The 243,793-nt window shown below is 42.5% G+C and overlaps 1 protein-coding gene and 1 long non-coding RNA gene across 7 annotated transcripts; one reads left to right on the top strand and one right to left on the bottom strand.

The window, feature by feature from the left end:
- Positions 1 to 16,085: 16,085 nt before the first annotated feature.
- Positions 16,086 to 118,417, bottom strand: LOC133387233 (disks large-associated protein 4-like). 6 transcript variants are annotated; one of them, XM_061631587.1, is made up of 6 exons: positions 118,085 to 118,417; positions 107,403 to 107,512; positions 60,985 to 62,034; positions 34,761 to 34,978; positions 23,259 to 23,361; positions 16,086 to 16,428 (listed from the first exon to the last, which is right to left on the bottom strand). In XM_061631587.1, the coding sequence occupies exons 3-6, from the start codon at positions 61,936 to 61,938 to the stop codon at positions 16,144 to 16,146; spliced, it is 1,560 nt and encodes a 519-aa protein (XP_061487571.1). In that variant the 5' UTR covers positions 61,939 to 62,034; positions 107,403 to 107,512; positions 118,085 to 118,417; the 3' UTR covers positions 16,086 to 16,143. The 6 variants fall into 6 exon arrangements, 5 of the variants coding, with proteins under 5 accessions (XP_061487571.1, XP_061487568.1, XP_061487569.1 ...); XM_061631584.1 differs by having other exon boundaries at positions 118,139 to 118,417; XM_061631585.1 differs by having other exon boundaries at positions 107,419 to 107,512; positions 118,139 to 118,417.
- Positions 118,418 to 120,626: 2,209 nt separating this feature from the next.
- Positions 120,627 to 123,735, top strand: LOC133386620 (uncharacterized). Its single transcript, XR_009763217.1, has 3 exons — positions 120,627 to 120,702; positions 121,363 to 121,422; positions 123,509 to 123,735. It is a non-coding gene; the product is annotated as an uncharacterized LOC133386620 (long non-coding RNA).
- Positions 123,736 to 243,793: the final 120,058 nt, after the last annotated feature.

Here is a 243,793-nt window from a genome sequence, read left to right as displayed (position 1 = left end):
ATAATGCACGTGTTTTCCTTTATGTCAGTATGCAGGATATTAGTTGGGTGTGCAACATTTTATCTGTTGCTTTGTGCGGTCAGTTTTATGTTTGGCCCACATACTTGAACGTATAGTGATCAGATACATATTTTATGCTTCTATTGCAGTGCAATATCCTCATGTGCCCCCAAAAGCAATGCAAACCTAGAAGTAAGTTCTAGATAGCTTACTTCCTGAGCATCTGTGGCGAATCACTGTTCACTTTTTACATCAGAATGCGGGAAAGAATCTGAAGATGAGTTGGGATGAAGGTGAGAACATCTCTGTTGTGTGTCTGTGGGTGACACCATTCTGCAATCAGTATAGACATTGTGAAGCATACTGTGACAATGACTCATAAGAAGAGTAGGTTGAAAGACCTTGAAAGGAGATGCAAGGTAGGGAAATCATCCACTTAATAGGAAAACTCATTGAAAAGGAGCGTTCATGCTTTTAATTTCACAAAACTTTCCAGGCAGGATTTCATCATTAGGACTTCTGTCCATTGAAGAGTTTTGTGGAGTTCAAGGACACAGTTAAACCCACTTTGTATCTCCTGTTCTTTGGGATCAACACAGCAACCATGATCTATAGTTCTGGACTCTGGAGTTTGGGGGGCCCCTTGGGCAAGATGTCCTCAGTAGGACCTTCCCCTCTCAACCATTCATACTCTTTCTGCTTATGGGTTCAGTGCCCACTGCTGCTTAGAAGAGAAGGACAAGTGACTGAGCAGACAGTGGTAACAGATGCTGCACCTTTCCCTTGCTCCTGTGACTCACTTGCATTCTCCTTTTGGGCCAGAAGGGGAGAGATACAGGTAGCAATGGCAAGGGGAGCATCAGCATAGCCAAGGGGCTCTGGTGATCAGCTGTGTGCCCTCTGTTGAGTCAAGGGTCTTGTCAAATGCCTGACAATGCCGACCTGTGCCGATTTACTAAATCTTTTTTCAAAGTCCACAAGGCTTAAGAAATTAATATAAGAGGGGTATAAAATTATGCATAGTGTGGAGAAAATAGACAGGGAGACGTTTTTCTTCTCCCATAACACTAGAACTCAGGGACATCCAATGAAACTCAATGTTGGAAGATTCAGGATGGGAAAAGAAAGTACTTCTTCACATAGTGCATATTAGTTTAATATGTCACATATGTATTTTTTTTTCACAAGATGTAGTGATGGCCACCAACTCAGATGGCTTCATTAGAGGGTTAGACAAATTCATGGAGGATAAGGCTATCAAAGGCTACTAGCCATGATGGCCGTGTTCTCCCTCCAGTGTCAGGAAAGTATACCTCTGAATACTACCAGTTGTTGAGAATCACAAGAAAGGAGAGAGCTATTGCACTCTGGTCTTGCTTGTAGGCTTCCCATAAGCATCTGGTTAGCTACTGTGGAAACAGGATGCTGGTACAGATGGGCCTTGGGCCTAATCTGGCAAAGCCTGTTTTATGATAAAACCTTTATGTATACTTTAGTGGATATAGCAAGATCCCCATGTAATCCCATCAATAGATGTCATTGTTTCCTACCTTAACAAAATAATGAACTGATGTAATAAAATCCATGTCTAACAATATATCTTGGATAATTGAGTGGCTGATAATTTTAAAAAAATCAGCTTGCACTGCAAGTCTATGCATGTCTAACACTGACTTCAATGAGACCTACACTCGGGATTACAACCTTAATGCTTTTTGTAGAAAAAAAGAGTCAGAAAATGATATGGGTATATATGAGGGAAGTGTATTGGTCACCAACAGCAACCTACACAGACGATTTATATCCCATCCTTCCTCCCAGCAGGAGCCCAGGGCAGGAAACAAAAGCACTAAAAACACTTTAAAACATCATAAGAACAGACTTTAAAATACATTAAAACAAAACAACTTTAAAAACTTCTTTTAAAAGCTTTAAAGACATCTTTAAAAAAGGTTAAAAAACATACTGGGTTTTTTTTTTTAAAAAAAAGGTTTAAAAACATATTAAAAAGCAATTCCAACACAGAAGCAGACTGGGATAAGGTCTCAACTTAAAAGGCTTGTTGAAAGAGGAAGGTCTTCAATAGGTGCTGAAAAGCTAACAGAGATGGCACGTGTCTAAAATTTAAGAGTAGGGAGTTCCACAGGGTAGGTGCCACCACACTAAAGGTCCATTTCCAATGATGTGCAGAATAGACATGTGCAGAATAGACATGTGCAGAACCCCCTGATAAGGCCCTCATCTGCAGAGTGCAGTAATCAACTGGGTATATAAGGGATAAGATGGTCTTTCAGGTATCCTGGTCCCAAGCTGTATAGGTAGGGCTTTGTACACCAAAACTAGAACCTTGAACTTGGCCTGGTAGCAAATGCACAACCAGTGCAATTCTTTCAGCAGTGGGGTGACATGTTGGTGATACCCTGCCCCAATGAGCAGTCTTGCTGCCGCATTTTGCACCAGCTGCAGCTTCCAGACCAACCTCAAGGGCAGCCCCACATAGGGTGCATTACAGTAATCCAGTCTGGAGTGTGTGGACAACAGTGGTCAGGCTATCCTGGTCCAGAAATGGCCACAGCTGTCTTACCAGCTGAAGCTGGTAAAAGGCACTCCTAGCCACTGAGGTCACCTGGGCCTCTAGCGACAAAGAACGGATCTAGGAGCACCCCCAGACTACAGACCTGCTCTTTCAGAGGGAGTACGACCCCATCCAAAGTAGGCAACTGACCAAATATCTGAACTTGGGAACCACCAACCCACAGTGCCTCTGTCTTGCTAGGGTTCAGGCTCAGTTTATTGGCCCTCATCCAGCCCACCGAATCCAGGCAGTGGTCCAAGGCTTGCACAGCCTCTCCCGATTCAGATGTTACAGAGAAATAGAGCTGGGTATCATCACCATACTGCTGACATCTCACCCCAAATCTCCTGATGGGAGTTCCCAAGGGCTTCATATAGATGTTAAACAGCATAGGGGACAAAATGGTACCCTCCCTGTGGCACCCCACAGCACAACTACCAGGGGGCCAAAAGACAATCACCCAATGCCATTATCTGAAAATGACCCTGGAGATAGGATTGGAACAACCATAAAACAGTGCCTCCGATACCCACCTCACCAAGTTCGCCCAGAATGGTCAATGGTATCAAAAGCCGCTGAGAGATCAAATAAGAGTAACAGGGTCGCACTCCCCCTGTCCTTCTCCTGATACAGGTTATCCATCAGGGCGACCAAGGCCGATTGAGTCCCATAATCAGGCCTGAACCTAGATTGGAATGGGTCAAGATAATCTGTTTCATCTAAGAGTACTTGCAACTGCTGCGCCACAACCCTCTCAATCACCTCCCCCCAAAACCACCCAGTAGTTTGATGATCTACCATTACAGGCACAGCATCATCACTTTATGAACACTTGGAAAACTAAAATCCATTTTGCTGTGCTTCACATGATGGACTTGTCCCAGTAAATGCATATTTACTGAGATCAAGGTTGAACACAAAAATTTGGCTCATGTATCTCCACGTCTTATTGAGTTGTTATGTATATTTTTGCCTTTCCAGAGAGTTCTTTTATGGTACAATAAATGTGCAGTTGTTATTTAGTTTTTGAAGTGTTCATAAATGGATGGTGCTATGTGAGTAATATATGAAAGATGATGAAATAGAGAGATCAAAATTGAGCACAGTCAAGTGGGCAAGCACAGAACCAATTCTGGAACCTGCTATTAGATCCCAATCTGTCCCACAATAATATACAGCAGCATAGGGCCATTTTGCTATTTAGGCTGGATATATTATATTAAAAATGGACCCCTTTCTCTTTTGTCTACATGGGAATGCCTCCATATTTGACACTTTTGTGCCATATCAGAGGCATAGAAAAGCCACCTGAAAAAGAAAATATAAGTTTTATCCATGTACCAACCTTACATGTTGGTGTCAGTGAGACCTATGCTGGCACCACTGACATCCACAGTCATCCACTGTGTCAAAAGGTGACACACCAGAGTGCATGAGTCATGGGGATTGGATGCACTGACTGACTGCATCTAATTTTCCCCACAGATGTGCTTTAAGAGCTCTGAAAAATACACAATTGAGCAGGTGTGAATTTCCCCATCACTGTGATCAGTGGGTGGTAGTTCAGTGGTACAGCATCTGCTTTGCATGTGGGAAGTCTCAGGTTAAATCCCTAGCATATCCTGATAGAACTGAGAGAGAATCCTGCCTGAAATCCTGGAAAACCACTACCAGTAATCTGACCCACTATAAGGCAGCTTTCTGCATTCCTATGGAGATAGAAATCTAGCTTTCCACAGTGAGGTCATACTCCAGGGAGATATATTCACCTGCCTTGAAGACTGTGACCTTGGATAGTCAGCAGACCCAATGACAGCTAGCAAATAATGTAGTAATGATTACACCCCTCATTCTTTTAGCAAAAGACAGGATCACAGTAGACATCAGCTCCCATTTCTGATCTATAGCAGTTGGAGATTTCTAGTTACCTTCAAGATGTTTGGCACCACAAGGGTAATGTAACAGATCAATTGAGGAACAGAAGGCAGCCAGATGGTCAGAAGGCAGCTCAGGCTGGAGACAGATCAGAATGCACATGAGACAATTTCATAGCAAAAGACACATGGCAAAGTGACTGCTAAGACACAGCTGATGTGTGCCAGAATTAGAATAAGTCAACACAAAGGTCTGTGCAACCCTTAGAGTTGTGGAAAACTTTGGGGGAAATTCTGCAAAATGTGAAAACAGCAGAACACCTTTAGGAGTGTGTTGTTTTTAATTTAATCTCAATATTTTAGAGACCTGCTACATAATCTCTTAATGCCGGAATTGACACATGTTTGCAATGCTCTCCAAAGTCTTTAGGTGCATCTACTTTCCTACATTCACAGGGGAGAATTACTTTTCATCATGTGTTCAGCTATTTAGATTTGCACAAAATGCTTTACAATCCACACTTTATTCCCTTTTGTAAATACTCCCACTTCACCAAAGGGAAATAAAAGCTTCTAAAATAAGTAGCCAAAATGATCCAGTGGATTTACCCAGAGCACATATACTGTCTGCACATGGTAGAAAGTATATGAGCTAGTTCACACTTTAGGGTAGCCCGCATACAGGCTGCTTTGACCTGAGGCACAACTACCTTACAAAGGATTCAGGCCGAACAGTTCACTGATATTGCTCAGCAACAATCAACCCTAGACTGAGCCTTATGTAGAAGAAGCAGGTCTATTCCAATTGAAAAATCTGCCTTCACTGAAAGGTGCCTCTTCAGTTAAAGGGGCCCGGCCTACTGCAGTAGTTTTTCACTGGGGGACGGTGATAGGAGTTCTCTGAGGATGGCAGTGCAACATCATTGGGCTAGAGGGGCACTGACATCACAGGCTTATTGGGCTGGCATTGCATGCAATTCCCCTTCTGATTCAGAGTCCTCAGCCTTGTCCTCTGAACAAGGGGAATCTAACCCCTGGGGTCATGGCACATGTGTGTACAAGGTGGCCATATTTATGGCCATTGTAATTGCCAGGCAGCCATGACTGCACAAATCATGATGACCACAAAGACAGCCCCTATGTGAGAGGGCTAGTTCTCACAAACAGTACCACCCTATGAGAGCTGCCTGGTGGTGGCTCCTGCCTACTCCTGAGGGAGAAGCAAATGGGGGTTTCCATACATGTGAACTGGTTTTATGCACACAACATTTCTTTTTGTCTGTGCATTGTTGCTTTCCTAAAGTGGGGTACGGAATCTTTTTCAGCCCAAGAGGGCAACCTTCTGGTGGTTGTATGCCAGTGATGAGCAAGGCCAGAGAGAAAGTGGGCGTGGCTAGAAGCCAAAGTGAGCCCAGCAAAGGATGTGTCTCTGATCTTTGTACAGAAGGCTACATTCCAGCCTATGCAAAAGCCAGACATTTCTACACATATGCACACACCTTGTTAAAGTACTCAAGGAGGGTGTGATGAGGATTGTGGACTGCAAAGAGTGTCAAGGGCTATATATAGAAGCCTGGAGGGCCACATTTGGCCCCTAGCCCTGAGTTTCCCCACTCTTCTCCAGAAGGGTTCTGTGTATGTTCAGTGGTAACTACCTTATGCAAGAGACAGAATAGGCATTGCCAGAACATAGGGATATTTAGGCAACATTACAGAAGCAGCATTCATAGGCAGAACTACCTGAACTGCAACATTCACTCACTAGCAAATCACAGCTTGCCCAGGTTTATCGACAGAGATGATGGGAAACTTCCCTGGCTACATTATGCAATAAATACCCTAGTCTGTGAAAAGTTATGTACATAGAAAACATGGATGGAATGTACATCTTGCTCTCACATGTGGATAGCTATAATATAACTAGATCTTCTTTATGTATACCAATATATACTGTGTAGGTTAAGTCTCTTCCTCCCTTTCTCCCACACATATACTGGGGACTGAATGAAACAAAAAGGTTGCATTGTATATGTTCACCTACCCACAAACTGCATAATCCTCTGTCTTTTTCCAGAGAAAGCTATTTCTGGGAAATGACAACTAGGTCAAAAAGAAGAAAACTTTAAGGGCAAAAATAATAATTACAGCTAACTATGGAAGATAATGTGAGGTCAGTGCTAGTTGATACGATTAGTAATGAGCCTCTTTGTTGAGTTTTAGCTTCTCACAGATAGCCATTGAGCCATGCTCTGTCAGTGACAGATTATTCTTTGTCCATACAATTACATTATAATTTATCTCTTCTCGATCAACCCAGAGTGCAGGACACGGAATAATGCGCTCAAGTTACAGAAAGCCAGATTTCAGCTGAACATCAGGAAAAACCTCCTGAATGTTATAGCGATATGACAATGGAACCAATTACCTAGGGAGGTGCTGGGCTCTCCAATGATGGAGGCATTCAAGAGGCAGCTGGACAGGCACTTGTTGGGTATGCTTTAACTTGGATTCCTGCACTGATCAGGGAGTTGGACTCGATGGCTTTATTAGGCCCCTTCCAACTCTATGATTCTTAAGGCAAAACAAAACCCTCAGGAAAAAAGGTTCATGTGCTTAATGACAAAATATATGAGACCAATCTCAGCCCAAGGACTGAATCTGGATAGATACCTTGCATCCAGCTATGTGGACCCAGTACTTTTCATCTGCTGCCTAGGCTATTTGGCTAGGATCCCCTGAATCCCATTATATACATCTCTTATTAGGGAAGAAAATTACAGCAAAACTATTCATATCCCCCCATCCCACCCCACCCCAATAAATAAACTCAGGCTAGAGAACTTTGGATTTCTTTATTAAAGCCAGGGATTCAAAGTGGCTGTCAGCAGAATTTCTGTCAATCTGATGAGTAGGTTTGACTGACTGTATCCCCCTTCCCAGTTTCTTTTTTTAAAGTACAAAGGCTTTGTTTAAAGCACTATTGAGGGCAGGCTGTAAAGTTTTGCTGCTTCAAAACACACACACACACACCACATGTTTTAGTAACAACAGCAAGAGGCACAGTCCTCATAAGGAAGATGCAAAGCAGAGAGGGGTGGAGCTCAAATGAACCACTGAGAAATCCAGCATGGTCACAGCAAATGTGAAGAATTCTAGGATTCATTATTTGAAGGCAAATGCGACATGGATTAGTTTTTAAGAATTTTCTCTCTTCCACTTTCATGTTGCATATAACAATGTTCAACTGCTGAACATTTCATATAACAATGTTCAACAGTGACATCTTGGAAACTAAAAAGTAGTGTCCCTTGGCATCTCTTTGTGAAAACATCCTGAGCTACTCAAGCAAACTCACACAACTTGCTGCTCAAACAAACCCATTAGGCTGGTTGTTTCCCTAACCTCTCTCCTTTACTTCTGATATCCTTGCTCATTTTTACGAACACTCTTTTTTCAATGTGTGTCTAGTGTTACTAGGTCTGCATCCGGAGGTGGTACCTGTCTCTTTATAGTGCTCTATATAGCATTACACATTTTTCATGCCTCCTATCACACTGCTCCATCAGTCAATTTGTTGTTATTTATTAGAAAACAACGTATTTAAAAGCATACACATAAATACATTATAATATTAACACACTCATAAAAACACACACATACAAGACATAAAAATATACACAAAGACACACCCTCTAACAGCCAGGGGAAGCTTTAGTAGCACACTAATAAGAAAAAAAAATAAGAATCATCCTAGTCCATTAAAGGCCTAGGTGAAAAGGTATGTTCTTTACCTGGCACCAAAAAGATATCAGAGAAGGTGCCAGGTGGACATCACTGGGGAAAATGTTCCACAGATGGGGAGACACAACTGAAAATCCCTCTCTCTTGTTCTCAAGGTTAGTTTACCTATCCTCTTCTCTCACTTGCTGTAAGGTGAAGCTAGAATGATCTCTAGCAGATGGGAGAGGAGCCGGGGTAAAGAGAGCAGTGGAATAGACCAGGCTTTCCCAGATTTTCTACCTACAGGGCTCACTTGAGATGGCTGAAAATGGCTGATGCCCACTAGTCACAAAATGGAAGTCGAGTTTGGCAAAATTGGCCTGAAGTTACTGACATCTATTTCTATTTATATCTAATCTGTCTTTGGAAATTGCTAAATTCTTTGCCACACCATTTACCTTGTGGCAAGGAATTCCATAGCTCAGCTTTCCTCAATCCAAATTTGTTGTTGTTGCTATGTGCCTTTGAGTCGATTACGACTTATGGTGACCCTATGAATCAGCAACCTCCAGTAGCATCTGTTATAAACCATCCTGTTCAGATCTTGTAAGTTCAGGTCTGTGGCTTTCTTTAAGTAATCAATCCATCTCTTGTTTGGTCTTCCTCTTTTTCTACTCCCTTCTGTTTTCCCAGCATTATTGTCTTTTCTAGTGAATCCTGTCTTCTCATTATGTGTCCAAAGTATGATAACTTCAGTTTCATCATTTTAGTTTCTAATGATAGTTCTGGTTTAATTTGTTTTAACACCCAATTATTTGTCTTTTTCGCGGTCTATGGTATGCGCAAAGCTCTCCTCCAACACCACATTTCAAATGAGTTTATTTTTCTCTTATCCACTTTTTTCAATGTCCAACTTTCACATCCATACATAGAGATTGGGAATACCATGGTCTGAATGATCCTGACTTTAGTGTTCAGTGATACATCTTTGCATTGAGGGCCTTTTCTAGTTCTCTCATAGCTGCCCTCCCCAGTCCTAGCCTTCTTCTAATTTCTTGACTATTATCTCCATTTTGGTTAATGATTGTGCCAAGATATTGATACCATGCCCCATTCCCATCCATTTTAATTCATGCCAAGTATTGTAGTGTTAATGCATTCCATTTCTTACTTGACAATTTCTAACTTTCCCTGCTTCATGCTTCTCACATTCCATGTTCCTATTGTGTACGTCCTACAACTCTGGACTCTTCTTTCGCAACTGTGCACATTAGCCTCTGGGCTTCCTTTTGGCATTGACCCAGCTGCGCCATTAGTCACAGCACTACTCGTACTTGTCCTTTGTTCTTCCCCAGTAGCTCGGTGAGTGCTTTCTGACCTTGGGGTTTCATCTTCCAGCACTATCTTGTGTTGCATTTTGGATACTCTGTTCATAGAGTTTTCGTGGTAAGAGGTATTCGGAGGTGGTTTACCACTGCCTTCCTCTGAGTTTGGATGCATCTTAGTCTGGTGTCTCAGCTTTGAGCATTCTGTCTTGGGTGCCCCTGCTAGAAGCCTAGCCTCTTGGTCTAGAGTTCTGACGGCATTGCTCTCAGCTTCTTAACACTCTCAAACCCCCTCACCATGTTCTGGAGGTATTGTGACTCAGGCTGTGAGCACGCTAGTTGCCTACAGAAAAGTGTTTCCATTGGCCGTGCCTGGAGGGGCAACAGGTTGCTCTGCCAATCAGTTGTGAAATCAGAATAAAAAAAATGCACTTGAGCTGATCCCACCAGGTTTTACAGTAAAAAGGGGCAGTGTTTGACTGGCGTTGTATGCCCTGGTGTTCAGAAAAGAGAGGTGGAGACACACTGGAATCGGCTGAACATTAAGTGTGTCTCTAACCTCAGTCTCCCCCATTTTAGGCACAACCTGCTGATCCAGAAGCTCTCAGTGGAGAAGGCTTTTTCTTTTATATTTTCCCACTACCCACATGCCTCTCAAAGTATTTCTACCTATCTCCTGTAATTTCTTCTCTCATTCTCCTTTCACACTGTGTGAGGCACATTTATCCTGCCCAACTGTTTGTGTGTGAAACACACTTATCCCCCTTATTTTCCCCTTCTCACCCCACATGCCTTTCAAAGTATTTTTACTCATCTGTAATTTCTTCTTCCATTCTCCTTTCACACCCTCTGTGAAAAGCACACTTATCCCCCCTCCCGCAATTGCCAGCTTCTTTCTTCCCTCCTCCCTGGTCTTTCACTTCTTCCTCCTGTAACAGCTTTCCTCTTATACTTTTCCTTTCTATCCCCAGTTTATTTATTTAATAATAGCAGCAGCAATAACAATAAATATTAACTTTTTATCTCACTTTCTCATTTCTGTCAGTACTATAAAGCTTTCGAGGAGACAGGCACCACTTTCAGAAATGTTAACCCCATAGCATTTGTACCTACTGAACCCCATAGCATTTGTACCTACTTAAAGGTAAGAGCCTTGGTCTGCAAAAGGGAGAAATCTCAGCTTAAAAAAAGCTGTCATTGTAGCTAAAAAAAGAGTTGAAAATGTAATTGTAGTGCAATCTATAAGCACTTTAATGGAGTCCAACATTTAAGAAATGTCAGGATAGTTTATTCAGATGTTGGGGGCACATGTGGCTGATGTCTTCAGCCAACTAGAATTTAAATCCTTTTCTGTCAAAGGGAAAGAGCAGAACAGTGTCTTAACAGCATCAGAATTTGTATTCCACTGCCAAGTGCAATTTATTTTTCACAAGACAATCCATAAATCTCTAAAAGCCACAAATCCCATGCTAATTGCAGCCTAAGCAGCTTTCTTTGCAGTGCACAACGTCCCAAATTATATACTCCACAATTTTAATGAAGTAATTCAGACGGGCTCACATAATGACTACAGCAACTGTGGTATTACACATGCAGGAAGAAAAATCTTTCAGGTTAAGGTTAAACTATTTCTCTGGCTTCTCAAGAACAGCTGGGAGATACAGGCAAGATGCCATCCTATCAAAGTACTTGAAGAACTAAACACACGTTTAAGTTTAGGAGAACTAGATTTATCAAAAATTACTTGAGGAATATTCAGACAGTAGAATGCTTGGACCACACAAATGCTATTTACATGTACTTTGAACAGGAAACATGTAATTAACAGATTGATCTATATGCATTTTTACTCAGAAGTTCTTTGCTAGAGCTTACTCCAAAGTAAACATGTGTAAGTTTGCAGCCTTAGGCTAAACTCCTATGCATACTTCCTTGCGAGTAAGCCCATGGAACATAATGAACCAGATAAACATGAGTTAAGAGTTAAATAGAATTAAAACTGTAATTCTGATAAAGCATTCAGACTAGCCTTCCCCAACCTGTTGCCCACCAGATATTTTGGATGACAGCTCCCATTATCTTTGACCATTGGCCATGCTGGCTGGGGCTGATGGGAGTTGTAGCTCAAAATATCTGGAGAGCAACAGGTTGGGGAAGGCTGATTTAGAGTAAGATTAAGGGGGTCTATTGTAAATATTTAAAATGACAGCAAAGTACCAGTCTGCTTTCTTTCATTTGCAAACCAAGTATAACTCACAGGCCTCAAAATCTTATCAACTTTAAAGAGATTGTTGGTAAAGGTCCTTTATTGTGAGATATCTCAGCTGCATTTTGGCCTTTTGCTAAGTGGGCCAGATTCATGCTCACCAAGGGCTTGTCCACCCTGGAGTTTACTGTGTGTTTATAACTGTTTGCATTCCCATTTAATTTGCACAATTCACATGACATTATCCGTAAACAACACCAGTCTCAATACTTTCCCCTTTGTAAATTTGGGATAAGCCAATAAATTGAAACAAGTCAGGCTCCAAACTGCCTCATTTGGAGTCATAGACTATTTGGTTCAGTGTTTTTGGGTGGGTGGATCAATTGTCACTTTCTGTTACTCCCATTTCTACACCCAGTGCTTTCATTTATTTTTTCTGGCCATGCTTGTAAACTATTTCCAGTGTGCTCCTGAGCAAAGAAGGGTAGCTATATTTATACATTCTTTTAATCCCTCAGATTTGCACAAAAACAGAAAACTACACATGTAAATCACATAAACAATTGAGTGCTGAGAATTTACAATTGCCTGACTGTGTGCTTTTGCGCATTTCCTGCGTGGGGATTTAAAAACAAACAAACAAGGTGTGTGGTGCATGCAGCTATCCATGCTAAAGTCCTGTTGCTACTTACTTGCCATAACAGAATAAACAAATTAGAAGGCAGGGTGACAAACACAAAGGGGAATGAACAGGAGCTGCTCCTCATATACAAATTCAAGTACATGCGGGTGTGGACTGCTCTAGTCTAATTTGAATGGGGAGAAAGTGGAAGAACAGCTAAATAATTATCAAATGTGAACAAGTCCCAAGACTTAACAGCACAATATTGAGAGAAGTGCATTAGCGCTGATTTTGGGTGATGCTCCAAATGAAATCAGTGAAAAAAACACCTTTCTGTTGTCTGGAGAGACCAACTGAAAGTGGGTTTGGGCTCTTAGCTTGCTGTGGGTGTGGTCCTACCCCATATGTGGGGGAAAAAAGAATCTTTTGCTGCAAGTAAGAGGATTATGGGTGGAGAGACATCTTGGCAATGTATCATACTTCACCAGCTGTTCCGTGAATATTTATATTCACATGTCATCACTAGCTTAGCTACTTGACAAAGTTTCATCAGCATCCAAGAAATGGTGATTAAAGCCTTCTACGAATCCTGCATTAATAGCCAGACCATTTCCCACATGGTTTTAAATTTGTTATGCCTAGGAAAACAGCCATTGATGGTGGAAAAGATGAGATTTGAAATCACTGCTGGTTGAAACCACTCAACATCAATGGGGTGGGTTAGGTTTTATTATTATTGTTGAGATTTTTAATGTTTTAATGCATTTGTATGTTTTTATTTTGTATGTCGCCCAGAGTGGCTGGACAGCCAGCCAGATGGGCGACTAATACATTTAATAAAAAAATAAAAAATATACTCTTTTAGGATAGAACATCAGTCACACAATCCCATTTAGGTACATTCACACTGGGAATATTTCCTTCTTTTTGTACGGAAAAGCAGTTTCGAAGCAGTTATGTTTCAAAGTGACTAGCAATGTAGTATAAAGGGAAGAGAAGAGAAAGAAAGAGGGTGCTGCTTCTCCCTTCTCCCACACAAATATGGTCACATCTACACAGTGGCAGCTGTGGAATCCGGTCCAGGTTTTAGTCTGAACTTTCAAGGTGCTGTCCACTAAAGCCTGGACCAGATTCCACCACCGCAATGACATGGAATCACTAGCTGCCACTGCATCGACTCCTTAAAGCACATTTAAAGCACATGGCTTTCCCCAAATAGTCCTGGGAACTGTAGTTTACCCCACACAGAGCTACAATTCCTAGTATCCTTAACAAACCACAGTTCCTAGGATTCTTTAGGGGGAAGCTGTGCATTAAATGTGCTTTAAATGTATGGTATAGATGTGACCATGCTCTGTGCTGGAATCTAGCCTCTAAATGTCTCCAGATTCCAGCCTTTGGGATTCTCCAGACAACTTGTGTATTGAGCATTCATCCTGATTTGCTTGCACAAAGCTTATGTGGAGATTAGATTATGTCTGGGCTTTATTAAGCATTAATTCCAATTTGTTTGCAGGGCGGTTATACAACGAGAATTCATCCTGATTCTATCCTGGTTTGCTTGTGTAGTGGATGGTTACATATCTTCCCATCAATTGTCTATCCCACATGTTTTTATGCATTTCCCATCTCACTATCCTAACTATAAAAGGTGTTTTTTCTTCACTCTTTCAATATATAGGTTTGAGCAGTTACTGTGTTTGTAGATAAATTTATTTAAGCATAGTCTGCTCCAGTATGTGAGTACTCCTGGATTCCAACTTGTCACTGGAGTCTCAAGTGTCTTCAGTGGCAATGAGAGCTTATGCCCAGCTTATGCTGGTTTGCCAGCTATGGCTGTTCCTGGATCAGGATAACCTGACCTCAGTTGTCTATGATCTGGCAACCTCCTGTCAGGACTACTATAATATGCTCTGTAAGGGGTTGCCCTTGAAGACAGTCTGAAGGCTGCAAGTAGTGCAGGATGTGGATGCAAGTTAGGTAAGTGGAGCAGCCCAGTGGTACCATGTATCAGTGGTTCTGAGAGCACTGAACCAGGCCCAATTCAAGGTATAAGTACTAGCATACAAGGGCCTAAATGGCTTGGGATCCAAGTACCTAAAAGAGCTCTTTCCCCAATATCAACCATATTGAGCTCTACAATCAGCAGTAGAGGCCCTGTTGGTCATGCTACCACTGGGGGCTACCTGATTGATGGTGACCCATGACAGGACCTTCTTGGTGGTGGTCCCCTGTTTGTGGAACACCTTCCCTAGTGAGGTATGTCAGTATCCCTCACTATTAACTTTTAAGAGAAATTTTAAAACATCCCTGTTTACTCAGGCATTTGATGACAGTCCTGTCCTTGGCAACACTGAAATAACAGCAACTCCTCCTCCTCTTATTCTTATTATTAATTACCCACACTTCACACAAAGGTTGTAACCCAGGGTGGGTTGCAACAACTTTAAAATACAACATTAAGACCAATTTAAAAGCAACCTAAAATTCCAAAATAGGGTGGGTCCTAAAAATACATGTCTCAGGTATCAAATTAGTCTGAGAGCAGGTGATTGTTTTTAGGAGTTTTGAAATGTTTATAGAAGGTTGTTTTTAATTGTTTTCAGAAGGCTGTTTCTAACTGTTTTTAGACATTTTAACTGTATTGTTTTAGTACTGACATGTTTTCCACCCTGGGCTCATCTAGTGGAAGGTGCGGAATATAATAACAATAACAATAATAATAATATGTGTATGTGTACTTGTGTGCATGTATGAGAGTGAGAGAACGAGAGAGCAATTTTTTAGAGCAAAGGGGTGCGCAGGGGAAGAGTTTTTAGTTCCTCCACCTGCTCAGTGTATTATCTCCTTGCAGCCTCTCCCTCATCATTATTTTTCTGCTGCCTGGACTCAAATATTAGAACTGAATTCATCTGGAAGAAAAATGATGGATGAGTGGAGGGGCTACAGTGAGGTGAGTGGAAGTTATGGGGAGAGTTCAACTCTCCTTCCTACATCTCCCTTTAGCTCTAAAAACCAGACATCCCATCCTCTGCCTGGATGCAGAACATGTTTTAAACAAGCAGGGCTGCTGCCATCACATGTAGTAAGCACCTTGGACAGCTCCTTGGAAGTTTGGACTAAAACCCTGAGCAGATTCACTGCCCCACTGACATCAGAACCACCAGCCTCCACTGAGTTTAAGTCAGCTTCATATTTTATGTATCAACTTTAATCCATGTTAGGGATTGTAGTTACAGTGCCAACATAACTGTAGTTATTAAAGTCAAATAATTTGGAATAAACGAGAGTGAAAGCAGTCCAGTCAACACTGAGCACTTAAGTCCCACTCATGTCCATGGGAGAGTTAAGAACCTGCTCAACTTTCCCACCAAAGTCAAGGCAAGGTACATGCTAGTCCTAAATATCCTGTCAATAGATGGTTAAGACTGTAGCTTATGCAGCTCCATCTCATGCATGCTTGCTCATTAAGTAAGTACCACTATATTCAATGGAGTTTTAAAAGGAAAAAGACGACAGCCATAAAAAATATATAACTTTGGCTGGATTGTGCTCTGTGATTTTTCAGTCATGTTATCCTCAGCAGTGTAGATACCTGGAAGGAATATTGGATAGACAGATACACAGACAAGAGTCCTAAATGCTTACAGTAACTGAAACCAGATCCAAATTCACCACTTAGTGTGTACGGAAACGCAGTCCAGAACTAAGTCACTGCTCCTGTTGAAACAACATTGACCTGGATATTTCTGTTGTGCTCAAAACTCTCTTTACAATGCTCATCACACTCTACCTGAGCAATGCCTGGTTGCCCCCTCCAGTTACATCCACCCCCTCCACTCTGCATGGTCAGACTTACTGCTGTTGCTGGGAAGAGTTCGACCGCCACTGATGCTGTTGGCTGGGGGTGGAGAGAGGGACCGAACAGAGACAGTGTCCTCCTCTTGGGAGCAGCCTGCCTGGATGGCTCGGAGGTAGCTGTGGCTCCGGGAGCGAAAGTAGCTGGGAAGAGGCAGGTCCAGAACTTCAACAGCAGCCGATTCTGCTTCACTGTAGGCTGTTTCACACATCCCCTCATATTCGTCATTCAGCTCTGGTTCTCTTGCCTGCAAGAACATAGCTGGTCATTCTCCAATGAAGAGTTCTTTCCCTATATCTCATGGGTCCCCCCAATTTTGTTTGAATACGTTTCTTGTGTTTGTAAAATGTATTAATTTATAAGTGAGGATGGGAAAACTTCCTAACTGTTGGAGCGGTATGACAATGGAAGCAATGACCTAGGGAGGTGGTGGGCTCTCCAACACTGGAGGCATTCAAAAGGCAGCTGGACAGCTGCCTGCTGGGTGTGCTTTAATTTGGATTTCTGCAGGGTTTGGACTCGATGGCCTTATAGGCCCCTTCCAACTCTATGATTCTATGAAGTGGCCATGGGCTCTTCTCCTAAATCAGGAATGGTGAACCTGTGGTCCTCCAGTTTTGCTGGACTACAGCTACCATCATCTCTGGCCATTGGCCATGCTAGCCGGGGGTAGTGAAAGTTGTCCAACAAAATCTGGAGAGCCAAAGGTTCTCCATCCATGTCCTAAATAATCTATTGTCTGGCTTTTGATACAAGTCCTTTGTTTTTTCTTGGTTTCACAGCAGGGGATAAACAACTTGCCACTCAGACAGCTACACAGACCACCAGCTATGTTGTGTGGTAGCCTGCAGGGTGCTTGTCTATATCCTTGTTTTGGCATTACCAAGCAGACAGCAGATTCATCAAGCTTCTGATGGGTCACTGTACATTGCTTTTCAGTTGTAATCTGCTTGGTGGATCAGAAGCTGGGCAGGAATACTGTGAGAGTAGCTCACTGATGCTATAAAGTTGTCTGAGATCCTCAAAGGATAGGCACATGGAATGTCCATGAATGAAGCTGTTGCATAGCCTAGGCACCCTCTCATGCTCAACAGCTCTTCCACTTCCACTTACAGTTCCTACTGAGAGAACTCAAATGTGATAATCTATTCCTGTATCATGTTTATAATTGGGAATAATTAATTCTACTAATTTCTGTCCTATCCTATTGGCATCAAGTCCTAACCTAAAAAATTCTTCTCAAATTAAGGAGCATGACAGCTCAGGGGCTAATGTTTTCCATCCTACTCCAATAGGCCCTACCTAGCATTTAAAGCCCTTCCAAGTATGATGTTATCTCATGTTTATTAATCAAGTCTCATGTTTGCCATTAATATTGGTGTTTGATACCAGTTGAATAAGGCATGGTCTATAATAGAGATAGCCAACCTGGTAACCTTCAGATGTTCTTGGACTACAAGTGGCCAATGTTCGTGGATGGCCAATGGTCATGGATGATGGGATTTGTCATCTAACAACATCTGGAGGGCACCACGTCGGCTACCCCTGGCCTCTACTTAATTTTATATCCATAATTTAAACTTTGCAGAGAATCAGTTCACCATAAACAGCACTGTAAAGTGCAAGGCCATGTGGTTTCTTAGCCTTCTTCACTTTGTTATTTGCCCTCTTTCCTGACCTTGATGTGTGGTCTAGACAGATTTTGAGCCAAGTTAGGCTTCATCACAGAAAGATTTTGCTTGAGCCTCATTGCAGCATTGAAAGGCAACAGGGAACATCCACCATCGCTAAACTACCTTGTACTAACAAGCCTGCCCTCTGCTACTCCACTCAGCTCGCCCCAGTTTCTCTTCCCTCCTCTCAATAGGCAGCCCAGCCTCAAACATCTCTAAAAGACAGCATACTTTAACCATTCAAGAAGCTAGACATCCACTGAGCACTCTAAAGTGCTTGGGGAGGGGCTACAGCTTAAACACAGGGCACACACTTTGCACACAGAAGGTCCCAGATTCAACCCCTGGCATCTCCAGGTAGGACTCAGAAAGAATTCTGCTAGTCAGTGCAGCCAATATTGATGGATCACAGGTCTGACTGTGTATAAGGTAACTTCATTTGTGCATGAAAGGGGCAGTAGAAGATTGCCAGATGGACGGTACCTGCTCTTCTTGTGTAAATATCTGTGGAATAAATGAAGGTTGTCCAAACATCTGGAAGAGTTGGAGAAGATTAAAGCATGAGGTATGGGGATTTCACTGCTTCAGCAAAGAAGCACTTGACAGGAATCACAGAGTGACAATGGTGACTGTATAACAGTTCTGGCCCAGTGACATCCACACCTAAGGCTCATGACCCATGAGACAGCTGACCAAACACAATAAAACAAAACTCCACAGGACCAAAACAACAACAAAATCAGACCCCTGGATACAGTTAACACTGTGGCAAAAACTAATTCTAAAACTACGTGATTAGACAATCTATCAGTTTATAGCAAAAGCCTGCTTTCTGGTTGCTGATAATGATAGTTTAGCGATATAAAATCTCAGTCAAAATAATATTCCGGAACAGTCTGGGAAATGGAACAAAAGTACATGACTCTACAGCGTTGGTAATGAATTTCTACTACCTACTCTGAGCCTTTACACATCTTATCATTCTAGATGTTCTTCTAGAGGGAAAAACATGAAAATAGTACAACACATTTCACACACTGAGAATGGCTATGTTCGTATATTGGTTAATTCTGCTCGCCATCAGTAGACTTAGTCCTTATCAAGGTATCACTGAGATTAATATTCTCAATTTAATCTACTAGGATACAGAGAGTATAGGCATTATATTGGTTGCTTTGTCGGACTCTACCACCATATCATAAAGATTTGCTCAAAACAACAACACACCTGAACCGACTGCAAGCAAAGATATACCATGATCTCAGCTATGATAAATACTCCCTTAATGCTAATCAGGGCACCCCAGCCTAGGTTATTTGTCTCAGCAAATACTACACTCCTTAATAGACTGGTTGCTGCCGGCACACTACATTTCTTCCATTCCATTCTCTTCCATTCCACTGGCCATCCAGACCTGCACAGAATTAATTAATTAATTAATTAATTAATTAAAAAATTAATTAAACATAAACATAAACAATGTGTCACCAAAAAGTGGACAAAAGAGGGAACAGATTTCCATAACATTTGCACATGCTAATTTATGGGTATAAATACAAATTTAGAAATAATGGGTGGCAGTCAATGCTAGTCCTATTCAGAGTAGACCCACTGAAATTAACAGACATGACTAACTTAGGTTTATTTTAATGTGTATACTCCAACTTAGTTGAATACAAGCAGAGCTTGGAAAAGTTACTTTTTTGAACTAATACTCCCATCAGCCCCAGCCAGCATGGCCACTGGCTTGGGCTGATGGGAGTTGTAGTTCAAAACAGTAACTTTTCCAAGCTCTGAATACAAGCTCATGACTGCAATGAGCAACAATACATCTCTCCATCTTGGGGAACACTGGTACCAAGTGACCTGTATGCCTGCTCAGTCTGCTGTCCAGGTGCTAAGTGCTGATGGCCAACTTAATGGCCCTTACTCTCCATTTGTTGGCTTCTTTATATTTCAACAAGATGAAGTGCCTTAGAAGGATAATGTGGCTTTTACTCTTGAGTGAATAAAGAAGTACTAATTTTGCAAAATGAGATGCTTTTGATTTACAACATCCATGACACAGAAGATTATTGCTTCTCACTGGACAAATATGATACAGCCTCTTTCCTGAGGATCTCAAATAGCTTCACAAAATATTTTTACAGAGGGAAAACCCATACAAATGAAGGATATAGACAAACATCACAAATGCAAAGACTGTACTAGTATTTGAATCTTACATGTGATTTTTTTTGCTGTTCATCAGCCACTCTGTCTCTAGCAGAACTGAGTAAATGCTGACTCCAGTAATATGTATGAATAACTTCTGCTCAATGATGTATTTACTCAGCATATAATGACGTACAGATCAACTTTTTCAGAAAGAGTTTGACATGGCAACTGCTGATCTTGTGAAGGTTCTGACCACCTGGCTAAACCCACTTTTCAAAAGATTTTTTTTCAAGAGTCACAGTTCTTAGGGTGGCCAGATGAAAAAGAAGAAAAGGCTCCTGAATTTTTAACAATTGTATGGAAGAAGGATTCCACTCCCCCCCCCCAAGCGCCTGCTGGAAAATAACTGACCTCTTCTACACTATGCAGGATCCTCTATTGCATCTCAGCACCCCAGTGACACTTGTGACATGTGTTTGAGTATTTTAAGGTTAATCACTGCTGCCAATGATTCCAGAACTGCTAAAGGCAGTGTGCAGTTTTATGTGGAAACAACAGCTTTCTGTGGTTGCATGGTGTGTGTGCACGCTGTTGTCGTTTTATTAGTTTGTTTTATGGTGTGATATATTTACTTCTGTTTTTAACAATGTTGTAAGTCGCTTGGAGACCTTTGGGTAACAAGCAACTGATAAATCTAACATAACAACTACAATAAGAATGTGTGTGAGAAAACGAGTGTGAGATATGTGTACTGGTGTGTAAGAGAGTGCATGAGAGAGATGTGTGTAGTGTGTGTGCTTGTGTGTAAGAGTGTATGTGATCTAGAACATGGTGATCCTTTTGTAACATATAGAACAGCACTGTATACTGTATGAAAGGAAACACCAAACAAAAAGAACTAGTAGTGAAGCAGGCTAGGTTTGAGAGTTTTCTCAGTTTAATTTTTGTTTAAGTGGGGTTTAATCTATTGCGCTAAGTTTTTTCCTGTAATCATATTGTATTTTAACTTTCTTACTGTGCAGTTCATTTTTACTTTGTATTGGACATCTCTGGAGTTTTATTTTTAAAGTTGTCAAGGCTGATGGCTCGTACAATAAATTTGAAGATGATGAGTGTGTGAGATGTGTGTGTGAGAGATGTGTGTAGGATGTGCACATGGGTGTGAGAGAGTGAGAAAGGTGTGCGTAGTGAATGTGCATGTGTGTGTGAGAGAGATGTGTGTAGCATGTGCACATGTGTATGAAAAAGTATGGAGTGGCCTCACCCACGTTTTTGTGTCCCCATGCTGATAAGGTCAAGAAGATGTCTGTCAATGGCTATTAGCTACATGAAACCTCCAGGTTCAGATGCAGAATGCTACTGATATCATTTGTTGTGAGACAAACAGAAAGGGAGGGCTGTTGCACCCTGCTGGCTTCCTGGAGGCATCAATTGTCCACTGTGTGAAATTAGATGCTGGATTAGATGGAACTTTATTCTGATCCAGCAGCATTCATCTTATCACCTTATATACTAAGAGTGAACTGATTCCCTGAGTGCCAATCCTTACACAGGCAACAAATGGCCCCATCTGTGCACAGGAGGTAGGTAACAGCTGGCTTGGGGGAAACACCAAGGTGTGCAGAAGTAGAATATAATTTTAGGGGGGAAACCCCAAAAGGGAGGGGGTTAACTCAAAAACATCCCAGTGGGGACAGAGCATGCTCAGTGGTCACAGAATGCTGAGTATTCATGGGGGGAGGAGGGGAGCAGGAGGGCCAGCTCTCCTATTAGGCAGAGTGAGGCAACCACCTCAGGTGACAGATGTGAGGGACAACATTTCTCTAAACTAGCCTGTTGACCTCAGGTGCCATGGAGAATGCTATCTCATTGTCAACGTTGAAGTAACTGCCAGTCTACTGAAGTAAACTGAGGCTGCATACACATCATACTTTTAAAGCACATCATACTTTTAAACCACATTCTCTCCCCCCCACTGCAAAAAAAATATAATTCTGGGAACTATAGTTTGTTAAGGGTCCTGGGAATTATAGCTCTGTGAGGGGTAAGCTATAGTTCCAGGATTCTTTGGGGAACAGTGTGCTTTGAAGGAATGTTGTGTACGCAACCTGAGATAACTGTCAATCTAATCAGATTCTGTATGCAGGGGCAGGGGGCATTGTGTTCTTTGCCTCAGGAAGCACAATGCCTTGGGCCCGCCTTGTGGGGAGGGAAAAGAAGGAAATCTGAGGGGACAGAATAGAATGGAATGGGAAAGGGCAGAGCTGGCTAGCTAGAACCATGAACAGGAGAACACATTACACACTGCAAGGTTCCAGTTGCGTTCTTATGACTGATTCCTATTGTTCCCACTCTGGCAATTTTTGCATCAACTGATAATCACAATTAATGCAATGACTATTGCTTCAAATGTTTACTTTAGTGTAAAACTTTAGGAAATGGTAACTGGAAACCAGATACCATGTAGCCTGGTTTTGGTGTGTGTGCAACAGCAGCATTCCCTGCATAATGCGGGTTTAATCATCTATGAATAACCTGTAATTTGCTGTGTCCACCATTGGGTAGGTGAAAGGACTCAGGTGTGCTGTACAACAGATGGCGTGCATCTTGCAGAAATGAGGCATGCTTGAGAATACCTGAGATCCACCCTATACATTTAAAGCACTCTCATACCACTTTAACAGTCATGGCTCCCCACCCACCCTGCCCAAGAATCCTAGGACCTGTAGTTTGCTAAGGGTGCTGCGAGTTGTTAGGAGACCCCTGACAGAGCTATAACTCCCAGCACCTTGATTCTTAGGGGGAAGCCATGACTGTTAAAGTGATATAAGAATACTTTCAATGTATGATGTAGATATGACCATAGAAACCCCACACTAATGTGCTCTGAATGTATATATAGGAAGTTAATGCCCTTCTAGCTGCTATGCATCTCCCTTTGTGGTATTTTCATGCCTAGCATATATAGAATGCCTGTGAGTCTCTCTGAGCTATTTGTGCTCAGGTGTGTACAGCATTAATGTGTGGTAGGAAGCAGAAGAGAGTGATTGCATGTTCTTAGAAACATTTGAATTACAAATGTGGGAAATGCAAACACTGTTTTAAGTTGTCAGTCCAGCAAGCGATCTCGTCTCAAGCCTGCTCTTTCACTTTGATAGGAACTCCTTTGCCTTTGGCCTCACTGCTCTCTCCCCACTCTGAGACTGGTCCTCCTTGTAGTCATAAACAGTTGTTTGCTGGCTCTCACCTGGCTGATGCAACTGGACTCGTTAAGGTTGTCCGTGATCTGGTTGTATTCTTCCTCCCAGCTTGGGAATTTGATCTCAACAGAATCAAGGCGGTCCAGACTTCTGTATAAAGACAGAGGGTCTTAGATTATGAGGATCACATAAAACTATAGGAGAGACAAAATCAGCTGTGGATCTCAGTGATGATCACGTATTGCCACCCTTCACACTGTCAACGGTTACCAACCAGAGAGTCCATCTCAAGCCTTCCCTAATACAAATCATCCTGTGCTCCATTTGGCACTAGACTCTTTTAGAATACATGGAAAGAAAAAACAAACAGAGCATTTAAGGATTAAACAATAGAGTTCACCCATGATGTGACATTAGGCAGGCGCCTCCTCTATATTGTTTTAGACACCTGCTGGAAACTTTTTTGTCTTGGCATACCTATCCAAACACATGATTTAGTTACCTATACTTGTTTTAAAAGCTTTACTGATTTTATCTTTGTTTTTGATGGTGATAGCTTGATGTGTACTTGCATTTAATTGGTTGGTGAATTTTAGCCCTGGTTTATCTATAGTTTTGTTTGTATACTGATTAGAGGGCTTTTTGAGCAAGCAGTTTATAAATTTTCTAAGTAAATAAATACTTTAATGAATACATTGAACAGACTAGCATGGCTGCCCTCTGGAAATCTCTATTTAAATTTTTTATTTGTTTTTGCCCTCATCCAGAATTTTGCCCTCATCTAGAACAACAGTTTACCTTGCCTTGGTCCTTCTTTGCTTGTTTGTTGTTAAAATAAGAACATAAGAAGAATCAGTATTGGGACCTGTACTTTTCAACTTGTTCATTAATGACCTAGAATTAGGAGTGAGCAGTGAAGTGGCCAAGTTTGCTGACGACACTAAATTGTTCAGGGTTGTTAAAACAAAAAGGGATTGCGAAGAGCTCCAAAAAGACCTCTCCAAACTGAGTAAATGGGCGGAAAAATGGCAAATGCAATTCAATACAAACAAGTGTAAAATTATGCATATTGGAGCAAAAAATCTTAATTTCACATATACGCTCATGGGGTCTGAACTGGCGGTGACTGACCAGGAGAGAGACCTCGGGGTTGTAGTGGACAGCATGATGAAAATGTTGACCCAGTGTGCGGCAGCTGTGAAAAAGGCAAATTCCATGCTAGGGATAATTAGGAAAGGTATTGAAAATAAAACAGCCGATATCATAATGCTGTTGTATAAATCAATGGTGCGGCCGCATTTGGAATACTGTGTACAGTTCTGGTTGCCTCATCTCAAAAAGGATATTATAGAGTTGGAAAAGGTTCAGAAGAGGGCAACCAGAATGATCAAGGGGATGGAGTGACTCCCTTACGAGGAAAGGTTGCAGCATTTGGGGCTTTTTAATTTAGAGAAAAGGCGGGTCAGAGGAGACATGATAGAAGTGTATAAAATTATGCATGGCATTGAGAAAGTGGCTAGAGAAAAGTTCTTCTCCCTCTCTCATAATACTAGAACTCGTGGACATCCAAAGAAGCTGAATGTTGGAAGATTCAGGACAGACAAAAGGAAGTACTTCTTTACTCAGTGCATAGTTAAACTATGGAATTTGCTCCCACAAGATGCAGTAATGGCCACCAGCTTGGATGGCTTTAAAAGAAGATTAGACAAATTTATGGAGGACAGGGCTATCAATGGCTACTAGCCATGATGGCGGTGCTGTGCCACCCTAGTCAGAGGCAGCATGCTTCTGAAAACCAGTTGCTGGAAGCCTCAGGAGGGGAGAGTGTTCTTGCACTCAGGTCCTGCTTGCGGGCTTCCTCCAGGCACCTGGTTGGCCACTGTGAGAACAGGATGATGGACTAGATGGGCCAGTGGCCTGATCCAGCAAGCTCTTCTTATGTTCTTAGAAGAGCCTGCTGGATCAGGCCTGTGGCACATCTAGTCCAGCATCCTGTTCTCACAGTGGCCAGCCAGATGCCTATGGGAAGCCCGCAAGCAGGACCTGAGTGCGAGAGCACTCTCCCCTCCTGCGGGTTCCAGCGATGGGTGTGATGCCATCCTTTAATGAACTCGATGTTATCCATTCTATTCAGTTATGAAAAATGATAACAAAAAGATAACAGGAAGAAAAGTAGAAGAAACCTATAGAGGTACATGCTAATCTAGTCAAGTCACATGATTCTGCTGCATTTGTTTCATTATTAGTTGTAAATCACCAACAAAAGATAATCCCTAAACTTTGTCTTGTAGCATTGCTTTGCTTTAAGATCAATTTTTGGTAAAAGATTGGTTTTACCCATTGTTGTTTTATTTATTATTTATTTATTAGATTTATATCCCAACCTTCCTCCCAGTAGGAGCCCAGGGCTGCAATTTTCATTTTGTGCTTCTCAGTTAGGGTGACCATGTGCCTTACGCTGCAGAGCATAGTCCTCTGTCTGAAGGGCTTTCCAGTCCAAGTCCAGCCTAAAGATAAAGAACTCTTAAGAAGGGTAACCAGGACCCTTGACGTTGCCCATCAGCACGTAGCACCTGGGCAGCAGACTGAGGAGGCACACAAGTCACTTGGTCATGGTCTTCCCCGCTATGCTGAGATACGTTGTATTACCTCCAGTGTCAGAGGCAGCATGCCTTGAAATACCAATTGCTGGGAAGCACAAATGAGGAGAGTACTGTTGCACTCATATCTTGCTTGTTGGCTTCCTATAGGCATCTGGTTGGCCACTGTGAGAACAGGCTACTGGACAAGATGAGTCTTTGGTCTGATCTGTGTCCTTTTTTGTCCTCATTTTTGCGGATGCATAATTGGCCACCCTACCTTTGATCCAGCAAGGCCAATCCCTGTCCAGAAACAGGCTTCTTCATGGACAAATCTTTCTGGATTGGATCCTGCATATGCAAAAGGATGTTGCATAATGGATAAACAACACCCTTGTACCTTGTACCTAGAACCTGGGGCTCCATGCATCATCCACTTTGCTGGATGGGGCCTGTGCCCAGAAACAGCACAAATGTCTGCGCAAACAGTGCCAATTAACTGTTTGGGAAGTCAGATGTGAAGGCTGATTCCAGGCACTCTCTTCTTACCTCTCTCAAAGGGTTTCCAGCTCATATTTATCTGTTGGATAATGCTGTGCACTGGGAATGCAACCAAGTTCAATGTCTCCTTCACTCCCCATTGCAACAGCATCCACATCATATTTTAAAAACTGGGCATGCAAGTCCTGCCAGATTGGAACACCAACACAGTAGTCTACGATCTGTGCTACAAATCTGTTGGATGCCTTACAAAGAGGTTTTTCGGCATCTTGCCCCCCATCCCATCCTCTGAAGCTTAAAGTACTTTTGAAACTCTTGCTAGACTTGGTGTTTCTAATGTAAACTGGTTGGAATAAAAGGCCCCTTACAATTGTAGCACTGACTTAGAGTAGTTATATTATCTACAAACATAGCACATTTATGAACCTGATCTGATGCATGTTACTGATGTGGAACAGCAGTTCCACTGACCTCAATAGGACTTACTGTGAAGAAGGTATCTGGGGTAAGCACACTTACTAATAAATATGTCCCTCTGAACTCAGTAAGACTTCCTTCTGAGCAAATACGCTTAGGACTGTGCTGTCTGCAGCATTTGCACTTGTTCATGACCACATGGGCTCTCTCTGTGTTAGGGTTTTTAGGGTTCTAAAAGGAGACTATGAGCCACAGAGAAAGACTGTGCTTAGACAAACACATGGCAGAAGTAGGGCATGTGAAGCCTTCCTGCATGACCCTTTTTTGGTGCAATAAATACACATTTGTTGCAGACAGTTTGCACCAGGGTAGTCCCTTTGTTGCAGGGCTATTGCAACAAAGCGATATCAAAGTGCAATATACTGTTGGTCTCCCTGCCTTCCGCCCTACCAGTCCCAATGGGCACCAGTCACCACCGCTGTTAAATACAAAAACACATTTAACATCACATCTAGTTTGGTCCTCATTTGTCACAAGGAAAGACTTACTATAATAACATAGACGTTAACCAGACAGAAAATGAAACATGAAATGGCCATTGGGTGGCAATAGTGCTCCACATACAGCCTGTGCATCATTGAGCAGCTTGTACTTGTCATGCTGAAGTATGAAACTGCAGGGGAACTCTTGCTTCCTCAAACTTATTTTGCTAAGCAAATCAAGACTCCAACAGACTGCATTTAAAACAAATATTGCTGTCATTGCTGGAAAGTGGATAGCTGGACAAAATAATGGAAGAAGGCATCCTGGGGAAGGGCCATAGCTTGGTAGTGTTACAGCATATGCTTTGTATGCAGGCAGTCCCAGATTCAATCCTGAATATTTCCATGCAGGTTTGGGAAAGAACCTTGTCTGAAAACCTGGAGAGTGCTGCTTGTCAGTACCCAGAATTCCTCAAACTAATGCCTTCCATTTTTTATTACATGTTGTATTTGTAATACATTTTGTATTACAACTCCCATCAGCCCGAGGCAGCAGCAGGGCCAATAATTGGGGTAATAGGAGCTGGAGTTCAAAATGTCTGGAAGGCACCAGGTTGTTGGGGAAGGCGATTTTGAGCTGGACAGACCAATGGTTCCTATGCCTGCAAGCGCAAAACCCTTTGCAGGGCTAGGATAACAGAGTCATATTTTAGCTACCTTTATCTAATTGAGGATGCCCTTCCACCCACCCACCCCTGGATCAGCAAGCAAACTGGGTCTGAACCTACTTCTTGATGCCTCATTTGTGAAAAGACAGGAAAAAAATCAAATCAGATAAAATAACATCTCTCTCTCACACACAGAGAGCGCTACAATAATTCTATGGGGTAAAAGTAAAATGCTCAGAAATGGTCAAAGTAGAGTAATAATAAATATCAGATTTAAGTTTTGTCTTGTTTTTTTTTGTTTTTTTTAAAGTTAAAAGGCCTGGGTGAACAGAAACATCTCCACCCAGCACAAGAAGATAACATTGTGGGTGTTAGGTGGGGCTCTCTAGGGATAACTTTCCACAGTGTGTTCTCTCTCTCTCTCTCTCTCTCTCTCTCTCTCTCTCTCTCTCTGTGTGTGTGTGTGTGTAACTAAAGTTCAGTGGGGCTTATGTTCAGATAACTGTGCATAGGACTGCAACTGCAATCACATCATATGTGATTCTGTCACCATTAAATCTAACTCAGTCAAACATTGTTCTGTTCAAGGAGGCTCTTTGACTCCTTATGCTTAGAGATAGCAAGAAACAGAGTGCATGGCCAGAATTATTGGCTTCTTAGTGCCGGCTGGAATTTTTATGTATTTGTTGTTACATTTATATCCCACCATTCTTCCAAGAAGCTCAAGATGGCATACATGGTTCTCTTGCTCCATTTTATCCTCACAACAACTCTGTGAGGTACATTAGGCTGAGAGACTGTGACTGGCCCCAGCAAGCTTCATGGCTGAGTGGGGATATGAACCCTGGTCTCTCAGGTCCTAGTCCAGCAGTCATCAGGAGCTTTGGGGTGAGGTGTCAGCAGTACACTGATGATACCCAGCTCTATTTCTCTGTAACATCTGAATCGGGACAGGATGTGTAAACCCTGGACCAGTGCTTGGGCTTGTGATGGGCTAGGTGGGGGCCAGTAAACTAAGTCAATCCTAGAAAGACGGAGGTGCTGTGAGTAGGTGGTTCCTGAGTCTGGATAATTGGTCAATTGCATGCTACTCTCTCTGAAAGAGCAGGTTTGTAGCAGAGCTTGGAAGATTACTTTTAAAAAGTAATAAATTACAGTTACAATTACATGGCCCAAAAAGTAGTAATTACCGTTACAAATACAATTGCTCTGAAAGTAACTGATTACTTTACTTTTCTCAAAAGCAATCACTACAATTACATTTAAGTTACTTAAAAAGACACGCCTACAATGTGCTGGCCTTGGCTGCTGTACATCTATGTAGCCTACAACAACATTAAAAATAAACACAAACATACAGAGGTAGTAGAATAATTCTTTTTATCCATAAAATAGCAATGGTGGTCTCTCCGCTGGTTGGGGAGGGAGGCGGAGGGCACTACTCAGATCTTTGCATGTCAAACCAAGTGCAACCCCCCCCCTCAGCCAGCAAGCATAATTTCTCTCACCTCCCGGACCCTGCCCTGCCACCAACTAAGGGACACTCACCCAAGCAAACATTTTCCCCTGAGATGCAAAAAAGTTAAAATACTGCAAATGCAGCACAGTAGCCAGAGAGGGTGGTAGAGGCCACTTTGTGTGCCAAGTGCACACATAGTATTCACTCACTCACTCACTCACTCACTCACTCACACACACACACACACACACACACACACACACACACACACACACACACACACACACACACACACACACACACACACACACACACACACACACACACACACACACACACACACACACACGTCATATTTCACCTCCACATTTCTTTATCTCCATTCTGCTGCTGCCTCCTTCTCCTCCTTTATCCATGTTCTTGCCCTCCGGCTCCGTTTTCCCTCCACCACCACCACCCATTTTTTTAAAACAATTGTTTTCTCCACTCCACCTCGTCTCACTCTCCACCCACTCTCTCGTCGTCTCCTACCCACCCACAGAGCATGAGGGAAGAGCGATGGTGCACAGAAGTCAAGTTTGAGGCACATGATTTTCATCCACAAATCAGAGGAGAAGATTTGCCCTGCTCCCCCCCAAGTAATGCCCAAAGGTAATGGTGGAAACATTACAATTATTCCACAAAAGTAATAAAATTACTCCTAGCTCTATTACAATCAAAATGTTTTTAACCCTTTTTTAAAAATATGTTTTTAAAGCTTTTTTAAAAAATGTTTGTAATGTTGTTTTATTTTAATGTATTTTAAGGTCTGTTTTTATGATGTTTTAAAGTGTTTTTAGCGCTTCTGTTTGCCGACCTGGGCTCTTGCTGGAAGGAAGGGTAGGATATAAATCAAATAATAAATAAATAAACAAACAAACAAATAAATAATGAATGAATGAATGAATGAATGAATGAATGACAAGTAATTTGTAACAAATCACTTCCAAGCTCTGGTTTGTAGTCTGGGGGTGCTGCTGGATCCATCATTGTCACCAGAGGCTCATATGACCTCAGTGGCTAGGAGTGCCTTTTACCAGTTTCAGCTGGTAAGACAGCTGTGCCCGTTTCAGGACCAGGATAGCCTGACCACTGTTGTCCATGCATTGGCAACCTCCAGGTTGGGTTACTGTAATGCATTCTATATGGGGCTGTCCTTGAGGTTTGTCTGGAAGCTGCAGCAGGTGCAAAATGTGATGAGGCAACTGGTCACTGGGGCAGTATATTGCCAACATGTTACCCCACTGCTGAAATAATACAAGGTGCTGGTTTTGGTGTACAAAGCTCTATATAGCTCAGAACCAGGATATCTGAAAGATCATCTTGCCCCTTATATACCCAGTCTATCACTGCACTCTGCAGGTGACCATCTTATCAGGAGGTCCATTCTGCAGAACATAGGAAGGAGGCCTTTAGTGTTGTGGCACCTCCCCTGTGGAATTCCCTCCCCTTCAACTTTAGACAGGCACCATCTCTGTTATCTTTTCGGCGCCTACTGAGGAGCTTCCTCTTTCAACAAACCAATTGTGTAGAGACCTTATCCCATTCTGCATCTGTTTTGGAATTGCTTTTTAAGTTTTTAAAGACTTTTTTTTAAAAAAGATGTTTTTAAGATGTTTTGTTTTTGAGATGTTTTAGATGTTTTTAGCATTTTGTCCCTTGTTTGCTGCCTAGGGCTCCTTCTGGGAGGAAGAGCGGGATATAAATTTAATAAATAATAATATGTAAGTCACTTTGAGATACTTGTGTAAAGTGACTAATAAGCTTTTTGAAAATAATAAATAATATTTGACCAATGCGGTTGCTGTGTCTGAAATGTAGCTGACCACAAGTCCCAATGTGTGGCAGCTGTGAAAAAGGCAAATTCCATACTAGGGATCTTCAGGAAAGGAACTGAAAATAAAACTGCCGGTATCATAATGCCATTACACAAATCTATAGTCTGACCACACTTGGAATACTGTGCACAGTTCTGGTCATCTTACCTGAAAAAGGACATTGCAGAGCTGGAAAAGCATCAGAAAGGGGCAACCAAAATGATCATGGGAATGGAACGACTCTTCTATGAGGGAAGGTTTGGGACTTCATTAGTTTTTTTAAAAAAAAGACAAGTAAGAGGGGACATGATAGAGGTATAAATATTTATGCATGATGCGGAGAAAGTGAACAGAGAAAAGTTTTTCTCCCTCACTCATAACACTAGAACTTGTGGACATCCAGTGAAGATGAATGCTGAAAATTCAGGACAGGCAAGAGAAAGTACTTCTTCACACAACACATAGTTAAACTCTGGAATTCACTCCCACAAGAAGTAGTGATGGCTACCAGCTTGGACGGCTTTAAAAGAGGATTAGAAAAATTCATGGAGGATAAGGCTGTAAGTGGCTACTAGCCACGATGGCTATGTTCTCTCTCCACTGTCAGAGGCAATTTGCTTCTGAATACCAGTTGCTGGGAATTGGAGGTGCTGTTGCATTCATGTCCTGCTTGTGGACTTCCTACAGGCATCTGGTTGGGCACTGTAAGATCAGGATACAGGCTCATGGCCCAATCCAACACGTTCTCTTTATATTCTTATATCCCAAATAAAGCAACCATCAAAATCTACCAGTTCCTGTTTGTGTAGCCAGCACATCCCCAAGTGTATTTAATTAATTAATTTGTAATTTTATAAACTTCCATTTCCATGACTTCTTGGGCAGTATGGTTCTGAATCTTTCTGTGCTGGTAAGGTTTGAGCTGCGTTACACAAAACAAATACTTGAAATACAGTAGCAACATTTCTCCCTATGTGGCCAGCAGATGGCACTAAGTCTCGTATTTTTACAAACTAGACAGACAGGTGACTTCCTTTACTGACCATTTACTGCATCTATCTCTTGGAGCCTTGGTTATTGCATTTAATGTGGACAGGTTGTTTTTGAACTGAAACTTTTCCCCCACTCTGGGAGTGAAAGAGCAGGGCACAGACAGGAGAAATGTTGAAAGCAAAGTATAGGACTTTAACTCTTTTGTTCTATTAATACTTATGGGAAATAAAGTGCACTTGGTCACCCTCCAGTCCATCCTACAATGGGCAGAAAATCATTAAGGGCCAGCTTGGATGAAGGAAATGTTTACAGGGATGCAAGTAAAATGAAATATTGGGAATACTAGAGGGAATTATACTAGTTTCCATGCTGTCTGTATGGCATGGGAAGTAGAAGAATTTTTTTTAAAAAAATTATTGGTTCCCATGGCCTACAAAGGGTGCCACTTTATTTTCCCAAATATTAATTTTTTTTAACCTGCAGACCTATAGTAACTCTGCTTGTAACTACTCCTAAACATGTGCAACTGAAATTACCACTTATTGTTTCCTTGCCTCCTCTTTTCCCCTTTCCTCTGTAGTTCCCCCATGTCAAATTTCAGATTGTAAGTGCCTCAGGGCAGAGATTGGAACTCTTGTATTCTGTAAAGTATTATCCACACTGATGACATGATATAAAAAGTATCATGCACACTGATGACATATACAACAACATCATTATCATTATTTATGGTCTCACAGTCTGTCATTTGTGAAATAACCTTTCCTTTACAGGCTGCTTCTCCCCCTACAAATCCATTTCCTCTATGCATCTCCCTTCCTTTCTTTTGTCTACTCCTCTAGCCACCAGTTCATATTCCCTGACTTTTCCTTCTCTCCTAGGAACATTTGAAGCTGCCATCAATACATTGACTGACAATACATTGAACCTGGCAGATGTCTACCACTGACCTCTACACCCTTCCCAACCACATATATGACATCATTCCACACTACCTGCAACTGCCAGGATTTTTCGGGCAATTGGGGAGACCCAAGTGACAAATGGCTTTTCAGTCCTTGCAGCTAAAGTGGGAATGAATGGCTATATGGATGCTGTTTCCAGTACTTCCTGTGTAGTAAATATAATTTATAGACTGGCCCTCAGTTTGCTCATTTTTGTCTGTTGTCTTGCAATCCCTCGGTCCCAGTTCTGAGTAAGCAGGTTTCAACATCTTATTCTAATAATTTCATTGAAGTTACAGGTCAACATTCTTTGCATCCTCATCCTTCTTACCATGGCTTGGAAAACCAGCTGTGAAAGGGAATTCATCTCAGCCCTTACTTAAGTGTACAAATGCTTTGCACTGCACTCTGGTCATAAGGGAAGGGTCTGTGGGACCCACCATCAGATGCTAAATACATAGTGCACCATATATAATGTGAACATTCTGGTCCTTATGGTGGTGATGAAAAGAACCAAGATTCTAGTGGAAAGCAGGAAGCTTCAGTGACCTGTATAGGTCACACCCTCAGTTCAGAATACTGTTCACAGGATGCCATTATATAGCTTACCTGTTTCAAATGCCCATACTTTTCCCATCTTACCTGCAGCCCTTTAACTATGTCTGGAACTCATGGATATAGCGCATGCTATACTTAATTTTATTTGGATTTATTGTGATATATTTTTAAATCACACTGCATGTGTTAGTTGACTCACTAATGCCAGGATATCCATATTATCAACAACTATTTTGTGAATGACCACTGTTAATTATGCCACTGTCCTCTCTTCATTTCATTTTCCTCTGACCTCACTGTTTACAACCCCCCCATGGGCAGGAATGGAAAGACCTGTCAATTTTGGTTCTCTCAGTTTCTCACTTTTCTAATTTAAATCCAGTTCTCTACATTTCTGCAGCAATCTGCAAATTCTTTTTTTAAAAATCCTTATGAAAATTCTCCACCATTTTAGTGTGAATTTCTCCAAACAAACACATTTTTGTAGGCACTTTGGACAATACACATTTTTGCAAGTTATTTCTCATCACATCATGCCTTTTTGCATGTTATTTTCACTCATGTATTCATTTTTATGCACACTTTCCCCTAATACATGCATTTTTGTAAATATTGTTTAGTTGGCGAACTATATCCCAAAATTCTAATAAATGCGAATTTCAAAGGATGACTGTGTTTTGGTTCTCATATTGTTTCGAAAAGTGTGAGTTTGAAATGTGAACTGAATCGTAATTCTCCCATCCCTACTCATGGGTATATATGTCAATAACTGAGGAATAACATTTCATAAGAGCATAAGAAGAGCTCTGCTGGATCAGGCCAAAGGCCCATCTAGTTTACCATTTTGTTCTCACAGTGGCCAAGCAGATGCCCTTGGGAAGCTTGCAAGCAAGTCCTGAGTGCAGTGGCACTCTCCCCGTCGTCATGCATCTGATGAAGAGGACAGTTAAGTCCATACATCCCACAACAAATTTGCTTCTCTTTAAGGTGCCACAAGTCTCTTTGCGGAGCTCATTTGAGCCATTATCACAGTGGTAAAGATGCAGGTATCTAGATAACACACCAGATCACATTGAAATTAGAAGGCGGTACCTGTGAGTGGTGCTCTGCTCGCCCAGTGATTGTTGAGTGGCCTTGAGGTAACTCTGCCTCCGTGCTGCAGTTTTTGGGGATGGCTTGGGGCTGGTTTCTGAGTCTTCACTGTCATCGTCCCCCATGGCTTTGATATAGCTCCCACTCCGCATGCGCCGACATGGGATTTCATTGTCTTTATCCCTAGTCAATGTATTATTCCAGTCTCCCTGAGGCACCTGCAAAAACAAGAGAACACGGTCATAGCATATAAGGAAAGAAAAAGTGGGGAATGGAGGGATGTATTGGAGAACTACAGAAGAGCCACCCATCAATTCATCTAACCCAGTCTACTATATCCTGGTGAAACAAATAGGAACCTTTCATAAATAACATGCACGTTACTACTTGTGTTAAATGGTGCATGCACAAAGCAATTCCTTCTTGGTCAGCTTAGGCTGTGAAGCAAGGCTTTTAGTCACCTCTTAGCCTATATTATCTATCTTAGTTAGTTAATCCTCAGCCTTGGCACTAAGTACTGAAGTGAAGCATTTTGTGTTTTGCTTACACTGGTCTTAAATTCTCTGGTCAGTGAGGCAGTGACAGAGCTATCTATCCAAGCACATGATCAAGAAGAAGAAAGATTTGTTTTCCCATCCTGTGCTACTTAGCAAATGCCATCCTTGCGTTACAAAACCAGCGAACTCTCAGCTGAACTGACCAAAGGCCGATACGACGAGACAGAAACAAATAGAAGGAAAATGCACTGACTGAGGGGGCTGCAGTGCTATCCCCGCTTACCTGAGGGCAAGATTATATTGAACTCAATGGGATTTACTTCAGAGTAGACATAAGAACACAATACGATCCTGCTGGATCAGGTCAATGGCCTATCTAGTCCAGCATCCTGTTCTCACAGTGGTCAGTCAGATACCTATGGGAAGCTCACAAGCAGGATCTAAGCAAAACACCGCTCTCTCCTCCTGTGCTTTCCAGCAACTGGTATTTGGAAGCATATTGCCTCTATGGAGGCAGAGCATAGTTATCAGTGGAGGCACAGCATAGCTATCATGGCTAGTAGCCATTGATAGTCCTATTCTCAATTTGTCTAATCGTCTTTTAAAGCCATTCAGGCTGGTGGCCATCACTGCCTCCTGTGAGAGCAAATTCCATAGTTTAACTGTCCTGGATCTTCTGACATTCAGCTTCCTTGGATGTTCCCAGAGAGTGAGAAAAACTTTTCTCTATCCACTTTCTCCACTCCATGCATAATTTTATACACCTCTATCATGTTTCCTCTCACTCACCTTTTCTGTAAACTAAAAAGCCACATATGTATAGGATTGTGCTGTAAATCTTCTTCTAGCATATAATTATAGCCTTGTTTCCCCATTTTTTAAAAAACAGCATAATAAGAACTGTGCTGGATTGGACCAAACATTCATTTTAACTTGCATTCTACACATATAGAAAGCTGCCCTACCAGGTCAGATTGTGTCCAACTAGCCCATTTCCTAGGAGTGGCTGGTATGGTGGGGCAATGCTGTGCTGCTGATCTCCTGAACTGGCTTCACTGGTGTGCCTGCGCAGCTCCAACATTGTTGCCACACCCACACTCTGTCCCAGCAAATGTCAATGAGACCACTGTTGGAGACCTCACCGCTGCCCTCCAACTGCTCTTTGTAAATTGGGACACCTGACCAGTCTGCTGTCCAGGTGCTGACTGCTGATGTGCAGCTTCAAGGCTCTTGCTCTCCCTTCTTATGGCTCTTTGTCTTTAAGCCGGACTTTGACCAGGCAGCCCTTCCAATAGAGGATGCCTTCAAATAGAGAACTGTCTTCTGTTAGGTACAGTACATGGCTGTTCTGATCCCATTGATCAAAGGTGAAAACAAGCTTCTTTTATGACACAGATAGGGAACCTGTGGCACTCCAGATGTCATTGGATTACAACTACCACCACCCCGACAACTGGCCATGCTGGCTGCACTGATGGTAGCTGGAATTTAACATTCGGAGGGCCATAGGTTCCCTATCCCTATCATATGAGATCTGGCCAAAGTGCAATCTTAGACTACACAGAAAACATTCAAAGGCTGCACATTTGCATTCATTTCATGCATGCCCTGCAGTGGCACCGTGTGCCTCTACAGGGGAGAGGAAAGCGGCAGGAGAAGAGGTCCATCATGGGCTCGTGGATGTTGCGTTCTCCTGCCTGTTCTTGTGGAAAGCAAAAAGGCTCCAGAGACAGATTGCCCTACTAACATTCCGGTATCTTGTTCTCCTCAAACCACCACTGGGATGATTGGCTTTGACCTTTCCTAATGAGGGAGACACAAACCTTCTGGAAGCACTTTACTGCCTTGGAGTCACGTCTGACTGGAGATTAGACTTTTGGGGTGGGTGGGGGTGGGAGTGGGAAGGAGGTGATTCTTGACCTGCCTTTCCTTCAACTTGTTAAATTTCATGTTGGGAAAAAGACTGCCTGCCTGGAGATGAACAGCAGGTCTCGCAAATGGCAGTATGTATTGCTGCATGACCAATGTAAGGCTGGGGAAGGGAAAGTGCAGCCAGGTGTAATCAGGAATCAGAGGAGACAGATAAAAGCACTCTGAAGGAAACAGAGGAAGCTCTTCTGCTCAGTACTAGCAGCCAAGTTTGGAGCTACTTCCTCGCTCTCTATGTGTAATATTTTTTCTGTACACTTCAGATTTGGGAAGCGTTTACTTAAAAATGTAAAGTGTGAATGAGATAGCCTCATGTTCAGGAAACACCCACATTTGTTTCCAGAGGGTAGCTGCTGCCTTTGTTTCTTGCTGCAAAAAAATAACAAAGAGTCTGGTGGCACCTTGAAGATGAACATATTTATTATAGCATAAGCTTTTGTGAACTGAGTCCACTTCATCAGATGCATGAAGTGGAAACTTAGTTGTCAGGAATACAAAGGAGAAAACGGTAAGGTGGGAGCTGAATGGCAATGATGCGCAAAAATGACAGCGATCATTAGAGATTACATGTATGTAAAATAGGCACACCTTGTATGGTAGAGATTGGTGATGATTTATTCAGTATTGCTGAAATGATAGTATTGACAATTGTAATGGGGCAGGGAACTACACACAAGGAACAGTCATGCCAGGGTATCTGTGCTTTCCAGAAACAGCTCACAGGGTGGGAAGGAGCCACCTTGCTACCTTGCTTCCTAGCAAGGGGGTCACTGTTGCTTACTGGGAGGGAGAGGGGCAGGAGGCGGCACCAGGGAGGTCAGCATGGGGCAAGTGCACCAGAGCTCCTGTCGGTGCATTTGCAGTGCACCAACCTCCCTGCCACCTCACCCTTCTCCCTCCTTGTAATCACAGCATTGCAGCTGGGAAGCTAGCGGGGAAGGACCATAGCTCAGTGGTAGAGCATCTGCTTTGCATGCAGAAGGTCCCAGGTTCAATCCCTGGCATCTCCAGGTAGGGCTCGGAATGTATCCCATCTGGAGAGTCGCTGCCAGTCAGTGTAGACAATACTGAGCTGGATGGATCAATGATCTGACTCAGTATAAGGCAGCTTCCTATATTTGCTAGTGGCTCCACCCCACCAGGCAGGCCACTTCTGGTGCTATCTATGACTGTTTCTTGTGAATGGTTCCCTGCCCCACTACAGTTATTAAATCAGGTTCCCTGAAGGGATTGTGGATTCCTCCCCCTTGTGTTGTTTTGGCTATATAAAGGCAAGCACTTGGAGACTTGAGATCACCATTAAGATATCAATTGGAGACCGTTAAAGGGGAGGGGGAGGGGAAAGAGGTGTCTTAAGCCTTTTAAATATCTGATCTAGTAGGATCAGAGTTGACCTTAGGGTAGCCATGCATCCTAATTTACTGGGGACAGCCCTCTCTTTGAAGGCATCCTCTATTTGAAGGGCTGTCTAGTCCACACCCAGTTCAAAGATGAAGAGAGATTGGAAGAGAGAGCCGGGGCCTTGAACCTGCCCATCAGCAGTTAGCACCTAGTCCGGTCTTCCCTGCTATGGCATGATGTTCTGCTTAAATTATAGTAATTATTTCTAAATTTTCACCTGCAGATATAAATTACTAGCATATACTAATCTGTGTCCTCTTTTTCAATGATGCATTTCCTCTTTATTGGTGATTGGTGACTGTCATAATTGGTCTTCCATTCCTGTAAACCATGTCTCTGGAGGCCTTTTCTAAAAACAAACTGTGACTTTGCTTTCTCGTAGTACATGTACAGATGCATATATATTTCATTGTGTGTGTGAGTATATAGGCTTTGTGGGCTCCCTGGAACAGCAATGTTGTGTCATAAACTATGTCATAACTATCTGAAGGAGAAAAATTCAACAACCATTCATTCTGAACTGTCCTCTTGGATGTTCTCTACTAATTAGCAACAGTTCCTGATAAATGAAGAGGGGAAAAAACTAAGCTGGAAAAGTATCAGATATATTTTGAGTGTGTGAAGAAGCAAGGAATGAGTGGAAAAGGGAGAGCTATGAGGCCAGCATGGGCATATCAAGGTCAGAAAACTCTTCTGACAGAAATTAGATTAACTCTGTGCAGGTGGAAGGGAGCAAATGGTTCAGTGTGCTGAAGATTGTGTTGTGGAGAGCTGGCAAGGTCACCCAAGAGCACATTTTTGGTCTGTGTTCTTGGCAAGGAAAGTGAGCCTTATTTATTGGGATTGGTGCATAGAACACTGACCTCAGTTTTGATTTCTGTCAGCTGGGATTTTGCATGCTAAAGAGAGCCATGCTGCCAAAGATGACTTAATGGTATGAGCCTTGTAGTTATTAAGTACTAGCGTTGCAGCCATGGGTGAGAAGGAATTGCATGCGGGCAAATGCTGTAATTCCATGCTGTCAGGGATGGGGGAGAAATCAGATTCAGTTTGTAGTTAAAGGCAAATCTATTAAATTTGCACTTTCTGAAACAATATGAGAACACAAACACAGCTATCCTTCAAAATGTGCACTTGTATGCAAATATATGTGGTCGAAATGCAGACTAGCAAAGACATATTGGAAGATGGGAAAAGAATGTTGAATAAGAATTTTGGATTATGAGATCCTATCATATCTGATGATATTTCCACTCAATTATTTAGAGGGTTCAAATAAAGAAGGAACACAGAGAAATGGTCTCTTATGTATTAACAGCTGCTATAATTCTATATGCAGGGAAATGGAGATTGGCTGTGATTCCAGCAAGTACAGTAAAATATGGATGAGGTGATCATGTCAAAATTACCATATTATATTAGAGGCAGAGAGCAAAATTTTGATTGACCTTTTAATCTTAAAATGGAGTATATGCATGGATTACTGTAGAATATGTGTTTTATCCCCAAGGGTTGAATATGTTCAGTGTTCCAAATAAGTTTGATACTTTGATTTTGATTCTATAGTATTCTGTTTGTTTCTAATATATTTGTGTTTCTGGAATTATTAATAAAACAACTGGAAAAATGCACTTATCCAAATTTTATGATGCAGTTCCCCAATCAACCAGTGTTTACAAAAATGCACATGTTAGAGGGAAGGTATGCATAAAAATTAATGTTACTGAAAATAATATACAAAAATGCATCATATTGGGGAGATTTGCTTGCAAATACATCATATTAGGAAGATGCGTACATTAGTCAAAACTGCATACAAAAATTATGAAAAATTCCCACCAAAATGAAGATGACTTTTCATGAGGATTTAAAAACAAAATTGCAAATTGATGCAGAAATCTGGAGAACTGACTGGAAAAATGAGAAATGGAGAGAACTGAAACTGGTCGGTCCTTCTACAAAGTTCTCCATCCAACCCTCTTCCAGCAGCCTATTTATTTATTTATTTTGCCTATTGTGGTCTTCCAGACTAGTGCCTTCCAAATTGTTTCTATTTGGGAGTGAGATTCAATCATATACTGGCAAATTCAAGTTGTGCAATTAAAATTGATTTGGATCTTGTGCAATAAACCCACTTTCCTATAAAACTGGACTTTTTTCAGTACAGAATGCATTGGGAAAATGCCTTGGAAAGTGTGGGAAAACATTTTCGTCTCCCCACAAACACATCAGAATGAATGCCCAATAAATAACCAATGCCATCTGATCTCCCCATAAACGAATCAGGATGAATGCTCAATAAACAAGTTGTCTGGAAGCAATTTTATTTACAAGGCTGCCTTGAATCCAGAAATAAGACCGATGAGGTACAGAAAAAGGGATTCTTTTGCTGACATTATGCACCCCTGGTGTATTTGCTTACACTTTTGCCAACTTCTCTGTTGCCATGAAAGAATAGTTCCATCAGTCATAGAATGTGGTCAGGCTTCACTTCGGATCATGTGTTCTGCAGTACAAAAACTTCTGATAAACTTTCCAGTGCACTTCTCTTAATTCATACACTTTACCCTGCTAGCATTCACATTATCAGTGCAGAAGCATATATGCAGACACAGACTCTTTGAAATGTGTCACAGGATGATTAGATGGAATCTGCAAACAGGGCTCCTGCATTACACAGAAGAGAGATTTCCCCAGCAACAGCTTCTTTCACCCTAGTAGCACAATGTTATACTGCCCCCGATGAAATTCCTTCTTCTAAACAACTCCAAAAGCTGCAAGAACTCCATCCTGCATTGCAGCTGCTCACCTTGCTCAAAATGTTAGAGCCATTCTGATCTTTACATTGGATTAGCTATCATTATGTAGTTGGCTATGACAATGGAAAATATGGCTGCTGCTCTACACTATGAGTGCTGACAGGCCCATGGCTAAACGCTCCCAAATCATGTCATTCTGTTGTCAAGAATAGGGGCAGCAACTTTTTATGAGTGTCGAGGACCATATTCCTTAGGGTAGTCTGTTGGGGCCACATCCTGACTGTGGGTGGAGCTGAAGCCAGTAGGGGGCAGGTCAGAACCACAAGTGGGCAGTGACCTGTCTCACACTCTCTGCGCCACTGTTTCCCCCCCTTTTGCCACTCCCTTTTCTTCTCTTTTTGTCACCCTCTTTTCTATTTTTCTGACACCTTCTCCTCATGAGCATCCTGGGGATAGACCACTCTTGCTTGAAGTCTGAACTGATTGCTTGCAGAGGGCTTTTGAAATTAGAAGGAGGGCTGCAGGCTGCCTACCCTTGGTGGGCAATTAACAATGCAAACAACTGAAGGGATTTCCATTGAGTTTCACAGAATTTAGTTCTATGAATAGAATATAAATGCTATGCTCCTTAAAGGTCCATCCCATTTTCTTTCATGTAAATCAATCTTTTTTTAAGCTATAAACCAAGGGCCCTTTGCAGTTTACAAGTAACAGCCACATATTTAATCCCTTTGATAGTTTCAACTTGTGACTAATTTTCAGATTTCTATTCATCTCTCTCTGGAAAACATCTACAGGTTAGTTCCCCCCCCCACACACACACAAGATACTGCCTCGGTTATTTACCTGGGGATATGATCAATAGTGTATGACATCATATGATAGCTCTTTCAACTGAACAGCATTTGCATTTGAAGCAGGCATGCATTCATTTTAGTTGGCTGGCCAATTATTTTTCTTGGTTTGTTTGACCACTTCATTCAGCAAACTCCTACAGAGCCTTTGCTTACAATCAAAGAAAGCTTCATTGGGAAGGTAAGTCCATGGAAACTGGGAACTCACTGCCCCCCAAAAGTGCAGTCCTAATTCAGGAATATGATTAGCAGGATTGCTACTAGTCAGCTGGGCATGGGTCCTGCCGATTAGCTGAGGTAGGGGACTTTTATAAGTAGCCACTAGTCTCAGTAAGAGGGAAGTTTACTAGAGAATCAGTGATGAACCTCAGGGAAGAATGTCAGGGCAGCATAGGAATGAGGATGCACAAGGCAAAGCAGGAAGAAGCTGGGCTGGCCTAGTACATTTTGCTCCACCAAATACATTACGGCACAACATTTATTTATTTATCATGCTACCTTTAGCATAGCAAGTGATACTGGCGCAATCTATAGGATTTTGTATGTCTTCACACATGCTGCTAAAAATTGTCACAAAGGTAGGGATTTGGAGGGAAATATACACCCCTTTCAAAAGCACACTTTTCACCCCCAAAATTTTCATAGGTAAAATTCCAACCAGCCCTAATTCAGTTGTTCATCCTAACCAGTTTTCGGAATGTCATGGGTTAAATGTATTTGTCCATCTCAAGCTTTATTCTGGATTGACGGGACAGAGGGCATCCCAGACAAACTAGAAATACAGTTTTTGCTGTATGCATGTATAAAACCCAAGGCATTACACTCTATTATGTTCTGTCCCTTAAAAGTCAAAACTTGCATTTCCTAGGCTCCCAATACATTAGGGCACAACATTTATTTATTTATTCATTCATTCATGTATGTATATATGTAAGTATGTATGCATGCATGCACGTACGTAATTTATATCCTGCCCTTCCTCCCAGTAGCAGCCCAGGGTGGCAAACAAAAACACTAAAAACACTCTAAAACATCTTAATAACAGACTTTAAAATATATTAAAACAAAACATCTTTCAAAACATATTAAAACAAAACACATTTTTAAAAAAGCTTTAAAAACATCTTTAAAAGCAGTTCCAACACAGATGCAGACTGGGAAAAAGTGTCTACTTAAAAGGCTTGTTGAAAGAGGAAGGTCTTCAGCAGGAGCCGAAAAAATAGCAGAGATGGCGCCTGTCTAATATTTAAGGGGAGGGAATTCCAAAGGGTAGGTGGCACTACACTAAAGGTCCACTCCCTATGTTGTGTGGAATGGACCTCCTGATAAGATGGTATCTGCAGGAGGTCCTCACCTGCAGAACGTAGTGATCTACTGGGTATATAAGGGGTAAGACAGTCTTTCAGGTATGCTGGTCCCAAGCTGCATAGGGCTTTGTACACGAAAACCAGAACTCTGAACTTGGCCTGATAGTTAATGGGCAACCAGTGCAATTCTTTGAGCAGCAGGGTGACATGTTGGCAATATCCTGCCCCAGTGAGCAATCACACTGCCACATTTCCACGAGGTGCAGCTTCTGGACCAACTTAAGGACAGCCCCACATAGAGTGCATTACATTAATCCAGCCTGGAGGTTACCAGTGCAAGGACAAAAGTGGTCATGCTATCCAGGTCCAAAAATGGCCACAGCCATCTTACCAGCCGAAGCTGGTATGTAGCTGTGATGATGTACCTTTAGGTCTGTACTTCAATCTTGCATGCATTTGAGAACAGTGATGCAAGGGGGTGTAATGACTGCGGAAGAACTGCAGTCCCAAACCTCAAGAGTATACCAAAAGGGTGAAATTAATGTTCCAGAGAAAGTACACGGCCAAAATGGGCCAGATTAAGGAACATGGAGGAGGGACCGTATCAAGGCATTTCCTGAGGCTTGATATGGGGTTTTTGATCCTAGAGTTGTCCACTCATGGAATGGGAGGGGAGGTGATTTTTGGTGAATCCTCCTTCTCTCTGCAGCCGCCATGCTGCCTTCCATCCTTTTCTGGAAAATCCCTCAACTCTGAAACTGGGACTAGGGACTGTAGAAGAAAGGCAAATTGCAAAAAAAAACCACCCTCCCCCCTGTTAGTGGACACCTCCACTGGATCAAAAGGAACACAGGTTTATACCAAGTCAGACCACTTATCCATCTGTCTCAATGTTGTCTGCACTGACTGGCAGCTGCTCTTCAGAGTTTCAGGCAGGGTCCTATCCCAGCCCTACCTGGAGATGCCAAGGATTGGACCTGGGACCTTCTGCACACAAAGTATGTGCTCTGCCACTGAACGACTCCCCATCTGTGAACACAAGATGGATTGGGTTCCGATTGGATTCCATCTTCTGTCTTGAAATACGCAGCCTCTCATCGACTGCTATTCATAAAAGTCCATTTATAAAACTGCACACACTGCCACACATAAAATCATCCACAGATGTCCCCCTAAGTTTTATTCCATGCATTTTTCCCTGTCCCCAAAGTGGTATTTTTCAGTACAGAGAACACTCTGCTAACCATGCTGGTCAGGCTACTGTTGGTTTACATTTACCTCAAGCTGGGGAGATGGCTAATGCCGCCCTGCTTGCTGATGAAACAACAGCAGTACATACTCAGCTGCAAGGGATTTTAAAGACACCTGGTGCTGGGAGCAAGATGAACATGCTTTTCACATTGGGAAACCCTAAATAATTAAGCCACAGCAGCAGGGGCCCTAATTGGGCAGGGTCCCTGCTCTGTGGTGTACTTAGCAGTATGGCTAATGAAGCCCTGTTTTTAAGCAAGGAAACAGCTGCCTCCTTGCAAAATACACCAGTGAAGGCAAGGGAAGGAAAAAGGCAGCTCTTGAAATGGCCTGTTTTACAAGAAGGCTCAGTAGAGCATTATAACGGTGGTCTGACCAAAATCAAAAGTTAAAACAAGAGGCAATCAACTTGTGGGAAGTCTGCAGCGGTGAAGAATGTAAGACACTCTTTCTTGTTGATGCCTTGCCCCCCCCAACACTGTGATGTCACCTTCCAGCCATTTTTCCATGTCTGAATGATGCCCAGCTGCAGTTGTTAGATGGCTACCACACCTTCCCAATTTATCCTTTTCTGGAAAAGGCCACACAACAGCCATTTGAAAGTCATAGCAAAGGGAGTATATGCTAACATCGCCAGCTCCCCCTTCCTTTTTTTAATACAAATCCCTGATCCCTTGGGCTGAATTCCTCTGGGTATCTGCAGAGTGCTTTTATCTGATGAAATGAATGCTCCTGTATCTGTCTGGGCATGCTATGGAATCTGGCCTTCTACCTTCAGCCTACCTGAGATGAGCCAGATGACCATCACTGAAATGAAAGGGAAAGGCTCATTCTTTTTTTAAGGCTTGCTAACTTACCTGTTGAATGACTGGGAGATCAACACATAGGTGATGAAAGGCTTTCTCTTTCATTTGAAACTCAGGCAGGCTGAAGGTGACCGGTAGGATGCCAGATTCCACAGCATGCATCTTGCAATGACATAGTCTGAGAGAAAATGAGGCTGGTGCAAGGCCCCAAACATCTCAAAGACCATCTCCTTCCCTACAGACCCTCTCAGGTGTTGTGATCAGCAGAGGGGACCCTCTTGGTAGTTCCACTGCCCTCAGAAGTTTTGGGGATGATGGCCTGGGAGAGGCTGTTCTCTGTGGCAGCCCCTAAGTTGTGGAATTCCCTCCCCACAGAGGTGCATCTGGCATCTTCATTATACAGCATTTGCATCTCTTCGCCCTGGCCTTTGACACTTGAGAGATCATTTTTTATGATCCTCTCTAGTTGTGAATGTAATATGCTTTTAACAGTTTTTAATATTGCATTTTATATCGTATAATAATGGTAATGATACTAATGATAACTTCCATATTTTTCTACGTATTTCATTTACACATCACTTGTCCTCCAACAAGCTCAAGGCTGCTCGCATGGTTCTACCTGTCCCATTTTATTCTTACAACAACCCTGCGAGGTAGGTTAGGCTGCTGGCTGGGGCTGCTGAAAGCTGTTGTCCAACACATCTGGAGGACACCATGCTGGGGAAGGCTGTTGTACTCGTTCTCTGACTGTACCCAGCATTCACACAGCAGCCAACCCTGTAGTCTAAATATGATCCCCCCCCCCAGTTGGCAGCTTGACTGTCTTGGAAGAGAGTCATTAAGTGAAAGAAATTCATTTGGCCAGGTTATAAGAGAAGCACACCAGGCTGAAAGAAGATGCCAGTGTGATCACCTTGTGGGCATCTTCCTGCTGATTCAGTTACCAGGCAAAAGAGATGGTCTGACACCTCCCTCCTTCTGCCAGCGGTACCTGTGCAGTCAGAGGCTCCAAATGAGATAAAACAGTGTTTTGATAACATCTCACTTCTGTTTAATCTCAGCCTTGGAGAGTTCATAAATAAAACAAGTGCTGGCTGGGAGTTCTCATTGGCTCAAGAGCTCACAGCTTTCCTTTGGCCCCCGTCAATGTTCTCTTGCCCCCATAGGACAAGCAGAGAGAGATGGGGACACTTGCTAATCAACCGGCACTTCTGCGTCACCCGAGCCCCACAGTGAAAACCTGCTGCCTGCTCCTTGTGATATTTGTATGAAATGTTTTGTGCTTGTTTGACAGAGTAATAACATCTGACACCTCTGGTTGCAATAAAGCTTCTGGGCTTTTGATTTATTTCCCAAATCCCTCACTAACCTAGACTCAGAATGGCTGCAAGTTGGCAAGTCGGATGTTGCTTTCCCTCAGCCAACATAAAGATAGGCAGACTGTGAGGAGGCTGTTTTTGTAACCCAGGGCAGTTCTCTAGAATCATAGAATTGTAGAGTTGGAAGGGACTTGTAAGGCCATTGAGTCCAACTCCCTGCTCAATGCAGGAATCCAACTTAAAGAATACCGACAACGTGGCTGTCCAGCTGTCTCTTGAATGCCTCCAGTGTTGGAGAGCCCACCACCTCCCTAGGCAATTAGTTCCATTGTCGTAACACTCTAATAGTTAGGCAAGCTGCCTGCAAAAGGTGATGGCCATAGCTCATTGGCAGATAGGGATGGGGGAGAAATTTAATTCAGTTGCATTTAAAGGCGAATCTCCCTAATTTGCACGGCCTGAAACAATACAGGAATTAAAACAGTCTCGACCTTTGAAATTTGCACTTCTCTGAATTTTTGCAATGAAGTTTTACAGTCAAGTAATGTGTCTAAAAATGCAGATGCTAAAGTAAAGTGTGCATTAAGATGCAGACGTTAGTGAAAATGCCTTATATTAGGGAAAATACAAATATTAGGTAAAACTATCATTTGCTGAAATGTATATATTAGGAGAAATTTGCATCAAAGTGCTGACAAATTTTCATGGGGACTTTATAAATAAATAAATCGCAAATTGATGTGGAAATGTGGAGAACTAAGATTGGAAAAATGAGAAACTGAGAGAACCTGAAACAGACAGATTCACCCATCCCTAGTAGTAGAGCACATGCTTGCCATGCAGAAAGTTGCAGGTTCAGTCCCCTGGCATCTCCAGCTCCATAAAGGATGATGAAGTGGCTAGTGATGGGGAAGGTCTTTCTGTCTCTGCCTGAAAGCCTAGAGACCACTCCTAGTCAGAGTAGACAATACTAAGTTAGATGGACAAATGGTTCTACCTGACAAGGCAGCTTCCTATAATTCTTTCCCATAGACATCCATTTTGAAGACTGGCCAGACACCTCCTCTTTTCCTGGAATGATCACAACCATAGTGCAAAATGGAGGCCTTATTATTTTGCCTATTACAGATTGCAGCTTGGCCTCTTTTAGCAACTGACCTATGAACATAAGAACAGCCCTGCTGGATCAGGCCAATGCCCCCTCTAGCCCAGCATCCTGTTCTCACCATGGCCAGCCAGATACCTATGGGAAGCTTGAAAGCAGGGCCTGAGAGTACACTTCCTTCCTGCGGTTTCCAGCAACTGGTATCCAGAAGCAGGCAGAACAGTGGAGGTAGAACAAAAACCATCAGGATTAGTAGCCCACGCTCTAGCTCCCTTCGTGCATTGCTCACATGAAGGAGGAAAGTGCCTAGAAAGGGCCAGCAAGGACCTGCCTCGGGCCTCACCCCCGACAGTGCATGGCTTCTCCTGCCCCCACTATCCATGCAGGGAAACTGAGGCCATACAGAGTTCCAGGACCCAGGAAGACCATGCATACGCAATCCCAGACACCCATGCTTACATATGGATAGCAGATAAAGTGGCCAGTTATGCGCTGGGTTTGCATCACTGAAAAAGAGGACAAAAGAGGACAGCAAGTTGCATAACATTTGCACATGTATGTGTATAAATGAAAATCCAAAAAACATCTGAATTTTAAATAGAAATGCACTGCATCTCACCACAGTGGGGAAGGCAGCAGGTCACTTGGGTGCCTGTCCAATCTGCTGACCAGGTGCTGCTAACCGTTGATGGGTGACTTCAAGGCCCCTGCTCTGCTTTATCTTTAAACCAGACTTAGACCCCATCTGCACTATGCAGTGTGGGTTCTAGCAACAGACCAGCCCCTCTGCCAGTATTTTGGGAACTGCTCTGGGAGTTTGGAACCCTGATTGGTTGAAGGGCAGTTTACAAGTTGAATAAATTAACAAACAAACAAATACTCTGCATAGATCACATCTCTGATTTTTTCCAGGTCACAGGAACGTGGGAAACTGACTTATCCTGAGTCAGACGTTTGGTCCAGCTATGCTGCCTTGTCTACGCTGTCTTGTCTACGCAGACTGGCGACAGGTCTCCAGGGTTTCAGGCAGGGTTCTTTCCCAGAACTACCTGGAGATGATGGGCATTGAACCTGGGCCTTTCTGCATGCAAAGCAGATATTCTACCACTGAGCTACAGTCCTTCCTTGAAGAATCTTACAAAGAGATGTGCAGCCGAGGGACATTGAGTCGTCTTTTAAGGAATGTCATTCCCTTTTGCTTCCCTGTCTTATCTTTCCATATTCTGCCATTCTCTCCCAGTTCAGCCCACATCCAGTGGCAGTTTCAGTGATGGTTACCACCATTTTTTTTTGGCCACTGCTCTTTAAGAGCTACATTACAGCTGCTTTGCTCAAATCTAGCATCCAATCCTAAACCTAGCAATAGTCAAATTAAGATTTTTAAGTCATCATTTCTCTTTTTTGATAATGAATTAATCAATTCCCACATTTCCTGCAGTGGCCATTTTATCTATTGTTTCATGATTATTTTCCCAGCTGTAAAAATAGTTTTTTTAAAGAAAAAAACAGCAACAACCTTCGCAGCTTGTACTTTTAAGTTTCTATTTGGGAAGAAAGGTAGAAAAAGATTATCTTGCCAAGACCAACAAGGGGCACATATAGATTTGGATATAATTATCATCTAGAATTTTTCATACCACTGGAGTAGGCTTGCAAGCTGTGGCTCATAGTTTTGAACCTATTAAGTCTGCAAAACTTAAATCTGCATTGACCTCTGGAATGGGGAGGTTGAGCTCTAAACCTTGATCTTGTCATTGCTCCTCATATACATTTCTAGTTTTAATAATCCTGAAATGCACAACTGTGGCCCTGTGTTCTAGTCTAGCAATTTCCATCTGACTGCTCAGGGCGCAGAAGTCTCTTGGGAAGCAAAGATATGTCATTTCCATCATTGCACTACTTTTCCAATTTCTAGAGTGGCGTGTGTGGCACTAGCAACAAATTTAAAAGCAATGAAATGTAATGGCAAACACAAAGACAATGGGTCTGTTCCATTTTTGCCCACGTCCCTGGTAGAGATTAGTCAACAGGGGAAATGAGCTTTCTCTGTGCCCATTTTATTCCAGGTCACAGTATCCTACCTTGGAGGATGTCTATCAAAGGCTACAAATCATGACGCATACATGCTACCTCCAGGTTTAGAAGCTGTACGCTTTATTTATTTAATTTGTATCCCACCCTTCCTCCCAGCAGAAGCCCAGGGTGGCAAACAAAGCACTAAAACACTTTAAAACATCATAAAAACAAATTTTAAAATACATTAAAACAAAAATGCATTAAAAACACTTTTTAAAAATGCTGCAGTCCTATTGGAGGAAGCCCCAGTGAACTCAAGGGGGCTTATCTCTGAGTAGACAGACATTGTGCAGGGTTGTGCTGTGAATTACCAATTGGGGAACAAGAGTAGGTTAAGGTTACCGCTCTCCTCTTCTGCATGGCTACTGTGGAAAACAGTATGGTGGATTAGATAGGCCCTGAGTCCGATCACACTTATGTTCTGTGTCTATTGTTGAAGTTTTTAAAAATTGTTAATCACTTCAGGATTAGCGATATGAAGGTCAGGAAAAAACAGGAAGACTTCAGCAAAACCACCATTTTCTCATTCTTTTTTCATTTTTGCCAGAAAAAATAGGGAAAAAACGAGAAAAAACCCTCCCCCCATTTTTCCATTTCTCCCTGACCTTCACATCTCTATTAAGGATGTTTTAATGGGAAGTGCAATAATAATAATAATAATAATAATAATAATAATAATAATAATAACAATAATGATAATGATAATATGCTTTCTCATCACTGTTGCTTCAAGGCTTTACCACCTGGTAGAGTTGCTACATGTGATTTTCTATAAGGGTTTTTTGACAATAAAGCTCTGAATAAAACGAATGGCCCTCAAAAACCATATGGTAGTTTATATGGTACAGATTGTGCCATTTTAGATTACAGGTGGAGGAAACACATTAAATCATTATCATAAAAAATTATCTTCCCAATTTTCTGAAGTCTGTGCACACATCTTCCCCCAAATAGAAAAGTAAGCATCCTCCTTTCCATGTCCTCACCTGGAGAAATGATAATGTTCCACAGCAACACAGTACACCACCCACATCTACGGATTTGAAGGATCCGTCAAGTTTGGTTCTTTATTTTATTTATTTATTTATTATTTAATTTGTATCCCGCCCTTCCTCCCAGCAGGAGCCCAGGGCAGCAAACAAAGTGCTAAAAACACTTTAAAACATCATAAAAACAGTTCTTTCAGTTTCTTAAATTCAGTTCTCCACATTTCTGCAGCAATGTGCAGGTTTCCCCCCCGAGATCCTCATGAAAATTCTTCAGCATTTCTAGAGTGTATTTCTCCTAATACACATATTTTTGTATGTAATTTCTTTACAAGCAATTTCTCCTAATATAATGCTATTTTGTATGCTATTTTCACTAATGTATTCATTTTTATGCACATTTCCCCCCAATACATGCATTTTTGTAAACACTGGTTGGTTGGAGAACTGCATTACAAAATTTGGATTAGTGTGTATTTCAACAGATGATTGTGTTTAGGTTGTCATATTGTTTCAAAAAGTTTAAATTTCATAGATTCAGCTTTAAATGTGAACAAAATCGAATTTATCCTCCATCCCTACCCACAGCCCATTCCATAAGGACTCCATATAGTGCTATGAGGGATTATCATAAGGGTAATGCAAGGGAATACTATAGCTCAGTCTTACTTTACAGGATAGTGCAGATTAACCTAAAATAAATCCACTGAAGGTAGAAATGAGCCTCTCAGGACAAAAGCGAAGATTCTCATGTATCAAGTTAAGTAAAGTACCAAAAATCAGAAAACCTGGCAAGACATCAAAGCTGGAGACCTTGGAAAACATATTGTAATGATTAAGTTATGTTTGTAAGCAATAACATCTCCCTCGAACAAGATGGGTTGACATTCACAATAACTGGCCTATTCACAGTAATCAAGGATCTGCTCAGTCTACTGAAATTCAAAGGCTTTTCTTAAAGGACAAAAGCTACAGTTAAGTGGCTTGGGAAAAAAGAGCATCTTCCCAGTGAGGGAGGGTATATGTGTGTGGGAATTCAGACTTGCGTGCTCATAGCTCCTAATGTTTTGATGCCCAGTAATAGTATAGCACAGTGGGGAGGACAGCCTGGCTGGGAGTCCAGAGTCTGTGAGTTCAAATCCCCGCTCATGTCTCCTGGGTGTCAAGGGCCAGCTAAAGATCACCCCCACAGTGAGTGGCTCAGGGGTTACGTGCCCTGCCACCTGTGTAGCCGTGGGCAAGCTGCATAGTCCCAAGGAGCCCAGTTGCCCCCCAGCTGGCAGTTGCAGGCAATGAAGGGGCTGGCTTGTGCATCTGTGGCAAGCTGGGCAGGCTCTAGCCAGCAGGGGAGGACTAGCCTCAGAGGGAGGTAATGGTAAACCCCCTCTGAATACCGCTTACCATGAAAACCCTATTCACAGGGTAGCTGTAAGCTGGGATTGACTTGAAGGCAGTCCATTTCATTTTCAATAGTAACAAAGCAGGCTAGGAGCAGCTGCAACAAAGGTGGCACAACAGCATCAGTAGTCAAATAAGTCCAGATAGTATCATGTTGGCTCCTCCAGCCATGTGAAATTGAAACTGCCGTATACTCTCTGGTAGGGTTGCCAGGTTCATGGCCTGAGACTGATCCTGTATCTTTAGGAGATGAGAAAGTCAGCCAAGCGCAGGTGTTCTTGCAACATTGTAATGAGAAAAACCACAAGGGGGAATTCTCCCTTCTCAATGCACAACTTTTAAAGATACAGAAGACCTCTTGGTTGCCAGGCCCGGCCTCTAAGAGGTCTTCTGTATCTTTAAAAGTTGTACAGGGGGAAGGGAGAATCCCACCTTGTGGTTTTTCTCATTACAGTGTTGCAAGAACACCTGCACTTGGCTGACTTTCTCATCTCCTAAAGATACAGGATCAGTCTCAGGCCATGAATCTGGCATCCCTACAGTCTCTGGCTATCTTCAGTATGATACTGAAGAGCAGTAGAGATCAGGCCAGCAGACGTTTCCCCCTGCTTGCAAGTTGCTGACCTGATCTCTGCTTCTTATTCAGGGAATAAGGAGGATAGACCCTGCTGCTGAAATCCTTGGCTTTGGACCCTTGGGGTGTTGTGTTAGTGGGGAGGGGCTGCAGATCAATGGTAGAACACCTGCTTTCCATGTAGAAGGTCCCAAGTTCAACCTCTGGCATCTCCAGGTAGGACTGGGAGAGACCCCTGTCTGGAACCATGGAGGGCCACGCTGCTATTCAGTGTAGACAGTAGTGAGCTAGATGTGTAGTGAAATATGTCTTTAAGTTAGATGCACAACAAAGAAAGAGTTAACTTTCTCTAGAGGGTATTACCCTAGGAGGAGCTAGACTGATTTGGTTACTGGACTTAGTCAGTGTTGTGTGTACTAGGGTTGCCAGGTTAGAAGCATCCCAAAACCTGAGATTTGAGGGGCGGGCCTGAGTGATGTCATGGGGTGGGCCCGAGTGATGTCATGGGGCGGGCCCGAGTGATGTCATGGGGTGGGCCCGAGTGATGTCATTAAGCATGATACATTAAGCATCAATCATAGTTGCTTGGAGCATACAATTAAAAAAAATATCTGATTGGAAATTAAAATAGAAATCTTAGCTAAAAGATGGAGCCTGGGTAGGGAACATTTAATCTAGCCTACTTGATTTCAGCAAGGAGGGTTTAAGTGCCTTCAGGCCAGGCCAGTCACTAGAAGGCCACTGTAGGCACAAAGGAGCTTAGTGTTGTGGAGATGTTAGATGGGATCATTTGGGAGTAAAGATGGATGCTCCTGAAGGCTACAATTCTAAACACACTTACTAAGGGATTAAGCCCCATAGAACTCAACAGGACTGACTTCTGAGTAGATATAGTTTGGATTGTGCTGTTGGTAAAGCTTGACTAGGGATCCTCTGCAAAGACATCCACCTCCAAGCAGGGTTGGCAACCCCCTGCCTGGAATGCCCTGCCCTTATCTTTACAGATTTGACCCTTCACTTCAGAAAGAGGTCTGAGAAATTAGTGAGAGTAAGAAGTATCTTTTAAAATTGTTCTTTTCAATTCACTCTTGAATGCACATCATACCTAGGGCAGATCCACACCATTCATTTAAAGCACATTCAACACCCATTTGAAGCACATGAATCCCACCACAGAATCATGGGAACTGCAGTTTGTTAAGAGTGGTGAGAACTATAACTGTGAGGGGGAAACGACACTTCCCAGAATTCTTTAGGGGAAGTAATGCGCTTTAAATGCGAGTTGGATATGCTTTACATGTATTGTGTGAATCCACTTAATAAATTTTGCCTGCATGTAAATTGTTTTAATTAATTTTTCAAAATGGAAATGAGCTATAAACTGTAGTGGGTGACCATGGGCTACTCACCATCTCTCAGCCTATCTGGCCCTCAGGATGAAAACAATGGAGAACCATGACCACCCCAAGGCATATTTAAAATGTAGAGGAAGTATTGTACAACCATAGTGTGAAATTGGATACTTATTGGGACACAGTATGACAAAATATTATATAAGCATGACTATCAAATATGTTCATTATTTACACAACTTGTAAAGATATTTATAGTGCAATCCTATGTTTGTTTACTCAGAAGCAAGTCCCAATGTATTCAATGGGGCTTACTTAACCAGGGAAAACTGTACCCTCAAGTGATAAGGAACTTGTTCTTTTAACAAGCCTTTTAAGTTGAGACCTTATCCCAGACTGTGTCTGTGTTGGAATTGCTTTTTAATACGTTTTTAAACCTTTTCTTTAAAAAAAGTTGTTAAAGGTTTTAAAAATGTTTTTAAAGATGTTTTGTTTTAATATATTTTAAAGTCTGTTTTTATGATTTTTAAAGTGTTTTTAGTGCTTTTGTTTGTCGCCCTGGGCTCGTACTGGGAGGAAGGGAGGGATATAAATCAAATAATAAATAAATAAAAATAAATAATAAACTTCATTCACCCAACCCAAAATTTGGAATCATGCCACTTTAAGCTGTTTTGCAATTGTTTAGACTTGTTTCATGTTTATTGGTTTTTAAAGGGATTTATTTCTTATTGTGAGCTGCCTTGGTTTCTAATCACCAACCCTACTTCACAGGGTTGTTGGAAAGCCCCCCCACACACACACACTTGCAGATGTAAAAATACACCCCATATAATAGTTTATTGTCAAGCCAGTTGGTCATTGAGCAACATTTTTTAAAAAAATCAGTATTAGTTTCCTACATAATAAAAATTGTGATACCTAGGTAAACCCTGCCTAATTGCTTTAAAAATAGGATTGGAAAGGAACAGAAAGATTTACAACACAAACACAAGTCTGTGCTATGTTTACTCAAAAGTCCCATTAATTTACAGCACAATCCTAAACATGTCTACTCAAAAGTAAGTCCTAATGGAGTTCAATGGCGTTTACTCCAGGTACATGGAAAGCAAGTATTGGATTAAATACTTTCATATTTCATAGCCCAGGGTCTGACTCTTTAACACAAGAGGAAAAAAACTTTAAGCCATATTATTTACACAAACTGCAAAATCTCAAGCCACCATTTTCTGATGCTGAAATTAAGTCTAGGCATGCCAATATCAACAAGTAACAACCCTGGCTTTATTTATTAGCTACAATCCTGGAAGGGCGGGGTTAGAGCCAAAGCTTGGAAAAGTTACTTTTCTAAACTACAACTCCCATCAGCCCCAGCCAGCATGGCCACTGGATTGGCCTCATGGGAGTTGTAGTTAGAGCTAGGAGCTGTTATAAAGATCTGTAAAACAGATTTAACAGTCGCGCGGGGCGGTGGTTGATGTTTTGGTGTATATCTCGGGAACCAGACCACCTAGAAACTTAATTTTAAAAAAAATTGAAGCGGAGAGTCTGGAGATTAGGGGTGCTAGCCAGAGAACTGGAGGGGACCCCCAAAAACTGGAGACTCTGGCCAAAAACTGGAGACTTGGTAACCCTAGTGTGTACTGAGTGAGGCCTAGCACAGAACAAGCTCAGATGTTTTACTGTTTAAGAATTATTAAATATAGAAGCACTTATTTTATCCTCGGTCTCACCTGATCAATATAACAAGATGGACCATGATCTGAGGCTGTGAGCACACTAGTTGCCTACAGCAAAGTGTTTCTATTGGCCAGACTTGGAGGGGCAGTGCATTGATCTGCTGCTCAGTTGTGAAATCTCTTTGAAGCAATTAAAAAAAAAAGCACTCAGGCTGATTCCACCAGGTTTTATAATAAAAAGGGGTGGGATTTGACTAGTGTCGTGTGCCCCTGTTTTCAGAAAAGAGAGGTGCAGATGCACTGGAAGCAGCAGAATACCGAGTGTGTCTCTCCCCTGACTCAGATTCCGATAGATTCCTAAGGCAGATTCCGATATTCCTTTTGCCAACAGCATTCATACCTGCCCTCCCAATTTTAACGTAAATTGAAGGGGAAATTCACAAATTATAGATACTCTGAGTCTCTTTTAAAGGAAACCGGTCTGGCAGAGGCTTTCTTGAATTGGTTTGGCGAAGGCAGAGTGATACCATCTGTCACTCTCTGCCTTATTGTGACTATTTCCATTTGAGATTTTAACAAGATGTTAAACTCATATCAAACTAAAAAAAGCTGCTTTTTTTTAATGAGGGGGAATATTTCAGCGAGCCCAGTTGTCCCATGGTGAATTAAAATTATTCTTTTGAAAACTTCCTTTTTACTGGAATAATAATAATAATAATAATAATGAATAGAGGTGATGTATCAACATTGATACTGTGTCATATTATTGTGAATGCAGATAACAGGCACATTTTTTGTTATGTAATTAGCAGTGGAGTGAAAGGCTGAGGTGCCTCTGGATTGTGGGGACAGAGGAGAGGAAATTTCACTCTTTCCCTCCCTGTCGAAATCCCAACAAAAATCTCTCTGAAGCTGCTATGTACATTTCAAGAGAAGTCTCCACTGCAGCTAATGAGAGCTTCTCTTTAAATGCAAAAAGCAGCTTCAGAGGGATGTTTTTGGTCAGGTAAAGAGTTAAATCTTTCCTCCCCACCCCCACCCCTACAGTTTCAAGACTGCTCATGCCTCCCATTGAACACAACAAAAAAGTGCATGTTAATTGTATTCATGCAAGTAGCATCTTGTCTAGTTTGACTCCCACAACTGGATTGGGAAATGGGGCTGAATCTTCCACTGCTTCAAATGGAAGCCCAAGACAAAGGACCTTTTCAGAGTTTTAAAACCTCTGCAAAAACTGCTTAGCAGGGCACTTGAACTAGCCCCAGTCCCTTGGATTGTATGGATAACATTGCCTGGGGGCAACTCTGAGGCAAAGCTTCAGACCCTTTTGGGTTTTGTAGAAAGTATATGGTTAACTATTATGCAAATAGGTCACAATCTGCATAAACTGGAATCACACCCGGAATTATCCAGCAACTCAGAAGCCCTTTCTCTATTGCATGACAAACTTATATGCAAGATCCCATTGTCATTCAAGTGCATCTTCCAGGGAAGCAGACAAAGCCCACCAAGAAACAAGAAACTTCTTCCACACTTCAAGGGCTTGGCCAATTGATTGCAGTAACAGGCCAGAGTGAGGAGATTCGCAAGGGCCTCTGCTGCGAATTATTTATAAACAGCTTTGATATCCTCCTTGTATCTTTCATTGAATGTCAGTCAGTTGGGAATATTCTGTGCTTGTCTGTAATTGCAATGTTTAGATACAAAGGAACGTAAAATACAAATTATGATACTTTTCCTAAGTATGTTCTCAACTGAGTTTAGCCTCTCCCTAACTTGACTTGCAGGAAATAAAACATGCACATACGCACCAAGCATATAGGACTAGTTTCCCCATAACTCATCTCCACAAAAGCGGGGGTAGCCAATGTCCACGACAGCCTTTTACACTGCACTCTTAATAATACACTTTAATGTTCATAAAGAAAGTTCAGATTATTGCATCCTGAGGACAAATTGCATTTTTATATTATTCTACAGGTGTGTAATGGCTTGGTTTTCTTTGTCTGGTCTTTATGGAGTATTTGTTCTTGTTTGTTGATGGAGTGGTTATGTAACAATGAGTATACATCCTGTTTTGTTTGAGCAGTGTTTACATGTCTTCCTGTTAATCATTTCTTTATCCCACAGTTTTCAGTGTTATATACATGTTATACAAGGGATATAAACTAGGGCCATCAGCAGCACTACATCATTTTTGAAAAAAAATCACATAGCACATTAGTGCTCAAAGCTTGTCATGTATATCATCATCATCATCATCATCATCATTTAAATGTATATCCTGCCTTTCCACCTGAAGGAGCCCAGAGTGACAAACACACAAGAGATAAAACATCTAAAACAATCTAAAACAATTCCAATACAGATGCAGACTGGGATAAGGTTTCTACTTAAAAGGCTTGTTGAAAGAGGAAGGTCTTCAGTAGGTGCTGAAAAGACAAGAGAGATGGCACCTATCTAATGTTTAAGGGGGGACATTCCAAAGGGCAGGTGCCATAACACTAAAGATCGTCTTTCTTTGTTGTGCAGGATGGACCTCCTGATGAAATGGTATCTGTAGGAGACCCTCACCTGAAGAGCACAGGGATCAGCTGGGAATATAAGGGGTGTGGCGATCTTTTAGGTATCCTGGTCCCAAGCTGTATAGGGCTTCATATGTCAGAGCCAGCACCTTGAACTTACTCTGGTATTATCTTAGTATTCCTTACAACAGGTTTATTTATAGCTTGGTGGCCGTAGAGTGGTAGATCATAGATCAGTGGTAGAGTACATGCATTGTCCTAAATGGAGGACATGAATTCAATTCCTGGCATCTTTGGCAGCTAAAAAAAGGATTATATAGCTGGTGATGTCAAACACCTTTGCCTGAGACCCCAGAGAGCAGCTGCCAGTCAGATAAAACTATACTAGGCTAGATGGACAAATGGTATGAACTGTCATAAAGCAGCTTCCAATGTTCCTAACAATCCTGCAAGTGAGACCAAATATTACTATCCCCACATTGGAGAGGGCATGGCAGCAGAGGCAATAATTTGCCTGTGACGTCTTTACTAAATTAGCAGAGGTGGAATTTGAATAGGAAACTTTTTGGTTCACAGTTCACCTTCTTAGCCTCTGTGTTACAGCAACTCTTAAAAAGAAGCAATCATTCATCAGCTAGTAGTTTATTCCAATAACGCTTTTCTGTTCATAGCAAAAGACTTTCTTTTTAACCCTTATCAAACTGGCCCTTGATAAATAAAATCTCTTTCCAACTGGGAGTGCGGAAGTGTGGACACTCACATAATGAAGACACAGTCTTTTGATTTTTAACAAATTCATGTTGTGTCCACGGTGGGTAATAGTGCATGTAACTTCATGGGAAACGTCACAGGCATCACGGCAAAGGCTCATAAGGGATTCTCTAGGTAGAAATAGCTGCTCCAACATATTTGGTAGACAAAGGCTTTACTGGCTTGTTAAATGTTACTGCCTGCAATCTACTTCTATCATTTCATTTAGTACAGTTTCAAACACTGCAGCCCTCCAATAAAATCACACTGATGGACTAATTTAACGGGGATGTTCTAGGGAGTTGTTTCTAGGTTGCCACAGGTTTATTGTTGTCTTAGACTGAGAAGTAGGCCTCCCTTAAAAGGCAGTACATTTGATAGGGAAAGGCTGCAATATATTTTTTCTTTTCTTTTTTTCTGGATGTTGCTTGATGTACAACTCTCATCATCCCTGGCCATTGATCAAGTTGGCTGGGGCTGATGGGAGTTGGGGTCTAACAATATCTAGAAGGTCACAGGTTCTTTATCCCTGTTCCATAACAATATGCTTTAGCAAAATACAATTAATGGATGGTAAACCCCAGTCCTCCACACTTAATGTCTGTGTCTCAAAAACAGGAAGATCAAACAAGGGATGGATTGATTCCATAAATGAAGCCACAGAGCTGAACTTACAAGATCTGAACAGGGTGGTTTATAAAAAATGCTATTGAAGGTTGCTGATTCACAGGGTCGCCATAAGTTGTAATCGACTTGAAGGCACATAACACACACACACTGTGTTGGAATTGCTTTTTAAGATGTTTTTAAAGCTTTTAAAAATATTTTTAAGATGTTTTGTTTTACTATGTTGTAAAGTCTTTTGTTTTTTATGATGTTTTAGAGTGCTTTTAATGTTTTTGTTTGCCATCCTGGGCTCCTTCTGGGAGGAAGGGTGAGATATAAATAAATAAATAAATAAATAATAACAAGCAATATCCAGCAAAAGCTAGTCATGATGGAAACCCACTGAAGTCCACAATGGAGCTTGTATTAGATGCGGCTCAGTCCTACTTCATTGCTTTAAAGAGGACATGCAACCTGATTAGGCTGTTAGGGTTTACTTTTACTGGATTGGTCCTCTGTGTTTTAGCATTTTGGGTTCTTCTATTTGTTTAATATTCATCCTGATGTGCTTACACAAGTGATTATGTGAGCATTCATCTTGATTTACTTGTGGATTTACTTGTGTTTACCTATCTTCATGGTAATAATTTCTTCATTCCACAGTTTTTAATGCATTTCCCCAGCACTTTAATGCACATTCAATGTGCAGACCCAAAGTTACAGTATGCGCTTGAATTCTTCTTGCAAAATACTGACAGTCTGGAGGCATCCTATGATATTTTTTCTGTCATAATAGAAAAGGTCAGACTAGAAAATTTCCTCATGATTCTCACCTTAATATGAAAGCTTATTGTAAAATTCCCATCTAGCTCTATTTCTGCCTATGCAGGGTAGGACAGCTTGAATTGATGGACACATAGAATGAATGATTAATTTTACTACAACCCTGTTACTCTCCTGCAAACAACACTTTTGGCCACACTGAATCTGAGTGCCCTTTATGAAACATTCATATAACTGGAAGAAGGACCCAAGCAGAACACCCACCTGCAAGTACTGATAGGCTAAATCTTGGTGGCAGGACTTGGATTTCAGCAAAGCTCTATCAATGGTAGCGGAAGCCTTTTGGCACATTTCCCGTGCATGGCTGAGTGTCAGTGTGGACCAGGAGCCTCTCTTGATGTAGTTGGACTCGCTGCTGATGGGGATGTTGGTGCAGGGGGTGACCTTGAGGTCATTATTGCTCTTAGAGGATTTCAGCATGTGTTCGCTGATTGTGTTGTAAGCGTGCATGAAGTACCTAGGCTGGCTGTGATCAGGCTGTCTGCCAAGAGTCATGAGGCCCATAGGATTACGATAGTTGCAGGTGTCACTGTCTAGATTGTCATCTGAGCTCCACCAGCCCGATATGTTGGATCTGGTCCTGCGTTTAGTCTCAGTGGTTTTTGCGCGGTCCTTGCTCTTGCTCCTGCGGTTCTGCTTTGAGTCCTCAGTGCCTTTCTTGCCATTCATGCTGCCTTTGGAGGCACCCTCCAGGGATTGTGACTTGGCAAAAAGCTTTTGGACTGAGTGAACCAAGTGCCGGATCCTCCCGGGGCTCTCACTCCGGTGTTTGGGGTCAGAGGTCCTTTGGAACTGGAGGGTGCTGAAGCCATCTCTGTTGATGGGCAGTTGTTTTTCAAACTGGTCTAGGAGGTTGGCTGGGAGCCTGTTGATCTTGGTGGCTTGGGCATGGCTTGGGAAGGGATTCTCATCTGGTACCTCAAAATGGGAATTGTAATGGATCCGTGGAAATGTGCTGCTGTTGGAAATCTGGTTGTTGAGTGGAAGGAGGCAATCGCTGTGGAGGGAGTTTGGTGTGGGAAATCGAGGGTCCATTGTGTAGGAATCTGTGGGGCTGAGGAGATAAGGGTTCCTGTCTTGGGTGGCATAAAGAGAGTCTTGAGGGGAGTCCAGGTTATCAGAAAGATGGCGGCTTCTGTTATCTCCTAAGCCCTTCATGGTGGAAAGGTTTCCTAGAGCATTGCTTCTGGAGGATGGTGCTGAGGACACTTCAATCCTGTTTCCTGGTCACTCTCTTTCCTTTGGGAGATTTTCCTAGAGAGAGAGAGAGAGAGAGGGAAAAAGAGAGAGAGAAAAGACAAACAGATTGGAAACTAATGGAAAATGCATTCTTTGAATCTTTCTACCCAACTATTTAATCACCATTCCCTCTATTTCTAATGTTAAGGGGCACAAGCACCATTATGTAGCCAAAATGACACCACCCATCTACAAGAGGCAGGCTTGGGGAGGGGGAATCCTGAGTTTTGCAGAAGTTAAAAATAATTTTTAAAAAACTGGGGGGGACACAGAATGCTGACTGACTGTTGGGGAGGGGGGACAGGTGTCCATGTGGGTTGGGGAATAAAATGGCTGGAATCCTGAACAGGGATCACTCTGCACTGCAACATTTTGTTGCAGGCCCCACTTGTAAACACTAATACCAAAGGCAGAATGGATACTATGGCATCCAGGATATGTATAAACTGGGACAGTCACAATAGCATAAATTTAAGCTGCTGTTTTTTGATAATCTACCCCCCTTTGCAATCTCAGAAGTAAATCTGCTTGATTTCATGGGCATACCAGCAGATTTCTCAACCTTTTCAGCTGACTCCCATGTAGAATACGTTTCCAGTAGTTCTTATCTTACATCAACTCATCCTAATTAGCTGGGAATTTTAAAATATTTTGGACTTTGCTTGAGGGCATATGAAGTAATGGATTGAAAAAAACGAGTGAAAAATCTATGTAGTCTACTTGCGGTCACTTTACAACTCTGTAAATAGAAGGGAGCCCTGCAATCAGCTGGAAACATCATAGATTAATCTTCCTCTATCAGAAATCTCAGTGGTCAATATTATGAGCTAATTTGGGTTAGAGATGCAAGAAGGATTTCAGTAGCCTTATTCATACCCAGTTAAACCAAAAGAGCTTAGATTTATGCCGATTAATAAAACTTTACTTTGTATGTCTCTGAACATCAAATGTGGCAGCACCTGTCATCAGCCTTTCAAGAAATCTGGGACTCATAATTTGCTTTTGGACAGATTGTCGTGTTACTTTATATCTCCATTCATCCTTGTTTTTGATATTTGCTTTTATTTTTAAAATAAAAAATACTATATATCTATATCTTCTCTTCCCTTATGAATTTGTTCCTGACATGGAGATAACATTGTCTATAAGTCTAACGAGGCTGCATGTAGCTTCATATCATAGTCATAACTACTGGAGCATGAAAGAGCTATGCCTTGATAAACGCTTGCAGAAATATATTAAAGGCAACATTCTTTTGCTTCCTTGCAAATTCTGGCTTGCCAACTGCTTTGGTTTGGCTCCTTTTCCATTCCTCATCATGCTATTGTGCATCAGGCACTCCAGAGTTTAGAAGCAAGCAGCTGCAAGATGCTCTCCAGTTCACTGCGATTGCCAATGATAAGGCTGTGAATTAGAAACCTGCATAGAGATGAGGCAAGTGACTTGGAGGGAGTAGGCCCTTGGGCCGGCATAGCAATGGGCCATGATTTCTCCCACAGCAAAGCTAATTGGACAAGCAGAAAGGTCAAGGACAATTCAGGAATATCAATCATACTTCTGGGCTCTGGAGCATCCATATGGATCTGCCCATAAATATGTATATAGGAGAGAAAGAACACAGAGTCCTCTGCAAACAATTCCACATTAGTATGAGCATTTGCAGCTATTCATGCTAAGATAATAGCCATCAAATCTTCCTTCCTGATTGCTGCAAGCAATTAGTTCCTACCCTAGAGCAAAGAGTTTCTTTCATCCTTGCGGAAATAGCTGGGGTAGCCAGGTGCATTATTGCATTTTTCTGCCTGCTTTCCTTAGAAGTGTTAGGTATTTGGGCCACCATCTTGATGGGCCATCTGGTCAGCTTGGCTAGCTTATAGGATCACAAGTTTTAATGGCCTGGTGTAGGACAATGCATATGTTTTACACACATGTCACAGGTAGAAAGCCTATTCTTCACACAGTATTGAAAGTGATTCCATCACTCCCACTACCTGATACAGGGCACAATTAACCAAGATGTCTCCCTCCTGGGCAAGCCTCATTAGATGGAATGACAGATGTGCAATAGCTCTGCTTATGTACTTTGTGTTCATTTCCATGGGGCTTGGGCAGAAGAACATCAAAGCACACTGTGCCCGTATGCATTGCTTGCCATCCTTGGCTACCACTCTTGATCTGAAAATAGTGAAAAGATGAGTCATTCTGTTTTACTGATGGAAACCTTTGGCTGCTGTCAACCCAGGCCATCAGTCACAGGGATGTGCAAAGGTTAGGCTTTGCCCCCTGATCTGTGACACAGTGTATAAAACATATGCCTGGTCCTATATATCAGGCCTGCACAACTTGTCACTCTGTAAGACAGCCTTTGGGTGGAGACACACTTACTGTTCTGCAGGTTCCAGTGCATTTCCACCTCTCTTTTCTGAAAATGGGTACACATGAGTCAAACCCTATCCCTTTTTACTGTAAATCCCAGAGGGATCAGCTTAAGCACATTTACTTTTTTTTTTTTTTACTTCAGACAGATTTCGCAAATGATCATCAGGTTAACCCATTGCCTTTCCAGGCGTGGCCAATGGAAATGCTTTGCTGCAGACGAGTAGTGTGCTCACAGCTTAAGGCTTGCAACCGGAAGAGGTCGCTCTTCGGGAGGTAGACCAGCATGATTTCTTTTAGGAGCTTTCATTTGAAAGGTTGAACGAAGCAACAGAGACAAAAGTCAGTCTGCACTCCTTCATCTCTTAGGGTCAGTCTGCACACTAGGTTCAATCATGTGGTTTGCCCTTGAGTGCAAGATTTTTCTTTCACAAATAGCCAGCATGGACTTGGATGTGAGGGGCTTTTACCCTTTGACCCTTGCTGCAGTTCCATTCTGGATCCCCTGTGCCTGGTAGCTGCATAGGGGAAAAGTTCCCATTAGAGCAAATGGGACCTATTTTGTGAAAGAAAAATATTGCACTCGAGGGCAAGCCACATGACTAACATAACAAGTCATTTGGTCCTTGACTCCTCTCTATGCTGAAGCTCCTTTGCTAAGGCTCAGAGCTTTTATAGCTGTGCCAGATTCCTAAAGAATAATGGCCTGTTCCATCCACTCACCTAATGAATGATCTGAACCACTGTCCTTTTGTGAACTCAGCCAAGTTGTCGGATAGGTTATTGTGAATCTCCCTAAGTCAAGTTTTGTGAACCTCCCCAAGTCAAACGAAACCTACTAGCTGGGAATACCAACTACTCTATACATTTACGGGTTTTGCTGCCGTGCCTGGGACTACAAGGGTTTTTTTGGGGACAGGATGTTGTCACGCACTTGGCAGACCAAGTATATGGCTGCTGAACTGCCGACACAAAATATGGCTGGTCTGTTGGTCACAAACCTTGCTGGTTTATTCTTTATCTAGTGACTACACATAGCAAAATTTGCTTCTTCCTGCTCTTTCCCTGTGAAAACAGTTACAGATGTTTAAAGCGCCTTTCAAGTGGTCCATGAATGCACATGAAGAAGTGGTGGGTGGGATCATGCACTGTACCTGACCTACATACATTCATTTGAAGGTCTTCTTAAAGCCTATGCATGTACAGCTGTACATGCATAGGCTTCATACCAAGATAACCAACGTGGTGCCCTTTTGACAATTCCCATCAGTCCCAGCTAGTATGACCAATGGGCAGGGATGATAGGACCCATAGTCCAACTATATCTGGGGTGCTTCATGTTGCCCATCTCTGCTCTATACAGACTTTTAGATTCATGGTGGTGGGATTCTGGAGGCAGAAGGTCCTACATCCCCTGTCCCCCCACATGGAATGGGATTAATGTGGGTATCTCGATATGGGTGAGTGATGGAGGTTGGACTACACATTCTTCCAGGTACTCTCATATATATGCCTATATGCAGAGATAAAACAGAAGCTCGCTCTCTGTACTTTGTGGAAGCAAGTGACAAGAAGACATTTTTGTTTTGATAAGCTTTTTCTGTGGGATGATGTTGATTTTCTGTTGTTAAATCTTATATTCGGTTGCTTTTTGATCTGTTTTAGTTTTTATTTTGGCTGTTTTCATATGTTTGTAAATAACATTGACACACATGTAAAAGGCAATTCATAAATTAGATCATCATCATCATCATCCGGCAATTGGTTAATATTTTTCTCTTTATAAAACCCCTTGTGCCTCAAATAGTTTAGCTAGAATATCAAGTAGCTTAGCCAATGCTATTCTGCTTTCTATTTGGGGAGTGTTTTAGGGTGGGGAGAAAACCAATTTTTCCCTTTCTCTCCCTTCAGACATGCTTCAAAATCCAACCCAGTGGTGTCCCCATGGAGCAGACAAGGAACTCTGCAAGCTAAGCAAGCAGCCGTTAAAGAGGGCCTAATGGTAAAGCACAATGGCGAGGAGAGCCTGGCTGGGAGTCCAGAGTCTGTGAGTTCAAATCCCTGCTCGTGTCTCCTGGATGTCAAGGGCCAGTTAAAGATCACTCGCACAGTGAGTGGCTAAGGAGTTACTTGCCCTGCCACCTGTGCAGCCATGGGCAAGCTGCATAGTCCCAAGGAGCCCAGTTGCCCCCCAGCTGGCAGTTGTGGAGAAGGAAGGGGCTGGCTTGTGCAGCTGTGGCAAGCTGAGCAGACACTAGCCAGCTGGGGAGGACTAGCCTCAGAGGGAGGCAATGGTAAACCCCCTCTGAATACCACTTACCATGAAAACCCTATTCATAGGGTAGCCATAAGTCAGGATCGACTTGAAGGCAGTCTATTTCCATTTTCAATGAGGCAGAGCTGGCAAACAGCCAGCAGCACTTGGCACCCTGGGGGATCTTTGGATGGCAACTTAGCTCTTCTTGAGTCCTTGGCTCACTAAGTGGCCCGGTCTTGGCCAATGGGTTAATCTTTGTGGGTGCCTGTCAAAGTGAGTGGCATGGCTAAGTGAAAGCAGGAACCCTGCTGAGAAGCAGCAGCTGCCTCTGAACTGAGGCTTCCCAAGGGCATCAGTCTCACGCACACACTTGAGGAAAGGGTGATGGGGAGGGGTGGTGGTGAAGCTGTCTTCATTCAGCTGTTTGTGGCTCACTCCAAAAGGTTTTGATCTTCTCTAGCCTGGTGTGCTGATATCTCTCTCTTGTGGGTGGCCCTATTTTGGCCACATACACAATAACACTCAATGCCTAAACATCTGTAAGGTGACTATATCTCCTCCTAGTAATCTATCCTTTGTCTTAAGGCCTATTCAGTAACCTCCCTGGTAGACTGTGGGAATGCTGTGGACATAATATAACTTGACTTCAGCAAAGCTTTTGACAAAGTGCCCTCTGATATTCTGGTTAGCAAGCTAGCTAAATATGGGCTAGATGGAACAACTATGAGGTAGATCCACAGTCGGCTCCAAAATCGTACTCAAAGAGTGCTTATCAAGGGTTCTTTCTCAAATTGGGGGGAGGCAATGAGTGGGGTACCGCAGGGCTCTCTAGAGCCCAGTGCACTTAAACGTTTTTATTAATGACTTGGATGAGAAGATGCAGGGAACGCTTACCAAATTTTCAGGTGATACAAAATTGGGAGGGATAGCTAATTTCCTGGAGGACAGAAACAAAATTTAAAGTGATCTTGAATGGCTGGAGCATTGGGCTGAAAACAACACAACGAAAAATTACACTTATTCCTACTAAATAATAAGTGCAAAGTTCTACACCAAGGAAAAAGAAACCAAAGGCACTGTTATAAGATGGGGGATACTACATGTGGGAAGGATCTTGGAATTATTGTTGATTATAAGGTGAATATGAGGCAACAGTGTGATGTGGCTGAAAAAAAGGCAAATCCTATTTTAGGTTGCAATAACAGAAGTATAGTTTCCAAATTGCATGAATTACTAGTTCCCCTTTATTCAGCACTAGTTAGGCCTCATCTTGAATACTGTGTCCAGTTCTGGTCACCACACTTTTAAGAAGGATGCATACAAACTGGAAAAGGTTCACAGGATTTTAAACAGCATTTCCGTATTTTGGATGTTGTTTGGTTCGTTATTGTTTGTTTGTTTTTTATTATTTATTGTATTTATTGTATTTATATATTGTGCTTGTTTTTATCTTTTTGTACACCGCCCAGAGAGCTTTCGGGCTTAGGGCGGTATATAAATTAAACTAACTAACTAAATAAATAAAATAAGGAGGGCAACAAAGATGATCAGGCGACTGGAAACAAAGCTCCATGAGGAGAGACTGAAAGAACTGGGCATGTTTAGCACTGAGAAGAGAAGACTGAGGGGAGATGTGATAGCCCTGTTCAACTACTTGAAAGGTTGTCACACAGAAGAGGGGCAGGATCTCTTCTCAATCATCTCAGAGTGCAGGACATGGAATAATCATAATCATATGTGGTTCTAAGGAGTGTCGTGCTATTTTTAAAGGGTTTTTTTAAAAAAAGAAGAAGCAAAAATGGGGTGAGAACAAGAGAGAAATTATGGAAAAGAAGGAATACAGACATAATAAAAATAAAACAGTAGTTTCCATTTTGGGAACTTGTGTTAAAGTTCTGCATCTGAAATAGTTGGACTACTGGTTTTGATAACTACATGGAGGACAAACCTATTAGAAAAATCATCAATTTTCAGAGCCATTACCTCTGAGTGCTAAATGCTGAGCATTAGCAACAGGGGATGGACATTGCTATATTGCACTGTTTGCAAACCTCCTTGAGACATCAGCCAGCTAATGTGGTCTGTGTGGGTAGACAGAATGCTGAGTTAGATGGACCACTGATATGATCAACATATTAGTTTGTCTTATGTAGCAGAATGCTTGGGAGGAACACAATGCTGCACGTTCTGCAGCTTTTCCAGCAAGCAACATCAGCACATCACAATCTTTGCAGTAGTGAAAAAGGTGTTAGCAGGCACTGTGCTTTAAAGCAGGACTGAAGCTCAGACAACTAGTGTTGTGTACATCATGTTTCCTTGCTTTTTCTGAAGTCGAAACTGGAACTCTCACATCTCTTGCCTCTCCCTCTCTAGTGTGGTGCGTTTTGCATTGGAGCAGGGAATATTTCAGACCTTACGCAGAAGTGCAGAAGAAGAGCAGTTCTCATTGCTTCTCCATAACATAAGAAGCTGTTCTCTGCGTGCAAAAGGAACTGTATCTTCCTGTTCTTTTTCTGCTATATTTTGAAGACATATTTTCAAATGCCTTGGCACAGTAGTGATTAACTCCTTTATTTCTGGTTACATAGGAACATAAGAAGCTGCCTTATGCTGATTCAGACCATTGGTCCATCTAGCACAGTTTGTCTACAGTTACTGGCTGCAGCCCTCCAGGATTTTAGACAGGTCTCTTCTAGCCATACCCGGAGATGCCGGTGATTGAACCTGGGGCCTTCTGCATGCGAAGCAGATGCTGAGTTATGGCCCTTTCCCCTGATGAAATCGCATGCCACAATGTGCAGTCTTGTTAACACCCAAAAGCAACATGATGGCAGCCACAGGGTAAAGTGCCAGCCTATGTTAACGTTCCTCTTGCAGTTACTTTGTGAATTGCCCTGTCTTCACATATTGTTCCCATATGAGTGATCCATGGCCCAGACCTAGTGTGATATCACTGCACACAAACGAGGTTGAGTAGAAAGTGCATAAAAATGTAATTGTATGCATTTGAAACATATACAGTATATATAGACAAGTTCTTTACTGAAAGCCACCACTGCATTTTTTTTAGCTCTTAAGATGCCACTGTGCTTTTTGTCCTTGTTGCTACATTATAATTTGCTCACCCCATCAACAGTGGTTTAAAATGCACTAACATGACAAATGTGTTAAGATGTGGAAAAGGAAAGGTGAAGCTCTTTATGCTTAGAGTTTCTCATGCCCTGGCAAGTCCAGGTTCCATATCCTCTTCTCCACAGTGCCATTACGACATCCCCCCAGCTAGTGATGGGGAGAAATCTGACCCAGTTTGCGTCTAAAGTTTGCATCTAAAGAAAGCTTCCCCTTCTGAAACAATGTGAGAACCAAAACACAGCCATCATTTGAAATTTACACTTAATCCGAATTTTGCGATATAATTCTCCAACCAAACAATGTTTATAAAAACGCAAGTATCAGTTAAATGTGTACATAACAATGAATATATTTGGAAACCCAGCAGAACCTACGCCTTGCTGCTGTGGCTTCCTGCAAAACTCCATCTGCAGGCTTCCTCGGGTGTCACCTGCTACCCCTTGCAAGGCCTGGGTGCCAGCTGAAGCCAGTTGGGGCTAACAAGGGAGAAGGCAACTGCCAGAGGGTGGGGAAGAGAGCTCCCCTTCATAAGAGCCACCTCTAGCCAAGGCTTCCCTCCCCCCAGTGTCAGGCTTCTTTTAACATGTGCCGGGGTAGGAGTAGACGGGGGCCTGCCATTAAGGTAATACCGGGCAGGGGACGTAATAGCGGTGGGAGGCAGACTGGCCATTACAGGGGAAGGGATATAAGACATCTTCGTGCTTGCATCCCTTCTGGTCCCCCTTCCAACCCTCGGGACAGTGGTAGCTATGCTGGGAACGCCCTGGATCTTACTGTCCTGCTGATGAATGCAAGGTCAGTGACTAATAAAACCACTTTAATTCAGGATTTAATCCTGGATGAATGCGCTGACTTGTATTACCGCCTGGCTAAATGACCAAGGCAGAGTAGGTCTCTCCCTACTGCCTACCAGGTTTTGTGGCGCTCCAGCAGCCTAGATCCAGGGGACGGGGAGGTGGGGTCGCAATTGTCTGCAGGGAATCTACCCTGTCAGGTGCCATCCCTAACACCTCCAGCTTTGAGTGTGTGTGCCTGGTGTTGGGTCAGGGAGACAGAGTGAGGATTCTGTTGGTGTACTGTCCACCCTGCTGCCCAACAGTCTCCCTCCCTGAGCTGGTGGAGCTGGTCTTGGCATTGGTGTTGCAGTTCCCCAGGCTGATGGTCCTGGGTGATTTCAACATACATGCCGAGGTTAGACTCACAGGTCCAGCTCTGGACTTCATGGCTGCCATGACAACCATGGGGCTGTCTCTAATATCATCTGGACCAACGCATGTGGCAGGACACACCAAGTGTCCTCTTGTGTCCTCTTCCAGATAGGAAGAAGGTGATCTGAGGGTGGAGGGGTTCTTAGTGACTCTGTTGTCATGGACAGATCACCACCTGACAAGATTTAGACTTTGTGCCCCCGGTAACCTTCGCAGGGGTGAAGGACCGATTAAGATGGTCCACTCCCAGAGACTCATGGATCCAGATGCTTTCCTGAATACTCTGGGGGATATTCCCTGCATGGCTGGTGATACTGCCAAAGCTCTGGTCAATCTCTGGAATACGGAGGTGACACGGGCGGTGGACACTATTGCTCCAAAGAGCCCTCTCCCACCAGGGAAGACCCTGGTAAACATTGGTTTACTCAAACCTTGGGCCTGATGAAACGGCAGGGACGATGGCTAGAGCAACGATGGAGAAAAATGCAGTCCGCTTCCGATCGAACACAGGCTAGAGCTCATTTTCAAACCTATCATGTGGCGGTGATGGCAACGAAGTAAGGGCACTTCTCTACCACCATTGCGTCTGCTCAGTGTTGTCCGGTGATGCTTTTCTGGGTGGTCCAGGGTCTTTTGGGCTCTGGCCCTACATTAGACCCTGAGCCCTCAGTCGCTTACTGTGACATGTTTGCGAGGCACTTTGCAGATAAAATTGCTCGCATTCGGACTGACTTGGACTCCTCTTTAACTACAGTTGTGGCAAGATGCCCTCGAAACTTCCTCTGGTCATTTTTCTATGGATACTTTTCAGCTTGTAAAACCTGAGGATGTGGACAGGATTCTGGGAGAATCGAGGGCCACTACTTGTTCTCTTGACCCTTGCCCATCCTGGTTAATCAAATCTGCCAGAGTGGCTGACTGGTTAGAATGCTTAATTAACACCTCCCTAAGGGAAGGTTTTATGCCAGCATTGTTGAAGGAGGCTGTTTTTAACCTTTGTTAAAAAAAGCCTTCATTAGACCCTGCGGATCTTAACAACTTCTGCCCAGTCTTTAATCTCCCCTTTCCGGGCAAGGTGATTGAGAGGGTAGTGGCTGCTCAGCTCCAAGTTTTCCTGGATGAATCGGATTATCTAGACCCTTTTCACTCAGGCATCAGGCCTGGTCATGGAACAGAGACTGCCTTGGTTATCCTGCTTGATGACCTACGTCGTGCATCAGACAGAGGGAGTGCATCCCTGTTGGTGCTGCTGGACTTCTCGGTAGCCTTCAATACCATCAACCATGGTATCCTTCTGGGCCATCTAGCTGGGATGGGATTGGGAGGCAGTTTTACGGTGGTTCCAGTCCTCCCTGACGGACAGGATCCAGAAAGTGGTGCTGGGAGACTACTGCTCGACCCCCTGTCCGTTGGCCTGTGGGGTACCACAAGGTTCCATTTTGTCTGCCATGCTCTTTAACATTTATATGAAACTGCTGGGAGAGGTCATCAGGAGATTTGGAGTACAATGTCATCAATATGCTGATGACACTCAGCTCTATCTCTCCCTACCACCTGATTGCAGGGAGGGAGTGCTCATCCTAAACTGGTGCCTGGAGGCTGTGAAGGGCTGGATGTGGGCTAACAAACTGAAACTTAATCCAGACAAGATGGAAGTACTGCTGGTTGAGGGAAAAACAGCACCAGGGATGGGGTTGCAACCTGTTCTGGTTGGGGTTGCACTCCCCTTGAAGGAGCAGGTCTGCAGTTTGGGAGTCGTCCTGGATCCTGCCCTGCTGCTTGAATATCAGGTGGCTATGGTAGCCAGGAGTGCTTTGGGCCAACTCAAACTGGTCTACCAGCTGCGTCTGTTCCTGGAGGCAGTTGACTTGGCCACAGTGACACATGCACTGGTGACATCGAGGCTTGATTACTGTAACGCACTCCATGTGGGGATGCCTTTGAAAACGGTTTGGAAATTACAGTTGATTCAAAATGCAGCAGCCAGAATGTTAACTGGAGCATGGCACAGGGAGCATATCACCCTGTGCTTTATCAACTCTACTAGCTCCCAGTTTGCTTCCAGGCCCAATTCAAAGTGCTGGTTCTGACCTTTAAAGCCCTAAATGGTCTTGGACCAATATACCTGAGGGACCCCTTATGCCCATGTGTACCTGCCCGGGATTTAAGATCATCTGCCTCTGGTCTCCTCTGTGTGCCTGGAGTGAAAGACGTTAGACTGACAGGCACTCAGGAGAGAGCTTTTTCACCTGTGGCCTCCAAGCTTTGGAACACCCTACCCCAAGAAGTCCACTCTGCTCCCTCCCTGATGGTTTTCCTGAGACTTCTGAAAATGATCTTGTTCCGGAGAGCCTATATATATATATATATTGTATTTTATGTATTTTAATTTATTTTAATGTTTTTGTGATTTTATTGTTTATAAATTTTATTATGTATGTGTTTGATTTTATTTTTGTAAGCTGCCCTGAGTGCCCTATTATAAGGTAGAAGGGCGGGATAGAAATATTTTAAATAAATAAATAAAATAAATAAATATAACATAGAAAAATGCATTATATTAGGAGAAAATTAGAAGAAATTTGCACTAAAATGCTAAAGAATTTTCATGAGGATTTTTTTTTTAAATTTGCAAATTGCTGTAGAAATGTGGAGAACTGAATTTAATACAGGAAAAACGAGAAACTGAGAGAACCAAAATCAACATATGCTTCCATCCCTACCTCCAGCTCTTGGGCATTGTAGTCCCAACCATTAACCTTCGCCACCACAATAAAAGTTTTGACTGCAAACCTGTAAGGTTTTACTGGGGCTTACAGCCCCCAAAGCCCTTCAAATGCTTTGTTTCTAAACAGTATAGCACCACTCACAAATTGCAGTGTCCTATAGTATAAGGCAGGCAGCACCTTCAAATTTTTGGCAGATGGGTACCTAAGGTTTTATTTTTTTAAGTGAAGAAAACAGAGGATGTACCCAGACGTTTTTGGCATAACACAGTTTCTTTTCTCATTAATTAATGGAGAATGGTAAAAAGAACTAAACAAAGCACAGAATAAATGTTCAGCACAGCACTAGTCTGTTAATATTCTGGAAAATTGTGGGGTTTTATTTTATGTTCTTGTATGTCTTTCCAGAATTCACAGCAGAGGTCATTCAAAATTCATGAGAAGAGCTTTCAGATTTCAGACAAGAGGTCATTCAGATAAGCCCTTATTTTCTCCACTGATATAACAGCAATAAATACGAGAGTGTTTAACACGGGGGTGGCTAACCTGTGACTCTCTCTATATTATTGGAATATAGCTCCCATCATCCTTAACTATTGACCATGCCGGCTAGGGCTGATGGAAGTTGAAGTCCAAGAACTTCAAGCCACAGATTAGCTTGAAATGGTACAGTCCAAGAAAGCTTTACTACTTGAACCTACTAAATATTTAAAGTAGGCCTGAGACTGGAGAGTAGTCAGTAAAGACTGAATGGCTTAAGAGAGGTGCTCATACACAAACATCTAACTTTGATCCTTTTTGATTATGGTAAAGCAAGGGTAGCTAATCTGTGGCCCTCCAGATGTTGTTGGTCTACAAGGTTCTCCAACACTGGAGGCATTCAAGAGGTAGCTGGGCAGCCAACTGTCAGGTAAGCTTAACTTGGATTCCTGCATTGAGCAGGGGGTTGGCCTTATAGGCCCCTACCAACACTATTATTCTATGCTTTTATGATTCTGTGATCCCTGACTATTGATCATGCAAGCTGAGGCTGATGGGACACAAGTTAACCACCCCCTGGCTTACCAGAATCAAATAACATCAGCGTTGTCTGTATGCATGACCACCTACATGCATGGGCATTTCAGTGTTTACAGACTACTTTCCAGTCTCGGGATCGCTTTATATATTTAGTAGGCTCAAGATTTAGTAATCTGGACTGTACTATTTCAGGCTGTGGGTCAGGGCTGGCTAAATTGTGGTTTTCTAGATATTGTTGGGCTACATCTCCCATCAGTCCCAGCCACTATGACCAGTACTTAGGAATTATGGTAGTTCTTGTCCAGCAACACTTAGATGGCCACTGGTCTCCCATCTCTGCTGTAGCTAGAGGGGGAGTTGTACATCTGAATGCTCTGCCATGGGGGAAAAAAATCTCCCTGTGTGTAGAAAACCAGCCTGTCAAATAAAATTGTTGCATCTAACTTTCACTATTTGTCTATGGGCAGGAAGATAGTGTTTTGCTTTCTTTTTTTTGGTGGGAGAGCATTCAAATATGTAGTTCCCCACCCTACAGCATGTACTGGTACACTCCAGGAAAAGTTTTACTACTGATTTCTGTATAATGTATAACTGGCTCTGAAACATACCTATCACATTTTATGCACATGCTTTTGCACATTGTCTTCAGATCCTGTGCGGTCAGAAGGTGAAGGAGAGCAAATCAAGTTTAAATTGGCTTCGCTGGCATACTGACGGCCTGGCCCAGGCGACTGGCGCATATCAAGAGAGGGAGCCTAAAGAAGCTGTGAGCTAAAATACTCTCTTCTGTCCCCGTTTCAATTTGCACTTTCTCCTGGTAGCTCAGCATGCATGTTCTTGTTATCCCAACACCCTCACACAATCAAAGTGAGAAGGGAGTCTTGGCACTGAGTGGGAAGACGGGCTTACACCACCTTACACCTCAGCTCTTTGGTGGGGTTTAGGTGTTCTGCTTCCAGCCGTCTTCCCTCCCAGTCCTCTGATTCTCTGTCAATATCTCTTCTAATTTTTACAAGTAAACCTCATCTCTTTGTTATGACCACCTCCTCCTCCAGATTCACTAAACCTTGTGCGAAAGAGGTACCTGTATGTTTCTAGTAATGTGTGGGAGGGCAAGATCTTGTTCCAGTCCCATTTCAGTGTAAAATCTAACTTCCATAAATACCTGAACCTTTATTGCAATTTAGTTTTTTTCTCCTTTCGCCAGTTTTATCACCCAAAACATATATTCCTTTGCAGTTAGTAAAGGTTTACAGAAGATATTGCATTTGAAAAAGGAATGATTCAGCTAGTACTCTTTTGAAGAACCATTATGTGAAGTCTCTTTAATGTCAATTTCTCTAGGGTGCTGCTCAGAATTGCTGCCGTATCTTTGAATGGCAATGAAATTGGGTTCTCAACTAAAATAAGGACATTTCTAGCGGTAGATCCAGCAGGAAATTAAAATGTTTCTGTGAACTGTAGGCTCAATGTAGGACTTTACACAGGTGTGCCACAAGGAACCCATCCTTTGAAGTCAGAAGCGAAATCCATTTTATGGATTAGACATTAAAATGTCCATGGCTGACTCCACAGTGCATTAATGAGTCATATCTACCCCCAGGGTGGTTTCTCTCTCTCCCTCTCTCTCTCTCCCTAACTCTGACGGTGAGTGTCAATAAGATTGGAACCAAAAATGGTGTCAATGAAAAACAAGAGGGAGATATCAGCATGCTCAAGGGAACCTTAAAGTATGCAGAAGGAAAAATATTTTAAAAACAAAGCCAAAGGGGGCAAATTCTCCCCTCAAAACACTCCACTGAGGACTGACCATATTTGGTAGCCATGGAATGTCGACTATCAACTGGAAAAGAAAAATGTGTAGGGGGAGATAGTATGGAGTAACCTGGAGGAGGGCAGGGTGGAATCCTGAAGAGAAGCATTATTATTAGGAGGTGAAGAGGATTCACAGCAGCATTTTGATGCAGATTCCACTTGTGGTGTGTGTATGTATCTATATCTCCTGATCATCACTGTCACTGAACCCTGATACTGGAAACCTGACACTCTTGATTTATAAAGGGCTAACGTTTGTGTGTGTGTGTGTGTGTGTGCACATGCATGTGCATGTGTGCTTGTGCACACATATGCCCACATTGCCCCTCTATAAATCAGGAGTGTCAGGTTTCTAGTATCAGAGCTCAGTGATAGCAATGATCAGGAGATATTAAATGGTATCACAACAGGAGGCATGACTACTTTCAAATAAGCTGGCACCTTTTATTTGAGAAATTAAGCACTGACTCTACAAATTTGAGTCATAAGGCCTGAAAGATTTCTAGATCCCAATATTCTGGGCATGTCAGAAGACAGCAGGTGGCTATTGATGTGCAGTGGAGGATGCAGTTGTGCAATTGCTTGGATTACATTGCAGGGACTGCCTTGATAATCAAGACCATGCAGACTTGGTCAGTGTGTGATGGAATCTGAAGCCCTTGCCTTGTTCTTTTCCTATTCTTTTGGCAGCCACCCCAGTAGGGCAGAAGGGGAAGCAGACTTTCCACAAAGCAATCTTTCCCCTCCCCTGAGACATATTAAGTTGTTTTCATTACATTTCAATTCCCTTTTGCAGTCTATGATGCATTCCAGAGAGGCACAAAGAGAAAAAATTATTTTCTTCCATTTTTTAAAAAAAATTGGGAGGATGAAAAGCATAAAATTAATTTCCCCAAATCCATGATCCCTACAGCTTGCAAATTCATCAAGGTTTGTGAGCAATGGTTTAAGTCACACACTGGTTATTTCTGATAAAAGCGCTTTGTATGCCTCTGTTTTAATTTCAATCTTAGCAGGTGCCAATTTCTCCCCTGATGAAGAAGAAAACTCTAGTTAAATAACCCCTTATGTCTCTGGGTCTATGTATGCCTAAGTCCTTCTATTGCCTCCTAGAAGTAGATATCTGGCATTATCACATATTCAACTTGCAACTCTTTTAGGGAGCAATCCTAAACTCTCAGGAAGGGCAACTAGGATGCGATTGGATACTGCAGATCCTCCCTCATCCATAGTTGGAGAAGGAAGTCCATGGTTGGAAGGAGAGGTCTGAAGTCAAAGGCCTCACCAGTTTGGAGTGGACAGCTCTGTGTCTGTTTCTGGGGTGTGTCACACACTGAATCCCAAGACTCCCTGTTCTCTGGACACCCCTCCAAAATGGGGGAAAAACAGGTTAAATGCTGCCTCCCTTCTTATGCCCTGTCTTGTGCAAGCCCAGCAGAGTTTTGGAAGTGGTGGTGAGGGCTCCCGCATGGTTTCTCTCTGCCGCCTCTCCATAGGATTGCCCTGCCCAGCATCTACTTGTGTTATAGTCCTATCCCATCCCCTCTCTGGTCCATCCCTGCTAACATCTATTTGCGGTTTTAAAAGGTGTTTGGAATTATGGGCTGTAATATATTCTGCAAACACATAATAATCTTTTATCATAAGAAAAAAGGGAGGAGAGAGAAAGAAGGAATTAAAGAAAGGCATTAATCAGAATGGGGCTTAGAATTAATTTACTGTTCAAAAAAACTCTCTTGACTAGAACATCACCTCCCATGGCATCAGCAAATAACAATGACAAATGGTGTCCTGTCAATGTTAACATTCATCATCATCGTCATCATTTTTATTATTATTATTATTGTTGTTGTTGTTGTTTGATTTATATCCCGCCCTTCGTCCCAATAGGAGCCCAGGGCAGCAAACAAAAGCACTAAAAACACTTTGAAAATGAAATGGACTGCCTTCAAATCGATTCTGACTTACGGCGACCCTATGAATAGGAATGAATAGGATTTTTCATGGTAAGTAGTATTCAAAGGTGGTTTACCATTGCCTTAAAACATCATAAAAACAGACTTTAAAATATATTAAAACAAAACATTTTTAAAAACATTTGAAAAAAAAGCTTAAAAAATATCTTTTATAAAAAAGGTTTAAACACATCTATTGAGAGCCAGTGTGCTGCAGTGGTTAAGGTGTTGGACTGCGACCTGGGAGACCAGGGTTTGAATATCCACACAGCCATGAAGATCACTGGGTGACCTTGGGCCAGTCACTGCCTTTCAGCCTCAGAGGAAGGCAATGGTAAATCCCCTCTGAATACCGCTTACCATGAAAACCCTACTCATAGGGTCTCCATAAGTTGGGATCGACTTGAAGGCAGTACATCATCATCATCAATTTTTTTAAAAAAGAAGATTTAAAAATACCTTAAAAAGCAATTCTAGCACAGACACAGACTGGGATAAGGTCTCAAAAGGCTTGTTGAAAAAGGGTTTTCAGTAGGCGCGAAAATATAACAGAGATGGTGCCTGTCCAATATTTAAGGGGAGCGAATTCCAAAGGGTAGGTGTCACGACACTAAAGGTCCATTTCCTATGTTGTGCAGAATGGACCTCCTGATAAGATGGTATCTGCAGGAGGCCCTCACCTATAGAGCGCAGGGATCGACTGGATATATAAGGGATAAGACGGTCTTTCAGGTATCCTGGTCCCAAACTGTATGAGGCTTTGTACACCAAAATGAGAACCTTGAACTTAGCTCCGTAGCTAATAGGTAGCCAGTGCAATTCTTTCAGTAGTGGGGTGACATGTTAGCAATACCCTGCCCCAGTGAGCAATTGCACCGCTGCATTTTACACCAGCTACAGTTTCCGGACCAACCGCAAGAGTAGCCCCACATAGAGCGTATTACAGTAATCCAGCCTGGAGTGCATAGACAACAGTGGTCAGGCTATCCTGGTCCAGAAATGGCCACAGCCGTCTTACCAGCCGAAGCTGATAAAAGGCACTCCTAGCAATTGAGGGCACCTGGGCCTCTAGCGACAAAGATGGATCCAGGATTATGGACCTGCTCTTTCAGAGGGAGTACGGCCCCATCCAAAGCAGGCAACTGACCAATTATCTGAACTTGGGAACCACCAACCCACAGAATCTCCATCTTGCTAGGATTCAGACTCAGTTTATTCACCCTCATCCAGCCCACCATCGAGTCCAGGCAGCAGTCCAGGGCTTGCACAGCCTCTCCTGATTCAGATGTTACAGAGAAATAGAGCTGGGTATTGTCAGCATATTGCTGACAGTATATCTCCTGATAACCGCTCCCAAGGGCTTTATATAGATGTTAGACAGCATCGGGGACATCTTATGTTCTTATGTTCTTAAGTGGACCTTCTTCACCACCCTCACTACCACACAGTAGGCATGGTTATGGTATTTTACTCATGCCCAATCAGCCTCACAGCAGGACTTTCATGCCATCCAGCCTATTTCATTGCTCTTAACTCACTGGTGTACCAAGGTGCAAACTAGGCTCCACAATGCCGGAAAGGGTGTTCAGGGACAACTGTTTCAAGAGTCCAATGCGCCTCGTTGTTCCACAGTGTGACAAGGGCTTCAACAGGGTCACCTGCTCTATCTACTGGGGATTCCCCCAGAGCATTCAGGAATCTTGTGGATTCCATTAGTCTGTAGGGGCAGACCATCTTAATCTGTCCACCACCCCTGCAGGGGAGGATTGGAGCCATAAGTCTAAACTTCACCAGGAAGTGATCTGACCATGACAATGGGATGACATCCACCCCCCAATCTCCAGACCACCACTTCCTCTATCTGGAGCAAAACCAAAGTCGAGGGTGTGCCCTGCCCTTTGTGTGAGGCCGGTGACAACTTGAAACAGTCCCAATGGTTGTTATGGTGGCCATTGAATCCTGAGCCGAAACACTAGAGGCAGCCTCAGCACGGACATTAAAATCACCCCTGACTATAGTTCTGGGCTCCTCCAATACCACAGCTGAGATGGCCTCTGCCAGCTCAGTCAGAGAAGCTGCTGGGCAGCAGGTGGATGGTACACCAGCAGCAACCCTACTTTACTGTCTCCTTGGCTCAACACCAGGTACAGGCCCTCACAGCCAGCTCTAAGACAGAGTAGTTTCCTGGTGACAGAGATGGAAGTTCTGTAGACCACAGCAACTCCTCTCCCCAATCCCTGCAGCCTGTGCTGGTGTTGTACCCAGTATCCAGGTGGACAAAGTTGGGTCAGATCAACTCCTCCCAGCTCACCCACCCAGGTCTCGATAATGCACACCAAATCAGCACCGTCATCCACAGTCAAATCATGGATGAGTGTGGTCTTATTGTGTACCTATCCGGTGTTAAACAACAACACACAGAAACCAGTGGGCACAGGAGATATGCAGTGAGGAACCCATCCATGAGAGGAGTGGGAGCGAGGAACAAGGCGGTGATAGCCTTGCCCTCGTCTTCTATGGTAGTTCACCACCTCCCCATGGCTATACTTCCCTCTACCCGTGATCACTGAAATTGGGATGGCATCACCCATGTTCCTCCTTACTAAGACTCCTCCTAAACATGTGATATGGACCCAACAAAAGCACACCAACAAAACCTACCTGAACCAGGGATTCCAGTAGGCCTCTGAGAAAACTGGGAACAGTCAGACCCACTCAATATTTATCACACAGGGCACATCTACTCTCCCTCTGTGTCACACCCAGGGAGGCCCAGCTTTTTGCCAGTTGCAGACTCACTCTGAAGGCATCTGGCACCTTTCTCCTATCATTCAGTCCCCTGCACAGGCTCTCACCCTGCACAGGATCTACACATGCACCATATGCCCTCCCCACTACCAATCTCCTCTAGATTGGTTTTAAAAAAAAGAAATAGAAGGGGGTAGTGCCCTCACGACTCCCCAAGGGACAACCCCTTTGGTGGTGACCCAGCTGGCAGCAGACCCGCTGCCCAAGGGCAGCCAGGCTTTTATGCCCCCTAACCCAGCCAGGAGCTGATGCAAGAGGCTGCAAGATTAACTGAAGCCTCTCTCTGGAGCAAGGGTCAGGCAGGGGGTCCCAGTCCTTGCAGGACTAACCAGGGACCTCAGCTGTCTCAGGAGACAGCAACCCAGAGGAGCGAGCAGGCAAGCACCCAGATGCTCAGATGCTCACTCGCAGGGCAGGTCTTCTCCATTCCCCCAGTGCTGCAGCTGTTCCAAAGCTGTTTTATTTTTCTGGAATATTCTTGCTTGTAGAGGTTATTGATCAGAAATAGTTGTAGGGTAGGTAGGCATAATGTGAGGAGCAGAAGTGAGGAAATATGATCATGGAAACATATAGTTATTATATTAATACCCTACTTTTCAGCCAAGATGGGCTCCCAAAGTGTTGCTTACAATTAAAATCCATGAAAGATGCAATATAATTCAGAATAATTTGGTTGGTAGTCTCTTCTGGGCAGGCTATGCACCTGCTTAGAAGTAAGTGATGTGTAAAAAACCCACCCCCTATAAGGCCATTATGTCCAGAATCTAAAATTACCTAATTCCACCACTGCTTGTGGGCTCCTGACAAGGTGGTATTGCTCTTTCCTTCATAGGGATAAGGCAGAAAGAGCTGGAGGCAGGGGCTGGCTGGTGGGAAAAATGTGAGGCCAGAGAAGCAGGTAGATGAAGGTCCTATGGACAGTATGCAAAAGGGTTTACCAAAGAGGTTACCTCTCCCCTTTTTATATATACATACATACATACATACATGCATGCATACATGCATACAGAGAGGGAGAGGGAGAGAGAGAGAAAGAAAGAAAGAAAGAGAAAGAGAGAGAGAGAGAGAGAGAGAGAGAGAGAGAGAATGGTAGAGTTGGAAGGGTCCTATAAGGGCATTGAGTTCAACCCCCTGCTCAATACAGGAATCCAGCTTAAAGCATACCCAACAGATGCCTGTCCAGCTGCCTCTTGAATGCCTCCAGTGTTGGAGAGCTCACCTTCTCCCATGGCAATTGGTTCCATTGTTGTACCACTCTAAAAGTTAGGAAGTTTTTCCTGATGTTCAGTCGAAATCTGGCTTCCTGTAACTTGAGCCCATTATTCTGTGTCCTGTTCTCTGGGATGATCGAGAAGAGATCCTGGCCCACCTCTGCGTGATAACCTTTCAAATACTTGAACAGTGCTGTCATATCTATCCTCAGTCTTCTCTTCTCAAAGCTAAATGTGCCCAGTTCTTTCAGTCTCTCCTTGTAGGACTTTGTTTCCAATACACTCTCTCTCTCTCTCTCTCTCTCTCTCTCTCTCTCTCTCTCACACACACACACACACACACACACACACACACACATACTGTGCAGAATCTATTTTATATTGGTTTGTTTAGGATTTAAAATGAAATGTGAAGGGGTCACACAGCATATTAAAGGAAATAGTTATGCAATTTTAATCCCACTGATTTCAGTAAGAGAGTTAATGGTATTTGGTACCTGTGACACCTCTACAGCTTTGTCTTACGTGGCTTCACTATTGGCTCACTATCTAGAGCTGAACCAAATTGCACCCCACCACATTTTGCTCTCTTTTCTGCAAGCAGTGAATTGGGGGGGCGGGTCAACATTTTGGCAATTTGGGTGTTTGTGTGTGTATGAAAGGGTAGGTGTGTGGGTCTCACCAGTACTGGCACTGAGGCAACTCTTCTAGGTGGCAGGTGGCTGAAATTTTTAGTTCCCATAAGTCCTCTGTGATCACATAGGCTGTATTCAGACATGGGGTTTATTGCATTAGTTTTACTGATTATAATGGTTGCACTTCTGTCCTGTTTTCTAACATTCCTTTTACACTGCAGTACCTGCATTATGGAATGCTGGCTTTTTGACTGATATACTGCCACGACGCACTAAATTTCATTCACATCAATGGGCATGCTGTGACACAACAACTGATGTCATTGGACATGTTGCTACTCCCCCACACTTTCTGCACATGCACAGTTCTGTTTCCCCATAATTCCCCCATGAAAATGGCAGGAAAGAACAGTATGCTAGTATACCGCCCCAAATTTCATCACTTTGCTCCCATGATGATTTTCTGTGTTAATAGGGTTGTAAATGGATTTTTTCTGTAGGCAATTAACATGGAAACGAGTGCCAAACTTCCACTATATTCCACTAAATTTTCAGAAGACGCTTTTACACCATATAAAAGATCAAATAAAATGTGGAAATTACCAGGTGAGGAAATGTCGGGAAAATGGTTCCCAGACTTTCTCTCCCACGGACCACTTGAAAATTGCTGAGGGACTAGGTGGACCACTTAATGATTTTTCTGCCTGTTGTAGCAATTGTAATGTCCTGTGCTAGATGCTGTATGATTTTAAGTTGTAGTTCTACAGATACACTGTGGACCACCTGCATGAAGCTCACAGACCACTGGTGGCCCATGGTCCACAGTTTGGGAAATCTGACACAGTGTCTTTCCCAGGGAACTAAAATAAAATAAATGGAAATTAAAATAGTGGTCTGCAGCCACTCAGAGAAGCAGTGCTGCCACAAAACTGGTGACAGTAGGTGGGGGAAAGGTGAGCTTGACCAATTTGGGTGCAACTTTCATGCCTCACCCCTCCCTGCCATCCCAAATTTCAAAATGAAAATTCTTCTAGGAAAACATTTAGCTTAGCTTTAATTTAAAAGCATACAAATACATCTTCTTTCTAAACTCAGGCTGTTATTAACTATCCGCTTTGGTGACCATTTCATGCATTTGATGAAGTAGCCTCTGACTCATGAAAGCTTGTAACACAATAAATTTGTTACTCTTTTAAGGTACTACAACACACTTTGTTGTTTTCACTGCAGTGGACTGACACAGCTAACCCCACGGAATTGGTCTCAGATAAAATGGTTTGCCTGCAAGCTAAGCTGAACTCATTTTCAAACAGGGTTACAGAATACCAGTATGAGATCTTTCTAACAGGGAGCATTCAGGGCAAGTTAAAAAGGATTGGGGTAGTGACCAGAAGTGCAACTCATCTCTCAACATATATTCAGCATACTGCATAAAAGGAGCTGGTTAATCTGCAGTCAAAGGAAAGGACTTTGGAAGAGACTATGAGACTAGCTTTATTGAGTATGAGAGGTTTTTTTTACAGCAAAGACTCTCTAAGGCTGCAGTTATTATACAGCCACAAGAGTGGCTGTATACTATAGCCAACATGGATTTTTCACATTCCACCATGTTAAATTGAAAATACCCCCATGCCATTCTGATGCTTCCCATAAGCTCATTTCAAAACAAAATCTTACAAAACTTATAGTCCTGAACTCAGAAATACTTCCTTAACCCTGTACGTTTTCATGGTGATACACAAAACACTCAGAGAGAATCTAAAGTTCAAAGTATAAAATGAGGGGGGGAAATCCAGACCCCTGTTGGACTTTTATCTGTCAGTGGTCTCATAATTTGTTGAAATTAATTAAAAATCAACCATGTTCACAGAGTACCTGTAATCCTATTACTGACTTTGCCCCATACTCTGACCTTCATCTTCTGCAGTTTAAAAGTTAAAAAAAATTGCATGGTTGATTTTTAATTAATTTAAGAAATTTAGCATTGGCGTCTATGCTAGCACAGGCATGCTCAGTAAGAACCAACTGCCAGTGTTCTAAAAGCCAGACTCACAGCTGTTTGGAGTCGTAATCAGGGGCTCACACCCACGCCAGACCTTTATTCCGTTTTAAAACTTCATGGCTTCCCCCAAATAATCCTGGGAAGTGTAGTTTATGAAGGGTGCTGAGAGTTGTTAGGAGACTCCTGTTTCCCTCACAGAGCTCCAGTGGCCAGAGCAGTTTAACAGTCAGCTCCTCTTCGCAGACAATTCTGGTGACTATAGCTCTGTGAGGGGAATAGGATATTTCCTTCACAAACTACATTTCTCAGGATTCTTTGGGGGAAGCCATGTCGGTTTAAAGTGGAATAAAGGTCTGTTGTGGATGTGGCCAGGGACAGCTTTGGTTTAAATTTGGGTGGGAGACTACATGTGTCTACTATAGAATAAAAAGATGGAGGAAACCCTGACAAATAATAATACTGTTAACAATGTTTTCCTTTTGGAAAGAGGCTTTCCCTCTGCCCAGGGCCCACCCACCCAATCTTCTCCTCCTCCTCTCTCTCTCCCCTTCCCCTTCCTCCCTACCTCTACCCTTCCTGCCCTTCCCTCTTCTCCCCACTTCTTGCCCCTCCCTAGGTCAGTTTCATCTATCTTAAGTATAATTGCACAGGATAAAATCCCACTGAACTCAATAAGCATGCAAATGATCAAACCTACCCTACCCTCCTCGCTCCCTTCTATCCCCTCCACTCCCCTTCCTCCATCCCTCCCACCCTCACCTGTCCCCTTCCCCTCCCTTCTCCTCCCCTCCCCCTTTCCCAGTCCTCCCCCTCTCTCTTTCCCTCCCCTCCTCCTCCCAGTCCCCCCCTTCCCCTTCTCCTCCTCCGCCATGGTCAGTTTCAGCTATCCTAAGCATGACTGCACAGGAGTAAATCCCACTGAACTCAATATGCATGCAAATGATCACACTTGTCTTTCCCCTCTCTTTCCCTCCTTTCCCTTCTCCTCCCCCTCCCCTCCCCTCCCCTCCCTTCCTCCCCCTCCCCTCCCCTCCCTTCCTCCCCCTTCCCTCTTCCTCCCTTCTTCTTCCCTTCTTCCTCTCCTGTCCTCCCCCTGCTCCTCCTCCCCTGCCCATTCCAGGAAAGTAACACAGGAAAGCAGCAAAGTAAAAAGAACACCAACAAACATACGGAAAATGTAATTCTCCATCTTTGGAGATGCAGTCCTAATTGCAGGTGTTGCCACCACTCACCATATGCTCAGAGGCACATGTTACCAAATTCTTCCAAGCTACACAGGAAGTGGATTGGACTATGAAAGATCAACCCAAATTGTGTTTGCATTTTTACAAATTTTTAGGGCAGTACAGTATCTCAGACAGGAGGTCAGGCCTCCAGGTCCCCTGGTGCATTCACTATAGCTGCCCAATTTCCCTGCTTTTAAAAGTTTGATAAAAATATCTATAGGTACATTCTTAAACAGCAAGGGTTTTTGTTTTGCATATTAGTGAACATACTTACAAGTTCCAACAAACAAACTGGTACTTTCTTCTGAGTCGATGAAGTTTGCACTGAAAGCCCCACTGGACATAGGGGACTTCGTTTAGCAGACATGCGGACTGCTCTAATGTACAAAGTTGGGGAGGCTCAGCTGCAGAGTCAGGAGACCAGGTAGCTGAAGCAGAACCACAAAAGGTTTTCAGCTTAGCATCAGTTTGTTTTCTGTGCTGTGGTCAAGACAGAGGCTCTTGTGATAATGGGAGCAGCAAAATATTCAGCCCTTGTGGAACACAAAGGAGTTAATATTTCTCAGAAGCCAAGGACCTACCTACATGGTATGTTAATTGCATGACTTGTGTTAATCAGGTCTTTGCTAGACCCTATACACTGAAATATGACAATCAGGTTAGAAGTGAATGCACAAAATAGAGCAGCCAGAGTGAAGCCATAATGGATTAAGATGGAGCACAATTTCATGCTGTGTGTGTCATTTCAGGCTGAAGGCTGCTTGCAATTTTGTGTTAACATTGCACTTTCTGCTGCCAAGAATGAGGAGAGCTTCTGATAAGAAGCGGGCATGAAGCTGTTGGATAGCCTAAACAATATCTAAGAGAAATAATAACAAAAGTGTGTGTTGAGCTGACACCATGCAATACTGCTTGGAAAATCACTGATCCAAGCATCTCAGGTACTCATTTAACCTCCCCCCCAACAGATTATGGTAATTCATGGTCTATGTATTGTGGAGTACCACTCACAATTATTGAAATTCATGTTCAGTTATTGTATGATTCCAACCTCCTGATCCAAGTTTGCTGGGTGATATAAAGGGCTGAATTTACATTAGAAAAAAGCTTTTTCTTGGAAGGGGAAATTCCCTTTGAGAGACGGCATTCTCAGTGGCGGCCCCCACTCTCTGGAACTCCCTCCCGTTCGATCTCCGCCATGCCCCTTCCCTGGATACATTTCGCTGAGCCTTAAAAACCTGGCTCTTTGGACAGGCCTTCGGGATCCCCGGGGTGGGCTAATTTTTCTATGATTGTTTTAAATTGTTTATTGATTGCCCTACATTGTTCTATACTGCTGCTATTTAAAATGGTTATGGTTGACTGCATTGTATTTTATTCTGTATTTATATTGTATTTTATCAATTTCAATGTGTACGTCGCCTAGAGTGGCTTCGGCCAGATAGGCGACACAAAAATTAAATTTTACTTACTTACTTATATTTTTCTTTTCCTGCAGATATCTGCTCTGCTCTGCTTTCACATGCTTTGCAAAGCTGAAGGCTTCAAGTCTCCCCACTCAAAGGTAACGATGTCCTTCTTGGATCGAATATTCTAGGAAACTTAGAGTAATACACAAGTAGTGGGCTGGAGGGAGTTTACAAATAAGTGGGTATATTCATCTCAGTTATAATTTGGAGTTTGTGGTTTTCAGTAATAGATTGTGTTTTCCTTCTTATTCCACTGGATTGGTGCTGAGCAAACAGAACCAGGGCAAAGAATCCAATGAAGGTTGCTGCCTGAGCCAGAGTTTGGCATGTTATGCATGGGCCCTGATTGGATCCATTAATTTTAAATTTAGAAACTTAGTTTCAATTTGCAGCCACACCAGGGAATTAAAAAATGTAATTTTAGGCACAGCCAGGCTGATTTATAACGTGAGTTCTTTTCGGCACTAATGGCAGCTTTTTTATCGCTAATTGCTGCACAGGGGGAATATTTATCAGGAGCAAGGATTGGGAAGGAAGGTTTAAATCCTGTGTGCTATGGCCCTCCATGCCTAGGATTCCTTCTTTTTTATTTATTTAAAGAAACTCTGAAATGGCTGCAAGCCACAGAATTAATATAACATGTAGTTAATAGGGGTGTGCATTGGGTTCATATAAATTCAGACTCCTGAGATGAAGAGGGATGCCTCAGAGATTTTTTGGGCTTGTCAGAGGCAAAGCAGGATCTGTACATAGTGGCATGAGTTGAAGCAGGGGTCCCTTGATGATCCAGAGTCCAGACATCAAAAGAATGCTGCAGACAAGTGGTTGCTGAAAGTGAAAGTAATGAGAAGGGTGGCTAACTTCTTTTTGACCCTTGGCCAATCTTCCAGGGGCTGCATACCCATAGTGGGTGGGACCAAAAGGGGCTACCCCACACACTTTCAGACACACACTCACATGCACACACAAACAGGACACACAAAATCATGCACAAATACACACATAGGCACACAGCCTACCCATTCTCAATTGATCTGTGTAGGTCAGCTGAGGAGGGGGGATTATTGCCCCCTCTCTGCTCATCAAATGATTGGTCTGATGACCCATGCTGATTGGGTGAAGCCCTGCATCTCAAAATGTTAGAAAACCATGCTCAGAAGGCGCCAAACTTTGCCTGTAACTAGACATGATGGTGTGAGAACAGGGTGTGATGGATGCACCAGAAGGAGCACAGAATTGACTCTGCTGGTGTGTCTGCACAGCTCCGATCTTGCTGTGACCCTCATCCAGGTAAGCTGCAGTGACACCAGTGTTAGGAGGGCAGCTCTGCCCTACCACATTGATCTGTGATGAAATCTTCCATCTTTTTTTAAAAAAAAGCTTAAATACACCTGCTGAGCCTCCTGATATGGATTGGGACCTCAATGCTGGGGGTAGGGCTTTAACTTTTCTCATGGCTGTTTTCCCACGGTGACCCCCCCCCAACACACCCCAGCTGCTATTTGCTCTGCACTGCAGAACATAAGGAATGATATGGATCTGGGCTGGCAAGTGGGCTAGGACAGCAGCATGGGGTGAGAGAATTAACTCTCCCTCTGCAGTGCTGTCATACAAAAGCGGGATCGGACCAGGATGAAGGAGGTGTGAAAATTGGAGGGAGAAATATTAATAATTAAAGATATGCAGACGATACCATACTACTAGCAGAAAACAGTAATAATTTGAAACGAATGCTGATGAAAGTTAAAGAGGAAAGCACAAAAGCAGGACTACAGCTGAATGTCAAGAAGACTAAAGTAATGACAACAGAAGATTTATGTAACTTTAAAGTTGACAGTGAGGACATTGAACTTGTCAAGGATTATCAATACCTCGGCACAGTCATTAACCAAAATGGAGGCAATAGTCAAGAAATCAGAAGATGGCTAGGACTGGGGAGGGTAGCTGTGAGAGAACTAGAAAAGGTCCTCAAATGCAAAGATGTATCACTGAACTCTAAAGTCAGGGTCATTCAGACCATGGTATTCCCGATCTCTATGTATGAATGTGAAAGTTGGACAGTGAAAAAGGTGGAGAAGAGAAAAATCAACTCATTTGAAATGTGGTGCTGGAGGAGAGCTTTGCGCATACCATGGACTGCGAAAAAGACAAATAATTGGGTGTTAGAACAAATTAAACCAGAACTGTCACTAGATGCTAAAATGATGAAACTGAGGTTATCATACTTTGGACACCTAATGAGAAGACATGATTCACCAGAAAAGACAATAATGCTGGGAAAAACAGAAGGGAGTAGAAAAAGAGGAAGACCAAACAAGAGAGATTCCATAAAGGAAGCCACAGACCTGAACTTACAAGATCTGAGCAGGGTAGTTCATGACAGATGCTCTTGGAGGTCGCTGATTCATAGGGTCGCCATAAGTCATAATCGACTTGAAGGCACATAACAACAAGAAGTTATAATTGACTTGAATAAGTTATAATTGACTTGAAGGCACATAACAACAACAGCTGCAACACTCCAGTCCCGTTCACTGGTCTGGGCTCCAGTGCTGCACTTTGATTCAATCTTGGATCTCCTGTCATCATTTCTAGTATAGCTATTAGCTCCCAGTCAGTGAGAGCTTTGATGGCTTTCTCCTAGGAGAGATCACACACAGAGCAGAAAGTGCTTCTGAGCAATTAAACTTGAGTGTGGCAGATTAGTGTTAGGTGCAGCCTTTGGGCGAGATTCAACTCAATAATTGCACTAGCTCAAGGATTAGTGATGCACAATGGGGCTTTCCTTCCTCCTGCCCCCACATGTGCCCTGTGTTTTCCCCAAATCTGCTCCCAGTGGGCTGGGGAAAACCCTAGAATAGTTTTAGGAGGAGTGCAGGGGAAGAAGAGAGGGAGAATGTTCCATTGTGCAAGGAGAAACCCTTGCACTGATGGAAGCAGCGACATAGTTTTGAGAAGTCAGTTGCATATGCACTCCAAGGTGGCGTCTGGAAGTTCAAAATGGAACCAGACACTTGTGCCAACATATCCAGTAGCAGGGGCAAATTAAATGTGACAGCCTTCAAGCAATTAGCATGCATGAACACCTTTTTAAATAATAAATAAAAGAAGTGGGATCCAAAATCTGGATTGGGATCCTGGCAAAAAGGAAGCTAGCCTTTATTCCTTTGCCCTCTGATGTGGTCCTAATCTGGAATGACCCTCCCCATGCCAGCCAATTATCTCTAACCTGCTGCTGGTCACCACATAAGACATAATAGAAGTGGATTTTTTAAATAGGTCACCTGGACAGCAGCCTGATGAGGCATACTACTCACTTGGTCAGAGTCTTCCTCATTATGGTGAGATGCATTATATGTCTATTTAAATTATTGCAATGTATACATTTACTTCTATACGTATGCATTAACTTATGCAGATCTGTGCCCTCTTTTGTCCTCTTTTTTGGTGATGCGTAAGTGGCCACCCTACTACTTTTGGAATCAACCTGTCTAGTGTCTACATCAGACGCTCAAGCAGAGCAAAGCTGCTGTAAAGTGAAGCAATGTTCTGAATCTTGACGGGAAGAATGATACAACAGGATATATGGGCAAATCCTAAGCACAACATGCAAATCTAGCCAGGTGATATTCACAGACTGATCCACTGAACTGGCATTATATTCTCTCAACCATCATGCCTCATTGCTCTTTCAAAATCAGCTGCTTTGAGAATTTGAGGGATGAACCATCGGATTATAGTAGGTTTTGCTGGGACTTTGGGATTTGTTGTTTTGTTCCTTTTTGGGCAGACAAACTGACCTCTGGGTCATTTTCTCTCTGCCCTCCAGATGTTGTGGTCTCCAACTCCCATCAGCCCTGGCCAGCATGGCCAATGGTCAGTGATAATAAGTGTTGGAGTCCAGAATATCTGGAGGGCACCATATTGGCTGTCCCTAATATGTAGATGTATTCTACAAGTCTACCTATCTCCAGGGAGATGTGGCCTTGCAAAATTGCTCAGTGTCAGGCTCTTTAAAGTATTTTAAAGTAAACGTAGGCCTGGCATCAGCACACAGCACCCACAGGCAGCTGCTAGGGTGCCTATCATCATGGGAGGGCCCACTCCTGACACCTGCCCCGCCCCCCAGCACACTTTTTTAATAGCTCCAGATGGGTCTGAGAGCTACCATTTAAATTTCACCCAATGTATTGTTGATCCAAGGCACTGTGAAAAATGATAATGGTGGCTCTCAGGTCTCCAGAATGAGGTCAACCTGGTGTTCAGTGGACCACTGCAGTTTCCTGTCACTGCTGTCACCACCCATGAGGGAGCTCTACTGATGTAGGAGGGAATCCAGTAGAAGCCACTTCTACTGAGGGCTCCCTCAAACCTGGTGCCTGCTCTGGGGTTAGGTTATCTAGATCAGTCCTCATATAGCAGGCAAACCTCTTTTAAGTGCCTTACTTCTACCCAGCAACAAAAGCAGTGGGAAGGCTCACAAATGCAAGCAGTAGGAAGCTGTTCTTGTGCAGCCTCTTGCAATCAGCAGAGATCATCTACCAGGATTATTCAACTGACCCAATGGCTGATATATATTTGCTGTTGTTGCATGACTGCTTTGCTACATACTCCAATGTATATACTCCATACTTTTCCATATACTACAAAACTATGGAAAGAGGGTTAAGAGATGGTTTGATAAAGTCACATGGTACCACATGGTCAGAGGACCATTCAGATTGAGCAAATATGTTTTTACTACACAAGATGGTCATGGGAATCAACTCTTAAGACCTTCTTTTCAGCATCACTTACCCCACCCCCATATCATACTGTTATATAATCTAAATGAGAGATTTGATGGATGGATTAATCATTATGCTAACTACTTTCTAGCACACGACCACATTACAAGGTGTAAAATGCTGAGCTCCTGTCAATTGTTCACCCCCCTCAACTTAATTGTTAGAACTAAGGCTCTATCTTACTAATAATATTGCTCCTATGGAGAATTCACATCATCATCATCACTTATTACCTGCCCTTCACCCAAAGGTCCCAGGGCGGGTTACAACAATTTTAAAATAGAGCATTAAATACAGCATATGGCTAACTAGATACTGTAAGAGTCTACCTGGGGTTGAGGAGATGTTGGAGTCAGATTATTTCTCACTACTTCAGGCTGTCATTGCTTTACAACTTATGGTAGGCTTCCTCTTTTTTCCATCTCTGACAGAGCAATGGGAACAGGAGGTTCAGGCATGGCCTAAACCAGGGGTTGAGAACTGGATGTGGTTAGTGGGCCAGATCCTTATCTCCCCTACCCACTGTGGGCCAAATTTGAGACGTGGGTGGCGCTACACAAAGATGTCCGATGAAGTGGGCTTTGAAGGCCCAACAATCAGCTGCTAGAGCCCTGTGCTACACTTTGAAGCCACAATGAATAGTGATCATCAGTGATCATCACTGTTTCAGAAGCCAAGCACTTCAGAAGCTAGGTCTGCAGCACAAAGCCCTAAACAGTGCTGTGGAATTATTGCCCCTACCCCAAAGCCTTAGTACTGGGAAAGGGCTGTAGTTCAGTAGAGAATCTGCTTTGCATGGAGAAGGTCCCAGATTCAATCCCCAGCATCTCTAGGTAGGGCTGAGAGAGACTCCCAGTCTGAAACCTAGGAGAGTCGCTGCTAGCCAGTGTAGATAACACTGAGCAAGATGGACCAATGGTCTGACTCAGTATAAGGAAGCTTCCCATGGTCCTATGTTATGCACTACCAAAAAAGTGTATGCACATCGGCAAAAGGGGGACAAAAGACAGTATATCTCTGCATATAATTTGCATATGCTAATTTAAATGTATAGATGCAAACTTAGAAATAATTGCTCTAATTTAAATAGAAATATAATACATCTCACCATAGTGGCCAGGTGACCTGTATGCCTGCTCAGTCTGCTGTCCAGGTGCCAACTATTGATGGGCAACTTCAAGGCCCTTCTCATGGCTCTTCATCTTTAAACCAGACCTGGATGAGACAGCCCTTCAGAGAGAAGATGCATTCAAACAGAGACTGTTCTGTGGCAGCCATTCCAATAGTGTAAAGTGGGGCACATGGCCATCACATTTGCCAGCCCTGCTTTTGGACAGAGTAAGCCAGCTGCCTTAGGCAGCTGATTTTGGGTGCCATGAAAGGGCAGTAAATCGTCAGTTATTTGATTTATTATTATTGTATATTTCCTCCCAGGGAGAAGTGCTTTTGGGATTTTCTGTCTTAGGTACTTAAATCACTTGACCAGCCTTGGGTACTATGCACTTTGATTGAAACAAGGAGGAGCTACTGCTGTGCAATCTCAGGCAGCAAAATGTCTTGGGCTATCCCTCTCGCCTTACGTGAACAAGGGGTCCATCAGCCATAACGTGTGTATCATTTGAGTGAAATCCAAAAATGTTTTATTTCCTACTTAAAGAGGCCTGTAGTATCTCATCCTAAGTCTTTTAGTCTGTGCACATGGCTGCTTAATGTGAAATAAGAACAAAGACATTAGCTACTACAAAGATCTAAGCAGCCAACTCAAACATGAATGTTTTCTGTGCATAATGAGGAAAATATCCAGGAGCGCAGAAATCTTATAATCTCTGAGACTCCAACAACTCCATCTGGTGGCCTAGACTTATGCGTGCACACACAGACACACTGTAACAGTATGAAAGAACCACTAGAAGATGCAATCTGGTTGTGTTGCGCTTCCTGGGAGGAACCAGGAACTAGCAGGCTCTTCTTATGTTTTTATGTTCAATATTATTATTAATATTATTATTAATTATATTTATACCCCACCTTTCTTTCACCATGGAACCCAAGGCGGCCCAGGCGGTCCCCATCCAGGCACTGACCAAACCCAAACCTGCTTAGCTTCAGCAAGGTGGTGGCCTCATGTGCCTTCAGACCATAGCCTGGGACTTCCTGGGACTTCCATCACTTCTTCTGGCCTGAGAGGAGAGATGCCAAAGAATGAGAAAGCTCTATAAAATATTTACTTTGATTTTAGAAAACAGCTTTTTTGTGGAGCTGTAAGCAATTTTATTTTCTTAAAACTTGCACACCAACCTGACTGTTTTTCCTCATGCCCTGGTAACTCCAACCCCCCCCGAGATGGCCACTGCCCACTGATCCAGCAAAAAATGGTGGCTCTGTCCTGCTGAAAGCAATGGAATGGGACTTAGATGTCAACAGATGCCAATTCAGTGGGATTTATAGAGTCCTATTGATAAATGAGGCAGAATGAGATGGCACAGTTCTGAACTGGGCCAGTCCAATCTTAGGTGGGAGTAGGTGCTATCTCTGAACGCTCTTGTCCATTAACCCCCACCCCACCCCCCAGCAACCTTGCTTGTATGTAGTAAACTAGCACATCAGGATAAAGGTTTGGCAGAGATCTTTCCCTGATGTGGTTTGATACTTCCAGAGAGTTCTTTCACATGGGGGAGCATTCAAAAATATCATGCCCACCATCCCCACTTGCAGACTAAAGTAGTGCAGTCAAGAATTTCACCACTTTGTGCTGCTGCGTCAAGTGTAGATCAGCAATTAGTCCTGATGTAAGGTTTTCTCAGTTGCACCAGATTCTCTATTTCTGTTTCTATAAATACACATCAGTCAGCTAATATTAGCTAGATATGTCAGCATTACATGTATTAATAAATTACCGGATAAGGAGCAAAGGATGGGTTGAACACTAAATGGGCAATTCGTCTCATTTCGAAAGTTAAAAATTTACAACTGTACTGTGTGCATGACGTAGGTCTGCCTACACACATGATTTCAGATACTCCCCAAATTAGCTGGGAACACTTAATGCAGAATTCAGCTGGGGCTGTAGCTTGCTTCTAGGGTGTTACATTAATGATGATTCAAAGAGTTCAGAATCTAATCACAAGGATAAAAATAGAAAAATTCTACTTATAACAATTCATTATACAACAGGTCTTCCTTCAGCTTTCTCATTATCTCCCCGTGCAGTTCCCCTCAGCATCAGAAGTATTTTCTCTGGATTGGAAAAGAAAACTTAATATTTGGAGAGGGGGAGAGAGGGAGAGAGAGAGAGAGAGAGAGAGAGAGAGAGAGAGAATGTCTGGGGTTTCACTAGCCCCTTTTTATACCGGGGTTGCTGCTGTGTGATCTCGTTCCATTTCTCCTTCTAGGTGGTTTCAAGCTTGTTGTTCTGTGTATGTAGCTCAGATGTGCTCTGCACAGGAGCAGTGTTGACATGGTGGGGTAAATGCTGGGAGTCATGGGCTCCAGATGGCCTACTATAGCTGACACTGGACTCGTGTTTTTTTTTAAAACGAGACCTCAGTGGTGGATCACACCGTGAGGAGCATCACACATTTAAGTATCTAAACATCTGCAATGCTCAGAGTAACACCACAACAGGCAATGTGGGACATTGTTCAAAAATATAAAAGTGGTGAACAGCTCCTCAGATACTGTTGCCATAAGTAAAGAGACTGGGTGGACAGGTGGCACTGATGGGTCCTACTGGAACCCTAGGACCCCAGTAATAGTTTGGGGATACCAGGTACTGCTGCTGGATCCAGATGCAGGTTGTGAATCTTCCAGGGAATCTCCTCCACTGGGCAAGTGAAAGGAGAAACTCTAGACTATTGACTCATATTGACTTCAATGGATAGTGCAAACAGAACGTTCTCTTGGTCTAACACTCTACATTTATAACCCCTTTCACTGGAAAGGGGCACTACCCCTAAGCCATTTCCCCTCTACCCAGCCAACTCTATCAACCAGTCATATTTGGAAGAAAGGAGTTGTCTATCTTCCCTTTGTCCACGACCTTGGTCTTTTTTCAGTTAATTGGAGTCATTTTGCTCTTCCTAAACAGTGTCTCATTATTTCTAGCAACTAGTTGTAACACCTGCTAAAAGCTGCCTTGCATCTGAAAAAAATGTGTTTTTTTCCATTAAATGGCTCTTTTCATAAGAAGGCTAAAGTGTAGTTGAAGCTTTTCTATCAAGTAGGCTGACAACAGGTAACGTACTTCCTTGGATAGTGGCCCATCTCTAGTTATGCGAGGGGTGAGGGACCTCAGGGCCCAGAGCCACATGCACTCCTCAGGCTTCTCTACAAGGCCCTTGGGGCTCTCATCAGGCCACACCCCCTCCCCAGCCATGCCCATCTCCTCAGGCCACACCCCTCAGTGGCTCTACTTTGCACCTTCCTTCAGCACTGATGCCTGATTCAAACGCATCCTTGGACTCTGACAATGTGTCTTGCTTGCCTGCCTGGGTGAAGGATAGACAGGAATATGTGAATCTCTCTAGAAGCCAAACACTATTGCAAAGGTAAAATTCCCATTTGTTGCTCTGTCCACTTTTATCTCTGGCCCCATCACTGGCATGTAGCCCCTGGAAGGTTGCCCAGAAGGGAATGTGGCCCTTGATCTAAAGAAGGTTCCCCACCCTGTGTTAGGGGAACGAGGGGGGAGCCAGCCGCATCCCTTTTCTGGCTGAAAAGTCCCAGAAGCTTTCCTCTTCTTTCCTCCCCATCTGCTGAGCCCTGATATTTTTGTCCCAGAGAGAAAAAGGGCAGGGCTTGTCTATGTCCCTTACTGAAGAGGACCAAATGGCTGCAGCGTCCCATGCCATCACCATCCTCTATGTTGGATCAGCTTCTCCTTTTTTGGTTGCAGGTTCTGTCTCCATCCATCTGTAGGAGAGAGACTGTGTTTGGCAGTGTTGGGTCAGGATTTGTGGCCAAGTCACCTTAAGAGCCACAATTGACTTGTTTTACAGTGGCTTGAGCATCATGGGAAATCGAACCAGAGTGGCCTTTGAATGACTTTTGATATAAAATGTCAGTTTATTTCCTGGTGACCTGACCCTTACCTACATTCCAGCGGCTCGCATAATAAAGCAGGTTTAAGCTGGAAACCTCACCATTATGTGCTTCTTGTTTTATCTTCATGCTTATTGCTTTGCTTATTGTTGCAAATATGCCTTACATAGAGATGTTAAAAGTTATTCTTTTGCCCCATAAACCTTGACTTGTAAACCCTTTGATATGCAGACTTGGTAACTTCATGTCTGTCTCCATTTGGGGGGCGCCCGGTTGCAGCTGGGCCTCCTCCCCTGTCTTTCTCTTTGTCTTGTTCTGCAAAGTGCTTATCTCAAGGACATGCGAAATATGCAGACACAGAGTCTGAAAGATAGTCTCAATGTTTCTACTTATGTCTTTCCCCTGTACCCCTTTTACCTCCTTCTACATATCTTTAGGTTATAACAACTAGCAATTGCTTCTTTTGTGTTTATGACGTTACCCCGGTATTGTAACCTTCGGGGAAAAGCTATATATATTCTGACCTATCAATAAACAAGGGTTCCCATTCTGACCTGCTTTGGCTTGTGAGTATTGGGTCCCCTTTGCAAAGGAATTGTGTCGTGTTTACTTGACCTCTGATAGTGGGTTCGTTTGCACTCATCTCCGCACCTTCTTGGGTGTAAGCGAGTTGGGGTTGACAGAGACGACTTGCGTGTTGGGTTTGGACCTAACAGCAGCATCAGGGATGAGCTGTTCCACCTGCTCTGCCTCACCCCCTTGCCTGGGACCCTTATAACGAGCTGCTTGTGGGTGTCTGATTAAGAACGACAGCAGCCATCTGGGAGGTTTACTCTTGCTCTGTTTTGGCATTTGAGGTGGGGGAACAGACTGGTTTTTGCTTTTAGACAGGGCAAAGGACCTTTCTAAGGATTAGTTATATTGTGTTCTGTAGTGTAGTGGCAAATTCAGAAGTGCAGGATCCATTCATGATAGTCACACCACACCCGCTCACAGCCACATCCCCAGGATTCATGGTCTCTTCTGCAATTACAAAATTATAGAACCAGGATAAAGCTGCTGTGTGCATAGGCTTCCCCTCTTCTAAATCTCTGTCTCTGGGGGCTACATGTTCATACCAGAAATGTTTTGATTTTAAGAATTCTGCAGTGAAGGCAAGTGTGGGACTAGGCTTTGGGGGACCAAGGTACTTTGCCATGAAACTCACTTCTCACTCACCCTAGGAGCCCATCAGCATGAAAGGAGAGGCATGTATTAGCTACTGAGAAGAGTCTTCTCAGTGACTGGTTCACCTCTTTTCACTCAGATTGGCTCCAATCAGCACAAAAGGACAAGGAAGCATGTTGTTAGCTAAGTGAGAAGACTCTGTTTAGTGGCCAACACACTCCCCTTTCATGCTGCTTGACTTGTACATAGGGACCCTGCTGGGACCCCTGCTCTTTAAAAAGTAAGGGTTCTATGACCCCCCCCGTGACCCTAGCTGACTCGCCCCTGCTTGTCTTGATGTTGTTACTGAGATACTATTTGTGCTAAATTGTAGTTTATTGCATTGTTTAACTGTTGAATTTGTGTGTTAACATTTGTGAGCTGCCCAGGAGGTCTTTTTGGCCAGAACAAATGCTTGGGGGCAGGGAGGAGCTGCAAACGGTTGGAGGACATAGGATCATAGGGTGCTGCCTTATACTGAGTCGGACCATTAGCTTGTCTCATTCAGTATTGTCTACACTGACTGGGGGTGTTCACGCAGAGGTCTCTCCTAGCCCTATTTTATTATTTATTCAATTAATTACCTGCCCTTCACCATAAGGTCCCAGGGCAGGTTACAACAATTTAAAATGCAATTTAAATTGCACATACAATGGAGATGCTGGGAATTTAACCTGGGACCTTCTGCATGCAAAGCCGATGCTCTGCCACTGAGCCACGAACCTTCCCCAGAGGTGTCTGTGCTATGCAGCCAGCTTTGCACCCCCTAACCTAGCTTTTTATCTTGGGGTGCAGTGGAGGATGCTGTCCTGTTGCCAGTGCTGAATTAAGATCCAACTACAAGCTTCTTTGGCTTCTACACGTGGAATGTGTGTTTGTGTGTGTGCTTTGTCTCAGGTTGCAAAATGTCTTAGTAGAATATGTACATGCCTAGTTCTGTTCATTTTTTTCTTTTTAAAGAGAGGATTTTGACACCTGTGCTGCTCCAGATGGCAGAAACCTCTCCCTGTATAAAGCATATGAAAGTAAAGTGTGAAGGGCGGGCAGCTGCCCCAAAGCATGTAGCGGACAAGTGTCTAAGAGCTGCAGCCAATCAGAGCTCTCAAGTATGTGCACCCAAGTGTTCAGGGTAGCTGGTGCTGTCCAGATGTTTTGGACTACAGCCCTGATGTGAGTTGTAGTCCAAAACATCCAGAGGGCACCACGTTGGCAAAGGCTGATGTCAGGGACATGTGACTGCCCTTCACACTTATTTACTGTCGGATATGCTGATATAACCTCAATGCAGCTGTAGCAAGTGAGATTGTTGTGTAAAATGTGAAGCGGCTCTAATAGCTGGGACCGATCCTGATCATCTCTGGTAACAGAAGCATAACAAATGCTTTTGAATTCCATTTCTCTTGAAAGTTTTGTCAGGTGAAAGGGACAGGGAACAGAGGCTCCCCATTCTTTAATTTGTTTCTGTATCTGCTTGTGATCCTTATCACCTGCCATCAAGCCTTTTTGTATTTCCACAGCTGGATGCTTGGGGAGGAGGGATAAGTGGTTGCAATCTGACAGAGACTTTTGACTTCAGGTGTTGAGTAAGCCGCAGAAGCAGATGAACCCTTCAGGAAGAGAGAGAACCTATTTTAATGCAAATGTCCCTGGGAATATAATAAAATCATGTGGGAACAAAAACCATTGGAATCCTCAGAAGCTGCACAATCTATTTGATTGTCCCTAAATAGATATATTCTTTCCCCCCCACACCGCTGCCAAAGTTATCCAAGAGATGTCATCTGTTCAGTAAAGAGAATGCTGACATGCAAAGTAGGTCAAATCAGCACACGTACACACAATGTGAAAAAGCAGGGAAATGCTATGTTGAAAGATGGCATGATGGGGAGCTTGCGAAGGAGAACTGCATGAAATATTAACATTTCACTTACAAATCTGTACAGGCTCTTGTAAACAGGGGAACAGAGAGGCTGGCTGTGAATCGGCTAAATAGTCCTATGCAAAGAGGTGCTTTTCCCTAGTGAGATGGACATAAACTGGCCAGAGTTTTACATAGTTTGAAGGCTGGCCTGTTCCAATGGGTAGCACATGTATATGGGAGAGCCAGCTACTGAACTGGATCATTTGCAGTACAGCTAAGCAATGAGAGGGAAACTAGAACCCAGGGAAGGTTTACTGCTTCTTGGCGAAGGGGGAGGCAGAGCTATGGCATATGGATATAAATGGAGTCAAAGAGATAGCCAAGGAGGAAAAAGGGCTCCAGACAAAAGCAATGGATATCGGCATGAGTGACCTGAGCAGGCAAGGGGCAGCATCCTCTGCTTTCTCTAATGGAAGTCTTCTCCTTTGGGCTCAGCATTCTTGCCATTTTCTACGTAGCCAGATGCAAGAGAAATACAGAAGAGACTGGAAGATTAAGAACACTTGGTGTCTGCCTGCATTTGTCTGCCAGTGGCATTTCTATGAACAGACATTGTTCTGAAGGGCAGCTCTTACACCAGCAAACTGTTTAGGACAGCTGGTGTGATTTTCTTCTTTTGTGCTATCAGGATGTTTTTGGCAATGTTGTGTCATTTTATACCAATTTTGATATTCGCATTGGGGTTGGCTATATTGGCATTGGCATGTGATACATGTTCCCGGTTTTCTGATGGGCTCTGCCACAGTGCGGTAGTGTACTTCATCCAACTTTCCCCATTTTTACAATGAGACTTTCAGTCTAAAAGAGAGAAAGAGAAACTGTGGCCCTCCAGATGTTCCTGGATTTCAGCTCCCACTACCCATGGTCACTGGCCATGCTAGCTGGGGCTGATGAGAGTTGGAGTCCAACAAGGTCTTGAGGGCCATAGGTTTCCCACCCTAATCTAAAATAACAAAAGGCCTAGCAAGTAATCTTACATATGCCTGAGTTACACTTGTCTTCATATGATAAGGCTTATGAAATAAGCTGTTGGCTTCCCACTGCCCCCTTTGGTGACCCTCCAAAACAGCAGCTATTTGAAGCCTGCCGATTTCTACTGAGAGGCAGTCCATTCCTATATACACCTGAAGGCTACTGTTTTCAGCCCCCTCACTCATACCAGTGCAGAGTAGTCAGCACCTTTTTGGAAATAAGTGGAACCCTATTGTGTTCCCTGTGCTCCTTGTCCAATGTACTTCCTTTCTCCATCCCCTCCTTTTTGTGGTCTGCAGATATGTGGATTTTGGTCAGGGCCATCTGTAGGGGTGCATGAGGCTTGGGGCAGTGGAGCCTGGTAGCTCAGATGTCAGTGGGGCAGCGAATCCGTGCTCGGTTTTAGTCCAAACTTTTGAGGAGCTGTCTAAGGCTCAGAACATATTCCCAGAATAGGTTCAGTACTTTGGACAGCTCCTATAAAGTTGAGACTAAAACTTGCCATGGATTCCAGTAACATCGGAGCCACCAGGCTCCACTGGCCTGGGGCAAATTGCACAGTGTGGACCCTTTATTGCCTTCATCTCCCCACTGCCTTTCCAGCCTTCTTCTCTACATGGTGGTGGTGGTGCTCCGTCCTTGGGCTTTCTCTTCTTTTTGCTGCTGCTTTGCTGCGGATTGATGCTATGGGCCCTCCCTGTGCCTTGCTCTAGGAAGCGAGGAGATCCAGAGACTTGCTGGGGTGGGTTGAAGGAGGCAGCTGCTGCCAGCCATAGACACCAGCACCAGATGTGGGACCCACAAAGCATGGGGTCTGGGGTAGTTGTCCCTATTGCTCCCCTTGCCCTAGGGATGGCCCTGGTGGAATGGTTCAGTGGCATTGCTGGTCAAGTGTTTCAGTATGCTATTGGGGAAGGGCCATAGCTCTTGTATGCAAAAGGTCCCAGGTTCAATCCCTGGCATCTCCGGACAGGGCTGGGAATGTCTCCTGCTTGAAACCCTGGAGAGGCACTGCCAGTCAGTGTAGACAATACGCAGCTAGATGGGCCAATGCTCTGACTCGGCATAAGGCAGCTTCCTATGTTCCTGTGCTGTGTGTGCAGTCAAGAATATTGTGTAACCTAAAAAAATGTTGCCACAATGACAAAGAGAAGAGCACAGCTATAACACAGATCATCAGTGAAGGGGACAGCATTATTACTTGTGTAAGTTCCCACAATCCTTGAAGGTTGTTTGGGCTCTTGGCCTTTGCAATGTGATATATAGAATCAGAGTAAGGAGGCACCTCAGAGGCTGTCTAGTCTACCCTCCATTACTAGGGCATCCTTGATAGGTGGCTTTCTAGACTTTCCTTCAAAATGTCTAACACAGGAGAATCCACCACCTTCTGCGGCAAGTTGTCAGACAACTTGAACCGAAGGATGTTATCTCTCATGTTTAATGTAAATCCTTTTTCTTATAATTAGACCGCCTTGGGTTCTAGCTTCTTGAGCAGCAGAAAACAAATTTGCTGTAGCATAGGGATCCCAAAGTGGCCAACACTCTATCAGCCACTTTGTCAGGTGGTTGGGGCTGCCCACCTGTCAATCACCTGATCTCATATGATTCTTTCTTTTGCAACCTTGGCTTGAATTCACTTTAAACATGCTCCCGATTCTTTCTTTTGAATTTGCTGCCTTTCCCTGCCCCACTACATTTGGACGGGGCTAGATGTACTCAGAAGCAATCAGGAACTCTGGACTATATTCAGTCCCTGTCCAAAGCACAGCAACAGGGAAAGGCACCAAATTCAAACTGTGCTGAATTGGGAGGCTTGAATTTGGTGCTGTTTGAAGCTGTGGCTTTATCTTTCCCCACTCTTGATGTCATATGACATCTGGGGATGGACAACTTGGGTGTAGCGTGGCCCAAATGGGGAGGTTGGGCGGGTCTAATTAGGCTCATGAGCGTGAAGTTTCCCCACCGCTACTCTATTGTCTATGACAGCCCTTCCATATTTGAAGGTGACATTATATTGCCTCTTAAAAATCTCTACTTTGGCTAATAATCTCTTCTTTGAGCTAAGCATATCCAACCCTTTCAACATTTCCTCCTATAACTTGGCTTCAAGGCCCCCTCATCATCTTTGTTGTCTTCCTCTGGAAATAATACAGTTTATCAATATTGTTCTTAAACTGCATTACTCAAAATGGCACAATATTCCAGGTGAGATGTGAATGAAGCAGAATAGAATGTTACCGTTACCTCTTGCATTCTTGACATTGTACTTCGGCTGATGGATTGGTTTTTTTGCCACCACGTTGCACCACTTACTCATGTTTAGCTTGTGGTCTACAAAAATCTCTAGATCAGGTGTGGGGAACCTTTGGCCCTCCAGATATTCCTGAACTATAACCCCCATCAGCCTCAGCAAGCATGGCTAATGGTCTGGGATGATGGAAGCTGCAGTTCAGCAACATCTGAAGGGCCAAATATTCTCCACATCTGCACTAAATCCTTTTTCACATGTATTGCTTTCAAGCCAGGTGTGTAGATCCTTATGTCCCAATTATGAGGGCAAACACAGAGGCCCATAATGAATTCCACAAACCCTCCCCTTGATATCCAACATTTTTTGTTATAATCTCCCCATATTTATTTATTTATTTATTTCCTTATTAAATTTATATCCTACCCTTCCTCCCAGAAGGAGCCCAGGGCGACAAACAAAACACTAAAAACACCCTAAACATCTTAAAAACAGCTTTTAAAATATATTAAAGCAAGACATCTTTAAAACATATTACATATTAAAACAAAACTTCTTTAAAAACATATTAAAATAAAAAGCCTTCTAAACGGTGCTCTCACAGAAGGTATGCCACAGAAGGGGAGGAGTCTGGACACCTTCCCCTCCCCTGTTATCTGGCACAACAGACCATTGGATAAACCTACTAATTTGACAGATGAAGACTGTCTTCTTGTTAAAGAAATTGGTTGATTAATTCTCTAACTTTTAATTAACTGATCAGTGAATTGATTACATTTGCACATGAACAACAATCGCTGTTGCATTTCTTTTTATGCACACCTGTGTTAGATCAAATCTCATCCTAGAAGAGGCAAACACCCTCCACCGCCTTGCACGGGAGAGAATGGAAATACCTCTTTTAAAGGTTTCTTTCTTTTTGTAAGCACAAAAATATTTTAAAAATAACTTCATTCATTTTTGAAACCTGCTACCCTATTAATTCGGTTTTTTTAAATCAGAAGGCTTTAATTGATTAATCTGGCCATTCCAGGCTAACAAAGCCCTGGAAGAAACACTTTAACCAGGGGTGTAAAAATCTGGGCTCCCTATTACCTATTAACCACTGGTGTTTTGAACTCTAGATGAGGCAAGCGGCTTCCTCCCTTTCCCTCCACTTCCATTTCCAATCTTTTGGACAATTGAGAGTCAGTGTGGTGTAGTGGCTAGAATGCTGGACTAGGACCTGGGAGGCCAAGGTTCAAATCCCCACTCAGCCAATAACTTCACTGGGTGACCCTGGGCCGGTCACTGCCTCTCAGCTTAACCTCCCTCCCAGGCTTGTTGTGAGGAAAACTAGGGAGAGGGATAACTGTATATGACACTTTGAGCTCCTTGGAGGAAATAAATAAAAATGTTACGTGTATAGGAGGAGGTGGGTGGACAGCAACCTAGGCATACTAATTTCCATGCTTGAACTAAGCCTACTCAGTGGTGCAGTCAAGGAAGGACTTGGGGGCACAAGTTCAGGGCCCCACTAAGCTGAACGAAAGGGGGGGCACAAACACAGCAGGGTTGGCTTGCCACATGTTAAATTTAGTGAAGTAATACATAGTGCCATCTATAAAGCCACCCCCCAAACAAAAACTATTATGGTCAGAGTCTACAATGACCTAACTGCGCCATTAGGCCTGCATATGATGACTGGTTTCAGACATGGAAGTGACCCTGCAGAAATGGGTGGTGGTGGACAAGAGTAAAGAAACCAGATAATCAGGGAAGAAGAGTGGGAAGCTAATCAGCTTAGTATAAAACAGGTAAAAAGGTAAAGGTGTCCCTGCACTTGTAGTGCGAGTCGTTTCCTACTCTTAGAGTGACGTCTTGCGATGTTTACTAGGCAGACCGTATATAGGGGGTGGGATTGCCAGTTCCTTCCCCGGCCTTTCTTTACCCCGCAGCATATGCCGGGTACTCATTTTACCGACCACGGATGGATGGAAGGCTGAGTGGACCTCGACCCTTTTACTGGAGGTTCGACTTCCTCTTTCCGTTGGAATCGAACTCCGGCCATGAACAGAGCTTCGGCTGCGTTACCGCTGCTTACCACTCTGTGCCACGGAGGGTCTTAAAACAGGAGAGGTGGTTATTTTTCCACAGATCAGTGACTGATCCACTCATTGTTAAGATTCACACTCATCATCACATTTGTATGATGATAAAACACTGGATGTCAAAATCATGAAAGTATTTCTCCTCTAGCTAATCAAACTAAATCATCATAAACAAAGCAAAGAGTTGCCTCTAGACAGTTGTGAAAGGCTTCAGCCTACAATGCATTTAGATATTAGGGGACACTTTCATTGTCCTAAACTAGGTCAGTAATAGATGATGTGTTGCTATAGTAATTTTCATAATATTTTATCATTCCTTCTCCCCCCTCCTTTCCTTGCAGTTTACATGGATTGCAGGCTGTTATCTTGTCCTTTGAAGATCAGCGTTAGCCTCATTTTCACATTGGAACTCCTTTCTTCACTCCTTGGCCTGCCTTTCTTTGTGCCATGACAACAGAGAACAAAGGTGCACAATTTGCACATACCCTTTGCTTGATCATACTGTTATGAGCATGGGGGGGGCTGGAATGGATGATTTCTGTGGGTCACCTTTCCAGCCTCTGATTTGGAATCCTATGCCTGGGAGGCTGGCTCTGCTAGCCAGATGAATCTCCTTTGTTAATCAAATAGAGTGGCCAGGTAGTTAATGGGCCTGTTAATTGCCCCGGCAACTGGTGAAAGGGGCTGGGAAGATCCTTTTGTCATTTTAAACTCTACTGGAGGAGAGTCTCCCCCCCACTCCTGGGCAGGAAGAAGTGTGTTTGGAGTTGGCAGTGTGTGTTCTAGAGAACTAGGGTGGCAGGCATGCGCAGAGGCTGGCTCCCTGCATCGTGGCGATAGGATGCCCCTGCACCTAGATGGAAAAGCTGGATATTAGACTGCTGATGCCTTGAACCCCTCCATCCTAAGCTCAGGTTGGAATGTGTGTACATAAATGAACCATATTTCATAAAGACACCGCAGTCTCCGCTGGCCTTCTTCCCAAAGGAAACCAAACCCTGGATGGGCGCAGGGACTCCCTGAAATCTCACCGCTCAGAGATTGGGGGAGGCACGCAACAATACATAGAATATTTGTTCACCTAGCCCAGTGGCTTGCAGTAGCTCACCACAGCCTCAGAAAGAGGCCTTTCCCATCACTTGCTACTTTATTCTTTTAATTGGAGATGTCAGGAACTGAAGTTGTAATCTTCTGCATACAAAGCATGTGCTCTCCCACTGAGCTGCAGTCCCTCCTCATAATGTTGCTGTTTCAGAAGGAAATAGCTGAAAATGCAGACCTGGGGCATACTGTACCTCTCACACGTCCCTGTTGCTCAGGTACAGGTCTAGTTCAGGACTGAGTCCTCTTTCTGTTCCTCTGGATTCCAGGCTTGGTCCTCGTGAAGATCTAGGATTTCAAGATGGAAAAAAACAAAAGTTTCATCTCATTTCCTTTTTATTTATTTATTTATTTGATTTATATCCTGCCCTTCCTCCTAGTAGGTATGCCCAGGGCATACCTTGACTGTGTGTGTGTTTCATGTGCTAATGGAGCACTGTGGTCCAGCTGGAACACTTCATTGTGTTGTAGGGATAGCTAGCATGGTGCTCTCTAGATTTTGTGGATACAACTCCCATTGGCCCCAGCCAGCTTGGCCAATAGTTAGGGAGATTGAAATTGTAGTCCACAATATCTGGAGGGCACCATGTCACCTACCTCACTGTTCTTCAAACTTATGTCCCCAGATGTTGTTGGACTACAACTCCCATCAACCTCAGACAGCTTAGCAAATGGTCAAGGATTATGGGAGCTGTAGTCCAACAACATTTGGGGACCCAAAGTTGAAGAACAGTGGCCTACCTTGTGTCTTAGCTAATTTGCACAAGTCACTGAAGGCTGATGCTCTCTTCTGTTTTTTGTTTTGCTTTTTAGGGACACTACATAATTCTTTGGGGAAAGTTTGTTGCAGGACTTAATAATTGTGCTGAACTCTACGTTGCAGGGCTTTTTGTTTTTGCTTGTATAGAAACTGATTTGCTTTCCAGTGCCGTGCACATTATTCCTTATGGGAAGAAATGCCCTGCTGACATCAACAGTATTTCTTTGCTAAGTCATTGCACGTAAGCTCACAAAGGTCTTTCTATTCATGTTCTCTTATCTGTTATTTGGCCACCCTACATCTTGCCCTGCGGGGGAAGAGAGAGAAGGCACAACAGCCTGGTGAAATAGGCACCATGTAGTTCCTGGTATTCCATCTGAGATGGCCTTTTCCTTTCCCAACTGCCACAACTTAAGAATCATTTTGCCCTGACAGGAGGAGAGATCCGGCTTTCAGAAAGGTCTCCCTCTCCGTGTAGCTTGTTTTTGCTGTTTTACGATATAGTTTTAACTGCTGCTTATAGTTTTATAGTTTTATGTAAACCGCTTTGTGAGGTTTGCCTGAAAAGGAGTATAAATTATATCTTAAAAAAAATACGCTGCAAGTCTGCTCATTGGTTTTATTGGGCGGTGAAGACAAAAGAATATCCAGAAACAAAAGCTTTAAAGCTAATCAATGTTTATTATTTATTGTTTGTTGGATTTATATCCTGCCCTTCCCCTCAAAGGAACCCAGGGTGGCAAACATAAAAACCAAACAATTCAACAAGAAAAAAAGAGAGCCTAAAGCATTCTAAAGTCACAATTAAAACATTTCAAATACAATTAAAACATTCTAAATATTCTAAAAACACAGTTAAAAACATTCTTCCACCAGTGATTTTCGAATTGCCAGGAGCTGTCTGCTCCAGCCATCAAATGCCTTGGTAACTGGGAGAGGGAGTAGCAACCTGTCAAGTCAATTGGTGTGGATTCAGAATTCCAATTCCTGACTTCACCTAAAATAGGGATGGGGAAGGTGTGGCCCTTTAGACTTTGCTGGACTCCAGATCTCATCATCACTGACCATTGGCTATGCTGGCTGGGGCTGATGGAAGTTGGAGTTTAATAACATTTATAGGGCTGCAGTTTTCCCATCCCTCACTTCAAAGGCTCAGTCGCCCATGATGTTTGGGCACATTTTTTGGCAAATCTTCATACGTTTGTTAAGGGTGTTGCGAATTGCAGCTCTGTGAGAGGTAAACCACAGTACCCCAGGATTCTCTGGGGGAAGCCATGTGCTTTAAATGTATGGTGTGGATATGAACAATGCTAATGTGAGAAATTCTACCTCTCAAACCTCATTGTAAACCTCACCAACTCACACGTCTGTGATGGCTGCAAGTTCGAAATGAAGTTCAACAATCCCATTTTATTAATGACTGCCCATTTTATATTTTGTTGTTGTTTCCACAGAGATGCAGGTGTGAACACATTATCATGACCCATTCTAATCTGGGTTCAGTTATGGGACGGAATTGGCTTTGGTGCCCCTGATGACCTTTATCAGGAGAAGGACAGGAGGAGTGTGACCATGTTATTTTTACTTGATCTCTCAGTGGCTTTTGATACCATTGACCATGGTATCCTTCCGAGCCAACTTGGTGAGACAAGTATTGGAGGCACTGTTTTACAGTGGCTCTGATCCTATCTCCAGGGTTGTTTTCAGAGAATAGCACTGGGTGATTTTCTTTTGGCCCCCTGACAGTTTTTTATTATTATTATTATTATTATTATTATTATTATTATTATTATTATTATTATTATTATTATTATTATTATTATTATTATTATTATTATTATTAATAATAATAATAATAATAATAATAATTTCTGTGTCGCCTATCTGGCCGATGGCCACTCTAGGCGACGTACAAAACAGTTAAAACACAATATGATAAAATACAATACAATATAAAAACAGTATAAGAATAATACAGCAGCAATAACAATATTAAAACAGGGTAGGAGGCATTTCAGTCATAGCAATTAACCCTCCCCGGAAATCCCGAAGGCCTGTTGAAAGAGCCAGGTCTTTAAGGCTTTACGAAATACATTTAGGGAAGAGGCGTGCCGGAGATCTTGTGGGAGGGAGTTCCAAAGGGTGGGGGCCGCCACTGAGAATGCCCTCTCTCTAGTTCCCGCCAATCTAGCTGTTTTTGTCGGCGGGATTGAGAGAAGGCCCTGTGTGGCTGATCTTGTCGGGCGGCATAATTGGTGGCGTTGAAGGCGCTCCTTAAGATAAACTGGGCCGAGACCGTATAGGGATTTAAAGGTTAATACCAACACCTTGAATTGGGCCCGGAAAGCAACTGGAAGCCAGTGTAGATCGAACAACACTGGTGTGATGTGGCGGCGGCGACTGTTCGTAAGTAGTCGAGCCGCCGCATTTTGTATAAGTTGTAATTTCCAGACCGTTTTCAAGGGTAACCCCACGTACAGCGCATTACAGTAATCCAACCGAGAGGTGACCAGGGCGTGTACTACCAGTGGGAGCTGATGAACAGGAAGGTAGGGTTGCAGCCTTCGTATGAGGTGTAGTTGATACCAGGCTGCCTGGCTCACTGCCGAAATCTGAGCCTCCATGGACAGCCTGGAGTCAAGTACAACCCCAAGGCTGCGGACCTGGTCCTTCAGGGGTAGACTCACCCCATTGAACTTCAAGTCAACATCTCCCAACCTTCTTTTGTCCCCCACGAGCAGCACCTCGGTCTTATCGGGGTTCAGCTTCATCTTGTTCCTTCCCATCCATCCACTCACGGATTCCTGGCACTTGGACAAGGTCTCCACAGCCAACTCTGGTGAAGATTTAAACGAGAGATAGAGCTGAGTGTCATCTGCATATTGGTGACACTGCAGCCCAAATCTCCTAATGATTGTCCCCAGCGGCTTCATATAAATGTTAAATAGCATGGGAGAGAGGATAGAACCCTGTGGCACACCACAATTGAGAGGCCAAGGGTCTGAAACCTCCTCCCCCAATGCTACTTGTTGGTACCTATCGGAGAGAAAGGAATGGAACCACTGTAATACAGTGCCTCCAATTCCCAATCCCTCCAGGCGATGTAAAGGATACTGTGGTTGACAGTATCAAAAGCCGCTGAGAGATCAAGGAGGACAAGAAAGGTGAATTCTCCCCTATCTAATGCCCTCCTCAAATCATCTACCAGAGCGACCAAGGCTGTTTCAGTTCCATGACCAGTCCTGAAACCCGATTGGTATGGATCCAAGTAATCCGTTTCATCCAAGTGTGTTGACAACTGGTTGGCCACCACTCGCTCAATGACCTTGCCCAAAAATGGTAGATTCGAAATTGGGCGGAAGTTATTGAAAACTTGGGGATCCAAGGAGGGCTTCTTCAGGATGGGCTTTACAATTGCCTACTTGAAGGCTGATGGCATCACACCCTCTTTCAAGGATGCGTTTACCACCGCTTTGATCCCCTCGCCCAGTTTCTCTCTGCAGCTCATAAGGAGCCACGATGGGCAAGGATCAGTTAGGCAAGTGGTAGGCTTTACAGATGAAAGCACCTTGTCCACATCCTCAGAAGGGAGAAGCTGAAATTGATCCCAACTTACCGGCATGCAACTGGCCAACTCTGGTTCATCCACTGTATCCACGGCGCATGGGATCGAGCTCCGTAAGTGTTCGATTTTATCGGCGAAGTGCTTTGCTAATATGTCACAGGAGGCCTTTGACTGTTCCAAGGGTTCCTGAGCAACTGGACTGACCAGGCTTCGGACCACCTGGAACAGCCTCCTGGGACAACACTCCGCAGACGCAATAGAGGCAGCAAAGAAAGCCTTCTTTCCTGCCTTTATTGCCACTTGGTAGGCAGTTACTGCTGCTCTAACCTGTGTCCGGACATCTTCGGAGCGGGATTTCCGCCACCGGCGTTCTAGTCGTCTCACCTCCTGTCTCAAACTACGCAACCGCGGTGTATACCATGGTGCTAGCTGAGTTCTATTCAGGGGGAGAGGACGTTTCGGAGCCACCCGGTCTAATGCCCTGGTGATCCCATCATTCCACTCCTTCACCAGGGTTTCGACCGGGCGACCTTCAGCAGGTTCCAATTCCCCTAGCGCAGTCAGGAATCCATCCGGATCCATCAGGCACCTGGGGCGGACCATTCTAATAGGTCCTTCACCTCAGCGGAGGGGGCATGGCATCGAGAAGTCTATGTTTACCAGGTAGTGATCTGACCATGACACAGGGGTGGAATAAACCACTCCCAACTTCAGACCACTTCTCTCCTCTCCCAGGACAAACACAAGGTCAAGAGCATGACCGGCTACATGGGTGGGCCCAATATTACTAAGGTGCAGTTCCCAGGAAGCCATGGTTTCCAGGAAATCCCGAGGGGCTCCAGTGAGAGTGGTCTCGGCATGCACGTTAAAGTCACCCAGCACTAACAATTCTGGGGACAATGCCCGTACAGCCGAGACCACCTCCAGCACCTCGGCCAGGGAGTCTGCTGTGCAGCGGGGTGGGCGGTACACCAGCAGGATCCCTAAACTGCCCTTCGGGCCCAACCTCCAGTACATACAATCAACAAATTGAGTCGTATGGAGAGGAGGTCTGGCAAAAACCAAGGGCTCTCGATAGATGACTGCTACGCCCCCTCCGCGCCTTCCCACCCTCGGCTGCTGTGCATAACGGAAACCTGGTGGACACATGGCCTCAAGAATGGGAGCAGAGGCTTCGTCCAACCAAGTCTCCGTAATGCATGCCAGGTCTGCCCGCCCATCCAAGATCATATCATGAATGAGTGAGGTTTTCTGAGCCACAGACCTGGCATTACATAACAGCAGTCGAAGGTTGGTAGCAACCTTGCATCCCCCAGTTTTTGTCTGGTTCTGAGCAGACCCGGAACATGGGATGGATATAATGCATCTATCCCGTGTTCCCCTATTCCGGCATGGTCTGCCAGCAGCACCCTTCCAGCGCCTGCCGCCCATACTTCCTATAACTTGGTCCCCCACTTCCCTCCCTGACTTGCACATGCCTCTATCCCTATCTGCCAGTCAACAGGTCACCCACCCTAATAAACTTAGTCCGGAGACCCGCCTCCGTACCCTATAACAGCTGTAATTAATTTAATTAAATTAATTTAAATTAAACTAAATCAATATAAATTTCACCCCAATTTCACATTCACATTCACACATTCATACACACTCCATCTCAAACCGGCACAATTCCTTCCATGTCAGTACCGCATCATGGTCAGCAACAGTGGCCAAAAATGGCAAAATGGCCTAAAGCAGCCCCAACAGTAATAAGATGGCAACACCCGGGTCGTAATAGCCGGCTAGAATGGTAGTCGCAGCGGTAGCCCAGAAGCCATCCAACTGTAACCGGCCACAGCGATGGATCATCCGAGCAAACAGTGGCACTAAAGCTGTAATGACAAGTCCGCAACAGCAGAATGTGCTGTGGGGTGCCACAGAGTACCTTCTTGTCCCCGATGCAGTTTAACATCTATATGAAGACTAGGGAGTGGTCATCAGAAGATTTGGGGTGAGGTGTTAGCAGTATGCTGACGATATCCAGCTCTATTTCTCTGTAACATCTGAATTGGGAGAGGCCATGCAAGCCCTGGACCGGTGCCTGGACTTGGTGGTGGGTTGGATAAGGGCAAACACACTGAGTATAAATCCGAGCAAGACAGAGGCACTGTGGGTTCACAAGTTTGGATAATTGGTCAGTTGCCTGCTTTGGATGGTGTCGTACTCCCTCTGAAAGAGCAGGTTCATAGTCTGGGGGTGCTCCTGGATCAGTCTTTGTCGCTAGAGACCCAGGTGACCTCAGTGGCTAGGAGTGCCTTTTACCAGCTTCGGCTGGTAAGACAGCTACAGCCATTTCTGGATCAGGATAGCCTGACCACTGTTGTCCATGCACTGGTAAACTCGAGGTTGGATTACTGTAATGTGCTCTATGTGGGGCCATCCTTGAGGTTGGTCCAGAAGCTACAGCTGGTGCAAAATGCAGTGGTGAGACTGCTCACTGGGGCAGGGTATCACCAAAATGTTATCCCACTACTGAAAGAATTGTATTGGCTACTGATTAGCTACCGGGCTACGTTCAAGGTTCTGGTTATGGTGTGCAAAGTCCTATACAGCTTGGGACCAGGATACCTGAAAGACAGTCTTACCGCTTCTATACCCAGTCGATCACTGTGCTCTGCAGGTGAGGACCTCCTGCAGATACCATCTTATTAGGAGGTCCGTTCCTCACAACATAGGAAGCGGACCTTTTGTGTAGTGGCACCTACCCTTTGGAATTCCCTCCCCTTAAATATTAGACAGGCGCCATCTCTGTTATCTTTTCAGTGCCTGCTAAGACCTTCCTCTTTCAACAAGCCTTATCCCAGTCTACCTCTGTGTTGGAATGGCTTTTTAAGTTGTTTTAAAAGTTTTTTTTAAAAAAAACATGTTTTTAAAGATGTTTTGTTTTAATATGTTGTTCAGGATGTTTTGTTTTAATATGTTTTTAAATAATAAAACCTCACATGAGGGGAAAAATAAAACCCAAGTCCAAATGATCCCCAAGTGTGATGGAGAAGCCTTGTGGAGTAGGGAAGACCTGAATATAATTGAATAGCCAGATTTTGGATGAGGTGGTAGCAAAACACTGTTACCTGTCAGTTTGGAATCTGATTGAGAAGAACTTCATTGCAGAGACTAGGGCAAAACAAAATGCTTGGGTCAAGCCAGGGCCAGCCCAACATTAAGCAGAGCAAGTAGTCACCTCAGGTGGCAAGTGCTGAGGGCCATAAAATGAACACAGGAACATAGGAGGACAGAATCAGACCATTGGTCCATCTTGCTGTGGTGACAAAGGCCAGCATAAAGAGGTATGTCTTCAGCATATGATGGAAACTATATAATGAAGGTATCAGACACACCTCTGTGGGGAGGAAATTCCATGGCTTCGAGGCTGCCACAGAGATTGCCATCTCTTGAGCCGCTTCCCTCACTGCAAAACTACCAAGAGAGATGATACTAGCAAGAGGGCCTCCTCTGCTGATAGTAACACCTCAGAGGTTCTGTAGGAAAGGAGACAGTCTTTCAGATATTTGGGACGTAAATAGTTTAGGGCCTTAAACACTAACATGAGCACTTTGAAGTGGGTCTAAAAATGAGCTTGCAGCCAATGTAGCTGTTTAGAACAGGGGTTATATGAATTCTAAATGGAACCCCAGCCAGCAATCTGGCTGCTAAATTTTAGACCAGTTGAAGTTTCTGAGTCATTTTCAAGAGGAGCCACAAATAGAACATGTTGTAATAATCCAATCTGGAAGTTATCACAGCATGGTGTAAGACAGCCAAGTCCAAAAGGGACTGGAGAACCTGTTGAAACTGGTAATAGGCACTCCTAGCCACTGAGGCCACCTGAGCCTCCAGTGACAATGTTGGACCTAGGAGTTCCCCCCAGCTGTGAAGCTGCTTCTTCCAGGGGACAGCAATCCCATCCAGAACATCTCCCTACCTCTCAGACCCAAGAACATATAACACCTGTCTCATCAGGTTCAGCTTCAATTTACTGGCCCACATCCATAGGCTCATATGCTGCAACATATGCCCAGGCTGCTATGTCTTTCTCTCTTATTGACTCCTTTGGATTACATAAGGAATAAATAGAAAACAGGAAGTATCTGAATTTTGTTTTATTCCCCCCCATGTATAATAGTGCTTCTGTTTCCAGCTTTGTTTCTACCTTTCACTTTGCTACTGATCTCAGCCTTCTGTTTATTCCTGGCCTCACCTTGGCTCCTGTTTGTTATTTATTGTTTTATTTTACAAGATCTATATCCCGCCTTTTGATTGAATGATTCTGTCCCACATACATACATACACTCCCAAACCCACAAGCCAAGTGGCCTTTTGCCCATTTGTCAATTGGTGAAGTTTAGCACATATGGGACTTTTTTTTGTTACCAACATTTCTCCAGTTCAGCAGTTTTCATGGAGTGAAATATACTTGTGTCAGGCTTCACCCATTATTAAAAAGAAGTATTTTCCCATATAGAGATTTCCTCTGTGTAGGAAACCATAAGGCATAAAGTCAGCCTAATGCTGCCTCACTGCAGATGCAAAACTAGTGCAAAGATTTGTGATGCAAACGGAAGAATATTAATCCTTGACATTGATCACTGATGCTTCTAGACTCAAAGCATCACTATCTCCATCTAAAGTTCCCAGCTTTTAAGAAGAGTGTCCCAGCCTCCATTGCTAATGATGCCAAAAATTATCCTTGGCCAATGCTACCAGCATCCTTTAACAATACTCCTCAAATTTGTCACTATTGCTAAGTACCCTTAATTCATACTACCAACATTTATCTGCAGCAGTTCTGGCTCCCATCAGTAATGCTAATACTCATCATCTGTTAGCAACACAACCATTAGTCCTCACCATTGCTACCAATACTTACTATCAACAGCACTGGCATTCGTCATTAATGTTACCAACTTCCATTAGTAGAGCAATGACCATTCACCACTGTTGTATCTCCTTCTTCCCACCATACCAGTACTCCCTAATACCACAGAATGTTTTATCACTGCAAGCAGCCCATATCACCAACATCCATCAATACTGCCATTAGGATCTATCTCCTGTGCCACATGTATCCATCACTGATACAGCTGGCATTCATCAATAAGGCCACCAGCATCCATCACCAGCACAGTTAGAAGGTGTTGCAAATGCCCTCAAGCATCCTGTAGAAACAGGATCCAATATGGATACAGCTGGCCAAACTTAGCTATATTTTAAAGAGGGTGAGTCTGAGGCTCCATCCTTCTATTCACCTTGGAGCTTTCTTAATTTAAAATCTTCCATTGACACAGTGGAGGGGCAAGCCTATGTTGTTTGTAATTCTGCGTTTGTCTTTGCATGCAACAGCAACTCAAATATAGCAACACTACAATTAACTTTAATCATCAAAGCAGTGCATATGGGCAACTGAGTCTGGGTTACATTGGCTGCAAAATGGCACTGTTTCCTTTATTCCTCAGTAAGTTAGATTTGAGCACTGGTTCTTCCAGGTGCTCTTTGGATTAAGCTGGCACAGGATGAAGATAACAAAGGTAAGCACAACATTACAAGTGGCAGACTGGCCTTGGCTGAAAGTACAGCAATAGACTAAAATAGAGTTCTGTGCACCTCTACGCTCCCTAGGTCTCACGACTGCCATGTAAATGCCTAGTAAATATAATTGGTCCTAATGAAGAGCTTGCTTCACACAGAAGGTCAGGTTAGTGCAATGCCCTTTACAAGAACAATGCCTAACATATATCAGGAAGAAATTGCTAGTGTATATTTTTCTTCCATTTATATCCTCCCTTTCTTCCATCACAGAACGCAAGGCAGTGAACACACAATTCCCAGCTGGTCACCCATCCAGGCACTGACAAGACCCAGACCTGCTTAGCTTCAGCAAGATGGTGGCCTCCTTATTGTTCCTTTAGATCATGCCCTGAGACCGTGAACAACACTATTTCCTTGAGTAACACAAGTATGTGGATGGGCAGGAGCATTTCAGAGAAAGATTGAGGAGCTTTAAAGGAACTCTGAGTGTGTCAGCACTTTCAGCCACAAGGAGACTTATAATAGGATTCCCCTGAGAGCTCATTGAAAGCCTGAGCCACCACATCTCCATGCAGCCCATGTACATCATTAGTCCTTGTGTTGTTATGTTATGTTACGTTATGTTACGGTTTATTTCTAGGCCGCCTTTTGGCCAAAAAGGCCCCCAAGGCAGCTTACACACAAATAGAAAAACACAAATACAAAACACAAATAAAAACAATACAACCTACAAGAAATCAAACTAACAAAATCCTAGCATTTCTAAAAAGCAAGAACAGCTAACCAAAAGTATTCATCTTCCTAGTAAAGGACAGTCCCCAGAAAAATGTCACTAAGAGCAGGGATGAGGAGGCAAAGCAGGTGGAAAAGCATGCCCCTTGATAGTCCCAGCACAGTCTCACCCCTGCAGCAGTTCTCTTCCTTCCTTTCACATAACTGGCCACTGCTCACCCCTATATACACATACCTATCTTTGTCTATCTCTGTATTTACTGCATATAAATATAACCAATCTTTGTACCAGCCAAAACTTGTTTTCAAATGTATGGTTCTGTTCTCCAGGGACTCACTGGAATCTCACACACTCTGCCCAGTCTTCTTTGGTGCTGTAGACCAGGGCTGTGGCTCTCCAGCTGTTGTTGGGACTCGAGCTTCCATCAGCTCCACCCAGCATGGGAAATTGCCAGGGATTATGGGAGTTGGAGTTCAATAACATTTGGAGGGCCACAGGCTTCCTACCCAAGTTGTACACCAGGGTTGGAGCCTAAAGCCCAGGGCCCCTTTAGGTCCCTCATCTGGCTTTCCCTATGTCACATATAGGGTTGGCAGGTCCATGGCCTGAGACTGATCCTGTATCTTTAGGAGAAGAGAAAGTCAGCCAAGTGCAGGTGTTCTTGAAACTCTGTAATGGGAAAAAACAGAAGGTGGAATTCTCCCTCCCCCCTGCATAACTTTTAAAGATACAGAAGACATCTTGGAGGTTGGGACTGGCAACCAAGAGGTCTTCTGTATCTTTAAAAGTTATGCAGGGGGGAGGGAGAATTTCACCTCGTGGATTTTCCCATTACAGAGTTGCAAGAACACCTGCCTTGGCTGACTCTCTCTTCTCCTAAAGATACAGGATCAGTCTCAGGCCATGGACCTGGCAACCCTAGTCACATACCATCTCCCCAGGCCACACTGATCACAGGCCCTGCTTCATGCCCTCCTCAGGTGCTTTTGACTGGCTGGATCCTTGAATTGTTGTCTGAAGAGTGGATGGAGAGATGTATGAGTAGAAAAACCTCTGACTTTTTCCTGGCTGGAGTGTAACCTACTGTACAAAGGGAACAGTCACATCCATTGCCCCACCCATGTTTGCCTCTAGCCCAACCCACCACTGGCATGCAGCCTCTAGAATGTTCCCCATTCAGGAACACAGCCCACCTGTGCTGTGAAGCAAATCATGTCAGTACAGTCCTCCACAAAAGAAATAATGACACTATCACATCATCCCATTGGTGACTGTGCAAAATGCCTATGTGCATGAGAGCTGATATAGGGCAATTACAGCACTGCACCTCACCAACATTGTAGGTAATTCCATAATCATCTGAGGGCATTTTCATAAATGATGCTAAGAGAGGTTTTTGTTTTTTAAAAAAGAGAAAAGGTGAGTAAGAGGTGACATGATAGAAGTGTATACAATTATGTATGGCATGGAGAAAGTGGAGAGAGAAAAGTTTTTCTCCCTCTCTCGTAACACTAGAACTGGTGGACATCCAATGAAGCTGAATGTTGGAAGATTCAGGACAGACAAAATAAAATACTTCTTCACACAGTGCATAGTTAAAATATGGAATTTGGTCCCCAAAGAGGCAGTGAGGGCCACCAACTTGGATGGCTTTAGAAGAGGATTAGATAAATCCATGAAGGATTTACTAGCCATGATGGCTATGCTCTGCATCTATGGTTGAAGGCATTCTACTTCTGAATACCAGTTGCTGGAAGCCGCAGGAGGGGAGAGTGCTCTTGAAGTACGGTCCTGTTTGCAGGCTTCCCATGGGCATCTGGGTGGCCACTGAGACCAAGATGCTGGACTAGATAGGCCACTGACTTGATCCAGCAGCCTCTTCTTATGTTCTTATGTTTTGGGAGCTTAGGAATATTGGATGAGAGACAGTTTTAAGTGGCATGTACATGATTTGCTAATGAAGGTTTTTCAGATTTGGGAAATGTGAAAAACCTCACTGCAGGGTCGCAGCAAGAGCACAGGGTGCCACTTTGCAACAGTCATCTCACTGTGACTGTGCAGCAACATGTAGCGCAACTTAAGGTGGGAAGGTGAGCCCATTGCACTCTCTCCTCAGCACACCTCAAGGGCCAGGGACACTCATGGCCTCTGAACAACCTTAACCTTTGCTTTGCTTGAAGATTTTCTTTCCCACTGTCTGTTTCAGTCCCCTCTCTTGGGACTTTGCCTTTGCTGAGGTCCCTCTCCCTCTCTTCCCCCTCCAACTGGTTGTTGTGTACCGCCCAGAGAGCTTTGGCTATGGGGCGGTATAGAAATTTAATAAATAAATAAATAAATAAATACAGTAGCAACAACTAAATTGCGAGACCCTCAAACAGGACTCGGCAAGCATAAACAATTCTGCAGTGCAGTGCAGTACTTTAAACATCTAAGATTGAGAGGGTATTTGATTAGCTGAATCCTTCCCCTGGATGCCACTGCAGTTTGATGGGGTGAAAATATTTTGTTGCTTGATATGTCCATTTAGCAAACAGCAAGTAATGACACAAAAGGTTTCCATTGGAGCAAACAGCCTGCTTGCCCTCAGCAACTGACAGAAGGATTAGGCAGATTTGTCAAATATGCTGTGATTTCTTACTAAAGACTTTAGATGCTGATGCTTTGGATCAGTTCAAAGATTTTAATTTTATAGTGTTACTAATTGTTCCCAGCCTTGACACTCATTAACGAAGGCAGCATAAATGCGATTCGTGCCTAGCATTCTGTATAAGTTAGAGAAAAATCTTTGGGGTAATCACAGATAGCAGTTTCCAGGAGAGCCTGGAGATGGCTGCCTTGCTTGGAGCTCCGTGGTTTGTTTGTTAGATTTTTTTATTATCGTTCTAGTTATCCACAATTTTAAACTGTTTTAATTTGCCCCTAAATGCCACAGTTATGATTTAAGGTGTTGGTTGCTGTATATAGGCATTGGGAACATCTGTCTTCTCTTTTATCCACGGACTCTAAAGGTTTTAATTTCTATAGCCATAAGCTGGTGGGGTGGAGGCCCACAGCTGTGCTGCTTATCTTGGTTCTTGAGACAGCCGTTTCCTAAGTGGGAACTTAGCAGGGCACATGTAACCATTTGGTAAGCTAGTAGCTTGTATTGCCCTGTTAACTAGTGAGCACAACTGTACCATTCTCCTGCTTTTCTGGATGAACACATACAACAGTTCAAGGGGAAACTCTCATCCCCTCCTTGTTGACTTTTTGCCAAGCCTTGAAGACCTGGCTCTTCAGGCAGGCCTATGGGATCTCTGGGGTGGGTTAGGTTTTACACTGTATCAGCGTAAGATGGTCTTTAGATGAGATGTTATGACATTAATAATGTGATGATTATGTATATAAGGAGATTGTATTTTATATTGTATTTTATATTGTACGTTGCCCAGAGTGTCCGTTCAGTCGGACAGATGGGCATCTGCTAAATAAAATTATTATTATTATTATTATTATTATTATTATTATCCCAGATTAGCCTGGTTGCCTGCATCATACTGCAAAGTTGTATGGAGGATTTCATCACACATCAGGTATGGATGTGTGGCAAAATGTGTGATAGCATGTGTGGCAAAATGCTCATCTGTATGGGTTTGGTTTCTGGTAAGATGGAGGTGTGACAAGATTCCCCTCACCATTTCACAGGGTAATACTGATAACTGACTTACCCTGTGACTACACGCACACTGAAAAGTTAATCATTTAGTAGATGATCATCCATATCATCTGTATTGACTTCAGATGGTTCAGAATATGGCAGCTAAATTGCTGAGTAGAACTGGCCACTTAAGTTGGGACACATATTGCCAGTACTGGAATATCTTCAACAATCTCTAGTTCATTTCCAGGTACAATACAAGCTGCTTGTTTTGAAATCTAATGCTCTATTAGAGGTTGGTATTGGAAGGTGTATTGGCTCCTATATGAGCCTACTGGCTCTTCAAGAGCTGCACCTGAAACCTCTAGGTACTGGCATTTATTTATTTTATTATATTTATATCCCACCTTTCCTCCAAGGGACTCAAGGTGGCATACATAATTCTCCTCCTTTTCCTCATTTTATTCTCACAACAACCCTGTGAGGTAGGTTTTCAGAGGTGAGATCCATAGTGACTGGAGATGGGGTCTTTTTAGTGATGGCACTCTGGTTGTGGAATCTTCTCTTCATTGACATTGGCTGGTGCCTACTTTAATAGCCTTTAGATACCAGGAGAAGGCGTTCTTCTGCACTTTTCATGGATGGTTGATTTTTCTCTTTGCTGTTTCTCAGCTTTATCACTGCTTTAACTGCTGTTTCATTTTTTTTAATTAAAAAAGGCCTTTATTGCTTTAATCCAATAGTGGACAGAAGGTAGATCAGAATGTACTGGTAGATCTCTGGATGATTTGCAGCTGATCATCAAGGATTTTCATTTCCAGTTGTTTAACAATTGCAAGAACATCCCCTTTCCCCCTCCAATTAGACTGCTGAAACAGAGAAAGCTTAGGAGAAAACCTGGAATGGATTTTTGTGTGAATGGTCTGTGAGCCCACTTTTGGTACTGAAAAATCCAAGTCCTGAGCTGTGGCACACCCAGGTGCCTTGTTCCATAACTGTAAGTGCACATTGCTCCTCTTTGTAAGCCCCTTGGCTCTAGCTGGTGGACTTCTGGGTTCTAGGGGAAAAAAGCAAAATAGATCCTGCAAGCTTAAAGTCACCCTGCTTTAATCTAATGTTTACAGCTGAATTTTATATGTTTATTGCTAGTGGCTTCGGAAACTTTTGCAGAAAGGTGGGATACAAATCTTTTAAAATAAATAATAAAATAAATTATTAAATAAATTATTGGGGGGGAATGCTCAGCACATTCAGATTATTCACACAAACATCAGTGTATGGAATGAAAATGAATCAGCTTCTTTTTGAAGAGCTTCTAAAATTGGGTCTAGTCAAATCTTTGCTGGCTTGTGTCACCTCTTTAACATGACCCAAATGAAGCAAGCACTTGCAAATTGATTTTTTCTCTAGATTTTCTTGTATCAAATGCTTGGAAATTAAACAAGTAAGCTGCTGAAAAGGTCATGAAACTTTAATGGCCCAGGAGGCACATCTCAATGTAGAGAATCCTGAGGAAATACAATACAAACAACTATCACCTAAAACTAAAGTCTTGCAGTTGAGGAACACTTAATGGATCACTGTGGACACATTTGGATTTTTGAACAAGTGCCTTGGGTGCCACATCTCCCCAACACAAAGAGAAGAAGCGCACATGTGCGTGTTTAGGCTTTTCCATAAGTCTGGGTAAAGGTTGGATCCAGTAGAATTAAACTGAGCTTTGAAAAACACATAGACTTGAAAAAGAAAGTGGGAAACAGTGTCACTCTCCCAACTTCCCCCTCAGTTTTATGTACTTTTAAAAGAAGAAACAAGTAACCATCCTCACCACCTCATGACCAAGGAATCAGTGAATTGGTTATATGTGTGCCCCAAAGCTTCACGGGCACCAGGAAAAGACCTCAAAGATGATGATGTAACCATGGATGCCACATTGCTGGCCCCAGTTTTAGAGAATTCTGGCCTTTCCGTGCTGGTTTCAAAAGAATAATCACAACTTTTTCTCTCTCTGTTTCTCTTAGATGGCTCATTTTACTGTGGGACTGCAAACAAATTCACTTGCTCTTCAATATTTCACAATTAGAACCGCTCTAGCTGGCCACGGCAGGAAATAAATTAGAGAGAAAGCACCAAGACATTTCAATATTATATTATGACATGCCTGAGTGCCACCAGCTCAAGAGTGTTATGACCTTTAGGATGAAGCATTGTGGGAAAAGAGCCACAGACTTCATTACTAAACAGAAGGAGTGAGTCTGTTGTAGCAAAAACAATAAAGAGTCTTATGTCACCTTAAAGGCTAACTCATTTATTATGGTTTTGTGGACTACAGTCCACTTTATCAATTCATGCATCTGACGAAGTGGATCACAGGTGGAATCAAATGTAATACTCAGTCTCTTGTTCCGTCAGTGCAAAGATTTCTCCTTGAGCAATGGAACATTCTCCCCCTCTCCTCTCTGGTTGTGGACAGAGGGAGGGAAAGCCCTGTTGCACAAGTGGAAATCCTTGCATGGATAGGACATGGTAACTGAATACTGCCCATGGTCCACAAAAGCTTATGCTGTAATAAATGCCTCTGAATGCAGTATGCTTCTGAATACCAGTTGCTGGAAACTGCAGGAGGGGAGAGTACTGTATGGTCCTGCTTGTAGGCTTCCCATAGGCATCTGGTGGGCCACTGTGAGAACAGAAGGCTGGATTAGATGGGCCCTTGGCCTCATCCAGGAGGGCTGTTTTTATGTTCTTAAATTTGTTGGCCTTTAAGAAGTCACGAGACTCTTTGTTATTTTTAAACAGAAGCACTGAGGCTAGCTAGATTCATACATGTTGCTTGGATTCACATTATCAATAGTGATAATAAGCATTTATCCCAGCCTTCCCCAACCATGATGGCTGGGGCTGACGGGAGTTGCAGTCCAAAACATCTGGTCGGGGAAGGCTGGTCTATATGCCATGGCATAGGTGCTATAAATAGCACAAGCTGCAGGGGATTTATGCACTACTGGACTGGAGCAGGAGGACCCAGGGAGTCATGTAGTGCTCCTGACTGCCGCTGCCACAGCTGCTGCCTGTTCCTTGGTTCAGTAGGCAAAACTGCACAAAGGCACAGAAGACTTCAGATGTGCTACACCGCATACTACAGTGGCACACTTGTAAAAAAAAAAGTTGGCTAACACTGTTATATGTAGACAAGCTTTTCTGATGCAATCCTACTGCCCAGTGGCATGTAAGTCTGCTGAGATTGTATCAGAAGATAATAATAATAATAATAAAAAATTATTTTTGAGTTGCCTATCTGGCCAAATTAATGGCCACTCTAGGCAACGTACAAAATAAGATAAAATACAACATATAAAATACAACATAAGTAATAAACCTCAGACTATAATTAATCAAAACCATCCACAACTGTATCACAATAAAACTAGTCCAGCCCAGGAATCTTGTATGCCTGCCTGAATAGCCAGGTTTTTAGGGCTCGGCGAAAACTTGGCAGGGAGGGGGCATGGCGAAGGTCATAGGGCAGGGAATTCCAAAGGGTAGGGGCCACAATCGAAAATGCCCTCTCTCTGGTCCGCACCAGCCTAGCTGTTTTAACTGGTGGGACCGAGAGAAGGTCTTGTGAGGCTGATCTCGTCAGGCGGCATATTTGGTGATGCTGGAGGCGCTCCTTCAGATAAACTGGGCCAAAACCGTTTAGGGCTTTAAAGGTAAGTACCAACACCTTGAATTGGGCCCGGTAAACAACTGGTAACCAGTGTAGATCTTCTAACACCGGAGTGATGTGATCCCGGCGACGGCAGTTCTTAATCAAACGTGCCGCCACATTCTGCACCAGCTGTAATTTCTGGACCGTTTTCAAGGGTAACCCAATTTAGAGCGCATTACAGTAGTCTAAGCGAGAGGAGACCAGGGCATGTACCACCCATGGGAGCAGATGGACAGGAAGGTAGGGTCGCATCCTCTGTACAAGATGTAATTGATACCAACTGCCCGGCTCACTGCCAAGACCTGAGCCTCCATGGACAGCTGGGAGTCAAGAATGACTCCGAGGCTGCGGACCTGGTCCTTCAGGGGTAATCTTACCCCATTAAACACCAGGTCTATATCTCCTAACCTTCTCTTGTCTCCCACGAGCAGCACCTCGGTCTTGTCAGGGTTCAGCTTCAGCCTATTACCTCCCATCCATTCACTTACGGACCTCAGGCACTTGGAAATGGTATCCACAGCCACCTCTGGTAAGGACTTAAATGAGAGATAGAGCTGAGTGTCATCCGCATATTGGTGACACTGCAACCCAAATCTCCTGATGATGGCTCCCAGTGGCTTTACATAGATGTTAAATAGCATGGGGGAGAGGATAGATCCCTGTGGCACACCACAATTGAGAGGCCAAGGGTCTGAAACCTCATCTCCCAATGCTACCCGTTGATGCCTGTCTGAGAGATAGGAATGGAACCACCGTAAAACAGTGCCCCCTATTCCCATTCCCTCCAGGCGATCTAAGAGGATACTGTGGTCGATGGTATCAAAAGCCGCTGAGAGATCCAGGAGGACGAGGAATGCGTGTTCTCCCCTATCCAACGCCCTCCTCAAATCTTCCACCAGAGCGACCAAGGCTGTTTCAGTTCCATGTCCAGTCCCGAAGCCCGATTGGAATGGATCTAAATAATTTGCTTCATCCAAGTGTGTCTGTAACTGTTTGGCCACCACTCGCTCAATCACCTTGCCCAAGAATGGAAGATTAGAGACTGGGTGAAAGTTGTTCAACTCTTGGGGATCCAAGGAGGCCTTTTTTAGAATGAACTTTATTACCGCCTCCTTGAGGGCTGATGGCATTGTACCTTCTTCCAAGGAAGTATTCACCACTACCTTGATCCCTTAGCTCAGTCTCTCTTTACAGCCCATAATGAGCCATGTTGGGCAAGGATCAAACAGACAGGTGGTCGGCCTCAGAGTAGAGAGCACCTTGTCCACTTCCTCAGAGGGAAGAGGCTGAAACCGATCCCACCGGACCGGGATGCAATTGGCCGACTCTGGCCCACTTCCTGTATCCACGGCATACGGAATCGTGCTCTTCAGACGCTCAATTTTATCAGCAAAGTGTTTGGCAAATGTGTCACAGGAGGCTTTAGAATGTTCCATGGGTTCCTGCACAACTGGACCGACCAGGCTTCGGACCACTTGGAACAACCTCCTGGGACAGCACTCTGCAGACGCAATATAGGCAGCAAAGAAATCCCTCTTTGCTGCCTTTGTTGCCACTTGGTAGGCAGCTATTGCTGCTCTAACCAGTGTCCGATTGTCTTCGGAGCGAGATTTCCGCCACCGCCGCTCTAGTCGTCTCACCTCCTGTCTCAGACCCCGCAACCGTGGTGTATACCAGGGTGCAATCTGAGTTCTATTCAGGGGGAGAGGACGTTTCGGAGCCACCCGGTCTATTGCCCCGGTGATCTCCCTATTCCACTCCATCACCAGGGTTTCGACCGGGCGACCTTCAGACAGCTCCCATTCTCCCAGCGCATTCAGGAATCCCTTAGGCTCCATCAGGCATCTGGGACAGACCATCCTAATAGGTCCCTGTTCCCTGCGGAGGGTGTGCGGCATTGAGAGGTCTATATTTACCAGATAGTGATCTGATCATGACACGGGGTTAGAAAAAACAGCCCCCATTTTCAGAGCACTTCCCCCCCCCTCCGAGATGAACACAAGGTCAAGAGCATGACCGGCTACATGGGTGGGCTCAGTATTACTAAGGTGCAGTTCCCAGGAAGTCATGGTTTCCATGAAATCCCGAAGAGCTCCTATGAGGGCTGCCTCGGCATGCAGGTTAAAATCCCCCAAAACCAATAGGTTGGGGGAAAGGACCCGCACTCCCGAGACAATCTCGAGCACCTCGGCCAGGGAGTCTGCTGTGCAGCGGGGTGGGCGGTACAATCCCTAAACTGCCCTTCGGGCCCAACCTCCAGTACATGCAATCAACAAACTTGGTCTCGTGGAGAGGGGGTCTGGCAAGTGGGGGGGATCACAATGCCTAATTGAATTAGTTGATCATGGGATGATATGATTAGATGAGCTACTGTAGTGTAATGGCTAAGAAGATGAGCTGTGATCCAAAGGGTTGTCGGTTCAATTCTTGTCTAGACCATGGACGCAATGGGTGGCCTTAGGCTACTATTGTCTTAGCCTCAGCCCTCCATCTATAATAATATTTTACAGGGCTGTTCTAAGGGTTATGCGATAACATTTGTGAAATGCTGTAAAAGCACTAAATGTTTAAATACTTCAGTCAGGTTCATTGAAGTTATAAATAACTATATAAATATTTACATTCTTAAATGCTACTTAACGCTTGGGCTTGTTGCACCTGTCTAAATCATACTTGTAGCCAGTGTTATTTTGGTGACAGCACTCACCAGTACAGACACCTCATTTTTTACAAAAAAAAAACCACTGCTCATAGTAGGCCCATTAAAATTAATGAACATAAACTAGTCATCAGGAATAGTCAGATACAACCCTTAAATGCCAAGTATTACTATTATAATTGTACAGAGGCCTCTCCCATATAAGCATCCAGCAGAACAACCTGGCTTGGCAGAGGCCTCGTGCCGGTTCAGTTATATCAGCTAGGAAGATCTAGGCTAAGGGAAAAGCAGCAGGCAAAACGTCCTACAATGACAATTGCACAAGCCAAGGTTGCAGGCTATTTGGTCCTTGTGATTATCATTGCTGGGCAGCCAGGGAATTTGGAAGACAATCTCTAAAATCCAGATTGCTTCAAGCGGTGTAATCTCCTGGGTGCTTAATCTCTTCGAAGAGTATGACAGGCCTGGCATCAGAACCTGGCATACTGGGGCATTTGACATGGCCCACCAGGGCTGATGACTTGCCTACCCTGCTCAGCACCCAGTGCCACTCCCCCAAGCCAATGGTGACACTGCTGCAGCTGCCAGTCTCCCTCTCAGACATGTACTTATGAATGGGCTTACCTAGCAGTGCTATAAAAGGGGAGGAGTTGAAGGGGCATGGGACTTGTGTTTAGAACCAAAATTGCCGAAAAATATGAATGAATGTTCCCCACAAATTAAAAATGCACTTTGTCAATGAAATGCTGATTCTGAAGGTTTAGTTGATTGATCTACCAATTATAGACTGCTGCCTTACTGGAAAGACATGGATTGTGCATTCATTTCCCCTAGCAGTTTTCTAGAGAAACTAAACATATGATTATGTTTTTTCTATTTTTTTAATATAAAAGCAGGAATCAGAAGCTCTTTTCACATACGTGGGTACATTGAAATGCATAGGATAGGCTTTCCCAGCCCTGACTCCCCAGATGTTGTTAGACTATTATCGCCATCATCCTTGACTATTGGCCATGCTGACTGGGGATGATGATGGTGGTTGTCCAACAACATTTGGGGACCCAATGTTGGGGAAGGTTTGCCTAGGGGATGGGGTAATGGTGTAATGGCAGTGGGTTGTATCCAGTGCTAGTCCTACTCAGAGTAGACCAACTGAATGAACAGGACTACTCTGAGTAAAACTTAGCTGGCTACAGCCCAGTAAGTCCTGCATTGCCCTCCACACGTTGCCCTCATTAGCGGTATACTGTTGTGTGCATCCCAATCTCCAAGCTGTGAGAGACTTCCAGGGTTTGGTTTCTTTGGAATGAAGGCCCCTGGAGACTGTGGTGTCTTTAGGTTTTATTTACAGTAAATACAACCTGAGCATAAGATGGAAGGGGCTGGCAACATTAATACTGCAGCAGATCTTACTACCAGGGAGGTGCCCCAAAGCCATGGCCTTGGATTCTGCAAGAGAGCAAGCCTCTCTGTGTCATTCAGCTCCACATCAGGCTACACTAAAAACACAAAAAGATACATCCTGGCCCCAGCCAGGTGGGGGTGGGGACTACCCCCTTCAAAGAGCAACCCAGCCATTTGTTCCTGTGGCAACACATCTGCCCTTCACTAAGTTTGTAGGTATGCCAATGGGGGCACTTGACAGGTTTGGCCAGACCCATTATCCTAACAAAAGGAGTGGTTTGACCAGTTTAGCAGGTTCCTTCCATACAGCTAAAGAATCATAGGCTTGGAGGGAGGCTAAAGACATCATCCAAAACAACCCCCAGTCCTAAAACAATACATAGGGTCTGTTCAGGAGAGCCAATGAAAGCATGAAGGCAGGGTTGGGCTCTGCAACTATAATATCACTCCTCAACTCTTCACATTTAGGGTACCCTCTTGGTTGTATGAACAGGGCTTTAGTTGTACTGAAACTGGAATTCTTCCAAAGGGAAGACAACTAAGTTCTAAAAAGGTTGCCTTCCATCCCAGTGTCTCCTTGGATAGGTTGCCAAGGTGTCATTGTGGAAAGGTCACCACTGATCCTGTCCTTGGTTCCCCCACCTGGAGTTATTACAGCAATAAAGTGTAGCACTATTTACTAAATCTGCTATAAAGCAAATATTGTCCCCTCTTAAATGACTCCATTATTGATTACAAGAGGAAAAAAAGAATAAAGCACAGACATAAGACAACACTTCTCTGCCTGGGCTCTGAGAAACTGGCATTTGCTTCGGCCAGCGTTCCATGTCCATGTCCATGAGTTGCATCATAAGGAGGTCACTGGGGACAGTTTTGGAGGTCTGTACTGACAAGACAAGGTTGATAAAATCCAAGTTCAGGCCAATATTGGATTATCTGATTGTGCTTGGAACAGTGGAGTACACAGATTAGTACAGCCAGATACCTTGCTCTGCCTGCAGGGAAAGCAGGAACAGCCAAGTCCAGCAGGTGTTCTGAAGCCATAATTGTTCTCTTTCCCTGGGAGGACAACCTCACACTGCCCAATTAAAAGTGGAGATCCCCCCCCTTTCTTGGCGACACCTTTCAGGGAACAGTCCAGAATTATGGCATCCAAAGACACAGTTCATTGACAGAAAAATCATTCATGGTGTTCCACAAATGTGAACAAAAGCAATATAAAAACATCAGTACTGCCAGACTGGACAAAGAGAAGGTGACTGCAGTAACAGAGACATGATGGATGGTGTGGAGTCGTGTTTAGTATGCTTCCTGACAAAGTACAGCCATTTTGTGTAAGGGTAGGCCTGCCAAACATTAAATCTGCACCATCATGACTCTGCAGTATGTATGGGTGGCAAGCTTTTCATTAACTAACCAGTCTATTTCTTCTGATCTGTCCATAGCCTGTATCCACAAGGATAGCTCCAGGTGAGCAACTAGTTTCAAGAAATGCATGCGATGAATGAAAGCCTTGTGAGGCTCTTCCTCTACTGCACCCTTTCTAAGTTCCAACCCATAGCCTAAAGTATATGGATCTTAAAAGGGTGAGCATTTATTTGCCTTTCTGTGGCCTGAAGCACACCCTGCATTCCTGGGTAGGCATGGTTGGGAGGGAGTCTCTCGACTAGTGGCCTCAGATTCTGTGGGCTCCTGACTACCAGCTTTAGGCTTCAGGAGTTTGCACAAGATAAAACAGTGGGAGGTGAAATATAGTCTAGCAAAATTTTAGGTGTGCCCTATGTTTTTAATTAATCATGCCCACCTTCCTTAAGTGGAGTAGTTTAAGCATGGCAGGCTGAAAACATGCATCTTGGGCAGGACAAGTTTGTTTTTTCCAACAGCTAGAGTCATTGCTGAAGTAGCAACATATTGTAATCCGTCTGATTTTACATCAAACTGCAGTTTCAGATTCAACTGTTAATGCGCCCAAAATAGAAATAGAGCATAACCTCCAGTTTGAAACACAAAAGGCTGTCTTCATCATCATATAACATTGACAAATAAAAAGGCTTTGAAATGAACAAAAATAAATTTGACACAGATTTCTAGGATAAATAATGAGAGAAATATAATTTTCTAGGTTAGAATCTCTGTAGAAACAGTAGTAACACAGAAGAGAAGCAAAGTAAGAAGAGCACCAACAAACATACAAAAATGTACTTCTCCATCTTTGGAGATGGCAGGTGTTGCCACCACTCACCATATGCTCAGAGGCACATGTTACCAAATTCTTCCAAGCTACACAATGAAAGACCAACCCAAATTGTCTTTGCATTTTGACAAATTTGTAGGGCAGAGAGCTTCGGCTATGGGGGGGGGGTATATAAATAAATAAATAAATATCTCAGAGAGGAGGTCAGGTCTCCTGCTCCCCTGGTGCAGTCACTATAGCTGCCCAATTTCCCTGCTTTTTAAAGTTTGATAGAAGTATCTGTTGGCTATAGGTATGTTCTTAAACAGCAAGGTTTTTTACCTATTAGTGAATAATTACTAGCAACAGCAGAGTAGCAAAACTCAGCAATTACCTAAGAAGAATTGCATGTTTGTGCTTTCATTGTCCCATCTTGTATTTTGGTGGGACTTCTTGTACTGTTAAAAGGAAAATTAGCTCAGCCTCTGAACGTCGCTCGAGCTTTCAGAAACTGAGTGAAGTGTGGGATAATCCTTTCATCTCAAATCAGGGAGATGTTTGCACTTGGGAATATAGCTGATGTTTTCAAACAACTTTCTCGACTGACTTCTTGTCCAATTGTTGATCTTATTAAAAGGGTAGAAGTCCTATCAAGCAGGGCGATAACTGACCTTGAAGGAAAAGGCCACACAAGATATCAACAAGAAGCTGGAATGGGGAATAGAATGTGAAGGATCTCTTACTCCAACATGACCCTGTCCATCTTGTCATCTTCGGAGCCCCTCTTCCCCTCTAAGTTTACCTGTTGTCTGAGGTGAGGCAGGTGGCAACTGCATAGGGGATAGGATTGCCAGGTCAGAAGCATCCCAAACCGTGAGATTTCAGGGCTGGGTCCTAGTGATGTCATGGGATGGGCCCTAGTGATGTCATTAAGCATGAAACATTAAGCATGAACCACAGTTGTTTGGAGCATACCACTCAAACAAACAAAAATCCTCTGATTGGACATTAAGATAGAATTCTTAGCTAAAAGATGGTGTTCCCAGGTACAACTGAAGTGATGGGATCATTCCTTCTCACCTGCTTAGGGAGCGTGGGTAGGGAACATTTAATCTAGCCTACTTGCTTCTGGCGACAAGGGTTTAAGTGCCCTCAGGCCAGGCCAGTCACGAGAAGGCCACTGTAGGAAAAAGGGAGCCTAGCGTTGTAGAGATGTTAGATGGGAGCACTCAGGAGTGAAGATGGATGCCCTGAAGGCTGCAATTCCAAGCACACTTACTAAGGGACTAAGCCCCATAGAACTTAACAGGACTTACTTCTGAGTAGATATGGTTAGGATTGTGCTATTGGTAAGGGTTGACTAGGGATCCTCTGCAAAGAGATCTATATCAAAGCAGAGTTGGCAACACCCTCCCTAGAATCCCCTGCCTGACTTTTAACATGGCTTCTCCAAACTTCTTTATAGACTTGACCCTTCACTTCAGACAGAGGTTTGAGAAATGAGTAAGAGTTAAGAAATTTCTCTACCCTTTTCTGCCTACCCTGTGGGCTGCTATAAACTCACTTTGACAGCCAAACCAAACCCACTGAGTAATAATTGACAGAGAGAAAACACACATGGTTTGGTCTACCTTCACGGGCAGTAGCTTGGGAACAACAATTGAAGCCACACTTCCCAGTATGTGAATTCTCTTTTACCACTATTGGGCAAGAAACAACCCAACATGCAACCAGTAAGGTGCATCATCAGTGACTTTAAGGGGGTTGAGCTGAGTGCATGGGACCACTGTTGTTGCTTCTATGGATGTAAGGAAGTGATGTCAGAGATAAAGTAAATGCTTACAGAAAAAGAAAAGACAGTGATGATTTCCTAAATACAATACCATACCAACCACAACAAGTTTCCTATGACTAAGGCAGAAAATGCAGCATCTCACAACCAGTCAGGTTTCCCAACCAAAACTAAAAAAAATTCCTGGCAGCCAGTCAGCCAAGGTCACAGAAATCCCCATGCAGTACAACCTGATCTGGGGGCTGCAGTTAGTGCAGAATGCTGTGGCATGATTGCTGACATGAGTGAGACCCTGTCAACACATAATACCTCTGCTTTGAAAACTGTACTGGTTGCTGATTTGCTACCAGGCCAAGTTCAAGGTGTGCTTTCTATGTGGATTCCACACAGTACTTGTTCTGCTCTTGTAAGAAATCAATCCTTCAGTGGCAGCACCTACACTTTGATACTCCTTGCCCGTTGACATTAGGCAGGTGCCTTCATTGTACTTTTTTTTGGCACCTGCTAAAAACATTTTTGTGTAGGCAAGCCTACCTAGGCATGTAGAAGCTATTGTGTTTTTATCTGTTGTTAATTCATTGTTGGTTTTATTATTTTGAATGTTTTTAAATACCTGTCTAACTGTTTTTGCCCATAATTTTATTGTTTTAATTCCTTCTGTCAACCGCTTTGAGTTTTTTTTACAATAAAGCGGTATATAAATGTTGTAAATAAAATACATAAATAAATTTTGGAGTCACTGTGGCATTTGGGACTCTTTCCTCTTTTAGGAACAAAGGAATCTGCATTATACCCACTCAGGCCATTTGGTACCATCTAGCTCAGTACTGATGACATGGACTAGCATTGGCTCTCCAGGATTCCAGGCAATAATCTTTTCCAGAAACTGGATTTTGGACCTTTGCATGCAAAGCATGTGCGATACCACTGAGCTACAGCCCTTCCTTCCCCTGTTTAAAAAAGTATCTTTTAAAATAGTTCTTTTCAATTCACAAATGAATGCACATCATACCTAGGGCAGATCCATACCTTTCGTTTAAAGCACATTCGACACACATTTGAAGCACATGAATCCCACCACAGAATCATGGGAACTGTAGTTTGTTAACAGTGGTAGGCACTATAACTGTGAGGGGGAAACTACACTTCCCAGGATTCTTTGTGGGAAGTTATGTGCTTTAAATGTGAGTTGGATGTTCTTTAAACATATTGTGTGGATCTACTTCATAAATTTAGCCTACATATAAATCATTTTAATTATTTTTTAAAAATGGAAATGAGCTGACTTCCGGGAAGGGTGACTTAGCCTGTGCCTGCTTTTGAGACGGGCTCCTGCCTCAAAAGAAGCTTATTCAGATATATCAGTCAGTTTTTTCTTTTTTTTTGACTGATTAAACTTCTCCCGGGTAGGGAGAAACGAAGAGATTAACCTCAAAGCCTATTTTTGTTGGGACGACCAGATCTCATTAATTTATGGGACGAGGTCCAGCCGACGGAGGTGGGACGGATTTTTAACAGCAAGCTCTATCTGATAAAGCGAACGTTCACCTTATCTTCTAAGAGAGAACGCACTAACAGGCAAGCACCCTTCTTTCTATATTTTTCTTTTACTTGACTTAAATTGTTGCTGTTTAAAAGAGATTTGCCAGATTGATCGGTTTTTGACATCTCACTGGGGAGCCGTAACTTCTCTCTGCTACGCACTAATTAATAGCTTATCTCTGTTTTTGTTGCAAAAAGCTGTCCTGGATTTGCATTCTAAAGATATACACAGAAGAGGGATTTCTATTCCAGATTTTTATTTTGAAAAATATTATACTGTTTTGAGACTACTCTCTTTTTGGTCTATTTTATTTTGACGAATCTGTTTCTTGACGATTGCCATTAATTGTTTCGATCCTGGGAACTGCATTTTGTTTACTTAACTATTGGAGAGATAAGGCTGTCTGCTCTGTTTATACTGTGATGTCACCAAGTTTGGAGTATTAACCCAATTGTTGCTGAAATAAGAAGTGGTTTTCCTATATTTTTCTTTTAAAATGGCAATTAAGAAAGTGGCTGAAAATCTGGAAATAACTATGTTTCAGAAAATAATGGATGAGATTGAGATAATGAAAATTGAATTGAGTAAAATGAAGCAGGAGATTAAAGATATAAGGGTCCCTGTGAGAGAGGTGACCCTGGAAGGGGTCCCTGTGAGAGAGGAGACCCCGGAGATTGGAACAGGGGTCCCTGTGAGAGAGGTGACCCTGGAGACTGGAATAGGGGTCCCTGTGAGAGAGGAGATCCCGGAGATTGGAACCAACGTGGAACAGGAACAAGATTTGGAGTCTATGGACTTTAGAAATAAAATCTATTGTTTGGAACTCAATGTTATCTCTGAAGAAATGAATGAAGATTCTAGAGATAAAGTTATCAATGGCATGGATAATCTTCTGGACTGGAATGATGTGATGGAGCCCAATATAGAGAAAATCTATGGAATTAACTGCAGCCATGTGACAATGGAAAAACTTTTAAGAGATGACCCAGTGTATTTTGAAAAAAAGAACAGAGATATGATTTTACAGCAGTATTTCAGCAACCTATTCAGAATGGATGGCAAGAAAATATTTGGGATAGAGGTAATCCCCATCAGACTCTTACTATATGACTATGGCTTTGACAGCAAGATTATTATGGAATACTGATAATGGAAGATTGGATATTGAAATTACTGGACTTAACAAGACTACTGAAGATGGAAGATGGAAAATGGAACTAATAGAGATAATAGAACAATGGCTACTGAAATTATTGAACCTAACAGATTCTGATGTGATGGATTAATTGAAATGTTTATTTTGACTATGGTTATGACAATAAGATTATCATAATTAGTAATGAGATGGATTAATCGATATGCTTATCTGGAAAAAAAAAATTGATAGATATATTTCTTAAAGAATTGAAACCTCTCTTTGACTTTTTGTGGAAAGAATAAAGTAATGTTTATGAGATTTGATGATTAAGTAAGATAACTACTGGAGGAAAGTGATTTTATAATATGACTTAAGAGACAGGATTGTTATATATTATAGACTTATAACTGATTTGATCTTTGACAAATGGGAAGTCAATATTTTACTCTTTATTTTTTATTTTTGTTTTTTTTTTCTTTTTTTCTTTTTGTTTAACTATTTTTGATTTTGTTTTTTGTCTTTGAATGTTTTATGATTTTGTCTTGTATGTTTTATGAAAATCTGAATAAAAATTATTGGAAAAAAAAAAAAAAATGGAAATGAGCTATAAAGTTTACTGGGTGACCATGAGCTACTCACCATCTCTCAACCTAATCTGCCCCTCAGAGTGAAAACAACAGAGAGGGACCATGACCACCCCGAGGAAGAAGGGCACACTTATAATGTAGAGGAAATAATAATGTACAACCATAGTGTGAAATCAGATAATTATCAGGACATAGTATGAAGAAATATTTATATAAGCTTGACTGTCAAAGATGTTTATTATTTACACAACTGGTAAAGATATTTATAGTGCAATCCTATGCATGTTTACTCAGAAGCAAGTCCCAATGTATTCAGTGGGGCTTACTCAACAGGGAAGTGTGCACAGGACTGCATCCTCAAATGATAAGAAACTTCAGTCACCCAAAACAAAATTCAGAACCATGGCACTTTAAGCTGTTTTGTAACTGTTTCATACTTGTTTTATGGTTATTAGATTTTTAAGGGAGTAAAAATACATATACCTCATATAATAGTTTATGTCAAAATCAGTTGGTCATTGCAGAACATTTAAAAATAAAATAATAATAATAATAATAAATTTTATTTGTTAGTTGCCTATCTGTTTGACTGAACGAACACTCTAGGCGACTTACATAACATTTTAAAATACAATATAAAAACAACATATTCATCAATCTATCTAACATCACAAAAACAGCAATTAATACATATAAAAAGCTACTCCACCCCAATATTCTTATAGGCCTGCCTGAATAGCCAGGTCTTTAAGGCTCGGCAAAAACTCAACAGGGAGGAGGCATGTCGGAGATCGTAGGGGAGAGAATTCCAGAGGGTGGGGGCCACCACTGAAAACGCTCTCTCTCTGGTCCGCACCAGCCTAGCTGTTTTGACTGGTGGGACCGAGAGAAAATCCTGCGTGGCTGATCTTGTAAGGTGGCCTGTTTGGTGATACTGGAGGCGGTCCTTCAGATAAACTGGACCGGAACTGTATAGGGTTTTAAAGGTCAACACCAACACCTTGAATTGGGCTTGGTAAGCCACTGGTAACCAGTGTAGATCTAACAACAACGGAGTGATGTGATCCTGGCGGCGGCTATGCTTAATCAAGCGCACCGCCGCATTCTGTACCAGTTGTAGCTTCCGGACCATTTTCAAGGGTAACCCCACATAGAGTGCATTGCAATAGTCCAAGCGAGAGGAGACCAGGGCATGTACCACTTGTGGGAGTAGATGTACAGGAAGGTAGGGCCGCAGCCGTTGTATCAGATGTAATTGATACCAAGCTGCCCAGCTCACTGCCGAAATCTGAGCCTCCATGGACAGCTGGGAGTCAAGAATGACCCCTAGGCTGCGGACCTGGTCTTTTAGGGGTAATTTCACCCCGTTAAGCACCACATCGATGTCTCCCAACCTTCCCTTATCACCCACAAGTAACACCTCAGTCTTATCGGGGTTTAGCTTCAGCCTGTTCTCACCCATCCATCCACTTATGGACTCCAGGCACTTGGACATGGTTTTCACAGCCAACTCTGGTGCAGATTTAAATGAGAGATAGAGCTGAGTGTCATCCGCATATTGGTGACACTGCAGCCCAAAACTCCTGATGATGGCTCCCAGTGGCTTCATATAGATGTTAAATAGCATGGGGGAGAGGATAGAGCCCTGTGGTACTCCACAATTAAGAGACCAAGGGTCTGAAACCTCATCCCCCAATGCCACCCGTTGGCATCTACCTGAGAGATAGGAATGGAACCACCGTAGAACAGTGCCCCCTATTCCTAATCCCTTAAGGCGATTTAACAAGATACCATGGTCAACGGTATCGAAGGCTGCTGAGAGGTCGAGGAGGACAAGGAAGGTATGCTCACCCTTATCCAATGCCCTCCTCATACCATCCACCAGAGCGACCAAGGCTGTTTCAGTTCCATGTCCAGTCCTGAAGCCCGATTGGAATGGATCTAAATAATCTGCTTCATCCAAGTGTGTCTGTAATTGCTTGGCCACCACTCGCTCTATCACCTTGCCCAACAATGGTAAATTAGAGACTGGGTGAAAGTTGTTCAACTCTTGGGGATCCAAGGAGGGTTTTTTCAGGATAGGTTTTATTACCGCCTCCTTGAGGGCTAATGGCACTGCACCCTCTTCCAAGGATGCATTAACCACTGCCTTGATCCCTTCGTCCAGTCTTTCTTTACAGCTCATGATGAGCCAAGAAGGGCAAGGATCCAGCAGACAGGTGGTTGGCTTCACAGTGGAGAGCACCTTGTCCACGTCCTCAGCGAGGAGAGGCTGAAACCGATCCCATTGGACCGGAGTGCAACTGGCCGACTCTGACTCACTTCTTGTATCCATGGCGTGCGGAATCATGCTCTTCAGGCGCTCGATTTTATCGGCAAAGTGTCCAGCAAATACGTCACAGGAGGCTTTAGAATGCTCCATTGGTTCCTGAGCAGCCGGACCGACCAGGCTCCGGACCACTTGGAACAGCCTCCTGGGACAACACTCTGCCGATGCAATAGAGGCAGCGAAGAATTGTCTCTTCGCTGCCTTTGTTGCCACCTGGTAGGCTGCTATTGCTGCTCTAACCAGTGTTCGATCGTCTTCAGTGCAAGATTTCCGCCACCGGCGCTCTAGTCATCTCACCTCCTGCATCAGACCTCGCAACCGTGGTGTGTACCAGGGTGCTGTCTGAGTCCTATTCAGGGGGAGAGGACGTTTTGGAGCCACCCGGTCTATCGCCCTAGCGATTTCCCTATTCCACTCCCCCACTAGGGTTTCGACCGGGTGCCCTTCAGCAAGCTCCAGATCCCCCAGTGCAGTCAGGAATCCTTTAGATTCCATCAGGTGTCTGGGGCGGACCATCCTAATGGGTTCTTGACCCCTGCGGAGGGTGTGCGGCATTGAGAGAGATAATAAAATCAGTATTACCGAGGCTAGCGCCAGGCATGACTAGGCCCTTGAGCACCAGCATGCTCTGGGCCTACAGCGCTTGCCCACACATCCCACCTACCTCTCCCATCACTTCATGTCAATGCTCTGTGTGGGCACGGCTGCCATCAACCAAGATGGTGGCAGGGGCTTCTCTGAGGGACTGATGACCCCCCTGCCATTTTGGTTGATGGCATGCATGCACACCATGCTACATGCACACATGCCTGCCATCAACCAAAATGGTGGCAAGGGCATCAGCCCCTTAGGGAAGCCTCTGCTGCCATCTTGGTTGGTGGCAGGTATGTGTGTGCAGCGCACACAGCAGCGAGCATGTCATGGGTCCAGAAGTCTGTATGGGGGCCCCCCTGGGAGCTCCCTCTCTATGATCTGTGGCAGGTTCAGAAGTTGATGCTGCTGCAGATCCTGGATGGGAGTGCTACCCTCCCACCCTAAGAAGGGGCCTTTCAGGGGCCCCTCTGGGCTGAAAGGGCACTTGGCCAGGGTCCAACCTGGCTGCCCTCTGGTGCCAACTCTGAGTATTAGTTTCCTACAAAATAACAGCAGTGACACCTAGGTAAGCCCTGCCTAACTTGCTTTAAAAAATAGGATTGCAGGAGGAGAGAAAGATTTACAACACAAACACAATCCTTTGCTATGTTCACTCAAAAGTCCCATTGATTTACAACAAAATTCTAACCATGTCTTCTCAAAGGTCCTATTGAATTCAATGGGGTTTACTCCTGGTATGTAGGGTTAGCATTGCAGCTTTACTCCCAGACAAGCGAGTATAGGATTAAAGCTTCATATTGGGAAGGTTTTCAATATAGGTTATGAATTAGACAAATAAACTGCCCTCTTCGACAGCCCAGGAAAATGTAAACACGTTGCATGTAGACTTCTTTTACATTTCTGTTCAAAACATATTTGAAAGATAAAATGTATAATATGCATGTACACTTTTATTATAATCATAACTGAAATTGTTTACAGTAAACAATTGCCTGCCAACATCCTGCTGTGATTTTTTAATTTTAATTTTTATTAGTATTAATACTAATTCTACATCTCCTGACTAGCACACCAAAAGAAAGGGACTTTTGCTACTGCTAAAAGCTATAAACCAGGAAAAGACAACAGTTTTCTGGCCTTGCAGTGGGTTCTAGCTATAACCTGGAGGCCAACAAATCCCTTGTCAATCGCAATCCTGACTTCACTTATTGGCTACAAAAGTGAAAGGAAGGGGTAGAGTGAGCTCATTTAACAGAAGTTGTGGTGGGTGGCTGATGTGTATACCTTTTGAACCAGACTACCTAGAAACTTTTTTAAAAAAAACTAAGCTGAGAGTCTGGAGATTGGGGAGACTCACCCAGAGACCCAGAGAAGACCCTCTGGAGTCTCTGGGCAAAAACCAGAGACCTGGAGACCCTAATAGGGGACCTTTTTAAGTTATTGTGTTATTTAAGGAATATTTTCCCAAAGTTGGTTCAGTGAGCACCAACATTTATGTTTTTCTAGTTCCAGGGAAAACCCTTTTTTGATTTTTAACTTCTGGTGATCATGTTTTAATTGCTACTTTTGCCCTTTTAAATTATTGCTTTACCTGTTTTTAATGCGAATGCTAATACTAACTTAGTATTAGTTATTGTTCTGTTGTTTATTTGTCATTTCAATGGGTCAGAGCCAACATCATGGCAAGTGGACCCCTGCCCCCCCCCCAGCAGTACACACTCAATATGCTCTGGAGGGTCCTCCAACCTTCCACTTTCCAGATCAGATTTTGGGGGCACATGGTGGGGGAGAGAGAAAGAAAGAGAGGATGAGTAAGTTCCATTGCACAAGCAGAAGTTCGGTATGCAGATAAGTCATCACAAAAATGATAAGAAATTACAAAAGAACAAGCATTAGCTATGTGAAGTCAAATGAGCAGATTTAATGCATGTATTTTGGGTCTGCCTCTTCTCAATCCATTTTGGCAAGAGGTTATGGATGTAACAAAATAGATTATCTGATATGTTATTTCATTAAATCCTGAAGTATTGCTTCTGGGATATTTGAAAGATCACATCTTGTGGGAGGTTAACTTCTGCTGAACAGTTTAGTTCCAACAGAAAGACAAGTGATAGCAGCATCTTGGAAATGCTCAAGAACCCCTGTAACATCATCCTGGTATGAGTGACTTTGAATTGTGGCATGTCTAACAAAACTTATATAAGATATTTAAAGAAGGATGCTCTCAAGATAGGTTTACTGAAAATTATAGTTTATGTATAAATCACTGGATTATGAAACCCCAATATTCAACCATATATATTATTTCCATTGATATAAATCTGACTTGTATTGTTGCTGTTGTAAATTTCAGTTATAATATATTTATTTATTTATTATTAAATTTATACCCTGCCCTTCCTCTCAAAGGGAGCCCAGGGTGGCAAACAACAGTGACAATATTTTATTATACAGTATATATATGCTAGATATTTTTTGAATTTAGAGATAGGATTTATATATTGTTTTTTATTTATGTATTTTCATAATAGCCGTTAAAACATTTTTTTAAAAAAAGAAATGCATTAGTTAACCTTTGCTCAAGGGAATTATTTGTGAGGAAATATTACACAGGGTTCTTGGTCATGGGAAAGGGCATTGCACTATATAAGGCAGGATTTATATTCTGAAAGGTGGGATATAAATAAATGGAATAAACTACAACAACAAATAAATATATCAATGGCAGTGAAGAACCTCCATTTAATCCTGCTTCCAGATTTTTTTTTTCTAAATTTATTCTTTGCAGAAAAGCAATGCCTTACCATTGCTAAAAAGGTTCTGGTGATGAAACAATCTTGAAGAGTCATAACCACTGACCTGGATTGTATCAACTGATTGATTCATAACTCACATTACTATATTAGGTGGATTCTGCATTATGTTGTTTGTCTTGGCATGGTGTGATGAGTTGCAGTGATTGCATTGTACTATTATTGTCTCTATATTGTATTTATATTGGTTTTTTATTCTTCTGAAGTGGTACAATCTTCCTGCAGTTGTATGGGAAGTCAGCTCTCTTACAGGAATAGATGCTCTGCCAGTGTTTATGTTGAACAAGATCAGAAATCCCCTTTCACTCCTTTGGCCATACCCTTTTAATTAGTGAAACAATTGTCTTTGGAGAACAACTCTTTCAAGGAGGGTGTTATACTGCTCTCACTTTCTTGTCAGATGAGCTTGCTGAGACATTAGGAAAGTGCTGAAGATGCTATTTAGAGCTTATCTACATGGGAGCATTTCTTCATGGGAAATACACTTCTTTTTACCTTCAATGTTCATTTTTATCGTCCACAGTTCCTGTTCAGTGTTATCTGCCAATCGCTTTTTGCCATTCACACAAGCAGGTGTTCCTGTGGGGAGGATTAGTCCTCCTCTAATTATAAATTTCCACTCCCTTTGGTGGCTAGGTGACCAAGCATGCTCAGCCTGTTCTACCAGGTGCAGTAGGTTCCTTTTTTTAAAAAACCTGGAAGTACGAATATCTGTGTTTTCCCTGGCAGGATACAGCTCAAATATAAATCTTTGTTTGAGCAGTGTTATGCTTTTGTGCACAAGTTAGGGAAAAAAGAAAATAAAGGCACCATTTGCAGCAACATAAAAAAGGCCAGCAGAATGGAGGAGAGCAACTGGAAGTTGCTTGTCAGCCTACAGGAAATAAAATGAACGAAGGGAGGAGGAGGGCCTGGGCTTGGAGAGGGGAATGATTGACACACCCACCTAAAAGCATCAGAGCAAAGCGTCTGCAAGCATTAGAGAAAGGGAGTGAAGGTGGTTTTTTCTTCCCTTTTTGTATTATCAGTAGATTGAGTAAGTACAGATCTACAGGGGGAAAACTGGATGATAGTTTTTATTTGCTGATAACATCATGTGAACCATGCAAATTTAAAGGAGATGTGAGTAGCACCAATCACACAGTAAACCACTGTGTAGATGAGCCCTTAGTCTTAGGAATATAGCAAGCTGCCTTACATTGAATCAGACCATTTTCCATCTAGTTCATTATTATCTACACTGACTTTAGCTGAGGTATAGGAGGCAGCCTGCTGAACCTTTACTTTGGGGGCCAAGATTATGCGATGTGCAATGTGAAGACTAAAACCAAAGAGAGCCATGCTTTCATGCACAGAATTATGCATAGTGTGACTGTGGAGAAAGCAGATACAGAAACATTTTTCTTCCTGTCTGATAATACTAGAACCCAGGGTCCGCCAATGAAGCTGAGTGGGGGAGATTCAGGACAGGCAACAGGAAGTACTTCTTCACACAGTAGTGCATAGTTAAATTGTGGTATTTGCTACCACACATAGGAATTGACATCTATCTGGATGGTTTTAAAAAAGATTTATGGAGGATAAGGCTTTCAATTGCTTCTAACCATGATGGGCAGAGAAACTCTCTCACACACAACACTAGAACTCGGGGGCATTCAATGAAGTTGAGTGGGGGGAGATTTAAGACAGACAAAAGAAAGTACTTCTTCACACAGGACAGTACACAGTTAACCTATGGAATTCAGTCCCACAGGAGACAGTGATGGCCACCGACTTGGATGGCTTTAACAGAGGATTAGACAACTTCATGAAGGATAAAGGCTATCAGTGGCTACTAGCCATAATGGCTATGCTCTGCCTCCATGATTGAAGGCAGTATGCTTCTGAATACCAGTTGCTAGAAACCACAGAAGAAGAGAGTAATGTTGCGCTCAGGGCCTGCTTGTGGCATCTGATTGGTCACTGTGAGAACAGGATGCTAGACTAGACAGTTTCTTTGTCTGATCCATCAGAGCTGTCTTTATATTGTTATGCTTTAGCTTGCCATAAACACAGTCATGTCTGGGTCAACCAAAAGCTTTTGTATTTTGGTTGCTGTCTATATGAAGATTATACAATACTGGAAAGTACCAAATCCATGTCAACTACATGTGGTGTCTTCTTTCTGCTCAGAAATTATTGTTCACATTATCTTTGTTTTGGAAAAATCCTTGATATTTGCATATGTTCAGGCACTCTTATATTCCTGTGGTGTGGAGACTAACAGATGGACAAAGAAAGTGGACCCTGCAATCCCTTATGATTGCAAAGAGACTTATACATAAGTCTGGAAGGATAAACACCTCCCATCTACTACTCAGTGCCTTGAATATATATCTCATAATCATCAATTTCATTTGGATATGTATTTGGACATATGGATTACCGATATCATAGAATCATAGAATAATGGAGTTGGAAGGGGCTTATAAGGCCATTGAGTCCAACCCCTGTTCAATGCAGGGATCCAGCTTATTAATTTATATGTTTTAAGTCAGAAAAGAGAGGTATAGAAGTATATGGCACCTAGCTCTCCTAGAGGAATTGACTCATCAGGTTTATTTTTCCAGAGGCTTGGTGGAGCCTGAAACCTTTCATATTGTCTGGTATCCATTTATGTTACATATTTGTAAGAACATTTTCTTCCTAGACTCCGCCTAAGCCTATCATTCTTTTTGGAGAGACACATTTGGCTAAATAAATTTTTATATGCTTATACCTTACTGTTCAGCCTGCATGATAGTTTTCATTTCTTTGAGCTTGTCTCAGCTAGATGTGATATCTTTGTAAATGTATGTCGATTCATTGTTTTATTCCTTACTAATTTTTGTTAGCATTGTGCAGATAAATTCAATTTAAAAAAAGAAAGAGAAAAAGCTTTTGGAGTTATGACTTCAACTAGACCCCAGCTCAGTCTTTCTCCTTCCCTTCCCTCTCCCCAATTACCATTGTTCAAAGTGAGTAAGGATGAGTCTATTGGCCCCACTCCCTCCCAAACATCCCCATCACTCTTCCTGCTGCCCCCGTTTGCATTGGCTGTGGAGGTTGAACCTCTGCAGAAGGGAGCCTTTTCTACTGGAGTAGGCTCTCTGTATTATTTAGAACCCTGGACAATCAGGGTTCTAAATTGCATGGGGAACCTAGTAGAAAAGGCTCCCTGCTGCAGAGGTTCAGCCTCCAATGCAAGAAGGGGTGTTGCTGAAAGAGTGACGGATGTGCAGGGAAAGGCAAGGCCAATGGGTTAGTTCTGCTCTCCTCCTTGCATGATAGTATATGACTGAATAGCAAAGCTCCTGTTCAGTAGCCTGCAACAAATAATAAATAAAGGCAATCCTTCAAACATGGATTATTCTAAACAACAGAAGACTATGGATAATTTAGGAACATAGGAAACTGCCTTAAACTGAGTCAGACCAATGGCCCATCTAGCACAGTATTGTTCAAAATGATTGGCAGCAGCTCTCCAGCATTTCAGGCAAGAGTCCTTCCTATCCCCTATCTGGAGATATCGGGGATTGAACCTGTGACTTTCTGCATGCAAGGCTAATGTTCTACAACTGAGCTATGGCCCTTCCCCAAAGAAACATTCAGCATAGTGGAATGTCTCAGTTTAATCCAGGAAAGAGACTTATACATGAGGCTGGACGTATTCCTTCCTGCTGGACGTATTAGAATCATAGAATCATAGAATCATAGAGTTGGAAGGGGCCTTGTAGGCCATCGAGTCCAACCCCCTCCTCACAGCAGGAAATCTGCAGCTAGAGCATCTCCCGCAGATAGCTGTCCAGCCTCTGCTTGAAGACATCCAGCGAAGGGGATCCCACCACCTCCCTAGGCAGTCGGTTCCATTGCCGAACGGCCCTTACTGTCAAGAAGTTCCTTCTAATGTCCAATCTGAATCTACGCTCCTGCAACTTAAAACCATTAGACCTAGTCCTACCCTCTGGGGCAGCAGAGAACAAATCTGTACCCTCCTCTATGTGACAGCCCTTCAGGTACTTAAAGAGTGCAATCATGTCACCCCTCAGCCTTCTCTTCACCAGACTGAACATGCCAAGTTCCTTCAACCTTTCCTCATAAGACTTGTTCTCCATACCGGCTATCATCCTCGTCGCCCTCTTCTGAACCCACTCTAACTTGTCTATATCTTTCTTAAAATGAGGCTCCCAGAACTGAACGCAGTATTCCAGATGAGGCCTGACCAATGCAGAATATAGTGGGACTATTACTTCCCTCGACCTGGAAACTATAGCTCTGTTTATGCAGCCCAAAACCGCGTTTGCCTTTTTTGCCGCAGCATTACACTGCTGGGTCATGTTCATCTTGCGATCCACTACAATTCCAAGGTCCTTCTCACATGCACTACTGCTAAGCCAGGTATTTCCCATCCTGTACCCATGCATTTTGTTTTTGTGGCCTAAATGCAGAATCTTGCATTTGTCTTTATTGAATGTCATTTTATTAATTTCAGCCCAATTTTCTAGTCTATCCATGTCCCTTTGGATTTTATTCCTGTCTTCCATTGTGTTAGCTATCCCTCCCAGTTTCATATCATCTGCAAACTTCATAAGGCTTCCCTCCACCCCATCATCTAAGTCACTGATAAAAATGTTGAAGAGTATCGGCCCCAGGACAGAACCCTGTGGCACTCCACTCGAAACCTCCTTCCAGTCCGAAGCAGAGCCACCAACGACCACTCTTTGAGTACGGTTTTCCAACCAGTTGTGAATCCACCTGACAGTATTTCCATGTAGTCCGCATTTGACTAGTTTGCTAATCAAAAGGTCGTGGGGGACTTTGTCAAACGCCTTGCTGAAATCTAGATAGATGACATCTACAGCATTTCCACCATCTACTAAGCTAGTGACCCGATCAAAAAAAGAGATGAGATTAGTTTGACAGGATTTTTTCTTGACAAACCCATGCTGGCTCCTTCTAATCACAGCATTGTCATCTAGATAGTTGCCAATGGACTCTTTTATTATCCGTTCTAATATCTTTCCCGGTATTGAAGTCAGACTGACCGGCCTGTAATTCCCCGGATCTTCTTTTTTACCCTTTTTAAAGAGCGGGACGACGTTTGCCCGTCTCCAATCCTCTGGCACCTCTCCCGTTCTCCATGATTTCTCAAAGATGATGGCAAGAGGTTCTGAGAGTACATCCGCAAGTTCCTTCAATACTCTGGGATGCAGTTCATCAGGCCCTGGAGATTTGAACTCATTTAGGTTAACTAGGTATTTCCTGACTATCTCCTTATCAATCTTGAACTGCAATCCCGACCCCTTACTGAGATTGCTACCGATGCAAGGTTGCACACTGTTCTGTTTTTGGGAGAAAACGGAGGCAAAATAGGCGTTGAGCAGTTCTGCCTTTTCCTTGTTATCTGTCAACATTTTGCCATCCTCATTGAGCAGCAGTCCCACCGTTTCCTTGGTCTTTCTCTTGTTTCGAACATATCTGAAAACCCCCTTTTTGTTGTTCCTCGCTTCCCTCGCCAGCCTCAGCTCATTCTGGGTTTTAGCTTTCCTTACGCTATTCCTGCAAGCCCGAGCCACTCGTCGGTACTCTTCCTTGGTGATGCGTCCTTCCTTCCATTCTTTATACATGCTCTTTTTTATTTTTACCTCCTCCACCAGTCTTCCGTGTAGCCACATTGGCTTTTTCCGATGTCTTCCGTTTTTCTTCCCCTTCAGAATTGTTTGTGATTGCGCTTTTTGTAATACGTTCTTCATGAACTCCCACGCTTCTTGGGCTCCTTTTTTCTTTAGTCTATCTAGCCACGGGATCCTACCCATCATTTCCCTGAGCTTGCTAAAATCGGCTTTCCTGAAATCCAAGGTCCATATTTGACTATATTCTTCTTTGGCTTTCCCCAGAATCACGAATTCCAGCATTACGTGGTCACTTTCCCCCAAGGTACCGACCGCTTTAATGCCTGTGACCAATTCGTCCCTATTAGTTAAGATCAGGTCCAGGATTGCCGATCCCCTTGTTCCTTCTTCTACTTTTTGAAAGAGGAAATTATCAGCAAGGCCCATCAGGAATTTGTTGGAGGCTTTTTGCTTTGCAGAGTTTGTCTCCCAGCAGATATCCGGGTAGTTGAAGTCCCCCATCACTATTACTTCTTGCCTCCTTGAGATTTCAGAGATTTGTTTGAGAAAGGCCTCATCTACCACCTCTTCTTGGCCAGGGGGTCTGTAGTAGACACCTACTACCATGTCGGTTTTATTTGTTTCTCCATTTATTTTTACCCAGATGGTCTCTATCGGACCACTTTGTTCGCTCTCTTGGATTTCCATAGAGGTGTATTTGTCTTTGACGTATAACGCTACTCCCCCTCCTTTTCTGTTGCTTCTATTCTTTCTGTAGAGTTTGTATCCTTGAATGGCTATATTCCAATCATGGGAGTCATCCCACCAAGTCTCTGTTATCCCTATGAAGTCATATTTGCCTTGATGCACTAAGACTTCAAGCTCCTCCTGCTTGTTTCCCAAGCTCCGCGCGTTGGTATATAGACACCAGAAGTCTCTTTTGTCCTGATTGGATTCCTCTGTTAATATACCGTGAGCTTTGCCGTGCATCCCTTTCTCTCTCCCAGTGTCTCCTGTACCCTTCAAATCATTGCGTTTACAACCCGCTGTCTTTGGATCGGTATTTAAGCTATCATCTCCATCCCCCAGAGGCTTTAGTTTAAAGCCCTCTTGATGAGTTTTGCCATACTTCTGCCAAAGAGATTCTTCCCAGTCCTCGTGAGGTGCAGCCCATCTCTTGCCAACAGTCCCCCCTCCAAGAAGCTTAGACCATGGTCCCAGAATCCAAACCCATTGACACCATCTGCGTATTCCTTCATTCCAGGATATTAGCCAAATCGCATGTGGAAGAATAATCCACAGAAGCATCATTATCAGATTAAAGCTGATCTAGTCATTGTAGGCTTCCCTACAGGCTGAAATTCATGAGAGAGGACTTTATCCATGGACTCAAGGCATCCTGCTATTGCTCTCTCTTATACAATTGCAAATCATAGATATCTGATCAGAACCCTAGGTACAAGCTTTCCAAAGGATGAGGCAGCTGAACTATGCAAATTCCTGCTGAATGTGTACCATCTTCATCCACATGAGAGACAAGCAAATAAGCCTTGTAATCAAATAGTTCTCTTTGCAAATATCCTTCCTACCATTTCTATTCAGCATGCTGGTTTTATGCAAGCATTGGCTGTTTATACTATTCATTATATTTTGGATCCAGCTTACCCTTTCACTTTAAATTGCCGGTCAAGCACCAAGCAATGGTGAACTGATCAGCTCCCAGCATTTGTGGTAACTCAGCATTGTGGCAGAATGTTCTGGGAGGAATGTCTTTTAACTGGTATCTTGCACCCAGATCCACATGCATTTACTTGGAAGAAAGGTTCAGTTCACACTTTAGCCTCTCAATGAAGCACCATAATGTACAAAGCCTCTCTCGACTTGTAACAGTGATATGTTTTGACAGCTGCTACAGGCACCTGTAGCTGGAAAGTCTTCTTTCAGCCGTCTCCATGACCTGCTGTCCTGATAAGGAGAAAGTTGCTGCCACTGTTGCTCATTACCATTCCCAGTGGCACCATGTGTTTCAATAAGTAGCTATGGAGGAAGGAGGGGCAGTTTTGCTCTCATGTTCCTTTCGTCTTTGCTGTGGATCTTGATTCTGAGAAGACCCGTAAGCTTCCTGGGATCTTACATTTATTGGCCTTGTGGGCATCAATGCCACCAGCTTGACCTTATATGATGCTCAGGTTTGGACAAGTTGAAACTTATTTGCCTTCAGCATTGCATCAATTTTAAAAGTCATATTTGTCTAGCCCAGCCTCTTGGTGCCCTCTAGATGTTTTGAACAACATCTCCCATCAGCTCCAGGCATTTTTGCTGAGCTGCTTGGGGCTGATGGAAGGCTAGGCTAACTTTTTAATTTCAGTGAAGTTAGGTGGTTTACCCCTGCTTTGTGATGTTCATTTCCTTTTACATATTTGGAACTAATCTATCTTTTGATGTATGAGAATAAATCTTCTGGATTCTAGAACTAAGAGCTTATTTGATATTTACTTCAAGGTGTGACCAAAAAAGAATTCATATAAGGGGTGAAGCATCTTCTCTAAGAGAACATTCTGAAACAGTTTAGAAAAAGATATCCAGAAAGAGACATGATAGAGCAGGAATGGGCAGCTGATGGTGCTCCAGATATCAATGGTCAGGGATGATAGGAATTGTAGACCAACAGCATCTAGAGGACCACATATTTTCTATTCCTGTGATAGAGGTTTATCAGATTATGAATGGTGGTCATGAATAGTGGATAGCAGATAGATTTCCCCCTGTCCTTTCTTCATAACACAAGAATGGGTCACCTAATGAAATTGATGAACAATAGATTCAGGATAAACTAACGAAAGTACTTCTTCACGCCACACAGAATTCACTTATAGAACTTGTGCCACAAGATGTGATGACCAAAAAAGAAATTCCTCCCAAGTTTGGTGGTACCATGCCATTGGCCTTGAAGTAGGTGTACATAGGAATAGAGGATGCTGCCTTATACTGAGTCATACTATTGGTTGATCTAGCTCTGTATTGTCTATACTGATGGGCACAACAGCTCTCCAGGATTTGAGTCAGGAGTCTTTCGCAGTCCTACATGCAGATGCCAGGGAATGAACCTAGGACCTTCTGCATGTAAATAGATGGTCTATCACTCAACTGCTGCCATTCCCAAATGTGTAACTAACTAGACTTGCTATGGTCCATTATGCCATGAATGCAACTGTGGGGTTATGTGTTGGACTAGTGGGGATTGGAGCCACTAAATGGAGGCATCTAACCCTCACAAAGCCCTGTCATCATATAATGTTATATATACCAACAGGAGCACTGTGTATTTCTAAACTGTTGGGATTTTTTTTTTAAAAAATGTTCTTTTCCTGTTACAAGACAGTACTTTTCCATCTGAGCACAGATGAGATGAAGGCTTGCAAAGTACTGGGGCAACAAAGGGTTATCAACCTCCAACAAAGTGGAAATGCTCCCGTTTTCATTCTTTGCTTTGCATCCAGCCTGGAAGTACCAGCAAAGCTGCAGTCCAAGTCAGCTTACTGAATTCAAGAGCAGATGGAGATTGTAGCCCCCAGTGCTAGGCCAGACATTGTGCAAATTCCCCCAGTCCTCTTTCAAACAGCTGCTGAGGTTCAGCTCGTCTTTTTTACATAATTTGTTTGCCTTGCTTTCACCATGATGAGAATATCGGAGGAAAGCATGGGTACTAAGGGGGCAGTGGTTTGAGCTCACAACAGCTGGGTTAGTAGCACTGCTTAGATGACCTGTATATAGTTGGGGGGAAAAACCACTATATACAAGAAACCTATATACATAAGGCTTTGAGTTGGCCTTATGAGCTCATTACGTGCACGATAACAAACTGCTCTGAAAGCTACCGAGAGATGTATATTTGGTACCATCTGGATGGAAGATACTTGGGTCAGAAAAAAAGAAAGCAAGAGCGATTCCAGAAAGACAGACAGACCTGGCTTCTTCCCCCTCGCCCCCCAAGAGCATGTAGGTAGTGTTGCCACCGATTCACAACATTTAGGCATTTTTATATTTCATGAGCTCTGTCCAAAATAAGTAGGTGAAAAATATGAACAGACCTTGGCTATATTTTGTTGGACTGAGGGGCCAAACCAGATGACACTTGGAATATCGATGAACAAAAAATTTGAAAAGAGCCAATATCTTATGGAATTTGCTGCCACAAATGTGGTAATGGTTGGTAGCTTAGACAGGTTTAAAAGGAAGCTTGGACAACCTAATATGATAAGGCTAGTCCAGCATCCTGCTTTCATTGTGGTCAACCAGATGCCCATGGAAAGCCTGCAAGTAGGGCCAGGACACAACAGCACTCTCCCCTCCTGTGGTTTCCAGCAGCTGCTATTCAGATGCATACTGTCCCCAACAGTGGAGATGGAATATGGCCTTCATGGCTAATAGACACCAAAAGCCTTATGCTCCATGAATGGGACTAATCCTGTTTTAAAGCCATCCAAATTAGTGGCCTTCGCTACCTCTTGTGGGAGCAAATTCCATAGTTTATGTGCTGTGTGTTACTTTCTTTTTCTGCCCTGATTTCCTCTGTTCTGCTTTCTGAAGGAATGCTACCCATTTCCCCTATTCCATTTTCACAATTTAAATTATTCCCTGTGGCTACTTATTCCACAGGAGAAAACAAAATGGGCAAACAGTGCATGATTTACATTGGGAAAATGGCAGGTTGGGGGAAGAATTGAGGGCTCTAATCCAAATCCTCCCATCCACAGCTCCTTCTAAATGGAAACCAGCATGAAATCCTGTTTGTGGATTTCCTACTTCACATCTAATTTAGCCCTGAGCTAATTCTCTATATCAAATAAATATTCTTTTTCTTTCATTGGATTAGAATCAGTTTTCTCCTGTGTGGAAGGCATGGAGAGCCACTGTGGTCCAGTGGGCAGCACGCTGGCCCTTGGGGAGACCTGGGTTCAGATTCAGAAGTGAAACACACTGGGCTAATCACCGTCTTTCAGCTGAATTCACCTTACAAAAAAACAAGTGTATCAAACCCTTGTTGTGGGCGGGTGGAATACAAACACATAAAATAAATTCCATATAAACTAATGCCAGTTTAGTTCTGTTCACCAAAAGTATGTGTGGGGATTGCACTTTCTGTCCCAGCTCCTGGCATCAGTTGCATGTCTGAACAGAACCTACATGTGCACAGTTGATAGGTACATAGGCTCAATGTAGCTCAGCAGGTGCCCTGCTCTTTTCAGGGTTCCCAATCGCAGAGAGAGCATATCCACCTACCTTCGGACACTATCACAGCTTCAGCAAAATATATGGTGGCAGAGACAGTGAGTGTGGTCCCAATTTCTTTCTCTCTTTACGCATGCGCATACACACAAGGGCTTTTGAACATGCCTTTCTCAGGATCCCTTGTGCACTGCACTGGTTTAAAGAAAAAAAGACATGCAGCACCTAATATGAACTAGAGTGGTTGGATGGCCAACATATGCTGCCTAGAACAATGAGACTAGAATGGCTGCAGGCCATTAGTGGCCTCTTGTCCAACTCTGTATTTAATAATCAAAATTATGCATCCCAAATACAATATAGTCTCCATAAGCCCCTTGACATTCCGTTCATTTTGCCCCACCAGCTGCGCTGAATGTTCATAATTTGTCAAGTTAAAAGGTGGTAACTGTAGGAAGCTTAGTAGCATTAACAAAAGAATTAATAATAGTAATTTCAGCCCATGTGTTCTGTGCAGTGCCTCAGTTGGTATTGTGCTTTTTAATTGAAGATGAAAATTTTGATTTGGATTTGGATTTGGATTATGGTCAGTTTTCCCCTAGAAAGGTTAAGAAGGCATTGTATTATGTCCATCTTCTGATTCAGGCAAGAACTTTGGGACCTCTCATTGTTCACCTTTATCGGTTTTATATAAGTTTTGTTTACTGTTTAGTGTAAAATTATAGACTGTTATGTAATCTTGAATTGGACATTTAAAACATCAAGCCATTAGCAAGAGTGTCCCTGAAATACTTATATTGCTGTTACTATCAGGTTTGCAAAACGGAAGCATTTCACAAGATTTTCCCAAGGAAGAGGAACATGTCAGCTCCCTGTAAGTGGGAGATTGAAACACTTGTCAGGAACTCCTTATGGCTGTCCCATGAGTGGACTGCATAACTACACCATCTTAAGGAACAATAGGGACCATGCTGGCTGGGACTGCTGGGACTTGGATTCCAACAGCATCTGGAGGACCAAAGGTTCCCTATTCCTGCTTTATTTACGTTTCAATTATCCCTGAAGAGGATGGAAGAAAAAGCCACATATTTTAACCACAGGACCTCAATAGGGGTCCACAGGACCCCAATCATTTTAATGATGATTTTTTTTTAAAAAAAACTGTTTTAATTGTGTTTTATATTGTATATATTGCACACCACCATGAATTGAGTGAGGGCTGGTGGCTCCTTGCCAGTGGGGCAGTGGAGTCCATTCCAGGTTTTAGTCTGAACTTTCAAGGAGCTGTCCAAGGTGCTTCAGAGTGGATTCCACTGCCCCAGTGACATGGAGCCACCAGCTGCCACTGGTGGTATATAAATACTTCTATAAAATAAATAAATAAATAAATAAATAGCTAAAACAGTCCCACCAAATCATATGCTATATGAGTAGTTGATGTGTATGTGTGTGCTTTTTCCAGCAGTTATACCTGATGCCACAGTCATCACCAACCTTGTTCAGCTCTAGCCAAACAGATACATTCAGAAATATCTGAGATTAATTTGTTTGCATGCCTTGAATTATCTGAGAAAAAAGTCTACTGTTTTCACTAGAAAACGTCCCCATATCCCATCAGAGTCTGTTGCCTCCTATTAATTGCACCACAGTCACCAGGGCTGCTGTGGCCCTAACCTATGTTAAAGAGGCCTCATGGCACTACTCTAAAAATGTGAATAATTCTAACAGAAAGGACAATGAAAATAGGAATAATAAACTTTTATATTTGCAGAAATACTGGTATGTGAGGATGTAACTAAAAACTAGCAATCTAAAACATTTTTCTTACAATCAGCCTATGTGCACATGAAATATCTTTAAATGAAAACACCTTATGATTTTTTACTGAGCACATATGAAAACATTTAATGAACAGCAACATGAAGAGCAATTACACACACAGTCAAGCACTTACTAAATGGAAGAAGCAATACAACATGCACTCTGTGCGTTCTGGTTGACATACAATTTAGTAAAAAAAATGTATTTAGAGGCCCTTCATAACCTAAGGCTCTAAGATGTAGTTTATTTAGTTTGTGCGTAAATCTGGCACGGACAGTCACTTAAACATGTGTTCATTGTGTCCACTGCATCTATCACATAAGGGTTTATATATTCCAGTTCTGATCTCACTATGCCTGTTGTGGACAGGCTGAATGAGCTGCAGTCAGAGGCAAGTTAAATATCTGTGCAGCAATTGCATTGCAATGAAACTGATTACACTATGGACCTTGTTAGAATGTGACCTAGGGGTCCAAAGCCCTGACACTTTTGCCCTGGGTTCTGCATCTCATGTTCCTCCTCCCCCAACCCTTTAAACTTTTTTTACTCTGCAGTTTTCCCTCTGAAAATTGACCTAAATCTGCATTTATGAATATACATTACCATATACAAATGTTATGCAACATCCCCTAGTTCACACTTAGATGATTGACATGAACTTGTCTTTTATAGGAGTAAAGACCAGTCAGAAACTGATGAGTATCACATGATCATGAGTGTGCATGCTCTGTAACAGTCTAGAATCAGACTTTGCTCGGATCTGGGGGATGCAGATGGAAGGAAAGCATTTGGTAACCCTGCAGACCAGCCAGGGTTTGATCCTGGCAGTGCCTGACATCTTGCTTTCCATTCTTGCTGCTGTTTGCTTCATTGCTTTCTGTAACAGCAAATTTCTACTGCAACTTATAATATCCTTCCTCTTCAGAGACTGCCGTTCGGGTTTAGTTACAGGACAGGCTTTACATATGAACATAGGAAGCTGAGTAAGATTAATGGTCCATCTAGCTCAGTACTGTCTACACTGACTGACAGTTGCTCTCCAGGATTTCAGACAGGGAGTCTTCCTCAGCCCTACCTGAAGATGCTGGGGACTCAACCTGGGAATTTCTGCATGCAAAGCTATACTAGTGAGCTACAGTCCTTCCTTTGGATGCAATCACAGGATTTTTTTTAGAAAGCTGAGGACTAGAGGGTATTTTTAAAGTTATGAAGCAGGAAATAACTTGGTCACCTACATAAAATGTGCAGTTGCTCAGAATGGCCAGATGATTGCTTGCATAAGTGCAACAGAGTAACATTGATTAGCACAATGGCTCAAATATAGGCTTGACTATACAATTCTGTTATGAGGAGTCCCTTTCTCTGGAACCAAAAGCATTTATCCTGAACCAAAAATGCATAGAATCCAAGCTGTATAAAATTGCCCAGAAGCAGGTACATCTCTGTTTAACTTCAATGCAACCTCACATCCTGTCATGTTTTATTCTCTGCTCACTCCATTCCAGTATTTAGACTCAAACTGAGTGTCTATTTAATCTGGTTTTCTGATCCACCTGGGTGTACCCATGTGTCTATATCAATCAGGCAGTGAGTATTTCAGGATCTGGGAGAACATCCATGTCTGTTCAAACTTGGGTGCTCCCCTGCAGCTCTTCTGCTACTTTCTCATATGTGAGACATACAATATCCAAGGTTTCATCATTAGGAACTCTCGGAATACAACACTGATGGGAGAAAGTGTGCATGTGTGCACGTGCACACAGGGACATACATTTATGCGTACCTGTGTGCATACTTCCTAGCCAATAAAATGAGGAAAAAGAATGGCAGCGTAGAGGAAATGCTCTCTTCCTAATACTATACGCTTAGACTATATCTTCAAATCACTGTGCATACATTAGCTAATTAATTACCTCCATATAGGATAAAGGCCACAATGATGATTGCCTATAAGAAGAGGATATATTTTTGCTTTTTTTCTGGCTTTGATAATGGAAGGCTTTCTGGAACACTGTAAAAGCTGCCCCAAACAACATAAATATGTGCTTGCTATTCTACATTTCCAGTTATAGTGGTTTCCAAATGTAAAATCTGAAATTTCATTTTAACCGTTCCATACAATCTGTAGAACAGTCATAAGGTCTCCTATGACTAATAAGTAACATTATTAAAAATGACACTTCAGAGGGGTAGTGTAAGATGAGTTTTAATTTGGTGTCTCTGAGCTATTTTTCATATTAAAAACACTCTTGTGGATCACAGCCTGGTGTTTAGAAATATGCATGTTTAATGCAAGAACAGCAGCATGTAATGCTATTGTTATGAGTTTCAAGGATAGAAATTCTATACTGATATATATGTGTGGATACAATTATTCCCTGGGGATGAGAATCCCTCCCCATCCATCTCTGTCCTATCCCCTATCTGTCCTGCCCATCTGTAGTAGCTTGTAAGTTTGCTGGAAGGGTTTCTTCTGTACTCTATACAAACACGTAGAACAAATGGTGCTGAATAAATGTGTGGTAGTAGATGGTAGAACAATAGGCCTCACCACTGATACTAGGATCTAAAACTTGAAATTGCATTTTGCTTCAAAGTTCCTCATATGGAAAAAATGTCAGACTTGGTAAATTTGGGGAATTGTGAATATTTGTGAATTTCCATTTCAGCTCAGCATAGGACCACCAAGCCAGTTCTTCACAAATCAGCCTATACAATCCAGATATCGGTGGGCTACAAAGAGAAGGCAAATGTTCCAGGAAAAACAATGCATGCAGAGCAATTTGCTCCAAATAACTTGAGATAGGAAGCCAAGTCACATGACAGAAAAGCAATGGCTTGGTTCCCGGTTGCCACAATAACACATTTCTCCACTGCTCTACTAGTACCAGAATTTGCAATACTCACCTTGTAGATTATGCATGATTAGCAGGACAGAAGATAGAAAGTCATTGCTGTTTCTCTGTGCATATATAAGTGCATACCCAAGAACCAAGTGTGCTATAATGAGATGTGTGGGTCCCTGGAGTATAGTTCAGCTTGGGGGGGTATCTCCATTTCCACCCTGTATTCAGTAATTCCTTTATCTCTCTATCCTGCATATTGTCCCCCAGGAAATCTAAACACTCCCTGCAGCACATTACTTACAGTCTTGATTCAAGACTCAGTTACTCATGGATTTTTTCCCCCAGTTATACATTTTAGTGCCTGAATAACATAAATGAGAAGTAAACACTTCCCAAAGAATGCCCCCTGTGTAGGTGTGGGCCAGCCCTTCCCCGCAGCTTTTGCTGGAGCAGTTAAATAGAATTAAATGACTAGAGCACATCACATTGTGCTGAAGAAATTAGCACTATACAGTTGTAACAAAGCAGATTAAATTAAATGGATGAAGGTTATGATCCAACTGAATAGCAGATCTCAGAAAGCAATTGGAAACAGTCACCTCTCATCAAACGGTGCTGGTAAAATGGGATCACTGATTAGCCAACATTTTATTTGATAAGTCCCCAAATTGTGCTAAATGTTCATCCACTATTAGGGATATCAAGGTGGATGTCCCCATCAGATGTTGACTGCCGTGGGTACCATCTGTGTAAAAACCTTTTTTTCCATGCACATCCAGATGACTGTTGTAGAGCCTCCAGTCCCTGCAATCAAAGCTGGAATCCAGTTTGTATTGAGGCTGGTCACATGCTGGTTCATACAGCTGTTAGAGATGAGAGAAGGCTATGTGGTCTACAGGGTTGGCTTCTAGAGCTGTATGTGGGCATGTCCTGAGGGGAAAAGCTACTTGAAACAGAGTGCACAGCATGGTGCTTGCTAGCCAGTGGCAAACCGGCCATGGGTACGTACTGCTATGTTCAAGACTGGGCTTAAAAGAACGTGACTACCTCATCACTGGTTGGAGTCCACCACGTGCAGGCTTCTCCTGTGGTCATCTGGATGGCAGTGCATTGGCCCTCAGACACTATTCATCACACCTATAGGGGTATGGATAATTTTTCCTCACTCCCGCAATGGTGTCTCTTGTATTTTGTTTAATACCAAGATTTTGGAAAGGAGTGTGCTCTTACTACCAGAGTAGAAGTGAGGAAGAAGGAAATTTGCTATGCTACGGCAAGTCATGCTTTTCTTCTCCAAATTGTATGATTAGGGATTTTTTCCCTCTTAATTTTATGTATTATTATTATTATTATTAATTATTAATTAATTAATTTATATGCCGCCCTTCATCCAGGGTGGCAAACAAAAGCACTAGAAACACTCTAAAATATCATAAAAACAGACTTTAAAATATATTACAAGAAAACATCCTTAACAACATATTACAACAAAACATTATTAAAAACATCTTTTTTTTTAAAAAAAAAGCTTTACAAACCTTAAAAAGCAATGTTGGAAAGGAATGGGGTTTTACTACCAGAGTAGAAGTAAGTAAGAAAAGAATTTGCTACACAAGGCAAGTCCTGCTTTGTTTCTCCAAATTGTATGCTTAGGGGTTTTTTTATGTATGTAAAACACATTCCCACATGTTAGATATCTCAGGCCAGAGCATACAGTAACCAGTACCACATCATCAATATAGAAATAAACCCACAGAGATTATCATGAAGTGAGTGTAGCAGTTAGTAAGCTCCTTCTGGCAGGATTCTGGCAGAATCTCCACTTTTTCTTGAGTTCACTTGAATAATCTGCAAGGCGCTAAGATGCCACAATGCTCTTTGTTGTGCAGCAAGATAGGAGGAGAGGGATGGCCAGGGTCAGCTCCAGGCATGCCAGGGCCCTTGGGCATCAGCCTGCCCCGGGCCCATGTGCTCCCCTTCTGTGATCTGCGGCAGGAGCCGTGCTGCGAATCGCCAGACAGGATCTTCTGAGCCACCAGCCATCCCTCCGCTTCACCCACCTTTCTCTGCTGATTTTTGTGGCTGCGCGCACTGCATGCGCAGGGTTACCATCAGTAAAGATGGCGGCTGAGGTTTCCGTAAGGGGTTGAAGTCTCTGCCGTCATCTTGGTTGATGGCACACAGCACAAACATTGCTGCCACCAACCAAGATGGCGGCAGAGGCTTCAGCTCCTTACGGAAACCTCGGCCACCATCTTTATTGATGGCAACCCTGCATGCACTGCAAAAAACAACAGAGAGAAAGGTAGGTGAAGCAGGGGGATGGTGGGTGGCTCAGGTGGCTCGCCGGAGGGAAGCGGAGGGCCCCTCAGGGGCACCTGTAGCTCTGGGGCCCTCGAGCCCGTGACCCACCTGGCTGCCCTTTAGAACCGGCCCTGGGGATGGCCAGTGGTCATTTGCTGATCTCGCAAGCTAATCAGTAAATGAACAGAAGCCTCCAAATGTCTGACAATGACCTTAGCTTACAAGATGTTTGATATGCCTATTTTAGTTGTACCATTAAATTCCTATTTAAAGGCAGTCATATTGGACAAAAACAAACAAACAAAGCCATTGAAGACAGTGAGAGTGGCTGGGATTATGCTGCAGGATGGATGGAAGGGGGGAGAGGAATGAATGGCACAACTCTGTGTATGGCCCTCATACAAAGCACCAACATCCTACAGTACTTTAGGGGCATACGGGAGGGGCACCTGCATTCAGTAAATGCCTGATGTTCCAGACTCGTGTTCATGTTAAGTAAAGTAAACAATCTCAAAATACTACAGAGCAGTACTCAAGCTATAAAAAGTTCATGTCTTCCTGTTCCTGACTGGAGCATATGTGTGAATGAGTGGTGGGTACTCTGCCCAGGTGTGGCAAGATGCAAGCCAGAACAGGACCATGGAGAGCTCCCTGGGGAGAATGAGGCCAGATAGCAAACTTGGGGCCAAACTGGACATTATTTTTATTTTGTGATTAGCAAGCATGCCAGGCAATTGTAAAATGAAATACCAGGAGTGGACTCCTGGTTTTCATCAGGCCTGCAGGGAAGTTCTACTTCCTCCCCAACCACAATCCTGAAGAAAAAAGCTCCCATTGCTGTCAATGAAAGACAAAATCTGCTGCCTGATTAATCGGGGGGCACCTTTTCTAATTGATCAAAACATGTTTAAAGGATTAGCCTAATTAAAAAAACTAAATCTTGTAGACTCTTTTGTTTCCTTTGAATTCCTTCTAAAAACCCATGCTGTGATGCTTTTGACCCAATCCTTCAGTTTTCTGTGTCCTGCTGCTAAGGTAGCCAACATGAAATTTCCCCAGATGTTGGCTACAGTGCCCATCATCCCTGACCATTGGCCATATTGGCTGGGGTTAATGGGAGTTGGAGTCTAGCAACATCTGAAGGACACCATGCTGACTATTCTTGGTCTAATGTAACTGAGTCTATATCTAAGTCTAAAGTTGCAGTGCTGTCCAAAGTTACCTGGGAGTAAGTCCCATTGAACTAAATGGGGCTTACCTTTAAGTAGACATGCATTTCCTTGATTTCAGACAGGGGACATTTCCAGGCCTACCTGGAGATAGCAGGGTTTGGATCAGGGACCTTCTGTATGCAAAGCAGATGCTCTACCATGGAGCTACAGCCCTTCTCCAAGCTTCTTTTGCCTGAGCTTCTTTTCAGAATGAAGTGCAAAGACTCTGGGAATTAATCCACCAGCACTATTAGCAGCCGGTCCCTACTGCCATTTTATAATAAACATTCTAATTATAAAGCAATAATCATAACTGTAATTACATCTCATTATTACTCCAATTTATTACGGTGCTATCACAATTGCAATGTCAATGCTGACAAGATTCAAGCTGCAATAAGCCAACATAGCCTCTTGAGGCTGGGACACTCCCCTTCAACAATGGGCAGGCTGTTCTAGGGCGGATCAATGCTCCATTTCACCTTAGTGACCCGCTCTCTAGCTCTGACCATGGTCAAGGCCTCACGTTTCCAAGGAAGACATAAAGCTCCTGTAATCACCTAATTGCAGAGCCCCAAACTGTGTGCATGGAACAGATTTCTTCCTGGCACAGCTGGTTATCATCTTATGACCTGAAGCATGAGGATTAATAAGCCTTTTAATTTTCATTCTAGTAGCAAGTGTAGCTGAAGCTTCTGCTGATAGCTGTGAAAATATCTAATCATTATCAGCAGCCCCCCCCCCCAAACTCTAATCAAAAGCACTGCATCCTGCAACAAAGGAAACCCAATTTTTGGAGCAGAAGCCTTGCACCCTTTCAGCCACTTCAAACAGGGCAGTTGCACTTGGGAATGTCCCCTGAGTGCCATGAACAAGAGTTTAGGCTTCGGCGGTGGGGAGATGTCAGCGGGAAGAAACAAGAGTCAAAGAAGGTTCAGAGGTCTGCTGTTAGAAATGGTCAAAAAGGAATGCATTTTTGTTGTTTTCGACAGCATTTTTGTTGGTTACTTTTTATACATCTTAGTAAGCATGGATAATTGCTTCTGGGAAGCATTTGCATGGAGTGTATGAAACAATCGTCACCAGGTGAAATATGGGGAAAGGACTGAGATAACAGATGCTGGGGGGAGTTGGGAGGAAGGCTGTAACTAGTCAGAGAGGTGTGGCTGCCAAACGGTGTGCAGATTAATTGTGGAGAAGGCCACAGAATGGAGATCTATTTGGTCTTGTATCTAATCTAGTCTTTGTTTCTCCCATTAGGCTTCATTCTCTGTCCTGTTTATTTTAAAGCTCTTGGATTGGATCTGTTTATTTGTATTTTATATGAAGTTGCATAGATGGATCATTTTTATTATTTATTTACTCATTAACACTATGGGCAATGTCCAGCAATGCCCACCTGCTTGCGCAGTGGAAATCTGCTTGTGCAACAGGGTGTCTGTTTTTCCCTTCTCTCTTTCCAGCCCCCTGCTTGCTTCCAAATTTTGCTCTGGAAGGTCCAACAATCCTTCAGATCAGTTTGAGGGTGTAGAGGAAAGATGTAGGGAGGAGAGAAAGGAGAAGCCCCACTGCTTGCACAACATTGGATCTTACCTTTGTAGATATTTGTAATTGTTCCTATTATAGGGTCCCTCCCCTTCAAATTGCTGACTTCATCACTGATCATTTGATATTATGTAAGCTGCTTTGGGCACAGCACCTAAACATGCACCAGTCAATGCATACTGTTTGATAGGGTTCTGCATGAATTCAGGGAAAATTCTCAAGTTCTAGTGCTCTTGTCCAATTCCTGTGAAATAACAGTGCTGATCCAAATATTTTGGGAGGATCTCTGCTCTGAAATTGTAATGAGTGGCAATGGGAGAAAGGGAATGACATGATGTCATGACTTACTGTCACTCCAAAAGGCACTGTCAGGGGTGCAAGGAGAGATGGTGCAGAGGAGCATTGCTGCTGCTATAGCAAAAGGCTATAGCAAAGCAGGAGCAAAATGAAAGTTGAGAAAAAGCAGCAGGAAAAGGAAAAGAAGAAAACTCAGTCCCACCATTACTGACAGCAAGCTCCCCCCCAAAAGTTCAACAGAATTCTACCCCTTCAGAGAAATTGCCCAAAATGTCCCCCTTTCACACTTACATATTTATCTTATATCACACTCTTCCTCTTATAAGAGAGTAGAGGAGCTAAGAGTTGTGAAACAACAATACAAATACAATACAATAATTAAAAACACAAATCCAGAACAAAATACAATACATCCCAAAGTAAAAGCACTCTCACTATGTTCTGAAGGCCTGTAAGAAGCAATAATTTTTGGCTGGTCTTAAGACAAACTGCAACTGTTGAACAGTGAACAGGGTAAACAGCAACATTTAGGATCTTATACACATTACATTTCCAATGCAATCCTAAGCAGGTTTCCTTGGAAGTAATTCCCAGAGACATCAAGGAGTTTTACTCCCAACTAAGTGTGCATGGGATTGCAGCAGTACAAGTACCTAAAATATTGTCTCACCCCTTATATACCCAAATGGTCACTGCACTTTGCAGGTGATGGCCTCCTGCAGATACTACCTTATCCGGAGGTCTGTTCCACTTAGTAAGAATCAGGCCTTTAGTGACATGGCACCTACATTTTGCAATTCCCACCTGTTAAATATTAGACAGACGCCGTCTCTGCAGTCTTTTCGGTGCCTACTGAAGACCTTCCTCTTTCAACAAACCTTTTAAGTACAGATCTGTTCCAGTCTGTTTCTTTATTGGAATGGTTTTTAGATGTTTTAATTGTTTTATCTTTTAATTCTATCTTTTAGCTTTTAATGTATATCAGGTCGTTTAATTGTTTAATATGTATGCTTTTACTGTTTTTGTGATTCTATTGTATTTTATCCTATGTTGTGCACCGCCCTGAGAGCCTTTGGGCTGTGGGCGGTATAGAAATCGAATAAAATAAAAAATAAATAAATAAATTATCACTTGTGAGTTTCCCACCCTGGGCTTCTTTGGGAGGAAAGGCAGGATATACATTTAAATAAATAAATAAATAAATGTATCATATACAAGTGTGGGCACTGAAGCTTAGGTTTTAATAAATGTTGGAATGAAATATGCCAGGAGGATCTCAGTGAAGAATCTCTATATTTCTAATGGATAGTAGCCATTTTATTTTTTAAAAAAACAACATTATATTGTTTAACATACTTAGACACAAAAAAATACGAAGATGTCATATAAATCTACATGCAAAAGAACATAATTTAGATTAATAGTCTTCAGTCTTTTCAGATCTAGGACCCATGTTAGCCAAAATATGAATATGGGGTCAACTTCCTACTTGTTCACCATTTGTTTGTGTGGTGGTAGAGCCATTGTTGCAACCTATCGAGGTCAGGCTGCGTCCCTATGGGATCCCGACCCACCAGTTGAAGGTCAATGATTTAAATCAAATATATAATACATATTAATCCATTAAGAAAGATTTTAATTCACAACAGGGATAAACCCTTATATTTATCAATATCCAACTTATCTCATTATTTTCATGAAAGTAATAAATGGAAGTCAATTATTGGTGACGTTTTCTTCTTTCTGCCTACCATCTCTCAATGTATATATTCCATTTTCCTACAAAAAGTTTAAGTAGTGAGCGATCCCATCAAATGTGTGAAGTCAACTTTTTGCTGTCTACAAATCCAGCACATATTCATTATCTGGAGAAGGACAGGAGCCACATTTTATCCATTACATTCTTATGCTTTCTAGACTGTTCTGCTGGGGTCTGTGACCCACAGGGGAAGGGGTAACAAATAGCAGGGTCTACATAGCTCCAAGGAAGGGCACTCTTTGCAAACCATTTTAGCAGTGGCAAAAAAGTATTCCCCTCTTTTGGCAAAGGTTTGGGGACTGCTCTGAAAGTAAGCAAAAACATTTGCCCATGCAGAGAGAGACAATGATCAGTGATCCAATTATGTGGGATCACAAATGCAACCAGTCCAGGATGAATTGTCCTCACTTTCTGTTGGATTTTCTTGCCCATCATCACACAGCCAAATCTGATTGGCTATGCAAAACTGTGATGTCATAGCATTCACTACGTGGTCCTTGATTGTCTGTGATCACTCTGTGAAGGAGACGTAAGCAGAGGAAGAGAATGGGAAACAGACAACAGCAAATCAGGCTTACAAATACAAGAAGATGGCCATTAAGGGATTTGGGGAAAATGTTCCCCACTCCATTTCCTCAGCTATATTTTGGGCTCCAAAACTGAAGCAGATGCATTCTTAACTTTGACTTCTTCCCATTTCATGTCAGGCTGTTGCAACAAGTCACTCTGGCAAAATTCTGCATGCCTGCTGGGCAGTGTCTCCAGCCTACATCGAGGTTCATCGGTGGATATGATGCTATGCTTGCTTTGTCATTGCACTGATTCAAACACTTCATCATCACTGCAGTTTTCAGTTCAGGCTGTGCTTTGGCAAAAGCACTTGTTGTCGGGACACAGCTTCCCGCTTTTCTTTTTTAACTCAGCCTTCATTGCCAGCAAGTTAAGTTTACTTTCTGTGGCCGGATCACCTGGGGGAAGAAACAATTCAATTTTTGCTCTTTCTTTCTGAGTGTTGCAGAAGTTGGCTCTGCAGTGAATGGGAAACTGCATTTCCCTGTCTACTCTATTTAGCATCCTATGCCATCCAGAACTCCCCTCCAGACTCATGGCTCTGTGACTGGCAGGCTCTAGCTCTTTCACTCTTTGAAGTGGTTGTTTCAAAAGTTGAGCACCTCCCACTCTGATTCATTCCTATTTGTCAAGATTTTTAGCTGGACATCGCATATCCTGCACATCAGAGAACATTTTATGGAGCACATCTGTAGCTGGTCTTGAGCACTGAATCATAAAGGCAGACATGAGACAAGTTCCAGAGGTGGATCGACTACTAGGAAATCAAAGCCTGCCCCATGTCAGAGGGACATCCCTTCACAAACAAGGAAAAGGGCATCCTAATGTAGCACAAATCTATTTTTCTGCAATAAAATTGTTTAGCATTCATTTAACTAAGCCCAGCATAGGAACATAATGTATGCAGCTTTAGCAACAAGTCAGACATACCTTGGGATCCAGTGAAAACCTTCAGTGAAAGCCTCCTACTCTTTCTCTTCCTCAGCTGCAGCCCACTCCCCCCTCTCTCGTTCTCCCTCTCTCCCCCCTCCCTTGCTTCTCTCCTCTGTTGCTAGGAAAGGACGGTTGCCAAGTGATGAGATGCTGGATCCAGCATGTGCAAATAGAGAATCCAGAGTGATCTAAAATATGAAAGGGGACTCCCTTCACCCCCATGCTCTCAAAGAATGTGAGGTTTCTGAAAAAGGAGGCCCAGGGCTACCCATATGATTGACAGAAGAGCTACCAACCCAAGCAGAGAGAAACCATCAAACTCCATGGCCGCAGAAGGCCATTGCCCAGCTATCATGTATTTCAGGAACTGCAGCATGATGGCACCTCCCACTGAGAAATGAATAAATGAAAAGATGCACACCCAGCAGATCATAGGTAGCTGTAGCAATGAGCAGCACTGAAAAGGGATTGTCTCTCTTGACTCAGCAAAGTAAAGTCTTCAAAAGTTTGCCTGGGAATGTAACCAGAGGTCACTGATAAAGGCCTGACTTGGCTAACCTCACTGATGGATCTGATCTTTATGCTAGTATCTTTTCATCAGTGGGTTTTTGTGAACCTTTTACTAATTCAGTACAGGTGTACAGAGTCCCTGGGGGTCTCAAGAATGGACTCTGCTGATGGGGTGTTGGGTTGCATATACGCCATACATTTAAAGCCACCAGCATCTTAGGGACAAGGCTGGCCACAGCATTCTTGGAAACCCCTTCATGTATTCAGTACACACATGGAGAGTGAATGCAATAATAGGGCTATTTTCACTATATATATACACACACACATACAGTAGGGCCCCGCTTTTCGGTGGCCCTCTTTTCAGCGTTCCACTAATACAGCGGCTTTCAATTAGATTAAGGCCCCAATCATACGGATCTTGTTTCGCTTTTATGGCATTTCTCGGGCGTCGGGCGCCATTCTATTGAATGAGTTCCACTTTTCGGCAGGTTTCACTTGTAGGAGGGGGTCTGGAACGTAACCCGCTGTATGAGTGGGGCCCTACTGTGTGTATATAGATATAAATATATATGTTAAAAAATACAACTCCAGTCATAACATGCCATACAATTAAAATGTTCACAAAGTCAGCCCATAAACATATACAAGATAGTATCCTAGGTATGTGGAATTATTTTCACAGAGCTATGGTCTATCTAGCTGATAACACTCAATTCTCAAGTAGAGGGCTTTTTTCTTCTTTTTGCCAAACTGGATGCTACAAAGGAAACATGGGGATCCCAACCCTGCTTCCCTTGTGACACTAAGGTTATCTGTTAGACTGTATCTCCCTCTATGAACCTGCCCAGACTCTAAGATCCTCCAGTGAGGCCTTACTCACTATTCCATCCTTTTCACAAGTTCTTCTTGCAAAGACACGGAATATGGCTTTTTCATTGGCCGCCCCCAGATTGTGAAATTTGCTCCCTAGTGAAGTGCGATTAGCCTCCTCGCTTTTGTCCTTCCGTGCTAAGGTGAAGACGATCCTTTTTAGATGAGCTTTTAATTGAATTGGTTAATTAATTGTACTTGATTTTATTCATTCTAATTGTTTTTAATTTTGTATATTTACTCTTTTAATCTTTTTTATGATTATTCTTCTAAGCCCCCCAGAGTTATTCTTGTAAGCCGCCCTGAGTTCTCTGGAAAAAGGGCGGGGTATAAATATTTTAAATAATAATAATAATAATAAGGTGGGGTGGTGGTGAGGATGTATTTTGCTGGGGTGAATTGATGGGTGTGAGAGCGTTTAACCTTTTTTGCACCTTCCAATTCTCCCCTGCAATTTATATTTGAAGTTTGCATTTAAAGCTGAATCTGTCAAATTTGCACTTTCCAAAACAATATGAGAATCATAACACAGCCATCCTTCAAGATTCACTTACCCCAATTTTGTAACACAATTCTCAAACTAATGTTTCCAAAAATGCATATATTAGGGGAAAATGTGCATAAAATGAATGTATTAGTGAAAATAACATCCAATCATGTATTATTGTAGGAGAAATTGCTTGCAAAAATGTGGACATTAGTCAAAACTGCATACAAAAATGTGTTCGTTAGGAGAAATTTGCACTAAAATGCTGAAGAATTTTCATGTAGATTTTTAAAAATAAATAAATTGTAGATTTCTGCAGAAATGAATTTAAGAATGGAAAAATGAGAAACTGAGAAAACCAAAACTAGCAGATCCTTCCATCCCTAGCAGAGTGGGTGATAACCCCCCTCATCTGATATGCACAGATCAGCCAAGGAAGAGGTCTGCTTGCCTGTGTGTCTCCTGTGTGTGTGTTTGTGTGTGTTAGGATTGGAAAGTCCTGTCAATTTTGGTTTTCTCGGTTTCTCATTTTTACAATCTTCAGTTCTCCATATTTCTGCAGCAATTTTTTTTAAAATCCTCATGATAATTCTCCAGCATTTTAGTGTTAACATAATTTTGTAGGCTTTTTTCACTGAAGTACACATTTCTGCAAGAAATTTCTCATCATACAATGAATTTTTGTATGTTAATTTTGCTCAAATATTCATTTTTATGCACACTATCCCCTAATATATGCATTTTTGTAAACATTGCTTGGTTGGCAAACTGTACTGGAAAATGCAAATAAGTGCAAATTTCAAAGGATGGCTGTGCTCATATTGTTTCAGAAATTACAAATTTGATAAATTCAGGTTTAAATGTGAACTGAATCAAATTTCGCACCCATACTTAATGTGTGTGCATGCCTCCAGAATGCTGCTGATGGGTGAATGCATCTAATGGCCAAAAATGTTTAGTCACCCCTGCTTTAATTGGTGGTGCTAGGGACTGAACCTATCACTACAGGGGGAAAGCAAGTGGTGACTGGCACCCATTAGGATTAGTAGAGTGGAAGATAAAGAAGGCAACAGTAGGTGGAACCACAGTGAATTACAGGAAGGATCAACTACTCCTAGTTTTGGCCCATCCTCCTCTCTATACAGTTCTACAACTGCAATTCTGACATTTAGGAAGAGAAAGCTTACAGGCAGTGCCACACCCTGGACTAGTTGTAAGAAAGAAAGCAGGCAGGTGAGGGCTGGCTGAAGACAAACTATAGTTGGTGGGGCAGTGTCCCATTTGCTTGAATGGAGCAACCTCCAGTGGGGAAAGCAGTATAATAGCTGGGAAGTAATTAACAGGATCATTAGTGCAAGCCCTAATACCCAATGTGAGCCAAAATAGCAGAATTAGCCCTTGCATGAACTCATCCACCACATTTTAGGATTTCAGAAAGTGCTTTCATAAATGTCTGCTCCTGTTTCCCCCTAGCAGATAGGGCTATGGCCTCTCTTTGAGTGACATTGCCTAACAGTATGTCAAAGACTTTCAACAGATCAGAAAGTGGAACTGTGGCTCTTTGTTACAGCTGGAAATAAACCTTTCCCAGCAGTTAGTAAAATTCTCTTTGTAGAAGGCTGTACTGATTATTAATAACGTCCCAAGGATTTCCAGTCCGTGTATATGGGTAAAATAATTATCACATCCACTGACTTTGTACAAGTTGCTATGTACAATTCTCATTCAGTATTTTATTTGCTGGAAAATTTTGTGAGCAGCATTGTTTGTGAGCTCACCATATTTTTTCTGATGACCCTTTGAACTGGGTCAATTCAACTCATTCTCCCCTTCAATATATTATTAGGGGACATTTTGCTTTTTGATGCAAACTGTATCCTGTAAAGAGATACTAGAATAACTGGTAGATGTCAAGTCCTAAAATGGTGCAGTTGTTTTGACAGCATGGGTGTAAAAGAAGTAGAATTGTCTATAGGCTATTTTAGGACTGAGATCCCCTTAGAAGAGAAGAACTCTGCTGGTTTTGCTGACTGTGCTCTTCTTCTCTGCACAGGATTAGAGCAGCCTCTGAGGGGATGGCCTTTCACTTAAGCCTACATTTCTCTTCCCTCCCCCAGTTTTTCATAAAGCCTTGAAAGAAAAGATACATCCCATAGCCTTCAGCCTTGAAAGCTCATTCTCAGGCATTTATTTTTTTGTTATTGTCAAGACATGAAGTCAGAGAAACGAGCATCTGATCTGATGTTCTTCCCATGCTCTTTGGACACCATGCAAATATTTGCAACCATGTAATTCTTCAGAGAAAAGTGTCATCATGTATCTCTCATTTTCCTATGTCTAAGGCCCTGTAGCTCAGCATGTAAAGGGTTAAATGCTATGTGACCCTCCATGGCCCATCTCTGATATGCCTATGAGATGTATCCTTGCTAGATCTCCTGATTCCTCTTTTGAATATTTAGATTTTAAGAATGTTGGAGAACAGTGTTCCAAACTGATGAATGATCCAATGTGACTGTTCTAAGTCTTCCTAAATGCAGGACAAACACAGGTTACAGTCTGAAAAAAGGATGGCATGGCAGGTCCATAACATGGTCCATAACAAGGTTTAAAGAACTGAATGGCTTTGGAAAAGAGTGATTCATGCACTCCCAGCATACCTGGGATTATTTCTATGAAGAAAAAATGTATTGTGTGAAGTGAGCATGACTTCCAGCCTACATGTTAGGTTTCTCACACACAGAGGCCATTGGAAATGAATTCTGTGAGACTACTTGCCTTTGCTACACGATTTGTTTTTTTTCTCCCCCAAAACGACATTATTATCATTATTTCTAACAATGTTTTCCTTTCAGAAAGGAAAGGTGCTTTCTCTCTGCCTCATGCCCACCCACCCAATCCCCCCTTTGCGTTCTCCTCCTGCTCCTGAATTGTATTGGATCTCCCCCACCAACCATGGAAGAAAGTGAGTGATTGCCTGGTCAATTACCTCCAGAGAAAGGGAGAGATTGCCTTATCAGTTCCATGCTAGCAAAGCAAAGATGTATGCTGATCAGTTTAACAATAGCAAAGCAAAGATCCATGCTGGTCAGTTTCAGGTTAGCAAACAAAGATGCTGATCAGTTTGACTTCAGCAAAACAAAGATTCATGCTAGTCATTTTCACCTTAGCAAAGCAAAGACCCATGCTGGTCAGTTTCATGTGGCACAGAAACACAGAACAGGGAAAACAACAATAATATTGTTATAGTCAATGCTGTTTGAAAACAAAATCCGGTCTTGGGAAAAGCTGTGGAAGGTTGCAGCATTCGGGATCAGTCCACAATGATAGTGAACATGTGAACTATGGGGAAATCTGGTGCCAAGTTCAATTTTAGTGAATTTCTCACCTGTCCCTCATTTCCATGTCCAACACCCATATCACGCTGGTGATTACCTTTAAAACCCTAAATGGCTGGGTCCATGATATCTTAAGGATTGCCTCCTCCCATCCCATCCCACTTCCTAAGATGTAAAGGAAAGAGCATTCTCTGTATTCCACCTACAGTGGAATCATAGTTGATGGCAACAAGAGATAGGGCCTTCCCAGTGTTTCCACCAATATGGAGGATGAAGCTATCAAAGACTACTAGCCACTATGGCTATGTTCTGCTTCCAGTATCAGTGACAATATGCCTCTGAATACCAGTTGTTGGGGATCACAAGGGAGGAATATGCTTTTGCACTCAGGTCCTGCTTGTGGGTTTCCCATAGGCATCTGGTTAGCCACTGGACTAGATGAGCCTTTGGTCTTATCTAGCAGGGCTAGGGATGCATGAACGGGTCAATTTTGGTTTCTCTCAGTTCCTCACTTTCCAATCTCAGGCTGAGTTCTCCACATTTCTATATCAATTTGCATTAAAAAAAAGTCCTCATGAAAATTCATCAACATTTTTGTGCAAATTTCTCTAAATATACATATTTGTGTGCAAGTATGCCAATATACACATTTTTGCAAAGCAGTTTTCCAATATAATGTAGCTTGCATGTTCTTTCTACTAATATATGTATTTTTTGTGCACAGTACTTGGCTGGAGAAAGTGCAAATTTCAAAAGGTGGTTGTGTTTTGGTTTCATTTATTGTTTCAGAAAGTACAAATCTGGCAAGTTCATTTTTAAATGCAAACTGAAATGCAAACTCCCCCATCCCTAAGCAGGGCTCTTCTTCTGCTCTTAAATTGCGGAACACCTTGCCCCATGAAGTATGGATGGCTCCCTCTCAGGCTGTGTTTTGATGGTTGGTAAAGACATTTTTATCTCAGTAGGCTTTTGACTGCTTAAGTATCTGCTGTTTTATGTAGAGATTTTGTATTGTCCATTGTCTCTGGATTTATTGTATTTGTATTGTATTTCTATTGCATGACATGGTGATTATAAACTGTTGCACTCTGCCACTAGAAGGGCGAGATAGAAATGCAACGTCTCCGTGACAATGTTAGTCCTCTCAATGGTGAGTCATGTGGATCATCTCCACAATGATGAACAAATAGGAAGTGGAGGCTTATACTTTGCATGATAGCCACTGTGGGATAAGTCACCTCATAGAAGCCATTTCCAAAGTTGAATATAATATGTAGACCAGCTCTAGGGCACATTCCAGGTGGGTTCAAGAAGAGGCTTCAGCCTCATCTGATAATGGGATCTGCCTTCATTTGACAGTTAATGCATGTGTCCTTTTCTTAAGACATTTTTGTCACTGCTTTAACCTTTACCAAACCCTGCGCAACACCAGATGTCAAACTTGCAGCATTATCTATTGATTCCTAGGGCTGAATTTCAATTGGCCTCAGTGGAGTGGAATCAGGAATAGCTCACAGATTCTGAAGAACACTTTTGAGGAATGGAAGCCAGTGGGCTGTAGTTAACAGAGACTTGGATTAGAGAAACCTGGGTTCAAATCCCTGCTTAGCCAAGAATCTTATTGGATGTCAAGTCTTTGGTATCATGACTCCTGAATCTAGCAGTGATCTGAACTTGGAGTTGGAGGCTGAAGGGGTAACAGATGGGGAGCTGAGTCAGGTTCAGAGCTGATTGTTGAACATAGGGAGGCCACTGAACCTGAGGGTTTTCCCAGAGGAACCTCCCAGACCACCAGGGCCTATAGGGCCAGAACCTGGACCCTCAGTCACTTACTTCTGAACCTGAAGAACCAGCTACCAGCTACCAGCCCGGCGGCACAGAGACTGAACCAGGAGGGAGGCTATGGAAGGAAGGAGAAATGCCCATCTTGAAGGCTCTGAAGGTCTCTATGGGGTGGTGGTGGAGCTTCAAGGAGGTAGCCTGGGGATAGAGGCTGAAAAGGCCTCAGTCTGATCCCAATCTTTGTTGCAGCAAGTTGCTCAGTGGCAGTGATTCATGGTTCAGCAACCTTTGACCAGCCTAAGCTTGCCTCTAGCCTTGCCTCTTTCTCTGTGGGACCTAGTGCTAGACCTTAACACAATATCAGATCATGTACTAGGACTCAGGGATCATGGGAACTGGATGCCTTTCCAACTGGGCCAGAAATAGGTGCATTGCTAAACCAGGTAAAGATCAAGTTCCAGAGCAGCAACGGATAAAAGAGAGCAAGAACTTAATCAGGCAGTACCCACTTCCATGAGATGTTGCAAGCTCTGAGGTCAAGGCTTTATAGGGCATGTTGTACTGGGATTGGCTCTTGTGGTCAGCGGGCTGAGTGCTCAGGCTGCCTGGTACTGCAGCCTGGATAGTGTTTTCAAATCACAGAGCTACATCTACCAGGCTTTCAGTAAAAATCTGCAGAGAGCAAGGGATATTAAAGGGATACTGTTAAAGCAAGCATTAGATTCTGTTAAAACAAACCAAAGGCAGTAAACTCCAAGATTTATAGCATAAGAAGGGTATCAATGGCTACTAGCCATTGTAGTTGTGTTGTACCTCTGAATACAAGTTGATGGGAATGCCTCTGAATACTAGTTGCCGGACATCACAGGTGGGGAGAGTGCTGTTGTGCTCAGATCTTGCTTGCAGGCTTATCATACTCATCCGGTTGGCCACAGTGAGAACAGGATGCTGGATTAGGTGGGCCTTTGGCCTGATCCTGCAGGATCTTCAAGGAAGGTCAGTAGCTCAGTGGTAGAGCATCTGCCTTGCATGCAGAAGGTCCTAAATTCTATTTCCGGCAACTCCAGGTATGGTTGGGCGAGACTCCTGTCTGAAATCCTGAAGTTGGTACCAGTCTGTGTACACAATACTGAGCTAGTTGGACCAATGGTCTAATGAGGTATGAGGCAGTTTCCTATGTTCTTACGTTGTTAAAGTGAATGGTGATGGCGCAGGTGGTGAGGCATCAGGAATCCTGGTTTAAGACACAGCAACCAACATGGGTGACTGCGGGCTATTCAGTTGTCACTCTCCAAGCCAAACCCATGTATAGGACATAAACATGGCTAATAACTTTGAAAAGGCTACAATATTTCATGATATGGGTGGGGAGGGAAGAGGCAATGCTTGCTGCTTCTGAGCGACTGCAACTGTAGTGCTTTTGGCCCTATGGTGCTCTTCCGCCTGGAGGGCTGACTGGATAAGCAGCCAGATTAAAAACAGAATCCTCCAGCCAAATCTGAGAAGTATTTTAAATGATAGCATTTTGTATTGCTAGACAGTCACAAAGCCAAACAATCACATACAGCAAAGAAAATACAGCAATAAAAGTGGAATTATCACCAGGAAGGCTAAATTCTATGAGAACAAGGGACATTAGAGTCTGTTAAAGCAAATGTTAGATTCTGTTAGAACAAACCCAAGGCAGTAAACGCTAAGATTATAGCATAAGGAGATTATAGAAATACAATATATCCGTCCTGTTTCTCCCCAACTTCGTAAACCTATTTAGCACTTTTTCTTCAAGATAGTACTCCTGTGGCAGGGATATTGCATTTTCACAGTGTGTAAAATGTAACATTCCCTTGCTAGAAAAATGTGATCCTTACACCCAGTTGCACAACCTTTACTTTTTGTGAACTTGTATGAATTGTGGCTGTGCCAGAGTCATGGACACCTGTTGGATAGTGTCTGCCAGATCATCAGTAACAAGCAACACAACTCCCTGTCCATGCCTGCATCATTCTGTGATATGATAATAATAACAATAACAACAACAAGAGCAGTAGCACTAAAGTTGTGATGAGCAGAACTGCCACAGCTCAGTGGCAGAGCATCACCTTTGCTTGTAGAAGGTCTCCAGTTCATTCCCTGGCATCACCAAGTACGATTGTGAAAGACTCCTGCCTGAAACCCTGGATGGCTGCTGCTATGGACCAATGATCTGACTCGGTGTAAGGCAGCTTACTATGTTCCAATATCATTCCGAGGTAGCAACACTCTACACACCATTCAAAATGATGGGAAACACCAATAGAACTACCCACCATCTACAGCAAGACCCCCCTGGTTTTCTCAGGTGGTCCATCATATTTGGGCATCCCAAAAGGCACTCCTGATTTCTGCCTCCATTCACAGTCGCCCTGGGGAACTTTGGCAAAAGTGTTCCGAGTTGGCTCCAAGTTGTATGAGAATCAGCAATTGAACGATCACACGTGGGCGAGGTGGGGCATGTAGGCAGGGAATAATTGAGCTGGAGCTCCTTGGCTGCTCATCCAAGAGTGTCTGGAACTGGCCTGCCACCAGTCTAGTGGCCATCATCTATCTTTTTGCCATCATTTTAGTTGGGTCAGAGCACTGAAACATTTCAATAGCTAGTAACACTCTGAACTGTGCCACTGCTGTAACTGTCTCTCGGAGGCATTATTGACTATATACCTCAACACAGTTCTCTCAGTTTCTCAGAGATAACTGGATAACTGAAAGGTGGTCAGTATGTCAGTAGGTCATTGTCCTTTTGGACAGCTCTTCAGTTACAGCAAGTTTCCTCTTCTAAAGAGAATAGCTAGGTCAAGGCTTTGTAAAAGGATGGTGTTTCTGTATTTGCCAATGTGCCCCCTATGGAACTTTGCTGCCTGATTTATACTTTACATCTATTGAGGGGCTTAAAATGAATGAAGACAATTTTTCCCCAGTCTGGACTTTCTCTTCTTTGGTTTCTGAAAGATGGGAGAGAAAAGATGTTTTTAAAGCTTTTTCTTTTAAAAGATGTTTTAAAAGATGTTTTGTTTTAATATGTCTTTACGGATGTTTTGTTGTAATATATTTTAAAATCTGTTTTTATGATGTTTTAAAGTGTTTTTAGTGCTTTCATTTGCCGCCCTGGGCTCCTACTGGGAGGTGGGGGGGATATAAATCTAATAAATAAAATAAATAATAACTAAGATGCCCATCCTACTTCCAGCATAAACTGGACATGATATGGAAAAGTCAAAGGCTGCCAACAGTGCTAGTTTTTAAAGAAAAGTACTGAAATTCCACTATGGTTCCAGGTTTACAAGAAAACAATTGAATGGGCATGATCCTCTGTAGGGGATAATTTCAATAATCAAGTCTAATCTGCTTATTACCAGTTTTGTAAAGCCCATGTATACATTTCCCATTCCCCAAGTGGTGAGAAGTCCCAGGGGCAGTGTTACCAAGGTTTGAGAACATAAGAAGAGCCCTGCTGAATCAGGCCAAAGGCCCATCTAGTCCAACATTCTGTTTCCACAGTGACCAAGCAGATGCATGTGGGAAGGAAGCCCACAAGCGGGGCCTGAATGCACCAGCACTCTTCTCGCTTGTGATTCCCAGCAACTGGTATTCAAAGACATACTGCTTCTGATAAGGGAGAGAATATAGCCATCATGATTAGCAGTGTTTGGTAGCCTTAACCTCCATGGAATACTCTTATACCCTTTTAATAAAATCATATGTTCTTCCTAAACGTTGGTTTTCTTAAAGAGCACTGGAGATTTAGGGCATTTTGTAATATTTAGTGGATTTACAAAGATATAAATATAGCATAGTGGAGTCAAGCAGCATGTGCACTTGTTTCAGGCAGCATGTCCTCTAACCCATATCATATCCTCAGGAAGAGAGACCTGCATCTGCAAGGTGCCTTCAGCTCACAAACACTCTCTTTTTCTGGTCTCTGTCCCCACACTGCTCTTTACATGCATGCACACCCTCACACCTTACAAAAACCCCTTCCCCTCAGTGGTGGAGGGGGAAAGGGTGAGTCACCTTACATGTTCTGATAACTTATTCCATTCAAAACAACTGAGATAAATCTCCAGCTACTTCCTAACCATTAGCTCCCATGGAAATAACGTCTGCAACTCACTCTGGGCCATGATGAACAAACAATCTCCCTAACACAGGAAGATGTTCCAGTCATTCCAACAGTATATTCTTCAACAGCTACATTCTGAAAATAGGTAAACATGTATAAAGTTAGATAAGATAGTAGCTCCTCAATATAGTCAGGTTGAGATAGAGGGCATGTGCTTTGGGTGTCTGTATCCATGACATCTGATAGCCTTCCCACACATACAGAGATGATAACTTCAAGTCTCTGATTTCTCTACCGCTTAGGGAAGTGTTTCTAACAGTCCTACTAACATCTAGGCCTGATGTGCATGAACCTGTTCATCACTCAGTAACCATTAGCTGGTGCGAATGGGCCATCATAGGCAGAGCTTTCTTACACAGCACTTTCAACACAATGCTTTACGGAGTCAGTTCACCCATCCAGCTTTCAGTCATATAGTAGGGGTGGTAGTGTTTGAATCCTTTCCTCAAGCGATGGCCTGGATAAGGAGTCCCCATCTTCCATACCAGGTCCTTCCAGATCTGAATATAGGTTTTGCTGGATTCTTCAGATTTGGAAGATTCACTCTGAGGGCAGCCCCTGACACCCCAAATGTCATAGGTTCTGCACTCTACTACATCTTTTGCCATGCTAAGAGGTACCAGAACCGTAGCCGACTTCCCTGAGAACTCAAAGCTGGGGCAGGACAGGATAAGTGGGGAATCTTGTCTAACCACAACTCCCATCATCACTTATCACTGACCATGCTGACTAGGACTGATGGGAGCTGGGAGTCCAACAGCATCTGGAGGGCCACAGATTCCCACTTCTTGACAAGTTTAAGTTTAGGCTTAAGTATAACTCATATACATGGAGGTGCAAACTAGTCCCTGAATATCACAAGGTTACACCAGAGCAGGCAATATTTTATGTGCAACATCTGGACCAGTGAAGGCTTTCCTCCTTTCTCTCCCTCCAGCTCCCAAAAAGCTGCTCTGCAACTTAGTGTCAAACTAGGCATGTACATGTTTAGTGAGCATTCACCTACCAGTTTGGCTGTAGAGCAAGGGTGAATGGGTGGAGCGGGTATTGTGGAAATGAGAACACGGAAGAGGGCAATGAAACCCAACTCCCTCCCTCACCCTATTTACAGTAGTCTGGTGCTTTCAAATGTTTTCCCCCATCTCAGTTCACTTTTGGTTATCAGAGTTGAGCACAGGGAAAATGTACCCTGAACCCCTGAGTATAAGGTAAGCTGGAGGAGGGATTGGGCTTTGCTCCTATTCCCCACATGCTTGTTTTGGCATGAAAAGTGCTTCATGGCCAAACTGGGTGGTGCATATTTAATACAACCATATGCACATTTCTTAGTTCCCCCATATGCATACTGTACAAAATGCATCAACGGACAGGAATTCTGTCAGTAGAATTTTCAACCTATTCAAGTTTTACAAGACCAGCACAGAACTGCCATGGGCATTTGTTTCAACCAGGGACATTCGTAACATCCTCAGGAATCTGCCAAGGTGAAACTTCTACAGGTCCATTTATCTACACATACAAGTGAATATTGCAATAAAGCTCTGTAGTAAAAGTTGAAGCCAAGTTGCAGCTTTGGCAGAATGGCCCAAGAAACATTGCCAGGAGAGTGGATTTTGGCACCTGATGTTATGTGTTAATGGACTTAACATAGTGATGATCATCAATCTTTCCCCACCTAGCTTTAGGTTGTTGCTGTTTTTTAAAATCACACATCATGAGTGCAACTTGTGCTGGGGACAGTTCATTCCACAACATCTTTAAGAGCCAAGAGGCTCTTGGGTCATATTATTAGATAGCAAGGGGCCAGCAAAAGACAAGCTTTGCTAATTGCTGTATTAATGCATTTTTTATGTTTGCTTGGTCACAGAAAAAGCAAAAGACCTAGGCTGCATGCACACGACATTTTATTTTAGAATCAATCAAGAACTGAGTGCTTGTTTTTTCTATGTAGTCCACACACAGTCTAGATCTGTTGCATAGTTTTTGCCCTTGAAAAGTGCTTCTTGATAAACTGGCTTTGTTCCAAAAATAAAAGCACACTGCAGATTGATTCTGCATTACCCTGCAGTGTGTCCATTTGAAAACAGATGTAGATGGTGTTGGCAATGGGGGGGTGTATCTACACCTGCCTAATGACATTGCAGGTGGGCATGTACAGTATACCAAGATCGCAATCACCACTTCCTTCTTCATTCACTTGGGGCATATGCAGGGAGAAAAAGGCAGGATAACCTAATCAAGGGGAGGGTTTTCAAATGCATATCAAGTAACCACACTCAGCTTTGTGGATGGAAGGATCTAAAATCAATTCCAGACTGAGAAAACCTACGTTTATCCACTACAAGTGGGTTAGTATATGTGCACCCCTAGAGGTTTTAGCCCTGCACTGAAGTTAAGCTTTTTTTTTTGCCTTCCCATTAATACATTAGCTAATATTACCTAGATGAGTTTTGTAAAGCAGCAAGCCAGAGACTGGGGTAAACATCTCATCAGGGATATCTATAGAAAAGGATTAGTAAAACAGCATGGCTCATGTATCACAGGGAAGATTGTGTGTGAGAGAGAAGGGATCAAAACAGACAGGTACCTTAAACTGGGGAAGATCTCCTTCCTGAGTCTCAGTAGGGCAGGTGCCTAGATCCTAAGCATCAAAACAGAATGTTTCTGGCACATACAGAATCTACTCCATTTATTCTCTTCATGCTTGTTGTGGCAACATTTGATGCTTTAAAGGCAGGGTTACAATCTTGTACATAAAGGGAGAGGGCTTTCCCGACAGAAAGAGAGAGTGCTACTGAGTCATAACAGTTAATTAAATATTCATTAGCCCTCTTCAGCGTTAGAAATCTGGTAAAGTAAACATGTGTGTGCACGGTGTGCGAGTTGGGGGGGAGCAGACAAGTATGCAAACTTCACCCCACTCTATTGCCATTTCTGTTGCCTTCTCCCTCATAGAAAGTGGGAGTGTGAAGCAGGGAGACTTTTGTATCCATGGAGAATCCTGCTAAACTGGGGTTCTAAAACATGTCATAGGCTGTCTCCATGAGCATAGTAATGCCTCAGTTAATGAAGTACATGCATTCCTGGACATTCCTTCTTTAACAGAAACTTTGGTACCAGAGGTAGGAACAACACAGAAGGAATAGGGATAGAATCCTACATCACAAAAAAGAAGGGCAGTTCAACATATTTCAGTAAACTTTATATTCAAAACTAACAATACTCATGTCTGAAATGAAACAACCAGGTCAGGTAAGCCTTGCATGCAGACCACTTGAAGGCTTTTTCCAAAATGCATCCAGGGATGCCTGCCTGGCCTTTTTTCTTTTATCATGTAGCATCTTGCTATAGTAATCTAAAGCTTTTAACTCAGTTCTCCTCTCCATACACTTGAGCAGGCAGGCAAGAGGCAGCCACCACAACCACCACCCTGTGCTTCGTAGCTCTCTCTGTCTCCCTCTCTGCCATCCTCCCCTACACTCGAGCAGATGTGTCTACAGAGGCACCTGTGCTACCCGGCAAAAAGCACCATTCCAGCCACGCATGAGAGACCTGCCTTCAGAGTCGCAGTCCAGCAGACAAGGAGCCACATTCTGACTATGTCCGATTGTGTGCCCCCCACCCTCTGCACTTAAAAAAGACTTTGTTAAAAGGAGCTTCTTTCCTGGAAGATTTGTTAACTGAGGTAGTACTGTACAGAAGGCTCCTGACTGTCCCCTTCAATGAATTGAAGGCCACTGGCAAGATGATTTGTGGAATGAAAGAAATACAATTGACAAACACCTCTCAGCTATCACAAAAGCAAGGTAAGGATGACCAAAACCCTGCACCTCACCCATAAGAATTTCACTGAAATTTTATGCCCCCTTTGATAATTTTTGAATGCAATTTCTTTTCTCATCAACTGACAGAAATATATCTATATCTATACCTACACTCAGCACAGCACTAGAACATACAGTACTTCTATAACACAAGTGGTTAGCTTCCCTTTGCATGGTAGAGAGAAGGGAAATGGACAGAGATTCACAGTGACACATTAAAGACCATTTTTACCCCTTCCATTTGGACAGCATATTGTGTTATTCTAAAAACTCTGCAATGGCTGATCAAACAACAACAGCTGAAACTAAGGTATCAGTTCTTTCCATTGGATTCCCCTTCTTTGGATAAGAATAGCTTGGAGGCTCACACAGCAATCCAAGCCCACTTTGCACCAGTTTTTTTTTGGGGGGGGGCAGATTGAATTGGGCAGAGATGTTCCCCCACCCAGCTCTACCAGCCTCCACCAGTGTTATTCCAGCAGCATGGAGTTCCCACTTCCACCCACCAAACATGCAGGCAGGAGTGCTGCCAGCAGGTTCTCCAATGGATCCCAATCTGACCCCACTGCCATGACAGCATTGGTCCCAATCCAGGTCCAATCATTGCACTAGCTCCACGATAGTGCTGTGATCTGCCTAACCTCACCTTCAAACCTGACTAACATGTTTGTCAGGGCGGTGGATGCAGTGATTGTTGCGCCCCAGACTCAGGGAGGGTTAGGTCAGGGACAGGAGTCAGATGAGGATGAGGTTCCTGGGGGCATTGGAGGATGGGAGGGCTCTGACAGCCTACAGACTCCCATGGCTGGCACCCCTAACAATGCAGTTCCAGCCCCGCCTGCAAGTCCCCCGCCTGAACCATTGGGAAGCGACCCTAAGCTTGCGCCAACTCCACCTGGGCAGGAATCCCCACCTGGCACTTCAAACACTTCCCCACCAATTAGTATCCCACTTTCACAGCCCGCATTGTCGCCTAGTGAAGTCCCACCATTGGATGGACCATCTGAAGCTCGCCCCCCCCTCCGCACAAGGAGGCATGAGAAGAGAAACGTTCTTTACATGCAAAGACCTTCTCTACTTAAGCAGGTGCCTCCCAAGACTCTAGTTCTGAGTCAACTCTCCCCACAGGCTGCAGAGACTGCTTCAGTAGAATAGCTAGGGAAAGTAGTGAGTCAGGGTAGACAGGTTTATGAAGTGCACTGCTTTGGATGTGACCATCACATTAATAAAATGAGAAACAGATCACACCTCGTCTCAGTCTAGCTCCTTCGTCTCTGGGTCAGATAGTGATGGCTCTGCTGTTCTGTAGTCCTGCCAGGCTAGGACTAGGATTGCACACTTAGTCTGTAAATCCTCCCTCTCATTCTGAACAGCATGTCTATAAACCCACTGTGAAACTTTCAAGCCCATTGGAAACAAGAACTGAGTGTTGCTATCCCAGGACCCAAACCACTTTCCAAAACCTTTCTACCACACCAGACCTTTCTATTTCATTCTTTTTTTCTTCTTTTTTTAAATGCCAGTCAGTCGAGCAGGTTGTGGTTGACTAAGATGATGTTTCCTTACCATGAACCATATCATTGTCACAGAGCTGTTTTAGAACTGGCTGCCAGTTAAGACAGTAGAGCTTGTTTAGTGCTGATCAGAAAGACCAACTGGGTGGAAGAGGCAGGCTGTCAGTTCAGCTTGGGAATGAGTTTCTGCATCGGTTCTTGGCAATTTTTCTGGGCATCTGTGCCCGTGAGCCTTCATCTGTTAGCTGAAATCCAATACTCAGACAGATGTTTGTTCAAAGAAAGCACAGAAAAGAAGAAGGAAGAAAAGGATAAGGGCCAGGTCAAGTTGGTTCCAGGAAAGCTCCATATAGGAGAGGAGAACATCAAAACATTATTGGCCAGTGAGCATCAGTTTGCACATGATGTTATGTCTAGACAGACGCAGTTAGGGCTTCTCAAATTTTGTTATAGTGAGTAATCTAAGTGAAGAGAGAGGGAAGTATTTGAGTCTCTAAAGGTTTGTAAAAGTGAGCACTTTTGGCATCTCTTTCACTTACATCTCAGGACTACAGAGAGATAGTTTGGAAGAAATTGAAGGAGACTGAGCACCATGGATCTACTGCACAGTTACATAGTATTTCGCTCCAAAATGGAAGTACACATGGAAAAAAAAACCTAAGACAATAAATGCAGGTTGTTCATCTGTTTGTCAGTTACAACATAATCTAGCAAAACTATAAGATGAGGGGAAAGATACACACAGAACTAGCGAGATACTGTGGTTAGGGATTCATACTAGGACTGAGGAGACCTGGGTTCAAATTAGCACTCAGCCATGAAGCTCCTTGGGTGACTTTGGGGAAGGTCCTTGGGGATAGCCTAACTTATCTCACAGGATTGTTGCAAGGATAAAAAGAAAGGGGAGTAATTATATACATTTGCGACATAAATAAATACATTTTTAAGATATCTTGCTTAGCTGGCATGAGAATTAGTGTACCACAGTAGCCAGGAAATTGAGCTGTGAACCAATACCACCTCAGCCACAAAATCACTAGCTGGAGTTAGGAAAGACATCATCTCTCAGCTTCAACTCTGCTAGCAATAATAGTAATCTATGAACACTCTAGTATTATATATATTATTTGTGACTTTAACTTCTCATCCAGTCAAGATACATATAAAAACTGGTCTAGAGCCAGAAAAGAGTCTAGTAATTTCTTTACAAAGTTGTATTCACAAGATGAGCATGTCATATGATCAGTTATCAAAGACCATTGCTTTTGTTAAGTTGTAAGGGGATCCATCTCTCCCAGCCTGGCTATTGTTCAGAGATGATGTCTTGGACAAGATGGTGTCACCTTAGAGCAACCTTTCCCAACCTGCTACCTTTTAGATGCTTTGGAGTAGAACTCCCATCAACTGCACTCAACCTGGCCAATGGCCAGGGATTATGGGATTATGGGAGATGTAGTTCAAAACATCTGGAGGGCATTAGGTTGAGGAATTCTTCCATAGAGCAATTTCTCTAGGAAGCATGTCCACAGTGTGTATGTTTGGTGCCATCATGAAAGTGTTTTGCTCCCAGTAGAGGAGAAGGCTGACCAGGTGCAGAGGAGCACAGGGCAGGAAAGCAGGGTGACTGAAATGGAGGAGGCTGACACAGAGAAAGCAACATAGCCTTATCAGCTCAGGCAATGAAAATGTTAAGGCCAGCCTTGGTATTGCTTAATACACTGTTCTTCAACCTTGGGTCCCCAGATGTTGTTGGACTACAACTCTCATCATCCCCGGACAACATGGCCAATGGTTAGGGATGATGGGAGCTGTAGTCCATCAACATCTGGGGACCCAAGGTTGAAGAACACTGGCTTAATAAATTATGAGTGTGATTTAAACAGAATTTGAGATCTTAAAAATAATCCATAACATGTATACATAATTTAAATTCAAATCACCTGAGCACAAAGAAATAGGGAGGTGCTGTGGGTTGGTGGTTCCCAAGTTTGGACAATTGGTCAGTTGCCTGCTTTGGATAGGGTTGTACTCTCTGTGAAACAGCAGGTTCATAGTCTAGGGATAATTGTGGATCCATCTTTGTCACTAGAGGCCAAGGGGACCTCAGTGGCTAGGAGTGCCTTTTACCAGGTACAGCTGGTAAGACTGCTGTGGCTGTTTCTGGACAGGGATAGCCTGACTACTGTTGTCCATGCACTGGTAACCTCCAGGTTGGGTTACTGTAATGTGCTCTGTGTGGGGCTGCCCTTGAAGTTGGTTTGGAAGCTGCAGTGGGTGCAAAATGCAGCAGTACAACTGCTCACTGGGGCGGGGTATCATCAACATGTCACCCCACTGCTGAAAAAATTGCACTGGCTTCCCATTAGCTACTGGGCTAGGTGCAAGATTCTGATTTTAGTGTACAAAGCCCTATACAGCTTGGGACCAGGATACCTGAAAGATCGTCTTACCCCTTATATACCCAGTAGATCACTATGTTCTGCAGGTGAGGACCTCCTGCAGATACCATCTTACCTTTAGTGTAGTGGCACCTACCCATTGGAATTCCTTTCCCTTAAAAATAAGACAGTCACCATCTCTGTTATCTTTTCGGCGCCTACTGAAGACCTTCCTCTTTCAACAAGCCTTTTAAGTAGAGACCTTATCCCAGTCTGTGTGTGTGTTGGAATTGCTTTTTAAGATGTTTTTAAAGCTTTTTTAAAAAAAGATGTTTTTAAAGATGCATTGTTTTGATATGTTTTTAAAGATGTTTTGTTTTAATATACACTATTTTAAAGTCTGTTTTTTATGATGTTTTAGAGTGTTTTTTGTTTGCTACCCTGGGTGCCTACTGGGAGGAAGGGAGGGATTTTAATTTTAATTTTAATAATAATAATAGAAGTTTCTACAAAGCCAACATCTTTTTTTCTATGGGGGTTGAGAGATTCCACCTGAGCTGTAATTGAAATAGACTTCCTGACAATGCCACATGGGCAATCAGATGTATTTCCTCTCTTCACTCTGAATGGACAAACATTTTAGTTAGTTAGTTATTCTTTATTTATATCCTGCCATCCTTCCAATGCTGGAACTCGCAGCAGCTTCCAGATAAAAGCACATATAATTAAAACATACAGAATCTACATTAAAATGAAATTAAACTACATCCAATATTAAAACCAATCATACTGCTAGATAAAAAGGAATCAAAACCAATTTAAAAATAGTAAAATTTGGCATTAGTAGTGCAGTTCCCAGCAGTCCCAACTTTAGCAACCGTCAGTACCGAAAGCCTGTTGGAATAGGAAAGTCTTTGCTTGACGCCGGAAGGACTGCAGGGAGGGGGCATTCTTATATCCCTAGGAAGAGCATTCCACAGCCTAGGGGCCGCCACTGAGAAGGCCCTATCCCACGTCCCCACCAATCATACTTGAGAGGAGGTGGGTACTGAGAGAAGGGTCTCTCCTGAAGATCTCAGGACCCGGGCAGGTTCATGCAGGGAGATACGGTCTGATAAATAGCCTGGACCTAAGCTGTATAGGGCTTTATAGGTCATCACCAGCTCTTCGAATTGTCTAGTTTCTCAGGCTTACTTTCATATAGTCCAAATGTGTATGCCCCATAGAATGTGAAGTCTTTTGCAGGGGGCTTTCCCCACCTATTTTATGAACCTCACCCACCCACCCCGGTTTTGGCTCAGCTTCACAAAGGAGACCAGAACCGTACATCCCTAACAGAGTTAGGTTCTATTTTACTGTTTAGTTCTTTTGATATACTGATGTTCTTGTATGTTTTGCTTTTGTACGTCGCTCAGAGTGGCTGGATAACCAGCCAGATGGGCGACTAATAAATTGAATGAATGAATGAATGAATGAATGAATCCCAAGCTTGTAACAATATTCCATTCCTGACATGCTAGTCCATGGGAAAGCAGTGTGACCTAGTCAGTCTTCAAAAACATTTCCTGCTGCAGCTTCATTGCAAATTCCATGAATAATAACTTGCAGTTCCACGGCCTAGAGGGCTTTACATTTACATCTGAACGGTTAAGTTTGCATCTAAGGAATGTCAGTTTCTAATTTATTCCAGTTAGTTATGCTCTCCTCACTGCAACTCTGAAACAATAGTGTTCATTCTAGTACTTTAGGGCAATGGTGGTCATTTCCCATCCCAAATATTACAGAAAGCAGAAATTATGCCCTCATCTCCCTGCACTTTGTGTCCTGGTTAATCCTTTTCATCCATCTCCGCTGTGAGCCCAGAGCCTCCCATTTTCATACCCACCTCCTTGTGGGCCCTGAGGGTGTTGGATGGAGAAGGAAAGACTAAGAGGATCACATACATATTAAATTGTGAAGTCAGCTGGCTTGTCTTCCTATACATCTGTGCTTATGAAAAGTCTGTTAATGGTGTGCGAATCCAAGTGCCAGAACTGGAAATGCAAGAAAAGGATGAATATATGCATTATACAGCGAAAGAGATAACATGGCTATTTCCCTCTAATTACCTTGCATTCTGCCTCTCTGGCAATTTCTGTACAAAGACAAAGGACCAACACAAAGGCACCTTCCCTCTTGTCCTTCATCCCCCCCTGCCCCCAGACTGAGTGCATCTCTATGGATGCACCCAATGGGATCTCAATGGGATCTTTATGTATATATGCACATCTTTGTAAACACCAGTGCAGAAAGCAGCAAAGACAAATTGTCCGAAAGGATCTGATTCAACATGCAGAGAGGGGGAAGACAGGAGGGTGAGAGCTAGAATGTCAAAAACAGCCACAGTGGCAGGCACATGGCTGCTACAAAAACCAGCAGCCCTATGCCTCTTCCTCCCCATCTTCCTGGTAACATCTAGGCTGCATTCACATGACACTTTATTCTAGAATCAATGGAGACTGAGTACTTGTTTTTTCTACATAGCCCACACAATCTAGACCTATTGCATATTTTTTTGCCTCTGAAAAGCACTTCTTGAGAACCTGGTTTCATTTCACAAATAAAAACTCATTGCAGATTGATTTTGCATTACCCCACAGTTTGTCCACTTGAAAACAATTGAAAACAGATGTAAGTGGTCCCAGAACAGAAGGGTGTATCCACAGCTGCCCAATGAAGTTGTGGGAAGGCGTATACCAAGATTGCAATGGCCACTTCCTTCTTCATTCACTCTCATTCGCTTCACGTGCATGGAGAAAAAGGCATGGGTAACCTAATCAAGGGGAAGGTTTTCAAACGTGTATCAAGTAACCACACCCACCTTGTGGATGGCAGGATGCAGAATCAAGATTGAGAGCAGCATATTGAGGATGAGTATGAACGACTTTGGATTGAGAAAAAAAATGTTTTTGTGCTACAAGTGGGCTAGTGTGCACACAGCCCTTATGATACAAAATGTGTGGTTTGATGTCATTGCTCAGGGAGTTTGCCTACCTCCATAAGCAGCAGCCAATGAAGTGGAGCAGGGCTGGAGAAAATCGCTGCACAGTCATGTCACATTCTGAATCACTGGATGTTATAGAGGAGGCAGGTGGAAAAGGAGCCATGTGGGTTCTTTTTTCATTACCATCATGTAACTGCGACAGTATCAAGTTCTGGCCTGAACCCCCATGTTGACATCACTTGCCCCACTTGCAGTTGTAATCTCAGGGCACACTGTGTAACAATTGCTCAGTAACTTTGCTGGGATACTGTTCTTACAAATGCTTCACTTAAGCAAGCAGTGAAAAGGGTTAGTTTTCTGTGCATGAGACAGAAACACTAGAAATATAGGATAACTTTGTATTATTATTGTTATTGTTATTATTATTATTATTATTATTTAATTTGTGTACCGCCCCATAGCCGAAGTTCTCTGGGTGGTTTACAACAATTCAAGACATTAAAAACAAATATACAAAGATACAAAGATACGTGTAAGGGTGGAGAATAAGAGTCTAGAGGAAACTATGGGGGAGAATCTCTATTTACAAATATCTATTTACATATCTATATCTATTTACAAATTTACAAGCAGGGAATATTGGAAGCAAGAAGACTCCAAAAGCACAAGCATGAATCCTGCTTTAGGTCCCCCAGTGGGTTCTAAATGCATCCCAAGGATACCTCAGTTAGTCAACTCCAATTAAAAACTCCCAGCTCACACCCTCTGTGTCTCTGCCCAAATTCAAAACATAACTGTTCTTCCTGTTTTTCTGTTCTTTCTGCAGGCTTTGCTGGATGCCACACTCCAAAGGTTGGAGAGAGGCCCCAGGCCATTAAGGACCATACAATTCCTTTGGTTAAGCTTCTGATCACCTATTAGGCTAGTCAAGCAAAAACTATAATAATAATTCATAGAGTTATTGGTGCAAGATGCATTTATACCATTTGGCTGGTTGTGAGCCCAGTCAAACAGGACTGGGCTCAGAATCAGCAGGCTCAACAGTTAAGGGGAAAAAATAACATATGGTGGCATTTTCCAGCTTGGAAAAATCACACCTGAATCTCTTTTTTTGGGAACAAGGGGGTGGATAGGAAATCTTTCAAACATCCTCCAGCCACAGATGAGCTAATTTAATAGATATTAACACTGGGGAGAGAGGAGAGACGCACGCATGCAGGAAGAAATCTAGACACAATCTCACATCCTTACAAGTTCACTTTTGCCTAATTTATTCTTTTGAATATTAGCAAACCCATGGAGCCCCACTGCTTCCTGACTTGTGAAAAGAAGGAAGAAAAGTGGGCAGTCTAACCATTCTGTAATTTGCTGTCGAGAAACCCAAACTGTGATAACATTGTCATCTACCTGACTTTTCATTAGGGCTCCAGTGCTGATGTTGCTGTTACAGCTTTGACGTAACAGTGTTCATTTATCTTCATCAAGAAAATAAGCAAGCTGTCCACGGTCCCAGGCTGGCATTTGGTACTGTATGTCTCTGCAAAGCAACACCAACAGCTGACATTTAAAGGTTAGATTTCCCAGCTAGTGGATAGAGGAAGAGGAAGGTAAATTGCACCCAGCACCCCTGACACCCCTTTTTGTTGTCGGTGAAAGAAATACAGAGAACACAATATTGGGATACTTTGCAAATTTCATTCTTGGTGAAAGGCCAAGCCCATTTGCATTGACCAGAGTTGGAGGAATGATTCTGAGTTTCATTGTTAACTTGATCTAGTGTAGATGTTCTTAGGTTCTCAGGCACAACCCAGCCAAAGCATGTGTGCCCTTCACACACCAATGCAACAACCACATTATAAAATGTAATGGTACACATGGCACATCTTAACAGTGACACAACACAAGTAAGTGTCCCAAGCTCATTTTACTTGTCAGTCAAGCCTGGTGCACCTTTTGGAAATCCAGTTGCTACACAATCAATAGGGAACAGTTGGAACAGCTCTTCAGACATAATGGCAATCCTAAACCACAAATCTTTGGGTTTCCTTGAGCCTCCTGATACCTCCTACATGCATGGATGGTGCCATTCTGGCTTCGTAAGCAACAGCACTCAGAGAGTTGAATTTGCTACTAGTGTATATGATGATTACTCAGGTCCTCATGAAAGTGAACTGTGTTGCACAAGTGACACAAAAAGCAGAATTAAATTCAAACAGAAGCAGTGCTGGGGCTCAAGCATTCCTAAAAGACACATTCTTTGTTCTGGAAGCTCTATACCTTGAGAGAAAGATACTCTACACATAACTGGAGGCATTCACTCTCAACTATATTATTTCACATACTGCAGGGTTAAACCCAGGCATTTAAGGCAAGTTTCAGGCAAAATGCCTGATAAGACCTGATGCAAGTTCATCCCTGGTAGAGAGAGATCGTAGAGCAGAGAAGCTCCAAGGCTGTCAGGAACTGATAGTCATTGGATCTGTGTGCATCTGGCCTTTGTGGTAAGTCACCAAACTGCAAATTGTGGCATCTGTCTGGGCAGTGAAGTGGAACCGGGCCTTGGATTGACTCTGCTTAGCCAGGCTAGGCGTTGGACCCACTTGGACAAGTAGGCATATAAGAGTCTTCCTGTTCCATTTAAGCCTTACCTGAGCAACACAGTCTTCCTGAGCTTTTGCTATGTTCCTGTATCCTTTGATTGTTCTTTGATCCTTTGATCCAACTTCCTGTCCAGTCCTAACTTCTGGCTTCATCACTCAACACTGATCCCCTGGCACAAATCTTGGTTCCTGACTCATCTCAGACCACTGCCTATAGTTCAGTTCTGACAAAGGCACATTGAATACAATGTTGGGTATAGCAGAGAGTTCTTGCAGAAGCATGCTGTGATATGGAAAAAGAATAATGCAGTGAGAGCGACTACATTCACTTCTAGTACTAAGGATGTCAGCAGATGGCCAGTAATCAATAGCTTTAAAATGCATCATGTGGACAATGGAATTGTGTGTCCAGATGGACACCATGTGGTCACTCCAATATTACCACCTCATTTCATTTCTACAAGATGTGAGGATGGCCACTAGGTCAGATAGTTTTGATGAAGCACTGTGGGAGAAATATATTAAACCTGAAGCTGGAATTTGCTGCAATGATGCGATACATTATTTTCCAGCAATCATTTAATGTGCATCTTGGGAGGAGGGGAAGACAGATCAATAACTGCAGGTTTGTACGGTTACCCTATCAACATGCTCTCCCCATCTGCTTGGTCATACAGAAAAGGTGTCAGTTCTGCAGTTCTGACTGGGACCTTTTGACTTTCAGTCAACATATTTCAACTGATGGGTGGAGAGTAGATAGGTAGATAGACAGACAGACAGATAAGCGAGCATTGATGCACACACAGAGAAGCAGCAGCAGCTAAGGCTGGAACTAGATATTACAGCAAAAGCAGAGTTCCTGCCAAAACCCATACAACTGAGTGTTTCTGTACATTGAAGAGAAAAAGACAGAGGGCTACTGCTTTGGCCAGGAACCTTATGTCTTGTTCCAGCCTAAGAGCAGTGGAATAAAATCTGTGCTCCAGCTTCACACTAGGCTGCCGATTTCACAGCTGTGTCACAGCTCCCATAGGAAAAGAAAGCCCAAAGTTTAAGGAAGGAGATTCTTATGAGACTCTTTAGTTTTGTAAACAGTTTATTGTGTATGCATGGTGGCATCACCAACCCTAATGAAGTCATTTGGCTTTAATAGCACATTCATAGGGGCTTCTACATCAGAACTCAGCAGCATTGTGCCTAGACACACAGACCTTGAAATTAACAAAGAAAGGCAGCCAGGGCTGAATATGTAGGTCATATTCTGTCCACTGGTGTTGGTTAGAGGCGTTTCTATCAACACCAGTTGTATTACTCTACGGCAACATGTTACAGACCTGGCCCTCAAATATTAAACATTGCCTGGGCAAGTTCAAAAAGCATATAATCAAGTCATTTCCTTAGGATACTAGGACTTCAATTTATGGTTAAAAAGTGCACAGGAAGCAAAGTATGTTTCAAGACTATTTGCATATTAAGAGATAATGGGCAACAGAAACATTCAAAGGACAATTGTCTAAACAAGGAGTGGGGAACCTTTGGCCCTCCAGATGTTGCTGAACTATAACTCCCATCATCCCTGGCCATTGGCCATATTTGCTTGGATTGATGGGAGTTGCAGTTCAGCAACTTCTGGGAAAGCCAAAGGTTCCCACGCATGAGAGGCAGAAAACAACCCTGAACACTTAGGAGATCCACACCAGGACCTTGACAAGGTTTGGAGGTATATATGATGAATTTCCAAAACCCTGTTGTACACATGAAAGATGTGCTAATACTGCCCCATTCTATCTCTTCTCTTTTCAGAGGCTAGACAGAGATCAACACTGGCTGTGAAATCTGTACAATTAGCACAATCTTTCCTTTTCACTATCTGTTTGTTTAGTGCAGGGATGGGGAACCTCAGCCTTGGGGGCAAATGCAACTCTCCAAGTTTTTCTATCAAGTGCTTAGGAGTCGCCCCAGGCCACATACCCTCCCCAGCCATACCCCTCCCCAGCCGTGATTTGTACCCTCTTTGAGTGTTGTTTCCTCACAGGGATGCGTCCTTTTATTTCTGCTGTTTGCTTGCCTGGATGGAAGATAGAGGAGGGCTGTGTGAGTGTGAAGAAAATAACCTACTGTACAAAGGTTGGAATTAGGGATGTGCTAGAATTCAATCCAATTCGGATTTGATACTGAATTTTCCATTAATTCACTTATTCCCAATTGCTAAGGATCGGATTCTGCAGATATTCTAAATCCGCCTCAAAAATATCAATTGTAAGGGTTATAATTTATCAATATTTTCTTTTGAAATATCAACAATTCCTCCAAAATATTGATATTTTTAAAGGAAAAATGAATATTTCCTTCAAAATATTAACATTTCCTTTAAAACATCGATAGTAATATCGATATTTTTTCCAAGTGAAAAAAAAATCGCTAAAAGCGGAGGTTAGCAGATACAGAACGAACTTGGATAGATGCCAGCCTGTTAGGTTGACAGAATGCTTTTGAACTGGCACTGGCCAAAGGAGCCCATATTTAGTTGAAATGCACATTTATTGCTCTGGACACTTTTGCCCCTGCTCCCACTCACCACTGGTCACCCACCCGTCTATTACTTGACGTCACAATGATGCCAGGTGACCCATTTTCCTTTCCCCATGTGGTTTGAACTCAAAGTGTGGGAAAATATGGGCAAAGGCACAGGGTTTTGCAAGAAGTGGCAATCATGAAGGTGCTTGCAAAGGTGCACAGCTTTGCAGGCACCACCTATCAGCTGATTGGCAATGCCTGCACACCTCACTTTTGGCCTTGCCACACCTTTACCTGCCCCACACCTTATTTCATATATGGCATCAGGTGTAGGCCATGTGGACATGGTTTGGCCAAAAGTGTCTCATGGGCCAAATGGGAAGGACTAGCAGGACTTATTAGGCCTCTGGGCTGGAGGTTCCCCATTGATCATCTAGTCCATCTATTCACCAATATAGCAGGAAAAGCCATATTTGGGGTATGCAATACATGATTTACAGACCAGAAACTGTCCCAATGACATTTGAGACAGCACACAGGCTTTTGTTGGAGTATTGACTGCCAAAATAAGCATGAAAACATGATAATGTCATAACGAGGTTGGTGCAAAAGCCAGCAGGCTGCTAAACAAAACCTATATCTTTAGTTTTATATCTAGTCATTTCAAAGACCACTTCATTATCTCTTAGATTGCCAGTGTTTGACATTTTGTGTTAACAGTTTCTGGGGAAAAATAAGTCAGAATGATTGCAATATGTCCACCAGCTGTGACCTGGCCATCCACAATGCTAATGCAAATGGCATGCAAAGTATGCCAAATTCTCACAATCAAATTATGCACATTAGATATTGCCATCAAGCACATTGGGAATGTTTGCAGCACTGTCCTTGGTGCTGAACCAGTTCTCCAACCTTGCCTGAAGTGGTCTCAGCATGATACTCTTCACTGAAGGAATTTTGACTAGATAGTCTACTGTCCAACTAAGCTTCTGCAAGGGTTAGAAGAAAATTATTTGCATTAATTTCAGTACCGATGAAAGGAAAGTGTGTTATCAGAGGATACAGCATTTTTAATATTAACATTCCAACGTTTCTTTCTGTTTCAGTGACTGATACTGACTATTCCTGCCAGATAATAGGGTAAACTGAGTAGTGAACGTACCTTTCTAAAAGGCAGCATAATTAAGATTTGGGTTGATGGTGACCTTGGGATATATTTGCAACATATTAAGGAAATGCTGCCATGTTTTGGAATCATTCTGATTTCCTGTAAAATTCAAGCTCTTTAATACTTTTTTCTTGTCTTTTGTATCCACCCTGCCCCTCCTTTCTCCTACCTCAATCCAGGCAAATTTTATAGTTCTTCTGAGATTCAAGACTATTTTCAATCCTCTGCTCAGAATAATAATTCCTGGGTTCACAGACACTCTCTGTTCTACTTTATCTTTTGTGTCTGGCAACTGATTTAACACCATGAAGCTCTCAAAGTAAACAAACACCCATCAGTGCCAAGACAGAAGCTCTGTGGGATATCTATGTGTAACCTTATGTGTATTTTACTGCTGCTATGAGCTCTATCAAATTCTCAAAAAGCTGCAGACCCAATGCAGAACTTGCTTTGATGGTCTGATGGTTTTGGCTTATTTTGGCACCCATGGAAACAGGAACATTTTATATCTCTATTCCAGCTATGTTTTGTTTAAAAAAGCATGCCAGTATCTATTAAAAGTGATTTAGTTACGATAATGTTTGTACAACTGATCTATAGAAATAATAAACAATGTAGCAGATTGCAACAGGCCCCATACTAGAGACATTGTCATTCTGGATACATGCTAATGCTTCTAGTGATTTGCTCTTGCATGTTGGAAGATTTTTGGAGTGTTTTACTACCACAATCTGCTAATATAAATACACTCCAATGAGAAAATTCAATGCATTTCTGGGACAGTTTATACCCCAAGTAGTTTTTTTTTGTTTCCAGAAGAAAAACAGTAAGTGGTAACGAGCTGAAATTTAGGGACATTGTACGGGTGACAATTTGTGACAATGTCTAAGAAATACTACCCTGTAGGTCTACTTATGTGTAAATTGTACAATGAAAACTACTTAAAGGAAAGGTTTTTACTTAAAGGCTTGCTTTCCTTCTGCCAGTGTGGTGCAGTGGTCCAAATCCCCACATAACCATGAAGCTCACTGGGTGACCTTGGGCCAGTCACTGTCTCTCGGCCTTATTAAAACCCTATTCATAGGGTCGCCATAAATTGGAATTGACTTGAAGGCAGTACATTTACATTTTTCTTCTTCTGCCAGGTTTGGGCTGGCTCGGCCAGCAGAAGCCCCACTCCTGAATGGAGTTTGAAATAGGGGTAAACTACCCCAGCATAATTTACTCTTGCATAAATATAGGATTCCAAATTATAGGAAGCTAGTATAGTCTTGCCCAAAATCTATTCTATTGTCAATTTTCTTTTGTTCTGAATCAGTGCAAAGAAATCATTGATGGTTTTTACCCTACTGTTAAATTGCTTATTTTTATTTGCTCTAATACTTTCTTTTCCCAAACAACTCTGTATTTGTTTTCCAGCCTTTGTGTTCCCACCCCAGAACTATTTCTTCCTCAGGTCTAAGGAAAGCCTTTTAAGGAGGATGTGTCTTGCTCAGTCACTTCATTTTTTCAATGAATGTTTTGTTTATGCAGTGGCAGCTGGTGAATTCATGTCAATAGGGCAGTCGAATCTGCTCCGGGTTTTAGTCTGAACTTTTAAGGAGCTCTCCACTGACATGGAACCACCAACCACCACTGAGTTTATAATTGAACATGGCCTTTACTGTTGCTCAGTCTTCTTAAACACTGATTCATTCTCATGTCAACTGCCCCTAAATCATAGTTTCATTGGTTTTTACCAATACAGATAACCTTCTAGCACAAAGCATTTCAGTTTCTGAGACTGACCCTGTGCTTCCATTCATCATTTACCTTTTCAAAACTTGTTAGATTAATCTCCTGGATCAATTCTATTTGGTCATCTTCTTGCTAAACAATTAAGATATTTGAGGGCTGTATCTGACTAAGGAATACTCAGAGTGAACTCACTGAAATCAATGGACTCAAGTTACTCATGACTAACTTAAATCCATTCATTTCAGTGGGCCTATTTTGAATATGACTTATGGATACACACCAGTATCAGGAGTAACATTTCCTTTTAATTTAACCGGGATAATTGAAATTCAGCTCTTATAAAAGCCATGTTACAAACATGCACGCCTTTGAGCCACTTAATTACTAGCTCAGTGGAACACTTCTGTGCAAACAAAGATGCAGCTCTAGGGTTGTATAATATCAGTTTACTAGTGGCCTTCATATATCCACATACATGACTTCTGTGAAACTACCATAAAGATTTTATAAATCTTATTGTATGGACAATCATTAGGAGATTTGGGCTGCAGTGTCACCAATATGCGGATGACACTCAGCTCTATCTCTCGTTTAAATCTTCGCCAGAGTTGGCTGTGGAGACCATGTCCAAGTGCCTGGAATCCGTGAGTGGATGGATGGGAAGGAACAGGTTGAAGTTGAATCCCGATAAGACTGAGGTGCTGCTTGTGGGAGACAAGGGAAGGTTGGGAGATGTTGACCTGATGTTCAATGGGGTAAAATTGCCCCTAAAGGACCAGGTCCGCAGCCTTGGGGTTGTTCTTGATTCCAGGCTGTCCATGGAGGCTCAGATTTTGGCAGTGAGCCGGGCAGCCTGGTATAAATTACACCACATTCGTAGGCTGCAGCCCTACCTTCCTATTCATCAGCTCCCACTGGTAGTACATGCCCTGGTCACCTCTCATTTAGACTACTGCAATGCGTTCTACGTGGGGTTACCCTTGAAAACGGTCCGGAAATTACAACTTATACAAAATGCTGCGGCTCGACTACTTACAAATTGTCGCTGGCTTCCAGTTATTTTCCGGGCTCAATTCAAGGTGTTGGTACTAACCTTTAAATCCCTACACGGTTTCGGACCAGTTTACCTGATGGAGCGCCTCCAGCATCACCAATTATGCCGCCCGACAAGATCAGCCACTCAGGGCCTTCTCTCAGTCCCACCAACTAAAACAGCTAGGTTGGTGGGGACTAGAGAGAGGGCATTTTCAGTGGCGGCCCCCACTCTCTGGAACTCCCTCCCGTACAATCTTCGGCATGCCCCTTCCCTGAATGTATTCCGCAAAGCCTTGAAGACCTGGCTTTTCAGACAGGCCTTTGGGACTTCCGGGGAGGGTTAATTTTCAGGACTAACTGCCTATTACTCTGAACTGTTATCATTCCTATTTATAGTTTCCTTGTTATATTGTATTTTATGTGTATTTTATTGTGCTGCATTTACTGCAACTGATTTGTACGTCGCCTAGAGTGGCCATTGGCCAGATAGGCGACACATAAATTAAATTATTATTATTATTATTATAAACAGCAGCAGCAGCAGCAACAACACAGTGCCACAGAATAGGCTCATTCTCCTCTTAATAATTATAATTGCGATAAAGGCAACAGATTTCTTCTTTTTGTAATTGCTTGTTATTACCATAATGACAGCTCTAATGTCAATGTGGGGGGGGGATTAAAACAAACCTGAAACTTTTCAAAAGCAGAGGCTCCCTCTTGTCTTCAGTATTGCACCACATGCCACAAGAATAATGGGACTGCATTCACAGAGCATTGCCTAATGACAAAGAGATTAGGGTAGCCTCTGTTCAAACAGAGCATGGAGTTTTTATTGAAGGCCCCTGAAGCTTTTGATAATGGCCCATACCTTTAAGAAGATGCAAATACCATCACAACATGATAGCAATTTACCATTCTATCATCGATGGAAGTGTTAAGGTAAGCTATTCTGTATTTACCATGGCTGCTAGCAGTGGCAGCAGGACATTTCACAATATTGTACAGTATTAGAATAAATGAAGTGTGTCATTGCTGTATGGCTCCAAATAATACAGCATTGCACAGCTAATAACTCCCTTCCCAGTGTTTCAATATCTCTCTCTCTTGTCTTTGAATCTACCAGTATCTCCTGTTCTGTTGGTTCTTTTTTTTCTCATAGCACTGATTAGGCATTCTTTATTAGCTTTCCAAGGAAGAAAAGCAGCAAAAACGCAACATTATCTCCAGGCTGCCGAGTGAAATATTACAGAGTGCATGGAGCAAGTAAAATTCCATAAAGTATGACCTTGACCATTCCTTTGTTATCAGATGTTTCTTGGGAGGCTGACTGTCATTGCACACTAAAGATACAAACATTAGCCAAGCAGTGAAAATTGGGTAAAACATAAAATTGCTGAATGGGTGCTTTGAAGTATGTTTTAACTCTCTAACCTTGAATTGTATATTCCATACCTTTTTTAAAAAAATCTACATCTGAAAATTCTGGTGAAAATATTCAAACATGAATCCTAAACAGCAACATTTAAAGAACCAATTTATAGGGACTAGTGAAATATAAATTCATTATGAAATTCACATGCTGCTATGAAATATGGGTTTTGACTCTGAAATCCAAATTTAACATGACATCATTATTAGTAGTAGGATTTTATTTTTGTAACAATTTATCACTCCTGTAAAGAAAAGATTGCAATCCAGAGAAAATTAGTTCTGATTGTCTCCTTACTTCAGTGGAACTTGACTAATTTTTAGCATGACTAATTTCCTCTGGATTGAGGTCAAAGTGTCTTACTGTTCTTATTCCAATTACTCTAATAATTGTTAGAAGTGTGACAAGAACAACTCACATTGGGTTCTCTTTACATGGGGAGAGAGATAGAGAGAAAGTCCTTCTAGCAAGCTAGACTACTACTGACCTGTACTCACCTTTTCTATCTGTCTTCCTTCCTTCCTTAAATTGATACATCTCAGGGAGTTGTTTTCGATTCTGACTCACCTTCCTGTTTACCTCTTCTCTGCTGACCACTGGAGGAGAAGGAGCTATGGTCTCTTTGTCTCCTCTCTTCTAGCAAGAGGGAAAATGTCCAAGCACGGTCATTGCATCCTCCAACTTAGCTGGCTAGATAGAAGTAGCATATTTCCAATCCGGTATGTATTTCTATTAATAAAGTAATCTTTTCTTATTTTGAAACCAAGTCTAAGTCTCAGTGAGCAAGCTTGCTTTCTCTCAGGTAAAATCACACCCACGTTGCACAGAGCACTGAGCAACAACAGCAAGTTAAACTCTGCAAATTTACTAAAACTCTAACTGGTCTACCAGCCATTAGAGCCAACAATAACAGTCCAGTGCGGTAGATCAACTGAGGGTTGTGATGACCCAATAACTTAAATGGCTGCTGTAGAATTATTTGCACCTTCATTAAATGAATGCAAATGTAGGGCAAAAATCAGATTGCAAATGTCATTTCTACTCTGTTTTTAGTGGTGGTTGTGCTGAAATCTATCCTCCAATTTTTCATAAGTTTTCTTTCCCTGTGAAAGAGGCTTTCATTCTTCTGCCTCAGTTGCGGGCACTTCAGGATGTCCTTAGAATTTCAGTGAGTGCAGGCTTCTGAACTCATGAAGCAGCTGAGAGTGGTGTGCACACTTTCTTTCCAGTAAACATTTCTCTAGCAATATGCAGCCTTCCTGACTGCCTACACTTCCTGATTTGAAAAACTTCCATAAGAGGACAACTCACAATGTCTTTGCCTGGACATTAACTGAAGTGTGGGCACCCCGAAAGGCTGCAGACTATAGACTAATAGAGAAAAAGTTTGCAGAATGAAAAAATGGTACTCACCTGAAAAGTAAGGAAAACATGTAAAAAACCCTGACACTCTCCCCCCCCCTCCGAGAATGTCACCAGATTTTTCTCGCCAATTTTCTTCTGGTGTTGAGTATCTGTTTTTCAGCACTTTGGACAGCTTGTGGTGCTTTGTTAAAGGGATGGGAACATTTGATCCTACTATTCAATATAGAATTCTAAAGGTAAAGGGGTCCCCATACTTATAGTGCGAGTCGTTTCCGACTCTTAGGGTGACATCTTGCGACGTTTACTAGGCAGACCGTATATATGGGGTGGGATTGCCAGTTCCTTCCCCGGCCTTTCTTTACCCCCCAGCACATGCCGGGTACTCATTTTACCAACCACGGATGGATGGAAGGCTGAGTGGACCTCGACCCCTTTTACCGGAGATTTGACTTCCTCCTTCCGTTGGAATCGAACTCCGGCCATGAGCAGAGCTTCGGCTGCGTTACCACCGCGTACTACTCTGTGCCACGGAGGGTCGTTATAGAATTCTAGAAGATGCTTTTTATATTTTTGTCTTCATCCTGAATGCAAATAATATTTATTTATCAGGATCTGTTGTGCCAATTTTACCAGAATACCTAAATCATAATGTGGAGTTCAGGATTTCGTCACTTTATTTCCATGTTATGATCTTGCCATTTAAATATAGGTAAATACAAGGTCATTGGCTGAGCCTCTGAATGGATAATCATAAAAGAAAAAGAAAACCAGTTTCATTGTAGCTAATCATAGGGAAATCGAGCCCAGCTCCATTTATTCTGTCTCCCTGTTTGTGGTACAGGAAGAAAGCAAGATGGCTTCTTTAAAAATCAATGCATGTGTATAGTTTACAAAAAAAACCCACGCACCCAAACTTTATGGAGAGAAATATTTTGTTTCATTTCATGGAAGGATTTGAAATGCTTTTACTGTTGCTATTATGATTTTTTAAATATAGTTTTACATTGTTTTCATGTTGTAAGCTGCCATGAGAAGATTTCATCCTGAACGGTGGCTAATACATCTCTTAAATAAAATAGTATTTTTAAAAATTGTTGTTGTTAAATTGTTTTGTTTGTTGCCCTGTGCTGTTTTGGGAAGAAGGGTGGGAAATAAATTTAATAAATAAATGGTGGTGGTGGTGGTGGTGGTTAAATTAAATAAAGACCATGAGCTTTAGGGAACCTGGAGCCTCATTGCTAAGCACTACTGAAATGAATGAGAGAAATGGGTTTCCATTGGGATAAGTTTGGGATGGAGATGCCAAGCAACCTAAAGCTTAATATCTGAGCATCACCCAATGGAACAAAGACACTTCTCCATATAAGAGGAGACATGTAAATAAATGAAGGGCATTTCCAAAACAAGTGTATGTAAACACACTTGTCTTGAATTCACTTCAGAGCCTCAAATGTATCTCTACCATACTTTACACAGCAAGCCTGATTGCTACGAGTACACAGGTGTTACACTGGTGTCTTCCACCGCAAACAAGGAAAGTGTGCAAGACAAGTCTGCCTTTTCAAACACCTGCCATGCTAGGGATCTCTGGTCCAAAGAAGCTTCCAGGCTTGCATACACGGGTGTTTAAAGACATAATTATGTCATCCAAGCTGTAGGTATTTGATGCAAGAAATGGTGTACCCGCTGCAATCCTGTCTGCCACAGAAAGCATAGAGCTGTCCTGGCTACATTTATTCTGAGTGCCTGGTCTTCTTGTACAGTTAAAACAGAAGGTTGTATTCAAGTAAGTCCTACTCAGACTAAATCCATTGAAATTAATGAACCTAAGTTACATCTATTAACTTCAATGGATCTACTCTGAGTACAACTAGCATTATATACCACACCATTTCCTGGCATTTATCCCTGTGCATCAGTCAACATTTGGACAAATGTCATTTCTCTGAATGATTATTTTAAGAGGGAAGAAACAAAACTGAATCCAGAAATCTCATCCACGATGGATTTAATTGAGCCATAGGTGTTCAGAAATGGAAGAACATCACCCACTGTGGGGAATCTAAAAGTAGCTAATGGCCATATATTAAGAACGCTATACTCCTGTGGATTATACTCCTGATGATGATGTCCTCACAGCTTACTATAATTATATATATAATATCCACATTCCTTAAGCTGCTATTTAATATTTTTCCCTAGCATCAATCTAGCAAGCCTCAGCATCAATCCAGCAAACCACATGCATTACTGCACTGTTTGCGCATACTCTTTCTTTCAAATATTATTGCTGCAACAGATGAGAGAAAAAACTCCAGTGTCTGAGATGCAAAGGAGTGTAAATATTTGGAGAGACATAATAGTCTGAAAAATACCTGGAAATGTCAGACCATTTCTAGGAAAAGGCTGCTTTAAGATGACAATCTACCATAGATCCTAAGCTCTAGAATAGTTTCTGAAAATGACATGCAATTTCACACATCAGATTTTTAGGCAAGGATCAAGCACTTCACTAGCATGGCAGTGGAGAGCTCCATTCTGGCTTGGTTTCATAGATATATGCCACAGTCTTACTATAACGTGGTTACTATGGCTTCTGTTTATTATATTTAATACACGAATTTGTAATCTGCCTCCTCCCTAATATCAAAGTGGCTCACAACATTAAAAGAATGAAAGCGGAAATAAAAGGATCAAAGTAAAATGATAAAAACTGCGGCAACTGACATCAACAACTAGCACTAAAAGCTACAAGTTAGGGGGGAAATGATAAAATTGACAGATCTAGTTAGAACAAGAGAAGGCAGACAATTCAACAATCAATTTATTGAAAAACTGAGTTTTGAAAATTATGTATTGGAGTAATTAAGTCCAAGATAATGTCAATCCATTTGTTTTATTAGGAACTTCGTAGTACAAATTAGTTACATGAAGCTTGTCAAGAATTATCAATATGTTGGCACAGTCATTAACCAAAATGGAGACAATAGTCAAGAAATCAGAAGAAGGCTAGGACTGGGGAGGGCAGCTATGAGAGAACTAGAAAAGGTCCTCAAATGCAAAGATGTATCACTGAACGCTAAAGTCAGGATCATTCAAGACCATGGTATTCCCGATCTTGAAGTATGGGTGTGCAAGTTGGACAGTGAAAAAAGCAGATAAGAGGAAAAATCAACTCATTTGAAATGTGGTGTTGGAGGAGAGCTTTGCGGATACCATGGACCACAAAAAAGACCAGTAATTGGACATTAGAACAAACTAAACCAGAACTATCACTAGAAGCTAAAATGATGAAACTGAGCTTATCATACTTTGGACACATCATGAGAAGACATGATTCACTAGAAAAGACAATAATGCTGGGAAAAAGAGAAGGGAGTAAAAAAAGAGGAAGACAAAACATGAGATGGATTGATTCCATAAAGGAAGCCACAGACCTACACTTAGAAAATCTGAATTGGGTGGTTCACGACAGATGCTGTTGGAGGTTGCTGATTCATAGAGTCGTCAGAAACCGTAATCAACTTGAAGGCACATAACACACACACACAGTTATAATTTACTGATTATTGGTACTGTATAGGATATTAACTGTTTCACATATATCTATATATGTATAGTATATACATACTATATATGTATGACTTTATTCATTGTACATGTCTGGATACAGGAAGAAAAAAAGTTATGCAAGCAAAGTTTGCAAAATAAAAATATGCATACATAAATACAAATGGCAGCTCCATTGGAACTCTAAGGTGTTTGGAATAAATAAATCTTACATTTTTACAGTAGAAAATCATAATATACCATGACAGGAAGATCATTCCACTGCTTTGGGCCAACAGCAGAAAGGGTTCTCCTCTTTACCATAACTTCTCCAATCTATAAAGGGAATTTTTGTGAGGTCTCAGCAAGCATGTGTTGTCTGTTTGTGTTTGTAGGAAGGGGTTTCTATGAGGAGTGGATCCTCTGAGATATGCAGGGCAGCAAAAGGCTTCGGCGGAGAAAACCAGCACCTTAAATTAGCCTAGAAGTTAACTAGATCATTTTGGTTTTGGTGCCATCATGATGGAACTCTCTCCCTCAGAATGGCATTGAGAGCACCACCTTGTCTTAAGAAGACTGGTGAAGATGGCACTATTGATGATGCTGGTGTGATTAGAAAGAACACATTTATTTATTTATTCATTATACTTGTATACCGCCCCATAGCCGAAGCTCTCTGGGCGGTTTACAGTAACTAAAAACAAATACAATTTAAAATACATCTTTTAAAAAACAAGTTAAAACACAATTTAAATGTTTTATTTATTTAAAATTTAAATTAATTTTTTTTAAAACAATATAAAACACATGCTAAAATGCCTGGGAAAAGACGATTACTGTGGCTGATGACAGGCATCTCATTTTTTTACATTTGCAGTTCAATTTGTTTTTAAAATCATGCTGGCTTTGTTTAATGGATTTAGTATGTCGTGAGCCATTTTGAAGGCTCTGTTGGGTCTATAGCCAGGGCATATTGGCTGCTGCTGGAAGGAAGGATGGGATATAAGTCAAATAAATGAATAATATATGTTTACACAAATAAAGCAGAAACCAGTGACAGTGCTGCAACACCAGTGAGATAAGCTCTTCTGTTGCCACCCCTGTTGGGCTCTGGCATTCTGCATCAGGTTGAAACTGCCTTGAAAAGTAGGCCCAGGTAAAGTGCATTACAGTTAAACATGCAGCCCTGAGTTCTTGCCAAGGTGAGATGCCACCTTGAATTATTTTCAAGGAATTAAACTGGAGCTATTTACACCTTATCAACCGTGTGAGAGTTTACATCCTTTGGTAGTAGTCACTATGATTACAGGTGTTAATAGAAACCAGCATTTCAAAGGGCTCCATGACAATTTCTTGCACTGTAGCAACAACTAGTAATTCAATTTGATTGCAGAAATTGACTCAGGTCAGGCCAGGACCTCACCTACTTAATACGCTTGGAAAGTGCTGAGGCCCTTCCTTGTTTCTAACTGATTCCACTGGGAAATGAAGAAACTCTCTCTTGCACAATCACTACCTTTGAAATGAACTCTTACAGTGTTGCTTTTAAATAGTAATGCTTGAGTGATACAAAGAGAACAAGTGGAATCTGCAACGAAAAGTTACAGTGTGAAATGATCTTGTTTGGCCTTTTTGGTAAGTCAGCAATGATGACCTCCAGCGTTCTCCATTTCATTCTGCCTCCTGGACAGTTTTCCATTCTCCTGCCCCAACAGTCAGCATTATGTGGCCACTCAGTCTTCAATGGCCTGTTCTGAACCCCACTCACCCCCACTTAGGTTTCCCCCCAAAATTTTTTTTCTGCACTTTTGCAAACATTGTGGTTTCCTCATTTCTGCCAATATCTCCCTCTTGTCTATGGATGGGTGCCATTTTGGCTAGATAAGCAATGGCACACATGTTTGAACATTGAAAAGAGTAGAAATGACTCCACATTTTCTTCAAACTGAAGTCTTCCATTGCAACCTTTTCTTTCCATCTGATCTCCGTGAGGAGAACATAAAAGGGCTTATCATATAGGCTGTCTCCTTGCATGGGCTCTAATCCTTGCAACCACTTGTAAAATTCTTTTAGTGTGAAGTAATTCCATGCTGCTAATGCAAATCTTTGAGGGGCGTTTCCCTCAGGCTATCATGGATGAACTCGGAGGGAAGGGGAGGGGGAGGGGAGGTTTGATCATTTGCATGTTTATTGAGTTCAGTGGGATTTACTCCCATGGAATCATGCTTAGGCTAGGTAAGACTGACCATGGGGGAGGGAGAGAGGAAGAAGATAGAAGGGACAGGAGAGGAGAAGGAGGGAAAAGGCAGGTCTGATCATTTGCATGCTTATTGAGGTCAATGGGATTTACTCCTGAGCAATCATGGTTAGGATAGGTAAAACTGACCATGGGGGAGGAGGAGAAGGGAGAAGGGGAAAGGAGAGGGAAAGGGGGAGAGGGGAGTGGAAGGTGCAAGAGGGGAAGAAGAGGAGGGGAAGGGAAGGGCAAAGGTAGGGGCAAAGAAGGGGCAAAAGGGAGGTGATGGGAGGGAGGAGGAGGATAGGGCAGGTTGGATCATTTGCATGTTTATCGAGTTCAGTGGGATTTACTCCCATGTAATCATGCTTAAGACTGACCATGGGAGAGAGAGAGAGGAGGGAGAGGGGATTGGGAGGGGCATGATGGAGGGGACAGGAGGGAAGAGAAGGGGAGGGCAGGTTTGGTTATTTGCATGCTTTTTGAGTTCAATGGGATTTACTCCTGTGCAATCATTCTTAGGATAGGTGAAACTGAACTGGGGGAGGGGACGGGGGATGAGATTGGGTGGGTGTGCACTGGACAGAGGGGAAGCTCCTTTCCCTTCCAAAAGGAAAACATTGTGAACAGTGTCATTGTTTTTCAGGGTTTCCCCCACCTTTTTATTCTACAGCAGGCAAATATAGTCTCCCACCCAAATTTAAACCAAAGCTGTCACTGGCCACATCCATACCAGACCTTCATTTCACTTTAGACAGCCATGGCTTCTCCCAGAAAATCCTGGGAAGTGTAATTAGGGAAGGGTGCTGAGAGTTGCTAGGAGATGCCCTGATCCATTCACAGAGCTTCAGTCAGAGTGGCTGACTGTTAAAGCACTCTGGCTACTGGAGCTCTGCCAGGGGAATAGGAGTCTCCTCTCAGCACCCTTCACAAACTACACTTCCCAGGATTCTTTGGGGGAAGCCATGACTGTCTCACATGAAATAAAAGTCTGGTGTGTGTGTGGCCCCCAGATTAGTCTAGCCAAGTAGCTGTGAGACTGACTTTTAGAACACTGACAGTTGGTTCTTACTGAGCATGCCCAGATTTCTCATTGTCTTCAATGCTAAATTTCTTAAATTAATTAAAAATTGGCCAGGCATTTTTTAAATTAAAGAAGATGAAGATCAGAGTATGGAGCAAGGTCAGTAATAGGATTACAGGTACTCTGTGAACATGGCTGATTTTTAATTAATTTCAACAAATTATGATAACACTGACAGAAAAAAGTCCAACAGGGGTTTGGTTTCTCTCTCTCTCTTTTTACAATTTGAACTCTCAATTCTCTCTGACTGTTTTGTGTATCACCATGAAAATTTAAAGAGTTGTTAAGCAAGCATTTCTAAGTTCAGGACTACAAGTTTTGTAAGGTTTTGATTTGAAATGAGCTTATGGGAAGCAGCAGGATGGCATGTGGGGGTTCAATTTAACATGGAGGAATGTGAAAAATCCATGCTGGCTATAGTATACAGCCACTCTTGTGGCCAGTACCCAATGGTGATTGCTACTAGGGTATTCCAGTTTCTAAGGAACTGTTAACAATGTCATGTTCTTCAAAAAGACAGAGCTAGGGAAACAACAGCCCACCTCGATTATATGTGCTAATGTTTGCTGTCAGGAGGGTATAGCTGTAATATCAAAGTCACATAAGCCTTGCAGAAAACATTGTCCTTGGGGATGTCTTGATAGTAAGAATCATTTTGCAAAAGGACTCATGACAAGACTAATAGTCCTCTGCAGATACTATAAAGCTTGTTTTCCAATAGATGGGGGGGATAGTTCAGTGGTAGAGCATGTTTTGCATGTAGTAAGCATGGCTGCCACAAAACTTTAGTGGGTTCTTGGATGTGTGTATAAGTAAGAGTGTGCACAACAGCATGTGAGGTGGGCCTACCAACCTCTGGCAAGCATCCCTCAGGCTAAGGGTGAATGCTAAGGGTGAATATTAGCCACAAAGAAAATAACGTTGACATTTAACATTTACCAGGAGGGGGTTTGTTTATTTATTACCATTTGCGCTGTATAAATCTATCATCTGAGCTAACAGCTGAGGATATGTCTGCTGAGCTCCATTGTCTGACATATACCTAAAATCAAATCTGAGTCTTTCAGAACTATCATTCATTCTCTACTCCAAACCTCCAGACTTTGTTTTCATACATAAAATGTTTTATTTGAAATGTAACATCCATGTGTATAATATTCACAAAGAGGTAAGTATTGTAGTTAATTGTACGGTTTAGTTAATGTCATCTTCATTGTCTCAGCAGGTTACTCCAGAGATGGAATGTGGGGGGGGGGAGTTAGAGGTTCGTTTGAGTAAGATTGTTTGTATTTACTATTGCTAATGCACAAATAAAACTATTCTAAAAAAAAGAAATTCTAAAAAAAAGAAATGTAACATCCAAACACATGCAGGAACTGGTTAAAATCAGGCAGGTAATAAGTTTGTGATTAGTATAAATTGCCCTCTTTTTATTCCGAAGGGCCTTATGAAGTATTAAGTATCTTGTAGACAATGAGCACTTTTACTAAAGAACTACAAGGCTGACTTTTATCAGGAAAACGACATAGGAGAGAAGAATGATATATGGACAGACCCATAGGTATGGACCAGACGTGATTAACTTAGAAACATAGGAAGCTGCCTCATCACTGGTCAGACCACTGGTCTTTCTAGCTCAGTATAGTCTGGCAGTGACTCTCCAGAGTTTCAAGCAGAAGACATTCCCAGCCCTACCTTGAGATTCCGAGGATTGAACCTGGGACCTTCTGCATGCAAAGCAGTTGCTCTGTCACTGAGCTACATACAGCACTTCCCATCTTCCCATCCCAACAGTTCTCATGCCACACAATAAAATGTGTTCCAGTGCGAGTCTGAATCTTCTTTGATTAATGGAGAAATATTGTTGGAATTCTATAGTATTGTACCTTTCCATTTTTTGTTCCAGAAATATAGGCCTAGATTGGGGATGGGGCATCTGTAGCCCTCCAGATGTTGCTGCACTTCCAGCTCCCATCCCCAGCATGGCTAATGGTCAGAGACGATGAGAGATGAAGAGCAACAACATGTGGAGGACCACCTCTGATCTGAAGACACTTAGCAGGACCATGGCAGAGATGAGACTAGAACCACGGGCTTTCTGATTTGCAGTTCAGCCATTAAACCACTTTGCTACACCATCTCTGAAAGGGGAAGTGAAAGAGGTTCTCATATTGCTGAAAGGTAGTTGGCATCTGCCTATTTGTACCACCGTGACTCATAAATCACACCAAGACCACTTTTGTGCTCTTGATTTGTGACTGAGCTTTTTCCTGCTCTCTTCGCATGTCTCATGGTTCATTGCCTTAACTTTACTGTAGTTAACTTGAGATCTCTCATGGAAACTGACTGGCAGTAAGTTTAGGAAGACTGACAAAAGGAAATGTCTCTTCACATAATCCATAAATCAATCACAGAATCTTCTGTTAAGAGTTGTGATGATGACCACTGTCTCAGATGGCTTTAAAAGACGTTAGACAAATCAATGGCTTTCAGTTATAATAATTAAATAGAATTTGTGTTTTCAGAGACAGTCTGCCTCTGAGGGTAGGGACACACTTGCTGTTGTGCCATTTCCAATGACTCTTCACCTTTGCTTTCTGAAAATGGGGGCACACAACACTAGTCAAATTCCACCCCTTTTGACTCTAAAATCTGGTTCGATCAGCCCCAGTGTGGTTTTTTTTTTTAATTCAGCTTCAAACAGATTTTGCAACTGATTGGCAGATCAACCCATAGCCTGCCCAGGCGTGGCCATCAGAAATGCTTTGCTGTAGGCTCAGGTAGAGACAGTGATTGGCCCAGCACTTTGCTGTGTGCATACTTGAAGGATCTGAAGTCAGCAGTGGGGAAGGGAGGTGTGTCCAGCCAAGAGCAGAGTCACTTCAAAACACAGCCAGAAAAAAACCATTCTCGCTGCTTTTGAAGAGACTAGTGTGCACACAGCCTGAAGATGGGTATCATTTTAGGAATTTAGGAAGCTGTCTTATACCTTGTTGCTCAACAATGATTGGCAGCAACTCCCCAGGGTTTCAGGCAAGAAACCTCCCCAGCCCTACCTGGAAATGCTGAGGATTAAACCTGGGACCTTCTGCATGCAAATCAGGTGCTCTCTTGCTAACATATGGCCCTTCCCACTTCACATCCTGCTTATGAGCTCCCAGAAGTGTCTGGCTGGTGCTGTTGGAAATACACCGGAGGGTTAAGGCAATTGTTATGTTTTCATGTTAATGTGCCCTACTTGGCTATCTGATATTGAATAGCTTGATTCTTGATGCTTCTTTATTTCTGCACATTATAATTTCAATTATACATACTTTCAGATGCTAATCTCTGGGTCATTGCTGTGATGCTGTGTTTGGTTGATTTTTTCTGCTCAACTATGGAGACTTTCTGAAACTTCTGAATTATTCTGAACCAAAGATATGATACCAGAACAAATACAGAGGCCTATTTCTCACTGAGATATTGTGCCTCAGAGTTATCTGTATTGTACCACTTCAGGCTGCAAGAGATGAATGCTCCTTCATTCAAAAAATCCTTTTCACATTGAAAAGGAGAAGGGTTCTAGTGTAGCTTAACCCCTGCATTCCTGAAGTGCTGGATATTTTTAAAATTCATTCATGTGTGCCTCTGTCTGCAGTCTGACGTGGTTCAGCCCAGCCACGGCTTTACCACTTTAATGAAGCTGGAATCTCCTGCTTGAACATAAACAGTAGGTCTAAATTAGGGATGGACAACACTATTGGCATTCTGTTAGGGGTAGGGATGGGCATGAAAATTGATTCAGTTTGCATTTCAAGCTGGATCTATCAAATTCACACTTTCCAAAATAATATGAGAACTGAAACACAGCCATCCTTCAAAATTTGCACTTACTTGAATTTTGCAATGCATTTCACTAACCAATGTTTATAAAAATGCATATGTTAGGGGAAAGTGTGCATAAAAATGAATATAAGTGAAAATAACATACAAAATGCATTATAATGATGAGAAACTGCTTGCAAAAATCTGTACATTAGCCAAAATTACCGACAATTATATGTTTATTAGTAGAAAATCCCACTACAATGCTGAAGAATTTTCATGCGTGTTTTTTTTTTAAGAAAATTGCAAATGGCTGCAGAAATCCAGAGCACTGCATTAAGACTGGGAAAATTAGAAACAGAGAGAACCAAAATTGACAGATCTTTCCATCCCAAGTTGTTAGAGTGTGTGCGTGTGTGTGCACGTGCACATGCTGGCAGTGGGTGAGGCTAGAGGCAAAATGGACAGGGTCATCCCCTTTTCTCTCTCTGACTTTCTGATACCCCTTCTCTTTTTGATCTCCCCTTCCATTTCTCTCTCTCTCTTTCTTATACCCCTTCTCTTTTTCTGATGCCCCTTCTTTCTGTCTCGCCCCCCTCCCCCACCGCACACAATGAGCTGTACACCAAAGATGAACTCCTCACTTGCAGAGGGCTTTTTCTGCATGGAATTAGGCCAAGGGTCACATGCAACCCTAACTCTGCAGGTGGCCCACCTCTGGACTAAATGATTTATGAGTTCTTTTAAGATTCTGCCGTTCTCAGCAAGTCTTCCCATTCCTCCGTTAAAAACACTATATCTAAAGCCACTGTGTTAGCATAATAGATTGGCTGATTATGGAAGATCTTCCAACAGTAGTTGGGAGAGAAAAAGAAATCATGTTCGAAAGATGATCTACTCTGCCTTTGAGCTATGGGATATATGTGTTGTCATACACTGCCACAGGAGGGCTTGTACTAGAAGAATGAAGGCCATTTAATACTACTGATTGTATCGGCTAGTAAAATCTTTATTTTTCCTTCACAGATGCAAATTACATGCTGAATCCAATTAAATTTTATAGCCATCAAACAATTTGATCCATCTTTAATGTCCTTTGCAAAAAAAATAGGTCTCACAAATATTTTATTTCTCACCCAGGCAGTTGATGGTTTGGAATAATTAAGGAGAGCACCGAACTTCTTTGTTTCATTTGAATACATGCAAGAAGTTCCAACTTTTTCTCTTATATTAGTCCTGCTGGAAAGACCACAAAACCAGACATCAGCTTTCTTGTGCCTTTTTGTGCAATTTGTCAAAATTGCTTCTGTGTACAAGGAAAGAGCTTTATTGGATGCTGACATGATTGAAGGGGGAGAAGCACATATGAGAAGGTCATGGCTGTTCTTTGTAGAGTCTCTGTGCCTACACAGATCAAAGCAGCTCCTGTTCTTGGTTATTTTGCGAATGTGTTTGTACTGTTGATGCCTCACTGTGCCGAGTTTGCTAGCTGGCAATTTCTGTTCTGCTCTGCTTTATTCAAATAGAGTAAACTTGAAAAGCTTATTTTGGAAACCTCATGCTGGTCTCTACACAACAACATCATCAGTGACAACAACAACTAGTGGGAATTAGACGTTTTCTATAAGGAAGTTAGAGTTGGAGGGGAAAATGTTTTAGGTTACTAAGTACTGGTTTGCACACCAGCCATACACAGAACCTTTGTGTCAGGAGTAGACAACATAGGGCCCTTGAGATGTTACTGTACTCCAATTCTCATCAGTTCCAGCCAACATGGACAATGGTCAAGGATGATGGGAGTTGTAGTCCAGCCATATCTGAAGGCTCCACATCAGCCTTTCCCAACCTTTGTGCCCCCTGATGTTGATGAACCACAATTCCCATCAGCCCCATCCAGCATGGGCAATAGTCAGGAATGATGGGAATTGTAGTCCAGCAAATTCTGGGGACCCAAACATTGGGAAAGGCTGCTCCACATTAACTATCTTGGCTCTGTGAGGTCAGAAGCCTCCAGGAGACAATAGCAGCATTTATTTATTTATTTATTTATTTATTTATTTGATTTGTTAGACCCCCATCTGGCAGAGGTTAATCTGCCACTCTGGGTGACAATCCATGTAAATACAATACAATCCATGTAAAAACAATTCAAAAAGCAAACAGTATAAAATTTAAAAACTGAATAAACCCCCACGGAACTATCCTCTGCCACCCTAACCCCCTTCTCAAGCCTGGTTAAAGAGCCAGGTTTTCAAGGCCTGATGAAAGCCTTGTTTACTTACAGTCGTCGCCGTGATCATATTACGCCAGTATTATTCAATCTACACTGGCTTCCAGTAGTTTTCCGGGCCCAATTCAAGGTGTTGGTGTTAACCTTTAAATCCCTATACGGTTTCGGCCCAGTTTATCTGAAGGAGCACCTCCAGCATCACCAATTATGCCGCCCGACAAGATCAGCCACGCAGGGCCTTCTCTCAATCCCACCAACAAAAGCAGCTAGGTTGGTGGGGACTAGAGAGAGGGCTTTTTCGGTGGCGGCCCCCACTCTCTGGAATTCCCTCCCGTTCGATCTTCGGCATGCCCCTTCCCTGGATACCTTCCGCTGAGCCTTAAAAACGTGGCTCTTTGGACAGGCCTTTGGGACCGCCGGAATGGGCTAATTACATACTGAATGCCCATTGTTGTGTACTGCACATGTTATTTTTGTTACTGTTGATTATATTGTATTTTATTGTAATTATTGTATTTTATTGTATTTTATTGAAATTTAATATGTACGTCGCCTAGAGTGGCTTCGGCCAGATAGGCGACCTAAAAATTAAATTTACATTTACATTTACATTTACATAACAAGGAAGGGGCCTGACGGAGGTCAGTTGGCAAAGAATTCCAAAGTGAGGGAGCCACTATTGAAAAAGCTCTGGACCATGTCCTCCCCAATCTCGCTGCTTTTGTTGGGGGAATAAGAAGCGAACCATTCAAGGACAATCTTGTAAGCCAGCACCCCTGGTGCGAGTAGAGGAGACTCTTTAGGTAAAGTGGGCCAGCCTCGTGGAGCGCCTTGAAAGTTAAAGCCAGGATCTTAAATTTGGCCCTAGCAACCACCGGTAGCCAGTGCGGTTCCTTAAGTACTGAGGTAATATGATCATGGCAGCGGCAGCCCTTAATCAGGCGAGCCGCCGCATTCTGCAGTAGCTGCAGCTTACGGACCGTTCTCCAGGGAAGACCCATATATAACGCATTACAATAGTCCAGCCGGGACAGAACCAGAGAATGTACCACATTAGGGAGCAGGTGGCTCGGGAGGTAAGGACATATCCTATGAATGAGGTGAAGTTGTAAAGTGCCGCCCGACTAACAGCTGCTACCTGTGCCTCCATGGATAGCTAGGAGTCAAGAATGACCCCCAAACTCTGGACGTGGTCTCTTAGGGGCAGTTGTATCCCATTAAGCACCAAATCCATAATCCCCAGCTTCTCTTTATCACCCACCAACAGAACCTCAGTTTTATCGGGATTCAGTCTAAGTTTACTCCTGCTCATCCAATCTCTCACAGCCTCCAGACAATTAGATAGCCTTTCTATCGCCACTTTTGTTGCATTCTAATGTTAGCTGCTACAGGCACTCATGAAGAGCCACCTTCCAGCCCTCTTTCAGTACCTCCCACCTGTTTGTTCACACATATATCCTTTGACCATTCTGCTACTTTGAGAAGCAGCAGCTGCATAAGCAACTTGCTACAGCTCATCACAGCTTTCATGTTTTCTGCTGCTGCTGCTAGGGGAACTTCACAGGTGGTTGTAGCGGCCATAAGAAGCAAAGGCTATTACAGTCACCCAGAAGCTTCTGACCACAGAAAAGCTTTATTTAGAGCTCCTTTGTGAACCAGTCCTAAGACAGGGTAATTTTTCTTACCTTTCAATTTATAGATAGTAACAGTTCTTGTTGGAAGAGGAATGGAAAGGAAATAGAGCTCATTCAGAAAGTAGGACAAGTCATTTCTCCATTGTGCTTTTAATTTCTGCTTCCTCATCTCTTTCTTTTATCATTTTATATACAGGCCAACTTCTATGATAGCCACTTAGGCCTTCAAAGCATCAGCTGCCACACTTGGCTCATCAAACCAAAACAATCTTAGCAAACATCAGCATCATAGGATCAGCTGCTCCTTTACCTTTAAGTCAAACAAACACAGCTCAAATTTTCCATCTTTCCAGGACACTCTATGCCAGCTGTCCAAACCTTGCTTTTAAAGGCATTCTGTGCCCTGGATTCTTACACTTAAATCTTGGTTCTCCTTGGAATCTTCAATACATTCCATCATTGTTAAGTCTATGTTTGAAGTGTTATAGAGTCTTTGGTAGATGACTAATGGCAAGCATTCATTATAATCACACAGCGGCTGAATGTACTTGACATTCTGAATCATCCCATGAACATCTTGTGTATGTTGGGTCCAGCTGAGATGTTGCCTCCTGAAAAGGTTGTGTGGAACTCATCCCTTCCAGAAGTCTAGTCACATGTTATGATACTGCTCCTCACCCGCAACCCCATTTCTGGTTATGATGATGGAATGCAATTTATATGGATAGTTAAGACAGAGCTCTTTTGTTGCATTCTAATGTTATAAAACTTTGAAAATTTATCCATTTTTAAATTTATTATCATGTTAATATCTCACCTTTCCTCTAAGGAACTCACAGTGGTGTATGTGGTTCTTTCCCTCCCCATTTTACCCTCACAACAACCTGCAAGGAAAGTCAGGCTAAAGGCCCAAGATTACCCAGTGAGCTTCATGGCTGAATGATAATTTCAACCTGGTGTCCCAGGTCCTACTCCAACACACTAACCACTTTATCACATTAACTCTCTTTAGAAATTCTATTCTTTATAAAATTAAAACAATTTGTCGTGTCAGTATGAAACTCGCCATACAGAACCTAACTGAGTCAGGGTATAATGTGGCCAAAATTCACTCACGCTGTGTCTTGGTCTTTTAGTTTGATGGACAAAAATTCATCAAATGCGTTTGTAGCAAGTGTTTCTGTAGAATTTCTGTTTGGACATTCACTGTATGTTGCTATGGAGGTGCACTTTATGGATACATCAGGCAGAAATTCTTATGTGTGTGTGTAACAAGTATTTGGGGAAGTTGTACTGTAGAATTTTTGCCTAGATATTCACCACACATTGCTGTGGTGACAGAACACAGTACTTTTTATAGGTATATCAGGCAGAAATTCCTAGGTGTATACATAGCAAGTGTTTGGGTAAGCTGCACCTGTAAAATTTCTGCCTGAATATTCACCACATGTTGCTGTGGTGAGGAAACACTCATCATATGCTCAGAGGCACACGGTACCAAATTCTTGCAAGCTACACAGGAAGTAGATTGGACTGTGAAAGATCAACGTAAGTTGTGTTTGCATTTTGACAAATTTGTAGGGCAGTATAATATCTCAGAGAGGAGGTCAGGTCTCCTGCTCCCCTGGTGCATTCACTATAGCTGCCCAATTTCCCTGCTTTTTAAAGTTGGATAGAAATATCTGTTGGCTATAGTATGTTCTCAAACCGCAAGGTGTTTTTTTTTTTTTGCCTCTTAGTGAATTTCCCTGCTTTTTAATCCGTGGGGTAAGAAATGGGATCCTGTGCAAGTTTGCTGAGAATGGATTGATCATTTGCATGCTTATTGAGTTCAATAGGATTTACTCCCCTGCAATCATGCTTAGAGGATAGGTGAAACTGACCACAGGGGAGGAGGAGAAGAGGGCTGGAGTGGGCAGGGGACGAGGAAGAAGGAAGGGGGAGCGGAGTGGAAAAGGATGAGGGGGAGAGGAGAGGGGAAGTACGGGAGAGGCAGGTGAAGTAGGGGACGGGGATGAGAGAGAGGGAAGGAGAGGAGAGAGTTGGGGAGGGGACAAGAGGAAAAAGGCAGGTCTGATCATTTGCATGCATATTGAGTTCAATGGGATTTACTCCCAAGCAGTCATGGTTAGCATAGGTAAAACTGACCATGGGGGAGGAGGAGAAGGGGGAAGAGGAGAGGAGAGGGAAGGAGGAAGTGAGGGGAGAAGGGAGAGGGAGAGGGGGAGGGGGAGGGGAGGTTTGATCATTTCCATGCTTCTTGAGTTCATTGGGATTTACTCCTATACAATCATGCTTAGCATAGGTGAAACTGATCTGGCGGAGGAGAAAGGAGGGGGAGGAGAGAGAAGGGGAGGAAGGGGAGGGGTAGGAGTAGGGTTGGTTGTGGAGGGAGAAGGGGAGGGAAGGAAGGAGATTGGGGGTGGACACTGGGCAGAGGGGAAGCCCCTTTCCTTTCCAAAAGGAAAACATTGTGAACAGTATCATTGCTTTTCAGAATTTCCCCCACCTTTTTATTCTACAGCAGACACATGTAGTCTTCCACCTAAGTTTAAAACAAACCTGTCCCTGGCCACATCCACACCAGAGCTTTATTTCTCTCTAGATAGTCATGGCATCCCCCAAAGAATCATGGAAAATGTGGTTGTGAAGGGTGCCAAGAGTTGCTAGGAGAGGCCCTATACAGAGCTACAATAGGGGCTGACTGTTAAACCTGGCCAGTGGAGCTTTGTCAGGGGAACAGGAGTCTCCTAACAGCTCTCAGCACCCTTCACAAACTACACTTCCCAGGATTCTTTGGGGGAAGTCATGACTGTCTAAAGTGGAATAAATGTCTGATGTGGTGGTGGCCCCCTGATTAGCCAAGCCAAACAGCTGTGAGCCTGTCTTTATTACACTGACAGTTGGTTCTTACTGAACATTTATTTTTATTTATTTATTTAAAATATTTCTATCCTGCCCTTCTACCCTATAACAGGGCACTCAGGGCTGCTTACAAAAATAAAATCAAACAGGTACATAATAGGGAGTGGTATTGAAAGGGACTACAACAGTAAAATTTAACGTAGAAGGCATAAAATCATGCCTGCACTATCATAAATGTTACATTTCTTAAATTAATTAAAAATCAGCGAAGCATTTTTTTTTTACTTTTAAATTGCAGAAGATGAAGGCCAAAGTCAGTAATAGGATTACAGGTACTCTGTGAACATGGCTGATTTTTAATTAATTTCAACAAATTATGAGACCACGGATAGAAAAAAGTCCAATAGGGGTCTGGATTTTTTTCTTTTGTTTTACACTTTGACCTTTACATTCTCTCTGAGTGTTTTGTATATCACCCTGAAAACTTAGAGTTGTTAAGCAAGCGTTTCTGAGTTCAGAACTATATGTTTTGTAAGTTTTTGTTTTGAAATGAGCTTATGGGAAGCATCAGAATGACATGGGAGGTATTTTCAATTTAACATTGCAGAATGTGAAAAATCCACGCTGGCTGTAGTATACAGCCACTCTTGTGGCTGTATAATAAGTCATATGCCCCTTCCCATGCCCATTTCTCTTTATAATGTCAAGATATGGATCAGTGAAATTACCATCACCTGTAACATAGGGCCACAACTAGGGATTAAACTGCCAATTTTGGTTCTCTCCATTTCCCATTTTTCCAATCTTAAATTTGGTTCTCTACGTTTCTGGAGCAATTTGCAATTTAAAAAAAATCCTCATTAAAATTCTTCAGCATTAAAGGGCAAATTTTCCTACTAAGCTCATTTTTGTATGCAGTTTTGACTATTATATTGATTTTTCAAGTCATTTCTCCTAATTTAATGCATTTTTCTATATGATTATCACTAATATATTCATTTCCCCTAAGCCAGTGTGGTGTAGTGGTTAGAGTGTTGGACTACAACCTGGGAGACCAAGGTTCGAATCCCCACACAGCCATGAAGCTCACTGGGTGACCTGGGCTAGTCACTGACTTTTAGCCTCAGAGGAAGTCAATGGTAAACGACGTCTGAATACCGCTTACCATGAAAACCCTACTCATAGGGTCGCCATAAGTCAGGATCGACTTGAAGGCAGTCCAGTGCATGCATTCTGGAAAACATTGGTTGGAGAACTGCAAATAAGTGTGAATTTCAAAGGATGACTGTGTTTTGGTTCTCATATTGCAAAGTGCAAATTTGACAAATTCATCTTTAAATGCAAACTGAATTGAATATCTCCCCGATCCCTAGCAACAACTGTGACCCTATAATTTTTCCAACAGAGCATGCACATGGACACAGTTGCTGAGAATGTAACACTATCGGTTGAATATCTATTAAGGAATAATTAGGTGTGTGTCATGTTAACAAGATGTTTACATGGCATTTTGTGTTTATATTCTGTGTGTATACACATTGATTTGTGTCAAGAGAATGACATCAAATTCATTATGGAAGAGAATGTGTTGCTATTTGAAATGGATGCCATTCTCAAGCTGAGAAGAAACAAATTGCCAGAACATTTGGGTAGATTGAAAAGCAATCTTTGAGGAATGGCACATTAAAATTAGTCAACTCAGAGTTGGCAGGATCATTATATAATACTAAAATACCTAGCTGGACAAGTTCTGCTAAGGGATGAGACTGAGAGGGTGCTATTGCTTTCATCACTGTTAAAGATGACAAGAGGAAGAGAGGGAAAATGCCAAATATTGTTTGTCTCTCAATGAGAAAAATTTAGCAAACGGGATCATTTTGCTAGTTAATGCACTTTTGAAATGAGTCATGTGCATCTCACCACTGTATTCAAAAAGTTAATTGAAAGTTCTGGTGTCTGTTGTCGTAAGTGGAGAACCATATGCTGTGAAAAGACATGATTTTTTTTTTATAGTTTCAAAAAGATTTCAAAAAGTTTCAAAAAGATTAGAACTCCAACTGTTCCAGTGCTGTCATCAGACAGCATAAATAAATCAAAAATATTCGTACAGTATTGTGTTTTTTTTTGGGGGGGGGAGGATCGGCTGATTACAAAACCATGTAGATTGTCTATATTGTGACATTATTGCTGAGGTTAACTGTTACCTACTGATCTGATCCACATAGAAAGACTTTTTCTTTTTCTTTTGCATTTCAATTTATGTTAGATGTTCACTGTTTCTAAAACTCAAACAGCCCTGGCAATCCTGGCTGTTGGCCCCTCATCTACCAAAAAAGAAATCTCATTTATTTATTGTTCTGCATTTATTTCTCTTATTAGCATTGGCAAAGCTGTGTCCCTGCTGGAAAAATGAAATGAAACAGCCTAGAGATTCTCGTCTCATCCTTCCTGACCAGCTCATTCAAGAGCTTAGCTACTGGACTTACATAGTCAGTGCCAGTGGCAGCTGATGGCTCCATGTCAGTGAGGCAGTGAACTCTGCTCCGGGTTTTAGTCTGAACTTTCTATGAACTATACAACATGCTGAAGCACCTTGTTATATAGGTAGTGATAACTGAACCAGCACATGCATATCTCAGGTTAAACTTCCCCAACCAAGTGTTTTGAACAGCAACTCACAATAGCTTCAACTAGCATGGGCAATAGTCAGGGATGATGGGAGCTGTAGTCTAAAAACATATCAAAGGACTGCTTTAAATAATGTAAAGACCATCATATATTATTCTCTGGAAAGCTTCTGACAATTGTTGTTAGACTTGCTAGTTGCTTGTTACCTGAAGGTTTCCAAGTGAATTACAATACTGTTAAAAACACAAACAAATATTTTATACCATAACATAAAAAACCAACCCCTGGAACAGCCACAGGAAGCTTTGGTAGGACATTAGCATCATATCAGTCTATCAAAAGCTTAGGGGGAAAAGATGTCTTTACCTGGTACCAAAAAGATGTCAATGAAGGTGCCAGGTGGACCTCACAAGGAACAGCATTCCATTTTCAGGGAGCCACAACTGAAAACCCTCTTCCTTATCACCACCCTTCAAGCCTCCCTCGGAGGGGGTGCCTGGAGAAGGGCCTTTGATGAAGATCTAAGGGTCCAGTAGGTTCATACTGGGAGAAGCATTAGTGTCCTGAGCTGTAAAGAGCTTTAAAGGTCAAAACCAGCACTTTGAATTGGGCTCTGGAGCATACAGTTTCCGGAGTAGAGGTGGAACTTTGGACAGCTATGTCTCAGTTCATGCATTGTTTCCGGCAGTGCAAATTATGTGGGTTTGCATTAAAATGCAAACAGAATTTATCCCCCATCTCTGCTTACACACTTACTTAGGGATATGCATTATCTTGTTTTCATGAAATTCCTGAAGTCTGAATAAACTGGAAGGGATGGGTAATGGTGCTATTCTAACCTTGAGAAAAACAATTGTGTTTTGGTCCTTCAGGCTGAGTATCTGCTGATGCTGTGTTTGCCAGAAAGTCATTGGCAGAAATTCTGGGGCTACACATTATTCTCAGTTTTTCAGTGTACAATACAGAGAGGGAGCTTTGTTGACCTCCAACCTAGTTGATCTCAGAATGTGCATTTCCTCCTGATACCTGTGAGCCTTGTAGGAGCTTAAAATATCTCCTGCTTATTCTCTAAGAGAAGCCAAACAGCTATCAGGTAAACACCTATGAATGTGTTATCATATCACAATATTTGAAAGCCTATGGCATGGACTACCCTCTCCCTCAGCAGCTGGGTTCCTGAGGCTTCACAGGTTCCCTTTTTCATTCAATCTTGTCCAGAAGAGCAGCCTGATCTTGCTTTAGGATGAACCTCATTCCCTTCCATTTTCCCTTGCAGATTTCAGTAGACGTCAAAGAGGCAACTCTTTGTTTTCCAGAAGTCTGAAACCTCCTCAAGTAATTGAATAACAAAAGACATCAGGAGACTATGCCAAATTAAATCTGACCAAATGACTAATAGATGTAAGGAGGTGCAGGAGGTTCAGAAAGTTTTTCTTCTTGCAACTGAAACTATCTGCTTTTAAACATTAGATCTCTGTAAAGCTCCTGGATCCGAGTCTTAAGATGTAAGTATGAAACAAAACGAATGGAATAAAGACAAGTCTGAGTTTTGAGCAGCTGGACATGTTCAGCCCCACTCCCCCAATTAAATGACTCAACGTGACAACCTACCCATCATTTGATCATAGCATGTTCTGCTAGTTCCAGTGTGTCTCCACCTCTCTCTTCTGAAAATGACACTAGTCAAACCTCATCCCTTTTTATTATAAAACCTGATGGGATCAGCCTGAGTGCATTTTTTTAAAACAAATGCAGCTTCAAAGAGATTTTGCAACTGATCAGCCGATCAACCCATTCCCATTCTAGATGTGGCTAATGGAAACTCTTTGTTGTAGGCGACCAGTGTGTTCACAGCCTTACTGAGCACAACGCCACTCCTATGATCACCCATGTTTTACCAGTTTCTTAAGAGTGTGGCTGTTGAGAAATATTTAAATGCAAACCTCTGTTCAATGGGTGTGTAACAGATAATGTTAGAGATCTGAGCTCAAATTCTCACCCAGTCCTTATTTAGTCAGTGGCCTTGGGCATGTGCATAAATCACTTCATCTAGGCCAATGTGGCTTCTGATTCTTCATGGGTGGTCTCAGAAATTTGGTAAATAACAAATAAATACTACATTCTGGAGTTTACCACCAGAGGAAGACTATGGGGCAGAATATTGCCATCATTATGCTGTTGTTGAAAGAATTGCACTAGCTGCCAACTTCCTACAGGGCCAAGTTCAAGGTGTTTGTGATGGTTTACAAAGTCCTATACTCCTTGTGATCAGGATATCTAAAAGATTGTCTCATCCCCTATATGCAAAATTGATCACTGTGCTTTTCAGGAGAGGGCATCCTGCAGATTTCACCTTATCAAGAGGTCTATTCCACATGATGTCAGAATTGGGCTGTTAATATGGGCAGCACCTACCCTTTGGAACTAGCTACTATTACATATTAGACAGGCACTGCCTCTGTTCTCTTTTCAGTACCTGTTGAAGGCTTCCCTCTTTCAAAGTGAAGATTTTTATTCCAGTCAATATCTACATTGGATTTGTTCTTATAAATGTTATTGTTTTTATATATGCAGATATTTTAACCGTTTTATAGATGATGATGGTGTGTGTGTTTGTGTCTGTGTGAAGTAATTTGTAAATGAAAATAATAATATACATTTTCACATCCTGCAAATTTGCTCTACAAAAATAGAGGGGAGTAGTCCCTTTCTTCTAAGTCACTCAGATAACTGAGATTTAGGCCCCATCTGCAATATCTATTTAAAGCAGTATCATACTACTTCTCAGAGTGGTTTAACAGTCAATTCCTCTTCCCAGGGAACTCTGAGAATTGTAGGTCTGTGAGAAGAATAGGAGCCTCCTAATAACTCTCATCACTCTTCACAAACTAGAGTTCCAAGGATTCATGGGGGAAGCCATGACTGATTAAAGTAGTATGACACTGCTTTAAATGTATAGTGCAGATGGTGTCTAAATGCCTTCCTTGTTTTGAAGGAGCAACTGACTGTACAGCAGTTTATTTCACCATTCCACTTAGTAGGTGCAAAGATAAGATAACATATGTTGCTCCTCCCACTTTTGCCTCTGGGTTTGCCCTCTGTTGGCATGAGGTCCCTACAAAGTGGCCCATGAGGGCATGCTGGCTTCAGACTGAAAAAAGGACCCTATCCCTGTTTTAAATGATATCAGTTTGAATCTGTCTTGTGCTTGTATGAGCTGTGAGCCGCCTTGAGATTAACCTATGCCCCAAAAGGCAGCCTATAATTTTATGCATAAATATAAACATTACTACTCGTCACAGTCTAACTGATGGATGCCATTGCTGCTACTACAATCCAAATACAATTCTAAAATCCTAAAAATTAAAATTAAAAAATGGTCTAGGCTGTTCCAAAGGGCAGCGTAGACAAGACTGAATCTATGGGAAAAAATGTACTTATGTGAATTTAAAGCATGAGGGTCTCTAAAACATAACTCTGGTATGTCAGTTACTTGGGAGTGTTTTAATTAATTTGCACTTAATTAAGCATGTGGTGCCCCCTGGAAAACACACATCGAAGGAAACAATCTGTATGTGTCACCACAGAAGCAACACATGCTTAGGAAAACAACAACTGCATTCTTGAAAGGAATGTTGCAAGTACATTGCATTATTAACCTGTCTTCTGTAACGTCATGCTTGGTGAGATATCTTTTGATATCAAGCCTCGTGAAATGAAATGTATGCAAGTGCCAGTCAGGCAAGGAGCGAGCAATTTACCAGACAACTCTTGAGTGTATGACATTAGAGAAACACTTACAATGTAAGCAAATGGAAAAGAATTCTGGGAACAGAAGGTGAACAGGAGATGCTGGAACAATTTTTTTACTGTTGTAATGGGACCTGTGCTTCAGATATATTTTTTTTGGAGATAAGCAGCAAACTCATCCATTGCCCACTCTACATGACTACATGTTGTAGTCATCAAGTGATCAGGATCACTTGTAATTGTGTGAACTACTCCCTGAAGACCCCCTTCACTTAACAAAACAGCCTCTGATTTCCAAGCAATCCTTGGTGAAACCCCAAACCTGCATAGTGCCTAGTAAATCAGGTGTGGGGAACCTTCGGCTCTCCAGGGGAAGGGCCGTAGCTCAGTGGTAAAGTATCTGCCTTGCATGCAGAAGACCCCAGGTTCAATCCCCGGCATCTCCAGGTACGGCAGGGAGAGAATCCTCTCTGAAATCCTGGAGAGCTGCTGTCAGTCAGTGTAGACGGTACTGAACTCAAAGGACCAATGGTCTGACTCACTATAAGGAAACTTCTTATGTCCCTGTGTTCCAGATGCTGCTAAACTACAAATCCCACCATTCCTGGCCATTGGCCATGCTTGCTGGGGCTGATGGGAGTTGAACTCAGCAACATCTGGAGGGCCAAAGGTCCCCCATTCCTGTAATAAAGCCTAATCCAATTAACTCTGCAATATCTTTCTACACTCCATCTACTTACAAAGCTTAAGGCTGCAAGAAGGGCTGGCAGAGGGGACTGATGGAAGACTGGCTACAGATCCCATCATTATCATGGGGACAATATCCAGAGTGTGACATGGCCCAAATTAGCCAGAGTTAAAATTAAAGTTTTTATATATAAAATGTCCATCAAAATTCATGAAAATAAAGTTTTACCCAATCAAAACCATACTTTTCTCTGTCTCCGAGCTCCTTTCTGTGTACTCTCGTGGCTCCGGTTTTCACTATTTTCCCCAGCATGAGACTGCGTTGATTTGTGCCTGCCCTCTCTTTCTTTTTTCTGTCCTTGCGTCTATGTCTCTCCATGTCAACTGTGCATTTCTCTCTGAGTGAGCTGGTGTGCAGATATGAGCAGAAAATGTTTAAAGAAAAATCTTATTCCAGTCCAGTGTTGAGACATCAACATCATCACAATGTAAGAAAATGGACTGCAGAAACAATTCTATATCAAAGAGATGAACCCATTCTACTTCTTTAGTAGGAAACCTCTACGAATTGCAAATTCCAAAGCTGAGTTCTGTCCTCAGAGACTTATTTAGTAGAAAATGCATCAGCGTAGCCAGGGGCAACACATTTGTTTTAGAGCTATCTACCCCCTGCTTCCCCAGCCAGCAGAATCACAGAGAGAGATCCTATTAATATGAATTTTTAGTTGGATTTATACTTTTGCAGGAAAAAACCCATGCAGAACATAAGACAGGGTTTAATTTTATAAGACAAATATCAATAAACCACAATTTAATCATTCAGTGTATCAATTTCTTCTCCATGGGAGGCTTTTTATTGTTGTAACTAAGAATGCATCCTACAGCGACAGTATTTTCATTTATGCTATAATAGAGGACTAGTGACATTAATATATTTTAGTACAAATATACTGATTGGCACTGGTCATTAAAAGCAAAACTATTCAGCAACTGTATCATAATAAGTCTGGATGCTTAAGGCAGTAGATGGAAAAATATTGTTACATTTAACTAGTAGTAGCCCATGAGGTGACGTGGTGGGTCATTGCCAGTGGAGACTGGTGGCTCCAATGTAAGGGAGGGGGGTAATGAATCTGCTGTCCAAGGTGCTGAAACATATTCCCAAAATAGGTTCAGCACCTTGAACAGCTCCTTGAAAGCTCAGACAAAACCCAGAGCAGGTATCCTGCCTCCCTGACACTGGAGCCACCAGTCTCCACTGATAGGAGCCACAGAACAACATATGAAGCTGCTACATACTGAGTTAGACCATTGATCCTTCTAGAGCAGGGATGGGGAACCTGTGGCCCTCCAAATGTTGCCAGACTACAACTCCCATAATCCCTGACCATGGACCTGCTGACAAGGGTTGATGACAGGTGGAGTCCAACATCATCTGGAGGTCCCCATCCCTGATTTAGAACATTTCCCCTAACACTGCACTATGGCTAAATGCCTGGTGACAACAAAGGCAACCAACGTTTGAAGCAGCACCATGGAAGCTCATGGTTGGTGCACTCTGATAGGGACCTCTCAGTTTCTCATTTTTCTAATCTTAAATTTAGTTCACGTTTCTGCAGCAATTTATGATTTAAAAAAAATGTTCATGAAAATTCTTTGGCATTTCAGTGCAAATTTCTCCCAATAACACACTTTTTGTCTGCAGTTTTGACTAATGTATACATTTTTGCAAGCAATTTTCATAATGCATTTTGTATGTAATTTTCACTAATATTAATTTTTATATATGTTTCCCCATAATATATGCATTTGCAAACAGTGTTTGATTGGAGAATTGCATCACAAAATTTCGGTAAGTCCAAATTTTAAAGGACAGCTGTGTTTCAGTTCTCATATTTTTTTGGAAAGTGTGAATTTGCGACTTCCCAGGAGGATCCCTCCACCTGTGCAGCCTCTGAGACGGGCTCCCGTCTTGGATGAAACTTTTTCAGTTTTAAATCCAGTCAGAAGGGTTTTTTTTCACTGGGGATAATTTCTTCCGGATAAGGAAGAAACGTGAGATTTCCCACACAGCTTTGTTGTGTTTGTTGGAGACTGGAATTCATCAGAATTCTCTGTGAAAGAAGGTCTTCCAGCAGCTCGGACGGAGCTAGGATTTCTAGCTAGCTCAGCTGAATAAGTGAGCCTTTTTTTTTCTTCAAAGAAAAATGGTCTAACAGGCAAGCATTCTCCTGTCTACGCTCATTATTTTGTTATCTATACAGCTAAAGAGATTTGTCAAAGAACCAGCAATTAAGAAAACCTGGGTGAGTCAAAACTTTCTCTTTTACTCACGGAACTAAGGGGGAAGAAAATAAAAATAGTCTATCTTTTTTTTATTGCAAAAAGCTGACATGGAAATTAGCATTATAAAGATTACAACGGATGAGGGGTTTCTGATTGGAAGAGAAAAGAAAAATCTTTTTGATTTATAAGACTTTTGTGTAATATATGTCTGGGACTATTTTTTCTGGTCTACTTTTTTTTTTGACGAATCTGCTCATTATTTCTGCTACTAGTTATTTGGATGCTGTGAACTAAAGCTGTTTTTGCACTTCTGGGCATATAAGAGATAAGGGCTGTCTAGAGTGTGACGTCAGTTGGTTTGAAAGATTAACTCCTTTGTAACTGGATAAAAAAATAAATTGCTCTTTGCTTGGGACATTGAAAATTGAAGGAGTTTTGTTCCTTTGGTTTTAAGAATGACAATTAAGAAGATCATGGATGTACAAGAAGGGACTTTATCTTTAGATATGTTTCAGAAAATAATGAATGGGATTAAGTCAATAAAACAAGAACTGAGAAATAATAGTCAAGCATTGAGAATTGAATTTGACAAAATGAGACAGGAGCTGAAAGAAATTCAGGATTCTATGAGAAAGGAGAATAAAGATAGATCTGGAAAACCAAAAAAGGATGAAAGAAAAATTAAAGGCAAGGTTCAAACTATGGAGATTGGATTAAATATGGACCTGGAAAAAGATTTGGATTTCCTGGCTGTGATGGATCCTGGAGACAAATATTACGGTTTGGAACTCAGCGCTGTCCCTGAAGGAATTGATGAAGAGATTGGAGATAAAGATATTATCGGTTCGAAAAAATTCCTGGACTGGAAGGATTTGATGGAACTTGAAATGGAGAAAGTTAACAGAATTAATCCCTGTTTTGTGTCAATGGAAAAATCTTCAAGAGATGTGCTAGTGTATTCTGTAAAAAAGAGGAACAGAGATGCGGCTTTGCAACAATACTTCAGTGATACGTTCGGAATTGATGGCAAGGAAATATCTGTGATAAAGGAAATTCCTATCAGACTCTTATTATATGACTATGACAGCAAGATTATTGGGTGTGTAAAGATGGAAGATGGAAGATGGAACCAACAAGGATAATGGAAGAAGAGCGATTTGAAATTACTGGACTTAGTAGACTTGATGAGTTGGATTAATTGACATGTTTATCTAGAAAAAAATTGATGGACATATATCTCAAGGATTGGAAACTTCTCTTTGACTTTTTGTGGAAGAATAAAATGATATGATGTTAATGAGATTTGATACCAATTAAGATAACTGCTGGAGGAAGGTGATTTTATAATCTATTAAGAGACAGGCTTGTTATATATTATAGACTTATAGCTGAACTACGACAAATCAGAAGTCAATATTTTAATACTTTCCCCCCCTTTTTTATTGTATTAGTTATTGATTTGTGTTTTTTCTTTTTGTATTGTTTTGGTTTTGAAAATTTGAATAAAAATTAATTAAAAAAAAAAGGAAAGTGTGAATTTGCTAAATTCAGTATTAAATGTGAATTGAACTGAATTTCTTCCCCATCCCTGCATTCTGATGACATGTTGGTCCATATCTGCACTAGGTGCCACTGGCCATTCACCAGCCACATGTATAGATAGGGTTGTCCCATTAACCCTTGCTTCTACTGATGCCAAGTGATGCACCAGTAAAGAGCATCTACCTGCTTGCAAAAGCCCTGCTTCTCCTTGACCACTTCCCAGTGGTTATCTGCTCCACCTCTCAAGCCATCACTGCATGACACTTACTTTTAGCCATTAGATCCTATGTAAATGAAGGGGGGAATATCACGGCACAGACCTCTATGCTAAATAACTTCACTTGCAGGAATTCTATTACAGTGACTCATTGCATATCTTTTAAAATGAAAATATTGAACTTCTTAATACTAAGATTTACATGCCCTATTTATAAGTTATGGTAGTAGGAACAAAAATTCCAATTTGCCCCACCAAGTGATAGGATCTAAGGATCTAAAGGCAAGTATTCATGGAGTTATCACACTTTATCCTTGGAACTATGAGCTAGGTTAGGCTGAGAGACAATCAGTGGCCCATGGTCACCCAGTGAACTTCACTGCTAAGTGGGAACAGGAACATAGGAAGCTGACTTATACCTGGTCAGAGTACAATACTGTCTACTCTGACTAGAGTAGCAACCCAGAGCCCATACAAAGATGCAGATCTGCTTAAACTAGAGCTCTTTGCCCTTTTCAGAGATGTTTGAGGCACCTCTGTCAGTGCTATCCATGGCACTGTCTTGTTGGCACTTTGGATGTTGAGTGCTGCTTGTTTCCATTTTAGGAACATAGGAAATTGCCTTATACCAGGTCAGACTATTTGTCCTTCTGTTTATCCAAGTATCATCTACTCTGTAGCAATCCAGGGTCTAGGCAGAGGCCTTTCACATAACCTGCTTTCACATAATCTTTTACCAGAGATGACAGGGATTGACGCTAGGACCTTCTGAATACAAAGCAGATGCTCTATCATTGAGATATGGTCCCTCACCTAATTTGAACTCAGGTTTGCCTGGTCCAAGTCCAACACTCTCCTCATTATACCACATTAGCTCTTTGGTATGCTACTGATTGTACACTGTCTTGGTGGGGATGCCAAGGTAATCTTAGATTAAGGGCTTATCCACATGGGAGCAAAACATATTAAAGATGCTGCTTTTACCTCCATTTTCTGTTTGCACAGTCCACATAGGGGGCTCAAAGCCAGCTGCAAACCCGGTGCTTTTCATTCACACTGAAGGGAAAGGATTAATCATACAGCTTCCTAATGACCATGCCACCTGAAGGTCTAAATTTCTCTTCCTCTGGTTACCTTGACAACTGAGCATGCTCAGTTTGTTCCAGAGTTTCATAAGTGTGATTATTTGTATTTTCACTGCTACAATCCAGCTGGAATGCAAATATTTGCTTGAACAGTGTTATGCTTTTGTGCACAAATTAGGGGAGAAAGAAAAACAATGCACCGTTGGCAGCAGGCTTGCAGAATGGGAGCCAGCAGCCAAACAGGAAATGAAATGAAAGAAGGGAGGATGAGGGAGTGGGTGTGGAGAGGGGAACAATTGACACACCCACCTAAAGCATTGGAGTAAAGCGTCTACAAGCACTCAGAGATACAAACTGAAGTAGTTTTACCTTCCCTTTTCGGATTAAAAGAGCATTGATATACTGCGGATTTAAAGGGGAAAACTGCGATCTAGCTGCTGATTGCCTGCGATGTCATGTGATCCATGCAAATTAAAAGGGGCTGTGAGTAGCACCAGACCTGCACTAAAGCTCTGTGTGAACCAGCCCCAAGATTATTAAATTCTCTTGCATATTATATTTTAATTTTGTGATTTGCTGCCTTGAGTAATACATATGTTGTTTGTGTTGTTTTTAACTATTTTTAATTATGTGTTTTAAAATGGTTAAATTTTAAATCCAGGATCTAAGCAGAGCTCTTTCAGATTACCTACTACCTGATCCTTTTGCTTGATATGCCAGGGATTGAACCTGGGATCTTCTGAATGCAAAGCATGTGTTCTACCATGAAGATATGGCTCTCCCCTAACTCAAACTCAGATCTGTCTAGTCCAAGACCAACACTCCCACCTTCATACCACATTAGATCTTTGGTATGCTGTTTATTGTATACTATCTAGGTGGGGATGTCCTGGCAATCTAAGGGCAAACTTTACCACTGAGCGCTGGTCCCTCCTAGGTATGGACAAATATGTCAATTTCAGTTTCTTGGTTTCTCATTTTTCCACTCTTGAATTTGGTTCTCCACATTTCCACATCAGTTTGTGTATTTTTTTAAAAAAAAGAAGTCCTCATGAAAATTCCTCAGTGTTTTAGTGTGAACTTCTCCTAATATGCACATTTTTTAGGCAATTCTTCCAAATATACCCACTTTTGCATAGCACTTTCACCTAATATAACGTGTTTTTGTATGTTATTTCATTAATATATGCATTTACATACACACTATGCCAAGTGTATGCATTTTTACACATGTTACTTGGCTGGAGAACTGCACTGCAAAATTCAGAGAAGTGCAAATTTCTAAGGATGGCTGTGATTTGGTTCTCATATTGTTTCAAAAAAGTGTGAATTTGGTAAGTTCACCTTTAAATGTGAACAGTTGCAGCACTGGGGGACTGGAGAAGATCTGCCCTGAGAGGATACGAGCATCTGGCTGCTTGAATGTTGCTCCTCTGGGTTGCTGTCTCTTGAGATAGCTGAACAATAGTCCAGGGTGATTACAACATCCATGCTGAGGCTGCCTCTAATGTTCCAGCTTAGGACTTCATGGCCTCCGTGATGACCATGGGGCTGTCTCAAGTTGTCACAGGCCTAACGCATAGGGCAGGGCAAACCCTCAACTTGGTTTTTGTTCCAGATGTCAGAAGGGGTGGTCTGGAGATAGGGGGATGGATCTCACCCCATTGTCATGGTCAGACCACTTCCTGGTGAAGTTTAGACGTATGGCTCCGATCCTCTCCTGCATGGGTGGTAGATTGATTAAGATGATCTGCCCCCAGAGATTAATGGAATCGACAGAATTCCTGAATGCCCTCTATCTTCCAGTAGATAGAGCAGGTGACCATGTTGAAGCCCTTGTCACGTTGGGCTGTTGACACAGTTGCTCCCGAGCACCCTCTCCAGCATTGTGGAGCCCAGTTTGCACCTTGGTGCACCAGGGAGCTAAGGGCAATGAAACAGGTTGGATGATGGCTAGAGTGCAAGTGGTGAAAGACGTGCTGTGAGGCTGATCAGGCACAAGTAAAACATCATAACCATGCCTACTGTGTGGTGGTGAGGGTGGCGAAGAAGGCCCACTTCTCTGCCACCTTCGCCTCCTCAAGTAGCCACCCAGTGGAGCTTTTAAGTATTGTCAGGGGTCTGTTCACATCAACTTCAGGAAATGGCATTTTAGATCCTTCAGAGGCCCACTGTGAATTGTTTGCAAGGCATTTTGAGGGTAAAGTTGCTCACTTCCACAGCAATTTTGTTGCCCCATCCACATCTACTGTAGTCCCCAGTGAGGTATCCAGTGCAATGTCTGCTGCAACTTCTTGGGAACGGTTTCAGTTGATGCAGCCTGATGAAGGTGATTCAGAGTGTTGTAGCACAACAATTGCTAGCACTCTTGGATGAAACAGATTATCTTGACTCATTCCAGTCTGGGTTCAGACCTGGTCATGGGACTGAATCGGCCTTGGTCACCCTGATGGATGACCTTTATTATGAGAAGAACAGGGGAGTGCGACCCTGTTATTCTTATTTGATCTCTTCATGGCTTTTGACACCATTGACCATGGTATCCTTCAGGGCCAACTTAGTGAGATGGCTATTGGAGGTACTGTTTTACAGTGGTTCCGATCCTATCTCCAAGGTCATTTTCAGAGAATAGCACTGGGTGATTGCTTTCGGCCCCATAGCAGTTATGCTGTGGGGTGCCACAGGGTACCATCTTGTCCCCCATGCTGTTTAACATCTATATGAAGCATCCTTGGGAGCGGTCATCAGGAGATTTGGGGTGAGGTGTCAAGAGTACGCTGACAATACCCTTAACATCTGAATCAAGAGAGGCTGTGGAAGCCCTGGACCGCTGCCTGGACTCGGTGGTGGGCTGGATGTGGGCCAATAAACTGAGTCTGAATCCTAGCAAGACGGAGGTGCTGTGGGTTGGTGGTTCCTGAGTTCAGATAATTGGTCAGTTGCCTGCTTTGGATGAGGTTGTACTCCCTCTGAAAGAGCAGGTCCATAGTCTGGGGGTACTCCTGCATCCATCTTTGTCACTAGAGGCCCAGGGGACTTCAGTGGCTAGGAGTGCCTTTTACCAGCTTTGGCTGGTAAGACACCTGCAGTTGTTTCTGGACTAGGAGGTTGGTCTGGAAGCTGCAGCTGGTGCAAAATGCGGTGGTGAGATGTCTCACTGGGGCAGGGTATTGCTAACATGTCACCCTGCTGCTGAAAGAATTCCACTGGCTACCTATTAGCTACTGGGCTAAGTTCAAGGTTCTCATTTTGGTGTACAAAGCCCTATATGGCTTGGGACCAGAATACCTGAAAGACCGTCTTATCCCTTATATGCCCACTTGATCACTACATTCTGCAGATGAGGGCCTCTTGCAGATACCATCTTATCAGGAGGTCGGTTCCACACAACATAAGAAACAGACCTTTAGTGTTGTGGCACCTACACTTTGGAATTCCCTCCCCTTGAATAGTAAACAGGTGCCATCTCTGTTATTGTTCCGGTGCCTACTGAAGAACTTCATCTTTCAACAAGCCTTGTACGTTGAGACCTAATCCCAGTCTGCATCTGTGTTGCAGCTGCTTTTTAATATGTTTTTTAAACTTCTTCTTTTTTTAAAAAAATAGAAGTTTTAAAAACTTTAAAAAATGTATTTAAAGCTTTTTTTAAAACATTTTTGAAGATGTTTTGTTTTAATACATTTTAAAGTCTGTTTTTATGATGTTTTAAAGTGTTTTTAGTGCTTTTGTTTGCCATCCTGGGCTCCTACTGGGAGGAAGGGCAGGATATACATCAAACACTAAATAAATAAATAAAAAAATGTAAACTGAATTGAATTTCTCCCCGATCCCTAGTTCCTCCGATAGTCCTTCCTCTTGACCTATGTAGATGCTGGTTCATATTCATATATTCTTCCACACCCTTCATGTATATGGGTCCATGATCACATGACAAATGGTTGTCATAAACCAGGCTGCACAACACCCAGTGAGCTACCAGGAAACTTTTCTCATAATTGTGACTGCTGGGGAAAACACAGAGATGGCAGATTTCCTATGTAGCATGCTGGGTCACATTAAACTGCCTCCATAAGGTCTTGTAACCAGGGTTGGCATGAGACCACAGCGGGCCCTTGAGCACCAGACTGCAGCAGGCTCCCCCCCCGCGCATGCGTGCCCTTAAATACACCCAGTCACACCACCTCCTGCATCTTTGTGTCAGTGCATCAGTGTGCATGCCTGTCATCACCCAAGATGGCAGCATGAGGGTGTTGATGCCCCTGCCATCATCTTGGGTGATGGTAGGTATATGCACATAGTGTGCTGATGCAATGACACAAGAGGTGGTATGACTGGGTGTATTTATATGTGCTTCAACTATGCACGCATACAAGGATGGTGTTGCATGGGAAAGTGATGCTCCTGCTCCATGATCTGTGCCACCATCCAGTCATGATTTGTGATCACACCCTGCAACCTGATCCTGGCAGGAATCATGTAGTGGGAGATCCACACTCCCAGCCCCAGCTGTAGGGGCCCTCAGTCAGCCACAGGGGCTTTGGCCAGTGTCTGACCTGGCTGCCCGCTGGTGCCGAGCCTGCATGGAGCCATACAGAAAATCAGAGCTTGGAAAAGTTACTTTTTTCAACTACAACTCCCATCAGCCCCAGCCAGCAGGGACACTGGATTGGGCTGATGGGAGTTGTAGTTCAAAAAAGTAACTTTTCCAAGCTCTGCAGAAAATCCTGTGGAAGGGTTTAGCAGTGCAAACCAGCCCTTATCCTCTCCTGGTTTTGATTGCTGTATTGTCTAGCCCAGGACCTGGAGCAGTTCTGGTGCCCCATGTTCAATGAATATGGTAGCCTGACAACTTTCAGTATTAGTGCAGAGATGAACGATTAATTTTATTTTGTATTGCAACATATCTGCAGTGTATGCTTTCATGACATGCTGCTTATGGATGATATTTTGATGCGAAAAGAGGTTAACCCAGTCATTAGATAGCCATGGTTGTCATTCAGTTCAGTTCAAATTCATTTCTTATCACAGTATAGAACAGCAGAAATGGTCAAATGTGATGATGAATAACGTGCATGTTAGCTATATTTTGTGGAGTCATGGAGCACATAGCCATGTTTTCAAAAGGCTTTTGCTTAGTTCTTTGGAGGGGAAATCTTGGGTCAGCACATAATCAGCACAAGTGGGATTGGGAGATGAAGAGCTTTAAAGGCACACTGTTCAAATTTTGATTAACTATCAAGCAAACTGTTTAACATGGCACATGTAAAGAGGTAGAAGTTCACAAATGCTTTACCTGCTCTTCTACTGCTTACTTCCTGAGCTACAAAGATTGACAGCTGAGAGGAGCTCTAAAAATCTCTTACTAGTGTTTAGAATGTTGGACTAGGACCTGGGAGACCAGGGTCTGAATTCCCACTCAGCCATGAAGCTCACTGGGTGACCTTAGCCAGTCACTCACTGCCTCTCAGCTTAACCTACCTCACAGGGTTGTTGTGGGGCTTAAATGAGGAGGGGGAGAACCACCTTGAGCTCCTTGCAGAAAAGGTGGGATATAAATGCAATAAATAAATAATAAATATTAGGCATATATGGAGAGGATCAAAAACTGCTGTAAAACACTGCTGAAGAACACACACAAGAAGGCTGCAGTCTGAACCCTAGTTACCCAACCTGATTGAATTCAGTGGACTAACCTTTGAGTAGACATGGTTAGGATTGCACTGTAGGGATCCGGAACATTTTAAGCTGCTAGTGGAAGACTGCATGTCTGAATGCTGCCTCATTAAAAATAATAATACAAAACTTCCTATGGCATGCAGGACCCACACATACAAAATCAGAACATCACTTTTGTTTTTACAGAGAGTTAACTTTTCATGAGAGAGCATTCAAACATGTGGTTGTCCAGTTGTACCCTGAAGTGGCATAGTCCAGGAAAAGCTTTACTGCTTAATTCTGCATAATTTATATACACCCCACAAAAAAGACCAACCACAGTAACATGAGGAAATCCCATAAACAAGTGACTTCCGGGAAGGGTGGCTTAGCCTGTGCTGCCTCTGAGTCGAGCTCTCATCTCAGAAGAAGCTTTTTCAGTTCTAAAATCAGTCAGAACGTTCTTTTTGACTGGTAAAGATTTTCTCCCGGGCAGGGAGAAACGTAGAGATTAACCACAAAGCCTGTTTTTGTTGAGAGGACTGGATTTCATTAATTTATGAGAGAAAGTTCAGCCAGCAATGCGGATGGACTTCCATCAAGCTCTTTCTGATTAAGCGACACATTTATCTTTTCTTCAAAGAAAAATGGAACTTAACAGGCAAGCATCCTTCTTTCTATATATTTTTTTATTTGGTTTAAATTGTTGCAGCAAAAAAGGGATTTGTCAATGAATCAGCTATAAAGAACATCTGGTGAGCTATAACTCTTCTCTTTTACTCACGAAATTAAGGAGGAAAGAAATCGAAAAAAGCTTATCTTTGTTTTTATTGCAAAAAGCTGGCCTGGAGGTGCATTCTAAAGATACTAACGGAAGAGGGATTTCTATTTCGAGGAGGGGAAAAAATAAATAAATTTGATTTATGAATTTTGGAGTATTATATGTCTGGGACTATTTTTTTTTTGGTCTATTTCATTTTGACGAATCTGCTTGTTCACGACGCCACTAACTGTTTGAAGCTGGGAACTAAATTTGTTTTGTTTTCTTGAACATATAAGAGATAGGACACTGATGTCAGCAAGCCTGGAATATTAACCCAATTGTGGCTGAAATAATTTTTTGTTTTTGTGGTTCTAAGAATGGCAACCAGGGAAGTGACTGAGACCATGGAAGAAATTATGTTTCAGAAAATAATGAGTGAGATTGAGACAACGAAACAAACCCTGAGACAGGGTAGACAGGAGATGAAAATTGAATTTAGCAAAATGACGCAGGAGTTTAAAGAAATAGGGGATTCTGTGAGAGAGGAGTTTGATGGGATTAGAGATGAGAAAAGAAAAATTAAAGGGAAGATACAAGCCCTGGAGACTGGAACAAATATGGAATTGGAAAAAGATCTGGAGTTTGCGGATGTTAGAAATAAAGTTTACTGTTTGGAATTCAACGTTGTCTCCGAAGAAATTAATGAAGATATTAGTGATAAAGTTATCAATGTCTTGGATAATTTTCTTGACTGGAATGATGTGATGGGGCTTGGCATAGAAAAAATCTATGGAATTAACTACAAATATGTGACAATGGAAAAATTCTTAAGAGATCAGCCAGTGCATTTTGTAAAAAAGAGCAGAGATGTGACTTTACAACAATATTTCAGCAACATATTCAGAATTGATGGCAAGGACATATTTGTGATGGGGGAAATTCCCATCAGACTCTTGTTATATGACTATGGCTATGACAGCAAGATCATCATGGGATACTGATAATGGATGAATGGATACTGAAACCACTGGATTTAACAGGACTATTGAAGATGGAAGATGGAATTAATATTGATAATGGAAGAATGGTTATGGAAATTATTGGACCTAACAGATTTGACGAGATGGATTAATTGATATGTTTATTTGGACTATGGCTATGACAACAAGATTATTATGGGATACTGATAATGGAAGAATGGCTACTGAAATTACTGGACTTAACAGGACTATTGAAGATGGAAGATGGAATTAATATAGATAATGGAAGAATGGCTATTGAAATTATTGGACCTAACAGATTTGAATCAGATGGATTAAGCGACATGTTTATTTGGAGAAAAATTGAAAGATATATCTCTCAAGGAATTGAAACCTCTCTTTGACTTTTTGTGGAAAGAATAAAGTAATGTTTATGAGATTTGATGATTAATTAAGATAACTACTGGAGGAAAGTGATTTTATAATATAATTTTAGAGACAGGATTGTTATATATTGTAGACCTATAACTGATCTACGACAAATCGGAAGTCAACATTTTATTTTATTGTTTAATTGTTTTTGTTTTGTTTTGTTTTTTGTCTTTGAAAATTTGAATAAAAATTAATGATAAAAAAAGGAAATCCCATAAACAAGCAAACAAAAACAGCTACAAAACACTGCAGAAGAACCCATACAAAAGGTAGCTGCAAGAATTGTTACGTTTCCAACTCATTTCAACAGTGACTTTATCAAGGAAAAATATTCATGTGTGAAAACAAATGGAATAGACCAGAAAACATTACTTACAATACATATTAGAATATCAATCATTTGGCTTGGTAAAAACCAGTTTTCACAAAGGAATTATGCCATTTTAGTTTCTGGTGAATTTTACACGGATTCTGACATTTATATGAAAGGGAGACTATTTTTCTGTTTGTGTAGAATATTCTTATTTTTTTGTTTTGATAAGTTTTTTTAGTGTTTTCCCTGCTGAATTTTGGAAGGGCATATTGCATTCATAAAGTATGGGGAGTTGCCTTGGGAAGAGGGACTGATTGTTAAGCCACTCTGAGAACTGCAGCTCTGTGAGGGAGTAAGGGTCTCCTAATAACTTTCAGCACCCTTAACAAACTACATCACCCAGGATTCTTTGGGGGAAGCCACAACTGTTTAAAGTAGCATGATACTACTTTAAATGTATATTGTAGATGAGGCCTAATTGTTTGTGTGTGCATTTTATAGTTCATTTAGGATGTTAGGCTATTTGCATGTAAAGTATAATATATATGCCATGTTTTATTTTATATATATATTGATTATTTTTACAAGTGAATGTTTTCCCTTTATCAAGATACTATTAGAACGTTTTTGGGAGTTTATTAATCATTGCAGTTGGCTTTCTTGTGAGTGATATCCAAAAAATCTACATGTTGGATTTCCCATAATTATTTGCGAGGGCTACAAGGACTATTATTCCTTTCAAAGGCTCCATGAATATTATTTATTACATTGATATATATTACATCAGACCTCTGAGGAGTTTAAAACATTTAAACAAACAAACTCACATACATATACTACAGTAGAAAAAGCTATAACAGAAAGCTGCTTCTGAGAGAAATAATGATTATGCTGGAGAGGGAAACAGTCTGGAAAGAGGTACCGTGAGTCCTACTGTTGAAATAAAGTTCTTACACAGACACAGAATAGTGATAGATCAGTACTTCATTATTTTTAAGATGAGTATATATTCTTCCTCCCCTTCCAGAAGATGTGATATCTCATGTCAAGGATGTTTTACCCATATCCAGTAACTATTTGAGTCAACATAGATGCCTTCTATGTAAGCAAACTTGTTCCAGCAATTGTCATGATCCAGACATCCAGCAGCATCTTGGACAATGAATCAGAGGGAGAGGAGCCAGTATAATCAGGAGGCTGGTAACACAACCCAGAGGTGCTGAATCTGGATCCTGACATCACTGAGCTTGATTCCAGCAACCAATAACTTTCTGATCCTGAGTCTTCCAAGCCAGAACCCCAGTAACTGCAGACTTCCCCAAGGAATCCAGAGGGCTGCCCTCTAAGATCTCTATTCTCCAGCAATAGGGAGAAGTGTGGAAGGGGTTATCACAGGGAGGGATTAATCAGAGTTCAAACAGCATCAAGTTCTTGTTAGATTAAGTCTTTTCTGCCCTGGGACCTGTCCAGGGCTCTGAAGGATCTGTTATGGACCTTGCTGCATAACTCTGATCCTTGACCTGTTAAGTTGCTATACAGTGTCTGTCTGGTAGTTCCTTGCTGTTGCTACCTGCTCCAGACCACTAGTCAGTTTGTTCCTCTAGACTCTACCATCAACTCATCCTTGCCAGAACAGGCCAACTTCCATGAGCAGAATGTTGAGACTTAAAAAAAAAAACTCTCTGTGGGATGATCTCCAGAGTCACAACCACATATAGCATGTCAGAAGTTCTTTAGATAAGATCTGATTCTGGGAGAAGCTTTGTAAAAAAAGTTCTTCAATTACAGTGCAATTTTCAACATTATTTCAGATAGTTTTCCTGTGGCACCTGCCTTTAATTGTTCTATAACTCACAATGCTAATTTGCTTGGTACAGTACCCAACATTTTCTTTGCAATCCACCAATTTACTAAGCAGCACTTGGAGAAGAAACAGTGGTTCCCTGTGCCGACATGATAAGCTGTCCTCCTCCTCCAGCATAACACTTCAAGAGAACAACCACAATAGTCGTGGCATCATCATTTGAATTCCTGAGCATGTACGGAAAAGGTCTATCCATATCAATAGTTTCAAGGGAATCCAATGGATGGTGCAACTCTGAAGTCTTCTGAGTAAATGATCCCTGCATTACTGCAGAGCTTGAAAATGGAACATATCTAGATTGGAGCATTTTTCTTTGCTCCTGTAATTATGCATGTTACAAGTGCTAGATTAATGCAAGAGCACTGACACTTCATTGAAGTGTGTTGCCCTTTAATTCCTTCCTAGCCAGCTGTGGGGGTTGTCATGGAGATGTTACATCTGTCACCCAATTGTTCGGTGCCTTTTATAATTAACCATGGCTGGAGGAGCTTTTCTCTTCCCAGTGTGTGTCTGTCCTGGATTTAGTCATCCCTCTCCCCCTGCCAGCCCATCACCGTTCCCAATTTCTATTATGCAGGGATAGTTCATAATCCTTCTGATGAATCTCTCCAGCTGGTGCAAAGCAAAAAAGCAAGCCCATATTGCAAACTGATGTATTACATTTGACCAACACCCTGAACCTTTGCTTGAACATCTATTGGATACTGAACTGAAACATCAATTCCTTCACTGTACCACAGTCCTGTTTGGGGTGATGATGTCTTGGATAATCTAGGAAAGTTACTTGATGTTAAAAACATCAACAGGAAAACAATTTATTCTTAGATCTCTTAGGGAAAGACTTTCCCCAAAATACTCTCATTCTGCCTCCATTTGTAGTGCAGTCAATTAAAATGACTCAGACCTCATATTGGAGTAGCTGAGAACAGTTCACTCAGGTTTTTTAAGTTTTTAGTAACTCCAGAGTCCTGCTGGTCAATGATTATTCCTCCATCATCCAAACATTTTGTGTTCTTTCCCCTCTCTGCCCCCTCTTTCTCTCTCACACACGTTAGTCCTTATATTGTTGAAAGTCGTAAACATTTGCTAAATATCAAACCACTGTAATCGCTAACTTCAGAGGATCTACATGATTCATGATAAAACATTCAGGGTCAAAGGTCAAGTTTCCAAGAACACAAAATGCATGAGAGCACGTAATCTAATATAGGCACTAAAGCTTTCAGAGGCCTTTTTTTTCCTTTTCCTTTTGTTTTAAAAAAGAAGATCCATTAGAAGCAAAATGTCTTGGACCTAAACTATTTTTTTAAAAAAATTAATGGATTTGGGGGGTATTGTTTGAGGTCCCATAAAAAACCTTTTGGGAGGCCAGGTATGGCTTCTAGGACATGGGCTAGCCACCGTGAACTATGGTGTAACTAGATCTATAAGAATCTAGCAAACTGCTCTTTGGTCCCCACATTTCCGATTATACTATACAGCCACAAGAGTGGCTGTATACTATAGCCAGCATGGATTTTTCACATTCTGCCATGTTAAATTGAAAATACCCCCATGCCATTTTGCTGCTTCCCATAAGCTAATTTCAAAACAAAACCTTGCAAAACCTATAGCCCTGAACTCAGAAACGCTACCTTAACAATCCTTTAAGTTTTCATGGTGATACACAAAACACTCAGATAGAATCTAGAGTACAAAATGTAAAACAAGAGAAAAAAAATCCAGACCTCTGTTGGACTTTTTTCTGTTGAAATGAATTAAAAATCAGCCATGTTCACAGAGTACCTGTAATCCTATTCCTGACCTTGCCCAGTACTCTGACCTTCATCTTCTGCAGTTTAAAAGTCAAAATAAATGCCTGGCTGATTTTAAAATTAATTTAAGAAATTTAACATTGAACTCAATGATAATGCAAGGCATGCTCAGTAAGAACTGTCAGTGTTCTAAAAGCCAGACTCACAGCTGTTTGGCTTGGCTAATCAGGGGGCCACACCCACACCAGACATTTATTCCACTTTAAACAGTCATGGCTTCCCCCAAAGAATCCTGGGAAGTGTAGTTTGTGAAGGGTGCTGAGAGCTGTTACGAGACTCCTATTCCCCAGACAGAACTCCACTGGCCAGAGTGGTTCAACAATCAGCCTGTCTTCTGAGGATTGTAGCTCTGTGAGGGAAATAGGGTGTCTCCTAGCAACTCTTAGCACCCTTCATAAACAACAATTCCCAGGATTCTTTGGGGGAAGCCATGACTGTCTAAAATGAAATAAAGCTCTGGTGTGGATGTGACCAGTGACACCTTGGTTTAAATTTAAGTGGGAGACTACTTGTGCCTGCTGTAGATTAAAAAGATGGGGGAAACTCTGAAAAGCAATGATACTGTTCCCAATGTTTTCCTATTGGAAGGAAAGGGGCTTTCCCTCTGCCCAGCACCCACCCACCCAATCTCCTTCCTTTCTTCCCCCTCCCCCCTCCCTCTTCCTCCATACCCCTACCCTTCCTCCCTTTCCCCTCCTACATGAAGCCGTTGGGAGAGGTCATCAGGAGTTTTGGAGTGCGTTGTCATCAGTATGCTGATGACACGCAGCTCTACTTCTCCTTTTCATCTTCTTCAGGTGAGGCTGTCGATTTGCTGAACCGTTGCCTGGCCTCGACAATGGACTGGATGAGAGTTAACAAACTGAAGCTCAATCCAGACAAGACTGAGATGCTGTTGGTGGACGGGTTCTCTGATCAGATGGTGGATATATACCCTGTCCTGGACGGGGTTACACTCCCCCTAAAGGACCGGGTTCGTAGTCTGGGAGTCTTTTTAGACTCTTCCCTCTCACTTGAGGCTCAAGTAGCCTCGGTGGTTAGGAATGCGTTTTACCAACTTCGGTTGGTAGCCCAGCTACGTCCCTATTTGAGTAAAGAGGACCTTACATCAGTGGTACATGCTCTGGTAACCTCACGTTTGGATTACTGTAATGCGCTTTACGTAGGGCTACCTTTGAAGACAGTTCGGAAGCTACAACTAGTGCAAAATGCGGCGGCCAGATTGCTGACAAGGACCAAGCGGTCCGAGCATATAACACCTGTTCTGGCCAGCTTGCACTGGTTGCCAATATGTTTCCGGGCTAGATTCAAAGTGTTGGTATTAACCTATAAAGCCTTATACGGTGCGGGACCACGATACCTTGCGGAACGCCTCTTCCGATATGAACCGGCCCGTGCACTACGTTCTGCTACGAAGGCCCTCCTCCGGGTTCCAACTCACAGGGAGGCCCGGAGGGTGATGACAAGATCTAGGGCCTTCTCAGTGGTGGCCCCCGAACTATGGAACAGTCTCCCTGAGGAAGTACGCCTGGCGCCGACTCTGCTTTCCTTCCGGCGCCAGGTCAAAACCTTCCTATTCTCTGAAGCATTTTAAGTTACATTGATCTAATTTTAATAATGTTTATTGTATTGTTGATTGTATTTTAATATTATTCTGTTATTCATTGTATTTTTATACTATTTTATGTTCACCGCCCAGAGAGCTATCGCTAGTCGGGCGGTATATAAATTTAATAAATAATAATAAAAATAATAATAAAAATAATACCCCTCCCCATGGCCAGTTTCACCTATCCTAAGCATGATTGTACAGGAGTAAATCCCAGTGAACCAGTAAGCATGCAAATGATAAAACCTGTCCTCCCCTCCTCCTCCCCTCTGCCCTCCCTCCTCCTCCTCCCCTCTGCCCTCCCTCCTCCTCCCCTCCCCCTCCCCCATGGGCAGTTTCACCTATTGTAAGTAAGATTGCAGGGGAATAGATCCCACTGAACTCAATAAGCATGCAAATGTTCAATCCATTCTCAGCAAATTTGCACAGGATCCCATATCTTACCTCCCAGATTAAAAAGCAGAGAAATTCATTAATAGGTGAAAAAAACTTGCTGTTTATTAATGTACCTATGGCCAACAGATATTTCTGTCAAACTTTAAAAAGCAGGGAATTTGGGCAGCTATAGTGAATGTACCAGAAAAGCAGGAGACCTGACCTCCTGACAAAAGGCGGTCTTCACCATCATATAACATTGACCAATAAAAAGGCTTTGAAATTAATAAAAATAAATTTGACACAGATTTCTAGG

The sequence above is a fragment of the Rhineura floridana genome, chromosome 6, assembly GCF_030035675.1.
Source record: "Rhineura floridana isolate rRhiFlo1 chromosome 6, rRhiFlo1.hap2, whole genome shotgun sequence".
In the NCBI taxonomy this organism is placed as follows: Eukaryota; Metazoa; Chordata; class Lepidosauria; order Squamata; family Rhineuridae; genus Rhineura; species Rhineura floridana.
The sequence above is the reverse complement of the archived record's forward strand: the minus strand, read 5'-3'. Positions and strand labels throughout refer to the sequence as shown.

Excerpts from the sequence above, each read along its gene's own strand:
- LOC133387233 (XM_061631587.1), bottom strand. The coding sequence starts at position 61,938 with ATGAAGGGCTTAGGAGATAACAGAAGCCGCCATCTTTCTGATAACCTG. Across the intron at positions 23,362-34,760 it reads GAGCAGAGCACCACTCACAG|AAGTCTGGACCGCCTTGATT; the intron begins GTACCGCCTTCT and ends GTCTTTATACAG. Across the intron at positions 16,429-23,258 it reads AGTCCAGTTGCATCAGCCAG|GCAAGAGAACCAGAGCTGAA; the intron begins GTGAGAGCCAGC and ends ATGTTCTTGCAG.